Source organism: Monodelphis domestica, chromosome 6 (assembly GCF_027887165.1).
Source record: "Monodelphis domestica isolate mMonDom1 chromosome 6, mMonDom1.pri, whole genome shotgun sequence".
In the NCBI taxonomy this organism is placed as follows: domain Eukaryota; kingdom Metazoa; phylum Chordata; class Mammalia; order Didelphimorphia; family Didelphidae; genus Monodelphis; species Monodelphis domestica.
The window spans coordinates 97,900,796-98,147,188 of record NC_077232.1 but is presented as its reverse complement, the minus strand read 5'-3'; the positions used below and the strand labels follow the sequence as shown (position 1 = coordinate 98,147,188).

At 36.9% G+C, this 246,393-nt stretch overlaps 1 protein-coding gene across 4 annotated transcripts; it reads right to left on the bottom strand.

Annotated features, from left to right (window-relative positions):
• Positions 1-3,266: 3,266 nt before the first annotated feature.
• C1QTNF7 (C1q and TNF related 7) lies at positions 3,267-156,060 on the bottom strand. 4 transcript variants are annotated; one of them, XM_056802441.1, is made up of 5 exons: positions 155,532-155,880; positions 109,829-110,028; positions 82,461-82,625; positions 7,241-7,486; positions 3,267-4,217 (listed from the first exon to the last, which is right to left on the bottom strand). In XM_056802441.1, exons 4-5 carry the CDS (start codon positions 7,476-7,478, stop codon positions 3,586-3,588), a joined length of 870 nt encoding a protein of 289 aa, XP_056658419.1. In that variant the 5' UTR covers positions 7,479-7,486; positions 82,461-82,625; positions 109,829-110,028; positions 155,532-155,880; the 3' UTR covers positions 3,267-3,585. The 4 variants fall into 4 exon arrangements, with proteins under 4 accessions (XP_056658419.1, XP_016278795.1, XP_056658420.1 ...); XM_016423309.2 differs by lacking the exon at positions 109,829-110,028 and having other exon boundaries at positions 155,532-156,060; XM_056802442.1 differs by lacking the exon at positions 109,829-110,028 and having other exon boundaries at positions 82,371-82,625; positions 155,532-155,882.
• Positions 156,061-246,393: the final 90,333 nt, after the last annotated feature.

The following is a 246,393-nucleotide window of genomic DNA, read 5'->3' as shown; positions in this document are numbered from 1 at the left end:
CTCATGGTGTTAGTCTATGTATAGGGAATGAGGTGTGTGTGTGGGGAGGATTAACTGGAAGCAGTGGATTAGCATTAGAAAGCAAACACTTTCCTAATAGTGGGAATGATTTGACTCCTAATGGAAGTGAAGGAAATCCCACTGACTGATTTCAAGTGGCACTAGTTTATGGATTTGAAAGAGGTAAGAAGGAAACCAAGAGAAATATAGAGAATGGCCAAAGATACCTTTTTGGTCTCCAGATTCTGGGATTTCATTCTGTTGACCAGGAATGAATAATTGAATTTATTCTTCCCTTTTGGGTTCTATGGAACTAATGGTTTTCAAAGTTACTCTTTCTTTGCATTATGAAAGATGATTGCTTATATTGTTACATGCATTGCTATTAAGAATCATCTGGTTTGGAGAAGAAGAGAATTATTTTATCTGAGAATAATTTCATCACTCATTAAAATAAAAGATAAGAAACTAAGATTATGATGGCATTCAGTTTGAAAAATTTACAAGCAGACCACATCCACATAACACGAAAATAACCAGCCAATTCAGTTATTAAAAAAAATCAATCACTTCAGTGGGGGAAAATGTTCAGTAAAAACAGCTGTTTGAAATCATGTAAACTCGCATAACAACTGACTGTCTGACTTTTTTCATTCTTTAACCAGCTATTTTGAGGTTCTGTTGATGTAGCTTGAGTTTTTCATTTCCCAGCACCCCCTCTGCCAGTATGACCTTCCCCATGGCCTTACAGAGAACTTCATTTTAAAGTTTAGCCACCTATTACAATGTAAACTCCTTGTAGTCAGGGATCAGGTCTTATTTTAACTTCTCACCTCCATCAGAATCTAGCAGAGAGCCTTGCACATAGTAGGGGTTTAATAAATACTAGTCGAACTGAATCTTATTTGCTAATAAAAATATGACACAATAAGAAGAAAATGTATTTGAAAAAGCACCACCTAAAATTCATGTTCACAATTCTAATAATAGAGTTACAAAGAAAAAAGCCCAGATTGTTTTTTAATAGAGTCTCACTTCATAAACATTGCCATTCATATTGTTGGAATTTCCTACCCTTTTATGGCTATATGAAGATATGTATTTATAGGAAATGTGTTTGTGTGGTATGTGTGCGTGCATGTGTGTGTGTGTGTGTGTGTGTGTGTGTGTGTGTATAAAAAGGCAGTTCTCAGAAATAGTAATGAATATGGGGGCATTTTTTAAAAGTAGGAAATGTGTTTGTGTGGTGTATAATAACAAGGCAGTTCTCAGAAATAATTATGACTGGATATTTTTTGTAATTAATTTTACACTTTACTCTGTCACTGGGTTAAAAAAATTTTTTTGGCAGAAACACAGAGAAAAGGGTGGCTTGGTAATTCTTTTGTATAAAAAGCATAAAGCATCTTCATTTATTTTTAAAACTAGAGTAGCCTCCTCCTGGCCTAGGTTTGTCAAAACAAAATGCGCCTCTGGATTAAGAATCAGCAAAAGATGGTCTCCAGACATTTCTTAGCTGTGTGACCTTGGGCAAGTCACTTAACCCCCATTGCCTAACTCTTACCACTCTTCTGCCTTGGAGATAATACATAGTATTGATTCTAAGATGGAAGGGTTTTAAAAAAAAAGAAACTTAAACTTGAAAATAAATGAAATAGGCTTTGGAGTAAATATTTTTTAAAAAATAGCTTTGAGTAACAAAAAACGCACTTGCAAATTATAATCAAGATAAATTAGAATTATATATATAATGTAGGTATTATGTATCAGTGTATACATCTAATATCCACTTATAATTATATTACATACATATACACATAAACCACAATGTGTATCTTTAGAGTGAGAATGTTGTGGAAAAAGACTATCTAGACAGCGAATCACAATACTTGGGTCCTCATCTTGACTTGCCAACTGATTGGCTGTGTGACTTTAAGAAAGCTATTTGCACCTCTCTGATTCTCAGTTTTCCTATCTGTAAAATGAAGAGAGGTTCAGTTGGTGATCTCTAGTATCTTGTCTAGCTTTAAATTTTTACTATACTTCTGTGATTTATCAGCTAAATCAGATAATGTATACAAAGAACTTTGCAAATCTTAAGGTGCTATAAAAATATCAGATAACATTATTTTCTTTGCCATTGAATTTCTTCATTTACTTCCCATTCATTTAAGCTAAATCTCTAGCAACTCCTGTTGAGGTTCCATATCTTGCTGATTGTGCTTGTTCCAACAACTCAGTCTTCTGAGTTTTTCTTTCTAGTAGTATCTCCATGGCTTCAAATATTACCGAGATACACATGATTCCTCAAACACTTATCTGTCTAGACCTCCATCTCCCCATCTACCAGATTTCTTGACCTGAGTGGGGAGAAATGAGGTATAGGGAATATAAATATTTAGGAGCAATAGAGAATGAGATAAAGAAGTAAGGAAAAGGGATTGGTTTCCAAAGGAAAATTATTTGGATAAGAGGAAAGACTAAATGGGGAAAAGGAGAACAAATATAAATGGATAAAGTAATGGAACTGATGAATAGAAGTATGTGAGTGAGCTGAACATCACAAGATAATTCCAGGAGGGAGGAAAAATGAAATGTGTCCTAAGGGAATTGTGGTAGGCTGGCTAAAATTATTGACCCGATTGGCTGGAGATTGCAGAGTAGAATAAAGATACATTCTGGCAGTAAAAAAAGGGCAAAAGAAAAGGAAGTACATAACTGAAAGTGGATGTTTATTAAGCTGGTGCTAGACTTTGCTTAGAGCTGAGTTGGAGACCCAAGTGAAGGGGAAGAATTAATGACTAAGTTGGAGGATTATCTTTATTTGTAAGAAATCTCTTAGGGAACCCAGGTGCAGTGGGTACTTTATGTCAAAAGAGTTTGGAAATTAATGATACTTTTGGGGAACCATAAGCTGTCCTCTTATCCTTGAGTACTGGATTTGAACAACTCAAGAGTCTACTGTCAGCTGAATGGAAGGTAGCAATGCTGGTTTTACTTGGGGTAAATAAGGAGAAGCAAAATGGTGAGACATCCCTCCTTCCCATAGACCAAAGAATAGAACTCAGCAGTCTTTGTACCAGCAATTTTTAACTTGCCACTTTGCATTGTAGAAAATGCTTCTTGTCCCTTATCTTTTGTTTTTGACATGCATTTTTGCCTTCTGAGAATTACCCAAGACATTATACTCCATGTTATGATTCTTTTAAGTAACTGATAAAAACAAGTAATTCCAACAAGCTTAATAAGACAATACTCTTGCCAGCTGGTTTTATCACTCAATGTATTTAATATAAAATTTGTTGACATTATCTTTAATTTGTTTAAATATTTATGAACATTGCTTTCAAGGGAATTCATATCTGGGCTTATTGTTTTACATAATTCATTCTGTGTGGTCCCAGCTGTTTGGTATAGCATCTTGCTTCAATGTATTCTGTTGAAAACATCCATAGTTTCCTCTGGAATCTGTTTGGTAGTTCCTTCAGATTGTAGCAGTGCTCTTCTACCGTCTTTGGGTCCCAGATTAGATCCTCTGTTAGTTTGTATAATGAGGGAGGAAGGGTTTCAGATTGCCAACCACCTTCACAATTCATCCTCTTCAGATAAGGAGTCAAGGTAGTCTGTGTCAACATACAAAAGAAATCCAGAAAATAAACTGTCTGCCCAACTTGGATCAGAGAAAAGACCATTTTGATCTGTAAAGAAGATCTCAAGCCACACTTCATCTTCTGGCTGAAGGTAGATTACTGTGGATCCAGAGGCAACATCATGGTTACCTGTGTTGGCATCAAAAGTTTTTATCTTGAATTGCCCATTGTGTACTAGCCCAATTGCCAGGTGTTTGTTGGCTAATGTGATATCATAAGAGAAATAATAGATTCCTGGAAATGCACATATGAACTTTCCTGTTGATGGATTGTAGTGCTCCCCTTCATTGAAAAGGACCTTGTTGAACACAATGGGTATTCTTTCTTCTGGATAACTGGTGGTGATACCAACAGAAAAGGCAGATTTGAGTACTATGCTCCCACACCTGCAGACACCAGGGACCCCTCGATCACCTTGATCTCCTCTGTCTCCCTTTAGTCCAGGAAGTCCAATTGGACCTACATCTCCTTTGTCTCCACTTGGTCCTGTAGGTCCTTTCTTGCCAGTCTCTCCTTGGTCTCCCTTCTCTCCAGTTGGTCCTATAGGTCCAGCCTTGCCTCTTAATCCTTGAAAAATATTTATAAGTTTAGTTATCATGCAAGTGAGAGGTCCACAAATAGCAATCTTTTAAAGATCACATCAGTAAAAATATGTCTTTTAGGTGTAGCTTTAATAATATAGCACCAAATCAATGAGTTCTTTAAAAACTATGACTGCAAGTTTAAAAAATAAAAGCAGAGTTGTGCATTTAAAATTTAAATACTTTTTCTTTTATTAACACAAGGTTAAAAAAAATCCTAACAATTTAAAGTGATTGAATGCTATTTTGATGGTAGAGCTGCTGTCATTCACATATTTACAAAGAGCTCCCAATACCTGTAATGAGATTTCTGTCTGCATAATAATAATATCTTATCTTTTACAAAGCAGTCTAGTTGAAAGTCCAGAACTAAAAGGAATTCAACTTCTTTATTTTACAAATAAGGAGATTGAGGCCTCAGCTGGCTAAATGACTTGGCTGAAGTCCTACAACAAATCTATGGCAGAGAGAAGGAGAAGCTAGATCTCCTGATTCTAGCAGCTATGTGGCACAGTGGATAGAGTATTGAACTTCAGTCATGTCATGAAGACATGAAATCAAATCTAACCTCATATACTTACTAGCTATGAACCTCTGAACAAAGTCATTTAAATTCAGATTTGCCTCAGTTTCCTCATTTGTAAAATGGGAATGATTAGCAGCTCACTCCTAGGATTGGTGTCAGGATCACATGAGACAGTAATTGTAAACTACTTAGCATAGTGCCTGGTACTTAGTAGGTACAATATAAAATTATTATTCTAGAGGGCAGTCAAGAAAACAGCTTTAATTCTGGTTCTACCACTAAATACCTACTTGACTCTGGACAAGTCACTTAACCTAATGGTGCCTTCTTCTGGTCATTGGGTTTGGACCACAATCCCTTCCCAAACTATGCTAGCTTATAAGTCAAGGTCTTCACAATGTACTCCTTGTCTGAACTAATAAGAAATATGTTCCTCATTCCTTTCTAATCACTGATTATAATAGTGCCATTATACCGCCTTTCTGCACAAAGGGATAAAATTCGACTCATATAGGACCATAATTGTAATAATTCATAAATTTTAACATAGTATGAACTGACATAAATGTTTGTGTAACGTAACTGACATCTTCAAGTAAATCACATTAAAACGATTTTCCTATGATAGAGTTCTCATTATTATGTCTTAAGAGAAAATGACTTTTGTGTTCTATTGGCCAAAATTGCATCCCAAGAAACATAACTACATGTAGTAAAAACTTGATTAGCCAAAGAGGCAAGTATCAGGGCTATTATCAAACAGTTCAGCTGTACTCATAACTATAATTCCCAATAATACTTAAGATAATTCATATCTGCAAAGCTTACATCACAAGATCTCTTGAAATGCCAGAGATCTTAGGTTACAATTAAAGGCCTTTTAGCAGAAATATACACTATATCATATAACTGAGATTTTTATAGATTCTGAATTTTAAAGCCATTTTTGATGGCAATTACATATATGATTGCTATACCATGCTGTTTAAATAAGATGCTAGCATATTAGTTTATACTCTGTTACAAAGTTTTTCTACCAACACATCCATAAATATTAATTTCTGTTTTTTTATAGAATAATAAAATTATAGTCTTAAACCTATAAGATTTCATTTTGTAGCTAAAGAAATTGAGGCTCTAGGAGGTTGGCCTTGTAGATCCTATTTGATATTACCATACCCTTGAAGTTAGATTTAGATTTATTCCTAATTTTCTCAGGGTATTAGATTTAGAAATATATTCATAAAATCCTACGATTTTATTAATATAGGCACTCCCTCCATTGACATCAACTACAGTTCCTTTATCTTTGTGGGTTGTTAGAGTCAAAAGAAATTCACCACTTTGTGGCAAACCTTCTGGTGGGGAGTATTTCTGAATTTAGTTAGGCTGGTCTTTGAACCACACATCATGGCAGCCTTTCCACTTTTGCCAGACCTTGCAAGTTTTGGCATACTCTTTGAAAACCCAAGGTAGTCTCCATGCCATGAAAAGGCATCAGAGTAGGACCTTACTGGGGGCAGAAATATATAATGGCGGTTAATACAGAATCACACATTCATCTAGAGTGTACCTTACCTAGGATTTTCAAATCAGTTTGCCAACAAGATGGCTTCATCATAGGATCTAGACTTGGGAGGGACAGATAATATAAATCAAACTCATCATTTTACAGATAAGTCAAAGGAGACTCAGGTGTATAAGTGGAAATTTTGTATCTTTTGAACTACATCCCCCAGAATTTCTTTTAGTACTTCCTAAAATTCCCTTTAATCTCTCCACTACATTTGCATAGTCACATTTGTATATAGTTTGGTGTCTCTGCCCTATTCTCTCCTCTCTTCTCTCACAACTGGGCTGGGTTTAGGTAGTTCTTTTACTTTAGCTATTTTCAATAAAAAATTTAAAATATAATACTTATTGAATATTAATTTTAATATTTACAAAGGCAAGTAATTTACCTAAAGTCATGCAGGTAGCCAACAGTAGAGCCAGGAAATGAACCTGGATCCTCTTACTTCAAACTCAAAGCTCTTTCCACTATTGCTAAGTGGACAGTTGTGATGTGGTATCCATCTAGCCCTATTCTTATGAAAGAGCAAGAATATAATAAAATTCTTCTGTTATACCACAAGTAATCTGTTTCTTGGTCCTTCTAGCATGGAGTTAATGTGGACCGACAATGAAGAATAAGATTGGACAGTTATTATGTATCATGTTACTGTTTCAAACATAAAAAATGAAATCCAGGAAAAACTCAGTGACTTTCATAATTTCCCTCAAAAATTTGGAACAGAGTAAGAAACAGAGACTCTAATTGCTGTGTCTGACTAACATCATTCTCATAAGATCATGGTGATTAAAACAAACAAAAGCAACAACAAAAGAAATAGGATAATTTTTCTGGGTTTCAGGGAAGAAGAAAAAAGGGAAAGGGGTGTGGATGAGGGGAAGGTACTTCATTGAAAATTAACTTTCATTACCTGCAGTCCCCTTTTCACCTTTTTCACCTCTCCTGCCATCTCTACCATCTCTTCCTGGAAGGCCAATACGACCGTGTGGCCCAGGTGATCCATTAGCTCCTGGGGGACCAGGAGGTCCAGGCAAGCCAGGTATACTACAAATATACCTTGGGGAGTGACTTTCTCCTTTGAACTGATTACCCCGAAGCTGTCCACTTGCCCAGATGGCAAAACTTGTAACATAGAGCAAGACAAACATCTTTGGCTCTGGAAGAGACACAGATGAGCATAAATGCATCTTCTCAGGTCTTACTTAGGGTATTGATTCTATTTGAGAGGCAATAAGCTATTTGAAGCATTATATCCCCCAATAAAAAAATTCCCTCCCGAATTTCCCAAATTAATTATTATTAATAAAGAATTCTTGACTGTATATCTAATGACCACAGAGACAGGGGCCAGTTTAGAAGCTTCAAAAATAATTTAGCAAAATCTATTAGCTGTACTTGATCTTCAGATAAAACTGGAGGAAAAGGGATTTTTAAAAAGGAATCCTATTATTCTCCCCATCCCTGAAATTCACATGTTACTCCAATTAGTGGTAACTGAAGCGATATATGTGTCCTAAGGGGAGACTCAACCTCTCATCTAAAATCTTTAAGCTGTAATACCACAGTGCTTGTCACATTAAGCTGTTGGAGCCCATTCACCAGGCAAAACTAAAGAGCAGGAGTCAATTAAAAATGTGGAGCTAAGCTGTGGGTTCTCAATGAAATAAATACCTTTTCCATCAGCTCTGCTCTGAGAGATTTTTTGCAAAGTAAATATCCAAGCAAATAAGGCTTGATTTTTATAACTTTTATTATTATCTTGATGCTCAGGAAGAAAGTTTGGGTAGCTTCGATATTCTATCTGAAATGGTCCCAGAGCTTTGGCAATTTTTTTGATACCCTAAAGACTATATATATATATATATATATATATATATATATATATATATATATATAATCCCTCCTAATATATGGATTTAGTCTGCTCAGACCTTAGTTACTAGTGAGTATATCCTGTGATTGAAAATAAGCTTTACAACTCTTAAAAGTGCATCAACAAAGATCACTTTTGTTTTTGACAGCCAACTGTCCAGAAGAATAAGAGTCACCTATACTTTTTTAGTGCCAATGGGGAATTTGTAATATATGCAATAGGTACATAATATAATATAATGAATATAATATAATACAATATAAAATAATGTACACTATAGTATAATATAATATTATATATAGCATATATAATATGACATATATACTATAATATTCTATATAGTTATTTTCTTTTATTATATGCTTCCTATTCTTCCACCTTATATTATTCTTCTATATACTATATTATATTGTATATATATAATAGTATATTATATGACATATAATACATATTATGCTATACTATAATATATTACTTATATATTATGTTATATTGCATATATTACATTATATGTTATATTCTATATTAGTAATATAATACATATAATAAAATGTTATATTATCATAGATTATGTTGTTATATTTATGTTATAATATTAATTATATTGTATCATATCAGGATAGTGAAAGGCCTTGAGCTCATGCCATAAGAAAACTGATTGATGTAACTGGGGATTTAGACTGTATTAAAGCAAACTCATAGCAAGGACATAAGAGCTGCCTTCAATGTAAAATGAAAGGAGTATTCAAATTATTCTGTTGGATCTCAGAAAACAGAACTCAGAACAATGGGTGGAAGTAATAAAAAGGTAAATTTTGTCTTGAGAGAAAGGAAAAACTTCACATAAGGAAAGTTATCTAGAAAAGGAATGGACAACCTCAAGAAGTAGAGGGGTTTTCTTCCATAAGATTTTTAAACAAAGATTTGATGATTACTTGTTAATGATGTGATGTTGTAGAATGGATTACTGGCCCCTGAGGTCCCTAATAAATCTGATATTCTAGCCTTCTGTGTCTATATGGTGTCAGCACCATCAATTAATGAGGAGGTGGCAGAGGAAGATAAACTGAATTCGTCATTTAGCATCATATTTCTATTAAGAAGATGAAATGAGAAATTCAGGTCACTAAGTGGTGCACTGGAGAGCGTGCTGGACCTGGAGTCTAAAAGACTCCATTTCCTGAATTCAAATCTGGCCCCAGGCACTTACTAGCTATGTGACCCTGGGCAAGTCACTTAACCCTATTTGCCTCAGTTTCTTCATCTATAAATTGATCTGTAGAAGAAATGGTAAACCACTCCAGTATCTTTGCCAAGAAAATCCCAAATGGAGTAATGAGGAATCATACATGACTGAAAGAGAACTGAACAAAATGAGAAATGATAGTTTAATTAGATTGAATGAAATTAAACATGACCACAACTATGTACCTCAACAAAATTACTAGTTTGGGAAGTATATTTTTCAGTGGCTACATAGATCGGCCAAAAATAAGACCCCCAAACCACTTGTAGCATTGTCCACCTGAGATTATATTAAAACATCTTTTGACTAAGTAAACTCATTAGATTTGCTCAATGTTGTTTATCATTTATAAAACAAAAGACATTCCCAAAGGGGTTCCAGACTACATAAATACAAGGAAACAGGTTTTCAAAACAATGAGTTGAAAAACCTTTGTTTAAAAGGTAGGAATCCCTTAGATGTCAGATGATTAGTTTTTCTTCCTTTAATGCTTTGACAAGGTATTTTGAAAAGGGAAATATTATTTTATATTAGCACAGGTCTAAAATGGAAACTTGTAGAGAGGAAAATAGAGGCTGGAATGGATGAAATGGCCCATTGGAAGAATAATCATGGAATCTGGGAATATCAAAGTTGGAGTTATGCCAGATCATGTTTTCTAGTGCCTGCATTCAGGCAGTGTGGTACAATGAAAAGGGAACAGAACTTGAAGAAAAGTGACTCTGGGTTTGAATTCCAGCTCAGACACTAGCTGTGTGATGAGAGATGAGTTACTTTAACAACATTGAGCCTCAGTTATCTCTTGCTCTACATATATAGGGTTTTGGTAAGGAAAATATTTGGACAATTTTAAGGTGGTACATGAATGTGCATTTTTAAAAATGTATTTGTTTGGGTATGGACTTGAGAATTCATTACCATGAGAATTTCCCAGTGTGGAAATTCTCTCCACCTCTATAGATCAGAAGAAGCTCATTTGGGGCACTTGTCCATAGTCACAAAGCTATTCTACATAAGAGGCAAGACTTAATTCCAGGTTTTCCCCGAGTCCTAGGTTCTCTCTCTCTCTCTCTCTCTCTCTCTCTCTCTCTCTCTCTCTCTCTCTCTCTCTCTCTCTCTCTCTCTCTCTCTCTCTCTCTCTCTTTTCTCTCTCTCTCTCATATTATGTTGCTTTTCCAATTTGAGTTATTGTTGTTATCATTAGTAATAGTCTCTGCTTGAATTAATTATAATGAAAGGGAACTCAGTACCCAAAGATAAAGGAAAAAAGTCAGACCTAAAAGAAAGTTTAAAGGAAGAAACCAAAGGAGATGATTTGGGAAATGCTATTTACATGATCTGGCATAAGCTTGGAGAAGAATCGAGGAAACATAATAACAAAAGTTACTTGTATACAAAAAGAATTTTAGCTCTAGAGAGTAAGATGTATTTAGAAATTATCAAGGAAAAATGGTAATCCTTGGCAACAGACAGAGAAGCAAAGAGGTGCTGAAAGGGAGAAGCTAAAAAAGATGACAAGATTGCATGCTTACAAAATGAGAATGTCAAGATTGCATGTTTACAAAATGAGGGAAGAAAGATAATTCCCAAATGGAAGTCAAAACAGAGCAAGAGACGTATTTAAGGACAAAATATGTAGACAATACTATTTTATGCTAACATTAGTTACTGATATATGTAAAAAAAGGAGAATGGAAAAATGTGTATGGGAAAATTTTTTAACCTTACCTTCATTCTAAGAATCAATACTAAGTATTGGTTCTGAAGCAGAAGATCAATAAGGGCTAGGCAACTGGGGTTAAGTGACTTGCCTGGGGTCACATAGGTAGGAAGTGGGAAACAATTTTAAAGTAATAATTTGTTAGTCAATTAATAAACATTTATGTGCCAAAAATTGTGCTAAGCCCAGGAAATACAATAAAAGACAAAAGACCATCCCTGTTGTCAGGGAACTTACAATCTATTGGGAGAATTAACATGAACACAACTATATACAAATAAAATAAATTAGAAATAATCAACAGAGAGAAGGAACTAGAATTGAGGGGGATCAAAAGGCTTTTTGTCAAAGCAAGATTTTATCTGGTACTTGAAGAAAGCTAAGGAAGCCAGGAGGTGGAGATGAAAAGGGAGAGCACTAAATTATTAACTGAGGGAGTCAAAACAGTGAGATTTCATTAATCCAACCAGCAAGTTTCCTTTACCATTGTGGGGCATTGTGCTACATATCATGAAGAATGCATAAAAGTTTAAGACAAGGTCTGTACCATCCTAGGAGCTAAAATCTAGCTGACAAAGTGAAATAACATGGAACAGTGTAAAGAGTTTTGATTTTGGACTCAGAGGACCTGGGTTTGAATTCCACATGTGCCATTTATGATTTGCATAGTCTTGGGCAAATCATATCATCATCGTCATTGTCATTGTCATTGTCAACATCATTACTAATATGGAACTTCAAGATTTACAAAATGCTTTACATATGTTTCTCATTTGATCCTTACAAAAACCCTTGTGAGATAAATGTCATTATTATTTGCATTTTACAGATTAAGAAACAGGCAGAGAGAGAGATTTAGTGACTTGCCTAGGGTCACACAGTTTAGCAAATGCCTGAAGCAAGATTTGGTGTCAGATTTTCCTATTCCCTCAATCTAGCAATCTCTCTTAACTATTATTCTCTATTCCTTGGTTACTTTATCTGTGAGGAAATTGGACTAGACAGACTCTCACATCTCTTCTAGCTCCAAATCCAGGGTTAGAGTGCATTATGAATATTATTTGTGTAGATTTTGAAAGATGACTTACTTGTGAAGGATGGATTGGCAAGAAGAGAGATTAGAGGCAGGGATGCTACTTGGGAGAATATCACAACAGTCAAAGCAAGAGAACCCAAGAAACAAGGAAGTCCCTAAAAGAAGTCATACTTTAATTTAGGAAGGTGGGAGAACATGATATCTGAAGCTGGAAGGGATCTTAGCAATCAATTTCCTTACTTTTCAGCTTGAGAAAAAGGAGACTCAGAGATAGGGAAATCATTTGCCTAAGGAATACAAGAGAGCTTGGCTGAATTATTTAAATTCAACAAGCATTGATTAAATACCTGCTGAGTGCAAAGTACTGTGTGAGGAAATGAGGACATAGACAAAAACAAAACAAGCTCTAAAGAAGCTTCAATTCAACTGGAATATAATTAGGCTAACTTATTATGACCTGTGGTTGTTCCTCATGCTGTTTGGTGCCAGAGCACTAAATGGTTATTCCCTCTAAGCTTGAAAAGTTCCCCTTTCCTCAAAAGAAAAATGCCCAGATGCCCCTACTGTTTCATACCAATGGGTCTTGATTAGACCTTCTCAGAATATCATGCATATATGATGAGTTGACATTTTGTTTTCTGGTTTCCAACCTGGCTCTTTGGTAATCTTTTCTCTAGCTCCCAAGAGAGTTTGCCTTTACTTGGGACTGTCCTTTCCTCTCTGACCCTTCCTCTGTTCCTATTCTATCTGCCTTATTCTAGTGTACTTCAGACCAGAGAAGGTAGCTGGCCATTATTAACCTTTGCTCCCCATTGGATGGCAACAAGGCATGATAGCCTACACCTTGACTTTTGTATTTTTCTTATGTGATGCCTTCCTATTCAGAGTACCTCCATATTTCTTACTGTTGTATTTCTATTGTGTTTTGCTTGGCAAATATTTGTTGATATGAATAGTTTTGCTTCAGGAGGGAAAACATTTATTAAATGCCTATTATATAGTATATATGGTATATAATATATAGATATAGATACTATGCTAAGTATTTTACAAAGATGATATCATTTGATCCTCACAACACACCTTGGAGAGAGGTACTATTATCTCCATTTTACAGCTGAGATAATTAAGGCAGAAAGAAGTTAGGTAAGTAAGCTAGTAAGTATCTAAGACTGGATTAGAATTCAGGTCTTTCTGACTCCAGGCCCAGCACTCCATCCATGGTGTCTTCTAACTGCCTTATTAAGGACTGCTATTTTTTTGTAAAGTATTTGCAAGGTAAGTAATCACTAAATAGCAAAGTACTAGTGTAGCAGAGAATTCACAAGCCTTGGATGTAAGAAATCGAATTACCACCTTTCTCTGACACCTAAAATTTGTATGAACATAGACAAGCTGTTTAACTTTCTAAGTTTCAGTTTCCTCATCAGTAAATGGTGATAGAATCATAGACATAAAGTTGGAAGGAATCTTGGAAGTCACTTTCTAGCCTAATTCCTACTCAAATCTTCAATCCCATTGAAAATAAAGAAAATAAATATTCATGCAGTCTCTGCTCAAGCACCTCTAATGGCAGAGATTTCTCTCTCTCTCAAGGGGATGCCATTCCATTTTTGGACAGTTCTAATTATTGGAAGGCTCTCTAAAAGATTCCAACAAGAAACTTGTCATGGTCCAGGGAGTTAATTTGAGTTGTTTAACTCCTTTAAATGTGTTCATTCACTTAAGAACAACTTCTGTTTAATTACATCTGCTGTTCATCTTTCCATTCTTGAAAAGAGCTCATTCTCTGCTGAAGGACTTGGAAATTAATGAGTTGTTGGACATCCACGAGAGATTTCCTTAGGTCTTTTTGTGTCTTGGCCAGATTATCCGTAGGTCCAATTTGCAAGTATTAATATCTGGTTGTGAATGTAATTTATAGCTTTCCTACTTCCTTTAAATGTTGAATTTACTATGGGGCTGATCATGTGAGCAGTGTTTCATTGCAGACAAAAAGGATTGTATGTTTATTTCTGTGATGGAATTCGGGCTGCTATTTTGATTTTCTTCTTGTTCCATCTGTTTTCATTGTAGAGATTTTATTATGAAGTCTATCATCTTTGCCAATACAGAATGAGCATTGGAAAGACTTATAATTAAAGCTAAGACACTTAAACCTTATTTAGCTCAACCCTCATATTTTGCTAAGGAGGGAACTGATCAGAGTTTAAGTGATGGGACCAAGAAGATATAGCTAGTAATAGCAGAACTGAGAGTTGAATCCAGATAATCTGACTCCAAATTAAACATTTTTCTACTATATTATAAGGCAAAAACATCTTCCAACTTTATTTGATCTCATAGCAACATCCTGTAAAAATATCTGTGCTACAGATATGGGCTAAAGCCCCAGCAATTGTGTGAAGGAACAGAGTTAAAAACTAGAGATCCACAGGTGACAACAACTCATTCAGGCTTCTCTTCTACTCATCCATGCATTTAGTTCCCTGGGATTCTGTCTTTTAAACTTCTTACTTTAACTTTAAGTTCCTAAAGCCCTAAGCTTGATGGAAGATCTCCCTTCTGGACTTTGTTATGGACTTAGAATCTGAATTCCCACTTCCCAGCTTGCTGTTATGAGGCAGCTGTGTTGGAATGGATAGACAGGGCTCTATTGAGAGTAAAAAGACATTTGGATTTGAATCTTGATTCTTACATTCTCTAGCTGTGATATTCTGGGCAACTCATTTCCCTTTTCAGAGTCTCATTTTCATCACCTGTAGAATGGGCATAACAATGATTGTTTTTGACCACCAGCTTCCCCTCCCCCCAATTTTGTTGATGACTTCCTGAAAATATCTGAGAACTTAATGGAGGGAGACTTCAGGATAGTGGCAAAATATCTCTCTTCCTATAATCACTTTTGAAATTTCATCATTAAAAATTCAATCCTTTGGGTCTTGAAAGTTTTTGGTTTTAGAGGGTAGGAACTCGACCTATGATTTCATTAGTATAGTCAACTCCCAGGTAAGAGTGGGCACATGTTCTCCACCTTAAAGTTTTGCCTAGGACACCACTACCAATATGTGTCAGAAAGAGGATTTGAACTCAGGTCTAATTAAATGTATGATAAGTGCCATGTAATCATAAACTCTCAAATGTCAGTTATTATTTTTATTATTTAATAATTATTGACACCAGGAAAGTTAATATCTCAAATGCAAATACTTTGGGAGTAGTAACATTTTAAGCCAGCTAATATCCTAGTTGGAATTAAGACCACCATTTAAGAATAAGGTTCTACAGAAATGAGAGAGTGGCAAGGAGCACTACACATGGGGGAAAAGAGGAACTGAAAGATGAAAGATAAAAATGGGTGAGAAATAAGCAAAAACCAGTAGTCTGCTTTACAACTTTCCTTAGGATTAGCTCTGAATGAGGAGGGTAGAAATGGGGCACAAATATAATTATCCTGCTGTTTTGCTCAAACTAGGTTTTAGGGTAGAATGAGAATCTCTGGAGAAGAAGCTATGATTACTTCCAAGTCCAGATCTGGGATGATAACGGCAGCCCTCCCCATAACTGTTGCTATTTACCTATTGTGCTCAGTCAGTCTAGAAAATCTGAGCAGTATGATGGTAGTGGTGGTGGTGATAATGGTGATGGTGGTGAGAGAGGTAAATCTAGAAAGCCCTTTGACTTCAAGACCAGTGCTCCCTCCATCATTTTCAGACGTATCTTCCTTCAAAGCTAGAATCAAAAAATATTAATTTCTATTTTCAGAATGAATCAGAGGAATTCTTTGAAGAAGATAATTTTATTATTATGCAGATACCTAAATCAGTATGAGCCAGCAGTGTGATGTGGCTCCTCAAAAGTCATAGCATACTTAGACTTCATTTGTATAACATCCAGAGTATGGGTAGTGATGGTGTTGCTGGATTTTCTTCTAGACAACTAATTTTTAAGAAATTTTTTCAGCTCTGTGACCACATTTTAAAAAAGGTTATTTACAGGCTGTATAGAAATAATCTTGAAAGGGACCAAAGTGTATAGAAAAGAGGAATCATAATGGTATTGATATTAAAAACAATCTAGATAGAGAGAAGATATTTGGATAAGTTGGGAATATATACTGGAGAAGAGAAGACTGGAGGGGAGGGAACATAGGAAACATAATACTATTTCCAGTCCTGGTGAGTAGAAACAGATTAGACTTGTTCTTTGGCTTCAAAGAGAGCTAGCTAGACTGTTCCATTTTTTTTTGTCATCTTTGTCTCCTTAACACCTAGGAGGCCTTTAATAAATATTTACTGAGGATGGCAGATAGTTCAGTGGATTGACAGTTAGCCTTAGAGATAGGAAGTCCTAGATTCTAATCTGCCTTCAGACACTTCCTAGGTGTGGGACCCTTGGCAAATCACTTAACTCCTATTGCCTAGCCCTTAACACTCTTGATTCCAAGATGGTAGGCAAAAGTTTAAAAAAATAAATAAATCCTTTTTGATTAATTTATTGTTGGGGAACTTGTAAGAGATTCATCCTAGAGAGAGATTTGTGTTGGACTAACAAAACACTTTGATCACTTTCAAGTTTATAATTCATTCTATTGGTTAAGAAAACCATGACAGTAGATGAAAATGACATAGATGAAAAACTTCAGTGTATCATTAGTATAGATACTATGTCACCAGTGTAGACTGTACTCCTGTAAGGCTATGTAAGAAGCCTACTTAAAAAAAACCTAATCCTTTACTTTTTGTCTAAGTATTGGCTCCAAAGACAACATTGCTTTATTATCCTTCTCCATTTGGTTCTGTTCTTTGGTCCTTGCCCCCAAAGAAGCATTCAATTGTGACTTTCTTTCCCCCCCTCCTGTTTACTCATTTTATCTATCTATCTATCTATCTATCTATCTATCTATCTATCTATCTATCTGTCTGTCTGTCTGTCTGTCTGTCTGTCTATCCATTTATTTACTTATTTTTTTATTCATTCATTCATTCATTCATTTTTCCCACCTTATGAACTGAAAACTTGCTCCTTTGTTGATTTACTGAGCCAGAATATTTGAGCTATTATACCCTGAGGCCAAATTTCCTCAATCCTCAATCCTCTTTTGGTATAATGGATTCAACCAGTTGAGCTAACCTGCTGAGCTAGCCTGCCCTGGAACAAATTCCTCTCTGTAGCCAATGGGCCAAGGCTGTCCAGCCAGGTGGCATCCCCCCAGTTCCTTCCTGCCAGCCATTGTCAGAGCCTGGACCTTGCAGTGGGTCAGAGGTGTTCCCTCCCATGGCTGCAGTCTCTGCAGAAGGACAACAAGATCTAGGGAACATCAAACCTCAAAAAAACCCCAGGGAATTTGATGCAAGCTCTGGAGGAGCTCAAAAAGGAATTTAAAAATCAAATAAGAAAGGTTAAATAGAAATGGCAAAAGGAAAATAGTAGCCTCAAAAGCAAAATAGGTCATCTGGAAACAGAGGCATAGGCATTGAAAGCCATTGACCTGCTGGAAAATGATGCAAAAAAGTCAGAAGAAGAGAAGAATGACTTGAAAGGAAGAATGGAACAAAAGGAAAAGGAGAATCTAAAGGTCATGGAAGAAATTCAGTCTTGAAAATTTAGAATTGGTCAGTTGGAAGCTAGGTAGTTGGGGGCCATCTGACAGTGGTATCAAACCCAAATAGACTCAAACAGTAAACTTAGAAAAGCATAATTTATCATCATTTATATTTTTATTTAATTTTTAAAAGTATCACCCAATTATACTTTAATCTAGTTTAATCTGCCTGCAGGATTATTGTGGGCCACTTGTTTTATAGCTATAGTGTATAATATTCTTTCTAGAATTTTTGTGATAGAAGGGAACATGTCTTTCTTAAATTGTGGCACTTAGTAATGAACATAACACTCACAGGCCATCTGGCCAGAGTATTGTATCATTTTGTAAAGGAACACCCCAAAACTTCTGTTTTCATTTTTGACTAGTATATTTTAAGAAAGTCATTGTTTGACATACTAGAGAGTACTCCAAGAAACACTAAACAGCAATTGGTGTTAAATTACAGTAAGATCCTAGAATGTCAAAGCAGGAAAGATCCTTAGAGAGCATCTGTTCAACCTCTTCATTTTACAAATTAAGAAACTGAGGCTCAGAGTGTTGTCTGTAACTTGTTTAAGGACACACAACCATTAAGTATTAATTGGGCTTTTCATCTATGTCATATATCTTCAAGTTTAGTGTTCTTCCTCTCTATACCTCTCTGCCTCTTGGTGGATATACCCCAACACCAAATCTCAGTAGTCTATGTCACCTGGATGGGGCATACTCTTTGTTTTCTGAAGCAGAGAATGACAATTTCAAAGGTAGAGAGTGATTATTAAGGGCTTTCTAGCCTTTTAGAAGAAAGGCACTATGGGAATAAAACTATGATTATGAAAGCAGAGCTTTTAATGCCTACCTTATTTGCATTCTGAGAACATACTGGAACCAAATCCCAGTAAGTCCTTAGATCTATGTGAACTGCTAATCTAAAAGCTTTAAGGAGATTTGGGGCCAATGGAAAAAGTCCAAATATAAACCCTAGAACTAAACCTGATAGTGTGGGTATTACTGAGAGCCATATGCAGGACTTATGCTATAATGGGGTCCCAGATAAAGTTATGAGTCATATAAAAGCATAAGCAACCTGGGGCTGAGATTTTCAGCTGTGTCCCAGATATTCCCAGAGAATCACTGAATTAGAGAGCTGAAAGTCCCTTAGAAATCATGGAGGGTGTTGAGAGAACTATTAAATACCTAATACGTACCAGGCACAATGCTAATATGCTTTACAGAGAGAAGTTAAGTGACTTACCTAGGGTCACAACCTTCATGTCACCATGCAATCCAGCTTCCCTTATGTAAATTCAAATCCTAGTTCCTAATAATCAAAGCATTTTCTGACCTTTGTAGTACATGGCAGAAGAGAAGCCAGAGGTCCGAAACTAGAAACCTGATTCTCACATTTAATTGCTGCATGACATGAGCAAATCACTTGTCTTTGGGTCTCCGTTTCTTCATCTACAAAATGAAGGAGCTGGATTAGATGATCTCTAAGGTCCTCTCCAAATGTAAATACTATCCTCCTGTGTTTGGAGACTAAACTCTATATTTTAAAAAACTGGAACTCATTTAGTGTGGAAAAGTTGAGTTTCATCACACCCTGAGTGACAATGGGGCAGAGAGTCCACTGGTCTTGTAACCTCTCTGAAGAGGACTGGAATGCTGACCTGTGAAGTAACCAAATGTAGCAGGAGCCCATAGTTTGGAATGTGCTAAGTTTCTTCAGCTGCGATTCCATCTTTTGTGTATATCTTGGTCCATTTTCTTTTCTCTGAGAGTTCAATTTAGTCTCTAAGCACTCCTCCCAGATTTGACATATTGCTCTAAGCTATCTGCTCCTTCTCCATTTGGTTAAAGGCCACGAAGATGGAAAGAGATGAGAGGTAGTCTGGTGTAGTAACAGCTCAAATTTCTATAGCATTTTAAAGATGAGCAATGAACTTTCCCAACAACAATCCTTTAAGTTAGATTGTACTAATATTGCTGTTCCTATTTTAAGGGAAGGAAATTGAAATAGTAAGCTTAAGTATCTTGAACAAGTTGGTATACTAGTTGGGATTTGGATTCTATGGCATTACAGACTGAGAGTTGCTGAGGTCACCATATTCAGTCTTGGATTTAAGAGATTGAAAGACTTGAGTTCAAATCTTGCCTCAGACACTTACTAGCTGTGCCACTTACTCTCTGAGCCTCAGTTTCTTCATCTGTAAAGTGAGGATCATACTCCCAAGGTCATTGTGAAGATCAAATGACTTAATGGGTTTAGTGCTTTGCAAACATTAAAGCACTATATGAATGCTAAACTGTTATTATTATCTATTTAAAGACAAAGAAACTGAGGTCCAGAGAGGAACCACATGGAGTAGGTGGTGAGAAGTAAAGTCCAGATTCAAACCTTGGTTCTTTGTTTGAAAAGTGTGATAAAGGATGAAAGGTTTGCAAAAACTGAGAGATGCAAACCTCAGAGAGTGATTGACAAGAGCATGTGACTAAGGGTCACATGGGAGCCTGAGCTTGAGATCTGGGAAAATTCTATTCCCAACTGACCTCTCTCTCGGAAGGACCTGAGCTTAAGGCTTGAAGAGGATTTTCTCCTGTGACCACAGAGGAAAGAGGTTTTCTGGATCTGGATGCTGACAGCATCAGTAAGAAAATCTCTGGACATCTACCAACTGAAGATCCTGGCCCTATTTGATTGGACTCCTTGTGTGAGACTTGGATGTTGGAAAGTTAATGCTTAGCTTAATAAGATAGTTTAGTTATTATAGATATTAGCTTTTAAGATAAGTATAAGTATAGTTTGCTCCTAAACTCTTATTCCTTCCTACCCTTCCCAAACAATAAATCTGAAGTTATTTATATGTTTCCTCTTGTTCTTTCCTCACTGCAAATCCCATCATAACAAAAGCCAAGAATTCTCTAGTCCACTGCACCCTTGGTCACTTGGTCTTCTGATACTTAGACTAGATGCACTCAAGGAGACCTAGGTTCCAGCACCAGTTCCACCATTAATTCACTGTGTGACCTTGGGTGAATCATTCTTTGTCTCCATTATATATAGTTTGCTCAACTATAAAAAATAAATTGGAGGGAAGCTGAGTGGATAATGGACAATGAATAGAGTATCATACCTGGAGTTGGGAGGACATGGATTCAAATTTGGCCTTTAGATACTTCCTAGAGCTGGGTGACCCTGGACAAGTCACTGAAGTTTGCTTCAGTTTCCTTATTTGTAAAATGAGCTGGAGAAGAAAATGGCAAACCACTCACGTATCTCTGTCAAGAAAACCCCATAGGGGTCATGAAGAGTTGGATAGGACTGAATGATTGAACAATAAAAGCAGTTAAAACTCATCTTTAAAAAAAAATAGGTCATTAGATGGCATGATGCTGAATTCCTCTCCAGCTGTGACATTCTAAAGGACAGAGAAGAGCCAACTATGTGAAAAGAAGCTTCGCCTCAGAAAAGTACAGAATGTTTTCCATTATTCCATTCAGAGAACTTGCTTTTTGTAGGTTTCTGTATCTGATTTGCAATACTCCTGAGAAGGACAAGGATCCCTTCCACATTGCCCACTTTCCCCATCATGGTTTCCATATGTTGCAAGTTGACCTAAGAGATTAAATAAGAATTTTTTTTGGAGTTTTGGGGAAGTTGCAGAAGATATGGAAAAGCATATCAACAAGAAAAAAAAGTTTAGAAACTCAGAAATGGTTAAAATGTGTATTGTTTTATATAATATCAATACTTTATCTTTTAATACCATTAATATACACAATTTCTTTTATAAATTATTTATTTATAAAACCCTTGTCTTCTGTCTTGGAATCAATACTGTATGTTAGTTCCAAGGCAGAAAAGCAGTAAGGTCTAGGCAATGGGAGCTGAGTGACTTACCCAGGTTACACAGCTAAGAAGTGTCTGAGGCTGGATTTGAATCCAGGATCCCCTGATTCTAGGCCTGGTTCTCATTTCACTGAGCCACTAGCTGCCCCTATACAATTTCTTTTTTAAAGTTAAAATGAGTAAAAAATTAAAGTTTGTGAAAAGAACATCAAAGTCAGTAGATACCACACAAAATCTAGAAATGCAGAAATATCTTAACATTGACCTACATATAGCCTATGATCAAATATTTAATCTAAATTTTACAATAAGGTACTATAAATACCACATAAAAGAAAAAGAAAAAGTCAGACTTCTTCTCTGGTACAAAGGGAGCACCAAATTTTTTTACTTGGATTTTCCAGATTGCAGAGGTGCAATCCTTAAAGCTAGTGATTTGGATGGGATAGTTATATTCCTGTTCTTTGTTAACCTCCTTTGGATTATGTGGATTATGGAATCATAGGAAGAGAGATGGAATGTGTAAGATTTAAATTAATGTCAATAACTCCAAGTATTATATTTATAAAGTTTATTAGTAATCACTTGAAGTAGAAGGAATAAAAACCTAATTATCTAACAAAAAATATGCCACTTGAGTAAAACTCTCCTGCCTCTCACCTCACACCACTTCCACAAAACATGATCACAGGAAGAGAGAGTGAGAGGTGGGGCTACACAAAACTTATATCCTCCCTATGTCAGCTCATAATGCGAGAAGGAAAGTGGGATGCTGGGAATTGAAACCCAGGGGAACAGATTCTAATAACACTAATTAAACTTAAAGATTTTTTCATTTCAAAGCTCCCATTTTATAAATGAAAAAACTGAGCCCTAGAGAGATTACATAGATATAAGGCTGCATAAATAGTGATAGAAGTTAGATTTGAACTGAGATCCTCTGACTATGGAGCTACCCTTTCCACTATTCCATTCATTGAAATCAACTTTAAAGACTTAGGGATGCTCCCAAATACACTAGTTCCCTATAATCTCTCCTTATAAAGCTGTCATCTACTAATTTTCTTAATTTTTTAATGAATGAATGAATCAAAAATTTAAAATAATCAATTAATTAATCAAAATCTAATTAATACTATTGCCATGGTATCTTTCTTTCACTTGAATGGTTTTATTCTCTATGCATAATTTGTTTTCAAAATTTCTTGAAGCTTCAAAATATCATTCATTTATAGTTAGAAGAGTCTTTAGAGACTGACTAGTTCAATTTCCTCATTTTACATATCAGATGACAGACCTAAAGAGGTCACATGAGATTCAGATTTCAAGTAAGTGATGGAGCAAAGATTTGAATCTAGTCTCTTTCATTCAAAGTCCAACTCTCTTTTTTGTACTGAATTAAGAATTTCTTTGCTAGTTCAGAGGCAACTTTAATATAGAATCCTTGAAATTTATAATGGAAAAGGACTTTAGAGGCAATTCATCTAACTTTCTATTCAAAACAGTAATCTTGATATAGGCAGCTGGTGAGACAGTGGGTAGAGTACTGGATTTTGACTAAGGAAGAATTGATTTTTAACTTATCCTCACACACTTACTAGCTCTGTGACCCTGTACAAATCATTTGACCTCTGTATGAGAGGGAAAGCAAAATGAAATAAGCCACAGGAGATAAACTAGAACCATATGATGGACTTTAAATACCAAAAAGTAAATATTTTTAAAAAAGATTTTGCATTTTTTAGACAATGGGTTGTCCTTGAAACTTCTTGAAAAAGAGAATGATATGGTTGGACCTGTCCTTTAAAAATATCCATTTTGGGGGGCAGTTAGGTGGCTCAGTGGATTAAGAGCCAGGCCTAGAGACAAGAGGTCCTGGGTTCAAATGTGGCCTCAGACACTTCCTAGCTATGTGACCTTGGACAAGTCACTTAACCCCCATTGCCTAGCCCTTACCACTCTTCTGCCTTAGAACCAATACAGAGTACTGATTTCAAGATGTAAGGTAAGGCTTTTTTTTTTTAAATAATTTTTTTGACTGCATGGATTGTGAATTGGGGAAGAGAGACATGGCTCTCTAGCAGAAGTGGTAGTGGTTTCATCAGGCTGTTGATTCTATTTGTAAAATTTAAGTATCTGAACAATGGCTGGCAGTTTTAATAAAAAATGAATTTTCAATATTCCACAAATTTACTAAGTGTTAGTTCATTTATTTCTTTAAAGATCATCAATTTTGTTTTGTTCTGTTGCTCCACAAAAAAGTCCCAGGCTAACACAAAATTCTTCAACAGAGCCCCAAACGGTCATTTTGAGCATAATGTCTACTGAGTTCCTAGGAATAAGGCCATATTCAGTTCTTTTCTAGTAACACGTGAAAGTGGATCTGTATTCCCCACAGCTGCTTTTAACAGTATCCTATACTCATCCCCATGCCAGAAATGAGATTACATCTTTCTCATTCATTTCTTCATTCACTTAACAGTAATTTATTGGCCCATATTTTATGATCTAGAGAAGATTAAAAAATTGATTCCTGGCCTCTGGCTATAAGAAGCCCACGGTCTGGGCTAAGAACAATCAAGCATTTAAAGAATGGACAGCATTTTTTTTTTGGTGTAGAACCGATACTATAAATCATTGTTTCTTACAATGGGAATTAAAAAAAAATGTAAAACCCTTACCTTCTGCCTTAGAACCAATACTGTGTATTGGTTCTAAGACAGAAGAGTGGTAAGGGCTAGGCAATGGGGGTTAAGTGACTTGCCCACAGTCACCCAGCTAGGAAGTGTCTGAGGTCACATTTGAACCCAGGACCTCCCATCTCTGGGCCTGACTCTCAATCCACTGAGCCACTCAGTTGCCCCCACAATAGGAACTTAAAAGGTACAAAACTCAAAAAGAATAAAATTACTACCTAATGGTGACCCAAATACCATTTTTCATTTTTCTCCGGTCCTTTACTAAAGTTTAGGGCAGCACCGAAGGAGTTATGTAGAAATCCTTGTATTCCATTGAGACTAAAATTTTCTAAAGTCCCAACTTTATCGAGTAATTTCTTCCCTTAAAAATACAACTTGATGCGATCAGGAGAAAAGGCCAGGAACATTTGCTAGGGTTTCTCCTGACTCTAGAGGCCTGTGGTTTATTTGGAATGAAGTGAGAAGGAAGGAGTGAATCCCTGAGGTCAAATGGGCAAACATCACTATGACTGATCTTCTAAGAAGCTTTGTTGACCACTGCTTCCCACTGCGAAGGGGAAAAGGAGAGGCTGGAAAAGGAGAGAGAGGAGCCAGGAAGACAAATGCAGGAGTAAGACCCGTAGCCTTGCCTGGAGAGGAAAGAGGCGGCTTCTGGCAAGAGGCTAACAATAACCTTCAGCTTGTTAAGAATAATAAAGGACTGGATCAAAGAACCTAAACTATATAGAGGTTGGCTCAGATATAGAGATGAAAGAAAAAACAGGGGTGATCAAATGGGGGAAAAGGATCAAAAAGGGAAAAATCCCTAGGTGAGATTAGGGAGAGAGGAGAGAAGAATTATTTACCAATAAGCAAGGGGGCAGAACTTGGACAGAAGGGACCTACCTCAGTGCACTTGGATTCCCAAAGAGAACCAGTGGCCAAAAACATCTTCTTCTACATCCAGCTGGACCAGAAGGCTGGAATTCTCTGACAGGCAGGCGTAGCCACAGAGATATACATATTTGTCATCTCCGACAATATCAACAGCAACATAATGTAGGAAGCATCACAGCTGGGGCCAAAGAACCCATTGGCGATGACTCTTAATGTGAAGACTGAATGGGAAGGGACCCTGGTGGTGGGGAATCAACCAGATTAGGACCATGCTCAGTGCCCAGCTGGTTTGCAGCTGGTAATTGTCCTCAACTTAAATTTCAATTGGAGGAAGAAAAGCTTCCAGTGTAAAAGAAAGATGAAAAATAACTTCTATTTGCACGAGGCTTTGCAATTATAAAGGATTTTTATGCACATCCTCTCATTTTGGTACAGACTTCAATCCTGTGATGTAAGAAGAACAGGCATTTTACAGATAGGGAAAACTGAAAGCCAGAGAGTTGATAGGTAGCTCAATGGATAGTTGGAATCAGGAAGACCTAAGTTGGAATTTTGCCTCAAACACATCCTAGCCTAGGGATCTGGGTAAGTCACAACCTCTTGGTCTATTGTTTTCTTCACCAGTAAAATGGGAATCCTCATAGCCCCTACCTTACAGGGTTGTTGGGAGGAGCAAATGAATTAACACAATCAAAACATGTTGCACATTGTAAAGGTCTGTTCGTTGTTATAACTTGTGAAGATTAAATTTACCACTCCCCTGATTATAACAATGAAAATACTTACTTTCCCCTGATTGTGAAGATTAAATCATAACCCTTGTCTATTTTTAGATTTAATCCCCATAAGTGTAAACACATTACTTAAAAGTTAAGTATGAAGATCTGCCCATTTAGATCTAATCACCCAAAATGCAAATATCCCACTAAGTCATGAAATGGGAGCTCTGTGACCCATGTGTGCTACAGTGGGTAATGAATCAGAATTGACTAACTGTCTTCTGGGCAGTCCTAGAACAGGACTTAAACTGTGATTGATAGACATAGAATTAGGGGAAGACACAGGGAGTGACACAAGAGAAAATGTCTTTAAAAGGAGTTGTTACTTCCTGTGAGAAAGGAATTCTTCGTGCTTTTGAGTTGAGGCTGGTGAAGAGGGGCAGAAGGATCTGCTGACTGGACTGACAAGTGGTGAGTGAAAAAAGCTGATTCAACTGCTGGCTTTTCTCTGAAAAGACCAGCCTCAGGAAAGACCTATTCTCTTGAAAGACACTTCCCTGGTCCTCAGCTTTTGGAGGCTAGCTGGAACTAATTCTCCCTGCCCAGAGTGGCTGGGAGTAAAATTACTTAGTGCCTAGGCTAGATATCTTACTCTATCCTCTCTTTGATTTTCTTCTTCATTGTTTCTATATTTTGTAAATAAATATCTTTGGAATTAATTAAATTCCTGGCAACCACTCTTAAATATTCATGTCCAACCCTTTAAAAAATAATCCCTTTTCCTCCTTACAAACTGCATGCTATACAAAATTAGTATATCTATTATTATATTTCCTTTTTTACCTGGTTGCACTACTTTGAGACTTCTCCTACTGACTTCTTCACTATGCCTCAAGAAGCTTCCTTTCATGTTTTGTCTTCCCTTAGTAGACTGTAAGCTCCTTGAGAACAGGAACTGTTTTCCTTTTTACTAGTATTTGTATCTCCATCCCTTAGCACAATGCCAACTGGAGGGTAAGGTGCTTAATAAATGTTCACTGACTATTTATTGTTTGTGGATTATTGTTACTTGTCCAAGGTCACATGGATAGCAGCATACCCAGAATTTGAATCTAAGACTTCCTAAAATGAAATCCCATTCTCCAATAAAATCTAGCAAGTTTTTATGAAATGCCAATTATGTATTGTAGGTATGTAATGACAATACAAAAAATAGCCCCTGTCCTAAAGGAACTTTCATTCTACTGGGAAGATGTGCTATGTAATTAATAAGAAAATGAACATTTGAGGAGGATAGAGAAAGTGTTAGCAACAAATGGAAAGCTGCCTTTAAGAGGTGGTCCTTGAGCTGAGGCAGTGAGGGATTTGAGGGGGCAGCAGTGTATCATATACCTTTTCTTCTTCATCAACATGATATTATACTTCATCCTCATAATAATATGACTAAAGATAATATAAGGGAATTTATGATTCAATCAGGGGGTTTGTAGAATCATATAATCTCAGAGTTGCAAAGAACTTCTGAGATCATCCTTCACTGTTTTTTGTGCCACTGACTTCTTTGGCAATCAGTCCAGTAACATTTTCCCCCCCATTTAAACATCATTTTATTTGGTCATTTTCAAACATTATTCATTGGAAAAAATAAAGTCATTTTCTCCCCCTACCCCCACCTATTCCATAGCCAACATGCAATTCCACTGGGTATACAAGTGTTCTTGATTCGAACACATTTCCATGTTGTGAGTATTTGCATTAGAGTGTTCATTTAGAGTCTCTCCTCAGACATGTCCCCTCCACTCCTGTAGTCAAGCAGTTGCTTTTCCTTGGTGTTTTTACTCCCACCGTTTGTCCTCTGCTTGTGGATAGTGTTTTTTTCTCCTAGATCCCTGCAGATTGTTCAGGGATATTGCATTGACACTAATGGAGAAGTTCATTACCTTCAATTGTACCACAATGTGTCAGTCTCTGTGTACAATGTTTTCCTGGTTCTGCTCCTTTCGCTCTGCATCACTTCCTGGAGGTTGTTCCAGTCTCTATGGAATTCCTCCACTTTATTATTCCTTTTAGCACAATCTAACATTTTTTTTAAAAACCCTTCCCTTCTTTTTTAGGATTAATACTCATTAATTCTCTGTATCAGTTTCAAAGCAGAAGAGTGTTAAGGGATAGGCAACTGGGATTAAGTGACTTGACCAGGGACACACTACTAAGAAGTGTTTGAGGACAGATTTGAACCCAAGATTACCCTCTCTGTATCTGGCTCTCAATCCACTGAGGCAACTGGCTGCCCTCCACATCAACCAACATTTTGAAAGCACTCATGTGTCAGGAATAAACCCTCCAATACAAAACAAGACAAAAATAGTCCCTGGTTTCTAAAAGCTCACATTCTAATGAGGGAGACAACATAGAAATCACTACATTTAAACAAGATATATGTACAGGGTAATTAGAGGAAAGGCACAGAGGTGGCCAATGGATCCATTCTCAGAATAAAATAAATATTGGCATAAAATAAAATATAGAAGTTTACCAAGTAAATCAAAGGCAAGAAAAAATAAAGATGCAAATATTTTTGCCCTCCAAGTTCACGGACTCCCTGAAATCAGATTAAGAATCCCTGAAATAGTCCAACCTGTATCTCACTGGAAATTCTCTTCCTCTCTATAGTAATCCTGACAAATAAATTGATAGTCTTTACCTTCCTTAAATAGTTCTCAGATGGCACAGAATGTTCAGCTTCTAGGCAGCTCTAATTATTGCCTGCTTTTTTTCTCAGACTTGCCTTCCTGTAACTTTTACACTTTGCTCCTACCTTTCCACCCGGACTAAATAGAACACAACTATTCACTCTTTTCCATGCTTAAGAACAAGAAGGATGCCACTGAGTTTTTTTTTTCTTTTCTAAGTCATAAACATCCCAGATCATCTTATTCTGAATCATTTCCAGCTTAGTCTCTCTCCTTCCTAAAATGTGACAATCAGAACTAAAAACGATACTCCTAATATGGGAAGAGAGAGCATGTCTAGTGTCTCTCTTAATCTGGATACTCTGTATCTCAAATCAGCTTAAAGTCATTTTAACACACACATACAAATATACCCTTCAACATTATACTATTGATATGATTTTATAGAGCTCTTAGCTTTAAAAAAAAAAAAGGCAAACTGATATGTAGTGAAACTTCTCCAGACCCTATCTATACTTAGGGACTTGATTTTTTGTTTACTTGTTTTTATTTCCTTGCTTTCTGTCTTAAAAATCAATACCATGTATTGGTTCCAAGGCAGAAGAGTGATAAGGGGAGGCAATGGGGGTTAAGCACACAGGTAGGAAGGGCCTGAGGCCACATTTGAACCCAGGACCTCCTTGTCTCTAGGCCTGGCTCTTAGTCCACTGAGTCATCAAGATGTCCCCAGCAGTAGATTTTTTGAACCAAAGTATAAGAATTTACATTTATTCCTCTGAAATTTTCCTTTATTACAGCCATTCATTTGTCATTTAACCTGATGAAATCAGTTGTGTCTTGATGTCCTGTTCTCTCATCATTCTAAATTACTTTTTAAAAAATGTTTGAAGCTGTGATCAATTGTTTCATGCAAAAGTATTGAGGGGAAGAACCAAATTCATTTCTTTTCAGAGCCATCGATTATGTCCTTTGTTGGCTTATTAACATAGGCTATTTGTCTCCTATTCTGTTTCTTTGTGAAAATATTACAATTAGCTTGAAAACTTGTAGGCATTATAGAGAAAGAAACTATAGGACTGCTCAGAGAGATGGCTGAATGACCTGTTATCAGACTCATGCCAAGAGCTATTGTAGACCAAACAAAAACTAAAGATTGAGCAGCAGGTGGTACCACTTGTATACCTCTCATTCCAGCCAAAATAATCTTTTCCCCAGAGTCCCTAGTTGTGGAGAAAGGACTGGGAATCCAAAAAATGACTCATAACATATCAGGGGAGGAAAACTGAGAATAGTGGTTTTTGGCAAAAGTACTAAGCCTCTTTAATATTACCGTATAACCTAAATTAGCTGGGCTTGGATTTTCTTCACTATCTTCCCACTGTCTCCTCATCTACAATGGCTGAGAAGTCTGAAGAAAAACACCCAATTCTTTGCTAGTTTAATTTGTAAGAACCACAGAATTACCCAGGTAATTCTACCATTTGGAATTTATTTTTGAACCCATGACTGGAGGCAGCATGGTATAGGAAACAGTATATGAGTCTTGTATCCAAGGGATATGGCTCCATCACCAAACAGCTGTGTATTTTTTTCTGGGGTGAACCACTTAATCACTTTGTGACTTAGTTTTTTCATCTACAAAACGGGTATAATAATCAACCCACTTTACAGAATTGTTGTAAGGATCAGGAAAGATCATTTATGTGAAAGGGATTTTATAAACTGTCAAGGGCTAGGTTGTTATCATTATTATTTTAACTTCCTTTTGATCCATCATAGCCACTGAACAATAGAATCAGAGTTGGAAAGGACCTTTAAAACTGATTTAACTCAAAACCTTACTTAATACACAGATTCTACCTATAAAATCCTGGATAAATGGTCATATAGCTTCTTATTGAAGACCTCCAGTAACGGAGAACTCACACTACCTTTTAAAGACATCCATTTCATTTTAGAACAGGCTCAGTTGATAGATAGCAAATTCTAATATCTGCCTCTCCTGTCCTGTCCTCTCTTGTCTTCTCCTGTTCTGCCCTGCCCTTTCCTGTTCTGTCCTGCCCTGCCCTGTCCTGTCCTGTCCTGCCCTATCCTGTCTTCTCTTGTCCTTTCTTGTCCTGTCCTACCCTCTCCTGTCCTCTTCTGCCCTCTCCTGTCTTGTACTGTCCTCTCCTGTCCTCATCAGTCTTTTCCTGTCCTGTCCTCTCCTATGCTGTCCTGCCCTCTCTTATCCTGTCCTGCCCTCTCCTGTCTTCTCTTGTCCTCTCCTGTCCTGCCCTGTCCTGTCCTGCCCTCTCCTGTCTTCTCTTGTCCTCTCCTGTCCTGTCCTGTTCTGCCCTCTCCTGTCTTCTCTTGTCCTCTCCTGTCCTGTCCTGTTCTGCCCTCTCCTGTCTTCTCTTGTCCTCTCCTGTCCTGTCCTGTTCTGCCCTCTCCTGTCTTCTCTTGTCCTCTTCTGTCCTGTCCTGTTCTGCCCTCTCCTGTCTTCTCTTGTCCTCTTCTGTCCTGTCCTGTTCTGCCCTTTCCTGTCTTGTACTGTCCTCTCCTGTCCTGTCCTGCCCTCTCCTGTCTTCTCTTGTTCTCTCTTGTCCTGTCCTGTCTTGCCCTCTCCTGTCTTGTACTGCCCTCTCCTGTCCTCTCCTGTCCTGCCCTGTCCTGTCCTGCCCTCTCCTGTCTTCTCTTGTCCTCTCCTGTCCTGTCCTGTTCTGCCCTCTCCTGTCTTCTCTTGTCCTCTCCTGTCCTGTCCTGTTCTGCCCTCTCCTGTCTTCTCTTGTCCTCTCCTGTCCTGTCCTGTTCTGCCCTCTCCTGTCTTCTCTTGTCCTCTCCTGTCCTGTCCTGTTCTGCCCTCTCCTGTCTTCTCTTGTCCTCTTCTGTCCTGTCCTGTTCTGCCCTCTCCTGTCTTCTCTTGTCCTCTTCTGTCCTGTCCTGTTCTGCCCTTTCCTGTCTTGTACTGTCCTCTCCTGTCCTGTCCTGCCCTCTCCTGTCTTCTCTTGTTCTCTCTTGTCCTGTCCTGTCTTGCCCTCTCCTGTCTTGTACTGTCCTCTCCTGTCCTATCCTGTCCTGCCCTCTCCTGTCTTCTCTTGTTCTCTCTTGTCCTGCCCTCTCCTGTCTTGTACTGTCCTCTCCTGTCCTGTCCTGTCCTGCCCTCTCCTGCCTTCTCTTGTTCTCTCTTGTCCTGTCCTGCCCTCTCCTGTCTTCTCTTGTTCTCTCTTGTCCTGTCCTGTCCTTCCCTATCCTGTCTTCTCTTGTCTTCTCTTGTCCCATCCTGTCCTGACCTCTCCTATCTTGTACTGTCCTCTCCTGTCCTATTCTGTCCTGCCCTCTCCTGTCTTCTCTTGTCCTCTCTTGTCCTGTCCTGTCCTACCCTCTCCTGTCCTCTTCTGTCCTCTCCTATCTTGTACTGTCCTCTCCTGTCCTCATCTGTCTTCTCCTGTCCTGTCTTCTCCTGTGCTGTCCTGTCCTCTCTTGTTCTGTCCTACCCTCTCCTGTCCTCTTCTGTCCTCTCCTGTCCTCCTCTGTCTCCTGCCCGCTCCTGTCCTGTCCTGTTGCTTGGAAGCACTGAGAACTCCACTTGCCCAAGGTCAAGCAGCTAGTATATGTGAGATGATTATTATTTATTTAAGTCTATATGTATCATATATGATACATTTATATATATTAAAATGTATTCTGTATACAATGTGAATGTAAATGATGTGGGATTTGAATCTGGTCTTTCTGACAGCAAACCCAGCTATACCGTGATGTTCCATAGTTATGAAATAAAGCCAAGCCAACAAGTCTTTACTTAGCATTTACTATGTAGCAGGCTCTATATTAAGTTCTGGGAATATTAATACCAGGAGAAAATAAAGTCATTCTAATGGGGGAAGACAACGTATTATAAATGTAATTATCACCGTTATTTTACATATAAGGAAACAGAAGCTCAGAGAAACCAAGCAACTTGTCTAAGGTTTCATAGCTGATAAAGTGTTAGAGGCAGAATTCATACCCAGGTTTCTTCAGAGGTCAAGTCTAGTGCTTTATTCAAACAGCCTCTCAATCTGGTGTCCTCTGTAAGTCACCGCATGTTGCAGAAACATCTCTAGTCTTTCCTGGGTCTTCCATTTACTTGCTGTGTGTTCTTAAAGCACCACTTGAAAGTTATGATCCAGGGGCAGCTGGGTGGCTTGGAAGCATTGAATACCAAGTCTGCAGTTCGGAAGATCTGTGTTCAAGTCTGGCCTCAGATATGTTCTCCTGGACAAGTCACTTAGCCCTTATTATCTAGCCTTTGCCCTTCTGTCTTGGAGTTAATACTAGGAAGAAGTTAAGGATTTAGAAGATAAATAAACAAAAGTTATGACTCAGAGTGGATGCTGATCTGTTTCCACTGTATTCTCTCTGTAATAATATTCCAGATCAGGACAAAAGAAAAGACCTAAAGGAAGTCATTGCACCTTCCAGGGCCTCAATTCAGAAGATGAGAGATAGCATGCTGTAGTGGATAGAGTATTGGATTTGGAGCCACAAGACTTGGGGTCACATCCTGCTTTACTGCCATTGTGACCTTGGGCAAATCACATTCTTTTTGGGTCTCAGTTTTCTCATCTGTAAAATGGGAGAGTTGAATTAGCTGTCTCCAAGAGCTCTTTTAACTCTGGAGTCCTACAATCTCTTTACTTCTAAGGTATAACTCAGCTCTAGTATTTTACTATGGTATGTTGTCTGGTCCAGTCAAATATTTTAGGGAGAGACCTAGAGATGTCCAAGTTATAGTCCCTGCCCTCTAAAAGTTTACTGTTTAGTAATAGGAAGTAGAATAATTCTCTCTTAGATAGTGCTTTAAGATTTGCTGTTTTCTTCATGTATATCATCTCATTTAGTCTTTACAGCAATTCTGAGAGATAAGTGCTATTAATATCCCCATTTTATACATGAGGAAACCAAAGTTTTGATATGGTCAGTGGTTTGTACAGGTTCATACATCTACTATTTTTGAAAAAAATTATAAAAAAGATAAAATTAGACTAAATAAGTAAAAATAAAAAATAAAAAATGTTGTAATGCCAATTAAATACCAAAAATAAAAATTTGAAAATCAAACAAGAGATCAATAAGAATCTAAAGCAAAACAGTCACAAAATAAACTAACAAAACCAGGAAATAGTATTTTGGATGGAATAAAGTAAATAAGCCATTATCTAATTTTTGTTGTTTTTTTTTTGAGAAAATAAATTGTACTTAAGCTTTGCAAAAAACAACATCCTCTATCAGATCATGTGTCCTGATTTTTGTTTTAAAAAATGGTCACTAAAGAAAGCAAAAATATAAGTTATAGAGTTTATCAAGTATTGCTTTAATGTCTTCCTTTTACATTTGGAAGAACTGAGACCCAGAGAAATCATGCTCAGAACAAGACTAAGAATAAAAACCAGCTCTTCTGACTTCAAATTTCATGACCTTTCCATGCCCTGGGTTTTCTGAGAGTTGAAGGGAAGGGTCACTTCTGACTAGCATACAGTCTGTCTCATGCAGATACCATGCAAGTTCTTTTTGAGGATCAAATGGAAAAAAAAACATAAATGAAATATATTAAGGGAAATGTTATCAAGAAAGGATTGATGGAGGGCAGCTGGGTGATTCAGTGGATTGAGAGCCAGGCCCAGATATGGGAGGTCCTGGGTTCAAATCTGGCCTCAGACACTTCCAAGTTGTATGACCCTGGACAAGTCACTTAACCCACATTGCCTAGCCCTTTCTATTCTTCTGCCATGGAACCAATACATAGTATTGATTCCAAGATGGAAGGTAGGGTTTAAAAGAAAAGAAGAAATTGATGATGATCAATTAATCAATAAGTATATAAATGCAAGGACTTGTGCTAAGTGCTGAAGATACAAATGCATGCAAAAAAATTCTTGCGTTGAAGGAGATTACACACTAGTATAGTGATTGCAAACCTATGGCACAGATGCCAAAGACAATGTGCAGAATGTTTTCTGTGGGCACATGGCTGCCCCCCCCTACCAAGTTCGTTACTAAAAAGGCAAAGGGACTCAAGTGGAGCTGCTCCATTTCCCTTCTCCATTATGCCTGATGAATTTTTTTTTCACATCACCTGCCCCTCTGCACAGTGTCCCAATGGAAGCAAGGTAGGTAAGGTATATGGCTCACAGGCAGCAGAGCTGGAGGGGAGCAGAGAACTCAGGCCACTCCCCTCCTCCTCTCTACACTCACTGAGGATATTTTTACTTCACCCACCCAGCAACCCAATGGGAGTGCTTCCTCCCCACCCTGTGTGGGGTAAGGGTAGGGGCAGGGCACACCTGACACTCAATGGGTATGAGGGGCGCAGGGTGCTGTCTTCTGGGGGAGGGAGGGCATGGCACTAGATCTGGGGATTGAAATGGGTGTGGGGCCTGGCACTCCACCTCTCAATGGTTCTCCATCACTGTTCTAATAGGGAAGTTGAATAAATAATTAAGTACAGAGGAGATCTACTAGAATCTTGGAGGGGAATGCTCTAGCGTCTGGAGATAGGAGGCATAGTGGAAAGAATTAACAATCATTGTAATAAAGTTTATATGAGCTGCTGGTCTTGTTTTTTATATTTATTTTGTTATAGTCTGATTAAATCTAAAAATCAGGCCCACTTTCACATCAAAATGCAGTTTCCCATAGAGACTCAAGGCATCAACAAGAGGAGAAAATGAGGTTATTGACTTTGCAGGCTCTCCAGACTGTGATGCTAATGCCACTTGTAAGTCATTAGAAATGAAATTAAAATCAATCAGACAAGTCTCAATTATTGAAGGCAGTGATGAATCGGCACATAAGTTTCCCCCAGGTTTCTTGTTTCAGGGATAGTAAGGACATTATGTCAAATGCTGCCTCAGTGCAGATTGGAATGCTGTCATTCAGTCAAAATAGGGAAGATGATTTTACACGAAAAATCACGTTTTTTTGTAAAATTAGATGGTAATTGCATGCCTCTAAAGACAGATCACATTACAACAACAATCCAAGGGCATGTTTCCGAGTGTTCAGAAAAATTTTGTAGGAGGGGTTAAAACAGTATCACTTACTAGCTAGTTGACCTGAGGGAGTAATAATGATAACCAACATGTATATGGTGCCTTAAGGTTTGCAAAGCACTTGGCATGGATTACCTTCTTTGTTAAGAGGCTCATTAAGCAAGGGCTTTAATGTCAACCTTTGTGAGTCTTGGGCTTCCCATCTATAAAATGAAGATAGTAATGCTGACCTTGTCGATTGTAAAGTACTTTGCAAATGTAAGGGACCATTACCATTAGCCTCCTTGTCATCATCATCACCTCATCTGGGGAAGTGTGCCCTAGAGAAAGGCGTCATGGCTTCATGGATACAGGGGTGGGCTGGAAGGAAATGCTCTCTAAAATGGGGATAACAATTTTCATCAGGTTGTTATGAGGATCAAGGGAAATAATATATTTAAAGCCTTTTGAAAACTTTAAAACACTACATAAATGTGAGCAATTACCATTATCTCTCACCCTGGGGCTGATTGGCATTGAAATATCAAATCAATGCTGGTTCTGGGTACAGGGGGAGGCTTTCGAGATGTAGTTTATGGAGCCCTGACAGACTTTCTATCCCAAGTATCTCTCTTTAATGTGAACGATGGAATTTCTCAGCAAGAGAGGGACCTCTGTATTTTCACAAGGATCAGAAATTAATTTACCTAGGAAGAAAAGGACATTAGCTAAGTAACCTACTCATTTGGATTAATTGAGACTGAGGCAGTGCTAGAGGAAACCCTGGTCCACAAATCAGGAGACCAGGGGTTGGAGAATAAGTCCTTTGCCACCATTTATGGACTGGTAAAGCTGAAAAGAGTCTTTGGTGATTGTCTGGTTCATTTCCCCTGTTTTATAGATACAGAAAATGAAACTTGAGAGTGTTTGAAGGACCAAAATAATTGGGTATTCAAGGCAAAATGTAAAGGATTGGAATGTTGGAGAGAAAAAAGTTAATCTGGAAGTATGCAAGGCAAACTTGATCTACTTTCAAACTTTTGTTCAGGGATATCCAGAGAGGACTCAGTGGAATCAGGAGGAGTTCCCATGAATTACAGAATTATAGAGCTGAAAGACACATTGAGGTCAGAATCACAAGATCTCAACCTTAGAAAGCACCGCATCTTATCCAGCCCCCGACCTGAATGGGGATACCTTCTACAAGACCAAACAAATGGTCATCCAGTGGGATCTCAAGTGAGGAAGGATACTCTAAATGAGTCCTTATATTGAGTGAATTTACAAATGCCTTTCTACAACTTTCTCCTCCTAGTTCTGTCAACTGGGGTAAAGTCCAACAAATCTGCTTCCCTTTCATTGGATAGTACTTTGAATGCCTAGAAGTAGTTAAACTGTCACCTCTAAATCTTCTTTCCTCAAGGCTAAACACCCTCAGTTCCTTCACCTCATCTTCATTTGGCATCATGAGGCTTCAAATGATCTTGTCCAAACTTTACCTGAAATGGTAATCTTCTTTAAGATATTCAGGGCAAATGGCTACCGGTCATGAAGACCTACAGAAACAGTAAGGGCTCTGCTTTTAAATGTCATACTATGAGGTTGCCCTTAAAATCCTTCTTACCTTTAAAGTGAAGATGGCATATTTATATTTACTAGTTGTATGGCCTTGGTCAAGTCATTTAACCCCATTTGCTTCAGTTTCCTCATCTGTAAAGTGAGCTAGGGAAGGAAATGGAAAACCACTCCAGCATCTTTGGCAAGAATAGTCCAAATGGGGACGTGAAAAGTAGGACATGACTGAAAATGACTAACCACAGAAAAATTTTAAGACAGTGAAGTGGTGCAATGGATAAAATGCTGGGTCTAAAGTCAGGAAAACTTAATTTCCTGAATTCAAATCTGACTTCAAACATTTACTGGCTGTTTGACCCTGGGCAAGTCATTTAACCCTGTTTGCCTCAGTTTCCTCATCTCTAAAATGAGCTGAAAAAGCAATGGTAAACTGCTTCAATATCTTTGTCAAGAAACCTAAGATGGGATATGAATACTGATACATTACTGAAATGACTGAACAATAAAAATGAATGGCTGAGAATAAAACTTATTTGCTGGGATTCCAGCCTAATTCTAATTCACCTTCTTCCACTGCCCTCAAGCTTTACAATATGAGGGATGCCTTTCAAACCTAGATTCATTGTTTTTTTTTTACCATACTTGAATGCAACACTAATATTAATTTAATGAATTTCTTTCCATGATTAGTCTTTCTTTGTTCAGCTAGAGAAACAGTTAAATAAGAAAACAATGATTGAGGAATAATGGTTCTATTTATGTGACAGAGACTTGAATTCTTCTGAAATATCTTGTGTGTCCATTTCTGCATAGTCTATATAGTAGAGTTGGAAGAAGGGAGGAAATAAGTATTTATTGAGCATCTGCTATGTGCTAGGTACTATACTAAGTGCTTACAAATATTATGAAGTCTTATATGTGAAGTCAGAAAATCTAGATTTATATCCTGGTTCTGTTACTAATGAGTTTCACAAATCTGAGCAAATTATATACCTTCCCTGAATCTCAATCCCATCATTTGTAAAATAAAGAGTTTGACCTATATTTCCTCGAACATTCCTTTTATCTCTATTACTTATTGTTCTATCTAGAAAGCCAAGAAGCCATCAAAATAGACAGTCCCACCATGCGGACATTTGGTTTGTTGATGTGTGGCATGGGAAGAAGAAAAGTAAGAGAAGTTGGGTGAGTCCTTGCTCTCGTCTTGTCACTGCTGGTCAATGCTACATGACTTTAGGCAAATCCATTTACCCCCATCAGCCATACTGTCCTCATTTATAAAATGTGGAGGTGGGATTAGATGATTTCTAAGATTCTTTTCTATCCACCCTTTCTATCACCTCGATCAATCAACAGGCATTTAGTAAGCATTTGCTACCAAGAAAAAATAAAATATCTGCCCCAAGGAAGTCACATCTAATGAGGATGGGGGTGAGGACCAGCAGGAACAATGCAGAATCTAGGGCATATGTCACTGCCTTCTCAAATTAATTCCAATATTCTAGGGCAGTTATAGACAACACAAAAGCCATTGGAGATTTGTTAGTCCTTGACATTATATATATATATACACACACACACACACACACACACACACACACACACACACACACACATTATAGCTTTTATAATACACATACAAACTAGATACCAAGTAAGCTTAGAGAGGGGATGAGGGGATAATAGTAGCTAGGGGAGCTTGGAAAGGCTTCCTACCGAAGTTGCTACTTGAGTTGAATCTTGAAGGAAGTTAAGGTAAGGAAGAAGAGCATTCCAGCCATGGGAGAGCCAATGCAAGGATACTGAGACGGGAGATGAACATACCCATCAGAAGACCAGCATGGCTGGACCACAGAGTATGTAGAGTCTGTCAAAAAGTCTTTATTACATGTGTACTATATATCAGGCACAGGTCTAAGTGCTGGGGACACAAAGAAAAAAGGCAAAAGACAGTCCCTGTTCTCAAGGAACTCAGTTTAATGGGAGGGATGACATGCAAACAACTACGTACAAACAAGATCCATCCAAGCTAAATTGGAGATAATCAATGGAGAGGAGCTAAGGGTATGAGGATTAGAAAGAGAGGAAGGGGTTAGATTAGAAAGAGTTGTGTAAGAACAATACTCAGTCATGTTTTATAATGTTTGGTTGGACTTAAATGTGTTTAGTTTAAAGTGGGAAGGCTATTGTAAGTTCTCTAACCAGGGACATATTTGGAGTATGTTTTGCATCTTGAATTTCATCTGAAACTTCTTTCTACCATCTAGATTTTTCTCTTGTTTGCTGAAATCATCATTCTTGATCCTAGAGGCACTAGAGTATAATGTGCAAGAGAATGACATGATCAGAGCTTCTCTTTAGGAAAATCACTTTGGTAGCCTGTGTGGAGAGAGGATTGGGATACAAATATCTTTTGAAACAGACTGATACTGTGACTAAGCAGACATAATGCAACAAAGTTAGAATTCAAAACTTCGGATTGCCAGGTCTTGTGTTCAGCAGCAGACAGAAATAATGAAGACTAGACAAATTCATGTTTGTCCCTTTTCCCCAAAGCACCATTTAAGTAAGCCTGAGTTGCCTCAAGAAATAAGGTTTCTATTTCTTTCTTTAAAATTACCCTTGGCTCATTTCTTCATTATTTGTTTTTCTTGATTTTTTCACTCTCATCATTCTCAGTCTTACTTTTTGAAGTCTTTTTCTTCCTGGGGCTCTATTTGAGCAAGGGACTAAAGAGAAGGTCATTCATTATTCACAGGCCAACATTCCTTTCTGACCATAAGTTTTTGAATTGAGGAATCTCAGTAAGAAGAGGCCTGGGTTTCAGACATTTTGGACTTGCCAAGGCTTTGGACTTGTTTGGTGAAAAGATGTATTTGTTTTAGTGAACCAAGTGAGAAACAAATGAATTCAGCATGTCTATTAATCTTTGCAGCTTGAGTGATGTAAGAACAATACTCAGTCATGTTTTATAACGTTTGGTTGGACTTAAATGTGTTTAGTTTAAAGTGGGAAGGTTGTTGTAAGTTCTCTAACCAGGGACATATTTGGAGTATGTTTTGCATCTTGAATTTCATCGGAAACTTCTTTCTACCATCTAGATTTTCTCTTGTTCGCTGAAATTAGGCAGTAGCAAACAAATTTACATAGAATCATAATATTTAAGAGGTAGAAAATCTTTGAATGTATAATACTAGATCTGAGAGGATCCTTTGAACATAGAATAGATAATGATAGGCTAGAAGGACCTGAAAATAGATTATAAAATATTCTAGCTAAAAGATACCAAATATCAGAAAATAGAGAATATTTTATCTGGAATAGACATTAGAACACAGAACATAAAATAGTGGAGCTGGAAGGGACAATAGAAAATATGTTGTTCAGCGTCTTAATTTTAGAAATGAGGAAATTGAAGCCCTGAGAGATTAAGAACTTAGTTTTAAAAGTCAGTGCAACTGAGTCCTTTTTGTGAGTTCACAAAAACATTTTTTATATAACAGAAACAAAAACCACTAGAAGGCATGTGCCAAATAGAAATTTCTGCCAAGGGACTATCAGCCTGAAGTTCTTAGTGACAGATTTAGATGTCTGTTTGTCCTCAGCTAGCTATTGCAGTGAGAAGGTATTGGAGATATCTCAATTTCCATTTAAAACTTTAAATGGCAAAATCTGGGGATTTTTGGCAAAGTTTGGAAAACTTATGCTTGATTTAAAAGCCTTGGATGAGTGCCAAACTCTCTTTGGATTGAGATATAAATATATTTAACAATTCACCCATGTCATGATGAAGTCCACTCCCTTATTGACTTCCAATCCCAAAAGAGTATTTTGCAAAATTCCAAGGTAAGGGTTTAATTTTCTTAAGGTCATGTTTTAGAATCATTAAATGCATTACATCAAAATGGACAACATCTTATATACAGGAAAGAAAACAGTTCCCCCCCCCCATTCTATGTGTGTGTTTTTCTTTTAATCTAAATTGTCACTGAAAGCCCAAGACCAACAATTCTCAGTGGTATCTGAAGTGCTCTTCAGGGGTCTGAGAGGTCAAAACTATTTTCAAAATAATGCAAAGATGTTATTTACCTACTAGAATATTCCTCCCTTTCTAGCTATATATTTGTGCGAGAACAGATTTTCTTGATATACTTCCACTAAAACAACATATCAACAATTCAGGAAATTGAATGCAGAAGCAGATATGAGACTCCAGCTGTCTTCTATTAGGCCAGACATTAAAGAGATTTGCAAAAATATGCAAAACAATGCCATTCTTCTCACTATATTTTGTTTATTTTGGAAAATTTAGTTCTTTTTCCATAAAAATTCCATTTATGTTAACATAGTTTTAATTGTTACTTTAAATTAATTAATGCATTTTAAGATGGCAGCTTTAGTTTCTAATATGGTAAATATCAATAGATGGGATCCATATAAACAAAAGCTCTTTTGGGTCCTTGGCAATTTCTGAGGAGTCTCAAAATTAAAAAATATTGAGAACTCCTTTAGACCTAAAAATGTGAATCTTTCAGTAGTGACAGATGTTACTTTAAGTAGTAAATTCAGAGACTCATTCTATGAGTCTGTGGACAATTAAATTGAGAAGAAACCAATTCTTCCAGTTTTATCCCCTTCATTTTACATATATTTGAGAACCAAGGCCCAAAGAGGGGAAGTAATTTCCCCAAAGGAACAAAATTCAGAACCAAAGGAGAACTTTCACATCATAAAATAGCTGGGTAGCACAGTGAATGGATTACTTGACTTGGAGCCAGGGTGATCTGAGCTCAAATTCCACCTCAGACACTTACTGTGTGACCCTAGACAAATCACTGAACTTTTCTCGACTTTAGTTTTATTATCTGTTAAAATGGGGTAATTATTAATATCTACTTCTCAGGGTTGTTGTGAGGATCAAATGAGATATTTCTAAAAGAGCTGTACAAACCTTAAAGTGGTACAACAATGCTAGCTATCATTATCTTCATCATCACTATATCATCATCTTCATCATTATCTTTATCGTCTTTATATTATCATATTATTCATCATCATCCTATTTATCATCGTTTCACTGCCATCGTCATCTTCTTCATCACTTCAGCACAGATCCATATCATTACCTTCATCATCATCTTCATCATCTCCTTCATCATCTTTATCATTATTATGATCATTACCATCTTCATCATCATCATCAAAATTCAGCCTTCACTTCATTTTATGGATGAGGAAAATAGGACACATTGAGGTAAAGTGACCTCAGAGTTACACAGTTGCCCAGATGCAGATCTGAGATTTGAACCAAACCCCACTAGACTCTAGGTTCAGTGCTGCCTATCATGTAAGCGCTACCCATAGGGACTTGCCATGCTGCTTACGAGCACTCATTCTGTTCACAGGATTCCATGTTGTCCCACTCATACCTCAACAAGAATCACTTTTAACCACATGGTCAACAGGTGGTCACTGAGTCTTTAATTGAAAACTGCCAGCTACAAGAAGTCTGCCATATAATTTAAACAATCAATAAAAACTTGGAAAATCAGTGACTCGGTGCCACTCATCATGCTATAAGCCGCATCTTTTTAGTTACACATCAGTTTCTTTGTCTGTCAAATGAAATGGCTGGACTAGATAACCTTTGAGGTTCTTTCTAGTTCTAAGTCTCTGTCCCCTTGCTCCTGCAGCAGCCCATTCCACTTGAAGGCTGCTTTAATTGCTAGGAAGTTATTCCTGGCATAAAGCCTTGATCTGACTCATTCCAACTTCCACCCACTGCTCCTAATTCTTCCCTCCAGGGTCCAGTTGAACAAGTCTAATATCTTTAACCCATGTGATCCTTCAACTTCTTGAAGATAGCTATCATGTCTTCTCTAAATCTTCTCTTTTCCTGGTTGTACATTCCCCATTGCTTCAATTGATCCTTATGTGACAACCTTTTGATTGCAATCCTCTGCTAATTGTCAAATGTTTCCCTTTGTTCTATGTTCTCCCCAGTCCTGAACATGGTCTTCCAGATGTAATTTGACAAGGGTTGTTTTTGTGCATCTTTTGTTTTCAAAGGGGGTCGATGATATCACTGGGTGATGAAATGACTTTCACATGAATGGGATTTAAGAAAGGCAGAATTGCAGAAAGTTGATCATCAGTGTTACTGTCTTCCAGAGTTGTTGAAGTCCAATGGCAAGACAAGGGTATGTTCTCTCTCTCTCTCTGTATCTGTCTCTTCTCTATCTCCTCTCTCTCCTCTATTTCTACTCTGTCTCTCTCTCTTTTTTCCCTCTCTTCCCTTCTCTTTCTCCTCTGTCATCTCTCTGTGTCTGTGTCTGTCTCTTTCTCCTCTATTTCTTTGTCTCTCTCTTTCTTTCCCCTTCTCTCTCTGTCTGTCTCTCCATCTCTGTCCCTGCCTTTTAAAAACCTTTACCTTCTGTCTTATACACTTATACCTTATACACTAAGTATAGGTTCAAGGCAGAAGAGTGATAAGGGCTAGGCGACTGGAGTTAGGTGACTTGCTTAAAGATCATCTTGTGAAACTTTGATGGTCAGACTGGACATTTGAGATTGACCCAAGAAGGTTTTATCCTAGGAGGGCAGTCTGTGTGTCTGACCAAAAGAATAATCTGTCATTGCTACCTCTCAAGACTCAAACTTATTCATAGGAGATTAGTTATGTTAAATATAGATTAGGGGAAAAGAATTTCTTCTGGACTGATCCTGGCTGATGGCCACAGCTGAAGACTCAAGATCAGTCTGAATAGTGAATCCCACTTCCCTAAACCTTTCCCTTACTTGTCACATTAATAAATTACTGTTAATTTATATGAAACACAGTCAGATAAGTCTCTGAAAAATATCAAAGAGATGGAGGGTGATAGAGTTCAATAGTGTGTCAGTTCTAAGAGACTTCGGTTAAGCCAAACCCAAGGTTGGTCGCCATTACTGACATCCCAACAGGGTCTGTAATCAGAAAGGACATCTAGGGGTGCCAGGCATTTCTCTAAGCCCTGGGAACATGTCTATATTTTGCCCCCTAGTTGTCTCTTATCTGAGTACTGGATCCTGTCTCTCTCTGTACTGAGGTTTCATCTGAGGGACATACCCTTGAGGCCCTCTGGTTAAGAAGGAAAACAACCCTGCTAGGATTCAAACACCATTCAGTCTAGCTAACAAATAACATCAAGATAAGGGGTTTTATTTCTCTTTTTACAGAGGCCAGTTTTAAACTCAGGATATCTCATCTCTAGGCTTGGCTCTCTATCCACTGAACCCCCCAGTTGCCCCTCAGTATTCCTCTTAATGGAGCTCAGGATCACATTAATATTTCTGGTGACTTTTGGTGACATTGTTGACTTACTTGCGCTCCACTAAAAACCTCAAACCTTTGTCAGTGGATCTATTGTTCAGCCACTCAACCATCATCTTGTTTCTGTGAAGTTGATTATCTGAACCTAAGTACATTTTGGCTGACATAAAGCTTTGCTCTCATTTGATTTGACTGAGGTCTAAGGATGCATTTAAATTACATTACAGTAATGACTTATTTAATAATTTTTTTCAGAGAATGAGCTTTTAAAAATAACAAATGTGAAGTTTGTCTCTTTTAAACCCCCAGTCTTTGTAGGATGTGTGTGTAAACCTTTTTACAATGAATTACACATTTTCTTGTCTTAAACACCACGTATTCTGAGCATTCTCAGGGCATTTCCATGGGGGCCAGTTATTGCGCCATATTGTCATATGGTATAGATTTGGGGAACTATTGAGAAGTGTAGAAGAGCACATTTCCAGAAATAACTCAAATATGTGAGACCTTTTGAGACTCTGTGCTTACTTTTTATGATCATATCTCTTCCCTTGTTTTCTGATTTTTAGCTATCATTTCTCATTGCCTCTGATGGCTCCCCATTCCCCTACCATCCTAAACTGGTGGACTCAGAAACAAGACTGATAGTGTTATGTGTAGATTAAGAGGAACTGGGTGCTGAGAGAAAGGCTTGATTTACCTGTGAGTCAAGTGCATGAGATTTAGTGTGTGGACGATGTGACACATATTTTGGCTGGTTAGTGTAGACTTTCTACTCTTTGATTCTCAGCTACATTCTGGTTATGTACAGAACTGTATTAAGGGCTCTTGGATAGGCACTTCATACTGCATTCTGTCTACTAATGGTCCCATTGACTTCAATTGAATTTGCTTAGAATTGCCCTCCCTTAGTCTTTGAGTCCCTCGTTCTCTAAGTTGTAGAAGCTGAAAGAGGGCTCAGAAGCAAGCATTTAACACTTTAAGTTTTGCACGTTATCTCATTTGGCTTTCCCAACAACTTTGGGAGATAGATGCTCTTATTAGTCTCCTTTTGCAGTTGAGGAAACTGAGGCAGCAGAGGCTAAGTGATTTGCTCAGAGACACTCAGTTTGTAAATGTCTGAGGCTGGAATTGAAAGATCCAGACCCAGTCCTCTATGCTTCATGCTATCTAGCTGCCTTATTCTAATAGTACTATTATTAGTAATAATAATAAATAATAGTTATTGGGAGCTTTAAATTTAACAAAGCAGATAATACAAGTATTATTATGCCTATTTGATAAGAAAACCAGGCACACAGTTAGTAAATGTGGCAGGCAATGATGAAATGAAAGATTTTTCTGATGCTAAATCCTGTGTTTTCTACCACCTTATGGAGCTCACCCAGTCATTTTACAGATGAAGAGACAAAAGGCCACATCAGATCAAAGGATTGAGAACTGGAGGGGATTTTAGAAGTGTGTGTGTGTGTGTGTGTGTGTGTGTGTGTGTGTGTGTGTGTATTTTTTTTTTGCCTTAGCTAAACTTTCTAATTCTATTTCGGATTCTGTGTTATTTCTGTTAGGTTCATGGCCTCATCCAAGAGCAGGCTCCAGGACAGTAGTAACACAGATGCATTATTGTCTTTATGCTCCCTTTCATCATTATCTTGCATGTCCATGTCCATGTGTGTATGCTTTTTCTTTTCTTTTCCTCTTTCTTACTCTCTTTCTCTTTTTTCTCTTCCTTTCTCCTTCCTCCCTTCCTCCCTTCCTTCCTTCATCCCTCCCTCCCTCCCTCCCTTCCTTCCTCCCTCCCTCCCTCCCTTCCTTCCTTCCTTCCTTCCTTCCTTCCTTCCTTCCTTCCTTCCTTCCTTCCTTCCTTCCTTCCTTCCTTCCTTCCTTCCTTCCTTCCTTCTTTCCTTATCTTTTGTCTTAAAATTGATTCTAAGTATTGATTCCAAGACAGAAAAACAGTAAGGGCTAGGCAATTTGGACTTAAGTGACTTGTCCAAGGTCACACATTAAGGAAGTGTTTGTCTCCAAGATTAATTTTAATTATAACAATATGTGGATTCCCCCCCCAAACCCTTACCTTCTGTTTCAGAAGTGATATTAAGTATTGGTTCCAGAGCAGAAGAGACCTAAGGGCTAGGCGATGGGAGTTAAAGTGACTTTCCCTGGGTCACACAGCTAGGAAGTGTTTGAGGCCATATTTGAACCCAGGATATCCAGTCTCTAGCCCTGACTCTCAATTTCCTGAGCCATCTAGCTGCTCCCAACTCGCTGATTTCCTTTTTAGCCCAAAGAGCCAATTCTCATACTTCCAAAGAGCTAGATTTCCTGTATGCAGCATCCACCTGGATTTCATTTTCCTTTCCCTCCAGGTATGGAAAGTCAAGCTTCATGGTGGATGAAAACCACCAACAGGAAACAAAATTCTGCCTAGGCATTTGATTATTCTTTAAACTGATGTTATCCAAGCTAAAGAAAACCCTTCAACCTTCTGAATTCAAGGTCCTGATTGACTGCCTTTTTGGAGGAAGCCCTTTGACAGTTTTGAAACCAGGAAGCATCCTTTTCAGACACCAGCTTTATGGTCCGCTGAGTGACAACTTTCATCTAGTTAGGGAAATATGGCTGCTGTGAAAATCAGTTTACTTCTGAAGAACAAAAAGCCGAGTTTTAACATACCGTGAAACATGGCAAAAAACACAGCATTTCTGCTCCCACAGAGAAATGTCTGCAGCATATTAACTTTCATTTAGGCACAGACATCAAAAGCAGGGGGCAGGGGAGGGGGCCAGCTAGGTGGCTGAGTAAAGTTCCTGATCTCAAATCAGGAAGACTCATCTTTCTGAGTTCAAATATGGCCTCAGATACTTCCTAGATGCAGGACCCTGGACAGATCACTTAACCAGATTGCCTAGCCCTTGTGGCTCTTCTCTCTTAGAATGGATATTAAGACAGAAGGTAAGGGTTTTTTAAAAATTTAAGTGATTGGATTTGAGGTTTCTTCCAGCTTGAAATATTTTTTGGTACTTGGATGGCAGGTACAATCTGTTTTTGGAATACCCTTGAGGCCTTTCCAGCTTGATGAAGCACATGAAATCTTGTATTCTGTTGGCTTAGCCTTTGAGCATTCACAGAGACTTCCATGGAGAAACATGGCTTTTGGGCAGGAATAAATACATAGTGAGCAAGCAAATGTAGGAGCTAAGACAAACCCCAAGCCTTTCCCCATCTACTGTTCTTTCCAATGGGCTCTGTACATTGGTTCTCCCCAACATCTCTATTACGCAGATTCCACATAGTCCTCTGTTTCCTTCCCAGTGAGGTGTGTTAGGAAATGGTTGTGTGTATGTTCCCAATGATATAGCTGGCTCCTTAAGGTTTATAAGTGGAGGACGGTAAGGAAGATGTATCTATCCATGTCCATTGGAATGAGATTCAATTCAATTAGTGTTAATTTAGCTCATACTATGGGTAGGAAGTACCCTACTATGTGCCTGGCACTATAACTTGTGATTTAATGGGGAGCAGCTAGGTAGCACAGAGGAGAGAGTGTCAGCCATGGAGTTGTGAGGACCTGGGTTCAAATTTGACTTCAGACACTTCCTAGCTATGGGACCCAGGGCAAGCCACTTAACCCCAATTGCCTAGCTTTTACCACTCTCTTAACTCAAAATCAATACTGAGAGAGAAAGCAATAATTACAAAAAAGAGAGATTTAATAGCCCCTGTTGTCCCACCATTACCATTATGCTCTTATATAGAATAGTGATTGATCTTTTAACAAGTGCTAGAGCAATACTGGAAGAAAAGCCTTGTTCCTAAATACTGGGAATAAATAGAAATTAAATGTTTTTAATACTGGGAATACATATTAGAAAAAGGAAAAGGCCTTGCTTGCAAGGAACTTACAATCTAATGGGGAAAGAATATACCCCAAATAACTTGGATTTCTGAACCAAGATTCAAACCTACATCTCCAATCCCCCAGCAAAGAATTCCATCATATGATCTTGCTAACTTAGGTACATTGTGAGTGAAAGCCTCAATAGCTAAATCTCTGTACAAACTTAACACAAATCTGTCAAATGAATGCACACAGCCTCTTAAAGGCTCAGGCATCACATGGGTCGATGATTGGGGATGTAGACTCTAAGCTATCACTCTAGTGCAAATATCAATAATATAGAAATAGGTCTTGATCAATGATACAAGTAAAACCCAGTGGAGTAGCTCGTTGGCTATGGGAGGGGGTTGGGAGGAGGGGAGGGAAGAATATGAATCATGTAACAATGGATAAATATTCTAAATCAATTAATTAAATAAAAATTTTCAAATAAAAATAAGGCTCAGGCAACTGAGTGACAGATCCCCTCTCTGACTCTCACTTTCACTCACATACTTCTCTCCTAATCCTTTGATCTAGCCACTTATCTACCAAGATGGAGCTCCTGACTTTACCAGATAAATTTTAAAATGTCATTTCAGGCAATCTAATGAATATTTCAGTAAAAAACAACAACAACATATCTGGCAAACTGCCCAGTCATTTATTTAGATGTGGAAATAAAGACTAGCCTGGAAATGATGCCACATTCTGTTTTTTTCTTTCCCTGCTCTCAAAAGATTTTATCTAATGCATAACAAAATTTCACTAAAAATATACAGTTATTTGTTCTCTTTTAAGGTAAGGTCTATACTTGCGAAATTAACCAGATCTGTAAACATGTGACTTTCTTCTGCTTTCTCCAGTTCTGTCATCTGCTCCAGCAATATCTCAATAAAACTTACCCCTTTCCTGAAAACTCTGAAGAATAGAACACAAGGAGAATGCTAGACTTGGGAGTCAGGAGATCTGGGATGCAGCTCTGACTCTTAGTAGTTTGAAGACTGAAAATATGTCCACCTTTCTGAGCTCCTATTCTAATTCTAATTCTAATTCTATAAAATATTATATAGAGAGATATATACTTATATAAAATATATTAAAAATTTCTAATTATACAAAAATTCTAATTATTGCAATAAGTCAAAAAAGAGAAAATAAGGCAATAAATGAAACAATTATCTCTACAAAAAGAATTTTCATTTTTCCAAAACTAGATTTATAAATAAAACTTATTTATATGTTATATATGTTTATATATGTCTATGTATCTATATATGGTGGGGGAGATGGAAAGAGAGAGACAGAGAGAGAGAGAAAGAGAGAGAGAGAGAGAGAGAGAATGGAAAATATTTACAGTGCCCTGGATATGTGGTTAGGAGACCTGGGTTCAAATATGGCCTCAGATCATTAATAGCTGTATGACCATGGGCAAGTCACAATTTCTCAGGACCTCAGTTTCCTAATCTATAAAAATGAGGGTAATTCTTACACTATCTAATTTACAAGGCCATTGTGAAGATAGTGAAAACCTTCAAATGCTGGACATAATATGGCCCATTATTTTTAAGTATCATCATCATTATTGTTGTTACTTTAAACTGATTATGGCCCAATAAATGGAAAAGAAAATGGCAAACCACTCCAGTATTTTTGCCAACAAAACCCCAAATGGGGTCACAAAGAGTCAGACATGACTGAAATGAGTCATCAACAAATGGCTAGTAAATGGTTTAGATTTACTGAGCCTACCCACTCTAGCACATGTGTATAGTATTGGTGGTGGGAAACTGGTGGTCATTAAATCTCAAGTTACTGGACAATATTTTTGTAGTAAATATTTTAAATAAGCTATTGAAAGCCTTCACTTTAAGGATAATTTCAGGTCACCTTCACCAGTAGGAACAATAATCTGTATCTCTACATGTACTTTTTGCTACAGTTCAGTTTGTTTCATAGGATTAAGAGCTAAATTTATCAAATCCAACCCCCTCATCTTTGAAAAACAATTTTTTCAATTAACGATTAATTTTCTTTCCATCCCTCCAACAATAACAAAAAGCAGTCTCCTGATTTTACAGAAAATGGAAAAAAAATGAAGGGGCATCTAGGTGGCTCAGTGGATAGAAAGCCAGGCTTGGAGAAAGAAAATCCTGGGTTCAAATGTTATCTTAGATACTTCCTAGCTGTGTGACCCTGGGCAAGTCACTTAATCCCTATTGCTTGGCTCTTATCATTCTTCTGCCTTGGAACCAATACTTAGTATTGATTCTAAGACAGAAGGTGAGTGTTTTTTTTTTAAAGAAACTCAGATAAGGGAAATGATTTGTCCAAGCTCATCTAGGTAATAATAAGCAGCTGATAAGGAATTGGAACTTGTCTTCTGATAACTCCAGGTGCTATGTTTTATTACCTCTGACTTGACTATAGCCATATTTCTTATGGGAATCAAAAGCATTACCAGCAGAGATCCAATGCTCCTACTCCTCTGTAGAAGTCTGTGACTTTTAAAGTTGACTATTTCCCCCTAAAAATAAAGGGAAAACAAACCCAAAACATCCAAAGAACATTTATGAGATCTCTTAATTGCTGGGTTAGTCCATACTACTGAAAATTAATGGGGAGAAAATGGAGGAAGAAGGAATAGGAATAGGAAAAGAAAAAAAAAGAGAAACTATATTAGAAGACAAAAATACAAACAGCTACTATATTAGATAATAGAAGCTTCCAGAAGCATGAAATAACAACTTGACTTCATGGGATTTCAGGGATGGTAGGATAAAAGAAGAGAAACTAAAGGGGCTATAGGAAGCAGAGAATAGTTATTGCAGTCCATTAATCCACCCAAGAAGTCATCCATGTTTCTCTCTTAAGGCAATAAGAAGAAAATACCATCAAAATCCAGGAAGAGAAAAGCTTGCTTTCAGAACCTTTCAGATTGTCTTTGTTGCCTGGAAAACCAAGAGGTCAAACGCCATCCTCCCCTATCTCCCTCTCCTCTTTAAAGAAATAATCTCTCTTTTTATATTAGCAGTCACAGGTTGAAAAAGGTGGAAAAAGCAAACATAGCTAAATGTTATGGTTAGAGTGCCAGGTAGGATAATTTTTCAACTCTTTGATGGAATTGAATAGCTATTGCTTGCACCTTTCGTAAAAAAAAACCCTTTACCTCCTGTCTTAGAATTAATCCAGAGTATTGGTTCTACAGCAGAAGAGAGGTAAGGAGTAGACAAATGGGTCTAAGTGACTTCTCTAGGATCACACATCTAGGAAGAGTCTAAGGCTAGATTTGAATCAAGGTCCTCCCAACTCCAGTCTCTATCCACTGAGCCACCTAACTGGCTCATGTACTATCTTCCTTATCTCTAAAAACTTATGGAGAAAAATCCTTATTGAGGGCATCCTTGATGAAAATATGAAAAGAGAACAGGGAAGCTTTCATAGATGGTTTCCTTAGTGGACCATAACATAACCCCATAAGCATGCAATTGAGTGAGAAAGGTGAGGAAAAAAGAAAATCCTATTATATTTGTATGGTTGAAGAAACATTTGTCTTAGTAGCAAAAATACACTCTAAAAGGCTTTCCCATGCATAAATTAAGATCACACAAGAAACCTGGATACAGGCAATCATCAGGAGATATTTGTTCAATGAGACTATTTATTAGTACAATGAAGCTTAAAGCAGACATGCTTGCCAAAAGCATTCACTGCTGTCAAGAAGGATGTCCTGCACAAACTCCAAATAGATGGGAGATTCCCTCTATATTTTGAGGCTCTCCAGATACTCCTATTTGCAGCTGTCATTTTGCGAGTTGCATCAACATCCCGAATATTATACAGCCTCCTTAATTGGAATTTTTCAAAGGAGACTGACCTAACAGTACACACAGGGGGAAAAACTAAATGGATAAAGAATTCTATTGTTTGAATTTGAGTTGGAAGTCCATTGACAGCCCATCAGCATTTATATCCTGTAAAGGCATTGCAGATGGACTAGAAATATGTCCAAGAATTGAATAATAGTAGAAAGGGAACAGGCTAAGCATTTGCTGTACAATGCTTTCAATGGCCCAAACTATCATCTAAGACACAAAAGCTCATCTTTTAGCATGAACATTCTCCAGTTGACACTAAATATGGCTAAAGATCATGGAACATAATATATGTTCTTTGAGGACTACGGGCTAAACCAATGGAAAATGAGTGGTAAATGTAAGTAGGCTGAAGTCAGTCAGAAAATAAGTATATATTAAGCTCATATTGTATGACAGTCTCTATGAAATGTTACTAATGATTATTTGCATGGAGAAAAGGAAGGGATGCTTTATCATGCAGAGAAGGTCTAATTAGAAAAGAAGGTAGGCTGATCATGGAACAAGAGAGAGGGATTTGTGGGTGGTTAGCTTTAGTACTGTACCAGGAACAAGGAGATATTAAAAATTCTAGAACAGGACCTTTTTTGGTATCATGGACCTCACTGGAAGTCTTGTGAAAGCTATAGATTCTTTCTCAGAATAATTGCTTTAAATGCACAAAACAAAATATGTGGGATGACAAAGGAAACCAATGATAATAATAATGTAATTTGTTCCCATCCAAGTTCATAGACTCCTTGGAATCTATCCCTGGACCCTTGGTCAGGAACTCTTGATCTGGAGAAAAGCCTCCTACATGCTGGATAAATTCTCTTAGATGTTGCATGGGAGAACTTGGACAAGGATTATATAGGATTATTATTCTTACTGGTGGAGAATGTGTACATGCTAAGTGTATCCACTGCTTGGCACACAGTGCTTCCAATCTATTAGGGAGCTTCATTGTTTATTGACTTGAAATTTCTTTTTAATGTATTGTTTAATTTTAACATTACAACACCCCTACATGTGGAGCAGAAAATTTATTATTACTCCCATTCTACAGCTGAAATAATGGAAGCCCAGAGAAATTAATCAATACACTTAAGATCTAATAATTAGTAGAGCTCAGATACAGAACATGTTCTGACAGCAATCTAGATCTCTTTTCTTTAAGTCATGATTCCTATCAGTCACTTTGTGGAATGTTTCCTTCTGTTAGTTTAAGAAAGAGTTCTTTTTAGCATAGTCTTTAGAGAATTGGAAAGAATAAAGGTGTTATTTAGAATTTTTACTCCAACATCTTTACTTTCTCTGAAGCACAGAAGGATATAACTTGCCCAGTTCACACAGGTGGTAAGTAGCTCCAATATATTCTTTATAGTGGTTGGCAAGTTGTCCTCCCCTGTTAGACTTGGAATTCCCTGAGGGAAAAGATTTTCCCCCTTTCTTTTTATCTCCAGGATTTAGCATATTGCTTAACACATAATGGACACTTTATTAATGTCCATTGACTTGAATAAGTAGCAGAACTGAGATTTGAACTCAGTTCTTTGGATTTCAACTCTAGTGCTTTTTTATTAGATCTAATCCAGGTTTATTTGCCTAATGTGCAAACTTGAGATAATCATATTTTTTCTATCTCACAATACTGTGAAAATTAAACATGAAAACACTATGAAAAATGCTTTTGAAATATATGAATTATTTGATATGAAGTATTTATTCTGAGAGAGAGTGTTAATTGAATGTTTGTGAATGGAGAAATCCTGTTGATTTGGAATGTTTCTCTTCATCCTGGTTATTTCTACCTCTGACCTTTCATTTCCATGGAAACTATCCTGGAATTACAATATTCCTTCAGTGTATCCAGTTCCTTTGGTTGTTTATAAACTGAAAATTGAAAAAGAAAACATGTACAACAGGAGATTATAATTGGAGACAAAACAAAATTCCCCTTGAGTTGCTGCCTAGAAACACTTCTCTGTCCACATTCTCCACTGACTCTGCCAACATGTTAACACCATGTGGCTGCTTTCCATGATTTGTTTCAATTTGGAAATAGGAGAAGGAAACATGGTTGGACCTGCTTGAATCCCTAGGGTGCTTGATGGAAACAGTGAATGAAGAGATGAACATGGAGATTACATGAAGAGAGTGTAATATCGGAAATTTATTAAATCGAGTCAAATACTCCTAGCCATAAGTGTTGAACATACATCCTAATTCAAGTACCTTTTACATGGCCCATCCATTTCACACATGTGCCTTTTTTCAGAGACTGCACAATGCTTGTTGGAAGGAAAGCACTTTGTAAGCCTTAAGGATCTGTCTAAATTTGAGTTGTTGTGATTATTATTTCCACACATTTCAAAACTGGATAAAAACATTAGTATGTTTAATCCTTCACTTAAGTACTTTTTTCAGGGGGGAAGGTATGGTATAGGAATAGGGTTTAATAACTCGGAATGAGGAGGACCTCATTCAAATGGCATCTTGATACTTCCTGGCTCCATGACTATGGACAAATCATTTTCCAGTCTAATCTTCCATTTCCTTGGAGGTAACATAGAGCTAATAATACCTGGGGTACCTGCCTTAGAATATTGTTAGAAGATTCAGGAATGTAGGCTCAGTATTCAAATTCCCAGTATTCATCTTAGTGTCTGGTATGCAGTAAAGTGCTTTAATACTTGCTGATTGCTTGATAGATACACAGAATGCACTTTTGCAGCCTATATTAGTTAAAGTACCTATGTTTATATTGTTTTCTGTGTTCTCCTACTGAAATCTAGCCCAACTTCAGTAGCCCAACCCAAATCCCAAGAACAAGAAGCATTTCTAGACTATTCCACTTAGAATTTTGAGTTCAATTCAACTAACTGAAGCGCTGGCCAGCTCTGAGCTTAATATCATGTTGGGCTCTGGGTAGGGATAATGGTGGTGGTGTGGGAGATAAAACAATGAGTGAGTGACAGCCCTTGTGTATAAGGAACTGGTGACCTATTAGGAGAAATGACTTGATCCCAAAGAACTATGACAGAAAATAACCCTAAATGTATAGGAGAGTTTCAAACCAAGTTCTAGGAGAGATATGAGAGAAAAGAGATCATTGTTTCTCAGGGGAATTGGAGATGGCTACATGGAGGAAGAGGGATTTCAGCTGGGTGATGGGGGAGAGAATTGTAGACATGGAGTCAGCACATGATTATGGAAAAGGGAAGGAGAAATTAAAAGAATAAAAGTAATCCTGTCTTGTTATTTAGGAGTGAAAGGTATATGAAAGTACACAGTATGACATTAGAAAAGAAAAGTAGGTCAGAGATAACTTTTGGAAGGTGACAGAGTCACAGAATTTCAGAGTTTAATGGACCCCAGACGTTATCTAGTTCAACCAGTGCTCCCCTACAGTATCCTTTTCCATCAGTAAGGGAGAAACCACTATGTCCAGAGGGAAGATTCCATTTGAGGACCTTAATCTCAAGAAGTTCAAATTTACTTTTTATCATTTCCATCTATTCCTATTGGTGTGTATTCTGGGGCCAAGCAGAACAATTTGAGTCCCTTTTCCATATGATAGCCCTATAAATACTTGAATGTTGCTATTGTGTTCCTGTGCCCAATCTTCAGTCTGACTCATCTCTCCCATCTCAGAATTCCTTTTGCCCTTAAAGCCTTTATCACATAGTCAGTTAGTTAAGTATTTGATGAGTTCTAGGCACTGTTAAGTACTTGGGATATAGAGAAAAGCAAAAAAGACAGTCCTTGCCATCAAGGAGCTTATAGTCTAACAGATGAGATAATATATACCTAATTATATCTATATCTATCTATATTTGGTATTAATGGAAAGAATCACAGAAGGAAAAAAAAACTTTAGGAAGAAAGGATGCCTCCTGCAGAAGGTGATACTTGAGTTCCACGTGAAAGGAATCCAGGGAAGCCAGGAGGTGAGGAGAAACCATTCTGGTTCTGGGGGTCAAGCAGGGACAATGCACAGAGTCGGGAGGTGTAAAATTTATGAGGGGCAACAAATGGATTGATATCAATGGAACAGAAAGGGCATGGAGTAAAAAGTAAAAGAAAATTGGAAGAGGCCAAGTGGGGAAGGGCTTTAAATGCCTCAAAGAAGATTTTTCTAGTTAATTCTGAAGGAAATAGACAGGCTGATTTCTCCAGTCTTCAAATTGTTTCTCCAAGCAAACTTTTAATAAACTCCTCTTGACTAGGATCAGTATCATACTTTTCTCATTCATTCCCCCATAGCACTTTTCAAAGAGCAAAATCTATTCTTACATGGGCACAAGCTTATCAATAAAGTGTACAGCTGGTGCATTACACTTAGACAGTGATTGATTATGAGTTTCTCCATGAGAATAATGATTTATGAATAGGCTAGAGCTTAATCCTTCATGTAATGAATATGTATTTATGTATCAGACTGGCCAGAGAGCCCTTAGAATTGTATTTGTTAATGTTCCCACAGACTGCCAAACTCTCTTATTTTAATGGGGGCTAAAAGTAATTCTTGGGAGAGTATTATTTAATTTTTAGAGAAATGTTTGTATGAACTGTTAGGTAAGAATCTCCACTATTTAGACAAGAATATCCAGCCAGGCAACTGGATTTGCCCATTATGTACATTGGTGTCTAGCTAGCTACTGATGATACAAAGATAAAAATGGAACAGTCCTACCTGAAAAGGGTTTACATTCTATTTAGCAGCATGTGTTGAGGGAAATAACATTTACACAGGTAAGTAAATCTCAAGTGGATACATTTCTAAGGTAATTAAAAATAAAATATGGATTAAAGTGGAATTGCTCAATGGCTCCAGGAGGGAGGGTAGGGAAAGAACATGAATCATGTAACCATGGAAAAATATTCTAAATTAATTAAACAAATTTTGTTTTAAAATTTAAAAAATGGGTTACAGATCAAATTGCCTGCCAGCCCTGGGAGGTGGAAGGGAAGGGAGAGAGGGAGGTAAGTTTGATCAACTAACTTAAGAAAATGTGTGGCAATTTGTTATAACATGTAATTGGTAAAAAAAAAAAAAGTCAAGGGTTAGGCAATGGGATTTAAGTAACATGTCCAAAATCACACAGTTAGGAAGTATCTGAGGCCACATGTGAGCTCAGGACCTTCCTTCTCTAGGTCTGGATATCAATCCATTGAGCCACCCAGATCTTCCTAACAATTAGAGCTGATTGAAGGTTAAGGATGGGGGAAATTGTTAATTTGATAACTGCCTATAAAAGGTTCTCATCTGCTGCTTAGGGGTAGAGTTTACTAAGGGAGATGAATACATATAAAAATACATACAATATAGATATAAAGAGTTAGGGGTGCTCTAGGGGTGTAGCTTCTAAGAATAGAGTAGTGATAGTCCCATGGTAATCTGTCCTTGTTAGACCTATTTTGTTTAGTTCCATTTGCCACTGTTTAAAAAGGTTGATAAATTGGAGAGGGTCCAGAAAAGGGCAACCAAAATGGCGAACAGCCTAGATCCATGTCACCTGAGAAGGATCTGGGAATATTAACTTGGAGAAGAGATGACTCAAGGGAGACATGCTAACCCTCTTCAGGTGTTTGAGTGAGGAATTTGGCTCTGTTTGGCCTCTCAGCACTGAATCAGGAGCAATAGATGGAAGCTGGAAAGAGAAAAATTTAAGCTTAACATCATGAAAACAATTTTTTAACTATTAGAGGTATCCCAAAGTAGAGTCGATTGTCTTACGAAGCAATGGGCTCTCCCTCCATGGAGAACTTGGAGGAGAAGCTAGATGACTACTTTTTAGAGAAAGGAAGGAACCAGGTATTAAATAATTAAATGCTAACTGTGCCAAGCACTGTGTTAAGTGGTTTTTTAAAAGTATTATTGCATTTAATCCTCATACCACTCTGACAGGTAGATGCCATTATCATCTTTATTTTACAGTTGAGGAATTGCAGGCAGAGAGTGATTATGTGACTTGCCTAGGGTTGTACAGTTAGAAAGAATATGAATTTTAAATCAGTAAGAATCTTTAAATAAGTAAATAACTTTAAATAAGTAGGAATATGGATTTAAACTCAGGATCTTCCCAACTCCAGGCCAGTGCTCTATTCATTGGGCTACCTAGCTGCCTGTAGGGATGCCTCTTCCGTATGGGTTGGACTAGATGATAACAGGGGTTCCTTTAACATATGGGCTGGACTAGATAGTTACTGTGGTCTCTTCTAACTCTTAAATCTTGGGCTTTGTGAGTCTGTGACTCTGTATCCCTCCCCACTATAAGAGTTAAATTAATGTCCAATACTTCAGGTATTATTTTATAAAGTTTATTATCTGATAAAATAAAACCACGTGATTAAGTTTTTTTCTACCTTCTCAAAAGGGTCCACTCCACCAAAGCCACCAACAGGAAGGAAAGAAGAAGCTAGGTAGAAAAAGGGAGAATTTATAACCTGCCTACATCAGTATGTAAGGACAGGAGGAGTGGGGTGCTGGGTAATGTAGTTTAAGGGTTCAAGATTTCTAATTATATACCACCCAAGCACAATCTATTAGGCACTTGATAAATGCTTTTTTTTTTTTAATGGAAAGGTTTTTTTAGGAACAAGGCTAGAACTCAGAGATGGCCCTTGAAGACCAAGGATCTAAGCGAATGTTGTTTTTAAAGGGGACCACTGTGGATTCTATATCCAAAGCCTAGGTCTGAATTCAAGTTCTGATGGAGCAAGTTTGACACTAATCATGAAACTCTAGCAGGTAGATGGCTGAGTAGAGAGTCCTGGACCTGAAGTTAGGAAAACCTGAGTTCAAATGTGGCCTCAGACACTTAATAGTGTGTGACTCTAGGCAAATCACTTAACCTCTGTTTGCCTTAATTTATGGCAGAAGGAAATGGAAAATCACTCCAGTATCTTTGCCAAAACCCCCAAAACTATGAGCAGTATGACCCCATGGGTGAACAAAGAGTCAGTCATAACTGAAAAATGACAAAACATCATAAAACCACTGGTAAGTCACTTTAGTTCATTGAGCCTCAGTTTCCTTATCTGTAAAATAAAGATATTTATTCTTATAATACCAACCTCACAGGATATCAAGGGTCAAATTAGATAGAATATAAGATGTTTTATAAATTTTGAACTGCTGTATAATTTTATTTTTTTTTTGGAATGGTCTTAGATAAGTCACCCAACTTCAGAGCTTTACTTTCCTTAACTAAAAAAAATGGAACCCACCTATATTACAGGGTAGCTGTAGGAGAAGCATTTGGGAAGCCCTCAAGCAAATCATTATTATAAATCTGGATCCATTGGTGGTAGAGACACCATAGGAAGAGTGGACCAGAGAAGCCTCTTAAAAAGAATCATCCTACGTTTCTGACATGCAGTGAGATCCCTTTGCCAAGTGCAGGTCTGCCAGCACTTAGCATGACAAACAAAAGCCTTAAGCCTGACCTCTTCCAGGGACAAATAAGGAAGAAACAAAGGGAATCTATCCAAAGCTGAAACATTTGGAAGATGGGATAAAAATGTGCCTGTAAAAGCTTACATTTATTAAAAACTCCCCAAACCAGATATAGGAATAGTTTATAGCTGGGATTCTACAATGAATTGGGCATGCCAGAAAATATCTTTACAACAATGGACACCAGAACACTAGAATTCCATCTTTCTAGCACACACCTTTCCTTGGGCTAAGTGCCAATAAATTATCTCAGCTTGCAGGCCATGGTACATGCAGGGCCAGAGAACTTCCTTGATGCAATATGGGGTTTTTAAGCCTTTTTATTTTATTTATTTATTTTTTAATAGGTAAAAAACAAGCAAAATGTATGAAGATATTTTTCCTCTTCATTTTCCTCATATGAAATTAGAGGAACTTGGAGTTGTCTCGATACGGTAGTGATTTTCCATCATTGGAAGGTTGGATGACTTTTAAGGAAGGGATTCTTACTTCCAAAAGGGGTTGGAATAGATCACTTTTCAAAGTCCCTTCTAGAATTGTAGAATTCTGTGAATCATATTATGGGCTTTCATGCATCCTTCAGCTCTAAAATCATGTGACTTTGAATCCTCAGTTTGGAGCAAACTCCAGCAGGATGATGTTTATGTAAGGTTTTCTGGAGGTCAGATTTTGCCATATTTTAGTCAATAAACCAGTAGACTTTTATTTTTCCCTGCCAGGCAATATGAGAGATATAAAAACTGCATACTTTCAAGGGAGATTAGACATATACCACTATAAATGGAAAGCAGCATATGCAACATGGCAAATGAGTAAAATATGCAGTAATGGAGCTGGGACGGGGATTTAGTCATTGTGGGATGAGGCAGGCAGGGAATGGCTAAAAAAAAGGAGATGCATTTAAGGGTGAACATCAAAGGATACGGTACCATTTTGATAAAACTGTATGAAAGAGGGAAAGTACTCTGGATGAAGGGAATTGTGTAACAGCACTGAGGTGGGAATGCTTAAGGCATGTCTGGGAGAAAGTGGACCATTTAATTTCAAATGGAAGTTTTGTGTAAAAATCTGATACTTTCATAGACTTGTGATCTCATCGATGTCGGAACTTCCTCTATCTGAGGAGATTTCAAACTCATAAAAATAATAGTAACTGACATTTATATGGTGCTTTAAAGTTTGCAAAATGCTTTACAAATCTTGTTTCATGCATGCCTTTTCATCCTGTACAATTCTTGTCAATGTCTTTCCATAAATCCTCTAATGAGGATCTACTCAGTGTGCCAGAAGCCTTCCTCTGGGCCTTCCTATTTTTCCAGTCTTCTTACACCTTACTCCTTTCCAAGCATGGTATAATCCAAATGCTCTGGCCTTCTTGCAATTCATTGAACATTAACTTTCCCCTCCATGCCTTTGCACTGATTGTCCCCTATATCTATTAAAATCTCCCTCCTCAATCATGACTCTTAATTTCCTTCCTTCCTTCCTTTCTTCCTTCCTTCCTTCCTTCCTTCCTTCCTTCCTTCCTTCCTTCCTTCCTTCCTTCCTTCCTTCCTTCCTTCCTTCCTTCCTTTCTTTCTTTCTTTCTTTCTTTCTTTCTTTCTTTCTTTCTTTCTTTCTTTCTTTCTTTCTTTCTTTCTTTCTTTCTTTCTTTCTTTCTTTCTTTCTTTTCTATGTAGAGTATTCTCATTCAGATTTTACAGAGTTGAGAAAGTATGGGCTATTGGCCACTGATGTCTTTTTTTGGGTTATAGGACTCTCCATAAGCTTTTCTATTTTATTGGAATCTTTCCTTCTTTGAGATATCTCAAAAATCAATTGAGTATATTTATAATTTCATCCTCTGATACATATTTCTCCCATATTTATTTGGTCAGAGCTAGCTACTCATCCAACTTCACCTCCTTGAGTACCATTTCTACTTCCTCAGATATATAGCACAGAGCATTGAGTATAGGGCTGAGAATCCTAGGGAAAAGCAAATAGCTATGTGGGGGGGAAAATAACCCCAACCATATCATTTGAATGCCTGTGTGAAGTCTGGAATCACTGCCTTGGGCATTAAAAGAATGTCAAGATATTCTCTTGAAAAAGATGATCTTGTGTGAATGGTATGATGATGAGATCTGGCCTTGGGTATGCTTGATGTTAAGTATTGAATAGTTGTTGATTAAGAAAAAATAGAATGGAAAAAGAGGAAGAAGTGAAAGAGTGGAGCATGGGCTATTGGTGTCAAATACTGGGGAATATAAGGAAGGATGCCCAAGTGTTGGCCCTTGGGAGGACCATTTCCTCATTTAGAGCAGGGATGGTGTGTGTGTGTGTGTGTGTGTGTGTGTGTGTGTGTGTGTGTGTGATGGACCCTCTTAGCTATCTTTGGAAGCCTACAGACCTCATGATATTTTATGTGTTAAAAATTCAGATTACAAAGGAAGCAAGTTATTTTGAAACAAACTAATCAAAACATATGTAAAAAGTTTACAGATATCAAGTTAGGAGCTCTTTATTTGGAGAAAGACTGTCTGAGTACATATTATTGGAATTTATTTCTAAGGAGAACAGGAGAGTGGGTCCTAGGATCAGGCACTGGTGGACAGATCCTCTCTATGTAGCTAGCCAAAAAAGGTTTTTAAGCTCTGGTCTCATACCCATCATATTAGAATTTTGAGATTCGTTGCCAAAATGCAACAAAATGGCTGGTTTGGATATGAACTGCACTGTTGAGAAACTTTACAATTTTAACTGTACTGAACACAAAGGAAAAAAAGAAAAAGAATTGGCTTCGAGAATGAAGTTATGTTACAAATTAAAGTTGGAGGACTTTTAGTACTTTTTGTCACTGTTGTTGGTGGTCTAGAAAATTATCATGTTAAATTATCTTTTAAAAAATTATAATATAATTGACTTAAAATTTCCACTAGCAAAAAAGAATTCTGATACTACAACCCATCAGGTCCAAGTAGGTTTAGTAGCTTTTTTGTTTATTTGTTTTAATGGCCTGAACACTCTAGATGGCAAAGTTTTCGGTTCTTTTTATGCAGGACCCTTCTCTGAACTCAGTGTACTCCCACTGATTTTCTCATGGCCTTCCTGAACATGCTGTAATAAAACCCTTTGCTGACTCCCAGGATGCCTGTTCTTATCTTGTGCTTTCTGCTTTCTGTGTCAAAGTAATTCTTAGGATATCCTGGGATATCCTGATAGCACCCTTTTGGTATTCTTTAGATCTTAGTTTTTCTCAAATATGATGGGCTGATTATTTTTTTGAGGTATAAAGAGAAGACAGAAGCACCTCAATCTGGGGTATGTCATGCTTTTGAATCTCTTCCATTTCCTGCTTTATATGAGTATGTGATTTGTGCTTGAAGGGACAATTCTGCTTGTTCTTTGGGCAATGATTAGTCTTTAGCTGGTCAACTTTTTTTTATCAGTGATTTGAATTAAAGCAAAATTCATACACACGTATAACATACATCTGTATATACACACATATACCAATATATTTATATATTTTTACAGGTGTAGCTCAGAGTGGATAGCTAACACCTTAAGTGACTGAGTCAGAATGAATATTGATCATGATAGAGATAGAGCAAAGACCTGGAGAGAAGATGAAATTTAATAGGAATACAGGTTGTCCCAAAAGTTTTAGGAAAGTGGGAAATTTGGAGAGGTTCTAAGTCCCCTAAAATACAGGAATATCCTGTATCACAATCAATTATGTAGTAAATATGTCATCAGTTACAGCTCTGACGTCCATAATCTGTAAGACTCCTTTTGATTCTATAATAAAGATTCCTCTTCATTCTATCCTAAAATAAAAAAATTCCTCTAAGTTTACATCAATCCACTAATGACAGCTATTGAGTCTGGTCATTCAACCAGGTCTAAATCTACCAGGCTATAAAGTGATCCATTCCATACATTATCATCTTGTCCCAAGGAGAACATTAGAGACATGATATGTGAAAACCACACACACACACACACACACACACACACACACACACACACACACACACACTCCCAGATACACATGTACTAGTTTTTACCAGTTTTATTCTATCTTTCCTAGTTGAATGATCATTCTTCTTGAAAGAGAAAACAGAAGCAAACCAAGTATTGAGCAGTTCTGCCTGGCTCTCATTATTCATTATTATTATCCCTTCTAGACTTAGGAGTAGAACACTCTTCTTGGTCTCCAAAATAATGAAAAGGTTTTAGGGTTACCTTTAGTGTTTATCCACCAGCAGTGGTACCATCTTATAGGACTCAGTCACTCTTTTATGTAATTCTTCATGGCTGGCCCTTGTTTCCACTCTCTAAAAAAATTCAATTTAATCAATGAATTCCTTGTTCCTACAGTCTTGGCTTTAAACAGTTCCTTTATTCCACATCAGAAAAATTTACTTTGGTATAATAGCAACAAGAAGAACAACTAGCATTTATGTGGTTCTTTAAGGTTTGCAAAGCACTTTACATATATTATCTCATTTGATCTAAAGCCTATGAGGTAGGCATTATTAATATCACCATTTTACAGATGAGAGAACAGGCTTAAAGGGGCCAAATGACTTGTCTTCGGTCACACAAATAGTAAATAGCTGAGGCAAGATTGGAACCCAGATCATCCTGATTCTACTTTCTTCACTCTGGTACCAAGCATCATTTCTGACACCATTCCTGAGAGATTCTCATTTATCTTGGACTCATTTTTCTTGTTGAATTTTATGCCATGGGGTCCTACTTAGCTATTCTCCACACCCTATGAAATCTGCTCTTCCTCAGATCTAAGGAACCTGCCAATTTCTTATGACTTCTGCCTCTGTTTTCCCAAGGAATCATTGGACTCCCTAAGGAGCCCATCATTTTCTGCCTCAGCAGCCAGTCAATACTTTCTGGTCAGACATCACATTCAGGTACCAAATCACTGTTCCTTTCATTGCTTCCTTCGTCTTTTGAAGGCTGGCACTTTCATTAAGGCAAATAAAAAAGGGACCAGTTATTTTGCTTTGGACTTAGAAAGCTCCAGCAAATGTCCAGCTGGTCAAAGTTCCTCTTCATTACTCTAGCATGTCTTTTTGCCGGGTTTGTAAACTGTTTCTCCAATTCCTCCTTATGTCCAAATATTACACTCCCCGAGTCTGAGAAGGCTGATTCTCAGAACAATGCTGCTTCAGACATACAGCTCTTAAATATCTGAGACAGACTTTATTACCATGGACTTTGCCTAAAACTGATACTGGTTTAGGATTATAAGAACATAGATTTAGAGCTGGAAGGGATCTTAAAGTCAGTTGAGTCCAGAGGATCCATTTATTAATGGTAAAACCTAGGCACAGAATGGTTAAGAAATTTTCCTAGGGTCACATTGTAATTATCTGATTTAATGTAATTATCTAATTTAATCTAATCTAATTTAATTTAAAGGCCTGAATTAATGGCTTTCTGGTGCCCATTTCCAATATACTACTGCTAGGTGCTTCTCTCTTACTAACTCTCATGATTGGATAAAAGATACATCTGGGTTAGGGAGGAAATGGCACAAAGACCACACAGTTCTCAGTACTACCTTTCTAGCAAGTGACATGTCAAGAAAGACAGTAAGACTTCTTTCAGAGAAGTCTCCAGAAAAATCTTGTGATGTCATCACATTTTCTCCCATATCCCTGAGATACATTTGAGCTTTAGCAGTTTTCAAAATGTAACCCAAACCAAAAATGACAGTATTACTCAATGGTTGTAGAAATTCAATTCACTTGAGAGAAATTCTGCTTTCCCCTCCTAACTCTCTCCACTCACATGGCTTCCATCTAGTTCAGAGCCTTTGTCACACTTTTCATGTGGACTAAATAATCTCCTAATTCATCTTCCTGTCTCCAGTCCTTCCCCTCCCCAATCCAGCCTCCACACCAAAATAGTTATCTAAAGGTGAAAATTCTGACCATCTCATTCTCTTGCTTGGGACTTTCAAAAGTTCTCTATCACTTCTAGGATATGGAAATATAGCAGGCAGATTACTGATTTCCCTTTTTGTACTCTGGATTCTAATCAAATTAGACTAATAGCTATTTTCTGAAATGTCCATACCATTTCTCCATTCTTTGTCCTTCCACACAGTGTTTTCCATACTTGTTATGTGCTCCCATCCTTTGACTCTCAGAATTTTTAGTCCTTTGAAGTCTAATTCAGATGCTATATTCTCTACAGAAGATCTGATATCTTTTTAAAAGTGTGGGACAATGGTAAGATACATGGACATACAACTTTGGGATAGGAAACAGAAAGATATTTTGTGTTTTAACCTTCGAATTTTGGTTTTTATGATAATAAATGTCATATTTTGTAGTTTTCTCAAGTAGGACATATTACACAAATTCTATGAATTTTATCCTTCAACAGCTAACACTGAAGTCACTTTTTTCCCCTCGTGTCCCCAAACAACAGTGTTGACTGTGTTTTGTAACAACTCCCAAGCAGATGGCATGGCACAGCTTGGAAAACAAACCCCTTTCAGACATTTTTGTTAGGTTTGCTAAGATACTGTGATGAGAACTAAAATGAAAGGATCTTGGCATATGCCTCTAAAGAACAACTGCATCCAACAGAGAAGATTTGCTCTATAATTTCCTAGCCAATGGGTTTATTTTCCAGTGCTCTCATACTGATAACTTGGGATTTTAAGGACTTGGTGTGTACCCATGAAGGCAGTACTGAAACTGAAGTAAAATGTTATACTTGGAAATGTAAGTGAAGAAAGGAACTACTAATGTGGATAGAATACTAGACTTGGAGTCAGGGACACTCATCTCCTTGAGTTCAAATCTGGCCTCAGACACTTAATAGTTGTGTGACCCTGGGCAAGCTACTTAGCCCTGTCTGCCTCAGTTTCATCATCTGTAAAATAAACTGGAGAAGAAAATGGCAAATCACTCCAATATCTTTGCCATTGGCAGTTAGGCATAAATGAAAAACAAAGAAAAAGGAGCCACCAAGATGTCTATGGTTCAAGGCAATTTTTCGGAAGTCTACTTCACACCTCCTATGTGATGCATACATTGTTTTTTGGGGGGTATACTAAGTCAAATGACAGTATTGCATAATGGATAGTGTGTTGAACTTGGAGTCATGAAAATATGTATTAAAATACTATTTCTTACAGTTATTAGCAGGGTTACTATTGTCAAGTTCTTAGTCATTAAAATTGGGATGCCTGGAATAGCTTCCTAGCAGAATTCTTATGATTCTTGAATGAGATAGAGTGTGGAATGCACATTTAAGGTGCCAGGTAAATGTAAATTATTATTAATGACTCAGAACATTGGACAGTTGAGTGGTATATACATGTATACTTGAGATCAAAAGCCCCTGAATTTGAGGTGTGGACTTACCATTTGTGAGCTGCGGAGCTCCAAAAGAAGCTGTTTCCCCTCATTTAGTTTTAGTTTTCTCATTTGTAAAATGTGTGGAATAGTAGATGCCATATCTATCTCACAGCATTGTCATGAGGCAAAAATGAATTGATGTACATGGAAATGTTTTGAAAGCTCTAAAGTGCTCCATATAAAAGAAAGGAATTATCACTTACACAATTTGGCTGGCTGTTGCCCATCTACTCAATCTAGGTATCATTGTTTCTAACAAGATTATATGCTTATTCTGGAGTGGTGGTTAAGATGATTGAATAGAACAGCTAATTATTCTGTAATCTTTGTAACTGCAAAAAAAAAATTTGGCCTTAGAGATGTGTTCTTCTCTTCTATTTCATGAAAAGACCACAACATAGCCATATCAGGCATGGAATTTCTGATTGACCTTCAAAGAAAAAAGTGTTCATATCTTCCTTCAGGAATTCATTTTTTCAGGTCTAATGATTATTTTCATTAGTTATTCTTTGTATTTAATGTATAGTCCTTTATCGGAGCATGAGTTAAAAAGTTCATTTTTCTCCATACTGATTCTCAATGAAAAATGAGAACAGTTGGTGAGAACTCTGTGTGTGAAAACCGTTCCTAGAAATTCAATGCAATTTTCAATTAGATAAGCATTTAGGAAGTGCTCTCTGCATACTGATCACTGTATCTGGTGCTGAGGGAGCTACAAAGTGAGACTACTCATAAATTGTTTCACAGTTTTTTCTTTTCTGGGATAAACTAAATTCCTTTAGCCTGTCCTTGTATTCATGTGCAGGACATAGTACCAGATATAAGTGGGGATAACAAAAATAAGTAAGATACAAATTTTATTGTCTGAGACCAAGGCAATAAAGGAAATAAAGAGAAAAGATGAGGTGAAGCTAACAGGACTTTTAAAGGGCAATAGTCTTGTTTCTTCCTTGTAGCATGTAAACACTGGATAATCATCTATCTTTTTCATGCTGTCCAGACTTTTTAGCCTTTATTACTTATTAGGGTTCTTTTACTTGTTGTGTTTGTACTGAAAGGGTCCTGAATATCTCCTATCTTCTATGAAAGTATGACTAAAGATATCTCATCCTGTTGAAGGCTTATAATTTTTCATGTAGCAATATGTTTGGCTTTTCAGATAAACAAATTCAGGGGTGGAAGGCATTTTCTGTGTGTTTGTGATATTCTTGTTTTTTTCTTTCCTTTCTTGTTGTTGATGGATAATTCATATTTGTTCTTTGATATATCAGATATCCTCCTGGCTAGATGCAGCTCTTTCTTTAACACTGAAGCTGAAAATCTTATCTTGGATGATGATTTTATGAGATGAACCATCATCCGCCAATACTAACTTCTCCACCTCATAGAGTCATCTTTACTGCATACTGAATATCGTGTATTTTTTGCTTTGCAGCCAAGTCCTTTTTTGGTGTCTGCTGGCCCCTTTGATTGGATAACTCCACAAACTCCATTATGGGTAGGCATATCAGCCTTTTTAATCATTGGGAACATGACTTGGCATATGCCCTTTTTCAAGAGGAGAGTTCTTTCCCTTAGGCCCTATTAATTGCACCAAAATCAATAACATAAAGAGTCCTTTGCCTCTGCCTAGAATGTCTGGATTCAACTCTCATTTCCTCTTTGAAGTTTACAATGCATTATCTAGTACGATCTCCTTTCTAGACCAAATCATTTTGGGAGGACATTATGCTTTGCACTTCATTTAAAAATCATTGAGGGTCTTGTGGTCTAAAATGAAGAATTCTGGGGAAGAATTTTGCACAATATTTAATTAGGGAAGCAAATAACATGAAAATAGAACTATAACAAAAGCAAAACCATAAAAATACCTATAATCTCAAGCAATAAACATGGTTTTTATTTTTTTTTATGTGTTCACTAGTGGATAAAATGCCATTTTTTGATAGTGACTAAGTTTTGTAGTTAGGTATTCAGACTGTGATAACAAAAATTAAATGAAGTATTTAATAAATTAATGGCAAATATGGAGCCAAAAAACGTGTTTCTCCTCAATTATCTGGAAATTTCATAAAAAAGACAACTTTGGTATGAATTATTCAGTCTTCAAACTTCATTATTTGGAGAAATATACAAACAAGATGCTACATGCCACTTTGCAAAAAATTGAAAGCTCAAATCATGAATTATTTTTTAAAGGAATACAAATGACTCTTGAGTAACAGAATGTTGGATCGACCAAATACTGGCAGTTACACATTAACTTCATTACCATATGTACAATGTCTAACTTGAAACCACACAAGAAGTAATAAAACAGAAACCTCAAAATTTAGCCCTAAAAATGACACATAATGGCTTACATTCTCTTGACAATATGATTCTTAGAAAGTAAGTAATTTGGCCATAGGTAGATCTTTTACCCTTTCAGAAACCCAATTTCCTTCCCTGTGAAATATGCATATTAGCAAGAACTCAGAGATTGAGAGTTGAAAGGGAACTTAGAAATAAGATTGTTCAAACCCTTAATTTTACATGTGAGGAAACTGAGTTCCAGAGAAACTAAGTGACTTGACTAGGGTTACACAGATAGTACAGGTTAAGTAAAAGAAATGGGTTTCAAAGCCAATTCATCAGATTCCAAAATCAATATTCTTTCCAATGCAACATGATACAATAAAGATCTCCGAGGTATTTTGGGATTCTAATTTCAATCTAGAGAATATTTTTGATGAGAGAGGAAATATGGAGAAAGTTAACAAAATGGAATTAAAGACTAATTACATTAAGAATTGGTTTAGGTAACTTTTTTTTAATCTATAGGGTTATTATAGGATAATTGTTTTCCCATGCAGTATGTGTTAATGAGAAGGGAGATAATAGTATTTTATGTCTTTCTCTATGGATTCTGACAAAACTGGAATACTTGCTGCTTTCCAACTTACTCTTTTAACTTTTAGTCTATTTATATTATTCCTTCTATGCGAAATACACTCCCTACTTTTCCACCTTGAAATTCATGGTTGCATTTTGAAACCCTAATCATTCTTCAAGGACCCTTCAAATGACTCCTGGTTCATGAAGCTCTCAACACTCAGAAATTACTTTTCTCTCACAGAATCAGAATTGGAAGTACCTTTCAGGTCATCTCATCTGATCTAAATTAGAGCAATAGTTCCCTTTATAATGTCCTTGACAAGTCGTTATATAGCCTACACTTGAAGACATCCAGGGGTGGGGAACTCATTCCACTTTGAGACAGTGATAATTATTAGGAATTTTCTCATTAAATCTAGTTATTGGCTTCTGTAATTTTTGTTTATTACTACTATTTCTACCCTCTGGGGACAAGATGAATGAGTCCAATTCATTGTTCATGTGACAGATTCTCAAATACTAGAAGACATTTGTGATACTCTCCTCCCCCTAAGTCTTACCTTTTTTTGGCTAAACATGCCAAGTCCTTAAGACCTATATTCATGTGCCATCATTCTTTTGTTCTCCTCATTGTTCTGATCACCTCTCCCTGAGTGCACTACAGTTTGTCAATGACTTTCTGGTGTGAATTACTATGCATAAGCTCAGTTCTCCATAATAAACCTTAAAATTAAAAATTGCCAAATAATGTAAAGAAATACAAAAAAGGGGGACAGAAAAAAAGAAATAATCATGAAGAAAACCTCACAGAAAAACCAGTAGAGAATATTAAGAAATAAATACAGAAAAGTCTCTCAAAATGAGGAAATAATCATATAAAGTAAAATGAGAAATTTCTAGAAGAAATTAATAATGCTGCAGAAACAATTGGATCACCCCATCCTATAAATGGGAATATAACACATTTACCATAAGATAACTCCAGAGTGATGGAGGAAATTGATAATAGAAGTAAACAAAGTTATAAGGAGGAACAGAGGCAATGTTGGGTAGGGGATGGATAGAGGATTATCCTTGAAGTCAGCCCAATACTTGGGCTCAAGTATTGCATCTGAAACATATAAAAATCTAACAAAACCAAATTACCAAGATAAAAAATTAGAATACGGTGGCTTACAATAAATGGAGAGGGAAAATAAAATTTTCAGAAATTAATAAGTGAAAATATATTGCTAAAGTTGAAAAGTTAAGCAAAATAATAGAATATTTGTAAAACTAAGTAGAGGAAATGGAAAATCTAACTAATCTAGTTTCAGGGAAAAGAAATTGAGTAATCCACAAATTATTTGTTAAAGGGAAAAAAATATCAGTGGGTCCAGATAAATTTTAAAATGAATTCTCCCAAGCACTTAAAGAACAAATAAATGCAATTCTCAAAAACCCCAACAACAAAGAAGAAATTCTACCAAACTTTTATGAAATAAATATGGTCCTGATATCCAAATCTGGGGATAAAATGGAGGAGAACCAAATAGATGAATATCACTAGTACATGTTGAAGCAAAAAAAAAAAAAAAGGCAGAGACTACAGAAATATGTCCAAAAATTATTCATTTTGACCCAGTTGGATTTATACCAGGAATGCATGGATGATTCAACACTGGCAAGACTATTCGCATAATGAATCATATTAATGAGAAAAATAACAAATTTACATGATAATATCAATAGATGCAGTAAGACAGAAGAAATATAATGTTTATGCTAAAATATTTCAAAATTTTAAAAATTAGAAAGACTGTTCTTTAATATGATAAAAAACCTTTAATCAAAACTAAGTGTTAGCAGTATTTTTAATGGAATTTAATGGAATTTAATGGAAAATAACTGGAAGATTTATCAATAAAACTGAGATGAAACCAGTTTGCCTATCATTCCACTATATTTTACATAGTAATTTAAATGAGGGCTCTGGAAATAAGGGAAAAATAAAAAGAACATGAATAGGCAAAGAAAATGCATGATGTTTTGCTTGTGGACAATATAATGGTTCACTTGGAAAACCCTGGGGAATTAAAAAGTACAGAGCTTTAACTGGAAACAAAATCCTCTGAAATCATAGTCATTTTTGTATTTGATTAATAAGAACATGGTAGAAAAGTTTTTAAAATTCCATTTAAAACAACAGTATTTAAAATAACAGTTTTTACAATATGCTACTGCCTATCAATGTATATTTTTATATTCAATTACAAAGCAATTTCCCCACAAAATTGAAGGAAAACAAGTAAATGGATAAATATTTAGAATTTATATCTGGATCATAATAGTATAGTAAAAATGATAATATTATTTAAATCAATTTAAATAATAAAATTTATTAAGAAGAATAATTTAAATTTTTCATAAAAATAGGAATGAAGGGAGCTAGGTGTTATCAGATCTTATATTATAATGCAGAAATTAAAATAACTAAATAAGTGGACTAGATTAGATAAGAACTAGGAATCAATTTATACAATTGGCTAGTGTTCTTTAAACCCCAGAACTTGAACTTAAGGAAGATATTCTTTATTCTATAGTAATTGCTAGGAAAACTAGATAATAGTTTGGTAGAAGATAAGTTTTAACCAATACTTTATACTACATGTATCATAAATGTTCTAAATATAAAGTCAGAGCATAAGAAACTAGAAAAGAAAGGAAAGTCCTATCATTCAAAACTGATTAGAGAAAGATATAATAGTCATAATTAGGATGAAGGAGACCATTGAAGATTAGTCACTTTTTGTCAGATAATATTCAAAAGCTATGTAACTAATAAAATCAATTCATCTAGAATTATAAGAAAACATACAGATTTAAAAATAATTTTATTATATCTCTGATAAAAACCTGCCATTAAAAATCTATAGGCCTCAGATACTTCCCAGCTGTGTGACTCTGGGCAAGTCACTTGACCCCCATTGCCTAGCCCTTACCACTCTTCTGCCTTGGAGCCAATACAAGACAGAAGGTAAGGGTTTTAAAAAAATCTATAGGAAATTGATATACCTATAATTTATTCAATTCTCTATTAGACAAGTAGTCAAATTATAAAACAATTTTTGAAAGGTTGAATACAAACTGAAAACTGTCCAACAAAATTTTGAAATCATAAATAAAAGAATACAAATAAAAACAGCTCTGAGAGATAACCTACACTTGTCTATTGACAAAGATGGCAAAAGAGAGAAAAATTCAATGTTGACAGATTATAGGAAGATTGTGACTTTAAAGTATAGTTGTTAAAATTGTGAATGGGTTCAGATATTCTGGGAAAGAATTTGGAGCTATGCAAGAAAAGTATAAAATTGCTCATTTAAAAAAACAAAAACAAAAACAACCAATAACCACTGGGTTTATACCATGTGGAGCAATAAAAGACTAACATATGCCACAATTTTCATAGTAACATTACTTTTAATAATAATATTGGAAATGAAATATGGCCATTGTATGGGGAATTTTTGAACAAATTGTATTTTATGCACATGTAATAGAATACTATTAGCTTTTGTTGGTTTCCAGTGACAAGGGCTACCCCTACAATCATTGGCTGACTGGGACACAGAAGGATTATTCCTGCCCAATTTGTGTTAGTCTACAAAGAAAACAACATCCTATTCTCAGCCCCTTTTGTCTATTTAAAAATTCCCTCCTTCTAGGAATAGAGTAGATTTTAGTAGAGCAGATCTAAGATCTTGAGGTTTGGGACAGAAGGAACCTGATACAGATATGGTGTTTTCCCTTCCCACCACAAACCCTAGGAGCTAGTAATGGCTGCTTTGGGACAAAACCACATGGGATTCATATGAGTTTACTCAGAAGTTTGAGAGGAGAGAGATCCTGAGAATGAACTTTCCCCATCCTGAGAGATGTTATCACTAGTAAATTTCCTACAATAGCAGATCACAGAAATAGACATGTCTGTGCCCACTTTGCCCAAGAGAGAAACTCTTGGACAATACTGCTAAACTTTCACAACCTCTAGCATAAAAGAAGTTTTTATCTTTTTGGCATGTTTCCTACATCTAATCTTCTAGACTGAGAATGGAGATAATCCTGAGCAGTAACGACTTTAGGCAGTACTTTATGGTTCACCCCAAATGTCAGCATTCCTAAGTTCAAGAGTTTGTTGATAAGAACTTCTAGAGGAAAAAGGGAATTCTGCCCTTTGAATGTCTTATTTTTTTGGGGGGGTCTGTGGGTTCCAATAATTTTTTGTATAGGGAGTTAACATAAATATATAATCTATTCCATTTTTGCTACACATTTCCGCATTTTCTCTGAGGCAAAATAAAGGTAGTATATTTTTCTTACTATGATTGTATGGGAGCCATATTTGTAGATTTACTGAAGTAATTTACCAAATTAATTAAGCTAATTTACTAAAGTAAAGGATCCCTCACCTTTTTGCACCATGGACCCTTTGGGAAGCCTAATGAAACCTATAGAATCATTTTCAAAATATTTTTAAATGCTTAAAATAAAGTATATAGAATTAGAAAGGCAACATTATTTTCAAATCAAAATAGTATTAAAAACCAAGTTCATGGACCCCACATTAAGAACTCCTGTTTCCCAAAAAACTCTAGGGAGGGTATAAAAAGCCAAATAAAGAAAATCACCCTTTTGGATCACCCTCGCCCCCTAGCACCGGACTCAGAATGTGTGAGTCTAGAGAACTGTGGGGAATCTTCAACCACATATGATACTCAAAATGGAATATAATGCTCCCTTCAACTATGTCCTGATTCACACAGAGTACAGGAGGGCTAACTCTTCCCTTATGGGCATACTACCTCTGATGATGCTGTTTAAGATTTCAGGAACTCCTTTGACATTGGTGTTGCACTGTTGATTCATATTAAGCTCATTGTCAATGGAAACCCACAAATATTTTCCACATAAACTTGTTTAGGATACTTTGTATTTAGGCAGTTAAATTGCATAATTCACATTCAAATTTCATAATTTATATTTCTATTATATACAACTAAAACAACAAATTCAGCAAATATTATGCCCCTTTGGCATGCAGCCCCTATATTAGGCAATTGAAAACAATATAAGAACAAGATATGGTTTCTCCCCTTGTAGAGTTAATGTTTTAATAAGAGGTATGAAACATGAATTAAATTCTTAATTAAATAATTAAATTCTGGAAGAATTTAAGGCAATAACAGCTTATGCTTATATAATCAGTTATCTATATGTAAGGTAATCATAGTTTCTATTCTTGTAATAATAATTATCTATGAATGCTTTATATTCTTTATTAGGATATAAGTTCCACCCTTTGATCCAGCCATAGCACTGCTGGGTTTGTACCCCAAAGAGATAATGGACAAAAAGACTTGTACAAAAATATTCATAGCTGCGCTCTTTGTGGTGGCCAAAAATTGGAAAATGAGGGGATGCCCATCAATCGGGGAATGGCTGAACAAATTGTGGTATATGTTGGTGATGGAATACTATTGTGCTCAAAGGAATAATAAAGTGGAGGATTTCCATGTGAACTGGAACAACCTCCAGGAAGTGATGCAGAGCGAGAGGAGCAGAACCAGGAGAACATTGTACACAGAGACAAACACACTGTGGTATCATCGAACGTAATGGACTTCTCCATTAGTGGTGGTGTAATGTCCCTGCACAATCTGCAGGGATCAAGGAGAAAAAAACACTATCCAAAAGCAGAGGACAAACTGAGGGAGTAGAAACACCGAGGAAAAGCAACTGCCTGACTACAATGGCTGAGGGGACATGACAGAGGAAAGACTCGGAGCGAACACTCTGATGCAAATACTAACAACATGGCAATGGGTTCAAGTCAAGAACACATATGATACCAGTGGAATCACACGTCGGCCACGGGGGGTGGGAGGGAGGAAAAGAAAATGATCTTTGTCTTTAATGAAAAATGCATGGAAATGATCAAATAAAATACTATTTAAAAAAAAAAAAGGATATAAGTTCCACAAGGGTAAGGATCTCATCTGGGTAGCAGGGTGATATAGAGTGCCATGCCTGGAGATCTGAGTTCAAATTCAGTCTTAGTCATGTACTAGCTGTGTGACCATGGGCAAGTGATTTAATTCTGTTTACTTTAATGTTCTGGAGAGGGAAATGGCAAGCCACTCTAATATCTTTGCCAAGAAAACCTCAAATGGGGTCATGAAGAGTCAGACATGACTGAAATGACTGAACAATAACAGTGCCTACCACAGAGCTATACCCATGAAAGGTGTATAGTGTTTGCTGAATTTGATTATTTTTCCCAAGAAATAAAATCCAGTAAATATCACATAATACAGCAACAATGATACACTGCTGGGTTTCCATGAGGAAAGTTTATGGCTTACATATCACATGGCATGGTTCCATCTACTTCATTGTGTTGAAAGGAATAAATACAGTCAAAGTGATGGATGTTGTCATACTTAGGAGGATAGGTCAGAAGGTTGTCATATTTTGGAGGCAAAATGGACTAAGAGAGGAGCAAAACAAAGGATTTAAACAGAGTTTCCCAAATTAATTTGGCCACAGGGCACTTTTGGGTTTGAAACATCTTGACAGAATCTATAAATGTTGGGGTGGAGTGAGAATGGGGTTGTTGGGATATCTTCCCCCCCCCCCCCCGGGAGGCTTTGAAGCAAAATAGATCCATTTGAAACCATTTTCATACAAAAATTCTGCTGTATATAATAAACTTGTTTTGATCCATACAACACACTTTTATATTTAACATCTTAGAAGGAAAAATAATACTGACATTTCCCCTTTACTCCCCACCCAATCCTTAGTCACATGGTATAGAATTCCACTACTCTGTGGAACACAGTTTGGGAAACTTTGGATAAAAATGTTTGAAAGGACAAGAATAACCCAGTTGGATGTCATGGAAAGTACTGAACATGGAGTGAGGAATTCTGCTTTTGAATCCTGGCTCTCACCATGACTGGTTATGTTTGTTGTTCTTCAATCATTTCAATCATGTCTGACTCTTTATAATCCCATTTGGGGTTTTCTTTTTTTTTTAACATTGTTTTATTTGGTCATTTCCAAACATTATTCATTGGAAGCAAAGATCATTTTCTTTTCTTCCCTCCACCACCTCTCCCATAGCCAATGCACAATTTCACTGGGTATCACATGTGTTCTTGATTCAAACCCATTTCCATGTTGTTGGTATCTTCATTAGAGTATTCATTCAGAGTCTCTCCTCAGTCATATCCCCTCCACCCCTGTAGTCAAACAGTTGCTTTTCATCAGTGTTTTTACTCTCACAGTTTATCCTCTGCTTGTGTATAGTGTTTTTTAGATCCCTGCAGATTGTTCAGGGACACTGCATTGACACCAATGGAGAAGTCCATTACCTTCGATTGTACCACAGTGTGTCAGTCTCTGTGTACAATGTTTTCCTGGTTCTGCTCCTTTCACTCTGCATCACTTCCTGGAGGTTGTTGTTCCAGTTTCCATGGAATTCCTCCAGTTCATTATTCCTTTTAGCACAATAGTATTTCATCACCAACATATACCACAATTTGCTCAGCCATTCCCCAATTGAAGGGCATCCCCTCATTTTCCAATTTTTGGCCACCACAAAGAGCCCAGCTATGAATATTTTTGTACAAGTCTTTTTGTCCATTATCTCTTTGGGGTACAAACCCAGCAGTGCTATGGCTGGATCAAAGGGCAGACAGTCTTTTAGCGTCCTTTGGGCATAGTTCCAAATTGCCCTCTAGAATGGTTGGATCAGTTCACAACTCCACCAGCAATGAATTAGTGTCCTTACTTTGCCACATCCCCTCCAGCATTCATTACTTTCCTTTGCTGTTATGTTAGCCAATCTGCTAGGTGTGAAGTGATACCTCAGAGTTGTTTTGATTTGCATCTCTCTGATTATAAGAGATGTAGAACACTTTTTCATGTGCTTATTAATAGTTTTGATTTCTTTGTCTGAGAACTGCCTGTTCATGTCCCTTGCCCATTTGTCAATTGGAGAATGGCTTGATTTTTTGTACAATTGATTTAGCTCTTTGTAAATTTCAGTAATTAAACCTTTGTCAGGGGTTTTTATGAAGATTGTTTCCCAATTTGTTGCTTCCCTTCTGATTTTAGTTACATTGGTTTTGTGCATTTGGGGTTTTCTTGGCAAAGATTCTGGAGTGGTTTACAATTTCCTTCTCTATCTCATTTTACAGATGAAGAAACTGAGGCAAACAGTTATGTGATTTTCCAAGTACCATACAGCTAGTAAATGTATGAGGCTGAATTTGAACTCATGTCTTCATGATGCTATGTCAAGCTATTTATTCAGTATACCACTTAGCTGCCCCTATCCATGCTATTGTGGTCTAATTATTTTCCTTTCTGAGCCTCAGATATCTCATATGTAAGATGATGATAACTTTACTTGCACTAACTTCCATATAGGACTGAGAAGAATTCTTTGTTTGATTTTGGAGTATAGTAGAAGAGTTATTTTATTTTATTATTATTTTTTAATTTTAAAAAGATATTTATTTATTTAGAATATTTTTCCATTGGTATATGATTCATGTTCTTTCCCCATTTCCTTCTTTCCTCCAGGAGCTTATGAGCATTTCCACTGGATTATACATGTATCTCTGTTCAAAACCCATTTCCATATTATTAATATTTGCAATAGAGTGATCATTTAAAGCCCAAATCCAAATCATATATGTTTTTCTGCATTTCTACTCTCATAGTTCTTAAAAACATTATTTTAGAGAAGGAAACAAGTTGGTATAAAAAAAAAAAACAAGATTCTACAAATGCCACAGCCAGAGTTGTTTTTTTCTTCCTTCATGTTAAAATAATATTGAGATACTAATATATAAACAGATAATACCTCAACAGAATATAATATAATATTCTGTGTAAGCATCAGAATAAAACTATCGGGGGCAGCTGGGTAGCTTAGTGGATTGAGAGACAGGCCTAGAGATGGGAGGTCCTAAGTTCAAATCTGGCCTCAGATACTTCCCAGCTGTGTGACCCTGGGCAAGTCACTTAAGCCCCATTGCCTAGCCCTTACCACTCTTCTTCCTTGGAACTAATACACAGTATTGACTCCAAGATGGAAGGTAAGGGTTTAAAAAAAAAAGAACAAAACTATCCTGGAATCTGTGGAGCCAAGGGGCTCCAGTATGTTTATTCCCACTGTGGGACCAGTCATGGAGGGTTACAGGAAGGATGAGATATTCAGAGTTGGAGGAGTATTGGAGGTCATCTGGCCCAATGTCCCCATTTTATATATGAGGAAAGTGAGGCCCAAGATGTCAAATAATATGCAAAAAGTCATAGAGGTTTGGGTAACTGGGTGACTCAGTGGATTGAAAGCCAGGTCTAGAGACAAGAGGTCCTAAGTTCAAATATAGCCTTAGACACTTCCTAGCTATGTGACCCTGGGCAAGTCACTTAGCCCCAATTGCCTAATCCTTATCACTCTTTTGCTTTGGAACCAAAACTAAGTATTGATTCTAAGACAGAAGGTAAAGGGTTTTCCTCACTTGTAAAGCCAATAACTCTGCCTATAACACAGTGTTATTGTGAAGCTCAAACGAGACACAAATGAAAGGGTTTTGTAGGATAGGGCTTTCTAACCCTTTCACAGGAAACAACAAATGTTGTCCATTATTATGAATACTTTTATTATTTCACAGGGTAATGGCCAACATTAGTCAGATAACATTCAACATTGGCCAGATAATGTCCACATAAACTAAAGTAAATATGTAAGGCTTATTATGCATAGAGAAAAATTAGGCAGAAAGAAATGGCATAGATATAGGGATTGATGGTTGGATAAATGGTTAGATGGTTAGATAAATAAAGGTCTGTCTAAGTGTTCACTCAACATCCAAAGAATCAGAGGAAAAACTACCATGTGTTGGATAGATCCTCTAGGGAAGATTTGTAGAATCAGATAGTCAAGAATCATAGAGATCTAAGAATGGAAAAAAAGAATTGTGATCTCCACCATGAAAGAAACCCTCATACAAATGAAATTATAAAACCACTCCATGATATGACATGGATAAAAAGTTCAGTAAGACCTGACACAGCACAAACAATCAACCTGATTGAGTTGGAAGGATATTTTAGCATTTGAATTCATTGTGAATGAAGACTATTGGCATGGTGTCATGCAATGCCAAGAGAACTGGTTGTAGAGTAAACACTCATGAACTTAAGTCTCAGCCCTGACACTTACTGAATTCTGTGACCTTGGGCAAGTCATCTGAGCTTTAGTCTTTTCATTTGAAAAATAGTGATAAGAACGCTTGCTCTATCTACTTCATGAGATTGCCACGAGAAAAATGCCTTGAAAACTATAAGATATTCTGAAGGATATATTTTACTCATAGAGAACATTAACCCATGGAATTAATCTTGCCTATGAATTAGTTAGTAATGCTCATTAACTGCTTTTGCTCATTACCCAGAACTTAAATATAATACATCTTCAAGCCTCCTACATAACGATAGGCTTTAGGCTCCTGCTGACAATTACTAACATAGAAGGAGAAAGTCAAGCTTCATCACCACAGGGTGTGGGAGGGTGTGAGCCAGAAGTATTAGAACTTTAGGGGAAAAAAGCCAAATGTCAACTCAAATTAAAGCTGGGAAAGATCAAAATGTTTTGAAAGGTTTATAGGGAGACAATGGAAAGATATAAGATTTGGACAGAGGTCAGTACAAAGAAGTCAACTTGAATGTTTCCGAATGTTACAAAGATTCATTGAACAGAAACAAGAAAGGGTTCCAAAAAGTCTATAGTAGGTCTAGTTGTTACTTTCATACACAGAAGCTCCCATCCTTTATGTGAACTGGTCACTACAAAGAATAACGTAAGGGGTAATGTGGTCTAGTAGACACAGAACTAGCCACAAGACCAGGAAGACATTGGTCCAAGTCCAAGCTCTGATCCATGCTGGGTGTGTGATCCTGAGCAAAGTTCTTTACCCTCTCAGAGCCGCTTGTTCTTGATTTTTGCAGAGAATGAATCACAAGAAAGAATCCTATGCATTCAAATTTGTACTATTTGAAGTTGTATTTATTTAAAATATGGTATTTTTATGTCTGACCTCATGAAAACATGCAGTGTGAAACTGAAAAATAATGTGAACACTTAAGGGGATTCTTTATCGCACTAATTGGGACTAGCTATTAATGACAGAAAAGATGTTGACCTTCATTGACAGTTGGATTTTCCTCACCTGGGAAGTCTTTATTCTAGTTCAATCCTGGGTCTGATCCTTATCTTCAAAAGAAATTCTACAACTAATACACTCTACCTTGCAATAGCATGGGAATGAAATGTACTATTATGCACTGTACTACTGGAGAAGTAATGGTGGTGTACTTGGACAATTTATAACACTTATCTTAATGTTTTAACTAATTAATTTTTATTAATCAATTAACTATAATTATATTATTTATAATAAAATTATAAAAATAATTAAAATGAATTAGTTAAAAATTAAAATTAAAAAGTGTTTTAATTTTTAAAAAGCTTAACAGGCTTTAGATGAACATAGGTTTCTCTACTATGGGTGATTATCCATCCATGACTGTTAGGTGCTACAAACGCATGTAAAATCCATTAAAATCCATGGAAAACAAAGTGGGGCTCCATGGTCAGAGGAAAAGTTCAATGGGCCTTCCTTTTCTTAAGAGAAAAGCCTCCTAGGGCACAGGTGTTGCCACTTGGGAGCCATTATTCAGGAAAGTAAGTGAGAGAGAGAGGCTTGTTACATAGACATTGATATATTGGGTTGTCAGTGAGTCTCAAATAGGAGTTCAAGGTACAGAAAAAGGGGTCTGACATCTGTTGTATATTGTGAGGAGATATACAGATACTTTTATAAAACCTTTATTGGTAAATTAGAAAAAATATTTATGGCACTGAAGAGATTTTACGCCTGTTCTTCACCTTGAATCCTTCTGTTTCCCTCTCACTGACAACTCAATATATCAGTGTCTATGTAATAAGTCACTATTGGTTACTTTCGTGGGTCGTTGGCCCTGCATCCCAAACTTGTTAAATGCAAAGTGTCCTTTCCTGGGTCAGAAGAGAAGAGTTTGACTGCCAAAAGGAGTGTAGATTATGAAATTCCATTAGGGGAAATAAGAAGGGGGAAAGTTTCAGCTCCTGTCCCCACCACCATGTCCTGTCTCTTGTTGATGACTTACAGAGTTTTCCCTAAGACGTTCATTCTACTTATTGAGCCCCAGAGTGCTTGCATCAACCCCTGCTTCCTCCCTCCCCCCCCCCACCCCCGCCCCAAATACCAACCCATACACTCAGAAGAACAAAGCAGAAGTACCATAGATGTTAGTTAGCCAGAAGCCTTCACTCTTGAACACGTCCTTTCAAATAAAAAGCCGAGGAGAGCTTCTTTCAGCTGTTTACTTACATGGCTCCCAAGACCTTCCAGTATCTGAAGTCTCTGAATTAGTGTGTGCAGATGTGCCGCTTTGGTTCAAAAGTCCTTCATTTCAGCAGGCAGGCACTCGTAACTCTCTGCTGGTTCCCAATGATAAGTAATTTCCTGATTTCTCTCCAGAAATTCCCCCAGACCCTGGGGGAAGAGAGGTATAAGTTGTTGAGAGATCGTGAAGCAGGCGGCATAGGGCTGGGCTCCACTGGCAAAAACTTCCCGATGGGTTGAGTCCCGAAGAAGCATTCCTTGAGCGCTCTAACGAGAGTAAATATCCTACTCTATCTGTTGGCTTATTACTGAATTCCTCCTTGAGCAACAACACAGACCGTCTGCACAATTGACATTAGGAAACCGTAATACTTCAAGTTAAACACCACCCAGATCTCTTTGGCACAGAAAAAAAACAAACAAAACCCAAAATAAACATGAATCTCTTTTTTGACATATCTCCAAGGATCATTCTACTTGCTTTTTGAGAAAATATTCCCCATCATTAGAGCATATCGGAGTTAGAAAGGATCTTAGAGATTATTTCAGCCATTTCCTTATTTGTTTTTTTTCCCCACATAGGATCATAAATTTAGAGCTATAAATGACATTAGAGATCATCTTGACTAGCCTCCGAATAAAGGGTTGAGTGAGGAAATTGAGGCTAAGAGAGGCTAAATGACCTGCTCAGGGACAGAGAGAGAGAGAGAGAGAGAGAGAGAGAGAGAGAGAGAGAGAGAGAGAGAGAATGATTGAGCTAGGCTTTGAATCTAAGTCTTCTAACTTCCAATCTGGTATTTTCTTCACTGCATCATAAAACTTCCCCATAACTTCATTTCATTGATTTTGAAAAAAATGTTGATGCCTTTGCTTTTTTACATCATAGTGACTTCCCATGACTGTACTTTGTAATAAGGAAAAGAAGCAACATTTTTTAATGCCTCAGATGTCCCAGGCACCATTCTAAACTCTTTATAAATATCTCATTTGATTCTTACAACAATCCTGAAAGCCAGATGCTATTATTTTTTTCACATATTTTTTATTTTTTTTCAAGTTTTGGAAAATTTTATTTAATTAATTAATTTAGGATATTTTCCCATGGTTACAAGATTCATATTCTTTCCCTCCCCTACCCCCACTCCCTCCCAAAGCCAATGAGCAATTCCAATGGGTTTTACATGTGTCATTGATCAAGACCTATTTCCATATTATTGATATTTACACTAGGGTGATTGTTTAGAGTCTACATCCCCAATCATATCCCCATCAACCATGTGATCAAGCAGTTGTTTATTTTCTGCATTTCTGCTCCCATAGTTCTTCCTCTGGGTGTGGAGAGCTTCTTTCTCATAAGTCCCTCAGAATTGTCTTGGATCACTGCATTGCTGCTGGTAGAGAAGTCCATTACATTCGATCTTACCACAGTGTATCAGTCTCTGTGTATAATGTTCTGGTTCAGGCAGGTGCTATTATTATCCTCATTTTGCAGTTGAAAAAATTGAGGCAGATAGAAGTTGTATCTTGCCCAGAGTCACATGGGTGAGTGTTTGAAGTTGGATATGAACTTAAGACTTCCTGACTCTAAGACCAGTGCCACTGTACCACCTACTTGTACCTCCCCATCCAAAAATAAAAAAAAAACCTTCACAAAATAATCTCTGTTGCCATGTAAACTATACTCTTTTAGTCTCATACTTATCTACTAAGAGGAAAGATGTATGTAGTATTTAATATTCTCCAAGACTAAGACTGATCAATGCAATCTAATCAGAGTATGGCTGCCTACTAGTGCTGTTTTCATTATCTTATTTCAGTTATTTGTATATTGTTCTTCTGGTTCTGCTTATTTCATTTGTTATCAATGCTGGCTATAGAGGCAAGTAGGACTAGACTTGGGGAGATGGTCAGCAAGGATAGAGGAGTCAAGAGACCAAGTATATCATAGGACGATGGAGTTAGAGAAAGAAGGACCTTAAAGGTAATTTAGTTCAATCTTCCTTATTAGATGATCTAAAAAGGTACTAAAAGAGGGCAACCAGGATGGTGAAGGGCATTGAGTTCATGCCACATAAAGATCCATTGAAGGAACTAGGCAAGTTTAATCTAAAGAATGGCAGACTTTGAGGAGGCATGATAGCTTATCTTCAAAAATTTGAAGGGCTATATAAGGTAAAGGAGATATTAGGTTATTCTATATGGTCTCAGGAGACAGAATCAGAAGCAACAGGAGGAAGCTGCAAAGATACCAATTTAGGTTGATACCAAGAAAAAATTTCTAACAATTAGAATTATCCTTGGAGGTTTTAAAACCAAGCCCAGACTAACATTTTTCAATATGTTGTAGTGAGAATTACTTCTTCATCTAGATGAGACTGCAAAGCTACTGATATACTTTGCAATTCACAAATTTTGTGAAGGAATATCCCAAAGAAATATAGGTAATATTGGGCAAAGCTAGATTTGGACCCAGGTCTTCTGACTTCGAGTTCAATGATCTTTTTTAAAAAAGTTGACTGTATTTTAGAAAAAAAAAATAAATTTAGTATAAGAGAATTGGAAGAATGGGGGGGGGATGTCAAAATTTAGGCTCAAGGAAGTGAGAAGGCTAAGGGATGATATCTCTTTTGATATACAGCTGAGCTGGGTTGGAGTAAGATATCATTGTAGATAAGGAGGTTCAAGAATTGTGTGGTTCAGATTGTAAAAGAGCATCAGGATGTTATGATAAAGGAAAGAAGACTCTTTAGTTGGTCTTAAAGTTACTGAGAAATATGGACAAATGTAGACTTGCAGGCTGGTAGATGCCAGCAAGGAGATTGAGATGGAATTATAACTTGATTGAATATATTACAAAATGGAATGCTAATTGAAGAAAGATGTTAGAAAAAATGGTTTGTAAGTTCAGTGGTGATGAAAAGATCTGCCAACCCAACTTCCCAGCCCTATGATTTAGGGAGTGTGGGGAGGTATGGTATCCAAAGGAAAGTACTGTAACGTTTGTAGAATTCTCAAAGAAATGTCATGTTTCTGTTTAAGATGAGGAGGGAAAAGAAGTGTTGACTTAATAATTCAAAGATGCAGGAAAGTTTATTGAAATCCAAGTAAAAAATTCCAAAGGAAATAGTGGAATGAAGTGGAAGATGGACAAAATGGTTTTAAGTGGGCTTGGGGAAGAGGAAAACTGATCAAAACAAAAGAAAGAGAAATGGAATTATAGACATGTAGCTTTTGTATAAAGTGGTAACCCTAGAAGATAGGAATGGCATATTAATAAAATGGAAAGTATACAAAATAAAATGTTGGCAATGTGAGAAATAAGTTTCTTCTTTGGCTGAACTTAAATAAGAGAGGTACATGGAGAATTATCCCACCACATACACACTAATGCACTGTTAGTAGATCTATAAATTGGTCCACCCATTCTGGAAAGCAATGTGAAACTATACCCAATTGGTCACCAAGAATATGAATATTAAACATATACTCAACAGAAGCTGGAAAAGACCTTCTGTCTCTCTCCCTCATAATAGGGGAATTTTCCCCCCTGTTGTAGTAAAGAACTAGAAACGAATAGGAGTGGCCATCAGTTGGTAAATGGCTGAGCAAATTATAGCTGAAAAGCCTGCTTCTGGGTAAGGCATGATTATATGGGATGGAAGTGCCTTGAAGAGTCTGTGTAATACGTATAGACATTTATCTTGCTGATTTTAGTTGTGATGAAAAGCGGGCTCTTGGATTGCCTGTAGAAGTATTTAAAAGCCCTGTCAACAACAGTGTCAGGCTTTTGGGGCCATTTTCCCATCATCTGTGCCCTAATAATGTGACTCTTTTTCTCACAGTGTCCAATGAGAGACAATGCTGAAAAGAGACAAATTGTAAGGCTCTCTGTCCTCTGAAGTCCTGGGAAAGGGACTCAGTTACTGGCCTTTGCATTTGTTTTCTTCTGTTTCATGTGAAGGAGATTAATCTGTAGGTCAGGAGAGTGACCCAAAGGAATCTTTGAGTTAGAGTTCAGGCTGAGTTTTGCAGCCAGCCAAATATGATGTTCCAAGGACCTATCTATGAGTGAACTTTGAGACTTACAGGCCAGTGGTAGTTGAGAAGAAGGTCCATTTGGCAATCATGACACATCTGGGTGTGAATTTAGTATAAAAATTTAACTAAGAGAAAATGTTTGTGTTTGTCCTTGCTATATCTTTGAAGTAAACATCCCTGTGGAAAAACTAATTAAAAGTTGTGGTTAAACAGAACTGGGACCTCATCACTGACACCTAATAGGTGATGTGGGAATCCCCAATCTATAACTAGTAAAATCTTGAGCTGATGAATATAGAAAAGAAAGACATCCCCAAATCCCTCAGAGTACCTGTAACACCTTGAATGGTTGATGTAGCTTGCTTAGATTTGAGAGAGTGGATATGAGCATAGGCACTACACAAGAAAGAGGAGATTGTCAACAAAACATTGAAAAATGTTTAGAAATGAAGAAAGAAGTTTAGAAGAAAAACACACAAATAAGCAAATTTTATTACTATCATGTTAAATTTAATAAAACCAAAGTATAAATAACAAGCTCACAGGGATATATATTTTTCTGATTTCCACATTGTTGATGTTCATTAATTATTTCATTATTTAAAAAATAAGAGAGATTTAATCCACACTAATATTCTCTTCTGTTCAGCTATTCCCTCATTTGCCCATTTAACAAACAGTTACTAAGAGTCAATTATGTGGTATATTAAGTGCTAAGGAAACAAAAAAGAAATGGTTCTTGGCTTCTTTTATTAACAGTTAAATAATGAGATCAAAGAAATGCAGGTAAATATAAATGTATGAGTGTTCAAATTGAGGGGTTTATAATTTTAAAAAACCCTTCACTTTTCTTAGTAACAACTCTAAGACCTAATGGCAAGCAAAGGATAGACAACAGGGTGAAGTGACTTGCTCATAGTCATACAGCTAGTAAATATCTGAAGATAGGTTTAAATTTAGGTCCTCCCAACTCTGATCCTGGCACTCTATCCACTGTTGTAATCATTTCTCTTTTGTCTTAAGAGCATTGTTCTTAAGCATTTCCAATTTGTCCCAGACTGACTTCTCTTGTAGAATATTAGATCATGACATCCTGAAACCTTTGAAATCTGCTATTGAAGAAAAGGGTGGATGTTGGATTTTTGCCTGGCTTGCCTCTCCTCTGTTATGAATTATAAAATGGAGGGATCACTTCCCATCAAGGCTCTGATCATTTGCACAGACATTTTCTCCTTATTAGTCAGAAAAGGACCCAAGATGTTACTTCTTTCTGAAATTTATCTGTTAAATATTGGGATTCTATGAAAGACAAAGAATTTAGTTGCTTTGCTTTTGGGGAGAGAGAGAGGGAGAGGGAAAGACAGGGAGAAGGAGAGACAGCAAATTCCAGGTTAAAGAAGTCCTCAATTACTACTAAATCATGCCTTCAAGCGAGGCTTGTGATTTATTTCCTCTATTCCTCATTAAATTGATTCCTTCTGTTTTGGTGGTCTAGATAGAATATTCTAATTTCAGTATCACTTCTGTTAATCATCACCTAATGTTGTTCATCATATTTTTTTCCTCTTAAGACTCCTGGATTTTTCCTCATGGGTATATCTTGATTATCTATAATACTGATCCACACATCCCTTCTTCTTATTCTAACTTTTGAATAAGAGGTATGCTTTCAGACCCATGGTCCAAGCATCAATTCAATATAATTAAGTCTCAGTAATACTTTTGAGATCAAACTTGCCTCTTTGCATTGAGATTTTTGGTTTACCTTGCTTGTTATGTCTACTTTTAATATTCATATATAAACATACAAATCCATGAGTTTTATTGCTGGAGTCCTGGAATTTATTTCTCCTGAATGTCTCTGTTACATTTCTTCCTGTGTTAGTTATCATCTACATAACTTAGATTGGGAGATACATATAGGCATATTTCCCTCTACTTTTCAACCTAAAGCATTTTCGTTAGATTCCAAATATTCTATGCACACATATGCATGTGTATATACGTGTATATGTTTATCCATCTCTGTTCAGAAGGCTGAGATTATATTCTATATTTTATATGTTAAACTATCTATAATCTATATTCTATATATTTATATCTATATTTTCTCTTTTAAACTGTCCCCTCATTTAAAGCTCTCTGTAGCCTCATCAATTCCACCTTTGTCTATTGGGATTATTTCTTCTTTATCCAACTTAAATTCCTCCCATAAAGTCTTCCATAAGTTCATCAAATGGATGTAATCTTTCTTCCTCAGAATGGTCAAAGGTTTCAGGATGTCATGATCTAATATTCTACAAGAGAAGTCAGTCTGGGAAATGCTTAAGAACAATGCTATTAGGAGGAAATAGACAGTAAAACCATATTAGTGGGAGACTTGAACCAGCCACTATCAAATTTAGATAAATCAAATCAAAAAATAAATAAGAAAGAGGTAAAAGAGGTGAATGAAATATTAGAAAAATTAGAGTTAATAGACATATGGAGAAAAATAAATAGGGACAAAAAGGAATACACCTTCTTCTCAGCACCACATGGCACATTCACAAAAATAGATCATACACTAGGTCACAGAAACATGGCACTCAAATGCAGAAAAGTAGAAATAATAAATGCAACCTTTTCAGATCATAAAGCAATAAAAATATTGATCAGTAAGGATACATGGAGAGCCAAATCAAAAATTAATTGGAAATTAAATAATATGATACTCCAAAATCGGTTAGAGAAGAAATCATAGAAACAATTAATAATTTTGTTGAGGAAAATTACAATGGAGAGACATCCTTTTAAACCTTATGGGATGTAGCCAAAGCAGTACTTAGAGGAAAATTCATATCCCTGAGTGCATATATTTACAAATTAGGGAGAACAGAGATCAATGAATTGGAAATGCAAATCAAAAACCTTGAGAACAAACAAATTAAAAATTCCCAGAAGAAAACCAAACTAGAGATCCTAAAAATTAAGGGAGAAATTAATAAAATCAAAAGTGATAGAACTATTGCACTACTAAACAAGACTAGAAGCTGGTACTTTGAAAAAACAGACAAAATAGACAAAGTACTGGTCAATCTAATTAAAAAAAGGAAAGAAGAAAGGCAAATTAACAGCATCAAGGATGAAAAGGGGGACCTCACCTCCAATGAAGAGGAAATTAAGGCAATCATTAAAAACTACTTTGCCCAACTATATGGCAATAAATATACCAACCTAGGTGATATGGATGAATATTTACAAAACTATAAATTGCCTAGACTAACAGAAGAAGAAATAGATTTCTTAAATAATCCCATATCAGAAAAAGAAATCCAACAAGCCATCAAAGAACTTCCTAAGAAAAAATCCCCAGGGTCTGATGGATTCACCAGTGAATTCTATCAAACATTCAAAGAACAGATAACCCCAATACTATACAAACTATTTGACATAATAAGCAAAAAGGGAGTTCTACCAAATTCCTTTTATGACACAAACACAGTACTGATCCCAAAGCCAGGCAGGCCAAAAACAGAGAAAGAAAATTATAGACCAATCTCCCTAATGAATATAGATGCAAAAATCTTAAATAGGATACTAGCAAAAAGATTCCAGCAAGTGATCAAAAGAGTCATTCACCATGATCAAGTAGGATTTATACCAGGGATGCAGGGCTGGCTCAATATTAGGAAAACCATCCACATAATTGACCATATCAACAAGCAAACCAACAAAAATCACGTGATTATTTCAATAGATGCAGAAAAAGCCTTTGATAAAATACAACACCCATTCCTATTAAAAACACTAGAAAGCATAGGAATAGAAGGGTCGTTCCTAAAAATAATAAACAGTATATATCTAAAACCATCAGCTAATATCATCTGCAATGGGGATAAATTAGATGCATTCCCAATAAGATTAGGAGTGAAACAAGGATGCCCATTATCACCTCTATTATTTGACATTGTACTAGAAACACTAGCAGTAGCAATTAGAGAAGAAAAAGAAATTGAAGGCATTAAAATAGGCAAGGAGGAGGTCAATTTAACACTCTTTGAAGATGACATGATGGTCTACTTAAAGAATCCTAGAGATTCAACCAAAAAGCTAATTGAAATAATCAACAACTTTAGCAAAGTTGCAGGTTACAAAATAAACCCACATAAGTCATCAGCATTTCTATATATTTCCAACACAGCTCAGCAGCAAGAACCAGAAAGAGAAATCCCATTCAAAATCACCTTAGACAAAATAAAATACTTAGGAATCTATCTCCCGAAACAAACACAGGAACTATATGAACACAACTACAAAACACTCTTCACGCAACTAAAACTAGACTTGAACAATTGGAAGGACATTAACTGCTCATGGGTAGGACAAGCCAATATAATAAAAATGACCATCCTACCCAAACTCATTTATCTATTTAGTGCCATACCCATTGAACTTCCAAAAAAATTTTTTACTGATTTAGAAATAAACCTTAAAAAAGTTCATTTGGAAGAACAAAGGATCAAGAATATCCAGGGAAACAACGAAAAAAAAATACAAAGGAAGGGGGCCTTTCAGTCCCAGATCTCAAACTATACTATAAAGCAGTGGTCATCAAAACAATTTGGTACTGGCTAAGAGACAGAAAGGAGGATTAGTGGAATAGACTCGGGGTAAGTGACCTCAGCCGGACAGTATACGACAAACCCAGAGAACCCAGCTTTTGAGATAAAAATACACTATTTCATAAAAACTGCTGGGAAAATTGGAGGACAGTGTGGGAAAGATTAGGTTTAGATCAACACCTCACACCCTACACGAAGATAAAGACAAAATGGGTGAATGACTTGAACATAAAGAAGGAAACTATAAGAAAATTAGGTGAACACAGAATAGTATACATGTCAGACCTTTGGGAAGGGAAAGATTTTAAAACCAAGTAAGACTTAGAGTCACAAAATGCAAAATAAATAATTTGGAATACATCAAATTAAAAAGTTTTTGTACAAATAAAACCAATGTAACTAAAATCAGAAGGAAAGCAACAAATTGGGAAGCAATCTTCATAAAAACCTCTGACAAAGGTTTAATTACTCAAATTTACAAAGAGCTAAATCAATTGTACAAAAAATCAAGCCATTCTCCAATTGATAAATGGGCAAGGGACATGGATAGGCAGTTCTCAGCCAAAGAAATCAAAACTATTAATAAGAACATGAAAAAGTGCTTTACATCTCTTATAATCAGAGAGATGCAAATCAAAACATCTCTGAGGTATCACCTCACACCTAGCAGATTGGCTAACATGACAGCTATGGAAAGTAATGAATGCTGGAGGGGATGTGGCAAAGTAGGGACATTAATTCATTGCTGGTGGAGTTGTGAACTGATCCAGCCATTCTGGAGGGCAATTTGGAACTATGCCCAAATGGTGATAAAAGACTGTCTGCCCTTTGATCCAGCCATAGCACTGCTGGGTTTGTACCCCAAAGAGATAATAAGGAAAAAGACTTGTACAAGAATATTCATAGCTGTGCTCTTTATGGTGGCCAAAAATTGGAAAACGAGGGGATGCCCTTCAATTGGGGAATGGCTGAACAAACTGTGGTATATGTTGGTGATGGAATACTATTGTGCTCAAAGGAATAATAAAGTGGAGGAATTCCATGGAGACTGGAACAACCTCCAGGAAGTGATGCAGAGTGAAAGGAGCAGAACCAGGAAAACATTATACACAGAGACTGATACACTGTGGTACAATCGAAGGTAATGGATTTCTCCATTAGGGACAATGCAATGTCCCTGAACAATCTGCAGGGATCTAAAAAACACTATCCACAAGCAGATGATAAACTGTGGGAGTAAAACACCGAGGAAAAGCAACTGCTTGACTACAGGGGTGGAGGGGACATGACTGAGGAGAGACTCTAAATGAACACTCCAATGCAAATACCAACAACACGGAAATGGGTTCGAGTCAAGAACACATGTGATACCCAGTGGAATCATGCGTCAGTTATGGGAGAAGTGGGGGGGGGGGGGAAGAAAAAGAAAATTATTTTTGTTTCCAATGAATAATGTTTGGAAATGACCAAATAAAATAATGTTTATTTAAAAAAAAGAGCAATGCTCTTAAGACATATGAGAAATGATTCCACCAGAAGAGAAATAGGGAGTTCTTTTAAGAAACTGATATGCATTCATAGGAAAAATAATTTGACTCTCATAGATGAAAAGCATGTACAGAAGATCTAAAACAAGGGTAAATGATAAAAGATGAATATAAACACATAATAAAATCTTATAAGAATAGTGTCTGGAGTACTAAAGGTCAAAGTGAGCTAACTTATAAAGAAAATCACAAATTCAAATTCATTTTTTACAAAGTTATATTGGAGAAAAGAAGAAAAGGGAAGAAAGAAAGGTACCCCTGTTCAGAATGGGTAGGATAATGATAGTAAATGGAGAGAAAGTAGAATTACTAAACTCTTATTTTGCTTCTGTATTTTCTATCAAGGGGAATGATTGTTGGTCTGAAAAGAATGAAACAAAAAGTCTAATATTATAATGCTGATATCCAAGATGAATAAAGTGACAATAACAGGTACCTAAATATACTTGAGAAGTTTATGTTATCATGGCCAGATGAACTATATCCCAGGGCAATGAAAGAACGGGTGGATGTGCTTGCTTATTCAGAGCCAGTAATGTCTGAAATACTGAGGAGAGGTGATATAGAAGTGGAGAAAGGAAAATATCACACCATTAAAAAAAGGCAAAAAAATGAATTTTGTAAAAGGTCTGTGACCCTGACTTTGATTGTGGCAAGATTCTAGGATATATTGTTAAATGGACTGTTAGTGAACATTTTGGAAGCAATAATCACAAAGACCCAGGATGATCTAATCAAGAAAAGGTTTGGCTAGACTAATCTTATTTCATTTGATTTGACTGTCAAAAGGATGAGAAGATGGTAAATGGGTTTAGATGTTCACTATTGAATGGAGTACTCATATGAAGGAGATCATGGATCCACTGAAGTATTATATTGTTATAGTATATCAAGAGATTATAACTCATATAATTTACCTATATTTCAATGAAGCATTTGATAAAATCTCTCTTTTTTGTGGACAAGATATAGAGATGTGACTTGACAGCTGTTTGGATTGACTGACCACCCACAAAGAGTGGTTTTGAATGGCTCAATGTTAATTTAGAAGGATGTCTCAAATGCAGTGCCTAAGAAACCTTTGCTGGGTTTTATGCTTGTAATGAGCAAGTATTCCTGTGAAGGACAAAGCCTGATTGAGAACTTTCCTTCTTCCCTCCTGGAAATATAAGGGATATATTTCTCCCAAATCATTCCTGTTTTTTCCTACTAGGGCCAGCTCAAGACAACATGACCTTCCCTTTTTGTCATTGCTTCCCTTTTCCTCTATCTCTACAACCCTTTCCTTTTTTATGGGGGAAGAATACTCAAGCTGCCCTTTTAAAATGATCTGCTTTGGCTAGAGACTCATTATATGAGCCTAGAAGCAAATTAATCCTCATGTCCACATGGTATTTTCTATGCTATTTTGAGAAGCTTATTAAAGCAGATGATTAATTATTAATAAAACAATAAAAGCTTAAGCTTTTAGGCTGGAGTAATCAGGCATTGCCAGGACAACAACTTTGTCCTTTTAAAATATAGGGAAAAAAGCAGTACACAGCATTCATAATTGATCTTGTTTTTTTATGGGAAGTGAAAAAACTAGGCTAAAGAAACAAGATTTTCAAAAAATGGCATGCAAGGAAAAAACCTAGAGCCTGTTAGATGTCCAGGCACAGAGAGAAAAAGTTGAGAAGGATCTCATTCAGTTAAGAAAAAATGGTCACCTCTTCTATGGGCTCTGTTGCCACTTTTTTCTTCTGAAACATAGCTTTTTGCTTTCTGTCCCTTTTTGTCTACCATAATAGCTTTATCTTTTTTTTTTTTAATTCAGGATTGGACAGAGATGACACCATGCCCCTTCTCTGGCTGCTTCTCTTTTTTCAGCTTTGCTCCAAGCTGAACTCAAGTCTGATGCCTAGTTACCTTGTATTCAGTCTCATGATAAACTTTCTAGGACATAGAGAAAACAATTCTGTATCTTTAAGTGTTACTCTTCTGTTTATGGCATCAATCCAAGAATTTCACCAGTTCTCTACTTTTTCACCTTGGCATGTACCTCCCAAATAGGAGGATGATAAAAAAAAGATTTGTGGTGCTTATGTGCTGCTTAACTTCTTATCAATAACTTGGATAATGCCAAAGATGGCATGCTTATCAAATTTGCAGATGACAAAACGCTCAGAGAGATAGCTTCCACGTTGGATTGCAGTCAGTATTCCCCAAACACTCAAAAGTCTTGAAGAATAGACTGAATCTAAGAAGAATGGATGGATAAATGAATGGAACATTTATTAAGTGCTTAAGAGTATAAAGCATTGAGGATACAAATATCAAAGCAAGACAGTCCTCGTTTTCAAGGGTCTCACAATCTGATGGGTAGAAACCGCATCTAAAAGATGAAATCCGTAAATCAGAGACAAAAGTCCCCTGGTTCTTAAAGTGTGGTAGCAAAGCAGATGTTAATACTTTAATGTCATTTATATTGATTTAAAGATATCAGTTACTGATGGAGAACCATCTGACAATACCAAAGACTTTGGCGGCTATAACCTTCTACTCTGGAAATTTAGTAGATGTACTCATAGCATCTGCAGGAGCATTTGCCAGGTTTCCTTTCCCCTGGGGTTACTTCCCAGAAGATGGATGAGGACAGAGGGATCAAAGTACTAGCTCTACTCCAGGTTAAGTATCTGAGATGGTCAAGGGGGTGATAGTGGTTTTTCTTGCCTGACACATGCTATCTCTTTATCTCCCTCAGGGTGTTTTGATGCTTCAGCTAGGTTGGCTTGCCTACCCTGATTGTGTCAGTTGTTTGAAAGTTGACTAGCTCCTTTTCCACAGGGGCTACTTCCTTGGGTAATGGCTATAATGGTCAGGCTGGAAGCAGGGTTAATGATATAAAAAAAAGGTTGCCAGTTCTAGGGTTTTTATGCCTGACTTGGTGGTAGAGAGTCAGCAGTTGTCACTGGTGGTAATGAGGAAGATAGACTTCCTCTTCACTGTATTTACTTCATTCTATGATGGTTATTGGGGCTGGGTTGGAAGTAGGTTTGGTGAACTGGTAATCTGAACCATTATAGTTATTATGATTTTTTGATGTGATATGATGTGATGTGTATGTGTGTGTGTGTGTGTGTGTGTGTGTGTGTGTGTGTGTTGTTTTTCCTGCTCTGAGATCTCTAAATCATTCTGTGAACATCTACCTTCTACTGAAGGTTCAATTATTAATTTTGGCTTTCAGTGGAAATCCTATCTTGCCTAAAGCTACTGGATCTGGAACAAAAGTTGACTTAATTCATAAGAACCCAGCACTTTAACATAAGCAACACAATTCATAGCATTCCAAACACTGTATTTCAAGAGACTCTACTTTATCTGACTATAGCTCTCCTTTGAAGACTGGAAAATGCTTTCTTTCTGACTTTATTTTAAGATTTTATTGAAAACATTCAAATATGGGCACTGCTTCAAAGCATAGTTTGTTTGTAATTGAGATGCCTTCCCTGGTTTATACAGCTTACTTAAAATTAATACTAAGAGCTTAAAAGGGGGGGGGGGGACTTGGAATTCTCACCAGTTTCCATTTCTCTAAGTGTAATTTTGTAAAAGGCTAAAAATAAAAATGAAAAATCCCCTGGAAAAGAATGCAATTCCAAGAGCTCATTCCCACCCAACCCCCAAACCCTCACCATCTTTTAGGGATATTTTCCCTATTTGAATCTCTCAGTAAGATGATATAAGGAAAATGTTAAGTAAATGTATTTGTTGCTAATAATCTGTGATGATGTTGATTACTAATAATAATCCAAGCAAAAACTCATACCATATTAACAATACACAGGACTTTCCCACATAGAATGGTTATCACTTCCTCTTCCAAAAGAAAGACTCCTAATAGATGTTTATAGATTGTTATGAGAGGTTAAAAACATAGAAATTCTTCAGGAACATATGATACTGTACATATCACTAGACTTACTGGATGAACAAATGTTGATTTCTCTCTAGATTGAGCCTATGAACAAAATTAATATTTTAGAATGGAACCTAAAGACCTTGAGCAACATCCCCATTAATTTAATCAACAAATATGTTGACCAAAAGAGTGTCCGAGAAATGACAAAATCAAGCATATTTATATAGAGTGTATGTACCTTACAGCAATTTTAAAGCAGACCATTACCATAAATCACACAAAGTTCATTCTTTTGAGATTTTGTATGGGAGTGGTAGAAATTGTCAAGTAGATCATTTTGGGTTGAAAAAATTTAGTACCTACTAAATACTTTAAAAGACATGATCAAGTGACAAGAATTAAATACCAGAAGGTTGCTATACCTCATAAACTAACAGATAAAAAAATTCCATTCCACTCTCCAAAATATTCTTGAGAAGTTAACAAATAAACCATCAGAACTGAAGTGATGAGTTTGGTGTAATGGTGTAATGGGGGACTAACCAAAATGAGCCCAGTCTTTATGAATATGCACATATATTCAACTAATTCAATACTTAAGTAGGCTTGGTACATTTTGGTACAGAAACTACATGGTAAACATGAAGCTTTTGGATTGGTTTTGTGCCCTGAACTGTGGAGTATAAAAAAAAGACCAAGGACAGTGTCTCATCTCTGGTTCTTCCTCGACTGACTGGTGATAGAGAAGAAAAGGACAAGGCTTTCAGTGAAGAGAGCCCTTATAGTCTTTCATCTCCCAACTTGTATTGCTTCAATATAGCCAGTGAGTATATGATCCTGCTAATGTATCTATCTTTTTATGTTTATTTTCCCCTGCTTTTTTAGGTGAAGGTCTTTGGAGAAACACACGAGCTTCAAAAGAAGTATCTTTTCATAATTTTCTTAAATCACTTTAATTTCTTTCCCCAAATTTTCCTTTACCACTCTTATCTCTTTCTTAACTCTTCCAGGATTCTGTTGGGCTTAGATCCAAACAGTATTTTTCTTTGAGGCTTTGTCTGTAGTAGTTTTTGCATTATTGTCTTATTCTGAGTTTATATCTTTGTCTTTCTTATACCATAATAATTTTTCATAATCAGATTCTTTTTTGATTGATGTTGTTTGTTCATTTTTCTAGCCTATTTCTTAACTTTGAACTTTATGTTGAACTTGAATTCTGCTCACCTGGGGGTGGGGAGGCACTGTTCCAAGCTTCAGGCTTTTTCATCTGCTATTTTCACAGCTTAGTTCTGGCAGACTACAATTTTTGATTCTGGGAGAGGTATGGTCACTGCTCTGTTGGTTTAGTCTGGCCTTTATCCAGGAAGGGCCCCTTATCCCCTGTAGCCTCAAGTACTATTTCTCCTTTTACCTTGGAACTGTGACTAAGGCTCTTGCTCCCTTGTGACTAACCCCTAGTGCTCTTCTCTGGCCTGGAACTATGACCCAGAACTGCTTATAAGCCATAAGGTTGTCAATTAGTGCCAACTGTACCCATGCTAGCTAAGGGTTCCTTGTAATATTTCCTGACCAGTTCTCTGAATAACTTACCATCTCTGGGCTGAGAGCTCCTGAAGTTGCTGTTGAGGCTGCCACAGGTTTCCTCCCCCTTTTCTTTTTGTCACAAACTACTGCCAACTTCCTAAATTTTCTTAGGCAAGAAAAAAGTCTTACCCTGACCTTTTGTTGGCTTTGTTCCCACTGCGCTATGCAGGATTCTCTAGGCAATCATCTAGCACCAAAACTTTGAAGAGTCATCTTTAGGACCCTACCCACCATCAAGGAACTAATTATTTGACCTAGTCCAACTTTATTAGTTATATAATTGGTGTGGTACTGAATAAGTAAATTAATTTATGTAGAATTGCCATTTTTATTTTATCGGCTTAGCTTGTTGATAATCAATAAATATTTCTCCAACTGTTTAGATTTGTTCTTTATTTATGTGCAAAGTGTTTTATAATTATATTCATATTGTTCCTTGGTTTGACTTGGTGGATAGAGTCCCATGTGTTTATATTGTTTGCAGTTATTTTAAATGGAATTTTTCTTTCTATCTCTTCCTGCTAGGTTTTTTGGTTTATTTTATATCCTGTAACTTTGTTAAAGTTACTAGATAGAACTTTCTCACAATCACTGTGGCGTAACATTGACCCATGACAATTTAACAATAGCATTTAAAATAGATGTTACCATACTGAAAAGTCATAACATCCAAACTATATGGAATGAAAAACTCTAAACATATGGGATCTAATAGAAGAAATAAAAACCATGTGGAAACAGGATAGATAAGACATATCATCCTTATCACCCTGTCTCCAAGACCTCCATTTAAGGATGATGTCCAAGATATCCATCTCTTCATTTTCCACTTGGCTCTGTATCCTTTTTTTGAACTTCTTTGGACTTTTCCATCATACCCCAGGACCTCATTATTTTGACATCTCATTGTCCTGAGAGATCTAACTAGCTATGGTACTCATACCTATTTGGTGCCCTCTTTCCCTCTGATTGGAGAGTAGAACAATCAACTACAAAACCTTCATTTAAGGAGGGAGTACAGGTCAAAAAACTCTTTACTTTTCAGCTAACTTTCTAAATTTTTGGATCACTTTGGAGTTCTTTGACGTATCTCTTCTTCCCCTTCCATGCTGGATACCTTTTCCCTCACATTTATCCCTTTTCAGCTTCCTTTCATATATTATTTTCCCCCATTAGACCTTAAGCTACTTTGAGGGGGGAGAGAATGTGTTTCTTTTTCATATTTATAAACTTAGCCCTTAGCAGAATGGCAGCACTTAATAAATGCTTATTGATGGACTGACTTGACTAACTGAATGTCTGCTATTGGAATTGTCTTGAAGGTATTTCTAGAGTCTTCAGGAGACAAGCTTGCAAATCAACACTTTTGTTCAATTATTTAAAAAACCCTAATCATTTTATCCACCTACTCATTAGTCTGCCAAATATTAAGTAATAAAGAATAGTTAGGTAGAAATTTGTCTCAAGGCCATTTCTACCTAAATTTCAAAGATGAGAAGAGTAGGAGATAATAATGATAGTATTGCTACCATACAATTATATATAGCTTTATAGTTTATATATTTGAAGGAGTGGAAAAATCCTTGAATTTGTAATTGAAGGACCTAGACCTGATTCTTACTACTTCTATAACCTTGCAAAAGTAACATCTCTCTCATCTCAGTTTCCTGTTCTGTAAAATAATTTAGTGAGACTTTATCATCTTTAAGGACCTTTCTTCTCCTAAATGTTATTGCCATAGGAAAGCTACATTATCTTATTTCTTTTCCTTGATTACACTATGAGGTATAGGTAGGATGATTATTATCTCCATTTTACAAATGTGAAAAATTAGATTTAGGTGAAATGACCCATCAAGGACACAGTTGACCTTCATTCTTTTTTGGGGGGGGGCAGTGGTTATTTAGAGCAAATTCTTTAATTGAAACTAATCTCCCTCATTCAACACATACCCAGTTAGTAGTGAATAATCACTGAATACAAATTAATCCAAAGCCAAATTTAATTAAAGAGAGCAAACATTTTACCAACAAACAAGACAACCTCAACCAAAGTCAAACAGAAAGGACTGATGTCATTCATTCAGTAAACAAACATTTAGTAAACAAATATTGAAGTGTAATACACCATGTATGATGCTAAGGGAGATACAAAGAAAAATAGGAAAAGATTTTTTCTTCTAAAAGCTTACAGTCTAGAGGGAAATGAAACAACATGCAGACAGATAAAAATAAAAATCCTGAGTGCACAAGAATAGCATAGAGTCCTCTAAGCTCGTAAAAGAAGTTATAGAAAAGAGAGGGGTTGGGCAAGACCAGAGATGACTTCATGAAGGAAGAGATAATAGAAATGAGCCTTAAAGAACAGGTAGGACATAGGACTAAAGAGGATCCTGGGGGAAAGGATGGGCATTTCAGGAATAAGGACTACTCAAGCAAAGTTAGAGGTAGGAACTGAATGAGAGATAGTAATAGATCAACTGAAGCTCAGAGCACATGAGGAGAGTAGCATGAAAGAGATAAAGTATAAAAGACTTACCTATTATTTGAGCTTATCCACTATTTCGTGTTTTCTATACCATCCCATAACTCCTATAAGATGTGGTAATTAGAGCAAACTGAAGAATTAGTGTAACTCTGTGTAAGGTTTAGAGTCAGGAGTTTTTATTCTAAAGAAAGTGAATCTATTTATTTATTTTTTATATTTTGGTAACTGTTCCAGTATAATTGGTTTCCTTTGTTTCCATTAACTTTATTTTATGCATTTAAAATATTATTCTGAGAAGGGATCCATAGTCTTCACCAGACTTCCTGTAGCAGTCCACCCCTAGCTATGGGCAAGGGAAACAGTTAGTATGTACAGAGTGGCTTAGAAGAGAGCATGCTCAGTCTGGCGCATGGCTAGGAAAGCCTCTGACACTTGACCCCAGATTCCCCCAGGTAAGGCAGGAAAACAGGTTTCTTTGTGCTCACCTGGCTAAGAGAAACCACACCTATACCTTATCGTTAACCAATGATAATCATCCCTATGTATTGTGTATATTTGCATATCAAAGACATTAAAAGCAAGGGCCACAGCAATCTCCGCCTTCCTCTTCCTCTCTTGGATCTCAGCTCTCACTGATGCCTGTCCTTGCTAGAGCTTGGCCTCTGGCCAAGCTCCATCTTTAATTCCCTTCCTTTCCTTCTCTATCTCTCTCACCTGGGACCTGGCCTTTGGCCAGGCACTTTATTTTCTCTATCATGCCTCCAATCTGTGTGGTACTGAATCTGGAGCTTTGGATGGAATAAGCCTTCTGAGTAGTCCACTGATCGGAGTATTGCTGTGGCTCCAATATAATCAATAAGGCCAGGTTTCTGACTCATTTCTGCCACCTCATATCTCTAACTTGGCTCCACCACGCCCCTCGAGGTATCCAAAATTCTATCCTTCCTCTATCTTTCTACCTTGTGGCTTCTCGAGGGTTCAGGAAACCTCACTTCCAAAGAAGTCCATGAAACAAAAGAATTTAAGAACCCTTGTTTTAGACTTGTTTAGAGATGGAACACCCAACATATCTTTAAATATCTTTGGAGCCTAAAGAAGATGTTCTCCCAGAAGGTCAGATGTTTTGGTCATATCCATCACTGTTTGGCAAGCTTCCTCAAAAAGAGACTAGGTTTTGACCTAAATAGGGTGTGAATAAACTTTAATAGGGTGCCAACTATGTGTTATTTGCCTCAAAAGTTGCCTCCATAAGGGATATTCCGAGAAGTGATTCCAGATATGTGAGTGTGAGAAGTCAGAGATAAAACCACATTTTAGTCTATAATTATACTCTGGGGTGTGGGTCACAGAATTTCTCAGTCTTCAGAGATAATAATTCATCAAAACTTTTCTAAATTGCTAAACAAGAGATGCTATTTTTGCTACACAAAGGGAAGATTCAGAATATAGTCTGCCCCCTGTGTAGATAGACTGCTTAGTTTGTTCCCAGAACTCAAATCTAGTGCAGACATAACACAGCTGTGAAAGCTTAGGGTTAATAGAGGAGACACACATTCTGAATATTTCATTTTATTATCAATGTGCCTACTTCTAGAATAGGATATTGTTTGCCCAGGAAGTATTATAACAGCAGTGGTGGTCAGCTTGTTCTTGTTCATTTCAGACCAGAAATTGTTATTTCTTTAGCTTTTTGTGATGCCTCGGTATGATCCTACTAAATGGAAAGTGATGCAATATGTCTTGCTATCTTATGGGATTTAGTGGAATGAGTAGGAGATGGGAAATCAAGAGACCCAAATGAGAATGCTACTTTGATTGAGTTATAGAACAAAACAACCAGAGGTGCAAATTATATGTGAAAAATGTTCATTCACTCATTATATGGATAAAATCACATAATGCTACACAAAAAGGGATTATTGAAAGAAATCATGATAACTCTGGGTCTATGATATTAGAGAAGGCATTTCAGTGGCTACTTTGATTCTTAAGCTTTGGAACAATTGAAGGAGCTAGTACCTTATATCTGTAACTATGGCAGGAGAGATTGAGTCTTTCTGCTCCAAGAAGATGACTGACCAGAGGACAACCTTGTGAATGTCAAAAGGTTGGAAGAGTTGGATTTCCCATTTGTGTCATTAGCAGCCAAAGGCAGAACCTGAAGCAGGAGCTGAGAGATATGCCAAAGCCAAAGTAGATATATTAATGAGGAAAGACAGATTCAGAACTCTAAAAGGGATACTTCACCAATTCTAGAGCCCAGGACAAAGTAATACCTATGTAAAGAGAGTTTCATGAGGACCCCACAAAAGGCAAAAAGGACTTCCACCAAACCAGAAATTACCCTTTGCTGTATGTCATAGTTAAGTGTGAATCCAATTCCTTCTGGACTTTGTATATTCCTGTGTGACAATATGTCTTAGCTTTTAGGGGAGATTGTTCATTATGCCAACTATTTTTAGTTTATCATCTCAGTAAATGTTGTTCGTCTTTTTTTTTTGAAGAGGACCAACGACACCACTGTATGGTGTTTTGACTTACATATCAATTGAATTTAAATGTGGCAGAATTGCACAATTATTAACCTCACTCTGCCTTCGAACGTCCAATAGCAGGACAAGTCAAGGTGACTGGTGATGGAAAGGGATGCAGTGGATGATCTTGGTGTCTTCAGAATATGACTAGTTCTAAATCCTCCACAGCACCTGCTTTAGCCAACTTCATGGCTGTTGGAACAAATTTCCTTCCTCCACCCTTTTGGCAATGGGGAGACTTGGGGTAGACATCCTAATAGGTCATTGATGGATTTGAGGACTCTTGCCCTTAACTTAGTTTAGTCTATTTTCTAAGAAAGTTTTACTGCAGTATGACTACTGCACAAGTTAAGGCTGATTGGAGTCACAAGTGAGAACAGATGATGTGGTGGATAGATTGCTGGTCCTGGAATCAGGAGAACTTGCGTTCAGATCCAGCCTCAGACACTTATTAGCTGTGTGACCCTGGACAAGTTACTTAATCTTGTTTACCTCAGTTCCCTCACCTGTAAAATGATCTGGAGAAGGAAATGGCAAACCACTTGAGTATCTTTGCCAAGAAAACCCTAAATGGAGTCATGAAGAGTCAAATATAACTAATCAACAACAACAACAAAAAACATCACAGTAAGTTCTCTTTACTAAAAAGAAATTAATTCTGGCTGGCTAGTTGATAATCCATGGGCATCATACTGAATGGGGACTCTTGAGCGACAATATTTAATAACTGCAACCCATTAGAGTTATTTCTAGAACTCTTAGGAGAGAAGTAGTCATTTAGGGACTTAGCTCCTGATTGAAAAGAGTTTTGGGGACTGAGTCATACGATGAGGTGATACACATTTATTGGTTGTTTCCCAGTTAGAATGTAAACTCCTTGCAAAAAGGAAACTATATGCTAACCAATTAACAAGTATTTACTAAAACAATCAGACAACAAGCATTTGTTAAGTGCCTACTTAAGTGCCTTCAGACACCCTGCAAAGTGAAAAGTATACAAAGAAAGGCAAAGATAGTCCCTGCCCTCAGGGAGCTTCCAATCTTAGGAGAGGAGAAGCTAACACATTAAAGGAAGCCAAAAAGTGAAGGGAGTGTACCTCAAAGGAGTGCACCTACTTATTAAATACTTACTACATGTGAAGGGCTAAGGATTCAAAGACAAAAAAGGAATATTGCCCTCAATGAGCTTATTATAATCTATTTAAGGAAACATGTATGTATATAATTACAAACAATAATTGATCATTTGGGGGTAGAATGTATTGGCAAATAGAAGGAATGAGAAAAACTTCATGCAGAACAAGGTTTCTTAGAGTTTTGTATTATAGACTCCTTTGGTAATCTGCAAAAACTTGTCTCAAAATAATGTTTTCAAATGTAGAACATAAAACACATTGAATTACAAAGGAAACCAATGGTAAGTGAAAAGATGTAATTAATTTCCCATAGAAGTTCACAGATCCCTTGGAATATCTTCATAGATGTATTTGGGTCCTGAGGAGCCCAGATGAAGAAATGCTTATATAGAGTCACAGAGTGTGGTGACTGAGTGGAGTCTTAAAGGAAATTAGGGATTCTAAAAAATAGACAAGGAAAGGACATATTCCAGGTTTGGGAAATAATGAGTACAAAGGAATGGAGGTGGGATATGGGGTGCCATGCATGAGGGAAAGTAAGAATATGGTCACTTTGACTGGGCCACAAGATGAGTAAATAATTATCATATGCATGCCAATATGTGCAGAGTATGAAAAAAATAGAGAAATTCCATTAAATTAAATAAATTATTAATTAATTAAATTTAATTAAATCAATACATACTTTAATATCAGTGACTTCAAAACAAAGATGGGTATGTAAGGGATAGCAAAAATGTTGGAAAATGTAGTTCAAAAGTAAGAAACAAGAAATCAAATGCTTGTAGACTATACAGAAACTTAATCCTTAGACTGCACGAATATTTTCTTTCAGAAGAGTATTGAGGTTCTGGGTCCAACAAGTACTAACTACCACATATGCATACATATGTGAAATTTATGTGAGAATCATTTCCAAATTAGCTATGCACTGCCAGACCATTTAATTGTCAGAGAAAAGATCAAAATCAATACCAGAAGAGAGCAGTGTAAAGAGAGGTAGATTTGGACTTCGTGGTTCCCTGAGTTTGAATCATAACTTTGTCACTCCCTGTGTGATTTGGGGAAAGGGCTTCATTTTCTTCATGTTTAGGATGAAGGGACAAATCTAGGTGATCTATAAAGTCCTTTTCACATTAATATTTATGATCCTATAAGAAATAATAAAAATGAAATATATGGCATGCCATTAAGGGAACCACAAATGAATCTATTTAAACAACTATTGATATTGAAAAGAGGGAAATGGATTAAAAAGATGAGACATAAACACAGACTATCACTATTTCTTGAGGAAGTTTTAACTGATGCAAATCAGTCACCACAATAAGGAGAACAAAAGTGTCTAAAAACTGCATTAACCTGAAGATCATTTATCTTCTCTGGTCCAAGAGGAGCTATGTGGTAGCCAGGGGCAACCCTAGTTTAGAATGTAAATTTATTTGTAAAATTTTATAGAGTAGGATAGTGGAATATTGAGAAGTACACCTCATATAAGAATGAGAAGCAGTAGAGGGAAAATAAGTTTACAGAAAGTTTGGCAAGAAACCCAAAGCTAGATCATTTTGTGGGTATTTAAAAATGAGTCACTGAATCACAGAATTTCAGCATCAAAATGAACCTCAAAAGGGAATACATAAATGGCCACATATTCTAAACCTAAAAAATAATTCCCTTTACAACATGGTGGGCAGATAGATGGTGATCCCATCTTTGCTTGAAGACCTGCAATATGAGACAACCCAACACTACCTGAAGCAGTCCACTGTACTTTTGAACAGCTCTAATTCTTTTCCTAGAAAGCCTAAATCAACCTTTTTAAAATTTTTAACTAGAGGGCAGCTAGATGGCTCAGTGAATGGACAGCCAGTCCTAGAGACAGGAGGTTCTGGGTTCAAATGTGCCTTCAGATACTTCCTAGCTTGGGCAAGTCATTTAACCCCTATTACTTAGCCCTTACCACTCTTCTGTCTTGGAACCAATATACAGTATTGATTTTAAGATGGAGGGTATGGGTTTAAAAAAAAGGAAACTTTAACCCACCTCTCCCAATTTTTCCCTTTGAGACTAAAGCAAATAAGTTTAATCCTGTTTCCATTAGAAAGCCTTTCAGATGCAGGAAGGCAGATATCACATCATCCTCAGTTACCTTGTCTAGTCTTGGCCCTTTTTATGCTCTTCAGCTTATCAATCCTCCATTACAGGAACTCAATTAATACCCCCAGTCAGGTGTTGGAAAGGTCCACTGATATTTATACCTTCTCATTCCTGGAAATCGTGCCTTAACATAGCCCCAAATCCCATTAGTTTGTTTGACTGCTGTTGACTCAAATCGAACTTGCCATACAATAAAACCCCCAAATTTGAGATCTGGTCCTCTGGGCACCAGATGTAGTACTCTTTCTAGTACATCAGGAAACACTTTACAATAGTTAGAGTTATTAAAAAGGAGAATGGGTTGTCTTATGAGGTAAAAAGATTCCTGTAACTAGAAGTTTTCAAAAACAGACCAGATGATCACTTGTCAGAATGTTGTAAAAGGGTTTGATATTTCTGGTAGGGATAGGATGATCTCATCTACTGCCTCTCCCAACATTAAAATATTAATTCTAAGAATTTTTGGTTAATTAATTCTTAGAAGACGGTTGAAATATCTTTTTAAAGGTCACATGGCTAGTGGTATAAATGCTAATGAAACACTTTAGAACACTGATCAAATCACAATTCTGGACCCGGAGATGCTTGATGCTACTGAATTGAATTAAATCCTTAGAAATTTTATAGGAGGATTGGTAGCACAGAACTCTTTGTAAGAGTTGAATTAGAGCTCTGTTCTCTCTGGTCCCATTCCTGTGTTCTTTCTACTTTACCACAACTGATTTTTTGCTTCCATACTAAAAGATGTCAAAGCATTTTACTTTTTTTCTGGACAAAAAACTAAAATGAAAGCTTCATTTATACACTCTTATTGGACCAAAACAGGTCTGTGAAAGGGTTCATTTTCAGGTCAGAAATGATTCTAGAGATCTCAAACAAGGCCAATATACCATGGGAAATATAGATGAGAACAATTAACAAAAAAAATGATTCAGTCATCCAATAAACACCCACTTGGACAAAAATATGCACCTACTAACCAAAGAACAGTAAAAGTCTGTCCTCAGGGAGGTTACAGTCAAATGGAGGAGACAACATGCAAAAAATTATCCAAAAACAAGATCTTTATAGGATTAATTGGAGATGATCAACAGAGAGAATACATTACTTTTAAGTGGTTAAGGAAGGGCTTATTAGAGATATTGTCGTTTTACTTTGAATGTTTTACCAGAGAGGTCAGGAGTCAGAGTTAAGAAAGGAGAGGACTTCCGGTCAAGATGGCAGCTTAGAGAAAGCTAAAGTTCGGAGCTCCAGAAACCCTTCCTTACCAATCTCAAATGGAATGCTCCTAGGACATCAAAATTCAAAACAAACAGCAGAATAGACCCGGGAAACACTCCTCCTGGACCTGGATCAAAAGGTACGGCCCCCCAAGAGTCGGAGCCCGAGATCACTCGGATATAAGGGGAAGGCAAAGGGAAGGTCCCAGGACCCATCCCCCCCAACCCAGAGTGCTGAGTCCAAGGCAGCAGCAGGAACCTCAGGGCAGGCAGGGAGGCCTCGGGAGCCGGCTGTTCTGAGGGCCGCCCCCTGAAAACGACCTGAGCCAGTCGCAGGGGCACCCAGACAGCAGGAAAACAGAGAGAGACAGGAGGAGCCTGTAGCCCCCTGACCAGATCCTTCCATCTGAGTCTCACTGAAGGTCCTTGCCTGAGGGCATACTCAGTCTGAGGTTAATCCTATCACCAGCCCTCAGAGCTCCAGGGAGCTGCGGCCCCTCTCCCCTCAGAGTGCTGGCTCTTCCAGCCCAAGGGCCAAGCCATAGAAGGGACAATCTGCCTAGGGCTAAAACCTCTGAACACCAGACAGAGATAAGAAAAGCTAATCCTCCCCACTCAGATACAGATGGCAAACTCCACAGAAGCACAAAAAACCCAAAATTCCAAAAAAAACAAGAAGAAGGGGGCAACTTTGGACACATTTTATGGAGCAAAAATACAAAACACAGAGGAGATAGAAGAGGAAACACAAGCAAATGCCCCGAAACCTTCCAAAGGAAATGGAAACTCTCCACAAACCCATGAAGAATATGAATCAGAAATGATAAAAAAGATGGAAGCCATCTGGGAGGAAAAATGGGAAATAATGCAAAAGAAATTCACGCATCTAAAAAACCAGTTTGACCAAACTGAAAAGGAAAACCAGGCTTTAAAGCAAGAACTAATAAAGCAAAGCCAAAAGACCAAGAAATTAGAAGAGAACATAAAATATCTCACTGACAAGGTGACAGATTTGGAAAATAGAGGGACAAGAGATAATTTAAGAATAATTGGACTTCCAGAAAAGCCAGAAATAAACAGCAAACTCGACATCGTGATACAAGATATAATCAAAGAAAATTGCCCAGAGATTCTAGAACAAGGGGGCAATACAGCCACTGACAGAGCTCTCACAGAACACCCTCTACACTAAACCCCCAAAAGACAACTCCCAGGAATGTAATTGCCAAATTCCAAAGCTCTCAAGCAAAAGAAAAAATCCTACAAGAAGCCAGAAAAAGACAATTTAGATATAAAGGAATGCCAATCAGGGTCACACAAGACCTTGCAAGTTCTACTCTGAATGATCATAAGGCATGGAACATGACCTTCAGAAAGGCAAGAGAGCTGGGTCTTCAACCAAGAATCAGCTATTCAGCAAAACTGACTATATACTTCCAAGGGAAAGTATGGGCATTCAACAAAATAGAAGATTTCCAAGTTTTTGCAAAGAAAAGACCAGAGCTCTGTGGAAAGTTTGACACCGAAAAACAAAGAGCATGGAATACCTGAAAAGGTAAATATGAAGGAAAGGGAAAAGGAGAAAAATGTTATCTTCTTCTTTTACTCAAACTCTCTTCTATAAGGACTACATTTATATCAATCTATGTATACTAACATGTGGGGAAAATGTAATGTGTAAATAGGGGGAAAAGAAAGACCAAATAGAATAATCTTTCTCACACAAAGATTCACATGGGAAGGGGAGGGGAAGGAAACTCCTATAAGAAGGAGAGGAAGAGAATTTTTACTTAAACCTTAATCTCAGGGAAATCAACTCTGAGAGGGAAAAACACCCAGATCCATTGGGATCTTGAATTCTATCTTACCCAACAAGGGTAGGGAGAAGGGAAAACCAAGGGGGGGAGGGGGAGAGGGAAAACAAAAGGGGAGGGAAAGAGAGGGGGGAGGGGGAGGGAGCAAAAACGGAGGGACTAAAAAAGGAAACATATCAAGGGAGGGGACAAGGGGGACTGATTTAAAGTAAATCACTGGACTAAAAGGTAGAGCTGAAGAAGAAAAGGTTAGAATTAGGGAAGGATATCATAATGCCAGGGAATCCACAAATGACAGTCATAACTTTGAACGTGAATGGGATGAACTCACCCATAAAATGTAGATGAATAGCAGAATGGATTAGAATCCAAAACCCAACCATATGTTGTCTTCAAGAAACACACATGAGGCGGGTTGACACCCACAAGGTCAGAATTAAAGAATGGAGTAAGACCTTCTGGGTCTCAACTGATAGAAAGAAGGCAGGAGTGGTAATCATGATATCTGATAAAGCCACAGCAAAAATAGACCTGATCAAAAGGGATAGGGAAGGTAATTATATTTTGTTAAAAGGGACTTTCGATAATGAGGAAATATCATTAATCAACATATATGCACCAAATAATATAGCACCCAACTTTCTAATGGAGAAACTAGAAGAATTGAAGGAAGAAATAGACAGTAAAACCATATTAGTGGGAGACTTAAATCAACCATTATCAAATTTAGATAAATCAAATAAAAAAATAAATAAGAAAGAGGTAAAAGAAGTGAATGAAATCTTAGAAAAATTAGAATTAATAGACATATGGAGAAAAATAAATAGGGATAAAAAGGAATACACCTTCTTCTCAGCACCACATGGCACATTCACAAAGATTGACCATACATTAGGTCACAGACATATGGCACACAAATGCAGAAAAGCAGAAATAATGAATGCAGCCTTTTCAGATCACAAGGCAATAAAAATAATGTTCAGTAATAGTACGTGGAAAACCAAATCAAAAACTAATTGGAAATTAAACAATATGATACTCCAAAATCTTTTACTTAGAGAAGAAATCATAGAAACAATTAACAATTTCATCGAGGAAAATGACAATGGCGAGACATCCTTTCAAACCTTTTGGGATGCAGCGAAAGCGGTAATCAGAGGTAAATTCATATCCCTGAGTGCATATATCAACAAACCAGGGAGAGCAGAGATCAAGCAATTGAAAATGCAAATAAAAAAACTCGAAAACGATCAAATTAAAACCCCTCAGCAGAAAACCAAACTAGAAATCCTAAAAATTAAGGGAGAAATTAATAAAATTGAAAGTGATAGAACTATTGATTTAATAAATAAGACAAGAAGCTGGTACTTTGAAAAAAACAAACAAAATAAACAAAGTACTGGTCAATCTAATTTAAAAAAGGAAGGAAGAAAAGCAAATTAACAGCATCAAAGATGAAAAGGGGGACATTACCTCCAATGAAGAGGAAATTAAGGCAATCATTAAAAATTACTTTGCCCAATTATATGGCAATAAATACACCAATTTAGGTGATATGGATGAATATCTACAAAAATACAAACTGCCTAGACTAATAGAAGAAGAAATAGAATTCTTAAATAATCCCATATCAGAAAATGAAATCCAACAAGCCATCAAAGAACTTCCTAAGAAAAAATCCCCAGGGCCTGATGGATTCACCAGTGAATTCTATCAAACATTCAATCAAAGAGGGAGTTCTACCAAACTCCTTTTACGACACAAACATGGTACTGATTCCAAAACCAGGCAGGTCAAAAACAGAGAAAGAAAACTATAGACCAATCTCCCTAATGAATATAGATGCAAAAATCTTAAATAGGATACTAGCAAAAAGACTCCAGCAAGTGATCAGAAGGGTCATCCACCATGATCTAGTAGGATTTATACCAGGGATGCAGGGCTGGTTCAATATTAGTAAAACCATCCACATAATTGACCACATCAACAAGCAAACCAACAAGAACCACATGATTATCTCAATAGATGCAGAAAAAGCCTTTGATAAAATACAACACCCATTCCTATTAAAAACACTAGAAAGCATAGGAATAGAAGGGTCGTTCCTAAAAATAATAAACAGTATATATCTAAAACCATCAGTTAATATCATCTGCAATGGGGATAAACTAGATGCATTCCCAATAAGATCAGGAGTGAAACAAGGATGCCCATTATCACCTCTACTATTTGACATTGTACTAGAAACACTAGCAGTAGCAATTAGAGAAGAAAAAGAAATTGAAGGCATCAAAATAGGCTAGGAGGAGACAAGTTATCACTCTTTGCAGATGACATGATGGTCTACTTAAAGAATCCTAGAGATTCAACCAAAAAGCTAATTGAAATAATCAGCAACTTTAGCAAAGTTGCAGGTTACAAAATAAATCCACATAAGTCATCAGCTTTTCTATATATCTCCAACACAGCTCAGCAGCAAAAACTAGAAAGAGAAATCCCATTCAAAATCACCTTAGACAAAATAAAATACCTAGGAATCTATCTCCCGAGACAAACACAGGAACTATATGAACACAACTACAAAACACTCTCCACACAACTAAAACTAGGCTTGAGCAATTGGAAAAACATTAACTGCTCGTGGATAGGACGAGCCAATATAATAAAAATGACCATCCTACCCAAACTTATTTATCTATTTAGTGCCATACCCATTGAACTCCCAAAATATTTCTTTACTGATTTAGAAAAAAAACATAACAAAATTCATCTGGAATAACAAAAGATCAAGGATATCCAGGGAAATAATGAAAAAAAAACCACATATGATGGGGGCCTTGCAGTCCCAGACCTTAAACTATATTATAGGGGGCAGCTAGGTGGCTCAGTGGATTGAGAGTCAGCCCTAGAGATGGGAGTTTCTAGGTTCAAATGTGGCCTCAGACACTTCCCAGCTGTGTGACCCTGGGCAAGTCACTTGACCCCCATTGCCTAGCCCTTACCACTCTTCTGCCTTGGAGCCAATACACAGTATTGACTCCAAGAAGGAAGGTAAGGCTTTAAAAAAAAAAAACAATTATATTACAAGGCAGCAGTCATCAAAACAATTTGGTACTGGCTAAGAGACAGAAAGGAAGATCAGTGGAATAGACTGGGGGAAAGCGACCTCAGCAAGACAGTATACGATAAACCCAAAGATCCCAGCTTTTGGGACAAAAATCCACTGTTCGATAAAAACTGCTGGGAAAACTGGAAGACAGTGTTGGAGAGATTAGGTTTGGATAAACACCTCACACCCTACACCGAGATAAATTCAAAATGGGTGAATGACTTAAACATAAAGAAGGAAACCATAAGTAAATTGGGTAAACACAGAATAGTATACATGTCAGACCTTTGGGAGGGGAAAGGCTTTAAAACCAAGCAAGACATAGAAAGAATCACAAAATGTAAAATAAATAATTTTGACTACATCAAATTAAAAAGCTTTAGTACAAACAAAACCAATGTAACTAAAATCAGAAGGAAAACAATAAATTGGGGAAAAAATCTTCATAGAAACCTCTGACAAAGGTTTAATTACTCAAATTTATAAAGAGCTAAATCAATTGTACAAATAATCAAGCCATTCTCCAATTGATAAATGGGCAAGGGACATGGATAGGCAGTTCTCAGCCAAAGAAATCAAAACTATTAATAAGCACATGAAAAAGTGTTCTACATCTCTTATAATCAGAGAGATGCAAATCAAAACAACTCTGAGTTATCACCTCACACCAAGCAGATTGGCTAACATGATAGCAAAGGAAAGTAATGAATGCTGGAGGGGATGTGGCAAAGTAGGGACATTAATTCATTGCTGGTGGAGTTGTGAACTGATCCAACCATTCTGGAGGGCAATTTGGAACTATGCCCAAGGGGCGACAAAAGAATATCTACCCTTTGATCTAGCCATAGCACTGCTGGGTCTGTACCCCAAAGAGATAATGGATAAAAAGACTTGTACAAAAATATTCATAGCTGCGCTCTTTGTGGTGGCCAAAAACTGGAAAACGAGGGGATGCCCATCAATTGGGGAATGGCTGAGCAAATTGTGGTATATGTTGGTGATGGAATACTATTGTGCTAAAAGGAATAATAAAGTGGAGGAATTCCATGGAGACTGGACGAACTCCAGGAAGTGATGCAGAGCGAGAGGAGCAGAACCAGGAGAACATTGTACACAGAAACTAATACACTGTGGTATAATCGAATGTAATGGACTTCTCCATTAGTGGCGGTGTAATGTCCCTGAACAATCTGCAGGGATCCAGCAGAAAAAACACCATTCATAAGCAGAGGATAAACTGTGGGAGTAGAAACACCGAGGAAAAGCAACTGCCTGAATACAGCGGTTGAGGGGACATGACAGAGGAGAGACTCTTAGGGAAACCCTAATGCAAATATTAACAACATGGCCATGGGTTAGAATCAAGAACACATGTGACACCCAGTGGAATCACGCGTTGGCTCTGGGGGGTGAGGGGGAGGAAAAGAAAATGATCTTTGTCTTTTATGAATAATACTTGGAAATGATCAAATAAAATATTATAAAATTTAAAAAAAATGAAAGGAGAGCATTTCAGGAATTGGAAATGTTCATTGAAAACCCCTGGAGTTGGGAAGATGAATTATTTTCTGTTAGGATCAGCAAGGAGACCAATCTTATTGGATTATAGACTATATTGATGGAGGGAGTAGGTATAAGAAAATTGGAAATACAGAAACACAGATTATGAAGGATTTTGATTATAAGATAAAATTGATCCTAGAAGTGGTACAGAGATACTAGAATTTATCGAATAGGGAGATAAAATGGTCAAAATTTTGCTTTAGGAAGATCACTGTGATATAGTGGAGTGGAAGATGAATTGGAGTGGGAAAGACTTAAGACATAGAGACCAACCAATAGACTTTTATAAGCTGCATCAAGGTGGGAGTAGGGTTAGAGGAGAAGGTAGTATATGGAAGAGAAGTTATGAAGGTAAAATCAATGGATTTAGAAACAAGACTTGGATATGGGGTGAAAAGTGAAGAGGCAAGAATAATCTCTAGGTTAGAAGCCTGATAGCAGAATCCTCAAGAGAAATAAGTAAGTTATGAAGAAAGAAAGAAAACTATAGATCAATTTCCCTAATGAATATTGTTGTAAACTTTTTAAATAAAATACTGGAAAGGTGGTGATGGCAATATATGTCAAATATATGTCAAAGATCATACACTATCACCAAGTGGGATTTATACCAGGAATACAGGGCTGCTTCAATATTGGAAAAACTATTAGCATAATTTACCATATTAATAACAACAAAAATCATATGATTATCTCAATGGATGAAGAAAAAGCTTTTGAAAAAATACAACATTCAGGCCTTTTAAAAACACTGGAAAGCCTAGGAATAAACAGACTCTTTCTTAAAATTGTAAAGAGTATATATTTAAAGCCAAGAGCAAGCATTATCTGTATTGGGGACAAACTAGAAGTCTTCCCAAAAAGCAGGGGTGAAACAAGGATGCAAATTATTACTACTATTATTCAATGTTGCACTAGAAATGCAATAAATATAGCAATAAGAATAGAAAAATAAATTGAAGCAATAAGAATAGGTATTGAGGGAAAAGCTATGACTCATTGCAGATGTTATGATGGTATATTTAGAGAATCAACTAAAAAACTAATTGAAATAATTGATAATTTTATCAAAGTTACCCAATAGAAAATAAACTAAAAAGCTTAGCAGGAAGAGAAATTCCATTTAAAATAACTTCAGACAATATACAATACACGAGACTCTACCTACCAAGTCAAACCAGGGAACTATAAGAATAAAATTATAAAAAACTTTTCACACAAATAAACAACAAATTTAAACAGCTGGGAAAATATTCATTGCTTATCAATAGTCTATACCAATAAAATAAAAATGACAATTCAATATAAATTAGTTTACTTATTTAGTGCCAAACTAATAAAACTAACAATGAATTATTTTATAAAGCTACATAAAATAATAACAAAATTCATCTGGAAGAACAAAATATCAAGAATATCTACAGGATCAATGGAAAAAAATGTCAAGGAAGGCAACATGGAAGGATCAGACTTCAAAATATATTACAAAGCAGTAGTCATCAAAATAATCAGACACTAACTTAGAAATAGAGTGGTGATCCAGTGGAATAGATTAGGCGCACAATATACAGTAATAATTGACCATAGTAATTTAATATTTGATAAACCCCAATATCCAAGTTTTGGGGGCAAAAACTCACTAGTTAGCAAAAAATGATGGTAAAACTACAAATCAATCTGGCAAAAAATTAGGCATAGACCAACATTTCACAGTGTATACCAAAATAAGGTAAAAAAAATATGTTATTTAGATATATAAGGAGATATGATGTGAAAATTAGGGGAGCAGAGAAGAAAATTTCTGGTCAGATCTATGGATTAGGGAAATTTTATGACCAAACAAGAGATGAAGAGGATCACAAAAAGTAAAATCGATAATTTTGATTCCATGAAATTCAAATGTTTTTGCACAAACAAAACCAATACAACCCAATTCAGAAGGAAATCAGGAAATCGGGGGACATTTTTAAGAGGAAGTTTCTCTGATAAAAAACTTTATTTATCAAATATATAGGGAACTGAGATAAATTTATAAAAAGAAATGTCATTCCTTAATTGATAAATGGTCTAAGAATGTGAACAGGCAGTTTTTGGAGGAAGAAATCAAAGCTATCTATAATCATATGAAAAAAAATGTTCTAAACTATTTTCATTAGAGAAATGTCAATGAAAGCAATGCTGAGATACCATCTCACACCCATCAGATCAGTTAACATGACAGAAAAGGAAAAAGACAAATATTGGGGGTAGGGGAGTGTAAATAGGTTCACTAATGGATAGTGGATAAAGTTGTGATCTGCTTCAACTATTCTAGAGAACAATTTGAAACTATGTTGAAAGGTCTATAAAACTGTGACTCAGCAATACCAGGTCTATATCCCAAAGAGATCAAAGAAAAGGAAGAAGACTTGTATGGACAAAAATATTCATATCAACTTTGTGTGTGTGTGTGTGATGGCAAAGAAAATTGAGGGAATGTCCCTCATGGAGTGAGAAATATATTGTGCTATAAGAAATAACAAGGGGGATGGTTTCAGTTAACCTGGGAGGACTTATAAGAACTTACACAAAGTAAGTGAGCAGTACAGGAGAACACAGTTAACAGCAATAGTGTAGCTAATCCACTATGAAAGATTTAACTACTCTTATCAATACAATGATCTAAGATAATTCCAAAGGACACACACACACACCCCTATACCCAGAGAGAGAAGTGATGGACTTTGAGTGCAGATTAAAGCATATTTAACGTAAATTATCTTGCTTTGTTTGGCAACATAACTAACATGAAATGTGTTTTTTTGGGCTTCACATGTATAAATTGATATGCTATATGCCTTCTCATGAGTGGGAAAGGGGCTCAAAAGAGAATTGGGAATTCAAAGTTTTAAAAAAGAATGTTAAAATAAGTAAAGCATAATTACTTTTTTAAAAGAAGAAAAAGAGGAAGAAAAGAAAATAATTTAGCAAATCTACCAATACACCCCAAAATATGGTGTTATATGCTATGCTTCACAACTATAGATCTCAATTCCTGCAAAGAGAGGTGGGGATACAGGTTGATGTCTTCTCATATCTTTTCTTGGGGTTAAATTTATAATTTCTAAATTCAGAACATTCAATTTCTATTGTTTTGTTGTTGTTCCATTTTTGGTGGAGCTACAAGTTGATAAAACAATTTTGGAACAATTGGAATAATTCTATGCAAATAATTACAGAATTCTATTTCATTGCTACACATATAACCCACAGGAAGTCACTGACAAAAAAGGCTCCATTTAAATTAAAATATTATATCAACTTTTTTTGTTGTAGCAAAAAACTTGAAAAACAGATTTCTAGCCTATTGACTAGAGAACAGCAGCAAATTGTGTTCATTCAGCAAATGAAACAAGTTGAATATTATTTTTTAACAAATGGATAAATAGGGTTAGAGTTTTAGATGTATCTGAACTGATTCAAAAGAAGTTAAGTAGAGCCAGGTAAAGATAACCAATGACTGTGTACGATTTACTAAATGTATATTACCTGAATTCCAAAGCCTACTAGCATGAGACTCTTTCTTAAATAGTGGAGATCAATACCTCACACCTAAATGAGGGTTGGGATGAAATTGGAGACAAGGGAAAGGAGATTGTTGAATTTCTTTGGGTTCTGCAATTGCTATATTCACGTCTGGTTTCCAGTTTTGAGAGAGAAGATGAATGATGCCAATTTCAAGTGGCCAAAAGAAGGATAAGACTTTGTGAAGAAGCTGACTTGTGGGGACCTGGCAGTCTTCAACATGTCCTTATCCCCAGTTTGTTTTATTAGAGACTTTGGAGAATTTCCCCTGAGAGTGAGTTCTCTTTCTTGGTGGAGCTTAGTTACTAAACTCCCAATAGGAATATTCTCTTATATATACTTTTTCTGATGTCCATTTTGCTATCAACTTGGATAAATTAATTTCTTTTCTACTTCCTAGGAATATTTATTACAGAATTGCTATTTGGTGGACAGGGAGTCACACTTGAGGTAGAAATCTTGAATCCTCCTTTCCACCTTAATGAACAGAAATGTTGACTTGAACCTGAAAATCATGTCTCCTAGACTAATAATATTTAATGAAACAGATAAATGTAATTCTAGCCTGACATTTCTCTTTCTGAGGAGAGCAGAGTGGTGACTTCTGGCCCCAACCTTCTGCTTCCCATCATGGCAGGAAATAAAATCTCCCTTGGAGAAGAGCCTAGAGAAATATGTTCTATTTCCATTTGAACCATACAATGACACCCTCATGCTACATGTAGGAGAGAGCCCTCACTATATGTATATTAATAAAACTGATGTGGCATTTGTCAAGATCCTGAAGTTGGCACGCTCTTTGTGTGATAGGAAGTACAGCCAAGTAGAGACAAAAGAGACCTCCGCACTATATTTATGTCCTTGGCATATGAGTGGTTCTTATGAGTAGTTTTAGACTTTGGCAATAATAAAGACATTTTATCATGCTTAGTACCAACTAGTCCCACCAGAAACAAAGACAAAGTATGTCTACTGTAAGAATAGGCTTCATATTCTTATAATCATTTCCCATTACAAATAGAAAACGAATCCAGCTTAATCCATTATCTTTGATGTAGCAATGCTTATAGACAGATTCTATATTGCTTATCCTTCAGATGTGTACTAATATTTATTTAGTTAGAATTAATTTTAATTTACTAAAGAAAGATCTTGGTTGTTCAGTTATGTCTGACTTTATGATTCCATTTGGAATTTTCTTGGCAAAGATACTAGAAGGGTTTGCCATTCTTTTCTCCAGCTCATTTTTACAGATGTCAAAACTGAGGCAGAGTTAAGTGACTTTCTCAGAGTTATATAGCTAGTGAGTGTCTGAAGTTAGATCTGAACTCAGGGAGATGGGTTTTCCTGACTCCTAGCCTGGCACTTTATATACTGTGCAACCTAGCTGCCTCCAAAAATGATCTTTACTTGGCTTATTTGTTTTAGGACCCTAGTTTCTGGTAGACTATCTTTTTTGAGGGATGAAGAGTAGGTTCCATTCACAAGAGAAGCTTTATTAAAACAAAGATCATATTTGGCCGATGGATGTCAACTTTCTTGTGGAACTCCATATAAGCATCAGTTATCATGAAATAGTATGTTCTATAGTTACATGTATTTGAGCCTTCTCTGACCTCCTATGTCCATGTAGACTCTAAATTAGTTAGTTAATAGGTATTTATTAAGCACCTGTTATGTCCCAGGCACTGTAACAAGCTCTAGGGATACAAAAACAGTTAAAGACATAGTTTTGCCATTCTGTGGGACAAGAAATGATGCAAATAATTACATTATATATGTATATATATATATATGTATATATATACATGAGATGTATACAGAATAGATGGCAGATGGTAACCTCAAATCAAAGTCATAATTTGTATGTTTTGGGGATGGGTACGAGAGGGCTGATAAAAAACCTCTTGTAGGAGGTGAGATTTGATCTTAGTTTTGGTGAAGACAGAGAAGCCAGGAAGTGGAGGTGAAGAGGGAGAGTATTCTAGGCAAAGTGACAGACAATGCAAAGTCAAGGAATGGGGAAATGGAGTCTTGTGTTCTCAGGAATCATCAAGGCCAGTGTCACTGGATTATACACGTATGTGTAGAGGAGTAAATTGTAAGAAGATTTGGGAAAAGAAGAAACTTTGCTTGTGAAGGGTTTTGAAAATCAAATAGAGGATTTTCCATTTTACCCTGAAAGTAATAGGAATGGTTGGAGTTTATTGAGTAACTTGGTCAGACCTATACCTTAAGAAGATTAATTTGACAAGTAAGAGAACAAAATAGAGTGGACAGAGAAACTTGAGGCACATAGACCTCTTGCAATTAGCAGACTTTTACAATAGTTTTGGTGTGACTTGATGAGGATCTTTATAAGAGCTATAGATGAGTAGAGAGGAGGAAATCTACATGAAAGATATCAAAGATAAGACTTGGTAATAAATTGGAGCTGCAGGAAGAATGAGGAGTTGATGAAGATATCTAGGTTGCCAGCCTGGGTGACTGGGAGGATGATGGCACCCCGACAGTAATTGGGAAGTTGGGAAGATGGGAGTGTTTGGAGAAAATATTATAAACTCCATAAAGGCAAAGAACATGACATTTAAATTTTTCTTCCACAGCATCTAGTAGTACTCCACACAAAACAGAGGTTTAATCAGTGTTTTTTAAAGTTGAATTGATGGCACTCTTATTTGTTTTGAATGTTCTGCATTCTGGCTGAACTACTTCGTAGGTAGTTTTGACTCTAGTTTATTCTTGGATCCTCTCCTGGCAGCCCATCCAATCATTTCAACCTGAGTCTAATGTTTCTTATATCTCTGTTCCAGATGTCCATTTGACTTAATAAGTTTTTCACAACTTTTTGTTTTGACTAGAACCTGGCATGGGTTTCTCAATTTCATGTAAACTATATGATCACATATTCAAGTGGATTTAAGATTAGTAGACTGATGAAAACCAAAGAATGATAATTAGTGCATTGATATCAGAGTAGAGGAAAGTATATAGTGGAGTTCTTCAGGGATCTATATTTAGTCCTGTTGTGTTCCACATTTTTATTAAGGACTAGTACAAATGAGAAACCCAGCATTTTAGTTGATTTCGAAGATGATACAAAGCTGGGAGAGATAGCTCACTTGGGTGAAAAATAAGAATTTGAAAAACATTTTGATAGGCTTAAATCAATCAAACATTTATCAATCATTTATTATGCACCAGACCTCATGTTTGATGCTAATGATAAAATGGCAGAAATAAAACCGGTCTTGTCCTCAGGAAGATTAAGTTAGGCTGTATATACTAAGGGGAAACTTTGTCAGAATAAATAGAAAGTTCTGCACTTTGGTTAATAAAAGTACACCAGTACAAGGAAGGGATGATCCAGCCAAGAAGAAATTCATGTGATAAAGACTTTGGGGATTTTAGTGGATTCAGTTCAAACATTGCTTTCTCCATGAAAGCTTTCCTGATTATCTTCCAATTGCTAGAAACCTCTCTAATTACCTTGTATTTATTTTAATGCTCATTTTTATTTATTCTGTATATACTTCTCTAAATACATGTTGTATTCTCAATAGAACATAAGTTCAATGAGAATTGAAATTATTGTTTTCTTTTGGCCCTTATAACCTAGCACAGTGCTTGCATACACTAGGTATTATGCAATTGATTGATTGACTGTAGCACAATACTATACTCAAAAGAACTGATATGATCTTGGGCTGCATTAATTTCTAAATATCTGGTCTCCATAGCAAGTGAATATATAATCACTAAAGTACTCTGTCCTGTTCCAATCACAATGGAGAAGTTATGTTCCATTTTGGTTATGACACTTTTGAAAGGACTTGCACAAGTTGGTTAGCATATAGACAAAGGTAACCACAATGGTTAATAGAATTGGGCATATTAGGCATATTTAGCATAAAAGAAACAGGGGACACCAAGAGTTTCTTTCAGACACTTGAAGGATTATATTTATTTTACTTTGCTCTAGAAGACAGAACTAGAAATAATGAGTAGAAGATATAGGAAGTCAGAAGTCAGATCAATATAAGGTGAAAAAACCCTATTAGCTTTTTTAAGCTATACAAAAATGGAATGGATCACTTCATGACTGAATGAGAAACTTTAAAGGATTCAATAAAGTCAAAATGTATTTATTCCTATATGGTAACAGGATATTTGTAATTCTTAATTTTTTTTTTATCAGCAGTAGAACAGTTAGAAGGAGTATACATAGATAGAAGGTGTGGAAGTAAGGTGATCAGGATTGCCTGATATGCAAACAAATCAAGGGGTGAAAAAGAGGATTGCACTGAGAGAAAAGGGAAGAGGGAGAAGGAATGGGATAAATTATCTAACCTAAAGAAGTGTGAAAATCCATTACAGTGTGTGTGTGTGTGTGTGGGGAGGTATAGGGTGTTTGAGGATAAGAGTGATGATGAATAATACTTAAACTTTAATCTCGTTGTAAAACTCAGAGAGGGAATAACATCCATACTCACTGGGGTGTAGAATTCTATCTTACCCTATAGATAAATAGGAAGGGAATAAGACAAGGAAGGGGAAGGTGGTAATAGGAGGGAGAGGGAAGTAGGGCAGGTGATAAAAAGCAAGACATGGGTGAGAAGGGACAGAGTGAAAGAAAAATAACAGGATCAAAAGGAGAAAATAAGATGGAGAGGAATACACAGTTGGTAATCATACCTATGAATATGAATGATATAAACTCACCCATAAAATGGAAGCAAATAACAGAGTGGATTAAAAAACAGAATCCTACTATATGTTGTTTACAAGAAACACATTTGAGGCAGAGTGACACACATAGAGTAAAGGAAAGGGGCTGAAGCAGAATTAGTGTGATCTTACAAAAGTAATCAATGTGGAAGTGTGTTTTTCATGACAATAAAAATAAAATAAAAATAAAAAATCCAGGAAAAAAACAAAAGAAGAAATCTATTTCAATAGAGCAAAAGACCGGTGTGGTTATTGAATATTGACTATTATATTACTAGTTACTCCTTCTTTTACAGAATTTTTAAGTTTACAATGTGCTTTGGATACATTATCTAATTTGAGTGTCACAACAACCTTGTGAGAAAAATTCTGTTATTATCACCATGCCACATATGAAGGTCCTGGAGCTCAAAGAAGTTGTGATTTGCTTATAATCACATAGCTAGTAAATGGGACAGGATTTAAATACAAATTTAAATACAAATTTTCCTGATGCTATGGTCAGCATTCTGTTCATTCTAGATTTGTAGATCATTTTCATGAGTTGCCATGATAATTCCTCAGTCCTAGTAAGAGAAAGGAAGGAAGCAAAGAAGGAAGAAAGGAAGGAAGGAAACAAGGAAGAAAGGAAGGAAGGAATGAAGGAACAAAGGAACAAAGAAAACATACATCTCTCTAGAGATAAGCCTTTCTGCACTTAGCAGGACTGGGTCAAGATAGTGTGACAGGGGCTACATCACGCAAAGGCATAATCTTTTGAGCCTCTGATGCATTTGCAAGATTGTTAGCAGATGCATTAATTGGTGCCTGTATGTTATTGGCAAGGTCATTTCCCCCTACTGTACCTAATGGTGTCCCAGTATTAGAATTAGTAACTATATCATCCTTATTAATCTGTCCCTTTATGTCCCCAGTCTCCTCGCCAGTTCTCTTCTCTATGACTTGTTTTCTCTGCATGTAATCCTGGTACATCTCAGTTATAATAGGGATCTGACCAAGCAATGTCTGTAATCCCATTATCTATGACTAGAGCATGTACAGTTTTCTTTGGGAAGATCAGGTTGGCACCAGCTTTGATATTCTTTAAGATGTTAGTCACTACCAAGAATACAACATAGACTTGAGGTATGATTTGCCAGAGGTAATTTACATCTAGATAATTCACTGGCAACTGTGTCCATCCCACAGTCATATTGGTTAATTTCCCCAGAACATTGTCTATCATCCCTGCCACTGTATTATAAATGATACAGTAGCCCCAATAAATGGCAATTATTCCTAGCCCAGAAGACCAAAGTATTAGTTATAACATGTTCCCCATTAGATCTTTTCTAAGCTCTAACTGCCAGGAGTTAACAGTTAGAAAATGGTTGTTGTCCCCACAAGCATTGCTTCTAGCTAGATAGGATCCAAGATGGCTAGATCCTATCACTGATCACTGAAGCCCTAGTACAGCTTCCCTTTTACAATAGACTCTCTCCCTCAGTTTTGCAACTGACCAGATTGGTAGTTGGTAACTGACTTCCCCACCCCCCAGGAATCAAGATGTTTTTGATCCTGTGTGGAAACTGCTAGGCAGAGTCAGTGACAAAGGCTGATAGCCTCAGGAGTTGTAATTGACAACAACTTCACAACTGACAGTTGATGACAGTTGGTGACAGTCACTACAGGTTTTTTTTTAATAAATGGGGTTCTTTTAAGTCCGGGGTGCCAACTGTATTAAAAAAAGATAAGAGAGGGAAGTTTTGCCCCAATGGAAGCTTGGACTTTTGGTATGGAGAGGGAGAAAGAGAGGAGAACCCTCTTCTCAAAGCAGGGTTCAGGGAAGACAGCTGATGTTAAGGTTGGCTCAGAGAGAGAAGGGAAGTTTTGAAGATTTTCCCCCTTTTTCCTTCCCTCCTTAGCTAAAGCTGCTCTCCCCAATTCACTCTTGTCCCTCTTGTCCCCCCTCTGCTACTCGAGACCAAAAGGTCTCCCCTTGATCCTTTCACTCACACTCAGTTTGGGGAACAGATAACTTTTTAATGTTAACTCAATCAGTTAATACAAAAGGAATAACAGGAAGGGAAGAATGGGAAAAAAGGAAAGTGGGAAAAGTGGGTCCCTGTTTCTATCTATCCTTCCCTCCTCCACTTGGGGGGGAGGGGTAATCAGGACTTGGCATCCTGAGCCCCCTGAGAGAAAGTCAGGTTGACTCACTCCTGGGCAACAGGAGCTGAGGTAAAGTCTGCTCAGGTTTCTCTTCAGAAAGTCCCTTCAATTGGGATGTGTTGGGGGAAAAGATTTCCAGTCACCAGCAGGAAAAGTGGGTAACCCTCAGGAGAAAGTCTTTTTCCCAACTTCTCTCTTCAGCTTCTCAAGACTGAAAGCCCCTCACTGTTCTTCAAGCCAGAGTCTCCTCCTCCTCTGGACTTCATGGCCCCTCCCCCATGGAGGTGATCAATTTCACATACTCTTCAGCCTGGCACTTTTTCTTTAGTGCCAGCCTCTGTCACAATAGGAGGAACAAAAGTGCCACTGAGCCCATTCTCTAAGCTTTTTTTAACTTAGTATAAATAACCAGAGCTTGTGCTTTGCTGGCACAACTTTTGTTTTAATAATAAAGCTGGCATTTATTATTTTTCTTTCTTTTTTAAATTTTATTTAGACAATTTAGAATATTATTCCTTGGTTACAAGAATCATATTCTTTCTCTTCCTCCCCTCCCCTCCCCCCCTTCTCATAGCCAATGCACAATTCCACTGGGTTTTACATGTGTCCTTGATCAGAACCTATTTCCATGTTGTTGATGTTTGCACTAGAATGATCACTTAGAGTCTACATCCCCAATCATATCCCCCTTGACCCATGTAATCAAGCAGTTGTTTTTCTTCTGTGTTTCTACTCCCAGTTTTTCCTCTGAATGTGGATAGTATTCTTTCTCATAGATCCCTCCGAGTTCAGGATCACTGCATTGCCATTAATGGAGAAGTCCATTACATTCTATTGTACCACAGTGTATCAGTCTCTGTGTACAATGTTCTTCTGGCTCTGCTCCTTTCACTCTGCATCAATTTCTAGAGATCATTCCAGTTCCCATGGAATTCCTCCACTTTATTATTCCTTTGAGCACAATAGTATTCCACCACCAACAGATACCACAATTTGCTCAGCCATTCCCCAATTGAAGGGCATCTCCTCATTTTCCAATTTTTTGCCACCACAAAGAGTGGCACAACTTTTGAGAAAGCAGAGACAACACTACACTAGAGGAGGCAATGGAGGATTTTAATGGAAGAAGAAAAACAGATTTGGAAAGAGACATGCAAGAACCCCGGCTACAGATCTATGATCTGATCCCAGAAGGTGCAATAATCAGCTTCTCATTGAGATTCCCAGATCATTTCATTGGTAAATTCTACTCTGTGTTATTATTCACATATTTCACATGTTTTCATAGCAGATATTTTCCCTTTTTCTTGAGTCGGGTCTAATTCTGTCTGTTTCTTCTTGTTTGAGCACTTCTCTGTTTGAAATTGTTTCTCCTGACCTGCAAATATATTGCTTTGACCTCATAACTTCATCTCCTTAGATGTAAATGGACTTCGTAGATTAGATCATTTTTCATTGTCAACTCACACATAACACTAAAATACTGGTAGATGGCAACTGTGATTTGAAATTCACATTGGGAAGAAGAATGTAAGATTGGATTTTTGCCCCAGAAAAGAAAAAGGAAGAATTTTTTTGCTTTCTCAAAAAAACAAGTGTTTTCAGATTTGTATACATAACTTAGTTGTTGCAAAATATTTGGCTTCTTTGTGAATAAATTCTCTGTAATTGTTCATTTTTCTTTTAAGATGAAGCATCATTTGGCTACAGTGTGACACAAAACACTGTCTGAAATAAAATTACTTGCTCCTCTATTTTTTGGCTAATACATTGACATAGAACCAGAGTATTATACTAAGGAACTTATCCCAACCTAGATGAAGTTGGCATGCCAAGCCACTCTTGCCAACTTGCATGATGTCACGCAAACTGGCAAATCAGAACCTATTATGGGATATATCATGTTCAGTGGGTGACTTTGAAGTCCAAAAATTTGTCCAGAAGAATGGGTCACACACAATGGCATTTACCCAGGTAGAATGATAGATCCAGTCTGAAATAAGAGATTCTAAGCCATATTGTTATTTTGCTCTAGTATGAAATTCATGATCTGTAGTCTTATGCCTAAAATGCTGAAGGGTATATGACATGAATAATCTGTTAAAAATAAAATAGGAAAACCATTTTTTCAAAAGAAAGGGTTCTTTGTAAGACATACCTCTCCAGTTATGATATCATTGAATTACAGTCATAGTTGGAAGAAGAAATTAGAGATCAACTGGTCCAACCCTTGTCTGAGGCATTATGTAAACATGAGAAGGAATAACAAAGACATCCCTAAGAATGAATAAAACCAGAAAAGGACATGAGCCAATCATGAAGCATGAGAAAGGGTTGAAAGATGTATTGCTTGAGCACTGACAACTGTGACAATTAAAATGACTAGAGTAAGGCCTCCAGTGTTCTTCCAGTGGATTTCTCTTCTACAAGTGATTCATGGGAGACCATGGACATAAATCAAATAGGATAAGAAGTCCTAGATATATTATAATCTGTACTCATGAAAAGAAGATACACTAATGTGATTGTGGATACATTAAAGTATCAAAGTAAGATCAGATACACTAATACATAATCAATCTGCTATAGCTTGGTCTTTGTCTCACAGATGTTCTTTAGACACTTAACTTGCTCAAAGACTCCCAAAACATTAATATGTATTCTTTAAAGGCGGGGGGGAGATAAAAAAATTCTCCCTATAGCATAGTAGTTTCAGTGAATTAAAATTATGATCATTTACTCATATGGCAAAATCTTTTTCTAATGTGTGACTTAGGGATTTGAAACATCTAGAACTTATTTAAATCTTTAGGTTTTGATATTTAATATTAAATTCTTATATGGAGGGGGCAGTTAGATGGTTCAGTGTATAGAGCCAGGTCTGGAGATGGGAGGTCCTAGGTTCAAATCTGGCCTTAGACACTTCTTAGCTGTGTGACCCTGGGCAAGCCACATAACCCCCTTTGCCTAACTCTTAATGCTCTTCTGCTTTGGACCCAATGCACAGTATTGATTCTAAATGGAAAGTAAAGATTTTAAAACCAAGCAAGACTTAGAAAGAGTCACAAAATATAAAATAAATAATTTTGACTACATCAAATTAAAAAGTTTTTGTACAAACAAAACCAATGTAACTAAAATCAGAAGGGTAGCAACAAATTGGGAAACAATCTTCATAAAAACCTCTGACAAAGGTTTAATTACTCAAATTTACAAAGAGCTAAATCAATTGTACAAAAAATCAAGCCATTCTCCAATTGATAAATGGGAAAGGGACATGAACAGGCAGTTCTCAGCCAAAGAAATCAAAACTATTAATAAGCACATGAAAAAGTGTTCTACATCTCTTATAATCAGAGAGATGCAAATCAAAACAACTCTGAGGTATCACCTCACACCTAGCAGATTGGCTAACATAACAGCAATGGAAAGTACTGAATGCTGGAGGGGATGGGGCAAAGTTGGGACATTAATACATTGCTGGTGGAGTTGTGAATTGATCCAACCATTCTGGAAGGCAATTTGGAACTATGCCCAAAGGACGCTAAAAGACTGTCTGCCCTTTGATCCAGTCATAGCACTGCTGGGTTTGTACCCCAAAGAGATAATAAGGAAAAAGACTTGTACAAGAATATTCATAGCTGCACTCTTTGTGGTGGCCAAAATTTGGAAAATGAGGGGATGCCCATCAATTGGGAATGGCTGAACAAGTTGTGGTATATGTTGGTGATGGAATACTATTGTGCTCAAAGGAATAATAAAATGGAGGAATTCCATGGAAACTGGAACAACCTCCAGGAAGTGATGCAGAGTGAAAGGAGCAGAACCAGGAAAACATTGTACACAGAGACTGATACATTGTGGTACAATCGAAGGTAACGGACTTCTCCATTAGTGGCAATGCAATGTCCCTGAACAATCTGCAGGGATCTAAAAAACACTATCCACAAGCAGAAGATAAACTGTGGGAGTAAAAACACCGAGGAAAAGCAACTGCTTGACTACAGGGGTGGAGGGGATATGACTGAGGAGAGACTCTAAATGAACACACTAATGTAAATACTACAACATGGAAATGGGTTTGAATCAAGAACACATGTGATACCCAGTGGAATCGCACGTGGGCTATGGGAGAGGTGGTCGGAGGTGGCAGGGGGGAGGAAAGAAAAGAAAATGATCTTTGTTTCCAATGAATAATGTTTGGAAATGACCAAATAAAAATAAAAAAAAAAATAAATAGTTTCTAAAAAAAATAAATGGAAAGTAAAAGTTTTTTTTTTTTAATTCTTATAGGGAAATAAATAGAAGTCAAAATATACCACATTATTAAAATCTAAATATATGAGGCAAGTTTTTCCAAATACTGTGTTGTGTTTGGGGTCCAAAATACTGGCATATATGAGATTAGAGCATTGCATTAAAAAGGAGGCAAAGTATTAACTTGGACAGTAGAAGATCTTCCTAGGGAAAATGACACTCAGTAGGGCAAAGACAAATATGATTCTTGAAACAAGTATTGAATCTAACTTTTGCATGGCTATTTCAGTGACCATTGTCTGGGTTTATTTTAGTTTTAATTGATTTCTTTTACCAGTGTAAGCTATCAAATTATCTGCTGTGGTTCTAATCATAAATAAATTAGGAAATTCTAACCAGCATGGCCATCATATCTTGATTCTTTTTTTCAATGTAGACCTATGGCCTCTGATAAGATGGTTTATATGGTAAACCTGGCAGCTCCTCCATTAGGAAACTAAGGACCAGTTCTGAATTTCATTAATATCATAGATCATAGATTTAGAGCCAGTTAAGCCCTTAGAAGTTCTTGGATTCCACTCTTACTTTATAGATGAGTCTTAAATCCATATTGGTTAAGTGACTTCCCTAGGGTCACACAGCTAGTAAGGAGAGATAGTTCTCACTTTGAATAAATTTATATTATATCAATTCTACTTTCCATAAAGAATTATGAAAGAAATCCATACTCCAAACCAAAAACTACCTATTGTTACTGTATGGTATTGTGTTTTCCCTCTCTTTTTCTCTCTCTCATTGCTTTTGTCCTTCAGATCAATGCTCTGTGGCCTCTCACACCATTACCCCATAAAAACTCTAAAAAATCTCCTAGAAGAAAAAGCAAAAGAATGGAAACATGTTGAGATCACCACTTTTGCAGATAGACTGAAGATTTGGATTAAGACGTTTAAGGCAAGAGAGACTTCCACCTACCCCTAGGCATATCTAACTTCTGTCATTCTGAATTCAGATTCTACATGTCTTTCCCTAGCCCCTTCATATCACCTGCAGAGATTAACTATGTAATTCAACCAAGTGATCATGTTGGCTTTCAACTCAGGTTTTCCTGATTCCAGTTCCAGCACTCTAACCACTATACCACCTAGTTATCCAAAAGCACCATCTAAAGATTTCCATGGATTGAAATGTCCCAGAGAGGAAATTGGGATACTTTCCCCTCTTTATTGTTACTTCAAGACTCTCTCCTTTTGTCTCATTCATTTAATAATGTTTCCTCTATTGAAGTCCACACAATTAAAATTTTCTACCCAATCAGAATAATGGTAGTATTGTAATGAATTGCCCCCAGATCATTTTCCCTCCAATTGAAAAGGAATTCAGTCCTTGGCTCACCATCTTTCTCTCCTTCATAACTCTTCCCCTTAACACCATGGAACTTTACTATTTATATACATCATCACTGTCCTCTACTCTTGAATCTCTTGCTCACTTGCCCTATTACCATCTTATCTTGCCAAACCTTATCCTTGAACTATTCCCACCATTCAATTCCTCTGTTCCTGTTCCACTTGCTGAATGAAGTGGAAATTTTCCTAATTACAAATTTATGTTATCCAACTTCAACTTCATTCTCACTACAGCAAGGTATACTTTTTTCTTCCTTAATTTCTCCATCTTACTCCACAGAGAAGCTCTTCTAAACTCTCTTTTGTCTCCTAAAATTTCCTCACATTCTCTTCCCCTTCACCTATCTAAGGCCCTTCTTTCTTACTTTACTAGAAAATCTAAGGCCATTTGATATGAGCTCTTTCTTCTCTCATTTCCTTTATCTCAAAACTTTTTGAAATGATCTCTAATCTCTCTTCCTTTCCTACAGTCTTTGACAAGGTATGGCCTTTCCCTTGCTATAGGTATTCCTTAAACGAGTCTACAGAGATCTGTCCAGCAGTCTCTCTGAGGGTCCTAGGGGTCTCTCTGCCCAAATGTGATGACCTGGTCAGAATAAGGAGATGAGAAACACAGTGCATTCAACCCATGTATGCAGGCATCACACACAGTGCTCTGTCATAATACCATGGTTTGTTTATTATATAGGTTTTTATTCCATTCCTGGGGCCCCTCCCCCATGGAGGTGATCAGTTTCACATACCCTTCAGTCTGGTTTTTTGGCACATGCTTCTTTGACACACAATCAATCTTCTACATATGTGACATTCTACATTTTGTTTGGATGTTATCAAATCACCTAAACAACACTCTTGTGAACAAAGAATTCTGTGAGCATTTACTGGGTTTCTATAACACTCTGCAATAGATATGATTAATGTGAATAAAGCCATTTGTAGGTTAGTATCCCTTGACTTGCTGAGAGGATCATTGTGCTTTTGGTCAGTTTTCAATACCAATCATAATTCCTTGTGACAAACTTCAAGCAATACCAAAGGATGGAAGATATATGGACAACTGGAAAGAACTTTGAATCAAAGACATTATGGGGAATGAACTTCAGTAAAATGGGTCACATAAGATTAATCGCTGATCACATTAACTTCACATATAGGGAATTACATTCACATGCACATTGAAATAATTATGCATTCACCACAACATATCTAGAACACGAACAAATTTTACACTGACATTAGGAGCTGTGCCATAAATAAGGACAACCCATATATTGTATATCTGTATATAAATCTCTACTGCCAGAGGATATATATGTATATATGTATTTAAATATCATGTGACATATATAAATGTGTACAAATAGCAGACATGTACATATATATATATATATATATAGCATAATAATGAGCTAATCCAGCAATATAGATAGAAAGGAGAGTAAAAAATACTAACTATTAATAGACAGGGTCAGAGTAGTTTAGGGTGGAAAAGGGAATATTATAACTAGAGAGGTAACATAGGGACAGAATAAATCAGATTTCATTAGATACAAGTTAATATATACCTATAAATGTTATGAATTATTACATTGGAATTAGCATTACATAAGGCATAGGATAGTTCAATTTTACTTGATTTAAATTTTATATTGATTGCAATAGGAAATTGTTATATTGTAAAAATTTTGTGGGCACATAATCCTAACCCTATTCCACAACTCAGTCTTAGCATAAGATAGGAATTTATATTAGCAAATAGACATATTAGGATAAAATTTATTATTTTGGGAGGGGAGAGGTTAGATGGGAACAATAAGTAACATAGATAAATTAGAATAGACATAGAAGGTACGTAACTGGCATGGGCCAGGGTGGAACCATGTGAACAACAGAAAATGGAGGATTTGTGACAGAGGCTGGCACTAGAGAAAAAATGCCATGCTGAAGAGTATGTGAAACTGATCATCTCCACAGGGGAGGGGCCCCAGGAATGGAATCCAGAGGAGGAGGAGACTCTGGCTAGGCGAGCAGTGAGGATCTTGGGTCTTGAGAAGCTGAAGAGAAAAGTTGGGAAAAGACCTTCTCCTCAGGGTTACCCATTTTTCCTGCTGGTGACTGGAAATCTTTCCCCCCAGCACTTCCCAATTAGAGGGACTTCTGAAGGGAAACCTGAGCAGACTTTACCTCAGTTCCTATTGCCCAGGGGTGAGTCAACCTGACTTTCTCTCAGGGGGCTCAGGCTGCCAAGGCCTGAATTCTCTCCAAACTCGAGGAGGGGGGGAAGGGTTTAGATAGAGACAGGGACCCCTTTTTCCCACTTTACTTTTCCAATTCTTCCCTGCCCATTATTTCTTTTGTATTACTTGACTGAATTGACATTAAAAGTTATCTGTTCCCCAAGCTGAGTGTGAGTGAACAGATCAAGGGGAGACCCTTTGGTCTCAAGTAGTGGAGGGGAGACAAGAGGGACAAGAACAAATCTGGGAGAGTGGCTTTAGCTAAGGAGGAAAGGCAGAAGGGGGAGAATCTTCAAATCCCCTCTCCTCTCTCTGAGCCAACTCATTACATCTGCTGTCTCCCCTGAACCCTGCTTTGAGAAGGGGGTTCTCCTCTCTTCCCACCTCTCCATACTGAAAGTCCAAACTTCCCTTGGGGTACAAACTTCCCTCATTCATCTTTTTTTTTTAATACACTTGAGAGATGAACAACAAAACATCTTCATATCTAGGTGTTTGGACTTAAAGCAGACCACTTTGGGGATTTTCCTCAATTTACAAATTCTTTTTCTTGTGTTACTTTGAAGTGCCTAGCAATGCTGCTTAGTTTCTGTTCATCAACAAATTCATTGGAGTGTAATAACTGTAGAGAAAGATTTATTATAGTGCTCAAGCTTTTGGCCAGTGTTTATTGTAAGGCTTTGAAGTGTGTCTTTTGCTTGAGAAAGGAGGGGTTATGATCAATAATCTTTGGGCTTTGATTCTGTAATTACAATCTTTTTGGGGCACTAATCTAGAGGGATTAAAGTGGGATATATATTTATTGATCTTATAAGTATTTGCTCTCATATTATTTCTCCTGTATTGGGGAGAGAATAATAATCATAGCAAGTTCATTGGTGGGAGAAGTTGAGGAGAGAAGTCACAGAGGGTGATCAGTGGGGGCCTCAATTTCTGTGGGCTGCTTTGCACACCCCATTTCCTCAGACTGTGATCTTGTCAGCCAGTCAGGGTATGATGGCCTCCCGCACAAGTGCACTTGATCACATCCTTTCCCATCTTCTCCAGATGATTGCATCCTCAGTCATCCTCCATTTTTCTTGAATCTTCCATAATTTCTCTAGGAAAAGTTCCTTTCCTGACTGCCTTCAAACATGCCCCAATTTCATCATCTTTAAAAAAACTTGATCCCCTCAATTTATCAGCCCATATTTTTCCCTTTCTCAACCTGATGCCTTGAAAAAGTTGTCTGCTTTCATTGTCTCCATTTTCCTCCTCTTCTTACTCAAAGCTTACCTTCTCAATCCCAAACTTGTTATTCAGCTAAAACTACCCTCTCCATAGCTTTTAAATGTCACATTTTTTCTTACTCCTCATCTTTCTTATTTGCTGAGTTTGGCATTGCTGACCATCTGGTCCTTCTAGACATTTTTTCCTCTCTGGGTTTTCATGACAGTAACCTTTCCTGGTTTGCCTCCTACCTGTCTCATGAATCTTTCTCAGTCTCCTTTATTGGCTTATCATCTGTTCCTCATCTGAGTGTTCATTAAAGTTCTGTTCTGGATCCATTACTCTTCTCCCTCTGTGCTACATATCTTGGTAACCTCAGCACCTTTCAAGGTCTTAACTAACATCTCCCATGCACATAGAATCCCATATCTTTATGTCCAGCTTCAGTCTTTCTCCCAAACTTCAGACTCAGACTACCAATTGCTCCTAGGAAATTTCAAACTTAATTTCCTAGTTACATCAAACTAAACATATCCAAAACTAAACATATTATCCTTCTCACTGAACCCTCTTGCAAAATTTCACAGTTTCTGTCAAAGGCACCACCCTTCTTCCAGTGTCTCTACTTTGAAATCTTGGCATTGTCACAGATTTCTCCCCTCTCCATCACCTTCATAACCAATCCAGTTGCCAAATCTTACTCTTTATTCTTCCACAACATCTTTTGCATCTGGAACCTTCTCTTTATTCACAGTTATCACTTCAGAATATCACTCATCATTGTTCACCTATATTACTGCAAAAGTGTTTTAATTGGCATCCTTGCCTTAAACTTTTCACCACTGTAGTCTATTCTGCACATTGCCACGAGAGTAATTTTCCTTAAGTGTAGATCTGATCATCTGAATCCTCTATTCAACCAACTTCAGTGGCCTCCAATCGCTCTAAGATAAAACATAAATTCCTGTTTAACTTTTAAAGATTGAAACAATCCAGCTCTAACCTATTTTTCTAGATCCACTAGACATTACTCACTCGCTTGCATACTGTAATATAACAAAACTGGCCTTCCTGATTCATATTATTCTATTTCTCATCTTTGGGCCACCATTATTTGTGGAATATATGCTCCCCACCCTTTGTGCCATATCCTAGAATCTCACCCTTTCTTTAAGATGTAGTGCAGGTCCATCTGCTGCACTATGTCTCTTCTGGTGCCCCCAACTACTAGTGCCTTCAGCCTCTTTACCTTCAAATGAATAACTTTGAATTATCAACTTGATATTTGTGTGGTATAAATTTTTGATCTATTGATGCTTTCCCATTAGAAGGAAGTTCATTGTGAGTAGAGATTATTTCATTCTCTCTGCTTCTCTTCTCAGGCCACAGCACAGTGCTTGGCATATATAAAGCTCTCAATAAATACTCATCATTTCATTGGGCCATCTACTTATTTTGCAATTAACAAAGGGCAGGAAAGGTCATTTGACTTTTTTCTTTGGGCATCTAGCAGGAAAACTGTTGCCACCACAGACCCTAAAAGACAAGAAAGGGTGGACTTTTTTTTTAGAAAGCATACAATTGTTATTAATCATTCCCATGCTTTCAATGTGCTTTTTAAAAAACATCTTTGTTTTTGACAATTAACATGTGCATATAGCATGAAATCTCCTTTTAGTATGGAATTGTTCCTAGAATTCATTCACTGTCTTGGTGACATTTCCACATCAAAGACCACAGTGACTTCGTCTCTGCCACAGTAAGCCACATGTGAGCATAACACAAACACAGTTTACAAATAATTACTTCATCAAATGAGCCTTCAAATACCCACAACATAAAGCATGAAACTTGTATGTCAAAAAGGAAAGTTTCAGTTAATATTCAAGGTCTCTAAATTACTTTGGAAGTATTGTATTGCAGATTTCCTTTCCTTGCACACTCACCAGCTTAAAATCTTCAGTGGCTCCCCTTTGACTTTAGAATTAAATCTAAACGATTTAGTTTGCTATTGAAGACCCTTTATCATTTGGTCCCTTTTTTCAACCGTATTCTCCCACAAGAAATGCGATTTAGTCCGCTCACTGGATTGAACACAATGCTTGGGGTCAGGATGACCTGAAATATTTAACCTCTCTAACTTCCAGTTCTCCCATCTGTAAAATGAGGGAAAGATGACTTATGGTGCTAGCTTCATAGGGCTGGAGTTAGTCTAAAATGAAACCATGTTATTTAAAGTGCTTTGTAAACTTTAAAGTACTATATAAGTCATCAGCTTTTATTAGTATAATATTTGAGTCTTTTGCTTCAGTTAAATTGGCCCTCATCATTCTTTGACCATATTATGAATATTCTTGACTCAATTTACATAATTTCCCAACTTGGAAGGCTCAAGTAAAGTTAACAAACATTTTTTTAAGTACCTGCTCTGATTATCTGGAGGTAGTCAATAGAAGGAAACCATTAGTAATAATGGAAATAAGGAATATGAGGAAAAGCTTCTTGCAGAAAGTAGGGTTTTAGCTGAAAGTTAAAAGGTCAGGGAAACAAAGAGGCAGAGAAGAGAGGGGAAAGATTTTCAGACATGGGAGAATAGTTCTACCTCATCTTCCTTACTTATCTAAATCCTTTGTGTCTTTTAAAACCCAATTCAAGTAAATTTTCCCCAGAAAGTCTTTCTTGACCATCCTAGTCTGTAATGATCACCATTTCTACTATATTCACCATGTATAACAATAGTCCCCAGGGCGGTGGCAAGGTCAAGGTATACAAGATGATGCTTTGGGGTTATGGGAAGTAAATATTACAACTTTGGTTTCTATTTTAAAATGAGAAATTAAGTTTTTTACTAATATTTGGTCTACAATCTGACACTGGTATCCTCACTTGACCTATATGTTAGATAGATTTCTCATAGTGAAGAAAGAATCTTTTGAGAAGAGTGAGAGTTCTACAATGCAAAAAGATTGACAATAGCTCCCGTGATCATGTGGTCATTTTTTTATTTTATTGTGAACTACTGAATTTATTTGCATAGTCAAGTACACTTATAAATTGTATCACCTTGGTTTAGCCAAATTAATCCTCCCAGAATGGACTGGTGACTTTAAAATATTTCTAAAAAGAAACCATGGACTAAAGATAACACTCATAATGTGGTCAGAAGACAATAAGAAAACGGAAGAGTAAACATTTCTATTTCCAGTATGAACTCTTTGCCAGGCACAGATGAAAACAACGATGATCTAATCAAATCTGATAAGTCAGATGGGGAATGACTCTGGACTAATAATTTACAAAGGTTTTCCTGGTTATCTCATGGAAAAGTGCTTAAGAGAATTGTTAAACTTAAAGATGAGTTCTCCATTTTCATTTTATAAAAAGAAAAACATTTTAAATTTGCTGAACTCTTCTATGATAAGTGACTTGCTACTTAGCAAATTTTTAAAGTGCTATACTTTATTATTTTTAGTTAATATTTATTTTTCCCTCAATTATGTGTAAAAACAATTTGAACCTTCATTTAAAACAAATTCAGCTAAATTCTCCCTCTCCTTCTTTCGCTCCTCTTGCCCTTAACTGAGATGGCAAATGATCTGATATAGATTTTACATGTGCAATAATGTGAAACATTTTCCATATTAGCCAATCTATCATATATCTTAGAAAAAGTAATAAAATAATCTGTCTATTCAAGGTAAAGATAATATTTTAATAGTGAATAAAAAGTAACTGTTTTCCAGAGAACCATAAGATACAGAGAGAGCATTTTGAAAATAAACATTTGGAAATGTTTGTATCATTGTGTGATTTGGATGTCACATATGATGTTAATATCACTTATATAATCTCTTATATGTCTACCCTGAAAAAATATGAAAATATAATTCCTAATATCTTTAAAAATCTTTCAAATGAAGAGTTCCATTGGATTTCGATCTCATTTATTAAAAATCTAAAAATATAGCCCATCCCCCCCCCCCCCAAGACCATGAACTCTTTGAGGGCAGGAACTTTCTTTAACTTCTCTTTTCAACTATCTCCATCCAATGCTTATCAGAATGTCTTTACATAGAAGGAGTCTAATAAATAGTATTGATTGACTAGTTATTAACTGACCTTGGGATTAATTTATAAAAAATAATGGACACAATGGTTGATGGGAATTTATTAGCTGAATTTTAACTAAAAATTTGCATACCTGGTGGGACCTATTGAAAATGAGTATTATTATTTAGTAAGTGCCACAATAATGCAATGCTTTCAGTTGGATCCATTTTTGTGAAGCATCTTTTTCATCACTGACCATCATTAATAAGTAAATAAAATCAAGTACCTAGAAAAATGGAACTTTGAGTCAAAATTCTGAATTGCTTCCTGACAAAGTGATGAACCAACACTTTGACAACATTGTAACATATTCAATTCCAGTGCTTCTGTACCACAAAATGAAAAATAAAAATTACATCAACAATTTTAAAATATTATATATTATTTCTTTACCTTACATGCCAACTCATTTGGTTTCTTTATACCTAAGTTTTCCCATTTGTAAAAGGGTCTTAATAATACTTGCACCACTTACCTCATCAGATTGTTGCAAAGTTATTAAATTGTTTAAGTGATGTCTGACTCTTTGTGCCCCATTTGGAGTTTTCTTGGCAAATATATTAGTTATTTGCCATTTCCTTCTCCAGCTCATTTTACAGGTGAGGAAACTAAGGCAGAGAGGGTCACCCAGCTAGTATTTTTCTTAGGTCAGATTTGAACTTAGGAAGATGAGTCTTCCTAATTTCAAATGGAGTGCTCTAACCACTGAGATACCTAGATGCCACTTGTGAAGAAAGCATATTTAAGTTGCAAAGTGTTAATAGAATAGTGTTATTATCTATCTATAATAAAACATTTCTATGCACTAATGTTTTCAAAGTACTTTCTGGTACAAGTATCACTATTCCAATAAAGAAAATAGGATGAGGAGCAGAAATGGGGTGTGAGGGAGGCAGGGGAGATCCAGACAGTCAGACAGGTAAACAGGATGGCATAATGGATAAAGAACTAACCCAGAAGCCAGGAAAATCTGGTCTCAAGTCTTGCCTTTGACACATATTTTTGCTGTGATCCCAGTGTAGCACCTAACCTGTCTAGGCTACTGTAAGATTATGATTTCTTTGTAGATACATTGGGAGAGAGAATTTTCTTTCTTTTTTTTAGAATTGAAAAATTTTATTTAATTAATTAACTTAGAATATATTTTCCAATGTTACATGATTCATGTTCTTTCCCCTATAGCCAACGCACAATTCCATTGGGTTTGGGAGAATTTTCTCATCTGGGAATTCTACCAATGAAATCACAGATCCAGTCCCTATCCTTATAAAGATAATCACTTTTCCAGAGTAGAGAAAATACTCTAATCTAAAAAATATATTTTATTGATATCTTTGGCTTTTCCATCACCAGAATTTCTCCCAATATTCCCTCCACACACGCACACACAAAACATCTCATACAGCAAAGACTAAAGAAATTTTATACTTACAAAGTGGGCAGACTAATTCTAAACTGGAAACTTAAAAAGGACCCTATTTCTGAAGGGTAAGAATCTTTGATGGAGGATGCTTGAACCACTGGCTTTTAAAATGGAAAGGGGTCTTGGGCATCATATATCCCAAATTCTTTAATTTAGAGATGAAGAAAGTGAAATATAGAAAATAAATGGCAAAAGTGGGATTCCTACTTGGGTCTCCTGAGTCCAAATTCCATTCTATTTCTACTGTATCAGAGTTTTTAAAATAGATGTTTTAGGAAGAATTATGAAATTTTTACTCTCTTGGGTACTTTTTACTACTCAGGGAAGAATCCGGAAAAGGAGGGCATGCCTTGTTCATGGCATGCTTGCTGGGTTGATCTGGGTTATGAAACCCATTATTTGGGGATATTTGTGATTCATGGAGAAACCACATCTTATTTCAGATTTTTGTGTTGGACTGTTTTGTTTTTTTTTTTAAAGAAAAGCAGAATACATGGGCTACAAGAAAAATGCTTGGCAGATACATTATATTAAGGGGAATTTGGTGATTTATCCATCCAGACTAAATACTCTCTGTTATGGTATTATTCATAATTATTTTCAAAGAATTCATAGTCTGCCCTGGAAAAACTGTACTTTCCAGTTTATTCATAATAATAACAACAACAATAAAGGGAACAAAAAATCCTTTGTTGTTTCTTGTGGTCATTGTTTAAGCCACTTCCAAGAAATGCTGCATTTTTGGAAGAAGCAATGTTTTATATACTTTGCTGTACTGTAACAATTAAAATGTTAAAATACCTAAATCTGAGACCAAAAATGATGTTTCTTACTAGGAATAATAATTACTATACTTGTATAGTTTTTACAGTTCACAAATCTCTTTCCTATCTATTTTCTTATTTGATTTTTACTTTAATCTAGTGAAGTAAAAGGTCTGCTAGTGGAGTGCAGGTTTTCTGATTCACATCCTGTGCTCTTTCCTCTATATCACAGCTACCCTGGAACTAACTTTCTATTTGTTATTAGGTTTGCTTTTCCTCTAGCTAATACCGTGGAAGTGAAAGCAGCTCTGTGGATCAGAGTATGAGCTCATATGTACCCACAATTAAATAAATAATTGTTTGAAAGGAACATAAATCAGTTCTTGGGTAAGTGTGGGATTTGGGAATTCTGTTCAGGGATGGAATGGCAGCCAAACTGATTTGTGTGTGTGACAGATTCAGGGTTGGCAGGCTCAGGGCAGTGAGTGCCACATGTCAAGAGAGTAAAAAGAACTGATGAGCTGGAAAGGAACAAGTGGAGGGAATTCTAGCCAAACCATCAACTATGCACCCCTCATAAACAAATGGCTGCACATTCAGATTACTGGGTGCTCCCCACATCCTATTTGGCTGTCATGTCATAGCATAAAGAACACTAGACTTGGGCAAGAATAACTAAGTTTGAATTCTGGCACATTTAATATCCATGTGACTCTAACAAGGTTCTTTATCTTTCTGAACCTCTTTTCCCTTATGTGAGGAATATAAATTGGGGGTCAATGTGTAATGAGGCAATAATATTTATTCTACCTACTTCACAAGATAGTTAGGAAGAAATTTTTATGTAAACCTCAGTATTACAGAGAAATTTTAGTCATTAGACTGGTTCCTTTGTGACAGAAAGCTAAGGGAAGTGGGAAGCTGGGTAGGGAGAAGTCATGTGTCAGGCACCCCACATAGCCCTTTTCTTCATGGAAAGGAAGTCAGGCAAAGACCTTTTGATTGACATTTATTTGTTTCATTCTCTCTTAATACTTAACACTCATTACACTTGTAATACTGATTCATGCTTACCCGAAAGCTGGCTTTCCATTCGAGTTTTTTAAAAAATTTTTGGGCATCATCTTGTCTTTACTGTCTCTTATCTGATCAATATCATGATATGAGCTTTTGTTTAATCCCTGGCTTAGTGTCTTGAGTTCCTCCCTGCATCCTTACCTTCCCCAATACCCAGTTATCTGTTCAAGAAATGAGGACCTTGACCAAGTCAGCCATTAACTATTTGCCTCGCTATGTCTAGCAAATTACTGTGGAGGTTGTACAAATGGGATTCTGGCTTTTCAGACATAGCCATAGTAGGTATTAATGAAAGCAAACACCCTATATTCAAAATATAAAGAAACAGATGATGTCCACATTTTCACTTGATTTTTTCCAACAACCCTGTGAAGTAGATACAGCAGGAATTATGAAGGCCATTTTATAGATGAGGAAACTAAGAATCAAAGAGATTAAGTGATTTATCCAAGATCATAGTTAAGTAAGGAACCAACCTAGACTTGAATTCATGTGCTCATTTAGGTTCCAATCCAGTTCTCTTCCCATTGTATCATAGTATTTTCCTAGTAGTTGCTATGAACAAGTGAATTTCATCCAATCACCCATTTGGGGCAGGAATCCTTTCTATAGTATTCCTGACAGGTCATCCTACAGCCTCTACATAAATCTCTTTAATTATAATGAGCTCATTTATCTGAAACAATCTGTTCCACTGACATACTAATTGATAAAAGTCTTCCTTATGTTGCATCAAAATCTGAACTTTGGAGAAACAAATCAGAAGTCCATTTCCTTCTTCTTTATGCTACCCTCGTTTGAATTTCTGTTTAGTCTCTTTTACAATCTAAACTTTTTCTAGCTATCCCTCTCCCCACAATGAGCTAGGCTTCTTGATAGCAAGTTCTATTTTATCTTTGTCTTTGTATCTCCAGTGCCTGGATTAGTGCCTGATGAAAATGCATTTAATAAATACTTTCTGGTTTGACTGAATCAGAGTACCTGGTTCAAATGCTGACTACAATTTACTATCTGTGCAGCTTTGGGCAAATCACTTAATCTTTCTGAGCCTCTGTTTTCTCATCTATATAATAGGGTGGGTTTGAATTCTATTAGGAATCCTTAATCTGGGGACTGTAAACTCTTGATAATTGTATTTCAATATAACTAATTTTCTATATAATCTTATTTAATTTATTTTGTTCATTTTAAAACATTCTGAGGAGTCCATACACTTCACCAGATTGCCAAAAGGATCTAGAATACAAAAATTGTTAAGAATCCCTAAACAAGATGACTTCTGAGATCTCTCTCAGCTCTGAATTTATGATTATGAGCTGCTATGATGTCACTATCCCAGGTGACCTTCTTTGGACACTCTCCAGTCTATTAATATCTTTCCTAAATTATGTGGCTACAATGGATCACCATACTGGTTTGACTGTGAGAGAGTACAGTCAAGCTGTGGTTTATGTGGCCTGGACACTATAATTTCTTTAGCCTAAGATCCCATCCTCTTTATTAGCAACCACATGACACTAATTGGACTTGTGGTCCACTAAAGTTGCAGGAACTCACCACCAAGAGAAGTTTTATCATTTCTACTGGCCTTTACCAGTGGATTCTTCCTTCCCTCTCCACCAAATGATGGAAGTCTTTTCTACTAGTTTTCCATTGAAACTTCATTAAGACAGAGAAGGAACTCTTGATTCTCACTCAAATGCTAAAAAGAGGAAGACCTGGAAGGTGTTGACTAGTTGCAAAGGGTTAGAGGCAGAGTCTTTTTCAAAAAGAAGCCAATACCAAATATAGGAAGCTCATCACCTCTGGGAGAGTCACTGGTGAGGGCTAGGTTTTGGCCAAAGCCAACCACACAGATTATGAAGATCAGTCCTGAAGGCATGTAAGGGCTGTGGTCTTTGTCACTCCAGAGACTTTCATTCTACTGAGAATACGGTTCTCTCACTGGACTAAAGCATGATGGTACTCTATTCCCATTATATTTCAGCTTGCTGGTTCTGGCTCAATGTTCAGACCTGAATGGAGGAATTTCAGGTAAACTTATGCCTAACTACTGAGTCTGGATGGTCACCCCTCTGGTATATCTGTTCTTCCACCTCCTCATATATTTGCCTAAATTTCAGAATTCCTTCAGGAATGCTGTAAAGGTTCCAGCCATGGAGTACCTCTCTTCCATGTGGTACCTTGCATACCTATGGCAGAGAAATTAAGCTGTATCATATTAGTCAATAAGATGTGAGTAAATAATAATGCTTATGATAATAATATTAGTACTATTGTTAAAAAAAGATGTCACCCCAAAAATGTACAAAGAGAAAAGGCGGTCCAGTCTTATAACAAAAGTGAACAATTGTCATCAGCTGATGAACAAACATCCTGAGTGTTTGCATCAGTTCCTAAGGAATTCTAGTTTTTATTTTCACTTTTATTGTTAAGGCAACTAGCATAACATCTTACCCATACACAAAGCCTAAGTGAATGATGAATTAAATTGAGTTGAAATTAGGGAAAACCCTTCAGTGTACTGAATAAACACTCATAGCGGGTCATGGGCAAGAATCACATAGGATGAACAGGAGAAATCATGGATGATTTGTGATCAGTGCCATTGGAAGGAATAGTCACATTAGTAAGATCATGGCCACCCCAAAAAACACAACACGAAAAACATATGAATAAAATGAGCAAAACCAAGGTGATGAAACCACAACAAAATATCAAAAAGGCCAATATCTCTCATGTCAACCTAAGTAAATGAACAAATAAATTACAAAGGGTGACAGCATCCACACTTAATGTAGAAAAGGAAGGGATCTTAGAATTGAAAGACATTCCCTGAATTATCTTGTCTAACACCTACTGGTACATGAATACACTCAAAGGAGATAAAACTGATGTGTATAGATGAATGAGTGATTAGAAAGACTAGTTGGTGGAAACCATTTAAGAAACTATTACATGTATTTCATAGGAGTTTAGATTTAGAACTGGAAGGGAATTTAGACACCCTCTAATTCTGTTCTATTCTTTTGCAAATGGGGAAACCTAGGCTCAGAAAACTTATGAGACTTGCCCACCATTACATAGATAATAAATGTCAGCTTCAGAATTCAAACTCAAATCCTCTGACTCTAAATACAGCATGCTTCTTTTTTCTACCACCCTTCTACTCTGGGATAGCTCAACAGCAATGCTGAAAGAAAAAAAAAGTCAAGTATGTAAAAGACATTTTCTTTTACTTTCTCTGGTAGAAGTGATCTTTCTGTCCTATGAACTATTATTAGAATTCTTTGCTTGAATCACTTTTCTATTTCTCACATTTTACATTAATGTTTTAAACTCCATTTGTTCAGCATGCATTTTGTCTTTTTTTGATGCCTTTGCTCTCATTTGATAGAGGCCCAGGAAAGTTAAATGACTTGTTTATCTTAAAGTACTTTTAGTACTTTAAGATAACTTAAAGTTTATCTTACAAGTACTAAATAATGATGCTGAGATTTGAATGCACATCCTTTTGCTCCAATTCCAACATTATTTCACAATATCATTCTTTCTCTGTTCACTAACACTCTGTATAGAGCTTCAGTTTTCACTATGCTACCCTTAATTTTCCCTTTTTATTTTTATCTCATTATAGGAATCCTTTACAGAATACCAAGATGAAAGTGTTTCTCTGTGTGATGGCAAAAAACTTGGAAACAGATGTGACACTCATTGATTGGGGAATGGCTAACCAAACTATGGTATGTGGTTATAATGGAGCTTTATCAGAAATGATGACTGACAATTATGAATACAGAGAAACATGAAAACATAAAAACTGATACAAAGTGAAATAAGTAGAACCATGAGAACAATATGTGTGCTGACTACAATAATGTATCCTAAAAAATACTAAAAGGTAACCAAACTCCGATTAATTAAAATGACCAGTGACAAAGCCAGACAAATATGATGAAATTATTAACAAAGAAGGGGATCACAAATGCCTAATGTTGCCTACCCATCGAATGTAGTTGTTTTGCTGGTCAGTTTTGTCAAACAGCTTTTATTTGTTATAAGGAAGAGATCTATTTGAGAGTATATTAGTCAATGACTGTGGTGTAAAAAAATGCAATATAATTTTAATAAATAATTTAAATGAAAGCATTGAAATGGTGGATATTTGGCTATCCCAATAGAAATGTAAAGACAGTTCACTGCACTGGAGCATGTTCCACAAAATAAAAGGATGAGGGCATTTGTTAATTTTGGATATTGACCTTTATTAATTATTGGTATTAGTATTTCTAATAATTGATACTGCTATGGACAGGCTCTTGAGTTTGACCATTGAGAAAAAATGGCTGCTTAAGCAGTTGAAGAAAAAACTCCTGTTCAGGATCATTCTTTTCCCATCATACCTCTGAGATTCCATTCTGACTTAAAGAAATACAACTCACTCAATTCCCTCTATCTATCTATCAATAAATTTTGTCAATTAACCCTATTTCTTACTTAACTCCTAGTTAACTAATGAATATTATACTACACACTACAGAGCAAAGATTAACTGAGAGTGAGGTACCAGTCAGATAAGGCAAAACACAAGATGGTGAGACTGGGCTTGACAACTGTTTAAACTAACAAAAAATGTTGATACAGTGCTAGATGATGTGGAATCAGGAAGACCAAGGTTTGAATTCTATATTAGCCTCTTGCTAGCTATCTGATTTTAGGCATGCCACAACTGTCCTGAGTCTCAGTTTCTTCATCTGCAAAACAGGAATAATAATAACATTTCTCTCTTAGGGTTGTAAAGATCAAAGGAGATGGGGTTTGAAACACTTTGCAAATTTTAAAGCTCATGTGCCAATTATGAGGACAATGATGATGTCAATGATATTGCTGTTGCTATTACTGCTGAACATCACCTTAATCACCCATCATTTTTATGAGGTTGATAAAAAAGTGACTTTATCTTAGGATTGCCTTGATCAAAATATTCATTGATGACTCTATGGAAGACATTATACTACATTTTGTTGTTCATTTTTTTCAGTTGTATCTGACTCTTTGTGACCTCATTTGGGATTTTCTTGGCAAAATATTGGAGTGGTTTGCCATTTATTTTTCCCATTCATTTTACAGATGCAGAAGTGAGGCAAACAGGGTTATGTGACTTGCCCAGAATCACACCAATAATGTCCAAGGCCAGATATAAACTCAGAAAATAGAGCTTTCCCAATGCCAGGTCAAATGCTCTATCCATTGAGTCACCTAGCTGTCCTATTAAACCACACTGCCTCTAGAGTTTTATACTTAGTTCTTGGCATCACATGTGAAGAGGAGATAATTACTAATTATCAAGAATTTAGAAAAGGGTGACCTGACTGGTGAGTGGACACAAAAGCATGTCAGATAGGGGAACAGTTAAGGGAATTGGGTTTCCTTAACTTAGAGGAGAGAAAAGGTTATCAGGGACATGATAAGAACATGATATGATCTTAGGTCTATCTTGAAAAGGGAAGTGTAATACATCTGGTTAAAGGGAAGTCAACTTCAGTTCAATATACTAACCTGAACTGAATAGCCTAAAACTCAAACTAGCAATGAATGGAACAAGAAGCTTTATCATTCAAGGCAATCAATCTGATGAGAAAACTGATGCAAACAAGTTTAAGTGACTTAGAGAGGGTATCACAGCTAGTATTTTAGATCAGATTTGAACTCAGGAAGATGAATCTTCCTGATTCTAGTACCCACTCCACTGGGCCATCTAGCTGAAGTCTCTAAAGAACTTAAGCTTTAAGCTGCAGGTGTTAGGGTCATGAGACACTTTCTGAATTATTGAGGGGACTCCAGAATGGAAGAAGATCCTTGTTGTGGTTTTAATAGCCAAATATACTTTTGGGATATATACAAAATAGAAGTAAGATGGGAAGGCACTAGCTTCTGAGAGCAACAGGAAAGATGGCGCTGCTTGAGTTGACCTAGACAGAAGCTTGCTGACTTCTAAGATTCCTTTCTACTACAAGAACCTCTAAGGAAGACTATTCAAGGGGTAGCTTTGGGAACAATTCTGGAGCACCAAACAGAGCTCTGGTCTTGAGAGTTAACATTTGACTTAGGCTTGAGAGGCCAACATTTTGTATATGAGAATGAGACTATAGTTTATTTACAGAAAAAAATGTACATGGCCAGTACAGAACATCAATTTCTCTTTATGAAAGGTTTTAACAAGATTCCAAGAAACACAGATGGCAAGATGGAAGACTCAACTTTAACTATCCTTTGGTCCTAAGAGATTGGTAAGTAGAAGCATGAAAGGATGTGTGTGTGTGGTGTGTGTGTGTGTGTGTGTGTGTGTGTGTGTGTGTGTGTGTGTGTGTGTAGAAGGGTTGGGAGGGGAGAGTCCATTCAGAAATAGTAAAATAATTCATTCACTAACTTAGAGTCTCTGATGAAGTTTACCTTTGTAATAACTTTGAAAAGTATGTTAGTGAAATAAGTGAGAAGGGAAAATATAACAAACTCATTTTCTACTTCTATTTGTGGCACATACAATGAGATGGAGAAAGTCTTAATTCTTTCCCAACATTTTTGAGAGCCTAGCATCAATAAGGTACCCTATGAAGTCCAGGGGGCTATACAATTAAAATCATGACATAGTCCTTGTCTTCAAGGAGGTATAGCATAGTTGGGGAGTAAGATATGTACATTCATAGCTAGAGTATAAGGCAGAATGGGAGTAGTATGTAGTATGAGGGATGATAATAACAATAATAAAAATAACATTTATGTATCACCTGTAATAAGCACTTTACAAATATTATTTCATTTAATCTCACAATAACTCTGAAAGGAAGGTGCTCTTATTATCCTCAATTTACAGTTGAGGAAACAGGGGTAAACAGAGGTTAAATGACTTGCCTAAAGTCATACAACTAATAAGTGTCTGAGGTTGGATTTGAGTCTTCCTGACTCAAAGTATATTTCTCTCTCCACTGCTCTTTATTCACCTAGCTATTAGAAAGAATGATAGGAAATCCCAGCTTCCCAATGCAGACAATTCCACCTCTTACCACTCTTCCATAGCAGTTGCAAAAAGGATGCAATTCTTAGGCTAATAGATCTTATAGCAACAAAGGTCCTCAGGTGGCATCTAATCTAACTCCTGGTGATGGGGGGGGGTTGAAAGATGAGAAAACTAAGACCCAGTAGTAACATGTCATGAGTTTGAAAGGAAAAGCCATTACCAAACACCCTCAAACACCTATCCCTTGTCCCCCTCCAAAAAAAAAAAAGATTATGTGATTGCTACAAGTTTTAGTTAGAAAGTTGTTTCAGTTGGTCTTGGTTTGGAAGTACTTCTGGTAATTTATTCCATCTGTGACATGTGTGATGCCTTTACTCCGAGAGCAGTTAATGAAGCTTTAAAGATGCCTGGTTAAAAACTTGGGGAAAATTTAAGTACCAGTGATGGCAAGCTAAGGACATGGAGTTATACAACGAGTCCTTTCACATTAACAGTTTCACCTCGTCCCTCTTTTCCCCCCTGTATGATTGAGGAGATGGGATTATAGAACCTAAAAACTGAGAGAAATTTTGGAGACCATCTAGGCCAATGATTCATTTTTTTCAGATGAGGAATCTGAGGCCCACTGAAGGGAAGTGAAATTATTTCCTAAGGTTAAATACTTAGAAAATGGCAGGCAGGGTGAGAACTCAGTACTCTGCACTCTTTCCACATGTTAAAGGTATCATAAAGCTTTAAGTGTTCTTTGATTTGTTCCACACGTAGCAGGCAGGTTCTACTTATGTAATCTGGATCCCAAAATAGTTGCTACATATGAAGTCCTAGGGGACCAAAGATAAATGTGTAAAGAATATGGTTACTATCAGGCTTTGCAAGCAACTTTTATATGAGAAAGGCCATAAGCAAGGATGGCGTGAAGAAAAACTTCAAGTAGGAAATAAAATACATTTGTGGGGCTAGAGTATAGCTTTCTCAGCTCTGGGAAAGACACTCTATTAGGTGTAAAGGATTGCAATTGAAAAGTCTATGACCTGATGGTGAGTTGTGAAATAACTATGATCTCCTGCTTTTCTGGAAGTTAAAAGAATAAAAGGGGAATTAGATAACCCATTTCTGGTGATATAGAAAATTACAGCCCTTTCTATACAGACACAGAGAATATTTTTAATAATTTATCCCATTCTATGTAATTTTTGTTATGTCTTATCTTAAGTGTTTCACTATTAGATTGTATGCCTGGTATATTTAGCATGAAATAGAGTAACTCATCAGATGGGGGTTTAAACCATGAATTGAAGAGTTATTATTCTGAAACAGATCTTCTGATCTTGGGATTAATTAAGTGAACACTGAAAATTATATTTTCCTATGATAAAGTTTATATGCCTTATTATATTATATTGTATTATATACAATGAAACCACAAAGAATTAATTATGATTAACCAGAACACTTAAGGAATAATATATTTTGATTAATTAAAATTTCAGGTTAACTGGAAGTTAAACATAGCCAACTGTTTTGCTACAAATTTTTGAAAATTGATGGTTTGATTTTCTTGTCCTCTTAAAAATTTATTTTTGATGGGTTAGGATCCTGAATGACATTTCTCTGAGTGCTAATTATGGTTGTCTCCAGTTATAGGTGAAGGAGATTTTTGTACTGAAGTCAGAATAAGCCCTGGTTCTGAGGTTTTCTGTATAGATTTCAATTCTGCCTGTAGCCTCCAGTCTTTCCTCTCCACAATCCATCATTTACACCAGAGGTATCATACTCACATAAAAATGTGACTACTAACCTAAACAAGGATCCCCATGAGCTATTTTGTCTTAGAAAACCACAAAAAAAATTATCTATTTTTTCTTGTATTTTGATTTATTTTGCTAAAAATTTCCCAGTTGCACTTTAATGGAATTTGGGTAGCACTGGGGAGTGTGGTGGGCCATCTGCCATCCTACCACCTGTGTTTGACACTATTCCTTTACACCACTGCCAGAAAAATCTTCCAATACTCAGCTCTGTCATGTTGTTACCTATTCAGAAACTTTCATTGGGTCTCAATTACCTACTAAATAAATTTCAAATCCTTTAATACTCAGTCTTGCACATTTTTATTCAATTAATAAAAATTTATTAAATGTCCACTACATTCCAGGTACAGTACTGGGGCCTGGCATTGTTATACAAAAATGAAATAGCCATAGATTTTTCAAGACACTAATGTTCTACTAGGGATGCAATAGATGTATAATATAAAATATGTGCAAATTAAGGCAGAGTATTTTCCAAGTGGGAAAGAATATCAACAACTGGAGGGATCCATAAGGAACTCTTAGAGAAGATGAGCTTGAATTGGACTATGAAAGAAGAGAGAGTATAATCTAAAGAAAAATAGGGCAGCCATGTGATGTAGTGAAAGAGAGCTTGGCCACTTACTAGCTGTGTGATCCTGGGCAAGTCTCATAACCCTGTTTGTCTCAAACTCTCATCTGTAAAATGAGCCAGAGAAGGAAATGGCAAACCACTTCAATATTTTTGCCAAGAAAACCCCCAAATGGGCTAACAACAAGTTAGACATGGCTGAAGATGACTAAGAGACAAATAAAAAACAACAGAGAAATGCGAGAGTGTTAATAGAGAGAAGGTAAAGGATGTAAGAAATGTGAGGGCTGGATCAACATGTCCCTCTATTATTTGGTTTCCACCTATATTTCCAATCTTATCTACTACAATTCCTCTCCATGGATATTTTGTTTAGTTGTGTCCAATTATTTGTTTCCTATGGACTGTATCATCTATGAGCTTTTCTTGGGAATGATACTGGGATGGTTTGCCATTTCCTTCTCCATTGGATTAAGGTAAATACAGATTAAGTGAATTGCTCAAGATCACACAGCTAATAAGAATCTAAGTTTGGATTTGAACTTAAGACTTTCTGACTCCAGGACTAGATGAGCCATCTATATCTTCCATTGGGTTACTATGTTCCAGCCAAAGTAGACTGACTATTCAATATTTCTCACCCTAATTTAGGTTTTACTGCCTATACTCAGACCATTATTTCCATTTGGAATGCCTTCCACTTCTACTTACTATCTGATTAAAACCAAATGCCACTTCTGGGGAAGCCCTACCTTTTCTGTCCAGTTACATGTGATCTCTCCCTTTTATTAATCTTTTTAAGACTTAATTTGTATCTCTTTTGTTACTTTTAAATTTTATTTAGTATTACATTCTAAAATATATCCATTATATTTTCATTTATTAATTTTAAACACTTAATTTTAATGATTAATTTTAATAAATTAAACAAACAATTTAATTAATTAATTTTAAACCCTTATCTTCTGTACTAGAATTGATATAAATTCTAAGGCAGAAGAGTAGTAAGGGCTAGGCAATTGCAGTTAAATAACTTGGCCAGTCACACAACTAGGAAGTGTTTAAGGTTAGATTTGAACCTAGGTCTTCCTCTCTCCAGGCTTGGCTCTCTATCCACTGAGCCACCCAGCTGCCCCTATTCATTATAATCTCCTCTGCATGAATAATTATTTGTATTTTGTCAAATGGATTGCAAGCTCCTTGAAAGTGAGAATTAGTTCCTAATAGTAACCAATATAGTACTTTACACGTTGTTAAGTAAATATTTATATAAATTTATATGTCTGAGGGTTTTTTCCCAAATGAAAGAAACCCTAGACAATAACTCCCCTTTGGATTTTGTTTGTTTTTTGGTCCCTACTCTCTTTTTCCTTGTGGTAGTGAGCATCTAAATATTCTGAGAAAAAGAGAATATTAAAGCTAGCATCAAAGTTCTGTCTCTTCACTATCTGTCACCTTGTATGAATCACTCAGACTCTTTGCTACTCAGTTCCCTTGTGCATAAAATATGGGCTTGGTCTAGATGACTTTGCTTCCTTTTGTTTTGTTTTAGTTTCTGATATTGTGTATAATTACTCTTAGAGAACTTGGCAGTCAAATGTACAAGCCTACTAAATCAGAAGAAATTAGTGTACTATGGAGGAAGCCTTTGCCTATCTTCTCAATCTTTAATTCAAGCTCCAAACCCTCAATCATCATTTACTCTGTCAGTTTACATTTACACACTGTATATTATTTTAAAAGGGAAAAAAACTGTCTGGGAAACAAAAAAATATGTCAATTAAATAGTAACAAAAAAAGAACCATTTTGTTCCTTTCTCCCTATGTAATTCTCTAAATGGTTCGACTTTTTAGTTTTATCTTTTCTTCAAAACGATAGGATTACATAAAAAGAAGACAGAAAATAATAGGATGAGGATCTTAAGCACATACATAAGCAGTAGCATTTTATTTTAAAAAAGAAAACCTAAAAAATTCAAAAGCAGTCTCTATTTATTCACATCGCTTTACTGCTACGTTTGTCAGAAAGGGAATCCAGTACTAAAATAGGGGATCATAGAGGAGAAAAAGGGTTATATATTTACATTTCCCCCACAACTAGGTGACTTTGAAGGTCCCTTCCTTTAGATTTTAAATTTAGCATATTGACTTGAGGGATCAACTTGTCCATCCCCTTCACTTGGTAGATGAGGAAGCTGACTCCTGGAGAAGTTAAATAAAAGGCTTGCCCAAGATCTTACAGATAGCAAAGAACTGAACTAGAATTCCCATCCAAGTCCTTTCACTCAAAGCCATTGATCTTTCTACCACAAACAACATGGCTGCCTCTTATCTTAGATGTACTAAACTGAGTGTCTCATTAGTCGTTTTCTGATACCGAGGGGGTATTTTAAGATGCTGTCTAGTAGAGATTAGAAAATATGCGTGACTTAACCCCTTTCCTCTTTCCTGCCTTCTCAGGGATTTGATTTCTAGCCAGAGAAGTGAGGTTTACTTACATCTCAGTGAACGGTCATTGGAGCTGTTCTCAAAATCATAGAATTTGGAAAACTGCAACCTTAGACGTGCAACCTTAGAATGTCAAGATTAAGACCACAAAGTAAAAGTGGATTAGCGATGCTATTAACCAGTAACCTGCTTTATATCCTGTATTAGACCTTCTAGCTAAAAGATAGAGCACAAATCTCCTAAGATTGGGAAAGAGAGATGAGAAAAAACCGATTAGCTCATCGGGTTCCTCCCCCGACAGTAAAGGAATGTGCCTGACCTGGGCTTTCCACTGTTTTGTACAGTTTTCATTTTAAATCTCTTTAGTTATAAATGCCCCCCCCCCCCCCCCGGACACCATGACAAGTGTTTCCGATGAGTCAGCAAGGACAAGAGTAGCACAAAATATGATTCTATTAAAAGCCCCAGAGATGATGCCTGGGCGGTGTTGGGGAGGGGGTGTGGGGGTTCGTGGTTTCCTGAAATGCCATTGACCACTATGGCCCTCGGAGCCCTTCGGAAAGCTGGAGTGGTCACGTAATGCCCCACTGCGCAGTTTTAAGCCACACCTATCCCCTGGGTAGCCACAGGCGCCATGTAGCTTATGGGATGTTTCTAGCAATCAGGCTGTTAAGAATGATGTCATGGGGTGGTGGTGGTTTTGGTGGTGGGAAGTCCCCTCCACCTCAAGATAGGGTGGGGGCTTCTCCAGTTGGCCCAATGACTCCAGAGGGGAAACAATGCAAACGAGGGGGCCATAAACTCGTTTTCTGCTGAACCTTTCATTTCCTATGTTTTCCAAACTTGGGGGGGGGGGAGTGAATTAAGGGGGGGAAAGGAGAAGGAAAAGAAGAGAAAATTTAAGATGTCTTGTATTACCTCCTTATAATGAGCTTCTATCCTACCTCTGACCCTTCTAACTTCCCAATATGTCTGGTCTCTTTCTTCCCAGATCCAAGGATCAAATAGAGCCTACAGATCCAAGACTCAAATAAGCCTTATAATTTAAATTGTTCCCACAGGCTTTAAGACAGAAAGTATCATTTTAACTGGGGGTGGGGTGAGGTAGGGAAAGGGAATGTCTGTTACAACGAAGCAGGTAGAAATTCTTGCCATAAGTTCTCATTTCCTGAGAAGGACCTCCCTATCCCTCTTCTGAAGATCCAGTGGCGTTAGTTTGCTAGTGCTTTCTCCAGAAAAACCCATTTATGTGCAGAAGTGGGACTGCAGCCAGGGGTTGGTAGATAGAGCAGCTCACAGTGTCACATCTCCAGCTGAAAAATTATCCACAAACTACTCAAAGCTCAGCCTGAGAGAGCCCAAGTGCTTGAGCGTGAAGGATCTGGTATGAGTGCATCTGCCCACAGAATCCACAGACAAGGGGAATATCTCCTTCTGTGCACCTGGATAGCCAGCTGGGCTCAAGCAGAGGAGGGATAAGTGGAGAGTTTGCTAAGAAAGCTGCAGAGGTCAAAAAGCTACTTATGTACTTTCTGGCCTAAACCTTCTATAATGGACCTAATAAAACAAACAAACAAAGCAAAGAAATGCCCTGAAAATCTTTTGTTCCTAATCTGCACATGAAAAGCTGCCAGATCGCCCTATGCCCACAGTCACCCAGAAAATGAATTGTGGCTCCAGTAAACAAATACCAATGTGACTTTTAATTAAAAATTTTTTTTTCCAGTGGGGAAAATTTGTGCATATAATATCCTCTTATTCAGTTTCCAAAGCCTAAGGAAGAGCCAAATGTTTTACTTACTTAGCTCTGAAACTAGTCAATCAGATGCTATGGCAACAAAACTGAAGCAAATTTTCGGAATGATATCAAAAATCATTAATAGGAAGATTTTACTGTTGATGGATGGAGGTGAGAGAGATAGGAGGTCAAGAAGCAGGAAGGCATGGAGAGCAAAAGGTGGGGGGAGAGAGACAGAGAGAGAGAGAGAGAGAGAGAGAGAGAGAGAGAGAGAGAGAGAGAGAGAGAGAGAGAGAGAGAGACAGAGACAGAGACAGAGAGAGAGAGAGAGACAGAGAGAGAGGCAGAGAGAGACAGAGAGAGAGGCAGAGAGAGACAGAGAGACACAGACAGACAGAGACAGACAGACACAGAGAGACAGAGAGAGCTCGCTCTATTGTAGGCAGTAAACAAGTCTATTAGCAGAGCCACGCATATCCTGGCCAGCTCAGGTTGGAGTTTTGAGATCTATTTTGAGAAGAGGTAATCATTTTTCCTAAGTCCAAAGTTATTTCCCAAAGATCCTTTCACACCCCAAAAGCCACAGGAACCAAAAAACACCAACTGCTGAAACTTTTCAGCAGCCAATTCATCATTTTCTCCTACACTCTCTTAAAATTAAAAAAAAAAAAAGAAAAGAAAGTATTCCATCCCTGGTAGCAGCTGCCTTCCCCTTCCTTCACTAAACACTCCTGATGAGGGGCAAACACCAAAACAAAAGAAGCAGAAGCAACTACTAAAGCACCCTCTACAAGTTTCTTCCACTTCCTCCCTCTGCCCCTCAACATGCTCAGGGAAAATGCCAGCTTACCTTCCCTCCAAGGAGCTGGCACATCAAATTGCCCACAAAAACATGAAACTCCCTCGTCCTGATTGTCCCATGAATTTGGTCAACGCAACAACTGGATGCCAGAAAGAGGCGTTTGTTTTTTTCAAAGCCCCTTCGAAATGTCACACACACACAAAAACTCTGGAGGAGAAAAGGCAGTACTTGTCAGAGCCCCAGGAAGGCGTTTGAAGCTAGGAGCTCATGCTCTTGTGGAACTAAGTTCTGTAACTGTCTTTCCCCAGTTGAAACAGCCTCCCACTCCTTCTCTCTCAGGCACTTGCCAACTCCGATAATTTAAAGCAACTGCGATCCTGCCCATAAAACTCACATTTCAAAGAGCCCTATTTAGGAAGGAAGGAGCAGGAGTGAGGTTGTCTCGGAGCACCCCAGGCTGAAGTAGTCAGGGTCAAGGATCTCAGGGATGCAAAGCTTTGCAGCCCCATCCTTTATCCATTACTCTGCTGGCCATATTACTTCAAGATGCCTTTTAAAGACAAAAAGGCATTGCCCCTTTGTGGAGTAAATAGGAAAAACTTAAGCATATATACAGGTGGGAAGATCAATTTAGGGACTAATTATGTCCCCACAGCATGAAGCATCAACAAATTATTTCTTGGATTATTTTTAATGAGATTATGCTTTCCTTTCTGGTAGGGATCAGTGGGAAGGATCTCAAAGGAGAAAAAGTTCAAGGTCATTGCTGTAGCAGAGGTGAGAGTCTTTCCTTTTTCTGACTCTTGGTATGATTGCATGCCCAGTCCAGTCAAGAGCCTGTCTCTCAGGAGGCCCCTGCCTCTGGAATATAGTGGAAAACACCATTTTGATTCTGTTTGTATTATCCTCTTTCTCAAGTCATATGGGTCAAAATAAGAGGTTTCTTGGTTAGCTCTTCCCAAACTGTGACCCAAGAAATGAATGTAAATTGTCCATCATTATAATACAAAGGGGGCATTTAGTTTGTATTCTCTCCTGCTTCCCTAAAGGAGAAACACCTTGAGGTCAGGGATTCATTTTCATTTTTATTTCTACCTCCAGAGCCTAGAAAGGGAGATACTTATTTAATAAATGTTTGTTAAATTCTACAAGAAAATTCCAGTGACTGTCATTCAACACAATTAATTTCAATTCAGTTTATAAGAATTAAACATCTATGTGCCAGCAGTTATGTAAGGTGCTTTTGTGATATTTTTCCTCCCAAAAACAGTTTCTTAGCTTTTTTTGTGTTACTGACCTGTTAGGAAATCTGATAGAGCCTTTGGAACTCTCCTCAGAATTTTTTTTTTAAGCATAGCATAAAATACATAGGATTACAAAGGAAGCCAATTATATTGAAATAAAGATATAATTTTCCCTCCATCCAAGTTCAAGGACCTCTTCCAGGTTAAGAGCCTGTCCTAAAATATCAAATATCAAATTAAATATTTATTAAAAATACTAAATGTGCCAATTTTGCAGACTTAAATAATTCTATTTTCTTTATTTTATTTCTAACTTTCCCTTAATCTTTTTCCCCCTCACAATTGGTTTAAATGTCCCTAGGAATACTTAAATCGGTGTTTGTGGGGTTCTGTCAATATATTTCTATTCAAAATTATTTTAAGACCCAGTCAGTTTTATAACTATGCTTTAGGTCACCATTATTGATGTCAATTTACTGAATAATCAATTAATCTAACAATAATTCACATTTATGTTGCCCATTATAGTTACAAATGGCTTTGCACACATTATTTACTGCAGTATTCATAGCCGTAGGAAGAATACATACTATTATCTCTATTTAAAAGATGAAAATGCTCCACTAAAGTGCTTTCTAAAACCCAAATCAACATTAAAAACATGAATTATTATTATAATATTTATTATCAATAAATCAAGTAGTCATCAAGGATTTGCTAAGTGCGAAGCACTGTACTAGGAATGGAGCTGTGAAAACAACAGCAAACCAGCCTGTGTCCTCAAGGAGCCGCCATTTTAATAGAGGAGACAATAGGCATATATTAAAGTATATACAAACCCCATATAAATCAGATACAGGTAACATTGGAGAAGAAGGAACTAGGAACTGGGGATGAGGGAGTGGCCAGGAAAGTTACCAGAAAGGTGATTATTCAACTGAGTTTGAAAGGAAAATAAGGATTCCAAAAGGTGAGAGAGGAGAGAATTGTAGGTATTGGGTATCAGCCAATAAAGATACAGAGATGGAAAATGGAGTGCTGTATATGAGTGACCTTAAGAAAACCAGGATGGTGGATCCATTTTTAGTCCCATTCTGGAAGTGGAGTGAAGTGACATTCATTGTATTCTTACCCTGAAATGACTTTGTATTTACTCAGAAGCGTATTGCTATCTGTAGGATCATAAACGGAAAACTAGATGTCTCACAGATCATCTCAGTCTGTTAGTTCATAAGCATGTGTCTGGGGGCAGCTTGGTGGCTCAGTGGATAGAGACCCAAATATGGAGATCGAGTGTTTGTGTGTGTGTGTGTGTGTGTGTGTGTGTGTGTGTGTTACTGGGTTCAAATATTGCTTCAGATGCTTCCTAGCTATATTGCCCTGGGCAAGATACTCTACCTCAATTTCCTAGCCCTTATCACTTCTGCTTTGGAATCAATTCACAGTATTTATTCTAAGACAGAAGGTAAGGGTTTAAAAAGAAATAATCTGCTGCTGTGCCAGACATTGTGCTAAGTAATGAGGATACAAAGAAAAGGAGAAGAAGGTCTCTGCTTTCAAGAATTCCTCAATCTTATTGGGGAGACAATATGCAATCAATGATGGTCAAACAAACTATATTCTGTATAAATGGGGCGGGGGGGGGGGGGGGGAGACACCAGAAGGAAAGCATGAGAATTAAGGAAGATCACAAAAAGCTTTCTGAAGTTCAACTCATTTAACAGATAAAGAAACTGAAGCCCTGAGAGTAAAAAATGTTGTCGAAGGAATTACATGCAGTAAGTAACAGAAGGGAATTTGAACCCAGGTCCGCTGATTATGGAGTCAGTACTCCCTTCCTGTACCACAAAACCTCTGGGTTGCCTCTTCTATGGAATATAATAAGGTCCTTGAAGGCAAGATCTGTTTTCATATTATTTTTGTATCTTCAACATTTAGTACAGTACTTTGTACATAGTAAAAGCTTAATAAACATTTGCTGAATTACAATTGAATTCAATTCAACAATCATTTAATCAGCATTTATAAAAGTAGTCTCTGCTCTCAATCAATCAGTAATTTACCCACTTGCTAAACTGGAATGCAAACTCAAGCCTTGTGTCTTCAAGTTCAGTGCTTTCGGTACTGAGAAAGCTCTGCACCACCCAACCTGGCCTGGGTCTTTTTCTGGGCAATACTTTTTAAAATCCTTAACATCTCGGGTATTGAAATAGATTGTGTGTAATGAAATGTTCCTCCTTACTTCCTACCTGACTTTTGGCAGATTACTCAACCCTTCCGATTCTTGGGTTTCCTACCTATAAAATGATGGTATTGAACTAGAAACTACTTCTAAGTTTAGATTTAGGATTCATTTATCTTGGATACATAGAAGCAGCTGGCATAGCCCTGTATCCTTTTTCAGTTGTGGATTGTAGATTTAAAACTGGAAGGGAACTTAGAGTTCATCTACCTAACTCCACCTCCTGATCTCTCATTTTACAAATGAGGAAACTGAGTCTAGGAACTATTATCAATGTTGAACCAGGATTTTAAATTTGGCTCTAATTCAAGGAGCATATTGACTAAAGATGACTTGTATGTGAAAAGTGTTAGGAAAGTCATTCTTAAGGACATATTCAACTTGAAAAGAATTTACATAGTGAGAATGAGATACAACAGATAATTCAGATGTTATATAAGGATCCTTTAGATAATAAAAGAAAATACACTTATATGTTGGATAAACTTTCTTTGTGAGATTTATGGGAATATATGTACAAACTGAATGAAAGAAGCATAAAAATGACTTTGGTTTGGATCAATGAAAGAAATATCTAAACTAAAAAGTGAATAATTTACTAAAATAAATACTGGTGTTCTACTTTGGAGCATTTCAATTTCTAGGAATATTTCTACCTCTTACAATTTAAGGAATCTTGATCTTAAAGTTTAATGTGAACTTAATAGTTAGATCCAAAAAAGATTTCCCAACTAATGGCAAATAACCAATGTGTGATTATAGCTACTTTGTGATTACCCTTGAGCATAAAGAATAATAATGTAGTTAACAACTATGTCACAGCTGTTCTGCAATAATTTCTCAAGGTGAAGTATTGCAGTCCAAGAAAATTAACTTCCAGATGACAGTGAGGCCCATAGCTCAGCACCCCAAGTTCTAGGCTTTTGTGGACTGGGTCCAATCTCGGAGGTATCCAAAAATATCATTCTTTTTGAACATATTATATCCCTTCCCTTTCTCTGGGGAACTTCAGAAGATACTTAAGTGCAATGTCTAGGTTTCCACATATGTGAATCAAAGAGCCCACCAGATCATATGTAAATTTTCAAGATAACAATATATTTGTCAGGCATGTATTCTACCCCACAGAAAATGCAGGAAATGGGGAGGATTTGAAAGATTTTATAATAAGGCAGAAGACAATTAAAAGTCCCCAAATTGGCCATAAACAGTGAAAATGACTTTCTTCCCACTCTGATGAACTGTTTTCCCATAAGTCCTAAAGACCTTTCTACTTATCATAGTGCCATCCTGTAGTTCAGACACTCCTCAGAAGGGAAACCAATTTGAAGTTACAGGTGGGTAAGGGAGTTCTCACATTCTAGTGTGTATCTCTCTTGTGTGTAGTACAATAAGTTCTCATGCTACCCTGCCATTTTGGCTTTCTTTGGAAGAGAAGTGAATTTGAGATTGCTAGTAAGTAGGGCAGTCCTGTAGTCCCAACCACATTTTTTTAATGAGTCCTACTTTCTAGAGAAACATATGCAGCCTTCCAAATTCAAAACAAAACTTATATCTAGGATTTACTTCAGAAATCAATAGGGCTGGACATACTAAAGGACACTAAAATTCCAGTGAATCACTCTTTTATTCCTAAAGACACATGTATAAGCATTTAGTCATCCAGTCAGTCAACAAACTCTTATTCAATACCCTCTATGTGCTAAGCACTGTTCTAAAAAAGACAAAAACAAAAAAAAAACAAAAAAAAACATAGTCCAATGGGGTAAACAACATGCAAATGACTTTGTACAAACAAGATATATAAAGGCTAAATTGGAAATAATACAAGAGGAAAAGCTTTAAGATTAAAAAAGGCTGGGAAAGACTTTTTTTTATAGAAGATTGGGATTTACCTGAGACTTGAAGGAGGATAAGGAACCAAGGAGACAGAGAAGAGAGAAAGACTTCTAGTCTTGGGAGAAAGTCAGTGAAAGAATTGGGAGTCAGGAGAAAGTCTTGTGCTTAAATTAGCAAGAGGCCATTGTCACTGCATTGCCAAATATGTGGGACTTGGGGGATAAAACATAAACAAGCCAGTAATGTAGGAAAGAGCTAGATTATGGAGGGCTTTACAATCCAAACAAAATGTTTTTTTATTTATCCTAGAGGAAATAGAGAGCCAATGGAATCTATTGAAGAGGGAAGAGGGGAGAGAGGGAGGAGAGGGAGACGGAGAGAAAGGAAAAGAAGAACTTACATTTTAGGAAGATCAAATTTGACTCCTGAGTGGAGGATTGATCGGAGCAGAGACACCCTTGAGCCAGAGAACCATCAGCATGATAATGCAGTGCAAGTGTGAAGCAATGAGTGCCTGTACCAAGGGGGTTGGCAGTGGCAGTATCAGAGGAAAGAAGGGGGCATATATAAGAGATGTTCTGAAGGTAGAAGTGACTAGATTCCTATGCCCAAAGGGCACTAAGAGAGTGTCTGCCCTTTGATCCAGCCATAGCACTGCTGGGGTTGTACCCCAAAGAGATAATAAGGAAAAAGACTTGTACAAGAATATTCATAGCTGCGCTCTTTGTGGTGGCAAAAAATTGGAAAATGAGGGGATGCCCTTCAATTAGGGAAGAGCTGAACAAATTGTGGTATATGTTGGTGATGGAATACTATTGTGCTCAAAGAAATAATGAACTGGAGGAATTTCATGTGAACTCCAGGAACTGATTCAGAGTGAAAGGAGCAGAACCAGGAGAACACTGTACACAGAGACTGATACACTGTGGTACAATTAAATTCAATGGACTTCTCTACGAGTAGCAATGCAATGATCCAGATCAATTCTGAGGGACTTATGAGAAGGAACACTATCCACATTCAGAGGAATAACTGGGAGTAGAAACACAGAAGAAAAAACAAATAGACGCTAAACGAAGTGCAAATATCAATAATGTGGAAATAGGTCTTGATCAATGACACATGTAAAACCCAGTGGAATTGTGCATCAGCTATGGGAGGGGATTTTGGGAGGGGAGGGAAAGAACATGAATCTTGTAACAATGGAAAAATATTCTAAATTAATTAATTAAATTTTTTCCAAAAATTGGAAGAAATAAAATAAAAAAAGAAATGACTAGGTTCAGCATATGATTGGATAAAAGGAATGGAAGTATAGAGTCAAGGATGACTCCTAGGTTGGGAAATTGGATGACTAATAGGACAGTTGTACTCTCTATATAAATAAAGAAGTGGGGGTGGGGCAGGATTTAAGGGAAAAGAGACTGTGTTTCTGACATTTACAGGGCATCCAGTTCAAGATGTCAAGTAGGCAATTAGAGGTGTAACTGAAAACTGGGAGTAAGGTAAAGGTTGAAGAAATAGCTCTGAGGATCATTTGCATAGAGAAGATAGTTGAATACATGGAAGCTGATAAGGTATCCAACTAAAATAGTATAAGGGGAGAAAAGAAGATGATCCAGGAGATATAATTCTGAGAATATGGGCTTCCTCTGAAGGTAAACATACTTAGGACTGGATAACAAGAAAATTTCCTACCCTTTTCATCAAGTTGACACCATCTAAATCATTCTTGGTAACACTATTGTGAAGATTACATTTCTCTTTGTTTCTAAAACATGGCTTTGCTTGTCTACCATTTTTTCAGGTTTGGAGGCCACACATGATAATTTCTTAACTCTGTCCAGGAACTCTATTTCTTTCAATAGAAGTCAGAATTCCAGGATTCTTGGATTTAGGATTAGTAGATAGGTAAGTCCTGGGGCAGAAACTATCCAGGAAATCCCTTATGTCTTATAAGATTCTGAAAGCAAGGGCTACCCAAGAATTCAAAGGAAATTTCCCTCCTCTGACACAAGGATGGATTCTTGGAACTCTAGAATTTCATGCTGCTACACAAGAAATCTCAAAATAATTTTTACAAGAAAGCAATTCAACCTTCCTCCAAAAGTAGAAGTTCAACAACTCTTACCATGTGATTCCTTTGTCTGTGTTGAAAACCTGAGAATCTCTGTTGCTGGTACTAGTGTCAGGAACTCCCAATACTTCATCACTTTTCTGGCTACTTCTATGCAGAACTTGGAGGCTGTCATCTTTGGAGCACTTAGCCACATGACTCTTCTCCCTACACTTGCCATATGGTTGAGAACATATGTTTTTCATGTCCTTCAACCTAAGACAGCCATTAAAATCTTCAGGACCTTGGTCAGAAATAGTCTGCTAAAGGCAAAAGGGAATTGGGAGGAAAAAGGAAGAGAAGAGGGAGAAACAGCTAAAAAGATCTTTGGACTCTCTTTAACAGACTAGCACAAAGGAGCGATTCCTCCCACAATTGATTCCATAACTACGTGAGTCAACTCCTTCATCTTGAAGGCAGTCTCCATCAGTGCAACCCATACTTCAGGATACCTATCTCTAACCTCCATTAGAATGTATGACCACTTTTCCAAATAAAGACTGCAAACTCAAACAAATTCTATAAGTTTATAGATAAGTAAATAAGTAGGTTGGTAGATGATAGGTAGATAGCTAGCTAGCTAGCTAGCTAGCTAGCTAGCTAGATAGATAGATGATAGATAGATAGGTAGATAGACCATTTAAAAATGCAATCAATTAGCATTTATTAGTTGCTTACTATGTTACAGAACTGTACTAAACACTGAGAATACTACTTGCCAGTCACTGGTGGAGCCTTCAAAGAACTTTTATTCAAATAAGAGAAAACAATATATAAAGGGAAGATGGGAAGAGAGTCAAGTACATGCATAGTGGCATAGCTGAACATGTTCCACCAAGTACAAAAGAGAATAATACAACACTCTAGTAAAATGGGAGTGGGAATGATGATCCAAATAGAGTTGAGTGGAGCTCCTATGATTGGAGATGTTCTGGGAGGTACTATGGTAACCTGGAACAGAGCCAGATAAGGCTAAAGTTTTCCAATGGGAAGGAAGTAAAGGTTATGGGCCAAATAGAGACAGATCACCATGTTGATCAGAGAACTTCCTATAATGGCAAAACTTTGGTAAACACAATATTTCCTGGGTTGTAGGATAATTGATTTAAAGGCTAGTAGAAGTATGATTATCTTTTCCAAATCCCCCCATTTTAAAGGTGAGGACAATGAAGCCTAAGGAGATTAAATGATTTGGGTAATGCCACACATGTAATAATAGATAGATCCAGAATTCAATCCCATATTCTCTGACCTCAAATCCAATATTCTTTGCATTTTATTAATCAGTCTTTCCTGAGAAGTGTTTTTCTTAATTCTAATGAACCAAAGGTAAAAGTGTAGTATATTTATAGCATCAGACAAAGTAGTACTTGGGAGTTCTTAGGACAATCAATTTGCTAGTAGACATAATGATGAGGATGATAGCTCACACATAATTATTGCTTTGAAGTTTTAAAAGAAAGCACTTAAAAAACTTAGTAAACAGTATTTTCTACTCCACTAGAAGTTTCCATTCAGAGATTGAACTACTATCTGTCAAAGATATTTTGAACTGGATTTCTGTTCCATCATGGATTGGACTAGATGAAAGAGATTTCTATTGAAGCCCAGTTGAACTACATGGCCTTTGAGCTCTAAATTGTCCTTTCCAGTTGAGAGTCTGGGAGACTATTAATGACTTTGCTAGTGGTGACTCTTTGACATCCCCTACTGGCCATAATTAATGCCATAGGTTGCCTGTCAGTTTTCACCATTCAGTTACCTCCCAATACTACTTGCAATGTGACACTCTCAATCCCCACCCATTGACTATCACCTCCATGAACCATGCAGAAACATCAATGTTTTATTTGGACAAAGATCCCTTCTACTCATAGATGGAAATAGTAATTATTCCCAAGTTCCTTGAAATGGTTTTCTTAGAAGAGGCCACAGTAGAAGAAAGGAGATAATGTGAAAAAAATTGGTTATTACTGTAATCCTTCTTTGTCTACACTTGTGATCAATGCTTTGACCATTGTCTCCTCTCCAAGCCTCTGATCATAGTGTGGGAATTTCCTTATCTTATGCCCACAGCCAAGTTTTGGGAGGATGAGGTCAAGATGAAGACACCATACAAACATTCATAAAGGAATAACTGTCAGATAAAAAAGTAGTAAATTTTATAAATACTGCTTTCTAGGTCAATATATTTCTTTTTATCAGAAATATGAATTTTGGGAAAATGTTGGTTGGATAAATTGTCCTATTTCCATAGGAAGGTCATTAACACCAATATTCAAAGTTCCTGGCCCTGCCAATTGCAGGAATATAATTAAGGACTACATGTTAATTGCCTACTTAATACCTCTCTTTTTTTTTTACTTGATTAGTACTAATTGCTTTAAATTTCTCTTCTTCTTATCTGTTCAAAATGGAACCTTGAATAGTGTTATCAATGGAATAAACTTAAGCTCCCTGTTCTGGAAAATGATTTCTCCATTATGTTATTGTAATCAAGGAGAAAGGACAATTAATCTCTATCAAAGAAAGGCAGCAATTGTTGCCAATAATAAAGATGAGGGCACCAACCTCTCCTCCACTCAGAGACTGCCTGTAGTCAGTTTATATAAGCAAAGCTAGCCTGGCAAATGTTCTTAAATACAACTTTAGATTACAGAACGGACTGTTGATAAGAGAGAGAGAGAGAGAGAGAGAGAGAGAGAGAGAGAGAGAGAGAGAGAGAGAGAGAGAGAGAGAGAGAGAGAGAGAGAGAAAGGGAGCCAAGAAGTTTGGTGTTGAGTGGTTTGTTTAACTGGACAGTTTTCCCTGTTTGTCTGAGTTTCTGATCTACTGTATCATATGTCCTTTATGTCTTGCCCTAAAAAAAGAACTGCCTTCATCAGTGAGTGAGTCAATGATTTCCTCAAGCTTCTATATCTTGCTGGTCCTGGTCTCCAGATCATACTTCATTCACCATGAGAATTGGACCTGACCAGTAGGACACTTTACCATCAACACCTTTGCATTTCCTTTCCCAAATCTTGTTTAGGGAATACTAATCAAATCATTATCCTTGCAATTGGAAAATATGACACTTTAATACTCTGTGCTTTTGCTCACCTTGCCTGTGGCCAACTAGACCATTTGTGACATGGATCCACACTTTTGGCAGTCTGGTGAAACCTGTGGGCCCCTTCTCAGAATTAATAATTGGAGAAAATGTTATTGAAGAAAATTGAAAGTAAAAAGATGAATAAAAATTAAAATCCTTTTTTTTGTTGTTTCTGCCATCTAAGTTCAGAGACCCTCTGCAATCGATTCACAGGACTCTCAGAGTTTGTATTTGGAGATCCAGGTGAAGAATCTCTGGACTAGATCAAAGAACCTTTCCTCAATGATCTTTTCTTATATGCATTATATTCCTCAATTAGAATATGAGTATTCCCCTGTTGAGGAAACTCCTTGAGGACAGGGACAACTTTCATATTTATATTCTCAATGCCTAGTACAGTTCCTGACACAGTAATAAATAGCTTAGTGGGCTCTTTTCAAAGCTGCTAGAGGCCTTAAGCCATGCTATTCACCAAGAGGTTGAACATTGATGATTCTGAATTATAAGGTCAGCAATGGTTGCAAGTGTGAAAATACATTTGGAGCCCTTTGGAATTCTTGTGGCTATGCTGATGTCAGGGATTAGGGGACTCTGACAAAGATGACTGAACCATGCAGAATTGCACAACCTTGTTTCTTATGAAAAAATTGAAACTATCAATCAAATTAGAGTACAATTTAGGCAAGCTCATACAGATTTCTTCTCAACCTTCATTCCACTTGAGATTAGGAAAGATGACTCTTGATAGCAGTCCCTAACTCTAATTGTTTTGAAGAAGCAGGTTGTTTTTCTTGGAAGAAGCACACCTCTGAACAATGCCATAAAATTAGAAACGTCTGGCAAAATCATACTTTCTGCCTTAATCTTAACTTGACTTCTTCCTTTTGCAGCATATTGCAGCCAAGTTTCAAATATACATAGAGACCCAGGTGGTTTCATCTGGTTTTTATAACAGAATCTTTTGTATAGTTCTACCAAATCCATTATGACATTCAGGAAGAGGGCCAAGACCAAACAAACCCGTTTGTATAGCTTTGTCTTCCTTCTGGAGCTACAAGCTAATCTCTTATTAGAGATTTCTGGATTTGGAGATTGGATTTCACATTGGTAAGAAGTGGAAATTACCCAAGTTCTTCAGACTTGAAAGGTGAAATCATCCCTTTGGGTCTTTGTCCTTTTGGTTGACTCTGACCTTCTCCCAAAGCCATAAATATTTATTGAGTGCCTACTACATGCCCAGAGCTAGTTTGGCACCATGAATGTCATAAAAGAAGCAGGAAATTCCTGAGAGTCCTATCTCCCTGATGCATTTTTGAAGATTATTGTTTGTAGTAGGAAAAATTCAAGGTCTCATTTTCTCCTCGTTGAAATTTTCAGGTGGCATATCTTCCAGCATATACTGCTTGTTGTCAGGACCAGCAAAGAAGTCATCTTTTTTTTGCAAACCATCTATATTAGGAACCATTAGAAATAATTTAATCTGATCATTCACTTGATGTAGGAAACTTCTCTAATGTTATCCTTGACAAATATTTCTGAGATACCACCTTATACCCATCAAAGGGATATAATTGGTTTTTAAAAAAGGAAAATGACAACTAGAGAGGCTGTGAAAAAAAATGTAATTAATTCTCTGTTGGTGGAACTGTGAACTGGTCTAGTCATGTCAGAAAACAATTTGGGACCACACCCCCAAAGCTACCAAGTAGACCCAGAGATATTACTACTTGACTTATACCCTCAAAGAGTTTAAGGAAAGGGGAAAAAATCTATATTTGAAAAAATATTTATAGTGGATTTTTTGTGTAATGGAAAAGAATTGGGAATTGAGGGAGGTGCCCATAAATCAGGGGAAAGTTATACAAGTTATGGCATATAAATGGATGGGATGCTATTTTGCTATATGAAATGATAAAGGAGAAAGCTTCAGAGAAACCTGGGAAGAATTGTATGAAATAATAGAAAGTGATGTGAGCAGATCCAAGAGAAAAAACTTTTACAATGACAACAATATTGTAAAGACAATTTTGAAAAATGTAGGAATTCTGATGAGTATAATGATCACCATTATTCTAGAGGACTAATGTAAAACATGCTACCCATTTCCAGAAAGAGAGAGAATGGTCTCAGAAAGCAGTTTGAGATGTCACTTTGTTTTAGACATGACTAATGTCAGAATTTATTTTGTTTGAAAATATGTTTTTATTGGGGGTTTTTTCTAGCTTTCTCAATGGGGATGGGTCAGAGGAGGAAGAAAGAAGAAATATGGACCTTAAAATTAAGTTAAATTAAAAACAGTTGGAGTTTAGGCTACACTTCTTTTCTAAATTTGTCATGTATAAAATCCAGCTAAAGCCCCAAACTATGCTTTGGATGTTATAGATAATATTTAAGTTTTATTGGTTTACCCAATTGTAATAACAGAATTTGCAGCAATAAATTTCCTGTGACTAGCATAAGGGTTTATGAAGCCTAAATCTGTCAGATGATGCTACTGATTTTGTAAGGGAAGGGAAGCAGAGCCTGTCTGCTTATTGGATCCCAGGCGCTTCCTGCATTCAGGACCCACATATGCTATATAGAGTTAACTCCCTACAAAACCCAACAAATCTCCTTTATACTCCTGAATTTCCCAAGCTAGTAAGGGCTAGTAGGAGATGTGGGGTAGGGAAATACTCCTGTCAAACACTGTACCTTCACCTAACTTCTAGCCCTGAAGCATCACAACTTTTTGATGTTGATAAATGGTTATGAAGAAAAGGAAAATGTCAGAGATGGAACCAAGAGTTAGAGCATAGATCATGGGAGAATATTGGTGTTATCAACTGAAAAAAGGAAATAGGAAGAACAAGCTTCATAGGAAAGAGCTTTACTTTGGGGTATATTAAATTTGAGCTACTAGAATGACATTCGTGTGGACATTCCAAGTCAGTTGAAAAGGTAGAATAGGAACCTGGGAGAGAGATAGGAGTTTGAGAGTCATCTGTAGGAGAGTGACAGTTAAAGACTTAGAAAGAATGAACTCTTCAGAAAGAAAGACTATAGAAAGATGAGAATTCTGGGGTCAGAATATTTAGGGAGTAGAAATGAGAAGGGAGAGAAGGACTAGAAAAAAATTTTAATCCTATCAACAGTATAAAAGAGATAACAAGACAAAATGGTGAGAGGTGCTGGCCTCAGAGTGAGGAGTAGTACTAATGTGACCATGGGTGAATCAGTTAACTTCACAGTACCTTAGTTAACTCTCTAAGAATAAGTTATAGGAGAATTTTTGATGTTCATTGGTAGAAGTAATTCTCTGAACAGTGAAATCATGGATCTAGATTAAAAATTGTCAAAAAGGTAGCCAGACATAAATTCTCCTTTCAAGAGTTTAATCTGATAGTGGTGGGCAAGATAACTCACAGGGGGAGAAATATAGATTCAAGGAAGATAGTTATGTCATTACACAGTCCTAATTTGAGTTGGTGAATCTCTTGAATAAAGGTTATGGTGATGGGAATTGAGTGAAAGGGACTAACATATTGAAGGAAAACATTAAATCAAGTGATTTAATATTGAAATATTAAAATTGATAATATTGAAAATAGAGGATGGAAGAAAATGATGAATGGAAAATTACCTTAAAATTTTCAAGAATGAGTTCTTGGTTACATTGATACTGAAATGAGATCTGTGAGCTTGGAATAATAGGAATCATTTTAGGAGATGCTGAGTCGGAGGTTAAAGTAGGATATCCAAAATCTGTTACCAGCTTTGTTGGAGAAGGCATTTGAGCTTCAGGTAATGGTTGGAAAGAATGACTCCTGAGGTGATTTCCAACTTGAAGTTTTAAGTTCTCACATTTTATTTGTTCTAAGGCCCTTTCTAACTTTAATGTTCCATGTTTATTTCTTAATCCTGATTTTTCCCCCAAATTTATCTGGGCAAGTAGTGATTCATTTTTATTTATTCTTTGGCTCAAGTCAACACATGCTTTAGTGTTGTTTTCCTGGCTCACCTTTGCCCCCTTTACCACAATCATGGACTTCAGCTGCCCCAAATCAGAAGAATCCTGCCTGTGTGTAACCGAAGACAGAGAATGACGTGGATATTGGTCATTAAATTACCTCCCCCTAACTTGAGGCAGCCAACAGAACCAAAGCTACAGAGATTGGCATCTGGCAACCAGCTGTTGTTTTTCCTTTGGAAAAAAAAAATCTTGAAAAGTCACATGGATGAAACAAAGTCCACAGGTGGCATCATTTAACTATGTCACATTGATCATCATGCTTCCTAAATTGGACTTCTTTAGCGCATTCTCACATGGGCTATTACAACTTTCCTCAATAAAACTGCTACTGATGGGTGCTAGTTGGCTTAGCCCACTGTTGTGCAGCACCCATGACCAGAGCCTGACTTACATAGAAGCAGAGAAGGTGCTTACATAATTTAGCTGGTAGGACTACTTAAAATATTTCCACTGAAATTCCTCTCAGAGATTCTTTCCTTTGGTTAAAAAGCTATTTGTTCAAAATATATGTCTCTCTCTGAAGGGCCTGAAGTTAAATTATTTATTGTTTATATCTTACCATCATTGGGGTTCAAAGAGTAAAAACTGGGAGAGATCCCACAAACAAACTCATTTATTAGACTGGTATTTATTAGTTTTCTATATTCATATCAGATCCTTATGAGAACTGGACATGTGGAAAGTTCCTTTTGGGAGAGCTAGGTGGTGCAATGGATAGAGAACTGGATCTAGAATTAGGAAGACTCATTTTCCTGAGTCCAAATCTGATCTCAGACACTCGTTCTGGGCTCTGGGCAGGTCATTTAACCCTGTTTGCCTCCATTTCCTCATTTAAAAACTGAGCTGGAGAAGGGAATGGCAAACCACTCCAGAGTCTGCCAAGAAAACTCCAAATGGGATCACAAAGAGTCGGACACAACTGAAATGACTCAATAACAACAACAAAAAATAATTATATATATATATATATATATATATATATATATATATATTCCTTTTGATGGGGCTTAAGTTGGGGCTGTTCAAGTGGTGTAGTAGAGGCATGGAGAGAGAGAGAGAGAGGACTTGTAAGCCAAGATGCAAGAACCAAGGCTGGGGACCTGCCTGTCAATCAAGAAGAAGGTTCCAAACGAAATGTTCCCAGGAGTTGGCAGTTGAGCTGACCAGGGGGAGGGGCCTTGGAGTCACTCTCTCTGGAGGTTGAACCTGGCTGAAAGACCCTTGTGGGGCTGACTTGGTTTTGGGGTTCTCTGATCAAGGGGAAACCTCTGTTCTTTCTGAGATTTGAGTAACCAAGAATTGGAGGAAAGCCAGGCTGAAGGAGAGACTTTGGACTTCGTTTTCTCTCTGGGGTTAAGCTGAGAGACCTTGCTGACTTTGTGAAGAAGAAGGAAGATCTTAAACAGCTGTTGTCCTCCATCTCTCTAATTGTCCATCTCTCTAACTGTCTTAGAGTCACAATTGTGACTGGACTACTTTCTCAAACCCTAAAATTCTCCCTTACTTTAGATTAGGGACATCCTCATCCCTCTAACCTCAGTTTCCCATCCTGTTATCCCAATAAACCCTTTGACTTGAAAAGGAAAAGAAAAGAGTATCTTTATAGTTCACTCAGGGGGAAGGGAAGAAGCCAAAGGCTTCGAGAAAAAATGGAAGGAAAGGGTGGCAGGAAGAAGAGGGTTGGAGAAGGGAGGGAGTGAAAGGAAGGAAGAGACAAGAAAGATATATTGATCCATCAGCCATCAGTAGGGATCAGTAGACAGAACCCCAGAGCAGTTCCCCTGTGTACCAGCATCCCTGTACTAGCATCCCTCAGCATTTCTCATTCCTATCTCCATTACCACTAAGCAGGTTTCCCTTAGCAGTTCTCTCTAGTCATAAGCCTGCCAGAGTAGTCATTGCAACAAGAAACAGTTTCCTCAGTTTATATTCTCTATTTCAGTGGAGAGGTCTAAGTAAACTTCCTCAAGGGGCAGCCAAGAGGCCAGTTATACAAAAAAGGCAACAATGGCCAAGGTAAGAGTACATCTGGTGGGAACTTTGAGGGAAAGCAAAGACAAATAATTGACAATTTTGTCCAGGTCTAGCCCTGTAGAAACATATAAAATCTGGCTTTGGTTTTGCCACAGACTTACTGTATAGTCTTATATGAGTTATTTGATTTTCTGTGCCATCTTAAAAACAGTAATCACGATGATGGAACTATCTTTTGTTGACAGGATTTTTTTGTGAAGCTAAGTGAATATTAATACCCATAAATCTCTCTTTATGAATTCAAGTATTCAATAGATCTTTGATGTCAGACCAGGCTTGTGGGTGGCATATGGGCACTCGAGTCATCAGACATTTGCAAAAGTAGGTGAGGCAGACAATACTTCAGGAGTACATAGTGATAATGTGGAATAGTCAGGAGTGTGGGAGATAGGGGTGGAGAGAGGTCAGGACTACGTGAAGCCCAGCTGAAGGCTAAGACACACAGAATTATTAGAGGACAGGCACAGGCATCTAAGTGTGTTTCCAGAAAAGACAGTGTGGTGTAACAGAAAAAGTGCTGAACATGTAGTTAGGAGATTGGTGTTTGAATGTGGACTGAAAGGAACCACTCTACCTTCAGAGTTTCTGTTTTGTCATTTATAGAATGCAACCAAACAATCCACAGACATTTATGAAGTCCTACAATATGCTGGGTGCTCTGCTAAGAGCTGCAGATTCAAAGAAAAGTCAGAAATAGCATCTGCCATCAAGGAGCATACATTATGATGGGAGAGATGACATATATGACTGCAAGTATGAATAATGGCATTGTTTATCTCACAAGGTTTTAGGTTTTAGGGGAAAGAGCTTTGTGAATTTTAAGATGCAACGTGAAAGTGAGCCAATAATGAATAATAATCATAAATGATGTCCACAGTGCTCTATACTGATGCTATATCATGGCACAAACATGACCTGGATTTCTGATAAACTTTGCCAGCAGAATGTGTGTTTTGGCAAATCCTACCATGTTGGAAAGATATTTTCTGAGAACAACTTAGTTAACACATAGAGGATCAATGACAGTAAAAATACCACCACCACCTAAAATTTTAATAATACCTTTTAAAATAATTTGTTTTCTGGGGGCAGGTGGGTAGTTCATTGGATTGAGAGCCAGGCCTAGAGGTGGGAGATCCTAGGTTCAAATATGGCCTCAGACACTTCCCAGCTATGTGACCCTGGGCAAGTCAATTAACCCGCATTGCCCAGTCCTTACCACTCTTCTAACTTGAAACCAATACATAGTATTGATTCCAAGATGGAAGGTAAGGGTTTATTTTTAAAAAAATTGTTTTCTAAACATATATAAAAACAATTTTTAACATTCATTAAAATTTTTTTTTGAGGTCTGCATTCTCTTCCTCCCTTCATCCTCTCCTTCCTCACCGAGAAGGCAAGCAATTTGATATAGATATACATGCGTGGTCATTAAGCTTCACAAAGTACATAATGTATGTCATCTCATTTGACTTTCACAGTGCTGTAAGGTAGATTTCACAGCTCAGTAAAATGAGGGTCTATGGATGGATTTCAAGGGGGCTATGAAATTGGATGTGAAAAAAATTAAAGTTATCTTTACTTTCATTAACCTTTGGTTTCTTTTATAATTCTACATATTTTATGAATTTAAAAACATTTTTAGCAGGCAACCCATAGGCTTTCACTAGCCATCCAAAGACACACACACACACACACACACACACACACACACACACACACACACAGTGTTAGCAGAGACCTTAGAAGCCCAAAACAGTCTTTGTCTGCATTTTATAGTGAGGAAGCTGAAGCTAAAGGATTTAAATGACTTGTCTAGGATCATACAGATAAGTATTAGATGCAGGATTTGAAACCCAAACTTCTGATTAAAGTAAGTGTTCTTTCTATGGCACCTTGTTGCCTTCATTTTATTGTTTTTATTGTATGTCCAAAGAGTGCAAGAAACATTTTGTTATAGGGGTCCTTCCAGTGGCCCTTCTGAGGATCCAAGGTCTCTCTGCCCAGATATGATGTCACTGTCAGAATAAGGAAGTGAGACACAATGTGCATTCAACCCACATACGCAGGCATCACACACAGTGCTCTGCCATAGTACCATGGTTCGTTTATTATATAGGTTTTTTGGCACATGCTTCTTTGACACACAATCAATCTTCTATGTATGTGACATTCTACAATTTGATTGGATATTATCAAATCACCTAAACAACACTCTTGTGATGTTATTACAACAAAGAATTCTGTGATCATTTACTAGGATTCTACAACATTCTGTGATAAATATGATTAATGTGACTAAAGCCATTTGTTGGTTAGTACCCCTTGACCTGCTGAGAAAATCATTGTGCTTTTGGTCAGCTTTCACTGACAATCATAATTGCTTGGGAAATGAACAACAAAACATCTTCGTATCTAGGTGTGAAGACTTAAAGCAGACGGGTTTGGGTATTTTCCTCAATTTAAAAGTTCTGTTTTTCTTGTGTTACTTTGAAGTGCCTAGCAATGCTGCTTGGCTTCTGTTTCAACAAATTCACTGGAGTGTGATAACTGTAGGAAAAGATTCATTATAGTACTCAAGCTTTTGGCCGGTGTTTCTTGTAGGGCCTTGGAGCATGTCTTGTGCTTGAGAAAGGAGGGGTCATAGGCAGTAATCTTTGGGCTTTAAATCTGTAATTTCAATCTTTTGGGGGTAATAACCTAGGGGACTTAAAGTAGGGTGTATATATATATATATATATATATATATATATATTGATCCTATAAGTATTTGCTCTCATATTATTTCTTCTGTATTGGGGAGAGAATAATAATCATAACAAGTCCATTAGTAGGGAAAACTTGGGGAGAGAAGTCACAGAGAGGGATCATTGGGGGGGGGCATTATTCTGGGGTCTGCTTTGCAGACCTCATTTCCTCAGATTATGACCTTGTCAGCTGGTCGGGGTATGATAACCTCTGGCATTTTGTAATATATTTTCTCACCTCATGACAGTAATGTTTGCTAAAAGACCACCACCCAATGAAAATAATTGTAGCTTATGTGTCAGAATTGGCTCCAGAAGATGGAAAGAAACAAAATCTGCAGCCACCTTCCAAATAAAATTAGCATATACTTTGAAAATTGATGACTTCAGTGCAAAGGTGACCTTAGAGGAATACAGTTCCAAATATGTCAAAAAAATATGATTCAAGATTCAGGAATAAGGAGATAACCAGATCAATGATTCACAAAATCAGGAGCCCCTGAAGCTTGTTGAGTTGGAAATGGCATAGTCAGATCCAAGCTTTAGGGTAATTACTTTGGCAGTTTTGTGAAGGAAAGGTTGGGGAAGGAAGATCAGAAGTTTATTGTAATAGTCTTCTAGGGGACAGAGGTGATGGGGGCTTGAGCTTGAGTGTTTACTGTGTGAGTAGAAAGAAGGGGATAAATGTGAGAAATTAAGTATAATTGATAAAAATTGGTAACTGATTGGCTATATGAAATGAAAAAAATTGGGGAGTCATCATTGACTCCTCTGAGTTAGTGAGATTATAAGAACCTTGGTGATTGGAAGGATGATGGTGCAAATAATAGGGAAATTTGAAAGAAGAATAGGCTTAAGGATAAAGATAGTATAATGATATTTATAATGCTGATCATCATACATACCTATCTTCTCATAAAATGCGACTCCCTCTTTCCTAAAATAAAAATGGTAAGTCTCTTACTAATTCATCTTTTTCCTTCCCTTTCCTGTACGGTCTTCCTTTTATGGGTACCTGCTGCAGCCAAGAAGTGATCTGGGGGGAGAAGGAGGGAAATGGAGTTTTCCCTGTACAAACTGCTGCTATTGGTTCATGGGAGCCCTGAGTGACTGATACCCAGCTCAGAAAGGGGAAGGTAAGAAATTTTCACAACAGGAGGAATCAAAGTTGGGGGAGGGGGTTGGAGGTTAAGGGTAGGAGTTGACTGTATTGGAAAAAAAGCTCCATGATGGGTTTTCACAAAAAGAATTTATTGAGTTAGACAGCTAGAACTAAAATGAGCAGAATGAAAACAGTTTATACAATAACCACATTTTAAAGACAAACAACTTGGAAAAATTTACAAAATCTGATCCAGTTATGATTCTAGATAATTGATATGATAGAGTTAGGGTACAGATTGATACATATTTTTAGACATGGTCTAGTTGGAAATTTGTTGTACTCAATCATTGACACTTATTACAAGGGTTTTGTGTTTTTTCATTATAAAAGGTTTGGGAGAAGTGAATGGGAAAGAAAATATATTTTTTGTCAAGTAAAAAAGATGAAATGAAATGAAAAAATGTACTTTTTTTTTTTTGCTGGACATCTGAAAGAGTGGAGTGGGCACAAGCCAGTATGTTCCTTATCTGTGAAGGCCTTCAAGTAGAGGCTAGAGCTATTACTTTTGGAGTATCTTACATAGAGGTATGGTTTGGTTGGTTTAAATGTCATTGGAGGAGGTCCCTTTCAGTTCTGAGATCCTAGGTGAATTCAGGAATCGAGGCAGGTAAGCTGTTGGTTAGAGATTGTCAAGGCAAACAAATGTCTAAAATATAGGCAAATAGACAAATCAGGTCAAGCCACTAACAATCAAAGCAGCTGAATAGGAATCTAATCTGAGGGCAAGTTGAACCTAAATATCTGCTCTTGTAGAAATAAGTGCAGGTCAGGAACTATAACAGCTTTCTCAAGCTTCTGCTAATCAAAAAACCTGGGAATATGCCAGGAGTAAATAACAATTGAAATGAGTTGAGCACAAAGCTGTTGGATTCTTCCTCCTGGAAGGTCTTCTGGCAGAGTCTAAAATTGAGTATGTTTTAGTGGGTTTCTAATTGTGTGTGGGTTGTATTAGATGACCACTGAGGTCTCTTCCATTTGTCAGATTCTGTGAGCTTCCAACATGATCCCTGGTTTAGAGACAGATGAGGAGCAAATTGTTGGAGCTGGCCATTGTATCCTTATGAGTTGAGCCATATCTGGGGCTGAGAGCCATGTTGCTGCCTCTTGAGGACTATCTAGAAATAGCTAATTTTCTACTTTTGTTCATCTCTTCTATTCTTCAATAAAGCCTGGGCAAGTGAATTAATCAGGAGTTTTTCCATTTTTTTAGACCCCGAGAATGCTTTGAAGCCAGAAATTCTACTGTCAGATTTCTTATAGTTGACTTGTTCTAGAGCTAGGCAAAACCTAAGCTTGCCAATGAAGGGAGCTTAGTAACTGAAGAGAGAACAATAGATAATTTGTTGAAGGGGGCCTCTTGTACCTCTTGTACTTGCTTAGGCTTTGAAGTAATGAATCTCAAAGTGGTGTCAGAAAATTATTTTTGATGAATTTGTCTATGGATTATCTCTTCATGTGGTCAACACCAAGAGGAAAGAGATTATTCACTTTGAGACTTTTGTTGAAAAATTGTGAAATGCTGTTGATGAGCCTTTGCTAATGCCCAATCTAACTGCCCAAAAGGGAACATATTATTTATTTTCCCTTACTACTGCTAAATACCAGCAATGGCATTTCCAGTTTTTATACATTTTCTTTCCCATCTACTTGGTATGTATTTTGTATATATGATTTATGTACATGCTGTCTCCCTCCTTGGACTGTAATCCTTATGAGGGTATGGGTTATTTTTGCCTTTTCTTTCCCAGGCTTAGGATAGGGCCTGTCACCTATTAAATTATACATGATTGGTTTAATTCCCTTGCAGAACAAATGAATGTGCTTTGGTAACCAATAATGGAGTGGATTGAAGGACATTTAAAAAGTCTCTCTCCTTGGCTTCTCTTTCCCATATATGAATTTCCCATTGCTTATAGATTATCTCTCTCTGTGGGCCACACTGGCATCATAATGTAATAGAAGACTTGAGAGGTGGAACAGGGGGAATAGAAGGAATGAGAGGGAAATGGGGAGAGGGAGGGAAGTGATTCTTATTCCCCTCTCTTTTCTGGGAGAGAGGTATTTTTGGGTCCCAGAAGGAATAACAGGTCCCAAACAGATGGGCTCTTTCTCAGCTCCCAGGAAAGCCACCTTCCTCCTTCACCTCCTGGCTTCAAAGTTCTAACCCCTTTAGAACTCTCAGGCTCCTCTCTCTGCCCCTTCCCTGCTGTTCTTCAACTGATCTCTCCTTCAGCCTGGCTTCTCATTGCAACCCCTTGGATCTCTCTTTCTTATATTACAATAAGGTCAATTTGTCCTTAAATGAGCCATTATTCTTTCACCTTTCCTTTCACCTTTATGCTTTCCCCCCATTGTTATCATTCACTTTGTCTTCCATGTTTTCAGCTTTGTGGCCATATTTAATTCTTCTTTCTTTTTTGTTCATTTAATTTAATTTTTTGTTTCATTTTAAGTTCCAAGCTGTCTCTCTCCCTCCTTCCCCACCCCTCACTAGAAGGCAACGATTAGACAAAGATAGATATAGATGTAGAAATAAATAGATATAGCTATATTTACCACACACACACACACATACATAAATTATACCATGCATACTTCCATTAATCAATTCTTTCTCTGGAGGTAGACATTCACAATTATTCTTCAAAGAATATTGTTGTTGCTCTACAACGCTCTTGATTCTGCTTTATATTATTTTATGTAAATCTTTCCATCTTTTTCTAAAATCACTCTGATCATGCTTTTTCTTACAGCACAATAATATTCTATCACAATTGTACACTACATTTTTAGCCATTCCCCAATTGATTCTCTTTATTAAAAAAAATGTTTTAGTGATATTTTTTGTTTGTTGCACCATCATAATATCCCATGTGTAGTATTCCATCCTCTTCTCCCTCCCTACCAAGAAATATCCCTTCCCATATGGCAAGTAGTTATTTTTAAAATTTAAATTTATTTACTTCTTTATGTCAAAACATTTAAGTAACTCTGTCCCTCCATATTATTATTATTAATTATCCTTCCTATAATTTTTACTAGAGAAAAAGTCGGCACAATTAGATGATTGATACAGTGCAAAAATAGAAAAAAATGTGAAATGAGTAATATCTGTGGATCTCTCACCTCTACAAGGGGGAAGGCTGCTCCTCCCTCTCTCTTATGTTTCATATGCAATCAGTTATGGGTCTTATTGATTCAGACTCTACTATCAGACTTCACGATGTGTTGGGACTGAATAGGAAAGGAGGAGCAGCTGTACAGGAAAGTCTGTGGAGGAAGGCAGGCATACTTCCTATTCCCTGGGCATAATCATGAAACAGATTCAGTTGGTCCTTTGATGTTGAAAGCCTGGGTATAGTCAAAGTAGGATAATGTAGGGGAAACTTAGCATATGTACTGAAGGGACATTCAATTACTAATGCCTTTCCCTTTCATATTGGTCATATACTTCATAAATATTTTTTCTGTGCATAGATATTTACATTCTGTCTCCCGCATTAGAATGTACATTCCTTGTATAAACCAAAAACTGGGAAAAGTATTATGTCAAATTTCTCTAATAAAGGTTTAATTTCTCAAATGTACAGAGAACTAAGTCAAATGTATTCCCCAATTGACAAATGGTCACAGGATATGAAGAGGCAGTTTTCAAATGAAGAAATCAAAGATATCAATAATCATGAAAAATTGTTCTAAATCACTCTTTTAAAAAGTAGTTAATTAAATTAATTTAGAATATTTTTCCATGGTTACATGATTCATGTTCTTGCCCTCCCTTTCTCCCCCCCCCTCCTGTAGCCAAGGAGTCTAAATCACTCTTAATTAGAGAAATGCACATGAAAACAACGCTGAGATACTATCTCATGACTATTAGATTGACCAATATGACAGTAAAGGAAAGTGATAAATGCTGGAGGGGATGTGGCAAAATTAAGACATTAATGCATCCTTGAGACTAAGAACCAGTTACTATTATTATTAGTTTTACCTTTTTTTTTGTATCCTCAATACCTAGAACCTTAGTAGGTGACTGTTGACTAATAGACTAGTTTGTTCAAGAAAACCTGAAAGAATAAAAGTGTTTGAGGAAAGATTATTGGATAGGACCTTAATCAAGGGAGTTTGGAAAGGGTGAGAAAGAATTAGGTTGGAAGGAGAACAAAGTGGCCAGAGTTAATGATTCAGAGGTAAATAGGGAGTGATTCTCAGAGGAATTATACAGGGCAATAACATGATGTCCCAGTACCCAGTGCTCTTCACCTCTAAACTACAGGAGTGAATTTTGGTGAAAATCCTACCAAATTGCCTTGTACAATAAATATGAGTTACATGAGGTAGCAGATTGGATAGAACTATAGACATGGAGTCAAGGAGACCCAAATGCAAGTTATGTCTCAGATATTTAATAGCTGTATGACATTGGACAAGTCATTTAACCATTCTTTGCCTCACTTTACTGAGCTGGAAAATAAGCAAAGGATAGTACCTATCTGTCAGAATTGATGTGAGGATCAAATGAGATCATATTTGTGGAAGCACTTAGCACAGTAACCTGTACATAGTAGGTGCTATGTGAGTGCTTATTGTTATTATAATTTTAATTTTTACTTCTATTATTATTTCTGAGTGCTCCCTTATTAGTTTGTAAGGGACAACTAGTTCCTCAGAGGAATGGAGCAGGACCAAGGTTTTCTAGAGCACAGAGTAGATGTAATAGTAAATAAAACAGAATTTACAATCTTTACTGACTGCCCCTTACTCCCTAATAAATTTTTATTGACTGACTAAATCCATCGTTGCTATTCTAGCATAGTCCCTCATTATCACTAGCTTAGCCTAACTCAATAGTCTTGTTATAGGTTTTCTTACCTCAGCTTCCTTCTTCCCCTGTATAACATTATTGAAATAATTTTCCTCATACATAGATCTGGTCATGCAATTCTTTTGCTTAAAAATCTTGTGGCTCCCTACGGTCCTCTCATTAAAGTTCAAATGCTTCTTCCTGCTATCCAAGGCTTTCCACAATCTGGCCCCAACTTACCTTGTCCAGCCATATTTCCTACGAATCCCTTCCTTTGCTCCAGCCAAGTCAAACCACTTTCTGTCCCTCACAATGAACTGTACTTTCTGGCTTCTGGTTTTAAACACTCTCTCTCTGTGCCAGGGGTGCCCTCTTCCCATCTTTACCTGGTGAATTCCTAACTAGCCTTTAAAGCCTGACCTCAAATGCTACCTTTTCCTTTCCTCATCTCCTTCCCAAAATCTTCCCCCTTGGACCTTGCATAAGCCTTTATTTTTATAGCTCAAAAGCACTTGGATGGTTTTATGTGTTCTAGTAATCGTGTTTGTGTTTTATTCCTCTTCTAGAAGGTATGCTTCATAAAGATAAGGACTCTAATCTTTATATTTAATTTCCTGTCACAGTACAGTGTAGCCTTTCAAATTTGCTGACTTGAATTCAACCTTGCTTTCTCATAGGAACTCCATTTGTGGGTGATTTTGGTAGGCTGCACCATGTTGCAGGGGAAAGAATGTTGGGAATGGAGTCTCAGACCTGTGCTCAAACTCCATCTTTGTTGCTTATTACTTGGGTGATGTTGGGTAGCTTTACTTTGTTGGGTCTATTTTCTCATTTGTAAGGAAGGATGCTAGACTAAAGTATCCTTAAATTCCTTTCCTTTTTTAAATATATGATTTGGTTCTACTAATTTTTATACATCTCAAAAGTGTTAATGATCCTAGGTTTCCTGATGGCAGAAGAATGAGTATTTATAATAAATTCATGATTATATGAATTTACTGAGTATTCCAAGTGATTTTCCCCCTGCAAAATAATTATTTCAGTTCCCTCATTTGGTACTCAGCTGTAAATTTGATGGTGTAGGACTTAATATTTCCTTCCGTCCAAAGGATTTAGAGATACAGCAGGTTCTAATAAAAATCAGCAATGGACGTGATTAACTTCTAACACAAACAACAGAATTGGAACCACGCTGCAACTTTTACTGTGAAGGAAATCTGAAAGCAATTGTTGGGCTCTCCTGGAGAATTGTAACTCTGAGAAAAATGATGATGTCGATGAAGAGCTCATTAGCCACTTTCAGGAAACACTTGCTTGAGAACCAAGAGCCTAATATGTCTGATAGTTATGGAAGTGTAACGTAGCTTTGGAAGAATCTAGAAGCTTGAATATCTTTAAAAGAAAAAATAAAAACAAACACCTAGGGCATTTCAGCAGGTACATGGTTACTAGAGAACAGCAGGTTATTTTTTTTAATATTCAATTCAAGGGAAAGTGCCATTGGAATGAAAAGCTTGCTGGAAGAGCAACACAGAATTTGGGAAGACATACTTTGCTTTCTTATCAAATGATAGTTACAAGTGTTCTCTAAATGGATGCTAGAGTACGCCAAGGACTGATTCAGTGTCAGCTGGTACTTCAGATTTGGAACTACAATGAAATGAAATGTTTATAGGCCATTTAACAATTAAAAAGGAGGTTGACAGCTATAGCAAGTAAAAGATACTAAGTAAGAGTATAATACTAATGGAGTTTAACATAACTTTCCTGTCTTGTGCTGGCTATCCTAGTCTACAAGAAAGATATCTAAGGGAGAAGATGCTGACTTCTCACTTTTGCCTTTAGCCCACTCCTGGGTCAATTAAATCTCAAGGTTGATAGTTAATGCCTATTAAGGAAAACTAATTTAACTTTGCAGGATCAGAACTTTGGATGGTTCTTTTACAGTTACCTTTTGTTGTAAATTAGTTTCCACTCCAGAAAATGGAGCATGATGTAAACTCTTCCATATACATGACCAGCAACATCCAAATCTGTGGTCCAGAGTTATGAGTTGTCCTGGGTATGTGAATTTCCATATTTATGTGCCTTACCAATAGGTTTGTATCCATTCTTCCTTCTACCCCCACCATGGACATTGTGTGCATTAGTGGAAGAATGTGATGCAGGTTCATGTGTCCACTATTTACATTTTTATTAGTTCTTCTTTTGCTCTTTATTGAGAAAAAAGTGTGTTATGATTATTCTTGCTCTTATCTTTTTAAAGTAAATGTTTAGTGTGTGAGTCAAAGGTGTTATTGTGTTGGGGGTTTAGGAGCATATACATGTTCCCTCAAAACAAACATATACACATGCACTCATTCATACACTGAGGTTAGTCTTATTACATAAAGAGAGAGAGGGAGGAGGGAGAGAGAGAGAGAGAAGGAAAAAGAGAGGGAGAGAGAAGGAAAGGGAGAGAGAGAGAGAGGGAGAGAGAGAAGGAAAGGGAGGGAGAGGGGGAGAGAGGAAAAAGGAGAGGGAGAGAGATGGAGAGATGGAGATGGAGACAGAGACAGAGAAAGGGAAAGAGAGAAAATTGTTTAAGAGTATTTATGTATATATGTGTGTATACTTGTACTACAGTGGTGTCATTTGGTGTACTACAGTGGTATAACACTTGGGTTATACATGTACATATTCAATAAGGGTATAGAGGAAACTAATTGATCCGTAATAACTTTATTTTTAGTAACTGCTAGGAAAATGTTTTTTTTTTTATTGAGGACTCATCAAGTTGCTTTCTTCAGGCTTTGCATTTAGATTAATATTACAGAAAAAAGGAAACATTTCTTAAATAACAGGACAATCTAGGCAAGCACAGGCACTTAAAGGTTTTTGTTTTCTTTCCTGGAAAAGGAGGAGAGGAAGATATAACTGTTTCAATAAAAGAAAAGACCTCTCTTGAAAGTCAAATTATACACATGCATATTTATGTTCAGCAACATGATTGAATTATAAGAGTGAATAATGCAAGTATATATTTTAGCAAATGTTCTTGTTGAGAGAAGGGTGAGCTCTTATTTCTACTTCCTCTTAATGACTGTCTTAAAAATGGAGAGAGGTTATTGATAACTCTTTCTTAATTATTTGTCTTATTGAAAAAGAAGGCTATTGCCAAGCATTCTTGTAAGGTGATTATCTTAACTGCAAATTTAATCTTGAAAAGAGGGAACTCTCCCATGTGCTCCTCACTGTTGCTTTGAAGAAAGATGGAGGCACATTTAGAATTGGGGGTAGTTATTTTGAACATTGATCCTTTAGTCTTTGTGTACTTGAATGCAAATTTTAACCTCTTTCCAAGGTCAAAACTCATAGCCACTTAGAGCAAATCATCCAAGACCTCTTTCAGTGCCTTTATGTATCAGAGTACTTGGAAATTTTTAAAAATTCTTAATGTAAATACCATTCTTAGCTTGTCAGAGCATACAAAACAGACAGAGGGCTGGATTTGACCCTCAGGCCATGATTTGATGTCCTCTGCACTAGGGGATCCTCAAAGTTCCTTTTAACTCTAATGGTTTTTGGTTCATTATAAGTCTCATATTATAGGTCGCATAATTTTCACAGGTAACCAAAGGATCAGGTAGGGGAATAAGTACTAGGACTTCCTAGACGCTGGAGAGAGCATGGGTTTTTCAACAAGAATTTTAGGGAAAACAGATACAAATGATAAGAATATTTAGTCCAGAGAAGGCCCTTAGCCAGTGTGGATTCCCAGATATATTCCTGAGAGATAAAAGCCATACATTAGGCTACTGGAGTCAAAATACCCACAGGGATAACAAAAACAATTGTAACCTTATGGAGACCCAGCCATTAAGAGAACTTCCATTAAGAAGATCACTTCCACCATGTTTTCAATTAGAGTTTCTCTTCATTTAGGCTATTCATTTAGGTAAAACCAATGAAATTTTATCTTATAATTGCCAATCCTGGCTTTAAGAGCTTATTTTCTTGAGCCAGAATTCTCAGTACTTCACTGATATATAGCTACTTTTGATATCCTGATTACTGAACATGAGTACTAGTCCAGTAATAGACTGTCATCTATTTTTAGGCACCAGCCCAGTTAAAATTGGAAGGCTAACCATCAGAAAGTTATCCATTGCATGGACTCGACTATTACCTGAGCCAGTAACTATCAAATTAGCTAGGAGTCATCTGATCATGTCTATTATAACTGTGAGTCCATATCCTTGTACAGGAGATTTAGAAATGAAAATGTTACTATTAAATAGCAGACCCACATATATGTGTGGATGTGCTTGTTAATATATGCATTATATATATATATATAAACATGAACATAAATGAGATAGCTAGTAGTTATATAGTGTTTTAAGGTTTGCAAAGCATTTTATGTTATTTCATTTTTCCTCATAAAAAACCCTATGAGGTAGGTACCATTGTTAAAATTATATGGAGACAGTCAGAGAGAGAGAGAGAGAGAGAGAGAGAGAGAGAGAGAGAGAGAGAGAGACTCCTGTCTCCAAGAAAGTGATCCCTTTACAATACAGAATTTCCCATTATAACAACCCTAGAGGATACAGTGATTTCATATAATTAAATGTAACTACATTTTATAGAAGTTGAAGGTGTTTTGACATGCCCAAGGAAAGAGCAAATAGAGATTTGAATTCATGTCTTCTGACTCCAAATCCAACATTCCTTCTCCTTCACCAGGTTACCCATATATAGTCCTATAAAACTGTCAGACTGGTTTGTAATAAACACAATAAAAATAACTACTCTGAGCCTTTCTGTAGTTCAGGGTGATTAAAACAAGCTGTATTTCCATTAAGACATTATCCTTGTTTTACATAACTTTCTGCATTAATAAATTTGGGAAATTGAGATCTCTAGTAAGTCAGATTTACAAATCCCATACAAAATTATTTTTACTTAACCTTTACTGTAAGAAGGGACTCTTTTATAACTATATGTGTGTGTGTGAATATATATATATATATATAAATACATATATATAAAATTAAAGATGCTAAAAGATGTATTGATTATCACTACATGTACTGATCACAAAGAATAAAGACCACCAGTCTGTTCCATTGGCTTCCATGAAATAGTACTAGAAGCATGGGAAGACCTCTAGTAAGTTGAGTACATTCTCTGGGCAATTTGAAAGAACTAGACAAAAGTCATACTGGATAGGAAGGCATGGGGGAGTTGTGAAATTCACAGATGAAGGAAATACTTATTCTTATGAGATCACAGACCCATCCTTGTGGAGGAGGCTTAAGCTAAAGCACAAGACCATCAGAGACCCTGACATGACTATTGAAGTATTAAGTAAAATAAAATTTTATTAAAAGCTCAAATAATACTGGAAGAGTAAGAAAACATACATAGCTTTGTTACTGAATGTAAAATCATAATGTCTTACATTTACAGAGTACTTTACAGTTACAAAGCACTTTCTTGCTATCCTATAATGGCATTGTTTTAAAGAAAAGAACTACAATAGTGTGAGGCATAATTATCATTAGTAGAAACCTGGGATGGTCTCAATTTCAATGTAATTTATGTCTAGAATGGGAAGAACTCTGGACTGAAAAAAAAAATCAGCATACCAGATGTTTTATATCTATGTGTATACCATTCCCATGAGAATAAGCCTTTCACAGAATCCAAAAACTCAACGTTGGAAGGGATCTCAAAACCTTTGTCTATTTTTAATTATAGGATCATAGAGCCAGAGCTGGAAGGGGTGTTAGGGGTTATCTAGTCATAGAAGAGCAGAAATAAAGAGTTGGAAAGAACCTCAGTGGCCATCTAATTCAAATCATACATGAATGGAATTCCCATTAGAACATTCCAAAGAAGTGACCATCTAGCCTCTTCTTGAACATCTCTAAGGAGAGACAACCCACACTCCATCTTGAGGCATCCCAATCAAATCTCCACAGAGATGATTTTTATATTGTAAATGACAGAGTAAAAATGGTTAGCTCCATTCATTAGGAGTGCCCTCCTCTCCCCCCACTGACATAGAACCTAATCGTGCAAATTTTGACTTCTTTCTAAGGTTTCCATTTTTATTCTATCACTTCAATTCTCCCCTGTTGCTCTTCATTCTCTTTTCTGGGGTAAAACCAAAGAAACATAATTCTGTGTCAGTTCTTCAAATACTTGAAGACAATTACATGCCCTCTGTGTCTTCTTTTCTCTAGGCAAAACATATCTACTTCTTTGAACTTAAAACTCAAAGCCCTCCACCATCCTGGTTGCTTGCCTGTAGGCAGTCTTCAAATCATCAACTTCTTTTTTAAACTGCCTTATCCAGAACTGAATGTAATATTCTAGACATGGTCTGAGGAAGGTAGAGAACAGTGTATAGGTGTCTTCCCTTCTGTCTAAATCTAAACAAAGCCTTCATTTTCATTAGCTTTTTTTGCCTGCGACTTCACAATGCTGCCTCAAACTAAGAAAGCAGAACAACTGCTTTCTAGCTGTGCCTCCCTTAACTTATCCTTGTGAAGTTGATCTTATGAACCCAAAAGATTTTCCTTTTATTCCTTATGGATTTTGAGAGTCAGCACATCTCTCCATTTTCTCCAAGAGTATGAGATAATTTATCTAAACCTTTGATAAAATCTAGGCAAACCAAATTTATAACATTCCAGTTATTTCCTAGTCTAGTAATCCTATAAAATATGCTGATGAGGTTAGACTGGTGTGATCTGTTCTTAAGGAAGCTATGCTGGCACATTTTAAATCATCATTTTGCTTCTGTGTTGTTCACCAACAATCTCTTTAATTATCGTTTCCAGAATTTTCCCATGAACTCATGTCAAACACATCCATAGTTGGCTTTTTAAAAGAGATCTGGACATATGTCCTCTCCACTCTTGTGATACCTTCCCTGATTTCCCTGATCTTTCAAATATCATTCACTATCTGTTGTAAACTCAACCATCATATCTGCCAATTTTTTCAGGACTGAAGGATGTAGTTCAATTGGGGCTGAGACTTGACTTCCCCAAGGGCATCCAGGTGCTCTCTTACTATCGTCTTGATTATTATGATAGCAACTTCATGTTAATCATGTTTAGTTTGCCATTTACAATACAAAAATCATCTCTGTGGAGAAAATAGAAACAAAGTTATGAACCGAGCAGCTCTGACTTTTTTCTGATGTCAATTGTCATTATCATAATAATAGCAAACAGTTCTATGGCTCTTACTTTGTGCTAGGCACTGTCCTAAACACCTTATAATTTATTATCTCACTTGATGTTCACAACAATCCTGAGAAGTAGGTTCTATTGTTATCCACATTTTATAGATGAGAAAACTGAAGCAAAAAGAGATTTAGTAAAGGATCACCCAGTGTGTGAGACCAGATTTTAAACTCAGGTCTAACTGCCATGGTGAATTATCTAATTCACACCAAATAAAGGCTTTATCTCCTCTTTTATTTCTTTTAATGCAGCTACCTTTTTTCTTATCTCAAGCTTCCTTTGCCACCTTCAGCTTGTTCTGTGTTTTAACATTCCTAATCCTATTTTTATAGAATCATGCATTTATCTTCATCTTGTTATCTCACATTGCTTTCCTCTTCTGCATATTTTTAGAAATTAATACCTAAGATGGTTGTTGATTCCCTCTTCTTCCTTGTCATAAGCTCTAGGATGGAGTAGTCATTTCCCCCAAAAGTTTCTATCATTTACATTCCAGGGACTAATTCTTCCTGTTAATAAGAATCAGATTTAGAACAGAATTTCTCATTGTTGGTTCCTCCACCTTTTGAAGAATGAATTTATCATTGAGGCAAGTCAAGTATTTTGGAGTGGAAAGAAAGATCCAGTACATATCTGAATAATTGAAATAAGGAAATTTGAGGAGATTAGGATAGCAAGTGGAAATGGGGATTGAGTAAATTGAGTGAACTAAACTCATTCAATTTTGAGACTGTTCTAGAACTAGCTTAGTTCTCTTTCTATTCAATAATGGTTTTAATCCAACTTCTGTTTTGTGGGGGGGGGAGGGAGACTTTATCCAGTTGTGAAAACTGAAAGAAAAACCTCTTTTTCCTGAGTGACTGAGAACCTGGACTCTCTGTACCTACTATCTAGAGACCAAGACCCTGGGTTATATTGACCAAAAATGTGATCAAATCCTGAATTGTTTATCTCATATGTCTTTTCTGAGAACTGGCTCAATACTGACCAGTTATTGTTTCCATCTTCCTTTGATTATTTACAGATACTTGGGGAGCAGGGGGACACCTTTTTTCCCTGTATTCAAGGAATCAGACCTGTTCACTCTTCTCTTACAAACTTGAAAAGTCCCTAATCTTTCATCCAATGGAAAATTAGATTACCTAATGATTATATTGTTTCCTTTTAATAATTGATCTCATTTGATTAAATGCTTTTAATGTATTAAAGTCTGTCTCCCCTTGTGTTCAGGGTCCAGCTCTAAGCTGAGCATTGGACCTGGTTCCAATTTGTTGGGCAATTTCCATGCATTGCTCAATAGATCAATAAGTTCAGAAGCCTTAACCTTTGTTTTTCCAGTCATTTCACCTTTCATTTGCCACTGAAGTCATTCATCATTACTGTATCATGCCCTAAATCATTTCAGACTTGCCTATATTGTTTCTTTTGAATAAAATATTCCCACCCAGAGGCATAATCCAGTTGTGATTTTTATTCCAACAAATATCAATAATATTTGTGAAGTCAAACTCACTTTACTCCATCACAATAGGGCCTCTAGGTCCAATTGTTTGTTGTTTACACTTTAGGCATTTGTATATGGACCATTAGTTTTTGCCACTAGTTTCTTTCTTGGATTTTGTTTACTACAAATGTCCAAGTTTTTCAGTTGCTATTTTACTTTCTTCTTATGTGGCTATTTATAGTACTTAACTTTCATAATATATATAGATAGTCTCTTCTCCATTCCTCACCCCATTTTTAATTTAAAGTCCTTTGGAAAAAATATTTTAACAAAATAAAATAAAAATTTTAAATAAAAAGGGTTTTAAGAGAATGCATATCCTTTGATCCAGCAATACCACTACTGGGTTTGCACCCCCAAAGAGATAATAATGAAAAATGTTTGTACAAAAATATTCATAGTTGCACTCTTTGTGGTGGCAAAAAATTGGAAAATAAGGGGGGTGTCCCTTGATTAGGAAATGACTGAACAAATTGTGGTATCTGATGGTGATGGAATACTACTGTGCTATAAGGAGTGATGAACTGAAGGATTTCTATATGAACTGGAAAGACACAAGAACTGATGCAGAGTGAAATGAGCAGAACCAAGAGAACACTGTACACTGAAAGTGAAACATTGTGGAACTATCCAAAGTAATGAACTTTAATACTAGTACTAATAAAATAATCCAAGACATTCCTGAGGAACTAATCAGAAAGAATGTTATCCACATTGAGAGAAAGAACTATGGGAGTAGAAATGTAAAAGAAAAACTTGGGAATCACTTATTTATATTGATATATAATTTGGGGTTTTAGTTTTAAAAGATTGCTCTATGGTAAAAATGAAAATGTCAAATAGGTACCAAATGATAACATTTGTACAACCCAGTGGAATTGTTTGTCAATTCCAGGAGGAGGGGAGACAAGAGGGGAAGGGAAGAAAATGAATCATGTAAACATGGAAAAATATGTAAAAATAAATAAAATAAAATAAAAAAATAACAAATAACAACAAAAAAAGTTTCCTGATCCTTATATATCCTCCTTAATTGTCTTTGATCTTGTCTTACAACCCTCAAGTAAAATCTAGACTTCAGATTTTCCTCAATTTCTTCCAGATTTTGTCAAATTTCTTCTCTAATTTAACCTAATTTAACTAGCTAATTTAAGTGAACTCAGTTCACTATTCTAGATCATCACAAGTAACCTACATCCTGTTTTACCTCTTTTCTTATCTTCTGTTCATTTCCCCATAATCTTTTTCCATGGACATAGATTTGCTAGATATAGGATTAGAATGAGACCTCATTATGAAGATGAGAAAAGTGAGGCACAGAGAGAAGCCATTCAATTAGTGACAAAGCTTGAAACCTAACTCAAAGCTAATGATACCAAATTCAAGGCTCTTGACACTGCTTCCTATAGCCAAATAAGAACTAAGTAAGTCCAAACAAGTGACCATCTATACTTTGCTTAAAGATCTTCAGTGATTGAGGACTCACAACCTCTCCAATTAGCTCATTTCACTTTTGTATGTTTCTCCTAACCATAAGACTTTATGCAAGTTCCACCCCCTGTTCCTATTTTTATATTTTAGAAGCAAGCAAATGAACTATAATCTCTTTTTCATATGACAGCTCATATGTCCTTGAAGATAATGATAATATTCTCTATCGCACTTGTAACAAATAAACAAAGTAAAAAAAAACCAACAAATTCACATGTCATCCATGTCAGAAAATATATATCTAATTCTGTCCCTTGAGCCCATCCATCATCTCTCATTAAAGAGTGGACTGCATAATTCACCACTGGGTTGCTGGAGTTGTGGTAAGTCATTGCAGTGATCAAAATTCTCAGATCTTTCTTTTCTTTAAAAAAAAGTTTTTATTGATATTTTCTGTTTCTTACACCACTCCCAGAAACTCCCATATGACAAATAGTACCTTTAGAGATAAAAAATTCAGAACAATTGATCAACACACTGCAAAAGTCCAAAAACAATGTCTAAAAATGTTTGTAGTAATACCTATAGACCTCCAACCTTCACCAAGAGGTAGGTTGAGTTGTCTTCTCATCCTTCTTCTTTTGAGTTCATTTTATCTTTACAATTGTTACATTTACTTTTTATTTTAGGGGTGTGTCATTCTTCCATTTGTATTATTGTAGTTATTGTGTATATTATTTTCTTGGGTCTGCTTTTTAACTTTGCATTAATTCATCTAGATCTTTCCATGCTCCTCTGGATTTATCACACATGATTTTTTATAGTATAATAGTACTCCATTGCATTCATGTTTCACAATTTGTTTAGCCATTCTCCCCAATGATCTCAAATGACAAATCTGATGATCATTTCTAAGTCTTCATCTTTACTGAGCTCTCTGTTACATTTGACACTGTTAACCATCCTCTCCTCCATGATATTTTATATAATTTAATTTTATTAAAAAAGCACTGTATGTCTCTGTGTGCATGTATGTTCATATATATCTCTATGTATACTAATATGCCATGTTTTTCAAAGTTATTTTTCTTTACAATGTTGTAGTCACTATAAATTGTCTTCCTTTTCTGTTCACATCACTCTTGATGTTTTCATGCAAGTCTTCACATGTTTCTCTGAATCCATCATAAGTGTGTATATATATATATATATATATATATATATTTGTGCATTAAGACATATCTCAGATACTTATGTATCTTGGATATGAGACCTTTAACAAAAATACTTGCTGTAGAGTTGATAGTGAAAGAGAAAGAATGGAATCATCCCTTTTGATCTATAATTGAAATTTCAACATCACTTCTGAGCCTTTCTACTCTTTGAATCCCAATCACTGGTTCTTACCTTCTCTTTCTTTCCTTTTGGTCCCCTTCCCCAGCCTTTATGCTCCATTGCTAAAGTTGAAATTTATTTTCTTATGACTATTGCCTTTTTGACTTTGCTTTCCCTCATCCCCACTCCTCCTCATTCCCTATCCTCATCTGTTTCTCTTTGTTTAATATATTTCTATTCCAAACTCTTTGTGTGTGTGTGTGTGTGTGTGTGTGTGTGTGTGTGTGTGTGTGTATGTTTGTGTTCAATCCTCTTTTGGTTCAGGTAGGAATGATGATTTAATTCATGTGATATCCACTTCCCACTATGTTCATGTTTGTTTGTTCTTCTCTTTATGCTTCTCAATTGTGAGAAATAGTAAGTTATAACCTCTTTATTTCTTTTCTAATATAACCCCTTCCCTTTTTCCCTCTCTTAAGACTATTAAAAGAGAACAAAATCACCTCCAGGTTCTTTATCTTATCAAGCTCTTTCTATGATTCTTGAAGACATTAGGGTTCCAAAGGGACGTTTATCTCTTCTCTATAAGATTAAAACACTACATCATCATTACAAGGGGAAACCTGAAACACTGGCCAAAGTCAATGAGAAGTAGATCTGTCAGGGTTAAAATTCAGGCTTTTTGATTTCAAGGGTTGGGACATTTCCATTAAGCTATTTCATAAGATGAACAGTCTGTGATCTCACAGAGATGACCATCAGTTATACTCATACTATTGAGTCAAGTTTTTACTGTATAATAAAGGAACTTTAGAAGTAATGATAGCAGATGTAGCTTTGTGAGAAGGTCAGAAAAGTTAGCAATAGTCCAAGTGTGGGAGAAATGCTTGACAGCTCTGGTTTTAGCCAGAATAAAAAGAGACCTATGCAAATTTCTCTCATCGACAGAGTCAGAGATAAAACTACAGGTTCAGAATCATCACTTTGGTGACAGCTCTTGCTCACATTCTAGACATGTAAGAACCCTTTAAAGTTCCCAATATGGATGGATCTGGGGCCAGAAAAATCACAATAAACCCCAGAATTTGGGACGGGATAAGAAAGTGAATGCAGGTGTGAGTACAGATATTCCAGAGTTAGAGAGAGAGATCATTGCATTTGGCTCTCAGATTATATTTTGATGTAATCTTTCCACATCATCTCTCATTACACCAGGATGGGGACAGTCTTTGGTTAGGCCATCGCTATAAATTACAAAAACCCAAGGAAAGTGAAAAGGAAAGGCAGAGTGCCATAAAAAGAGGACCACATCTAATGTCAGGGGACTTTAGCTCAAATCTCAGTTCTGCTTCTCTCTCTGGGCAAATCCCCTCTCCTCTCTGGCTTTATCCTTAACTTTGAATATAAGAGAACTGTAATGAGATGCTTTCTTAGATTCTTTAAGGTTCAAAATATAGGAACCAAGGAAGAAAGAGTTTCATCTGTACACTGCCTTATCCATACTTAACTACTCTGTCTCTCATTCTATGCCAGGAATGGTTCATTCTACATTACAGAAGAATAAACTCCTGGAGTTAAAAAATCCTCTCACCAACCTGGTTTACCTCTTCTGTATTGACTCCTGTTTTTTTCATAGCTTTTGATCCAACAAAGGGAGAATAGAGCAGGGATGTTAAGAAAGCTAATTCCAGATACCATGTGTAGTGCAGCTTAAGATTGATCATATCACATCACATCACATCACATCACATCACATCACATCACATCACATCACATCACATCACATCATATCATATCATATCATATCATATCATATCATATTATATTATATTATATTATATTATATTATATTACATTGTATTACATTGTATTACATTGTATTACATTGTATTACATTGTATTATATTATATTAATTACATTACATTATATTACATTATATTATATTGTATTATATTGTATTGTATTGTATTATATTATATTATATTATATTATATTATATTATATTATATTATATTATATTATATTATATTATAATGTTATGTTATGTTATGTTGTGTTATATTATATTATATCATATCATATCATATCATATTATATTGTTATATTGTATTATATTGTATTGTATTGTATTGTATTATATTAGCATAGCATATAGCATATCATATATCATATCATATCATATCATATAATTATATTATATTATAGTATTCTGTTGCCTCTAAATTTTATTGAGCTTGCAGTCCACTAAAGGCCTTTTTCAGATGAATGGAATTGTAGTCATATCTCCCCAACTCAAAAAATGTGACCGATTTATTGAATCCAAGGATAGAGATTGGTTTAGTAGAAAGAGAAGTGGACTGAGAATCTGGGTCCCCAGGTTATAGGCAAAGTATTGCCACTGTATGATCTAGGTCAAATTGATGAATTTCTCTAGGCTTCAATTTTCTTATCTATAAGAAAGGGCTGAACTCGATTATCTCTAAGGTTGCTCCCAACTCTACAATTCTGTGATGGATGACTTTATATTTATCTCTCCTCTCTTAACCAGCCAAACTTCTTGAATAAAGAAACTATGTAAATTGACTATACTTAGTGAGACATTGGAGATAGAAATACCACAAATGGGGGATGGAACCCTACTCCCAAGGTGCTGACAGCTTACATTCCAATAGAGAAGACAACAAAGATGTACACCCTCTATATATTTGTATATTTTATGAGTGTATACATATATTTTACACACAGAAAGAATAAATATAAGGTAATTAAATAGGGAAGAGTATGATTTGATCAGAAGAATCCTACCTTCTTATAACCTTTATATAAGAAACTCACAATACAGAGTGCTTGGATTTGCTTCTGGAAATTTCTTAGCTATTTAGAGAGTTGTTGCATTCTCTGACCAGACAGGACGTATATGTTTTACTGCAGATAAGCAATTAGCATCAGTGGCATTCTATATTTAAAACCTACATGAAAATGGCACCATGGCCTTATTAAATTACTTCATATCTCTTCTGTTTCTCACTACCTTCCTCTGAGAACTGAGGATGTTGGTCAAAATGATCTCTGTTCTAGCTCCAAAATTCTATGATTATTACTGAGAAAAAGGATCTGAAAATTAGTCCTTTCTTTTTGTTGATGTTTACCATGTTTTTTATTCATGTCTGTGCATTTATTAAACATTTGTATTGCCAGGCATTTAACAATACATTTCTAGAGTAATCCAGGGTTCATTTTCAATGAACATGAAATGCTAAATATTTCATAGTTTCTTGATTATCAGTTTAACAGTAGCTACTGCATAGTGTGCCTATGGTAGTTACTTATTGAAAGACTGTTTTTCTTATGTTCTAAGGCAAAAATGATCTTTCCAAAGTATCCCATGAAAATTAAACTCATTGCACTATTATAACTAGCAACTTCAAAACATCGGTTCAGTTATTGTCTTATAGCCTTATGACTCTTAGAGCTGGCTCAGGAGAGGTTAAGAACGAGTCCTGGAGCAGATAACTCCTGGAGCAGATAACGGAGCCAAGTACCCCCAGCAAAGTGAAGCCTCAGCTGGAGTGGGAGGGAGACGACAGGAAGATGAAGGCAGCGTCTGTGGACCCCCTCCCCAGCGCTCAAGCTGCCTCCTGCTGGATAAATATTTCTCAACATATAATTATTGTTTTTGTGATTAATCACTATGTTTAAATTATGTTTGATTTGTAGCAATGAGAATACATAATGCATTCTGAATCATAACTGTAGCAAAATTACAGTTTTGAAGTAGCCACCAAAATAATTTTTTGGTTTGGGATCACTGAAACAGGAGGAACTGTATTGCCGGGTCATGGCATTAGATAGGTTGAGAACCACTGGATTAGATGATTCAGTGATACCCATGAGGACCAGTGGTCAGTGGTCACAGCAAAGACCAATTGTTTTCTATTCCCAATATGTCAGAGCAAAGTTGCTCAGGAGGATTTGTGCTTGGATTTGTGTAGTTCAATACTATATGTGGCAGCATAACCATGGACAGATAGAAAGCAATTTCGTGTTATTTATACTTCTAGTGCCTATTTTGCCATCCTTACTTCATATTCTCAGATTGCACTTTTTATCCCCATCAATTAATTTTTAAAATTTTTTTGATTGATTTTAATTGATGGAGACATGAAGTGCAATTTTCTCTCCCACTTCTCATTTTTTCTTTGGTCTTTTTTGGCCTTTTGGTTGGTCATGACCTTATTTATGAGATGGCTTCTTGGCATATAGCCTACGCCTGCTTGGCCTTAGCAAAACTTCTTATCTTATATATGATAAGGCTCTTTCAGGAATATGTCAGGAATATTGCCAAGCAAATGAATGCTTTACAGATATATTTCACCAACATATATTTCTCATATTGGGCTGGTAGTTTGCAATCTCCCAAAAGGGTGTTTTGTTTTTGTGGTTCCATCAAACACAGAAAAGCTTTCTTAAATTGCAGGGTACATTGGAGCAGGAAGCTTGAATCATTTAATCAAGTAAGCATTTATATGATTCTTAAAAGGAATCTCTTGAACAAAGATGTTCCCCAGTAGTTATAGGAAAGCTATGCTAACTTTCCATGGCTTAGGACCTATTTAAGTTTCCCTTTGAATTTTAATCAACCATCTCAATACAGGGATATAGACAGAAATAGGACATTTATCCTATTGAGATTAAAAAAAAACTTTGTAAAAGAATGCAGCTTGTAACTTCATGCATTATCTTAATTTTTTTTTGTTTGTGTATTATATATTTTTGTTGCATGGCCAAGTTTAGATTAAACAACAAATTAAAACAAAAATGAGAATACTAATGGTTTTCACCTTTTCTATGCCTTTATCTCATTACTCACTCTATTCTCCTTGTACTAAGGGGTATGGAAGGGCTCAGATGTGGAACGCTGACAAAAACTAATGCCAAGCACAGAACTGAAATACATGTGACACTGTTATACACAACACGGATCTATCAGAAATGATAGCACCACACCAGAGACTTTCAATAGCCCATGCTTGTCTCTATCTCCATAAACAAAAGTACACTTAAAAATGTATTGGTCACTTTCAGATAATGCATTCAAGATTCATCTGGAAAAAATCAAAGATGGAGGCATTTCACTGAACTTTGTATAGAAGATTTCTTTTTCTATATAAAGATATGAGTTTTATAAGAAAAAATATGGAAGACTAGTAATAATGTCAATAGCAACTAGGGTTTATTTAGCTCTTTATGGTTTACAAAGCATTTCCCTTAAGTTACTCATTTTCACTTTGCAACAACCTTATGAAACAGGTAGTAGAGGTTTCACCTTCATTGTTCCAAAGAGGAAACTAAACTAACTGTGAGAGGAGTTAAATTATTTGTTCAAGGTCATACAGCAAGTAATTCTCAGAAATAGGACTTGAACCCAAGTTTTCCTAACTCCAAATCCAATAACTTTATCCACCATACCATGTTCACTCAAATTTATCTGGCATTAAATTTTCCTAAGCATTTTCCTCACAATAGTCTTACAAGGTAGGTAGAATAAGTAGTATTATCTCTATTTTAGGGGTGAAGGTCTTGCATCTCTGAAAAAAGAATTGACTTAAAATCCTAGATCTTCCACTTAAAGCATTTGGAATTTGAGAGAAGTCATTTAACCTTACCAGGTTTTAGTTTTCTTGTCTATAAAATGAAAAGATTAGATCAGATAATTTCAAAGATTCTTTCAACCTTGAAATCTATGAACCTATCTCACAAAGTTGTCTTGTGGCTCATAAGTCAAACCTGAAAAAATGACTAAAGACATGATAAGGTAATGAGTAGTTTGCTGGTCTTGTTCTCCCCAAGACCTGGAGAAGAATCCTACCTCATATATTTACTAACTGTGTGCTTTTTGGTCAAGTCACAACTTCTCTGGGCAATGATTGGTCCAAAGTCACAGAGATGAGTACTTAGAATATAGGTAATGTCACAGAACTGGTATTGAAACCCAGATTCTCTGCTTCTATAGACAATGTTTTTCTGTGCTATGCATTGCAAAACTGGTTCATATGCTATATTTCAAAGATGCGGAGATTGAGTCTGAAAGAGGTTGATTAAATGGTTTTTTCCATCATCTTAAAGCTTGTAAATGATGGGGGCCAGAAAGTAAACTCAAGTCTTTTTTCTTTAAGTCTAGTGCTTTCCACTCCTCTTTTCTTTAATTCTTTAAGGATTTCTTATTTTGTCCTTGTAAGCTCTCTCTATGACAACACAGATCGTGACAGTTCTGTCTCATGGTAGAGTCTGAGTAATTTGCCACAGCCTAAGATTTTTACTATGTTGTAGCTAACCTACATCAAAGAAGGTGCCATGCTCTACAAGCAAAGCAGGATCAAAGTAGCTCAAAAAGAAATGTGAGATATGCCAAATTAGAGACATCTCCATGCCAAATGTTTATGTTAGCTTTTTTGTGTCTAAACTGTGGAAGAGCCTATTTTGCTCTGATTGGCCACAATCTGACACATTGTATGTTGACCCCAATGTAGTGATGCCATTTTGTTCCTCTTTCAGTTTGGATAACAACCAACTCTTAGTGGAGAGTTTGTTATTATGAAAGGAAATCTAGATTAAGGAACTGATGCATTTTTACAATTCCTGAGTAACAGCATTACATAAATGAGAAGGGGATTATTATTTTTTATAAAATTATGTCACCTTCAGACCTCTTCAAATATCAGGTTCATTCTCTTGTTTGCAGTTCATTTCAAAAATATCACTTAACTTTCTAGGTAAGATAAGACTCCAAAATGGTACAATGGAAAAAGTACTGGTTGTCTACTAAGAGGACCATGGTTTAAACTCCATCTCTAACAATTATTGAATGACCTAGGTAAATCAGTGAACCTCTTTGAATTTCAGTTTCTTCATTTGTAATGTTAGGCAGGTCAGAGTGGTCGATTTCTGAGGTTCTCTTTGCATCTAACTTTATGATTTAGATGACTTTAAGAATCATCTAATATAATTCCTTCATTTACCAAATAGGAGAAATGAGGATGAGCAAAAGGAAAGCACGAAACCATGTCAATTCAAGTAAGCACAGCTGGGTTTGGGGCTTAGGTGGTAAGACTAAATGCAATGTCCTTTCCACTATGTGTATTGTTTCTCTCCTTAACTCTCCTTCCTCCTGTTTATCATTTCCTCTCACTCCTATTTCACCTATTTAATTATGGTCCAAATTCTTCTAAATGATAGTCTGTACCATGGTAGGACAGGTGGATTTCTAAGCCTCTTTTTTCATTTCAATAAAGTGAGACACATGGGAAAAGAACTTTTCTTGTCCAAAGGCCACAATTGTCTCCCAAAACAATAATGTAAAAACAAGGGAGTTTTTTGGAAAGACATAAGACTTTGGCATCCAAAGCCCTGGGATGTAAGACAGCTCCATGAGTATTTATACATGTGAGTGTTGACATGACAGGTAAACTCTCCTAACCTCATTTTTTTCAATTATGGAATGAAGTATACCATAACTCACTATTTAAATATGAATTATCCTTAGTATTTCCCTTTATATCATAGAGTTGTTGTTGCTGCTATTTTTAAACCCTTATCTTCTGTTTTAGGATCAATTTTAAGACAGAGAGGTGGCAAGGGCTAGGCATTTGGGATTAATTTGCCCAGGTGCCACAACTAATAAATTTCTGAGGCTAGATTTGAACCCCTTTGAAAAGATTTGAATTATTCTACCTAGATGCCCCTGTCAGAGGGTTGTTGTGAAGAAAAATGTGAAGAAAAATACTCTATAAAATGCTTAAGTACTATATAAATAGGCGAGTGGTACAATGAATAGAATACCTAGGACGGGAGTCAGGAAGCCTCATCTTCCTCCAACATTTGTTGTGGGACCCTGGGCAAGTCACGTAACTCTGTTTGCCTTGGTTTGCTCATCTGCAAAATGAGCTGGAGAAAAAGGCAAAGGCAAACTCCTCCAGTATCTTTGCCAAGAAAACCCCAAATGGAGTCATGAAGAATCAAGCACAACTGAAAAACAACAAAGTAATTATGTGGGAAATCATCTGGAACTCTCTACCGATGACCATTCCATCTTAGTTCCCTTCTTGGAATCCTTATGTGCCTACACTTGCACATTTGGGCTCTTGTTGGCACTGTGCCCTAAATAGCCTAGCAAAAGAGGGTGTGCGCTATGGACGGAAAATGGTCCCAAGGCTCATTGAGGGCATGATGAAGTCAGTTCAAATTCATTTCCATCCCAAACCTGCTGTTAAATGCCAAGCACTATCCAAGTTCTCTCAAAACCTGTGAGTCACTGCCAATGACGCCTTTTTCCCATTTACATCACAAACCATCATCCCCATGTGAAGACACAGCCACCAGTCACGAGCTTCGGACGTTGCTTTCAACGTTTCTGTTGCACAGCTTCTTCAGCGCCAGCAGGAGCAGTCGATAATCCCTTTGTTCCCCCAGTGAAGCTTGTCCTCCTCTAACAGGCAGAGCAACAGATTACGAAGAATGCTTTTAAATAGATTTGAAGCGTCCACTGAATGTGTGGCTCCATATTGAACAAAACAGACAAGGGCTTGCGATTTCAGTATCCATTGCGAGCCACCTTCTCATCCCATCCCTTGAGAAAATAGCCAGGAGGCAATCAATCATTCATCATTTAAGTCTGTCCGGAGGCAAATAGCACAAAAGAGGAAGACAACCAGAACTTGATTTTCTGTACAATTGCAGGCCAAGGCTATTGAATGTCACTACCCTGTAAATAGATTTTTAAAAAATATACTCCCATTTTCCTGCCTGAGCTCAGCCTGTTTCTCTTATTCTTGGTCAGCCCATTTACTAGAGAAACTGTTTTTAGCTCCTCACAACAGTATTACATAACCAACAAGCCAATTCTTAGGTTTGATAATTTTCTTTGCCATTGGTACATAATTCCTCTTCACAATTCATTTTTCTTTTTGCTTCTGCAAAAAATAAATGGAAAAAATGTCCAATGATATGAATTTACAGGGCCCTTAAAATAGGATCACATTATATTAGAGCTGGAAGGGAACCTGAAAGATTTAGTACAATTGTCTTATTTTATAGACAATTGAATGAAACTGAGACTCAGGGAGATGTAACCCTCCCCCCCCCCCCAGTTATCATGCAATAACAGATTGTAGGTTCATTTGTTTTAATTGTGTCTCTTCCCATTTTTTTTTAAATTGTAACTCTTCCTGACTCCATTTGGTTTTTTATTTTTTTTTTTGTTTTGTTTCTGGCAAAGATACTGGAAGCATTTGTGTTCTCCAACTCATTCTACAGATGAGGAAATTGAGGCAAACAGGGCTAAATGACTATCCTAAGACCATACAACTAATGTGAAGCCAGTTTTGACCTCTATACAGAATTATATAAATATATTATTATTATTATTCACCCTGAAGCAAAAAGCCTTTACTAAACCATATACATGGCACCATGCACGGTATTGGGGTACAAAAATTAAAATAAAAACAATGCTATCTTTGTTCTCAAGGTCCTTGGGATCTAATAAGGCAATATGATAAGTGCATAAATATATGCTTACAGTAACTAGGGAAGTGCCTTTCCTTCTGAACTCAGAATCATACCCTTAGATTAGAGGTAATTATTAGGGATGAGCAGTTGGGCAGGAGAATGGATAGACTGTTGCTTCTAGAGTGAAGAAATTCAAATCTGGCCTCAGATGCTTGTTAGCTGTGTGACCTTAGGCAAGTCCTTTAACCCTGTTTGCCTTAGTTTCCTCATCTATAAAATGAATTGGAGAAGAAAATGGCAAATACTCCAGTATCTTTGCCAAGAAAACCCCAAATGGGGTCACAAAGAGTTACAACAACCTCAACAACAATCAAGTTATTAAGAGGTGATAACTGATTGTAAAAAGTTTTTACCTGGTGGAGTTAGGAACACCTTAGTTTCAAGGAATAAAGCTAAAAAATCTCAAGCTTTATCAAGAATAAAGGAAAGTTTATAGTGACTGGCAGTAAGTTAGAAATGTTAGTATTTCTGAGAGTCAACTGTATTCCAAGTTCTAACACAATCAGAGGTGGGCAGGATGGTATAAATGTGATTTCATAGGAATCACTGAGATTTGATACAATGAAAACCATGATTGCCATATGACTCTGGAGAAGTAGACTTTGTTCAGAAGAAAAATTCTAAAATTCTAAAGAAAATATACTTTATTCAAAATTCAATAGGCAAAAAGTGTCAGGGTAGCATTTCTTATAAAGAATGTATGAGCCTATGAAGAAAATCTGGAATCAGAGGATGAGTAAAGGTCACAATACAAGAAATAGAAATGATTTTGTCATTGGAATTTATTATAGATGACCTTAAGAGAAAGAAGAAATTGCTGAGGAATTTCAGAAATGAACCCTAAGACTGGAACAAAGGTATATAGGCATAATAGTGATGGAGGAATAAAATTTTCCAGATATCTGCTGGAACTCTTTCTACCTAAAGCAGACTAACTAGTGACTTTTTTATTTTACTTTAATTTCATCCTTCAAAAGATGGAGGCATCAATTGATCCAACCATTCTGGATGGCAATTCAGAACTATGCTCAAAGGGCACTAAAAGACTGTCTGCCCTTTCATCCAGCCATACCACTGCTGGGTTTATACTCCAAGGAGATAATAAGGAAAAAGACCTGTACAAAAATATTTATAGCCCTCTCTTTGTGGTAGCAAAAAATTGGAAAATGAAGGGATGCCCTCCGATTGGGGAATGGCTGAACAAATTGTGGTATCTGTTGGTGATGGAATACTATTGTGTTCAAAGAAATAATGGACTAGAGTAATTCCATGTGAACTAGAACAATCTCCAGGAATTGATGCAGTGTGAAAGGAACAGAACCAGGAGAATCTTATACACACGATGGCACAATGAAATGTAATGGACTTCTCTACTAGCAGCAATGCAATGATCCAGGACAATTCTGAGGGACTTATGAGAAAGATGCTATTCACATCCAGAGGAAGAACTGTGGGAGCAGAAACATAGAAGAAAAACAATTGCTTGATCACATGGGTCAATGGCGATATTTCTAGGGATGTAGACTCTAAAAGATCACCCTATGGAAATAGGTCTTGATCAACAACACATGTAAAACCCAGTGGAATTGCTGGTTGGCTATGGGGGTGGGAGAGAAGGGGAGGGAAAGAACATTAATCATGTAACCATGGAAGAATTTTAACTACTCAATTAAATAAATTTTTTTAAAAATGGAGGCATTAAGAATTGGAAATTTTTATTCTGGATCTGATTGTCACTAACAGAAAAACTGGTTTCCAGGATGGAAATGATGAGAATATTGGGAGAAGCAACTATGTCAGCCAATTATTGTGAAAGTGAAGTAGTCAAAATATGACAGTCTGACATGCACCCTAGATTTGGGGAGGTAAGGAAGATTTTAAAGGGCAATATGGCTCCCTCAGATGTCATAACAAGTATGTTGTTTTGCTCTGGGCATGATGATTTAGGAAGATATTCATAGGCTGGAGATTGTCCAAAGAAGGGAGATAAAGGACCGTGAGTCCATGTTATATGATGATTGGTAAAGGCAACTAAGCATTTGAAGCCTGGGGGAAATATTATGATTAAAATTAGTTTATCTGCTAAAAGTATTATATTTTTATGAGGTTTATTAAAGATTAAGAAATAAAGAAAATACAAAATAAGGAAAAGCACGTGCAACCTACATCTTGCCTGCCTGGTAGAGAGCCCCGTGTCCCAGAAGCAGTAACTGAGAGAGAGGGCGGAGGGGCTGTACAGTCAGTTTAAATACCCCCTTTGCTCTCGGCCCAGTTGAGGACCTCCGGTGGGATTATAGGGAACTCTGGGAGCTACCAAGGACTTCTGGGAATTGAAGTCTGGGGTTCAAATCTTCATTTTTACAGAAAGAAGATGGGGTATTGGAGGGTGGGAGGGGAGAGAAGGAGGAAATGACACCTGTCTGTTAGTATTTAAATGTGTATCACATTGTTCTGTTTTGCTCCAAGAATGATAGGTAGAATTTCAAAAGACCAATTCAGATGTTATGGAAAAATTCCCAAACAATTAAAACTTTCCCAGGGTAGTCTCAAGAGCTGGTAAGTTTCCTTTCTTTAGAGGTCCTTAAATAGGGGTCAGATGATCACTAATCAAGTATTTCATAGTGGAGATTCCTTTTGTTTATGGGTTCAGTCACTGAGTTGCCTTCAAGATTTCTAATTCTGAAATTCTATGAAATCAGATTTCTTTTTTATTTAAAGAGATTTTGGGAGGACCAAGGAGAATCAAAGAAGGAAGGGAAACACTGCTTGTAGTAGGTAGATGATGGTAACTGACAATAGGAAATGAGCAGAGCTATTCATTTCTCTAGATTAGAATGCGGGAACAAAAATGGCTAACAGAATTGATACCCAAGGTAAATAAAGTAAGAGTACCTAACTGTCCTTGTTTAATTCCATTCACTTGGTCAAGCAGAATGATAGATATTATTCTTTAAACCTTCCTTAATTTATTCCAAGTTTTGCCAATTTTTCCCTCCCTAGCTTACCCGATTCTCTAGTTCAAACCCCTTTGAGTCATTCACAATCCTCTTCTTTCAATTTGATTTAAATCCTTTTCTTTTCTACTTCTTCCTCTACAGTCTTTTCCCATGGAAACCAGAAGTGGACCTGACTTTGACTTTTCCTGTTAACCTCAGCTTATTAGGAGCATTAGCATCTCTGACACTGTTCTCAAAGTATTGTGCTACACTTTTGCAGTCATTTTACTGCCTGCCATACCTGCCACCTTCTGTATACATGGGTTTTAAATTTGAATTGGTAAAAGAGATGCTTAGGTATCCATATAAATCTCTTCCCCACTGCTCTTGGTTTTTCTCATCATCAGAATTGTCCTTTTTAATTTTTTTTTTGGAGACTAGATCTTCTCAATCTTCTCATCTTGTCCAGATTGAAGGTGTGTAGAGTGGCCACTCACAGGTCCATTCCATTGCTGATTGACATGGAAGTTTTGACTTGCTCTATCTCCAACCCAAGCTGGTTTGCTCTTCTTCAGACAACTTTTCCCCTGCCTTAAGACACAGCTCCAAACCCCAATACCACTACCACCAAACACACTCAGGGGCTTACCACATTGGTGCCATTTTTAGTACCCATTCAGCTTTTGTTCTCCTATAGTTCAGGACTTCCAAGCTCAAGTGATTGATCATTCTAAGCCTCCACCAGAAGCAATGATTATAGATAGATGTGTGCCACCACACGTGACTTCTTATGTCTTCATAATTTTATTCTGGAAAGTTTTCCATCACTCCTCACCTGACTTTCCTTTTAGAAATTGTAGGCTATGGTGTCCTATCAAGGCTATCCATGGTCAGCAATATAAGTTCTCTAGAAATCTAGAATATAAATTAGATTGACATCTCCTTCCCACCCATCCTTGGCTTGATGCCATTTTCTTTCTTATCAGTTTTTCTGGTTGGTGATTCAGTCATCCAAATCTTCATTACCTGGGGGACCATAGCATGCCAATACTATCCACAATTTTCTTGACAAGGATACTAGAGTAGTTTCGCATTTCTCTTTCCAAATCATTTTACAGAAAAGGAAACTGAGGCAAACAGGGCTAAGTGACTTTCTCAGGGTTTCATAGCTAGTGTCTGGGATTGTATTTGAACTCAGGTTTTCCTGACTCCAGGTCCAGAGCTATATCCATTGAGCCATTTAGCTGCTCTATTTCATTAGCTACTTTCTTGCCGGTTAGGGGAAGGAAGTAGAATAAGTATTTATATTCTTTCTATTATGTACCAGGTGCTCTGTTAAGTACTTTTGACAAATATTACTCATTTAATCCTTTCAACTATGTGAGGCAGGTATTATTATTACCCTCATTTTACAATTGAGGAAACCAAGGCAAACAGAGATTAAATGTCTTGCCTAGGATCCCACAGATAGAAAGTGTTTGAGGCCAGATTTAAAGTCAGGTTTTCTTGACTCCAGGCTCAGTGCTCTTACCCTTGATCCACTAGCAGTCTCTTAAATCTTCTTTTGTTCTTTTAATGTTCTTTTAAAATCTTAAATTAAAAAAATAAAATCTGATGCAGAAAAGAATTTGCTTTTGGTGTTTCTTTCACCTTTTGAAGAATAAAATTATTAGGAAATCAAATCACCTGTTGATTTGAAAGAGAGAGTGATAGAGTCTGAGAGAGAGACAGAGACAGAGAGAGACAGCAGAAGGGAAGAGAGAAAAAATAGAAAAGAGGAGAAAAAGAGAGTGAAGAAGGAAGAGAGAAAAAGGAAAAAGAGAAAGGAGGAGAAAAAGAGAGAAAAGAGTCAAAGGAGGAGGAGAAGGAAGAGAGAGAAAGCCAGTAGATTTCTGTTTTAGTCTCCCCTCACTCCCCATGTCTCTGTTCCAGGGTTAAAGCCATTTTCTCCAATTCCTTCTGTTTCCTTTTTCTGTTCAAATGACCTCTGTTATACTCTGATATAAAAATCACCTGTTTCTTTCTCCATGATCTTCATCCAATTGTTCTCTAGCAGACTGCCCCCCCCTTTTTTTGTTTTCCTTGTGTGAATATACCTTTTTTTAGTATACTACTACATTTGTATCACTTTTCCCAATTCTCTTTCTTTTAGACAAAATATGTCCATTTGTTGCCTAAAATTTAGCTTTTATATACAAATCTTCAAGCCTATTATTTCCCTACTTGTTCCTTTCTTGGATTAGCTCTTCACTTTTGATGGTTTCAGAACTGCTGTTCCTCTTGCCTCATTATAGCAAGTCCCTTCGGTGTCCAGCTAGATGGGCAGTTTCTGCCATCCTTTTTATGCCTGTGCTCTACACCCCCAGCAGGCCACTGTATTCTTGAGGTGAGGAGCTGTTTCACATTTTGTATTCCTCAAACTGAAAACATCTCCCTGCACAGAGCAGGTACTTATTATGTTTCAAGTTGAATTGAGTTGAATTAATAAAACCAAAAGCTTCCTCAAAACTGAATTGTTTTGCTCTTTCAAGAGACAAACTGGCAGCACTTTTGTGACCAGAGACAGTGAGGAGATGAGTAATTCATTTCCTGTGAAAGAACTTTTCTTCTTGGAAAATCTTTCCAGCCATTGTGTTAGTATGAGTTTGATGTATAATACAAGCACTCCAATTTTCTAATAAAATAGGGAAAGCCTTGCAGATCTGTCCCGCAGAGTTTCTATCAAGTGAGAGGGAGAGGAAGTGATTTGCAGTTCCAGTCAATTCTTGATTTTCCTCCATATTTGGATTAGGAGCAGAACAAATGGTTGTTTAGGGCTCCCATTGGGACCAGCATATAAATCCCTGTTCATTAAAAGCACTGGGAAAGCTTAACCATTAATGCTCCATGCCTACTTGCTGACATTTCCCAAACCATTATCCAATAAACACACAGCTCAAAAACTTGGATAGGAAAATGTATTAGTCTCATATTCATAGCAGGCCACAGTGATCAAAAGGCTGACTTCTCTGGAAATTCTGGAAGTACCATATGCAGCAGACCCGTGAAATGAGTAAAGTTCAGTAACACATTCTGGAAAGTGTATTCTATTTCCAAGTTGGGTAATAGAAAACATAGTTCTTTCAACCTGATTCTCTAATTGCTCTAGCAAGTCAAAGGAATTCTGGATTTGGAATCTGAGTCTTAAACCTTGTTCTGCTACTATCTATGACTCTGGGCAAGGTACTTGCCCACTGGACCTCAGTTTCCTTATCTGTAAAATGAGAGAATGGATTTCCATGTCCTGTGACGTTGCTTCTTCCATCTCTAAGTCTAAAATCCCATTTTCTGAAAATTAGGGGCAATAATTATACTTCCTATTGCATAATATTTCTCTCAAGAAAATGGAAAAGAAAAAATATAAGCCTGAAATTGTTAAAGAGATTTGATGAGTATGTGTCACATACACAAGATACACACACATGATATCCCAAAAGTCTTAGTGCCATTTTAAGATTTAGTAGCATAGTAGTAGATTTAGTAGCTACCAAAGTTTAAAGCTGTATTAAAACTTTTGGGATATCATATATATTATTGGAATATTATATATAATATGTAATAATATAAAATCGGAACAGACCCATAACTGAAGTAGAATGATGGATTCTTGCCACAGGGGTACTAAATATTTTTTTCAGCAGAAGAAAAACGAAATTTAGCATCTAAATCAGAAGTTTTGTTAGTTAAAATAATAGGCTGTGACATGACCCACTTGGTTCTTTCCCAAGTCAACTTACTCCTCCTACTGGTGGCGACCATGTGCTGGGGTTTGTACCCTACCTCTACCCTACCATGTACACACAGACTCTCCCACTTACCCTAGGAGCAGTTTGTGCAGCTGCAGAAACACACAGAACATGCACACGCATAAAGCTAGTTACAACTCTAATTGGGAACAAATATCCAAAGCAGAAAATTCTTCATGGTTAATGTGGTTGATGTTAGATAGACATCTGAGAACTGTCATTTGTCCAAATTGTTCTGAGAAGGAGATTAAGGAATCAAACAATCTGTAGACTTTCCCGAGAGTACAGTGGAAAACACCATTATCTCCAAGGAGTGGGTAATGGGTAGATCTTTTATCTATTTTCCTTTTCACAAGGATGTTTGGCAGAAAAAATAAGAATGAGGGGGAGGCAGAATAAGTACCCTATTTCTCATTGCCTCTCAGCAGCACCGAGCAACCCACTCAGGAAGATAATAGTGAATGAGGCCACTACAAATTCTCCATCTGTGGCTTTGGAACCGTTCGTTCATTCTCTGAAATTTATTAACCACCCAACTCATACAAAATACTGGCAGTTGGGTGATGCAGTGTGACCCGAAGTCATGGAGGCTTCAGTTCTAATTTGACCTCAGATACTTACTAGCTGTGTGACCTTGGGAAAGCCACTTAGCCATTGCTTGCCTCAGTTTCCTCAACTGTAAAAAAGGTATACTATTAGCACCTACCTCCAAGAGACAATATTTGTAAAGTGCTTAACATAGTACTTAGACACATTAGGCTATTAAAATCATATATAAATATTTATTTTCATTACATATTCAATATAGAAATATTTATTTTCATTATATACTATACTTATGTATATTGAATTTATATATAATATATGATGATATATTATAATATAATATATAGTTATGTATTATATATTATTATACTAAATGTTATATTATAGATGTAGCATTTTATATTGATAGACTAAATTTATTATTATTTGTTACATTTAGTTATACTTTATTATATAGATTTAATATATAATATAATTATATAAATATATACTAAAGGTATTCTATAATAAACATAATACATGGATTGCAAGTATGATGAAGTAGCTAGATGGCTCAGTGGACAGAGCACTGGACCTGGAGTCAGGAAAACCTGAGTTCAAACCCTCCTCATATACTCACTAGTTGTGTGAGCAAGCCACTTAAGCTCTGTTTGCTTCTGCAGAAAGAAATGACAAACCAATCCAGTATCCTTGCCAAGAAAACCCAATGGACAGTACTGGCATGATATGGTCCACAGGGTCATTAGGAATTGGACATAAATGAACAACTCAACCACAATATTGTATAAAACATTTTATATAATATTTGTGAATATTATTTATTATAAATGTTAATAATTACCATCATCATCTAGGTTCTGGGGAAGAGATAACATTCAGATAAATGAGTCCCTACCCTCATAGAGCTTATAGTCTGCTCAGGGATCAGGACACATACATAGATAACTATATTATATTACATTAGTCATTAAGTTTATCTGAAAAATGCTACACAACCTTTCTTGTGAGGCTCGAGGTCATTAATGAGTTGCATATGTTAAGGGATAAGACTAGATATATAGGATTATAAAGGAATTATAAGGACTATATAGTTACAAGACTGTATAGGTGGTGAGCTAGAATGCATCTTAGGGTCCATTAAATCCAAGACCTTCATTTTATAAACAAAGACTCAAGAGAGGTAAAAAGAACTAACTTATGGTCAGAGAATAGTCAGAAGCTGAATAAAAACCCAGGTCCCTCTGATTCCAGGTCCACAGCACTGACCATTAGACCACACTGTCCCTCTATTAAAGGGGAAGGCTTCTTGGAGTGCTGCTTAAGTGGGGCTTTAAAGGATGGGCATTAATCCAACAAGTAAAGAGAAGAAGGAAGACCATTCTGGGCATAAAAGAAAATATAAAGAAGCAGAAGCAGCAGAGCCATGCCCAATTAAAGGGTGACACAGGCACATTGCCATGGATGCGTCTCCAGGGTGCTCCTGGCTTCTGGTGAGAATGCTTTTACCTTCATGTTGCTGGTGCATAGATAGTGATGCCTCTTCAACAGACCCAGGGCATAATTAACTACTGTGCTACTCTCATGGTATCCTCATGTCCTCTCTTTGTCAGCATCATTGGACTCTACCATTGGAGTGAAGATAGAATCGTAGAATTTTAGAACAACCCTCTCCCATCTTATGGAGTTGCAAATTGAGGTTGAGAGAGGGGAAATGATTTTCCTAGGCCGGTAGAAGAGATAGGTTTCCATTTAAGGTTTTCTGATTGCACATTTGATTTTCATTTCCCTTTTTCACACTGCATTCAAATGTAGTGGTAGATGTGTTTTTCTATTAAACCTTGAGAATGATTTTCCTTCATCTTATATGAATGAAAACAAAGCATTTGATACAAGAAATCACACTGGGCTAAGTGCTGGGGCTACAAATAGAAAAGCAAGGTCTCAAGATACTCATTTTAATAGAGAAGACAATATAGATAGGAAGTTTCAACTAAAAAACAGTTGGAAAAGTCCCATGCTTTTTGGGGGAAAAAAGCAAATAAAGAAAACAAAATTGGATGTTATTTTAATGAACTAATAGAGAAAGGAAGAGGAAAGTGGTTGGACGATGTGGTAGCAGCCTTATGGGACAACTTCTCTGATTTTACACACAAGTTGGAGTCTCTAGAAAAATGATATATTTTTAGGGCTTCAAGCTTAACCCCCAAATGCTAGATTTTCTGGTTCTGTTACTTATGAACCCTGCCAGCATGCTTCTCATTGATTATTAGCCAGGTACCTTGATTAGATTTTACTAAATGTATTTCCCAAAAAGGTATAGAAGCAGAGTTGGTGCAAAGACCATTTCTCCCAAACTGGGGATTCATTCTTCTATTACATTTATAAAGTCTCTAGAGAGGGATGACTCAAATTACAAAAGTAGTAAGGACTAAATGTCGGGGACACATATGACATAAAAGGATGACTCATAACTCCAATTTTCTCTTTTCCCTTCACAGATTACACAAAGTACCCTTAGGTGCTGTTGGGCTCCAGGGATCAATTCCCCTGTACAGTCCATAGTCACATTCCTTAAATCAGCTTCTTCCTTCCATTGATTGTCTTTCCAAATCTATTAATGTCCATGTTTGATGTCAATGAATCCTTCTCTACTCTTAGCTAAATGTATTGTCAGTTACTGGTTTATTATCTCCAATAACATGGTCAGTTTGGGTAGGAGTAGATGGCATAACACTCTTTTTGAGTTCCCTCTCCACCATTTTGCTGTCCTCTGTTACAGACTTGAGGGCTTGACTTCTCAAGTCACTCTCCATCCTGGAGTATACTAGCAAATGATGAAATCCATCCACTCTTTAAAGGCCCATGGGTGTGCTTAACTTGTTTAATTGTGTCAAGAATATGATTGGGTAACCAAAGAGGAGTTCACACCTTGTAAAGAGAGAACTAATAGGGCATAAACCATATCATTCACACATTTGAAACTTCTTGTGTGTGGTCTCCCATCCACTTAATATTTTACAATTATATTTATTGGGGTTTTGGGTGGAAGCCTACTCTTACAGTGGAAATGCACTGGAGGCCTCCCTCCAGGAGGTTTTTTGGCATTCAAAGCCTTCATAACGTGCTCCAAACCCCACCTTCTATTTTATATATTACATTTTTCTCTTACTTCCATTCCCCAGCCACCAATGTACTTTTTGAATCTACTAATACTGATCTCTTTGTTCTGTGAATAAGTTGCTTCATTTTCCAGCTCTGGGCATTTTCTCTGGTCATCTTCCATGCCCAGAAGGCTCTTCTTCCTCACCTTCACCTATTGGCTTTCCCATTGTCCTTTAAGCTCTTGCCAAAACCCTACCTTCTACAGGAAGCCTTTCCAAATCCCTCTTAATTCTAGTACCCTCCTTCAGTTTATTATTTTCCAGTTTATCCTAGAGATAACTTGTTTTTATACATATTTATTCTCCCCCCCCCATTCAGTTTAAACTCCTTGAGGATAAGAACTATCTTTTACTTTTCTTTGTACCTCCAGTGCTTAGCACAGTGCCTTAGTAGGTACTTAGTAGGAGTTTAAGAAGTGCTTATTGACTGATCAACTCTGAGTCTTTATATGTGTCAGGGGTACCAGTATGGAGTGAGGGTTTCCATCTATCTGTGGCTACCTCACTTGCTGCATGACCGGTCTACCTCCTTTTCTGATCATATATTTCTTTTTTTCTTTGTAAAGATATTTCATTTTACCAATTACATGTAATAATAATTTTCCATACAAATTTTCTCAACTTATATGATCCAAATTGTGTCTCTCCCTCCCCCTTCCCAGAGATAGTAAGCAATCTGATGTAAAATGATAATTTAACCCTTAAACAAGGTTTGTAGAATAGCAATTTGCAATAGCTGTTTCTCCTTGGTCTAAGGGCAAGATGGCACCCTCAGTCCTGAAGCTCTGAAAATGTAATCTGACTTTCTTTCTTTAAACACAGTATATTTATTTAAGTTTGAGAACTAGATTATATGTGTATTATCATATAAAACAGACTTCCATATTGGTCACATAATTCCTTATAAAACCAAAAATCCAAAATAAAAATATAAATAAAACAATGCAAAAAAAAATGGTATGTGTTGATCTGCATTCTGCTTTCCACAGTTCTTGGGAGGTGGATGGCATTCTTTGTCATAAGTCCCTCAGAATTGTCCTAGATCACAGTATTGCTGAGAGCAGCTAAATCTTTCCCAATTGATCATCGTACAGTATTGCTGCTACTGTGCCTAATGTTCTCCTAGTACAGGTTATCTCACTCTGCATCAGTTCATGTAGGTCTTTCCAGCTTTTTTTTTCTAAAATCATCCTTCACCATTTCTTATATCACATCATATGCCCCAATTTGTTCAGCCATCCCCTGATTGATGGGCATCCCTTCAATTTCCAGTTCTTTGCCACCACAAAAAGAGCTGCTGTAAATATTTTTGTACAAGTAGATCCATTCCTCCTTTTATTGATCCCTTTTGCATTACAGACCTAATAGTGGTATTACTGTGACTCTGTTTCTTGAACAGTATCCCTGTGGCACTTCTCATACACAAGTGGAAAGAGTAGAACTGGGCTTAGACTCTGAAAGGCAGGAAGCAAAGTATTTATTGTGCCAAGCTCAGTGCCTTCTCTTCTTGGCCAGGCTACTAACATGAGAAGAAATCAAAACCACTATATTGTACCATGTTCGAGAGATTGTTTTTATTACCCTTTGAGGGGTGGAGGGGTGAGGAAACTGAGGCTGAAGGAGCCTGAAGGACTTGTCACTGGGCAGAATCAGGACTGGGACACCAGGTCTTCGGTTCCATATTCAGGACTCTTTCTTCTAACCAACACTAGTATATTCATTAAGGGAAGGAGAGGGAATAAGCATTTATTTAGTACTTACTATGGGCCAGACACTGTGTTAAGTACTTGGCAAATATTATCTCGTTTGATCCTCACATCGGTCCTGGGACAACAGCTATGGGAGGTAGGCATTGTCATGATCCCAATAATGGAGAAAAATGAGACAGAGGCAAAGTGCTCTGCATAGTATTATTGTACAGTTAATAACTGTCTGAGGCTGGATTTGAATTCAGGTCTTCCTGACTTATCGATTGCACTTTGAAACCTCCTTCTAGGATTTTGAATATTTGAATATATGCAGCACCAGGACTGTCCATGCATTTTTCCCTGTCTTGCTATGCAACTAGCCTGTCTCCTTTTCTTATTATATATTATAACATTTAAACTAACTAGATGGTACAATGATTAAAGTACCAGGCTAGGAGTCAGGAAGACCTGAGTTCAAAATCTGCCTCATGCACTTAGTAGCTATGTGTCCCTGGTCAAGTCATTTAACCCTATTTCCCTTGGTTTCCTCATCTATAAAATGAGCTGGAGAAGGAAATGACAAACTACTCCAGTATATTTTTATAGTAAACCCAAATGGAGTCACAAACATAACCAAAACACAAAAAACAATATCCCTTATGCAATTTCTTCCATGAGTCATCATTGGTGATATTCTGTAGTCTTTTCAGACCAGCATAATCTCTCTTTTGCTCCTAGGATCAGTCACAATTTTCACTTTTCAGAACTTTTGTATTCCATGATTCATAGCCACATGTCATCACTAGAAGAATCTCGATGTTAAAAAAGATGGATTTTTGTTTTAGAAAGTAGCTTGGGGACATTGAAAGAACAGTTTGGTTTCTCAAATGCAATCCAGCTTGCTCTCTTCTTCCTATTCAGTTCATTTTTCAATCTATTGTATCTAAGATGCACAAGCCTTTTTACTGGCTGGTTTGCACCCCTCCCTTCCTTCTGCTTCATTCACCTCATACATCAGTTTCTACAGAAAGCCTTTCCTGATCATCCCACCTGCTACTAACCTTCCTCCCCAAACTACCTTGTATTCAATATGTATATGTCATGTTTGTGTTGTTATTTTTCAGTTTTTTTTTAATTGTGTCTGACTCTGTGACCCATTTGGGTTTTTCTTGGCAAAGATTTTAGAATGTTTGGCCATCTCCTTCTCCAACTCATTTACAGAAAAGGAAACTGAGGCAAATAGGTTTAAGTGACTTGCCCCAGAATAAACAGCTATTAAGTGTCTGAGATTAAATTTGAACCCAGGTCTTCTTGACTCCAGGTCTGCCACTTTATCCATTGTGCCACGTAACTGCTCCATCATGCCCCCATTTCTAATGGATTTTTGATTGCTAGTTACTACTTGAAAGACCTTGAGCAAACCACACTCCAACTATACTTCAACTGTATATTTTCCCTCTTTGATTCACAATTTCTCCACCCCAAAAACTGAGCAAAGAATTTTCACAGGATTCTTATGAGGAAAGCATTTTGTGCTTCTGTAGAAATAAGAGCTTTTAAGATTTTTTAGCTTATTTTTAAAAAGTCAGTGGAGTGTTTTTTAAATATATAATTTTTTATGGAGTAGGTAGTGGTGGGTGGGCTGCAGAGAGACAAAAGGGTGGACCTGTGATTACATTGATATAAGACATACCTTGTGTGTGTGTGTAAGCATATTTTAATTAATTAATTAATTTTTAAAATCATTTATTTATTAGAATATTTTTCTATGGTTAGTAGGACATCCCTTTTATTAATGCTATACTATCACTTACAATTTACTTGCCAGTACATGTGAGAGAATGTACTGAAACCCAAGTCTTCTTAACTCCAAGTTGGTTTTCCAGCCACTTTGACATGATGATTTGGGCTCAAATTATTTTCTTATATAAAAGGAAATTAAACTTTAAAATCACAGCGATTGGAAAGGCTGAGCATTTAGCAGCTGCCATTTACATATCCTGCTTTCAAAAGACATGGGAGTTTAAAATACACTTTTCAGATTTACTTTGCATTAAAGTTGAGCTAACTGATGTTCACAAGCACATCAATGGTTTCCCTTTTTCAGCAATCTGGGTTTAATTTAGGGGTTGATTTTCTTAACTTTTCATTTTGTTTTCTGTGGCTGCTGATGAAATCTTCTGAATATTGATGCAGCTTGTGTTCTAACAGGCTCTTCTCAAATAAGATGCAGACTCTATAGTCTCATTTTGGAATTCCTTTATCCTCTTGGCAATACTTCAATAGCAATACATTACAAGGGCAAAAGGTAAACCTAAATTTCTTCATCTGTGAAATGGGGATCATACTACCTACCTCATAGGGTTGTTATGAGGAAATATTTTATCTAACCTCAAAGCAGGATAGAAATAAATGAACAGATCACAACCCACCAACCACATACAAATGTAACCCAGCAAACACATAGCACGTGCTCATACTGGGATTCCAAATTGTATTTCCTAGAAATAAGAAGCAACATGAATACTGATCTAGGAGTCCAGTGATTTGGGTTCTAGCCCTACCTCTATTATTCACTTGTGTAATATCACCCAATTGCTTTTCTTTGTGTTCTCAGCTATAAAATGAGGGCAATAGTTATTATCTTTCTTTCCAAACCCTCCCCGCTTGAAATTTTCCTTTTGTTTTGAGTGCACCCCAACACCCAGGCTAGCAACCTAAGTATTATCTTCATGTCTTCACCCTCTCTCATTCCTATTTCCAATCTTTTGTCGAGTTCTATCAATTTACCTTCAAAACTTCTCATGTACCCCCCTCTTCTCTCCTCTGTCACTACCACTACTCTGGTGAAGGTCCTCATCCACTCATTCCTGGAATATTTTAAAGGACCTTCTGGTAAGAATACTGCTTCAGATTACTCCCTACAACAAACCAGGTTTTCTTCTGCTCCGGAACTGATCTTCCTAAAAGAAAAAGTTTGACCATGTCACTTCCCTTCAGCCCTTATGCATTCAATTCCAAATGACTCCCTATTTCCTCAAGGATAGAATGACAAAGATCTTATTTGGCTGTAGGGTGGGAGCCAGAGTGAGAATGTGAACTGTTGACTCCACAGAGAATGTGAACTACCTTGAATAAATGCAAACAGCAAAAGAAGTTCCAACTATCCTATGGGAAAACTTGCACAAGACCTTGGGCCATCCTTGGCATTCTTTGTTTTCTTTCTATATAATATCCAACCTGGCCTGTGGTTGGTGCAGAGATCCACTGTGTTAATTACTTGGTCTTCATGACGCACAGGAGTAAGCTCCCCCAATGAGCCTAATTAATTCAATTAACCCTAAAATATCTAAACCTATTAATAACCAAGCTGGCATGGGTCCCTGTTTCTTTGGTATCTCAGTATTCTCTCAGAGAATATGCCACCCTACATTTGGTATAATCAATGCAGAACAAATCTTCCCCCTTTACACTTGGTATGGTTGGCAGAACAGTATGCTCCCCTACAAATCTTGTGTCCTTACATTTTCATTCTACATTCTTCATATACTTGCCCCTTCCTACCTTTCTAGACTTCTAACACTTTACTTCCCCTCCCTCTTCCATGCAAAATGGACTCTGTGATTTATTGACATTGAGCTCCTTGCTATTTTTCTTTTAAGACAATCTAACTAAATATACAAAGATTGACCATGTACTAGGGTATAAAAACATCACAAACAAATATAGAAAAGCAGAAATAACAAGTGCAACTTTTTCAGATCATAATGTGATAAAAATTATAATTAATAAGAGTTTGTGGTGAGGCAAATTTAAAATTAGTTGGAAACTAAATAATCTAATTCTTCAAAGCTGGTTGGTCAAAGAATAAATCAAATAAACAATTACTGATTTCATTGAAGAGAATGACAATGAGGAGGCAACATGTGAAAATTTGTGGGATAAAGCCAAAGCAGTCCTTAGGGGAAATTTATATTACTAGGTGCCTATATCAACAAAATAGACAAGGAAGAGATCGATGAATTGGGCATGCAACTTAAAATACTAGAAAAAAAAATTTAAAAACCTCAGATAAAAACTAAATTGGAAATCCTAAAAATCAAAGGTAAAATTAATAAAATTGAAAGTAAAAGAACTATTAAACTAATAAATAAGAGTAGGAGCTAGTTCTTTAAAAAAAACAAATAAAAAGTATTGGTTAATCTAATTAAAAAAGAAAGAAGATAATCAAATTAACAGTATCAAAAAAGAAAAGGTCGATCTCACTTCTAATGAAGAGAACTTTAAGATAATTATTAAGAGCTATTTTGCCCAACTATGTGGCAAGAAATTTGACAATCTAGGTGAAATGGATTATATTGACAAAAATATAAATTGCCTAGATTAAGGGGAAACATCATAACATCAGAGAAATGCAAAAACCATCTCATACCTAGCAGATTGGCCAATATGACAGTAAAGGAAAATCATAAATGTTGGAGGGGATGTGGCAAATTCGGGACACTAATGCATTGCTGGTGGAGTTGTGAATTGATCCAACCTTTCTGGAAGGCAATTTGGAATTATGCCCAAAGGGCTTTATAAAATTGTATGCCCTTTGATCTAGCAATACCACTAGTAGGTTTGTACCCCAAAAAGATAAAAAAAAAAGTTTGTACAAAAATATTTATAGCTGAACTCTTTATGGTGACAAAAAGTTGGAAAATGAGGAGGGTGTTCCTCAGTTGGGGAATGACTGAACAAATTGTGGTATATGATGGTGATGGAATATTATTGTACTCTAAGGAATGGTGAACTGCTTGATTTCTATAAAAACTCCATGAACTTATGTGAAGTGAAATAAGCAGAACCAGGGGAACATTGTACACAGTAATGAAACATTATGGGATAATTAAATGTAATCGACTCTGCTACTAATAGCAATGCAATTATCCAGGACAATCCTGAGGGACTTATGAGAAAGAATGCTATCCATATCAAGAGAAAGAACTATGGAAGTAGAAAAACAGAAGAAAAATAAATGATTTATCACTTGTTTATATGGGTAGATATTCAGTGATAATACATGTATAATCCAATAGAACTGCTTGTCAGCTCTGAGAGGGGGGAAAGGAAGAGGAGAGGGAGAGAACATGAATCATATAACCTTGGAAAAATACTTAAAAAATTTTTAAATGACAGTCCATCTCCTTACTCCTAAAGTTTTCACTGGCTGTCCCCACTGTTTGGAATATTCTCCCTCTCCATCTATACTTCCTGGCTTGAGTGGTTTCCTTCCAGTCCCATCTAAAATCTTCCCTTCTATAGGAATCCTTTCCTGATCTAGCAATTCTAGTGATTTACTTGTTGAATATCTCCAACCTATTCTGTCTATATCTTGTTTGTATATTGTCTCCCCCTATCAGACTGTGAGCTCTTTGAGAGGAAGGACTTTTACTTTTCTTTGTATCCCCATCACTTGGGATGAGTGTCCAGTGCATAGTAGGTCCTTAACAAGTGTATATTAACTAACTTACTAGACTATCTAGTTCTAAGATCCCTTCTGTATGATTACCTTTCTCAAAGATTTCTGAACTTTAGTTTTAGACTAAGTTTTATAGACATTAAAAAAAGAGAGTAAGAAAAGTACCATTTACATGTTATAACCATAAATCAAAGTGTTCTAACATTTACATAGCTTTACCCCAAGATAGTTTATGCATGGGTGGACAATGGAATAAATGGACTGTGAAATATCTTTCTAGGGACTCATTAAAAAAATCTTTAGCCTCTTCTAATCATGAATGATTCCAGACCACATTCCTCAACTCCTCCTCACAACCCCCCAAGAACAGGGGTGTCAACTCAAATAGTCTGGCCAAATTTTAGTCTGCTTTCCATCCTGAGTTTGAATTTCTTCATTTCTCATTATCTTAATGTTGCATCCCCACTGACACTAATAAAATGGAGACCAAGTTCCATCTGAGAGCACGGTGGAAGGAGGGATTCCACTTTCTATTGGTAATTAGGGCCTTTTTCTTACTGGGACAGGGTTCAAATTTGGGAAGAAAGGATGTGAGAGAATCCAAATGAGAAAGGTAATGATGTCATTGCTATTTTTCTCTTGTCTTCCCATAAGAATCTTCGGTCTTTTGCCTGGAGAATATCTCTTTGACTTTTCTCACTTTCTACATCTGAAAAGTGAAAAAGTCTCTCAAATAAATGTCTATAATATTTCATTCAATAATGTCCTATTTTTAAAAAATCCTTACCTTATTCCTTTGAATTGATATTAAGTATTTATTAGGAAGTGTCTGAAGCCAGATTCAAGTCAAAACCTGTTTTTTGTCAAACTGATTTGAATATATCAACTAATCAATAAATATTTTAGTTTTCCCTTGCCAGACTTTATACACATTACTGTTCCCCATGTTCTATTCTATCATCCAGCTATATTGGTCTTCTTATGATTCCTCATACAAGTTACTCCTTATCCTAACTTTACATTTTGCATTCTGTCTGTCATGCCAAGAATACTCTTCTTTCTCACTTCTGACTTAGTTTCCCTAACTTCCTTCAAGACTCAGCTCAAGTTCTGTTGTCTTTTCCCATTCCCTAGCTGCTATACCTTCCATTTATGCTGTTGCTATTTGTATTTACTTATGTATTTATATGCTTTCTTTCCAACTAGAATGTGAGTTTCTTGAGTGCAGGGACCTTGCTTTTTCCACCATTTCTTTGTATCCCCAGTGCTTAGCATAGTACCTGGTATGTAATAAATATTTAATAAATGCTGCCTGCCTGATGGATATGTCAATGGTATGGTGGGAAGGAGCAAGAAAGAGGGAGATTCAGAGGCACAGTAGTTTACAGACAGTCTAATTAGGGATAGAATACATTATGCACATGGAAAGATAATCAGCACATTAACAAATGATGGGTGTCACAGATATCAAATAGAGGAGCTTAAAGGAATCAGAGACCTCTGTGGGTTGGGATGATTGCAGGATTTTTCATGGAGAAGGTAGCTTTGAACTGGGTTTTAAAGAGCTGATAGAATTTGGATAATAGAGAGGAAAAAGGGAAATGGCAGAGGAGAAGGTGAAGGTACCACAAAGTGGGAGGCATGTTGGCAAGTAGTAAGAAAACAATGTGGATGGAGCAGAAAGTTCAAAGCCTAGAATCATAAATTCTGAATTGGAAGGAACCTCTGAAGTTACCTAGTTTAACCCTCCACTGAAACACAAAACCTCTCTACAAACTTTCCAACAATTGGTTTGTTTTGGAGGAACAGGAGGAAATAAGACTGAAAAAATAGTATGGGGCCAAATTATGGAAGGCTATGAATGCCAAAATTAAGGAACCTGAGATTTATTAGATGGGCAATGAAAACCCAGTGAAAGAGTTTGAGTAGACATGACATGACATAAGAAAAATCTGTACAAAGATAAATAACTAGCCTAAAGCAGTTTAGAAATATTATTGCATTTAATCCTCATAATAACCTGGGAAGTTGTTGTCATTATTATTTCCATTTTATAGATGAGGAAATTGAAACAGACAGAGAATAGGTGACCTGTCTAGGGCCCTACTTTGGAGGTGTCAATCCCAGTCCAGTGATAGCGTCTAGACATGCTGCCATGCTAACATGGTTTTAGTGATGTTAGCTCTTATTCCAGATTGAGAGATGGGTGCTTCCCTTTCCTTGTCACAGACTCTTCCATTGAGTGTCCCAAGTTAAACCTTGTGACCTTCCCTTAGATGCTCCAATAAAAAAGAACTTTTTTAGTCTCAATTAACTCAAATCATTATTTTACAAATCCTTAATAACACCACAAAAGACTCCAATAAGCACCTAAAAGACTCCTTATGCTCAATAGCATGCCACTCTCTGCTGTTAGAATTTACTGTTTGTTAAAGAAAGCAAGATCTACTTTAATTTTAATCATTCTCTACCAACATTGTCCACAGTATTTCACACAGCCACTTACAGAATCGATCTCACAGAATCTCTAGGTGGAAAAACATCAACAGTTATTTAGTCCAACCAGTTTTTCAACAGGAATCTCCTCTACAAAATTCCTAACAAGTGCCTCATCAACCTTTGTTGGGTGGACTATAGTGATGGAGAACATACTACCACCTTTGACTACGATTTTTGGCTCCCAGATCATATAATTGACTCATAATGATCATGTAGTCTGTAAAACCTCCAGGATAAAGAAATCTAACCTCCCAAGTACAAAGTGGAGAACGTGTGACTAGACAGTCTGACCTACTATCTTCCATTAAATTCCAGCTAAAATCCTCCTTTTTATAGGAAGATCCCTTTAATTCTAATGCCTTCCCATTGTTAATTATTTACTACTTATCCCATATATCGATTGCTCTGTATTTGTTTGCATCTTGTCTCCTTTATTAGATCATAAGCTCCTTTTTGCTTCTTTTTCTGCCCCATTACTTAGCATAAAGCTTAGGACATAGATTAATAAATGTTTGTTGATTGATTGAATGTTTCATCTGTAAAAATCTGGCAATTTTAATGGATGAAAACCTAATATTGATCAACAAGGTGAAAATATAATCAAAAAGCTAAAGTGTTCTTTATTTTTTAACAATACTCCCTTGATCCTGGCCCACATCTTCCACTTACACCAGGCTTGTGGCTGGCTTCTTCTTTAGTCCTTACATATCAGGAGCACTTTTATATCAAAATTCTTTACATGTGGCATAACATATAACATAGGGCATATAGGAAGACCTTAATGGATATATGTTGAATTGTTGTTTTAGGCATAGTATAATTTGTTTTCTTTTGTGTTCATCCTGTTATATCTGCACTTGCTTCCATATATATATTTTTATATATATATATATACATATACATACATATTTAAATAATATGTAAGCAAATGCATATATAATATGAAAGTAAGTGCAGATATATATATATATATATAATATGGAACTAAATGCATATATATAAAATGTAGAAGTAAGTACAGACAGATATATATGGAAGTAAATGCATATATATATATACATACAATATGGAAGTTCATGTATATATATTTGTATGTGTGTAATGGGAGAGTGCACAATGATAATCTAGTCCTTTTAGCCACATACAGCATATACCACATGATACGATCATCCATATGAACCTTCAAGCATGTATAATTAAATGTATGATTGATGCCTGTCCAACTGCTATGTGAAAAGAGGAACTTTTTGATTGGCTTCTCGGTTTGAACTGAAGGTATATTTTAAAAAAAGACATTAACTGGCCAAACAGGTCCCTCTCTGTCTCCCAGAAAACATTCAATTGTCTCTAGTAATGGATACTGAGGAGGGAAAACACAATATAATAGGAGTTTAAAGTGATGGCAGAAGAGAGAGCTTTGAAAATCCTTATAGCTACCCCTCTAGGATCCTCAGGTGGAGATGTGACTAGCCAATGTTTTGGGGGATCTGATTCATCAATATGAGTGCGAGTTAAGGAACCCCAGAATTATTCTTGCTACATTAAAAAAAATCAAAATCAGTTGATGAGTTTTCTCACAGTGTTTCCTCATAGATTCCCAAGATGAATAATGTGTCTACACACCACCTCTTCCTCCTTCCAGCATCCTTCTTCCAGAAATCACCAAAAATAATCTTAAAAACCATCATATAGGTCATCACCTCCATGTCTAGTAGGATACAGGGGAAATACATGAATCTCAGTGCTATCCTGATTCAAGATCAGATCTGGACACAAGATGATATAAATGTGATGTCAATGGATCTTGTAATTTTTGTGCTATCCACATTTCAGTGATTAGGAAACTGAAGTTGAGAGATATCAAGTTAATTTCCCAGAATTATACAGTTTGTAAGTGACTGAAAAAGGATTTGAACTGAGGAATTATTCTTGGCTTTGGAAGACTGATTTAGAGGCAATGAGCAGAAGACCATGTAAGGAAGACACATGTAAGGAAAAACTTCTTAACAATTATAGCTGACCAGAAGTGGAATAAATTTAAATTAGTGAGGGTTAGTGACCAAGACTTGGGAGCGAATAGTGGTGCTACACTCTTCAGTGGTTAAACATCATCTGGAATATTATAATCCATTGTTATTATAATTATCGTTATATTATAAGCCACATTTTTTGAAGAACAATGGTAAATTGGAGATATCCAGAGGAAGGCAAACAGGATAGTGAAGGGTCTTAAGATCATGTCATATAAACAGTCACTAAAGAAACACATTGTGGCCTGTATAATGGTGTTCTAGACCAGAGGACCACATAACTTTAAGAGGGATGTGAGTAGTTTTTATAGTGTCCATGAACTTGGATGGAAAAAGTTACTTTATTCTCAGTAACCTTTGGGGTTTCCTTTGAAATGTTATGTATCTTGTTTTAGATATTTTAAAAACATTATCTTGAAGAGCATGTAGTTTCACCAGACTTCCAAAGGCATCCATGATGCACAAAAAAGTTAAAATCCCATAGTACAGAAGAAAAAACTCAGAGGGACATGATATCTGTCTCACAAAATAGTAGAAAAAGCATTTTTAGTTGGAGAGATTTTCCTTTCCTTTACTGATCTCTAAACTAGAATGATTCCTTTCCATTTCTTGCCATGCATTTCATAAGAAAGAAAAAAAATCCAAATGTTCAGCAACTGTGAAAAGGAGCACCCATTTTCTGTTAAGACTCCCTGTTCACAGGGATGATTTTCTCTCCACAGTATGTGGTTTTAAATCATTAGCAAGCTCAGTTCTCAGTGACTATTCTAACATAGTAGATATTTCAAAGCCAGACTTATAGATAGATGCTTCAAGATTTCCAAGAAATTGTGATTTCTTGCTGTGAACAAACATCCAATGTATGCTTGAAAACAACTAGAGAAAATGTAGATGATATTGAAGGAAATGTTTTTAAATAAATCTGTTGACCCACAGAGAGGGCTATGTAAGGGTTGGGATTATTGAATGGTTAGTCAATCCAAAGCCAGACCCACTGGGGAGAGAAGAAAAAGAAAGAAATGTAGATCTTTGCTTTTAAGTATAGTAGGGAGACCACTGGAATTATTGTCCAGATGAACTGGATTTAAAAAGTAGTCCTGCAGTTCTGAGGGACTTATGAGAAAGAACACTATCCACATCCAGAGAAAGAACTGTGGGAGTAGAAACCAGAATAAAAACAACTGCTTGATCACATGGTTTGATGGGGATATGATTGGGGATGTAGACTCTAAACAAACACCCTAGTGCAAATATTAATAATATGGAAATATGTCTTGATTAATGACACTTGTAAAACTTAGTGGAATTGCACATTGGCTATGGAAGGGGGATGGGAGGAGGGGAGGAAAAGAACATGAATCATGTAACCATGGAAAATATTCTGAATTGATTAATTAAATAAACTTTTTTTAAAAATTAAAAAAAATAAAAAGTAGACCTTACATGAAATAGGTTGGGCAAGTCATTTAATTTCTTTGAAAATTAGTTTCCTCTCTCTAAAAGTGCAATAATGATATTTGCAATATATACTGCAAAGGGTTGTTATGAATACTAAATGTGTGAAAGTATAAAAAGGAAACTTTGAGGTACAGGAAGATACCTTCCCTACCACCATTCCTTTGCAGAGTGAGCTGAAAAGTTATGAATGAGAGATGCTCCTCTTTTGGGAGTGCTCCAGGGGTACTATATTCCCTGAGATTAACTTCCCAGCTTCCGTTCACATTTTTATTAATGTGGGAGGTGGGAATTAAATTTGTATTTCACTTCAGCTACTAAAATGGGCCTTACCTCCTGTTAGGGGCAGGAAAAATGACCAGAGATTTTTAAGAAAAATTCTAAAAATCATATCTAAAGACCCCTTAAAATCAATTTGAGATATTTAGCTCATTAAATTTTCCAAAGGTTGTTATACAAATGTAGCAATGTTCTGATGGAGTCCATCTATCCTCTATGTGACAATTTACAAAGTCAAAAATAGAAAAAACTGTTTTTATATGGGCTTACTCAATAATATTTGGTCAGCACAATTATAGGGGAAAAGCAACCGAATTTAACAGTAGTTAAAACCTAGTACATTAAAATGATTCAGTATAACAAAATAGTATTGAATACATTAATATATGAACTTAAAATCACAAAATTAAATCTTAAAACAATCAGCAGCATGCAATAAAACACAGAGATTTTTAATCTGAAAAGCCTTAAAAATATAACCTCCAGGCTCTTTAAAGTTCCTTGGGTTTTTTATCCATTTAGATGCCTATTGTCAGAAGGCAGAAGAGTGGTAAGGGGTAGGCAATGGGAGTTAAATGACCTGCCCAGAGCCACACCGCCAGGAAGTGTCTGAAGTCAGATTTCAACCCAGGACCTCCCATCTCTAGGCCTGGCTCTCAATCCACTGAGCCCCTGAGCTGCCTCCTCATAGTGAGGGTGGGTTTTAGGAATCTCAAATTGGGCCAAAGAATTGCAGGGAGTTGAATTTTTCCCCTGACTCTCTGAGAGAATTACAGGGAGTAAGTTTAAAGATTCCTCATGTACTTCCAATGATAAGGAACCATCTAGGGAGATAAATAAAAGGACCAGTGCACTCAAAAGATATTCTTTTAAAGCAGTCATGCTTGTAACTTCCTGTTTGGAAAAGTCTCTTCCTTCTCCTCTTTCTCCCCCACTGTATCCCCTGCCCCTTGCCACATGGAAGCTAATCATAGCCTAAGGAAAAATCACATCTGTTTTTACCAGCTGGTTTTTGATCCTAAATAAATTGAGTCTGCTACCAGCAGCCTGGGGCCTGGGGCTGGGCCTGGAGCTATGAGCCATCTGGGTCGAAGGCCAGAATTTCTGGGGCAGGTGAGTGAGCAGGAGCTGGGAGCAGGGACCAGGAGCCAGGGTGGGCAGGCAGGAGCAAGATGAGTCAAGAGGCTTGCTAAAAAGTCTTGGAGAAATGTGGCTTAGAAATCATTATCTAGGCTATCTTTTTTTTAAATTGAGGGTTTTTCCCATTTGGTCGCTATTAAATGTAACAGTTAAATTAGTTTTTCTACTAAAAGTATTATATTTTAGAGGTTTATTAAAGATTATTAGAAATCAAGGATAAAGAAAATACAAAATAAGAAAGCACATGCCTAGGGCACATAGCCCATTCACAGCCACTTACATCTTGCCTGCATGTGCTTAGAAGTGGAAGAAGAGAGCCCAAAGTAGGCGGTACAGTCAGTTTAAATACAAAGTTTGTTCTAGGCCCAGGTGAGGACTCAGGTGAAATTATAGGGCATTCTAGGAAGTGCCAAAGACTTCTGGGGATTGAAGTCTGGGGTTCAAATCTCCATTTTCACATGACACAATATCATGTCCTTTTCCCCCTATGCCTGGAGTATAATCACTCCTTTGCAACTCGCAATTGTTGGCTTCCTTCAGAGCTCATTCCAAGTCCTAACTCCTACACAAGACCTTTTCTGATCCCTATTAACTCTTAGGTCATCTCCCCTGCCTCAAATTATTTTGTATTTACCTCATTTATATTTTGTTTATTTTTATATGTGTATGTTATTTCCCTCAGTAGAATGAAAATTAAACTCACTTAGGGCAGGGACAATTTATTATGCCTTTGTATCTTCAATGTCTAGCATATAGTAAGCATTTGATAAATACTCTGATTGATCTCAATATCTGAGGGAGCTTTCTACCTCAACCTCAGAGACTTTTGAAAACTTTTCTTTTTTATTATTCTGAATTTGTAAGCATTAACAGACACGAGTATGTCCATATTCAAAGAACAGGAAAAAAGAACACTTTTATATAGTTCAAATCCTGGTATTGCCAATTCCTCCCTCTGTCAAACCCAGCAAGTCACTTAATCTTTCTGATCCTCAGTTTTCACATTTATAAAACAATCAGCTTCAACTAAATGACACTTTTCTGTCATAAATAGGAGTGGATAGACCTTCAAAATTGGATGAACCCAGCCCAAAGAGGCTACAGTTCCAGTGACCCTCAAATCTGGCCTGAAACTTGGAATATCTGGCTTCAGCTATAAGAGGAAGCTGAGGAGGATTCCAGAAAGATGTAAATAGAAAGGAAGGAAGGAAACAGTCGGTGACTCCACTGGACCATACATAATGGAAAGAAAGCACCTGCACTTCCATTTTGTCTCTTTCTTATTCTCTCTTCTCTGGTACCTAGTCACAATTCTTCTCTTTCTCCCTGCATTTTGTAACCAGTTGCCAGTTTTTTCTGATGAGCAGAAAGAGAAGGAATCATTCCATCCTGATGGAAGCAGTGTGTGTGTGTGTGTGTGTGTGTGTGTGTGTGTGAATCTTTTGTGTCACTCTAATATTTTTAGTTATCTGTGGTCTCATCATTGTGGGTACTTTGTCCAATAATAACTTTCAAATTCTTTAAGAGAATTGTCATGTTCCCCTCCAAATCTTCACCTCTTTAGGATAAACATTCCCGTTCCCTTCAACCGATTCTCCTCCTGTGTGATCTGAAGCTCTTAACCATTCTGATTTCTCTCCTCCAATATTGTTCTAGTATTGTTTGTGGTGCTTTAAGGAGGAGGATGAGGTAGGTTCAGTGTGCAGGTGCATCTTCCATCTTGGAAACCATTTGGGGAGATATTGGGATGCTGGGGGAAATGAGGATTAGGTGATGCAGTGCTCAAAGGATCTGGTCTAGTGAAACTGGCCTCTCACAGACATTTTCCCTTCTTTGACAAAAACTGTGTTGTATCCTCTCCCATGTCTAAGCAGGAAAGACATTTCCTCCATTTTGGTAATGAGGTTATCACTTGCTGAGGTATTTATGATGCATTATGCTGACCAGCTCTCCACTCTCCCTTTCTCTGTGTGCTTTTCTTCTCCATTTTCCTTAAAACTGGATACCACAATACCATATTTTAAAAATGATTGTACTGGCCTTTTATTATTACTTTGTTCTGGAATGGATAAATCAGGGATAATGCAAGTCTGGATAGAGATGAATAGACATATCCAATATATAACATTAGAGGCAGGTACAAAGAGATAAATAAGAGGAACAATGTTCTTGGAAAACTCACAAACCCAGTGGAGCTATCTGATAAGGCTTTTTAAGAGGGTCTACCATGAAAAGCAGGAGAAATAAAAATGGGGGAAAAAGCAGAGAGAAAAAGAGACACAAAGTCAGAGAGGTAGACAAGACAAGACAAAGAATACATTAACAGAAAGACACAGAGAGAGAGGAGGGAGAGAGGGAGGAAGGGAAGGAATAGGAAAGAAAGAAAAAGGAGGAAGGAGAGGGAAAAACAGACAGAGATACAGATGGACATAGACACAAAGAAAAAAATCAAAGATAAAATTCCAGCCCTCTAGACACACACACATACATGTGTGTGTGTGTGTGTGTGTGTGTGTGTGTGTGTATACAACCTTGTCATGATGTTTTAGTGACCTCTAAAAGTCAAGGAGAAAAATCGAGGGACTATGCCTTATTCAACTCATCTAAGGGTCTCTATACCTGGCACTAGATAGATGCTTTATGTGGGATTTTACCTACCACTCCTGCACTGTGGTCACTGTACTACATCTATCTTTTTCCAGATCATTGAGGAAAATGCTAAATGGCATAGAATCAGAGAGTTCTAGAACTTTCTTTTAGAGAAAATGCTGTCTAAGTTGATAGATTCATTAATTTCTATCATTGATTTGGTTTGTCCATTCACTCAGTTCATAAATGATATAATAGTACCATCTTCCAGTCCATCTTGTGTAAAGGATAATTTTAGTGTTTTGACTTAAAATCTAAATAATGGTTGCCATGGGAAATTTCCAAATGTGAAAATACCCAAGTCAGCTGGGGATTTATGGACATTTTAATTAATAAAGAGAGAAGGAATTAAGAGAAGGAGAGAGAGAGAGAGAGAGAGAGAGAGAGAGAGAGAGAGAGAGAGAGAGAGAGAGAGAGAGAGAGAGAGAGAGAGAGAATTCATTTAAACTGCTGCTCTGGCTCAGGCTGAGCCATGCAGTAGTTAAAGGACTAGGCCAAAGTGGCCTCCCTGAGCCTAAGGGAGAGGGAGTCAGTCTTATTGCTCACCGCAAGACCGTCTCCAAGCAAGCTCCAGTCCTCCACTGAATCTCCTGAACTGAGTTCAGGATCTAACTCAATTCAACTGCCGAACTCAATTCTTTCCTGACTTTTTACTCCTTCCTTTTAAAGAAATTTTTCTCTTATGCCACCTCCCCTAAATTTTCATATCTACCAATTACAGTAGACATTTTTTTCCAGAAGTGACCATTCTTAGTTCTCATCTTCTTTGGTTCTCACCTTCTCTGGTTAGAGTATATCTTCTGAGTACTTCACACCTCTTTTTTAAGCTTGCCTTTTGTAAATTACTTGACCGTTTTGTGATTAATTGAACCTTTGCAGGTACTTAACACCTTTTTGTATTAGATCTAAAAATAGACCTATCTTAAGGTTCTAGCTTTACTATAAGGTATGAGTTAAGTCGCTTCGTTGTTCAATCAGGAGTTTACAACTTTATCTTCCCCTAGAGTATGTCTAATTAGGGTAGAGTAATTTTAAAAGTTCTCAATACATTCCTGATTTTTGTTAGACCAAGTATCTCCATTGTTAAAATAAGGGAATAGCTAAATAAAATCTTCTAAGGTACAGTCTGAGTAGTTTTAAGATTCACACTTGTCTACAAGAATAGCATGAAAGACTCTTAAATATTTTGCAAAAACCTAACTAAATCATGTTGACAATATTTTTCTTATCTATCAATTTAATAACTCTGTCAAAAAAGATATTGGGTTATTCTTGCTCTATGACCTGTTCTTGATGAAGCTATGCTGGAGCTTTATGATTAATTTTTCCTTTTATAATTAATTTGGGAAATGAACAGATGGCTGAGAAGATGGTGTCTGAGAAAGGAATTTCTGGATCATGGTTTACAACATGAGGTTGACAGTTCCTGTCTAGAGATGGAGTACATGAAACAAAGTCTGGTAAGAAAGTATTTTCCATTGCAAACCTAATCAAAGGGACTTTAAACCAAAATGGATTGAGGAGGGAAGTAGTTGTCCATGAATATTCTCAGAGTTCCATATTATAGAGAATGGCTTCAGCGAAGAAAGAAAAAACAGCTGGATAACTCAAAGTTTCACAGGAGACAAAAATCCAAGGAAAGAACGGTAATAAAGCCATGGCTTCAAGTATTTATTTGCAAAGGTCCAAAGTTTAAGAAAAAAACAATAGTTACTAAAAGTTGCTAATATGAGATGGAAAATTTGGTCTTGTGGTGAAAGATGATGGTACTTTGGTAATACCAAAGTGATATCATTATGGTATCACCTTGACTTAATGGGATGAAAACCATGACTGGAATTTGGCTCTGGATAGAAACTTTATTCAAAAGAAACAGAATTTTTAAAGGAGGGTGCAGGAGCAATATATATATATATATATATATATATACATCTATATTAAGTAGGCATAGTTGTGCAAGGAACTACAGAAACCAGAGGGGGAGAAGCATAATGATGAATATGTGGGTGAAGGTCAAAAAAGAAAGAAATGGGAGTGATCTTTTCATTAGAAGATGCAATAGGTCACCTTATCGAAGGCAGAAATAGGTAAGGAGTTTGGGAAATATTGTAAGCTTGGTATAAAGACATGATACAAGAGTGTTGAGCAGTAGTGTGCTGGTAATGTTTAACAAATGGATCTCTCTGTCTTTCTCTTTCTCTCATACACACATGCACACATATACATACATACATATATATACACTTCAAAGACACACTTTTAAGTTTAATCCATATTAACTTTTTTCTCCATCATTTTCTTAAGTCTAAATAACAACGGAACAATAAATTAATCCCTGAAGTGGTGTTTACTGATTTCTAAAGTGTAAGTGCTCACACAGAATTTAATGGAATGAAATTTTAGCAACAAGCTCTTTTAAGTCAATTTGAGTGAGCTCTAGCACACCCCGATAGGGAACTTCAATCATCCACAAATTTGCTGGCTTCCTCTTTGTGCCAAAAGTAGAGCAGCTTATATTAACCAATAAGGGGAAATTCTATTCTGGGTCAAATTCTCACTGATAGTGAGAGACTGCTTGTAAAAATGTGGAGAACTATGAGGAAAAGTGACCCGTGTTATCCTTGAGTTTGTCACAGAGAGGAGAAAATTAACTCATAGCTGAACATTCACTAAAGCAGATTTCAAAAGATTCAGAAGAAAAACAGTCTGGATTCCATGAAGCTAAAAGACTTTCAGGGGCAGCTAGGTGTTTCAATGAATAGAGATCCAGCCCTGGACATGAGAAGTCCTGGGTTCAAATCTGGTTTCAGATATTTCCTAGCTGTGTGACCCCAGGTAAGTCACTAAACCCAAGCTTCCTAGCCCTTACCATTCTTCTTCCTTGGACTCTATATTGATTATTGATTCTAAGATAGAAGGTAAGGGTTCCAAAAAATTAACATAAATAAAATGCTTGCAGTCAGCCTAGGAAGTGTGAAGATGGCTGGGAATGCTTAAAAGTGAAAATTGGAAAATTGAAATAAATATAATTCCAAAGAAAAAAGAAAAAAGGTGTTTGTCTGAAGAGCCTGAGGTGAATGCACAGGGAACTCAACAAACTTAGATTTAAAAATAAACATAGAAGATAGAGGCAATATCAAACAACAAAGAATTGTGAAGAGTAGTCTCCCCAAATAGAATGTGAATTTCTTGAGGGCGGGGATCATATTTTCATTTCTCTCTCTATCATCAGCACTTAGTATGTACAGTACAGGCACATAGGCTGTATTTAGTAAATCATTTAAAAAAAACTTTTTTGCTCAACCTTTTTGATTGCTTCATTGAGAGGAATAGTTAACATATTGGATGAGGATCAGAATCCAAAGACCAGAGAATTTGGAGTGAATCTAAGAAGATGAGTTTCAGTAGAAATAAATGTGAATTCTTGCAGTTGGAAACACACTTCCCAAAAAACTAGCTTAACTATCATAAGTTCAAAAGTCATCTCTCTTAGTAAAAAGCAAAAACAAAAACAAATAAAATAGGGTTGATTAATTGTCGCCTTTCCATCGAGAGAAGAGATATTGTCTCCATCAAGATATGAACAAAGTTGGAGTAACTGAGAGAACTTCTAATGGAGACACAGACAGAAGTTTAATTCAAGATGGCCCCGAGACTCACAGATGGTGCTTGATATGTCTAAGCCTCCAAATTAATCTCAGATGATAGATTTCAAGAAACAATCTCATTTTTTGGTTTGAAGGACAATCCAGAAATATCTCCTTTGAGATTCTGGGACATATCCAAGCAAAATAACTGGTATTACATGCTAGTTCATGACTCTCAGAGGTTTGAAAATGTCCACTGAAAGGAATTTGGGGCCCCTGGGGAGAGTTCTTTTTTTGCCACTTTGACTGAAAATTTAGCTAGGAAATGTATGTTTTTCATATATTTATATATATATACATACACACATATATTCACTAACAGTGGATTATTACTAGAAGCAACAGGATGCTTTTCCACAAGGAGAGAGGCGTAACACATCTGCAGAATGATGTGGTACATTTGTGATGTGCCATGTCCAATTGCCACTAGCCAAAACATTTATGCCAGGAATTACATATGTTTCAGACCTTTGCAGGATATTAATCTCTGGACTTAATTCTAAACATGAAGATAAAAATAAAAAAATGAAAGCAGAACTAAATCAGACAATGGTACCTTTTTAAAAAAAATGAAATGCTTTTGTCAAATCTAATACACTGAGAACAATGAGATTCACATCTGGAGATGAGCAGAATGAACTATAAGAAAGATGGAAGTGAGAACTCTGGATTCTCCAATACTAAATAGTTGTGTGACTTGGAAGAACAAAAATTTCTCTGGGTCTTAGATTTTTAAAAATCATATTAAATGAAGAAATTGATCTATAAGAGGTTTGTTCCTTCAAGGTATAACATTCTAAAATTATATGACTTCATCACGGAGAGGTGTGGTACATCTGTGGTGGACAAGATTTATATTGGCACTAGACAAAGTAGTTTTTTTCCATAATCTCCAGATGTTTTAGATGTTGGCAGGATAGTGCCCTCTGGTGTTAATTCTTAAAATGAAAACAAAAATTTTACAATGAACATTTTCAGATGAAAGATTAAAGTTTAAAAAATGAAAAGCATTTGCCCTGCTTTTACAAATACAGTTAAGACATTGGGAGTCACATCTAGAGACAAATAACTCAGACTACCCTGGACCTGAGTTCTAGTTCCAGTTCTGCTGTGTGGGCATAGACAGACAAATCATTCTGTTTCTCCAGGACTCAGTTTACTTATAAATAATCCTGGATTCATATTCCAAAATGTATACTTTTAGGTATAGCAATACTTGGAACATTTCACATATTTCACAATATTTCCTGGGACCAAAGAAAATAATAAATGATAATTCCCTTCTCTGTGAATGAAAAGAAAGTTTTGTACGTGTGTTTTTAAAGCTAGCATATTGGTTATAGAAGAACTTAACTTAGATCTGGAAGGCACTCTAGACGTCAGTCACCAATTATGAAGATAAACTTCTAGCTCCCTTATCATTGTTGTGTTTGTAACAGTTGAGGGGCAGGAGAAGGAAATAAAGGGATGGTGAGAGAGAGAGAGAGAAAGATAGGGGGTGGGGTGGTAGAGACAAATGGAGGTGAGTGAAAGTCTGTTTAGCTCTCCTCCCCCTCACTAAAGGATTCAAGAAGGGTATCCCTGTGATGATGTTTGAGCAGGGACGGACAGAGACCGATGCCCAGACAAGAAGCTTCTGTGGGATGGGGAATAGACTTTTCCCAGGGCTTTGCTAAATCTTGGGACCAAGAAAACTTCCTCTGGACATAGTCCTTTTGGGAAAGGCTGAATGGCGGTCAGCTCTGGATTTTTACTTTGACCAAAGCTTAGTAGACAGCCTTTCCCAGTTCCCTCTTTCTCCCCTTTTGTTCTTCTTTCTTATCCTCTAAAAGACAACCTTAATCTGACAGTGATTTACTCAGAAGGGGTGGTTTATTGAACTGGAACAGGGAGGGATTAGGAAGGAGGGATTAGGAGACCCTAAGAGACACCCAAGCAGTTTGTATCTTCTTTGCTCAGTCAAGCCAAATGGCTATGGCTTCTGTGGTTTTTGCCTTCTCTCTAAACTTTCTACTAGACTACCCTAAAGCAGGTCACTAGTGCCCTTCTTGGGAATGCACAGGTCAGAACAGGTCTTGGAGGTGGCCCCTGTGAAGTTTTGGGGTTAAATGTCCCTCAACAGCAGATGCTGGTGTCTCTGCTCCTTTGGTTCATGCTTCAGTGAATTTAGGAATCCTTTCTGATCCTTCAGCTCAAGGGGAAGTTGAGGAAATCTCAGGTATCCCAGTCTTGGGTCCCAAGCTCAGGTCTTCAACTCCAGTTTCCCTCAGAGTCCAAAGAGCACCAAGACCTTCTCCTCTGTTCTATTTCCCACAAGCCTCTTTGTTCCTTTCAATTGTCACCCTCCTGTCCTTGCTTGCAACGTTCCAAATGGTCCCTTTCTGTGCCAAGTTCATTCCTACATTTCCTTCCTTTCTGTTACACGAACATTTAGATAATTGTCCTCTTCCAAGCCTCAGAATTGAACCATTACCATGCCCAAATAGATGCTACTGAAGGAAGGGGAAGAAAATCATGCAACCATTCTGATTGGGTTCACTACAAATTTATGTTGCACAACTTCAATTGGACCCTCACTGACTCTCCCACTATGCCTCTCTAATCGAATCACTATTCTACTCTCCATAATGGTTCTTCCAAACTTTCTCATTCCTCCTCAGACCTTGCTTGGTTCTCCTTCTCTCCACCCTCTCAGTGGAGAATCTTGCCTTTCTTTATAGAAAAAATTGAGGCCATTCTTCATAAGCTCCCTCTTTTCCTCTCTCCTTCATCTAATATTACTCATGTGCTTTCTGTCACTCTCTCTTTCTTCACTTCTCAGTTGGAAAGGAGTCCTTACTCAGAACCAAGGCTTAGATCTCTACCCCATTTCATTCCATGTTCCACAACAGATTGCCCAGTCCATCATCCCCACTCTTATGTTCAACCTCTCCTTATCTGCCAGCTCCTTTCCTACTGCCTAATGAACATGTCTGTCTCTCTCCCATCTTTAAAAAACTTAGTTGATTCTTCCAACCTGTGGAAAGGAAAAGTGAATCAAGCTTTGGCCTTTCTGCCACTTAGGTGGAACAGACAGCAGTTGGAATGTTAGAGTGTAACAGTTAAAATTTAGGACAAACTGTGGCAGGTAAAAATTAGTTTCTCTCTAGAAGTATTATATTTTTAGAGGTTTATTTAAGATTGAGAATTTGAGAAAATACAAGTAAGAAAGCATGTGCGTAGGTGGGCCGAGAGGCCCATTCAGCCTCACCTACATCATGAGAGAAGTGTCTGCTTGGAAGCAGAAACAGGAAAGAGAGCTCCGTAGGCAGAGAGCTCCTTTAAATAATAATTTGTTATCTCGCCCAGGTGAGAATTCAGTTGAGGTTACAAAGCACCCTGGGAACCAGAGCAAGGACTTCTGGGGATTGGAGTCCGGGGTTCAAGTCTCCATTTTTACAAGAGCAAAGATTGATGGACAGCAATGACAGTTGGTGGGGGGAGGGGCAACTGGGAGAGTAACAGTTTACTCTTTCCTGGCCCTCAGACTGGAAGGAGCACTCTCTTCCTGTCTCCAGATATAAGTACCTCTATTCCTGGATTGTTCCCAACTGTGTGCTTGCTCTACCTGGATTCCTGTGATCATGTCATCAAACAAAGGGATTTAAGGGGAGTGGCTTGAACTGTAAGGCTGGTCTTTAGGACCTTAGCTTGAAGAGACAGGCCCATTCAGCTCTGAAAGTCAGAACCTTTTCTTCTTCTTGCTGCCTACTGCTAAAGACTGTGGAATTAAGAAAGCTAGCATAGATTAGCATAGACAGAAATACAAGAAATCCTCCATAAGCCTTCAAGGTGGGACCTCAGCTCAAAAGCTTAGAGAGACTGAAACACAACCTATGAAAAATAAAGGGCAATCCCTATTTCCTCTACCCTGATACCTTCCCAATCCAAACTTGTTATTAAATTAATTTATAATTAATAAAAAACAGTCAGATATCTTTGTAAGGGTGAGGGGACCCTAAAGGGAGTAAGGATTCTTAGGGGAAAAGGTTCTCTGTAAACTGAAGTACCCAAATCTTGAGGTACCCATCCCTGCCTCTCCCCCCCTTTAACCCTGGAATATTATCTGTCCTCAGAGTATTTTCTTACAAATCCCACTATCACTCTATATAATTTCTTCCTTTCATGTCTAAACTTGCAAAGATCATCTATAATAGGTACATTCTTTTCCTTTTACTCTCTTAACTCCTTAAAAATTTTAACCTCTTACCTTCTAAGAATCAATGCTAAGTATTAATTAATTAATTTACTAATTGATATTAAATATTGATTCTAAGGAAGAAGAGTGGTAAGGGCTAGGCAATTGGGGGAAAAGGACTTGCCTAGGGTCACACAGCTAAGAAGTGTCTGAGATCAGATTTGAACATCTTCAGATCTGGTTCTCTATCCACTGTGCCACACATCTTCCTCTCCTTATAATTTTATAGCTCTCAGCTTTTAACTTATCATTCTATAGAAAATGTTCTCTCCATTTTCCAATGATCTCTTTATTATAAAATCCATTTTCACTTCCTCAACTAAACTTTAAGTTGCGTCTTTCTCTAGTTTATAGCCCAATACTCTGCACACAGTGTTTATTGAGGCAGAGAGGTGATATTGAATAGAGTGCTAGGCTTGAAGTGAGGAAGATTCTTCTTCCTGAGTTCAAATTTGACCTCAGACACCAGCTATGTGACCTTGGGAAAGTCACTTAACCTTATTTGCCTCAGTTTCCTCTTTTGTAAAATGAGCTAGAGAAGGAAGTGGCAAACCACTCCAGTATCTTTGCCAAGAAAACCCCAAATGGGGTCACAAAGAGTCAGACCTAATTGAAAATAACTGAAGAAGTGAGTTTATTAAATTAAAAAACTGGATTTTTATTGCCAAATTCCCTTTCACCTCCCCAACTAAACTGTAAGTTCCATGAGGTTCCAATGTTTGGGTAAAATTCTCCACCACTTCTCCCAACCTCAAAACATTTCTGAGCAGACACTGCTTCATAGAATTTCTAGCTTAAAAGACCTTAAAACTCATCAAAACCAAAATCATATAGTGGCAAGAACACCAGCTCTGAAGCAAGAGGTCTCTGACTTCAAATCCTACCTCTAATGCTTGTTACCATAGTCCAGTGACCTGGGCTTCTGTTTCCTTAAATGTAAAATGAAGTAGATTAAACTAGATGGATTCTAAGGTCTTTTCCCATTCTAGATCTATGATTCTATATAAGAAGGTCTCCTTTTATAGATAAGGAAATTGAGGCCTTGACAGGGGATGTCATCTGGAGAATGGGCTCGATTGAACTCAGATACTCTGACATTAAACCTACTCCTACTATAGCACAGCAAAATGCTCCCTTTTCTAGAATTCATTTGCTTATAAAATCATTAGTTAACTTTGTTAAATCATAGTTAAATAAAATGGGACAGAGATAGAAGATTAGAGGCCAACACAGAGGCAGAAACACAGATAGAGAGATGAGAGAGACAGTGACAAAGAGAGACAGAGAAGGCAAAAAGGAAAAAGAATAGCTTAAAACTGTTAATTCTTTAAAGACTTGAAAAGGTTCTACCTCTAGAAGGGTGTTTAGAGACCAAATAGTCCAATTCCTTCATTTTACAGATGACAAAACTGAGACCTGGGAGTAGAGAAATTATATACCCAAGGTCACACAGGTAGAATTTGAATTCATATCCTTGGACTGCAGCATTAGCACTCTTTCCCACTGGTCTCAAAAGAGCCTGAGCTCTTTCCTTTTAGAGTATAAAATTACTACTAGACATTCTCCATTGCTGAAAAATGAGGTGGAATGGGGTGGGGGTGGAGAAGAACTTTTCCTTAAATATCTTTATAAACATTTCTTCAAGGCCAGAGACCAGAGTGTCTCTGGTCTTTTAGAATCCATTATATCCTGTTACAACTAAAATAATCTCAAGAGGAAAAAAAGTGTTGGGGGGCGGAGATCTTAGAGAAGAAACTCAACAACTACCCCACTCTGTCTCTTGAGCCTAGTGATTTCGATGGCAAAATATGTAACGATCTTTGGGATTGTGCTGTTTTTGGCCTTGGCTTCCACAGATGACCTTCCTAAATTAGAGTTTTCCTTGGAGAAGGATTTTAAGAGTGGAATTTATTAGTTCAGAAAGAGCCAATCCCTTTCTGCACTGCAGGAGAGAGTGCCAGGGACATTGGCTCCAAATGACGAGCTTAACACGCAGTTTACAGTTCGGTGATTACCTAACACCCACCTGCACTTCAGTAATTGGACTCTCTCTCTGTATCCAGTGTCCAGAGCCCTTTCTGGAGTCAGTTGTTTCAGTAACAAAGACAGCAGCTCATCAGGGGATGGGACAAAGAAGACCATGGACGGTTTCACCTTGGCATCCAATGTTCTCACTATTGACCTTGGGTCTCCCTTTCAGCTTTGTCCTGGAAACTGGCTGGTCCTTCTGGTTGTCACAGTGACTCATTGGAGAAGATGTCCTCCAGCCTGTGCTTGGGGATGGCTCTCCATGAAATGTTGTGAAATGTTTTTCTCTGTGTCTTTTTTTCCCCAAATGGGGTAGAGATAGAGGATCAGAGACCAAGACAGAGACACAGAGAGGCAGAAATAGACAGAGAGATGAGAGATAGTGACAAAGAGAGACCGAGAAGGCAAAAAGGAGAAAGAAGAGCTTAAAACTGGTAATTCTTTAAAGACTTGAAAAGGTTCTTGTTCAAAGGTTTCTGTTTTTCTAGTGACAATGGAACTGAAAAGAGTTGTCACAGGAACGTGGAAGAGGCATACTTGGTAGATATAATGGGTTTCCAAAGAGCAATAATGCAAGTCCATAATATATAATGCACGAGTTTTCTTGTTTTCCAGTGCAATTTAAAGTTAGGTTTACAGTATGCTGTAGTCTATCAATATATATTAGCATTATGTTGTGTTTTTTTTAAAAAAAAAAACAACTGGTATATGTTGGTGATGGAATACTATTGTGCTAAAAGGAATAATAAAGTGGAGGAATTCCATGGAGACTGGAACAACCTCCAGGAAGTGATGCAGAGTGAGGGGAGCAGAACCAGGAAAACATTGTACCCAGAGACTGACACATTGTGGTACAATCGAAGGTAATGGACTCCTCCACTAGGGACAATACAATGTCTCTGAACAATCTGCAGGGATCTAAAACACACTATCCACAAGCAGAGGATAAACTGTGAGAGTAAAAACACCGAAGAAAAGCAACTGCTTGACTACAGGGTTGGAGGAGATAAGACTGAGGAGAGACTCTAAATGAACACTAATGCAAATACCAACAACACAGAAATGGGCTCGAGTCAAGAACACATGTGATACCCAGTGGAATCATGCGTCGGCTATGGGAGAGGTGGTGGGAGGAGGGGGGGGAGGAAAAGAAAATGATTTTTATTTCCAATGAATAATGTTTGGAAATGACCAAATAAAATAATGTTAAAAAAAAAACCTACATGCCTTAATTGTATTCAGGGTGGTAGTGGATACAAGAGCTACTGATAGAGCAATGGGCTTGAGATCAGGAAGACTTCAGTTCACATTCAACCTCAGACACTTACCAGGTTCTGTGACCCTGATTTTCCTCTGTCTGCCTCAGTTTTCTCATCTGTAAAATGGGGGTGATAATAAAATGTAAAACCTATTAAACAGGGGAAATTTTTTTAAATGTTTCCTATGAATGAGGTAACCATGGAAAAATATTTAAAAAATAAAAATATATTAAAGAATTAAATAGAATTAATGCTAAAAAATGTTCTCAAAATGATTTCAGTTTTTCAATTGTGTTTGACTCTTTGTGATCGCATTTGGATTTTCTATTGGCAAAGATACTGGAGAGGTTTGCCTTTTTCTTCTCCAAGTCAGTCATCTCCATAATTAGTCTTTTTGACTTCACACCTAGTACTCTGAGCTACCTAGCTACAATAGTAGCTATTATTAATTTTTATTATTTAGAGCACCAGGCTTGGAGTCTGGAAGAGTGCTCTTTTGGGGTTTAAATCTGTCTTCACACACTAACTGTGTGACCCTGGAAAAGTCACTTAATCTTGTTTGTCTCAGTTTCCTCATCTGTAAAATGAACTAAAGAAAGAAATGGTGGACCACTTGAGTATAAATACAGTCATGAAAAGTCAAACATGACTGGACCACAATAATCCTTATTATTAGTGGTATAATAATCAGCATTAATATAAATAATCATCATTATTATTGTATATTGTTGTGTTTCACTGGCATAAAAAGAAGAGTTTTGTTGTTGTTGTCATTGCTTGTCTTTCATGGAAGATCTAAGGGAATCTGGGTGATGATAACTCTTCTTGACTGATCTTTTTCTCTGCCTGTTCTCCATGCTTGAAATGTACTCACTTCTCATATCTCCACCTTCTGGCTTCCCTGGCTCCCTTCACTTCTCAGTTATTATCTCACCTTCTACAGGAAGCCTTTCTGAATCCCTCTTAAATTTAGTGCCTTCCCTCCATTGACATATTTCTTGGCATGTTATCTCCCCTGTAGTTTCTTGACTGTCTTTTGCCATTCTCTCCCCAGAACTTAGCATAGCCCCTGGTACAGACTAAGCACTTTTTTTTTTGCTGATTGGCTAAATATTTGACTACTGTGATCCTAGAAAAATCTGTGGTTTTAGCCTGTTGAGGAATAAAGAAAACCTCATGGAGCAGATTTCACTTTTATCTGTCTTACCTCCATTCTCATTTGGGTCATTTCTTTATAAGTAACTTTTCATTTCCTGAACCTTTGGGAAGAGTCTTTGGGAAGGGGAGGTCAAAACAGGTGCCCAGTGAGGGTCCTGAGTAGAGGGCTCCTGTGACTACTGAGGGATGGGCACTACATCCAATTGTTCCTCTGTACCAACCATCCAATGAAAAGGGGGTAAAGAGGGATGTAGTGAAAGGACTTGAGGAGCAGCAAGAACCAGTTTAGTGATCTACAAAGAAGAACTTCATAATGTCCTGGTGGTTCCCAATCTTCTAGTTGGGCAGTTCAGTTAAAGAGGTCAAAAGGTGATCATAGACTACTTAACTAGAAAGTCCATTTTTTGCCCTTTTCCCATTTTATTTCAAGGGAGAAGACAGGAGTACAAAAAGCCACAACTAAAATAGAGATTGCTTTTCTTCCCATTCTTTTCATTCTCTTTTATTCTCCTGACTTCCAAAGGGAGCTCTGAATGCAAGCTTAGCTGGGAGCTCTGTTCTCCAAGAGAAGAAAATGTCCCAAACCAATTTTCACAGTGTTTCTTCCTCTATAAAAGGTAACTCTAGTTCATTGTCCAGTTTAGACTAGAATAGCAGAGCCTCAGAGGGTCCACCCACGCCTCCCTCCACTCCAGATCAAGCAATACAATACTCAGAAAGAAGGAAGCAGGATTTCCAGGTCATTCATTCAGTTTATTATCTCTTTGCCAATTAATGCAACCTTTTCAGCTGTCCTGTCCCAGAAAAATAAAATGATTTGGAAGATTACCCCAAATCAGAGGGGGGAAGATAGCCAAGGTGGATACATTTTTCATACACGAAGCAATTATAGCATTATCACAGTCCCCTCTGTCCTGATGACTTATAAAACTCTTAAGTGTGTTTTTAAAAAAAAAAACATTGTTCAGTGTTCCTAGGGAAAACATTAAAACTTCAGTATAATGGAATGGACAGTGGATTTGGAGTCTAAAGAGATGAGTTCTACTTCTAGTCCAGCTATTTTATTTGCTGGATGATTATGGGCCAAGATCAGAGAGGCCCTCTCTGAGCCTCAGTTTCTTCACCTACAAAATGGGGATAATCATACTTGAACTATTTATCTCACTGAGTTGCTTTGAGAAGAGTGCTTTGTATATCTTAAAATGTTATATAAACAAGAACTCTTCTTGTTAGTTACAAAGTCAAAGAAGTTTAGAATTGAAAAGCTTCTGAGAGGCTTCTGGGGGACTAATGGAGAAAATCCCTGGGCCTAGGGCCATTAAGTCTCCAGTTGAAATACTACCTCAGTCATTTACTAGTCATTACATTGTGTGACTCACACAAGTCACTTCACTTCTGTCTGCCTCAGTTTCCCCCTCCATTAAAATGAGGATAGTAATAGCCTCTACCTCTCAGAATTATGATGAAACTCAAATGAGATATTATTTATAAAGCTCTTAACTCAGTGCCTGGCAACATATAATAAGTACTTAATAAATGTTTATTTCCTCCCTTCCACCTACTCCGATCTATACTTGAAAAAGAATTCCCTCTATCGCACACATAAGAAGTCATCTAATTTTTGCTTAAAGATCTCTACTGAGGGGAAGCTTCCTACCCCCCCCCCCATCCCCCAGGCAGCCAGTTTCACCTTTGATAGCTCTAATTGTCACCAAGTTTTTCCTCACATTAAACCTAATTTTGCCTCTTTGTGGATTTCTCCTATTTCCTGGTTTTTTCTTCTGGGAGTGAAGAAATAGAAAAAAAAAATGAAATCCAGATCAAATCCGTCCTCTTTATTACAGACCTTTAAATCTTTCTGACAGGTATCTCCCATTCTTTTTTTCCAGGTTAAACATCTCCAGTTTACTTAATTATTATTCAAAAGGATACAGAAACCCTTTACCATTCTGATTCCATTCAATTCATCAAGCATTTATTAGCCACCTGTTATATGTCTTGTACTATCCTATGTATGTGGGATATGGAAGCAAGAATCCCTGGTTACCCTTCTTTGTAACGTTGTTCAGTTTAGCAACATCTGTCATAAATTGTTGCACCCAGAGCTGTATCCTGTATCATGGGATAACCAGGGCAAAGTACAGGGGACCAATCACCTCCCAAGCCTTAGAGACTGCAGCTTTTATGATGCATCCTAACATTGTCTTTTTGTGGCTTCCATATCAATGACATGTTGAAATTTAAAACACCCAGATCTTTTTTTTTAAACCCTTACCTTCCATCTTGGAGTCAATACTATGCATTGATTCCAAGGCAGAAGAGCAGTAAGGGCTAGGCAATGGGGGCTAAGTGACTTGCCCAGGGTCACACAGTTGGGAAGTGTTTGAGACCAGATTTGAACCTAGGAGCTGCTGACTGTAGGGCTGGCTCTCAATCCACTGAGCTATCCAACAGCCCCCCAAATACCCAGATCTTATTCAGAAAAACAGCTATCATCAGATCTCCTTCATCTCATACTTGTGAAATTGTTTTTTTGGACCCAGATATAAGACTGAATTCCTTTCCTCTCCCTATTTTTTAAGAGCTGTGAGTTGTAGTATATGGTTGTAATAGAATATTATTGTGCCAGAAGGAACAATGAACAGGATGAGGTCAGAAAAACCTGGAAAGACTTATGTGAACTGATGCAAAGTAAAGTGAGCAGTGCCAGGAGAACAATGCATACAATAACAGAAATATTATATGATGGTCAACTGTGAAGGACTAAAGTATTGTCAACAAAGCAAGTCTCTAAGATAACCATTAGGGACTCATGAAGAAAATGCTCTCCATAGCCTAAGAAGGAACTATTGGAATCTGAGTGCCGATGAAAACATGCCATCTTCCACTGTTATGCAGTAAAAAATCAATCAACCTCCACTCTGGTATGTCTGGGACGACAGAATGTTCAGTGCACGGTCCCAGGAATTACAGGGCCCTTGGGTGTGCCAACAATCACCTACCTGGCCCCTGGGTATGCCAACAATAGCCCACCTTTCATGTCAGTCCAAACATCACCCACTTGTTATGTCAACCTAGCCAAAATCATTGATTAACAGAATAGTCTAAAAATATTGTCATTTCCCATCAAGTAACTCAACTATGACTGCTTTAACCAATATAAACTCCACTTTGCCTCTGTCTCTTCGGAACTCACTTCCTCTAGAATGCTAGTAATAAACTTCCCCTTGCCTGAATTGCATTGTCTCTGTGTGTTCCTTGGGGTGGTCTCCACTAGGACCCTAACACCACTATATATCCTTGATGATATATCTGTTATGATATGCATCCTCTCTCATGACATGAGCAATACGGAAATTTGTATTAAATGAAAGTATGGGTGTAACACATACTATTCACCACATCAGGAGAGAGAGGGTTTAGAAGGAGAATATTGGAATTTTAAAATGTCAAAAAACAATAGTCAAAAATTGTTTCTAAGTGTAAACTGAAAAAATAAAAAAATAAAAACATTTAAGAAAAGAAATGGTAGGGGATGAAATCCTTCTCATTGGATCTCTGAACTTTACAAGCCTATTTAGAGTCTTGCATCCTCGCAGCCCCCAATGGGAGAGTGAAAAGAGGACTGAAATCACAATCAGCAGAGGTGGATACTAGCCCTAGCTCTGAAAATTAGTTGAAGAGTGATCTTGGGCAAGTCATTTCCCTGTCTGTTGTGTTTCGTTTTCTTCATATGTAATATGATGAGGTTGGACATGAGGGTCTTTAAGGTTCTTTCAAGATTTGATATCTGAGGGTGCTGAACCAGGGTAGCAAAATATACATCTCCAAAAAGCTGGTTTAGAGGCATCTATGAAATTCCTTTTTTCATCTGGACAATATCTAGAGACCTAAAATATTTCTTCATCACCATCGTCGTTGTCATTGTCGTCGTCATCATCATCATCATCATCACTAATCGACATTGTTTTAAATCTAAAGAGAGTCAGAAAACCAAATCCCCATCCTCCAAACAAGTACAGGTTACTATGACATTATTGGCAGATCACTACCCCCTTGTGGTGATTTAAATAAAACCCTGAAATTTCACATTTTCCTTCCCAAAGATCATAGAATTTAGAAATGGAAGAGTCAATAAAAAGTAATATATTCCAGGTCTTCCCTTACTGAGGAAAAGAGGGTGATGAATTTCAGGGAGATGAATTTACACTACCAATATCTCAAGGGGAATATATCTTGGTGCAGTGTACTTAGAGACAGTGTTCTGCTAAATAATGATAATCAATCTGGAATTATGTTGAAAGAGTTATAAAGTTGTGTATCCCTTTTGATGTAACAATATCACTATTAGGTTTACTTCCTAAGGTGATCAGGGAAAAAGGAAAAGAACTTATACATTCTAAAATATTTATAGTAGCTCTCTTTGTGATGTCAAAGAACTGGAAAATGAAGGATGTCCATCAATTGGGAAATGGCTAAACAAGTTGTGGCAATTGATTGTGATGAAATCCTACTGTGCCATAAAAAATGATGAACAGGTTACTTTAGAAAACAATGGGTGGTAGCTAGGTGG

What these genes read in the sequence shown, in the direction of transcription:
- C1QTNF7 (XM_016423309.2), bottom strand. Translation starts at nt 7,478, where the DNA reads ATGTTTGTCTTGCTCTATGTTACAAGTTTTGCCATCTGGGCAAGTGGA. An exon ending in AGGTGAAAAGGGGACTGCAG is followed by an intron (nt 4,218 to 7,240) that starts GTAATGAAAGTT and finishes ATATTTTTCAAG; the next exon opens with GATTAAGAGGCAAGGCTGGA.